Source organism: Lonchura striata, chromosome 5 (genome assembly GCF_046129695.1).
Source record: "Lonchura striata isolate bLonStr1 chromosome 5, bLonStr1.mat, whole genome shotgun sequence".
Classification (NCBI taxonomy): Eukaryota; Metazoa; Chordata; class Aves; order Passeriformes; family Estrildidae; genus Lonchura; species Lonchura striata.
The window spans coordinates 54509664-54728921 of record NC_134607.1 but is presented as its reverse complement, the minus strand read 5'-3'; the positions used below and the strand labels follow the sequence as shown (position 1 = coordinate 54728921).

The 219258-nt window shown below is 38.6% G+C and overlaps 4 protein-coding genes, 1 long non-coding RNA gene and 1 other non-coding gene across 10 annotated transcripts; 3 read left to right on the top strand and 3 right to left on the bottom strand.

The window, feature by feature from the left end:
- Positions 1–9413: 9413 nt before the first annotated feature.
- On the bottom strand, positions 9414–14283 carry LOC110469383 (uncharacterized). Its single transcript, XR_002465233.3, has 2 exons — positions 14182–14283; positions 9414–10057 (listed from the first exon to the last, which is right to left on the bottom strand). It is a non-coding gene; the product is annotated as an uncharacterized LOC110469383 (long non-coding RNA).
- A 6191-nt stretch (positions 14284–20474) lies between these two features.
- CDK17 (cyclin dependent kinase 17) lies at positions 20475–110874 on the top strand. Of its 4 annotated transcripts, none has more exons than XM_021527955.3 (18): positions 20475–20767; positions 56172–56320; positions 60896–60934; positions 69489–69653; positions 75776–75909; positions 92729–92854; positions 96769–96825; positions 98708–98822; positions 99342–99436; positions 100065–100127; positions 102929–103052; positions 104036–104156; positions 104557–104654; positions 104925–105030; positions 105817–105859; positions 106722–106812; positions 107043–107120; positions 107552–110874. In XM_021527955.3, the coding sequence occupies exons 2-18, from the start codon at positions 56203–56205 to the stop codon at positions 107587–107589; spliced, it is 1611 nt and encodes a 536-aa protein (XP_021383630.1). In that variant the 5' UTR covers positions 20475–20767; positions 56172–56202; the 3' UTR covers positions 107590–110874. The 4 variants fall into 4 exon arrangements, with proteins under 4 accessions (XP_021383630.1, XP_021383632.1, XP_021383631.1 ...); XM_021527956.3 differs by lacking the exon at positions 20475–20767 and adding an exon at positions 21365–21508; XM_021527957.3 differs by lacking the exon at positions 60896–60934.
- A 3894-nt stretch (positions 110875–114768) lies between these two features.
- ELK3 (ETS transcription factor ELK3) lies at positions 114769–150413 on the bottom strand. The gene is made up of 5 exons (XM_021527959.3): positions 149853–150413; positions 132950–133158; positions 123953–124744; positions 118966–119088; positions 114769–116402 (listed from the first exon to the last, which is right to left on the bottom strand). The coding sequence occupies exons 2-5, from the start codon at positions 133154–133156 to the stop codon at positions 116304–116306; spliced, it is 1221 nt and encodes a 406-aa protein (XP_021383634.2). The 5' UTR covers positions 133157–133158; positions 149853–150413; the 3' UTR covers positions 114769–116303.
- A 40531-nt stretch (positions 150414–190944) lies between these two features.
- TRNAD-GUC (transfer RNA aspartic acid (anticodon GUC)) lies at positions 190945–191016 on the bottom strand. The gene has a single exon. It is a non-coding gene; the product is annotated as a tRNA-Asp (tRNA).
- Positions 191017–191270: 254 nt separating this feature from the next.
- On the top strand, positions 191271–206416 carry LTA4H (leukotriene A4 hydrolase). Its single transcript, XM_021527962.2, has 19 exons — positions 191271–191437; positions 192382–192512; positions 194620–194740; positions 195194–195262; positions 195937–196041; positions 198345–198397; positions 199043–199115; positions 199430–199570; positions 199789–199812; positions 200753–200823; positions 200937–201048; positions 201807–201951; positions 202029–202132; positions 202474–202544; positions 202777–202831; positions 203741–203836; positions 204361–204443; positions 205157–205261; positions 205571–206416. The coding sequence occupies exons 1-19, from the start codon at positions 191291–191293 to the stop codon at positions 205689–205691; spliced, it is 1827 nt and encodes a 608-aa protein (XP_021383637.2). The 5' UTR covers positions 191271–191290; the 3' UTR covers positions 205692–206416.
- Positions 206417–207485: 1069 nt separating this feature from the next.
- HAL (histidine ammonia-lyase) lies at positions 207486–218460 on the top strand. 2 transcript variants are annotated; one of them, XM_021527961.2, is made up of 21 exons: positions 207486–207634; positions 207772–207873; positions 208306–208366; positions 208535–208562; positions 208857–208931; positions 209030–209102; positions 209187–209253; positions 209434–209471; positions 209556–209681; positions 209956–210095; positions 211563–211610; positions 212217–212364; positions 212448–212543; positions 212659–212717; positions 213496–213576; positions 214255–214320; positions 214407–214572; positions 216678–216812; positions 217363–217471; positions 217565–217634; positions 218060–218460. In XM_021527961.2, the coding sequence occupies exons 1-21, from the start codon at positions 207559–207561 to the stop codon at positions 218207–218209; spliced, it is 1914 nt and encodes a 637-aa protein (XP_021383636.2). In that variant the 5' UTR covers positions 207486–207558; the 3' UTR covers positions 218210–218460. The 2 variants fall into 2 exon arrangements, with proteins under 2 accessions (XP_021383636.2, XP_021383635.2); XM_021527960.2 differs by having other exon boundaries at positions 207521–207873.
- Positions 218461–219258: the final 798 nt, after the last annotated feature.

The following is a 219258-nucleotide window of genomic DNA, read 5'->3' as shown; positions in this document are numbered from 1 at the left end:
ACTTCAGATAGTCTCCATCTAACATTTAGTGTGTTGGACACTTAATTGGGTCCAAAAGTCAAAAAGGCTTATAGATAAATTATTAGAACTTCTTAACTGCAGGAGTGTAGATTCTTCAGAAACATTCAGCTCGTATAACCTGATCTTTACAGAGAAAAGCTTGATGTATACAAAACAGTAAGAGTGATGGCCACTGAAGTTTTAACCATGATAGGATAATTTCGTCAAAAGATAGAGCATACCTGTATGACTTGGAAAGTTTATAGCAATTTTTTGAATTACATTTCGTTAGGGCCCCTACACCCTAAAAATATGTGATCTGTTGATTGGAAGGCTAATGACTGGTAGGTGAACATTTAGATAATTTAGATAATTAGATAATCATTGGTAGGTGAACATTTGGATAGTAATTTGAATTATAGTAACATTAGGGAGAAAGTAGTATAGATTATGGAGCATTGGCATGGACAGGATCCCAAGAAATGGAACTTAGGTAAATCCCCTGACCCAAACAGAGAGGGTATAGCAACCTGTGCTTTAATACCACCAGGTCAGATAGAAGGAAGCTGCCTCAGAAATAGAAGCACCCACAAAGAGTTAACTTAGTAAAAACCCATATAGGAAGTGTCTGCTCTCATGTCGATGGGGCCAAGAGTATGCTTGAGCTGTAAAGGAGGAAAACCTTGCTGTTAACTCATCAAGCTGCCTGCTTACTTCTCATGTGTCTGTTGCACTTGTGTGAACAGCAGTGGTTACTAAGAGCACACAAAGGGGGGAAACACTGTATGATCACAGCAGAGTTGGGCAGGAAGAGTGTTCAGTGATATCTGGGTACAGGGGCTGAGGTAACGTCTGCTGAGCCCTACCTAGTATATCAATCAAAGTTTGTTTCCTATGGATAATTCTGAGATGCATATTCAGATCCCTTTCTAGGATGCTTGTAGCAAATACACACCTGAATTATGGCCCCTATAGACTTTGCTCTTTGATATTCATAGACAAGAGGCAGTCATGGATGCTGTATTACCAGACTTCTGCAGGGTAACTTGACAGTCCCCACAGGTTTGAAAGAGCTTCATTTATGTCATCTCTTCCTTGATGCTTTCAGGAAAAATAGTCTGAGCTGAAATGATTCTGTGCCACCACTTAGTATCTCAGGCTGATAGGCTAATGAAGACACGAGAATTTAAAATAATGCTTAACACACTTATGTACTACATATTCAGAACTGGGATCTGCATTTACTGTACTTGCAGTATGCCTGCCTGGTCTGAAGAGCTAGTGGGAATCCACTTGGGGTAGGATAGTCCCCTTTGAGTGGGAGTGAATTTTGGATTAAAAAAATAGAAGAAAATCTAGAGAAAGAAGCAATAGCAGGTGTGTAGTGATTCTTATGGAGAAATTCACTTCATGAGTTAGTCAAGCAAAACAAGGTCAAGGAAACACAACATCGTATATGACTGTACAGCATTTGCTATTCATATGCTGTAGGGGAATCATATACAATCCAAAGTAATGGCTCTAAGTTACCTGATAAAGCTCCATAAAAAGCCATCATACAGCTGGAAGAAGTGAACTAAGCTGCTGAATGCCAGAAGCACTGGCACTTTATAGATACGAAGAAGTTGTCTGATGGCAGAGGGTAAAATAAGAACTTGTGCTGAGCTTACAAGAGGCAAAACACATGCTGGAGTTAATGTATCTTCCAAATAACTAACTGTACAGGAAGCAGACCTGCAAGCTTCTTGCTATCACCTCCTGTGGCACTTGTCTATACCTATAGCTAATGAGATACATGGGAATCCTGGACCTTTATGGGCAGCTATGAGAGATTATAGTCAGCATTTCTTTCCCACTTCCTTGCTCCTGGGCTGTTTTTGGTAAAGCTGCTTGTGGCTTACTGAAAGCGAGTCTTCAGACTCAGATGCCTTACTTAAATCTGCGTTTTTGATCAAAATTTGTGAATTCCCACCCTTATCTAAGGGCTACTTACTACCTTCCCATAGAAAAGTTATCAAGGACCTAAGAGATACACTGTCCTGTTTTGACAACATTTGTATTTTTTTGCTGTACCATGAAGAAACATGTCCTGAACTAGGAAGCTACATGCCAGATTGCAAAGGTAGGGAAATGTGGAAAGATGGTGGGAATGGATTACTTAGGACACCATACAGCTTTTAAAACAAAGCAGCAGTTCAAGTCTTTTACCGAGACAGTGACACATACTTGTAAAATATTTCGGTGCTCTTCCTGTTAGTGAGCAGTATACAAAATTTATCAGACAATGGCACAGTCTCTGAACTCTGGGACATAGATTAACAATAGCTGAGGCATGTGTGTCTTTTGACAATCAATTTATGATCTTTTAATATATAATGAAAGGAGATCTGGGACAGTTCTAATGCAAGTAAATGCTAAGCTTTTACTTGAAAACAGTTCTTGGCTTCCTTTCTGATCTAGTTTGTCAGTGTTGTACAAGGAAGGGAAAAGAGTGATCAACACACAAAAGAACTGCAGTGACTGAGAACTCTGCCAGTGCCAGGTTCTTACAGAGCTGTGTTCAAGCTTGGGGTGACAGTTGTACTGTCTCCATGTTTCCATTGTATTTATATGAAAGGCTTCAGTGCCAAACTCTAAAGATGACATGAGAGATTTCAAGCTTATAGTATATTAAAGTGGGGTGCTTTTCTTTTAAAATCTAAGTGTGAATGCTCACAAAAAGGTTTTCTATGTTTCCTTTTATGATTGGGAAAATTTTCTTAGGCATATAAATTAATCTCAGTTGACTTGCAGAAAATGGGAGAAATCTGGGAGAAGTGATCTTGTTCAGCTGATTTTTTCCCCCCACTGCAAAGAAAGTGTAGGAGTGTGTAATATTTGTGTGAACAATCTGTGAGATTTGACTCACCCACTCAAGTTGTATTGTTATGCATTAAGTGGGTTAAGCAGTCTTTGGGGAGGGAGGTACAGTAGGGGTTTTATATAGCTGCTTGAGTTTGTAAGAGGTCTGAGATCTTTATTATGGACTTAAGTGGCAAAGGTAGCAGTTGGAAATATGAAAGTCTCCAAAAATGGAAATATTGCTTCGAGGAGAGAGTTTGCCTACAGTTCATGTTATTCTCTTAATTTTTATAAGATATATTTCATTCCAGCTTACAAGTAAATTCTACTCAAGTAGACATCAACTGATGATTAGATTATTTTGCAAAGGCTTCTAGGAACCTGCAGATATTTAATCTGAGAATGTACTATTTTCAGTTCACTAGACAGAGGATGGAGGAAAGTTCATGTCTCACTTAAAGATCTTGTTTCAAATCTCAGGAAGCTGTAGGGGTTCTTCTAAAGAAGCTACACCTAAGGCTAGTTTAGAGCAGCTGTAAAGATATCTTGCAAAAAAGCCCTGCAAATGCCTTGCAATCATAAAAAAGTGAAAGTATGCACAAGATTTTTAGTGATGTGCATGGAAGCTGCATCTTAGAAACATTCTAAAAACATAGAACACTTACATGTATGTATAAAAAAAGCTAGAGAGAGTCCTTAGCTAAAGACAACATCCAATTTATTGAGTGGAGATGGCCAAGGTAGTTTTTTGCCATGAAATGTGAAGTAACAGAGATGGAGCATGTAAATTATTTCTCTTTTAGCTACATTCAGCTTAAACTGATTGCTAGGTAGGCATCTAGTAGTTATATTTGATTTTGGGAAAAAAAATGGTGGCATGTTTTGTTTAAAATACATTTTCTTCATTTCATAAATATCCTCAAGCCAAACATTAAATGAGAGAAAGTATAGTCTATTCCAAGAAATAAATTAGTTCTGAATATCTTCCCAAATTCTCCTGAAGCCAAGTATGACAGTGCATTTTTATTTCTATTCTCCTGATGCACGTTTGCCGTTTATAATTCTGAGCTGCTGCAAATACTGTAGATAGAAATGATCCTGGGGAAATTACACTATTGTCTGTATATATAAGTCCTGAGTAGCCAAATGCATCCTTATCATGTCTCTTTCTCTGTTGTGCATTTGGTCTGGGAGTACTCACAGGATCAAAATAGACTCTTCTAGGAATAAACTATTGGCAACATAAGGACACCTAAAATAACCTGGTGATGCCCTCCAATATTATTAGATAAATGCATTTCTGTTCAGGACTTTTCTTACTGCATTACAGTATTAATTTTGAAACTTTTTGACACCATTGCTTCCATTTTCCATTCTTACTAGTTTTGCACTTGCTTGCAAGAATATTTCACTCCAAGATCAAAGTAGCTGCTGATTGAGGTTTTTTCAAGCAGCTGACAGAAATTGTTTTGGACAATAGCCTGACCTTGGAATAGGAGATTTAGCAGACTGGAGGTCAGCAATAGAAAATGAGACAATGTGGAAGAGTAGGTTTTTTTGTTGTTGTTAAGCATTGCTTATTCAAGGAAGTAGAAAAAAACCCCTTTCTTTTCACACAGTTATTTTGATTTTTTATCATTTTCAATATTTTAAAAAATATTCTATGTAATTATATTTTCTAGTTAATTTTTAATAATATAAAACATTCTGATCTATGTATTATTTCTAATAATGATGTATGTAATTATGTCATTGTGAACTTTTATCTTAATACTTTAGAATTTTAGAAAATTAAGAACAGGTCATTGTTTTGCGTATTACATACATGTGAAAAGAAAAATAAAATTGTAATCTTTACCCTTTTCTCACTCAGAATTTCAAATTAACAAAAGTGATCAATTGTTTTTCTCTAGATGATGACATGGTAGGAAAAACAGAAAATGCTATTTATACTTTACCATGTTTAACTGATGCAATAATAAAAAGTGGTTAGATCTTGGTCTCACAAATGTAGATGAAACCTTGGTAGCATGTTTTGAAAATTTTACTACAATGCTTTCAGGTGGACATATGGCTCTTCATCTGTTAGATATGGATTCATTAAAATAGCTGGTTTTTTACTCAGTGGATCCACTTCATATACTCTGGCATATTTATTACATTTAGAGACAAAACCGTGGTATTTACCTTTGTAGAAGCAAAGTAAATGGGTAGATTGTATTCCTTCTTCTGTATTGTTAGCAATAGACTTGCTTCATAAATTATCCTTAAAGAAGAAAATTTTGTTATGCTGTACCTATATAATTCCATTATAAGGCTGACAGAATGGTTCCTTGGAGAAGGCAGATAGAACTTCTGTGAAGTAAAGTATTATACATTCATCTGGGTTAGCACAAAAAATAACTTAGATATAATTTTGTCATCAGAAACATAATCACTAGGTTTAAAATATGAACAAAAACATTCCATGATAATTTGGAGGTGCGTCTACATTAGTTTGGTTGTGATCAAGAGCACATTTTTGTAGTATTGTATGTTACCGAATTATCTTGAGTGCATGGGCTGGACTGCCTCTGAATGAACCTAAGCTGAAGTGTGCACTCCACAAGTACATCTGACATTCTCCATCTGATACCAGACATTCAGTCTCCAGGAACAGACTAGGTAAAACCCACAAAATGTGCATGATGTGCATATCTGGTCCCTGTGACGAGTTGTTTCACAGTACAGATCTGCTCTGATTACACTATTTTTCTTGTTAACGTAGACATAGACTACTTTGGTAACTGAGAAAAAAATTTCTTTTGAAGCAGGATAGAAACTAATTATGCCATTTCTGGAGAATTGTTTTTTAAAATATCTACACTTGAAGACAGCCTAAGACATGACTGCTATCTCCACTTTGCAGACAGAGGAGAGGGAAATGCTTACAAACCTTAAGCCACAAGTTAAACTTTAAGCCACAATTTTTTACTTGTTGCAGAACTATATCTTCTGTTTGTCTTCAAGAGGTGAAGATTTTTAGTGACTCCTCAGTACTATTAACACTAAAACTGCAGTGATTACACATACCTAACCAAACATGCCAGTGCATTGTGAATGGTATCATATCAGGTTAAAATTTATAAATAAGGCCTTTGCCCTATTTTGTTCATCTCATGATTTTAGTTAAGAAAAAAGGACCTTTTAATAAAGCTTTGTTACAAAGACTGTTCTCCAGCTCTAGAATAACAACATCCTTTTCTTTATATCTTTGGTTTATTTCCTTAAAATTATAAACTTAATGGCTCATGTACTTCCCATGTTTTCTAGGCTACCTTCCATAGGCCATCTACATGGAAATGCTCAGCCAGAAACCACTGTGTCTGCGCGGCTCGGCAGGTAGGCAGCAGATCAGTCACTGACTGTGGGACTCAGTGTGATGGCTCTGTTCACACTGTTTCATTACAATAATTTTCAGGGGCTGAGACAATAGACAGCCTGCCCTTACCATGCAGCAGATATGCATGGTCCCTCCAGAAAACCCATAATAAGTTCCTTAAAACGCATGTCTGAGAGTAATCACTCCTGTTTGTTCAGCTGTCCCAGCAATACCCACCTAGCCTTTTTCAGCATTTATATTATCTGTAGTTTGTAGAAGTCTGATCATTCAGGGACAGTGAAGATTGGTGTATTTTCAGGAAAGCATAAGAAGAAAAGGAAATTATTTGATCGGAGCCATAATGCCAAATTCCCATTTCAGTGAGAGGTCAGATGACTGTTCCCAGTTCTGACCTGACACCAGATGCAGCATCTGAGCCAGCTCTAATCAGGCTTAGCCACTTGGCATAGCACTGATCAGTGTGGAAATACCAAAACAATGTAACTACAGCAGCAGGATGTACCAGCACAGTCTGTCTCCAGACTCAGTGTATCTGGGACTACGCTGTGTACTTCTGATCGGGTGCTACTTTGCATAGTGTGGGTGCACATTTAATGGCCAGAATTCACAGTACCACAGGTGTACAGAGTGAAGGATCTGGGAATGTACAGGCATGGAGATGACAAAAGGGGAGAGACTATTGTTAATGGGATGCAGAAACTGTGATTTGCCTTGGAAAGCTCAAGTGTTGTAAGATGTGGTATTTGGCATACAGGGAGCAGGAAGCATAGCAGATGAGAGTACAACTTTTGTTACAGTTGTACAGGACGGAAAAGAGCATGTGACTGGTACTCTCTTTTCAGGGCAGAAGAGGAGGGAGCCCAGACAGAATACAGATATTCACAGAAAGCACTGGACAAGAAGGCAGAGACAGAACAAAGGACATGAGAGGAAAGGGAAATGGTCTGCAGCATCCTAAGTGCCTGTGATGTTTAAGAGTAGAGTCCTCAGGAGGCCAGTTTTTCCTTAAGAGGAAAAAAAATCATGCCTTTAACACTGGTCTCTCCATAGGTCTCTCAAGTACATCTCCAGAGGTTGCTCAGGATAGTGACAGTCTGGACAGAAGATGAAAATACATGAAAAATTAAAAATAATACCTTCTTCAGAATCCTAAAAGAGATACTTTCACTTTCATATGTTTGTTGTGGTCAGGGGTTTTGGGCAAAGAAAAGGATAAAGTTAGCTGTGGCAACTTTAGTCCCTAGCCTCTATTTTGCAGATCTAAAGTTGAATAAACTTACCTTTGACAACAGCAACACTGACTAGTATGTAGCTCCAGCTCCATGCCTGATGGTGCTGGCTGTCTTCAGATATTAAAATGGGAGCTCCAGGCTCATTTTCTAGAGAAAAGAGCCTTGATTCTCAAGGTAGTTTTTTGGTGTTTTGGTGGGGAGGGGGAGCTGTGAAGGGGCTGGTTGATTGGTTTAGGGATCTTTTTTTTCTTATGTTTGGAAAAGCTTTTGCACTGTTTAAAATTAAAAATTAAGACTTCTAGCAGAGGCACGTGTGGTGGCTAACCTTACTGCTCCTACAGTTTCCATTATCTGAGCTGTTCTTTGGAGCAGTAACTGAAATAGAAGGCAGGGAGTGGGAGTGCTGGATGGGAAGGTGAAGGGCCCTGGCAGATCCCTGCAGTGCAGGTGGAGCTCCCTCGAGCCTCTGACTTATATTTTCTGAGTCAGAGAATTAAGGGTTGATGGTGGCAATTATGTATGCTGGGTACAACAGAGATCTGAGATAAAGAGGTAATGGTCCTGCTTATAATAAGAGAAAGGCAGCAGCTGAGAGCAATAGAAGAAGAAAGCAAGAAGAAAGAAAAAACATTAAGTGGGAGTAAGTCAAGGCATACATTTTAGCAATGGTGCTGGAATTTCAGGTCTTTAAACTCCTTTGACAGGTGATACTTCCTCGCTGGGACTCTGTAGCTATTAATATGGAAGTGAGACATTAAAAAGGAGAGAGAAAGTCTGGTGCTTAGACCCTGAGAAGTTTGCAGACAGGGAGCTGTGGGAAACTTCTTCAAGGAAAAGTGCTTTGTCCTGAGGCTATAAGTGGTGAAACATATTTTCAGGGTTGTTCCTAAGCAAAGGGACCTTGGGAGGTTCAAACCAGAATGATCTCCTCTCCATAAGTGAGCTGTAAAAGGTCCCAGTGTGTTTTGGAAGGCTTGAAGATGTTGCTGTTTGTGTCATAGGATGACTTTTCAGGTTCACCCTGTTGGATTCTGGATGATTTGGTAACACCTACACTACACTTCTCTTACAGCCCAGGGATGTCTCTGTACTTTATTAACTTTCTCAGTAATATATTTGTTACCCAGCTTTGGCCTGGTGACTGCATTTTGTGTTAATTTTTTAAAAATGATTTCATTTTACTTTTCTATTTTTTTTAATTTGCCATCTAATGTGAGGTGATTACTGCATTTTAATAAGTGAAATTGCTATAGCATTTTGGAAGTAAACAGTAGTTTACTTCCAAAATGATATCAGTAGTTAGGCTGAATCCAATTCCCATTAAAAGGCCAATTACCCAATGGCAGGTCACCTGTGGAGTTAAAAAATATCAACAGTAGCCTGAAGCTATTCAACACTGTAGTATTCAGTGAGTAGATAAATTTGTTAGACTTCATACTAATAGTTCCTCGGGCATCATTATTATATAAATTTGCTCCTTGTGGTTTTTTCTATGAATTCCTGTAGCACCTCTATTATAATAATTTGGTACATCTCTATCATTTACTTTGACTGTTATTTTCAAGTTGTAATACCTCAAAAGTAGACACAATTAGATTACTGAAAAATGCAAACCACAAGAGATATTTATAAAGAGAAAAAAGAAAATACAAACTAATGGCTAGTTCAACCTTCATTAAATACAAAATGCAATAATTATGGTAAGGTTTCCAAGTTCCTTAAGTGTCCTGTGTTGCCTAAGGCCTTTTTTCCAACCCTAGAGCTGTGCAGCCCCTGCATTTAATGTGCACGATAACTTTTCAGAGGAAAGAAGATTTTGGCATTTACAGGTGCATATGCATTAGGTAAAACAATCCCCAGTAAGGGGTGAGTGAAGTTCTCCAGATAATTTCTACCTCAGTAGGACCTGCAGGACTTAGAAATGCAGTGATTTCTGAATGCCCTTGTAAAAGTCACTCTCATGTCAGAAAAATTTTTATTTTATCTCAACTCAATTTACCCTGTTCAACACTTCAGGCATCTTTTCTTTAGCAGTTATTGGACATCCACACTATCATTAGTGCACACTATCAGGATGTTCTAGTGCAAAGCGCTAAAAAGCATCAAGGTAAATGATTGCATCACTCCAGAAGACATTATCGTTATCAATTTAAAAACTATTCACAGTGCCTGCCACATGAGTATGAATAGAATAAACTGATGCAAAACAAATACCTTAATTTTACTTCTCTAGTTTTTGAGAAACGGGAAATACAAAAGCATACAAAAGGAAATTAGAACATCCAGCACTCTTGGTAATAATTATCATAGGCATTTGAAAAACAGGCACACAGAAAAGGATATGTGCAGAGTCAGAGACTGCAGTGACCTCCCACACTGCCAAGTTCTTTAGAATTACTGAAATTATAAACAAAGTAAAAGCTCTTCTTTCCCAAACAGCCGCCTCGATGTCACTTGTTTCCACATTCTGGCTTCTGTCGTTGCAGCCCACACTTTCTCTGTTGCTAAGTGCTTTAGGCTTCTGCAATATGTTCCAGCAGCTCTCTGTTTCTCTCATATCTCCAAACATGCTATCATCTGAGAGCAGAATGTCTAGGTTTATCTGACATGGCAAAAAAATAAAGATTAAACTGTACAAATTACAGATTCTTAAAGAACACTAAAATTTTCCATCTGAAAAGCTTATCTCCATAATCTTGCATGTCATTTCATAATATGTTGTTAGAACATGTTTTCAATTCACAGTAGGATATGTGAGGGATGAGGGCACATTATGGCTTCTGGGAGCAGCTGTAACTAAATCTTGACTGTAAGTGACAATAGCAGCACAGAGCACCGGGTACTTGCAGACGCTTACATCAGTGCTGCCACTGAGCTATGCAAATAAAGAAGCTCATAAATAAATGGAAATCATAGGAAAAGTGGGGGGGAAAAAAGACAATACAACAGTTAAGAATGTATATAATTTTGTAATTATATTGGTAAATGTCGACTGTTACATCTTTCATCATTCTGGCTTAAACACTGGTTTCTTCTACCCTCATAGCAGGCACATAGTAGTTTCCATTCAGGAGAGAATGACATTGTCACTGTTATTCACCCAGCTATGTCTGCCTTTTTTTGTTTTGGTGAGTAGGCATCTTACTGAGTGCAGTTTTCAGCCTATGTGCATTTACCCACCCTGGGATACAAATCCACAACTCTCCCTATATCCTTAGCTACAGTAACAGCGTACCTACTATTGTGATTGCTGGCAGGTTTTGATTTATGTCTTTCATTCAAGTTAAGATGAGCAACATTAGCTCTTTAATAGTGATTAGAAAGCTGTCTTTAGTGATTAAAGGGCTAACATATATAATTGTGTGGGCACCCCATTGCCAGATATGAGAAACATTCTAGGTACATATTTAGGTTAAATTTGGCATTTCCCAAAGCCAGCTTAAGGTATAGAAAAAAGTAAGCAGTATTTTCAGAAGAAATTAATTCAGCACATAAGGACTGGATTGGTAGAATGAAATAGTTGATACTAAGACACCTCATTTTTCCATCATATTGTTTTGGGGGTTTATTCTAGATTATATTTAGCCCGGTCACTGGAGCCAAACACCTCCGCTATACATGTGTTTCAAAGCTTTCTGAGAAGAAGTGTTAGGTATGTGCTAGAGGACCTTGTGATGATGCAGCTTACATGTTATTTTGGAACTTCTTGTCCCCATTAGCACTAGGGTGCATGTGGAGCAGATTGGAAACCGAGCTTCTCTTTCCATTTCCTCCTGAAGGAATTTGGCTTTTATGCACCAAAACCACTTTGGGAACTGAAACAACACATGCTAAGTGAAGACAATGACAAAATTTTACCCCAAACCACACTGTTGCTTTGAAACTAACTGCTAATGTGGACACAGCCTTCTTTGACAGCTAATGAGGGAGCAATCTGCAGGTTCTGCTAGGGCCTAGGAGAGAAGATCAGCTGCTTTAGGCTGAATCTCTTCCCTCCATACAGACCACCTTTCAATATCACTGCAGGTGATACTGAAATCAATACAAGATATCAATACAAGAATATCAATCAATACAAAAATATCAATATTCTTGCTCTTCTATTCTCTGTATTCTTTTTCCCACCCATTCTCATCTTGGAAAAGGTACCTGGCCTGCCCCATTTCCACCCACGTGGAAGATGCAGGAAGTGACCTGTGGCTGCAAAAATTATGCAAGATGTAGAATGAGGACCAACAGCTGCCTGAGACATGAGCATGAAGATACCATAGCCAAAAAGAAGTGAGAAAAGAGTATCTCTAGAGTTAGGTGAGCATATACAGGTTGGTAGAGAGGGGTGTCAAAGCCCCATGACTTCCAAAGCTCTGCTGCTTGTTTTTTATACTTCAGCCTCCTAGAAAATAACTGGCAGTTTACAGTACCCTAACATTTCCCTGAAACAAAACAAAAAAAAATACCCTTCCCAGTGTCCCCATTTTGGATTCTGAAATAGCTCACTTGCTACTGCTGCAAATTTAGATTAACCACACAAATACAAAATTTCTGAAACCATGTTTCAGCAAGATGCTTTCCCTCTGCCTCCCCACACAGAGGGTAAGAGAAATTCTTTTTAAATCTGTCTGGTTTCTCTGGGTTCCTGGGCCTCTTTTTTTCCTCCAGACATGTTCTTTTAATAACTGTGTGCTGAGACAAGAGGTATCATGCCTCTGCCTTCATTCCTTCATTTAGTCTGTGCCTGAGACCAAAGCTGGTAACTACTCTTTTCCTTAATCAAAACCTGGGATGGGATGTTCTTTGCTTGACATCTTAAAAGCTTCTTTTAAGGTGAGGAGGGTTGGGGTTAGGACACCCTCTTCTCTACCCTAGCATTAAATGGCCTGGTTTATTTTAAAGCAGAGAACAGTACCAGTCAAGCTAGGGAATATGCAGCAAATAACAACTATAAAGCAGTGAAAGAGTCAGCTGAAAAGCACGCTTCATCCCTTACCACCCAGACAAATTAATGGCACAGCCCCCACCAACTGTGTAAGGAGCGACACATAGCCCCTGCATCACTCTACTTCCTGCTTCTTTTCCCCTGAAGTGCTGGTTAAACTAAGCAGATTTTACAATGTAGTCATGTGCTCCACTTGCTAATAATCAGCTAAGTGTAAATATCAACACATTGCTGCAGAGAAGCTCAAATGTCATCGTAAACATTCCCTTGGATCACTTCAGCTTTGTGGGGGACAGAGAGAACAAAGGTGCCAGAGGACAAACAGCCGCCCTACAGCAAGCATGGAAGAGCAGAAAGGAGAGAGGCAACACAATGAGAAGAGAGCTGGTAAAGCTAGAGTCATCTGGAGTGTAGCAAAGGAGTGCCCTACAGAGCAGCTACAGATCTACACAAGGTGATACCAGGAAAACAATTTTCAAAATTTTTCAATGTAGAAGCAGACAAACAGAAGCATTAGCAGAAACAGTTTTGAATTTAGCTGACAAGGGTCAAAAGCAAGAAGTATTCACACACTTCATCAACTAGCATCCAATTAAAACAAAACCAAAAAAAATAAACCCCCAGCTATAAGGGACAGGTGTCTGACATCTTTGCTGACATGATCCTATGAAGGGCAAGGCATAAGAGGCAGGAATTACCTGTATCTCATATGTAAGGAGATCAACCTAGGAAGCATGGAGATGTTGTATTGAAGTGCTGTGCTTGCTACAATTGCAGAAAGGAAACTCTCTCCTTCCCTTATAACAACTAGAAATGGGTCTTTAAGGGCAGTATATACAAATGCAGTGCATTCCATGAACTCTATTCTTGGTATGTTACTAAGATACAACTGTTTCTATGGAGAGCCTATTGGTGGGCAAAATAAACTGTTTTGATGAATTATAAAAAAGGTAAATTAATATTTCAAAACAAAATATTGAATGAAGCTAATGAGATTAAAAGATTAAATCACACCAATATAAAATTTCAAGTACATTTTTTTTTCTTTTTTTAATTTCTACTAGACATTTATCCTAAATTCTGTATGGTCTATAAACTGATATAAATTACTATCTGTCCTGCAAAATACTTAACTAATTCTAAAGCCATGCATGTAGTAGTGGCTACAGAAGCTCAACTGAATTCCAACCGAATTTTTGTTTGTTTTTAAAAAGTAAGTATAATCGTGCAGTAATTTACTGTGAGTATAAGTATCTGCATGGCCAGGAATATGCCATGTTGTGAAGAAAAGAGCTTTGAAATGAAGAATGGTAAAGTAAAGAAGGAAAGAACAAATAAGTATGTTAAATAAAGTTCACAATTTAATTTTAACATGCTTCTGTGTAACAGTTAGACTCCACAGATGACAGCTAATAGATATGTGGGGGACTATGGCATTCCTGCTTCTTTTTTGTTTATAGCTCTAATTATTTTATGCTGTGCTGAAACAGAACTTGAAAAATGCTGTGCTTGACTTAGAGAATAGTTTAGTTGATCAATCAGCAATTTGGCAAAGCAAGCAGCTACACAAAAAGAAATTGGTGAGGAATTCCATACTTAAATAACTTGGAATTTATGAGTGGCATCTTCTTTTTTTTTATCCTTACAACCGAAGAAATTATTAGCTCAGTTGAAGATGCACTTTGCTATTTTCAGTGTCAGAAAAATTCTATAGGTTCCATATAATTTTAATCAATTGTCTTATTCAACCTTAAATGCACATGTAGCTATGTAAAATTTATCACTGTTACCTAAGAGGAAGCATTTCTTTCAATGAGCAGATAGGAGCTGTCATCTATATTCTTCTGGTTTTATGCCACCCTTTTTTCTCTCTCACTTGGATGGAGTCTTCCAAATCTAGCACCAACATATAAATACACACATGGCTGCCTACAGCAAAATTCATAGGACAGCAAAAATTAGTTAAGAAAAGCCTGACTGATCTAGCTGTTGCAATTAAAAAAATTATTACAGACCTCAGCACTTTGTCCCTGCCATGTGCCAGAGGGTACCCTCCCTAGGAGGTGTGTCAGAAGAAACTACAGGCATCTGACTCACCTGCCTCTATGTCCTCACTGTTGGTTAAAGCTACTTGCCACACTATACAGGGAAATAGGTATGGTTCTGTCTCCTCTCCCTCGGGGTGTAACAACTTTCTGCAGAAGGGTAAGGCAACTAGCTGGGGCAATTTAAAAATAACATTTCAATTCTACCTATCTTCCCTGCATAGTTAGTATTGTTACGATTATAAAACAGTAAAAGCCTTTGGCCTAGACTCACTGACAAAGCACTACATCTACTTACTTCCTAATTTCCTGAATTTGTTTTCCATATCTTCTCTCTTGCATTTTGTTTCATCCATCCCAGCTCTCCTCCTGTTCCCCTTCTCTATCTGTAGTGCTTGTTTTGCAAATGCTATCTCCTACTGACATCTCAAAAGCTGCCATTATAAATTTCAAAGTAGTCAGGCAACCAGCTGCCAGTGCACAAAAAACTCCAAAATGTAGTTGATCTGAGCATGCACAGGGATCTCCAGAATATATAAGTCTCTGCACATGAACAATATATCATACACCCTTGACCTGTGGCATACAGAAAACAATGGGTTTTCTGTATGGGCACTCAGTTCTTGCTGAGGTAGCCTATGTTTCCCTCAGTTAATTTCATTCTATTCCCAGATTTCCTGTATCTCATTTTGTTTCATTCACTATGCACACTGGTTCTATTTTCATGTGCCTTTTCTGATACTCTAAGTTGGATCTTAGTTCTGCTCCCACTTCTTTTATTCCCATGTCTCTCTACACCTTCCTTTCCAGCATTAAAAAGAGAAATTTGAGAATGATCTGGTTTCATCTTCACTGGAACAGCTACCATCTTTGCTAGAACAAACTTAAGTTTTATGTAACAGTATTACAGGAAAGTAACCAGCTGTCATGACTGAAAAAATTTAATTTAAGTCCCGAAACACTCTGGAGAGAGCAACCATTACAATAAGGAAAAACCAAGATGTTTGACACCTAAAGTCTTGTAACTGCAGGAGTCTCTGTGTATTTTGTGCTTTAATTTCAAATCCACTAAGTAGTTTGAATTGGCAATGATACAAAGGTTCTGGGACTCACTAATCAATTCAGTGAATAATGACTTTCTGTGAATCAATTTACTTGCCATGAAGAAGCTATTCTGTCTGAGACATTGAACCTGCATAAAAGAAATAGAGAAGAATAGGAGCCTCTTCCCCTGCCATTTCAGATTTGTTTCATAGAGAATAGTATCTCAGAATGGTACCTGAAAGGGACAAGCAGCAGAGATGTGCACATACAAGTGACCAGTTCTCATTATCTGCAGATCTTCATTGTTCACTACCTTTAGTCTCCAACAAAAAATGTAAACAAACAAGCAAAAATATTTCACTAGGCTAGAGTTTTATAGTGATATATTGTCCAAGACACAAACCTCATTTTTCAGACAATTTACAGAAAATACCTCACCATTTTCTATCTGAGTATGGTAATTGACCTAGTTGAAGTAGGCTTAATATCTTTTGTTTTGAAAAGCAGGATGTCCTGTCTTTCAGAGCAGTAGTAGAGAAATAAAGGAGTGTCTAGTGTTTGTTTGCAAATCCAGGCAGAACTGTACAAAAAGGCGCTGTCTCCATGCTATTTACTTCCTTCTACAAGGACTAAGCTGACTCTTGCTGAAGTCAATGGAAAGACTTCATTTACATTAGCTGGAGGAATCTCCATCTGGAAGAAGAAAACAGTAAAGAAAAAACAAGCAATGAAACTAGATTTTCCACTTAAACAGTGCTCCAGATCAAAAAATATATACACAACTGGTAAATACTTTGTATGTACAAATACCACAAATGCCAGGTATAAATAAAAGCATCAATTCTGATATTGTAAAGATACTGAAATCATTATCTACATGACTGATAAATATTCTTCAAAATTTAGAGATGCAAGGTGTGAGGAAATGAGAAGCAGTATTTAAGTAGCATTGTGACAGGATATTGTGATGTTACATATAGGAATTAAAAGGTTTAGCAATATAAAGGAAGAAAACAGTGACAATATGTCATATGTATATATCATGTCATACATTACAAATATTTATATGCTAAAAAAATGACAATGTTGAGATAGGAAATAAGCACAGGTACTGTGCTTAGTCTTCTGGTAATTTCTGCAGCACTTAATCAGTCTCCAAACACCTGTATAGCTAAGCAAATTAAAATCTCAAATGTAGATAATGTAGATTATACCCACTATTTTCACTTAGATAACTCTTTCCTGCTTGTCAAAAATGAGGTTTACAAGAACAAATAGCAACTTTCCACAATGTGTCTATGTGGAAATATACACAGCTAAAGCAAAGTGCAACTAAAACAATGACCAGCTCCCAGTTAGAGAAATCATGGTAGAGATGGCTACAGCTCAGCAGAAGTATACCCCTATTTGCTTCTTTCAAGGGGTACCTCCTTCGTGTTACTACTTCCTGCTTACATTCATCAGAAAGGAAGGGGTTTGGTCGTCCAGTGAGGTAATAGAATTGTATTGTATTTAGCCTAGAGGTCTTGTACTAAATCCAAGTAACCTAGAAACACTTCATATGAATAGCAGCTTGATGTAAGAAAGCAATAAACTGTCTTAATTTGATTATTTTAAATGGATTGGAGTTTTGCGTAGGTGGAAGACAATCATTACAGAAAGAAGTGCTACACAGACTAACATATAAATAGCTCATGCTGTGAGGAGAACAATAGCACTGTTTCTTTTCTCAGAGCACAGATACAATTAGTTAGAGGATATTGCATTCTTCAGAAATTTTTGGCATCCAATAGAAAAAAACAATTGCATTTCAAAACAGAATATTGTATTTGGAAACCACTTCCTCTTTTAATAACCTGCCAAGGCTTTCAGTCCTTCCCCTGCAAATGAACACATCCCTTGTAGTTTAGCACAATGCTTTCCCACACTGCTGCTGATTGCGAGGTCGCTGACTCCTGATGCAGTGACACAGAATCTTGAGCTTGCCTCTTGGCAGGGAAGTAACTGCTTTCCACATACATTGTGTTAAAATGCATGTTTCTGTAGGGTTTCTGTCTACCGTTATATGAACTCCACTGATTTACCTCCCATACTTTTACTGTCACAGAATAACTACATACTTTCATTGAAGAAATGTAAAGGTAAAGCCAAAACGTTCATTTTCAAAGCAGGAAATCTCAGTTCCCTGACAGTACTGTATTCCTACTGATTGATTTAGATTCTAATGGCTGATGTAGATTTAATCAGATTGTCCAGTGGCAATAATTCATTCCATGTGACCTGGGTGTACTCCATTCTCGCTGGATTAGAGAGAAGACCTATTGTGCTCACCAGCCAATCCATCTTAAAACTAGTTTAAAATATTAATAATCATGGTTGGCTAGATGGAAATATGATTGATTGCTACATAATCCTCTAAATAATAAAACAAATCAATAGCTATAGTTATAAAACTAGACTCATGGGATAAATCAATCAAAACCAGTGCCTACATTTCAAACTTAAGCCTGTCACTGTCTTCCTTCAGCACTGTTTTTTGCCCAGATGTGAAAATCTTCATTTGAGGTCATGAAGTGGTGACAGATACAAAGGCCAAATGGATATCAAGTGTTCTTCCCTCTTAAAAATTCATTATTCTCCCCATTACAAGTGGAAAACCCTAAAATACTCTAATTACACTGCAATCAGTCTTGACCCCCCTTATTTCTTGACTTAACTGCTCATTTTTTTAGTTTCTTCTTTATTTGTAATAATTTCTTTTCCTGTAATAACAGAAGTATCAACAGCAGACGTATGAATCAAGTAAAATGAACGTATTTTACTGATGTTTTAAATATATAAAAACATGGCTTCATAAACTTCTAACCCACGTTCTCTCTGTATTCAGAACAGCATTTACTTGGATGTGCTGCAATAAATGGACATGCTGCACTCCTTACTGTGCTGTCTCAGAAACTTGTTTTACAAACCATGCACATAATAAACTTGCACACTATCATTTCTAATGTTACTACATACCCAAAATAGCCTTCAAATTGAATGAGATAAAACAAAACATACATCATCTACTTAGAATTCAAAGATCAGGAGAACTGGTAGGTCTAGCAGGAACTGGTAGGTCCTGAGCTTTAAAGGAGATCTGTAAGGGGTATCTTTGCATTACCAGAAAGTTCAAAGCTTGAGTGTCTGCTTTCTCTGTGTTATTAAAAATCCCACAAGTTTTGCAAATGTAAGGTAGCTATCCTACATCTTGAAAACATGCAAAAATACCACGGTAATCATGTTTAGTCTGTATAAACAGAACATTTGTTTCTGAGTCATATTTACTTCTTTTTATCGTAAACCGATTTCACTAGAAATTTACATCGGCATGAGCAAAGTGAATTTCTGTGCATTTAAGAAGTGGTTTCATGTTTGCACTCCTTTTTTAGGCAAGAGCAATTGACTTCTGTTTACTGGGAAACATACTTGTCTGTGTTCTGGTTTGCTTGTGCTGTTGGAAGGGTCAACAGAGCTGGAAGCAGGGGAATTTTCAGCTGGCACTGCTCCTGTGAAGGCAGCTCCCACTTGGCCTTACTGTGGAGAAGGCCTGGCTCGAATAAGCTGCACACAGTTTCTTAAGATCAGGGGCTTACTGCTGCAAATGAAAATGTTCTCTAGTCTCCACCTATACACAGCCAAGTACAGACGTGCCTGCAGAATGAAGCAGTTTTGGCCTCACTCAGCATCCACAAGGAGTGTGGGGAAGTTGAGACCCACATGCAGACCCTGGTCTGCATGAAGATGGAAAAAGGCCCCGTGACACTGAATTTGAACTGACAAAAGCAAGAGAGCAGCTAGGCAGCAAGGATAAGCAGATGGCCAAAGGGAAAAAAAGCAACCCATTTTCAAATTCTGGCCCAAGTGACCTATGCCCTGGTACTTTAAGTTCAAAACCATGTCACTAAAATCAGCTCAGATTTGGCCTTCCTGACACATCTTGTTCTTTGTGAGATGGAAATGTGAAAAACCATAGTACAGAACAGCTGGCTTTCACCAAGCTAGCTTTCACCTTCTAGGTCTCGTTCAGTTACACACAAAGCCCAAGAAATTTAGGGCTGGAAAGGGCTGAGAAGTAAGAAAACACAGACTGGATCACTTTGAGAGGAAAAAGATTCTAAGCGCAAGAAGGCAGCGTGGTTGGCGCTGTCAGAGCGATCACAAGGAGGACATGGGGGATGGTACAGGCACCGTTGAATGCAGGAGACAAAGGAAAGAAAACACCACAAGAATAAATACGGTAAACATGAATTAGAAATTGTTCTAATGAGACACCCGGCTTCCCTGAACTTCGGTTACTAATGCGCCAGCCGTAGGAAGGGGGAGCAGGGGGATGCCTGAGAGATGAGCTAAATCGCCCTGCAAACCCAAGCGGAAACGCTGCCAAGGAACCGGTAAAATGAAGAGAGCAAATGCCCCTTTTCTACCCACTCGAAACGGCTCGGGGAGACCCCTCGGACGGCCAGCAGCACGCAGGGCCCCGGGGCGGCTTCCCGGGAGCCTCTGCCGATGAGACCCACTTCCTCCCGCGGGAGGAGGCGGCCGCGCAGGGCCGCTGGAGGATCGGCGAACCGCAGCAGCGCCCCACTCGGCTCGGCGCGGCCGGGCTGCCCCGCAGCGGGGCGGGCGGCCCAGAAAAGCACTGCGGCAACCCCCGCTCCCCGCGCCGCCGCTCGGGGCATTCCCCGCGCTCCGCCCTGACCCCCCCGCTCCCCGCGCAGCCGCCGGCTCAGCCGGGGCCGCCCCGGCCGCCAGGTGTCGCCGGCGCACGGGCGTCCCCGCGGCCCCTCCTGCGCCCGGAGCCGGCGGGGCTGGCTCAGTGCGAGCGGGCGGAGGCGTCAGCCCGCAGCGGGGACGCGCAGCCCAGCCCGGCTCGCCTCGGCTTGCCCCTTCCTCGCACACCCCCGCGGCCCGGCTCGGCTGACGCTCTCGGCACCGCCAGCGGCCGGCCGGGCGGCTCCCGGGCACGGCCTGCGGCCGCTCTCCGGTGGCGGCGGCGGGGAGCCGTGGCGAGGAGAAAGCTGCTGCTGCGGCGGCGGCGGCGGGGGGAGCAGCCATGTTGGAGCGGGGAATAAAGTGACTTTCCTCGGGGAGGGAGCGAGACCGGCGGTCCGGCGAAGGCTCTCGGGCGACGAGGGGAGGGGGGTTTCGGCTCCCGGCGGCCGGATACCGCTCCTAGGCGGAGGAGAAGGGGAAGGAGAAGGGGCAAAGGAACCGCCCCCGGACCCGCGGAGCTCCGGTGCTGCTGGTGAGTTGCGGCTGCTCATTGTCTCCCGGCCCAGGGGTGCGGGTCCGGCTCGCACCCGGTGGGGTGTTGGCTCTCGGCCTGCGGTGCGCGGGACGTCGCGGGGGGTGAGCTGACAGCGCGGCCCCGGAGCAGGGGGGAAGTGATGGTGGCGGTAGGAGAGCGCCCCGCCAGAGGGCCGGGGACTGCCCGGAGAGCCCCGGGCGCGGGGAGCGCCGCTCGGCGCCCCGGGCAGGGTCGGGCCGGGCTGCGGGGGATTTCCGCTGCCCGGTGGCGGCTGGGAGCGGCTCCGCGGGGGCTGGGGCAGCTCCGAGAGGCTGAGCCCTGTGCCGGGGGAGCCGAGCGAAGCCCGGCCGGAGGGGTGAGCCGGGGATGGCAGCCCCTGAGCACCGCCGGATTTTTTGGTGATCCTGCGTTCGTCACCGGCCTTTCCCCACCGCCTCCTCCTCTTCAAGCGAGAGGCAGCGTTCTCCTGACAGCTCTTCTCCTCGCAGCCTCCGCACGTATGACACATCGCTCCTATTGCAGGTCTCCCCCCACACACACACCCAAAATATGTAGGTTTCAGTGCGTGGCATAAGAGTTCTTCTTCTCTGAGCTTTTAGTTAGAAGGTGACAGGATACGTGAACATTGTCTGACCCTGAACTTCTGTTAACTCCTCCCTCCCCTTCCTCGCTGAGATATGTAATGGCTTGAGATCAGTGAGAGCAAAATGGTTCTCTCGAAAGGACGGGGAAAATCAGGTGGGATCTTGTATATTTTATATTTCTTGCAAATTTATTACGCCAACCCGTGCCAATACGATGTTCATATGAGTGGATTAGCTGTTGCGCTAGAAGAATGCTGACCTTGATCCCCTTTGTCTCTCCTGCAACAATTTTGGTAGCTGCTCTAGTTCTAAACTCATTGCTGTCTTTGGCACTTTGCTAATGGTTGCTAACAGTGTTATAAGCAAAAGGGGCTGACTTATAATCCAAACTCAACAGATTTAAAAAGCATCAATTTCCTTTTTTTTGTATATATTTTGGTGAAAATTTTCTGTTCTTTTGTAATTTAACAGAAGATCAATAGCAACATTCTTGTAGGTATCACGGTACAGATACAAGAACAACCTTGGTTTGACGTTCTTCCATTACTTCTCCCCATCCCCCCCACACACACTTTTTTATTTTATTAATTGAACTGGAAACCATATCACCAAAGGTTAAATACTGAGAAGAAAACATTTATAAGCATTTATAAAATTAGTACCAAATTCAGATTTGTTTTTCTTATTAGAATTGGGGATAAAAGGAGATAGGTGATCTGGTACTTTATGTGCTTTAGAAGAAATTGCCATATTGCTTTGTTATAAGAATTCTGTATATTTGCACACAGCTCTTGTTATTTACAGCTGCACTTCTGTAAGTGACATGAGAGAGGCTTGTTTTGAATAATTAATGTAGAAGTAACAGATAGGAAAACATAAAATCACATGTTTGAATACATGGTGAAATTTTTCCTTTAAAATTGTGCTTGAAAGAACAAACTGAATTTAATTCTCCAACATAGATAAACCATTATAATGTTAACTTGGCATTAAAAGGGCCACTTAAATTGGAAAGATGAAAGCTTTTTTTTTTTTCTGTCATAATTTAAATACTGCTTTGACAAAAATGAGTCTGACTTGCAAAAATCTTTAGGAAGGATAACGCAATGAGCTTCATACCTTTTATTTGCATATTGTGCTTTGTAACTGTGTGTTTACCCAGGATGGAGCTCTACACAAATCATGAGGTGGGTTCTTCCTACATCCGTACTGAAGAGTTTGCAAATTAAAGCCCATGTTGTCTGAAGAAAATTATAGTTTGAATATGGGGAGTCATTTATTTTAGGCTTGGCTAAGAATGTAGTGCATTAATTGATCTTCTTAATATGTAAAATGCCACTAGCGTTTAGTGAAATACCTAATTTATCATTGCAAATATTATTTAAATTGAGAAACATATCATGACTGTATATTTCCCCTGAATGGCTCTGGCTTCAATTTCTGCCTAACACTGCAGTGTGTAAATATGGTATAGCTTATGACAGGGATGTTAAGATGCTCAGTCTGCATATGTTACTGTTATGATGTAGAGCTCTTACAGTAAAAGGATGCAGAATTTTTTGAATGGCCTAGTAACATACAAATCTTGTAATTTCTTAAATGACTACCTGCTGCTAAGAAAAAAAAATGTTATATTCACCTTAATAAGTTTCGTTCCAGCAGTATATTTGAGTAATTGCACCTAAAAAGTGTAGTTGGGAAAGGCTTTGTTGAAGTCTGGTTCATTGAACAGTCTACATTAAAATCTTTCCATGAGTTTGCTCTTGACCCTCTTTTCGAGTTAAGTGGAAGCTCTTGATATTCCAAGTACAAATCAGTTTTTATTTTTTGTCCAAGAAAGCTAATAAGCTGTATTTTAAAAAGTTGTATATACTAGTTGTGTATTTATTGAATGCATTATATGTTATAATGTGAAAATGGACAAGATCATATTTAAAAATCAAGCTCAATTATTATAAAGCTTTTCTAGCATAAACTCGCTAAATGTGGCTTACAGTTCTTAAGTGACAGATAACTTTTTAGCTGCATGCTTTCTAATGCTTACTCTTTTTTTTTATTTCTGCAGCAAGCCTTGTGGTGAGGCAGCTGGACACCACTGTAATCATAGCAGTTCAGAATTTTATGTAATATACCACAACTTTAGCATGTAAAAATGCTTTTAAAATTCCAAGTGTTTTTATGACAGTTATGGTTCACATCTAAAGAACAGGCTAAATCAGTGTATTGTTAGCAGTCACTGCCTCATTTTGTGATGCACATAATTATAGCAATGGCTTTTGTCTTCTGAGTGTAAGAACTGGAATTTGGGTTTTTTTTGGTATCTGTTCACATACTGATGTAGCAACTTGGATGATAGAGGTAAAAGCATTTTATATTTACTTACTTTAATCACTAGACAACAATTTGCTTTTTAAAAATAAGTCTAGGCCTAGGGGGCCTTTTAAAACTTTCTGAATAGTTTCTATTCTGTTATTTATTCCTTTTGGGCCTTGGTAATGTTTTTCCCCATGAAACAAGGCTTTCTCCAAGAATACCCACTAGTGGGATGGGATGTATTTTGTGAAGAGTCATGATGCACTTTTGACAGCTTTTATCTGAAAAAGAGTGAAGTTAATGCTTGTTTGGAAAAATGACTTTTTATAATTCTCTATTGACTACAGATTCATAGATACTCATTCTTTACTAACTCAGTGGATTGGCAATTCTTCTAGAGTTGTTGGTTTCCTGAACTTCTTTGAGCAGTGATGTCAACTGTCAAGAGTTTAGTAGAACTGTCTAATTAGAACATGTACAAACAGCAGTTTAAACCACTGATAGTCACGAGGAACAAACAAGACCTGTACTTGAGCTGATTTGCCAACTTGGAGCACGAGAACATTGGGAAAGGAAAAGAAAAGAGTTATTTAGTTCTGTGATCACGTTATATGGAAAACAATGACCATAACAGGTGCATAAATCAGATAATTTGTATTGGATCAGCTTTTGCTACATCAGTCCTTGGATAGTAAGGCTTTAGGCGCATTCTTGGAGACGATTATACCCTGTACCTGGCTTCGTTATAGAATACCATGGACACACTGATACTGGGAATTGTTGTAACCATGCTTTATGGGATATTTGGGCTTTTGTAGTATAGTGCTTGCTTTTAAAGGATTAGAAGTGTCATTCAATAGGAAACATCAGTTTATCAGGGGTGCTGTGCCTAAGCATGAATGTTGGAAAAAAAAGAAATGTGATAGAGCAGCATTGTCAATGCAGCAGCAGAAGAAACAGCTGTCGAGTAGCATTTTAATTTTTCATGTAGTAAGACAGAATTAGGGAAAATGATTTTAAGAAGACTGAAAAATACCAACTTTATAACGTTTTTAACTAAATATTGAAAGGCTTCTCTGAATTTCAGGACAGTTTTCTGCTTGCTTATTTCAGTAATACATTGAAAATTCAGTAAGCTGAAGGGCAGTTGTATCTTATGTTTTGATTATGACCTTTTTGGTTTTTTTTAATTTATCTTCTCTGGAACAGCTAGTTTTGCATATATTTTGATGATCAGGGCTGTGTTATTATACCAGAACAAAGAAATTACGTGTCTTTCAGTTGCACTCCTAGCTATAGTTCTTGCCTATCTTTGATTTTAGGTTGAACTTCTTACGTATTTTGCGTAAGTGAATGTTACTCTGTACCCTCTAATCATGTTTCATTTAATTATTATCTGTACCTCGTAGTTGTACTTCCTTCTCTGACTGCTGCTGTTTTTAAAGGTTTGGTAGAGTTTCACAGTGGTCTCTGATTTTTAACATCTGCATTTTGTCAGCTTCAGTAAGGATACTTGGATGCTTTCAGTTCGTGTTAAAGTTGTCAGAATCATGTTATTCTCTTCTTTGCTTACTGGATTAGAGCATTTTGCAGGCATGTAGCTGTACTGAGACAGTAATATCATAGTCAACTGTCATAACCTGTATAGTCTTTCAGAAATCTCTTCCTGTTCTTATTGTAGGATGTGGAAGTGTCTTTATTTGGATGTTGTTCAGGTATGTGCATGCCTTTATACAGCAGTCATTAAAATTAACATTTTGTAATGTTTGCAGTTACTTGGTGTTCACTGAAATAAATATCTTTGAAAAATATGGACTACTAAGAATTATCAAAGGATATTAGTCATCAGCAAAACCATTGTCCTGTAATTGAGAGAAAACCATTTAGATTAAAAAGTCTATAGGTTAGTTTATAAAAAATGTAAAGAAGTTAACACTGAGATCAATTAATATGATTGATAAGAAAGGCCAAAGTTTGTCATGAGGAAAGCCTATGCTGTCATCAGCTATTACAATTAGGTGTATTTTAGGATGCAATTGTATTCTAAGAAAGCCATTCACCAGTTAGAAAAGCTGAAGAAAATGTAAGCATTTGATGTTCTTAGAATAAGTTGATGTTCATGAAATACTGCTATATTCGTAAGTAAACTAGCTGATAGTCATATGTGGTTCTCTGAGACATTTCCTAAGAGAACCTGAAGGTGTTAAACAGCTGTCACTGAAGTTGTGAGGTCAGAGTTGTACAAATTGGTAGGGCACTTTCTGGAGTGGAAGTGCTGGTCATATCTCTCAGTATGTCTCGGAACACTGAGAAATTACAACTAAGGTTTCTTTCAGTGGTTTTAGGAGCTAGTTATATGCATAGTAATGGATATTGGTAGAGCAGGAGATTAAGCAAAGAAAACAACTGTTGCTCAGCATATATTTATAGAGGACCAATCTTGTGAAACTAACGTCTGGTTCTCTTGATAAGATTAAATACTTCATATGGTATGTTGTTGATATTGCAGACAGGCGTCACTGAAACTTTTTACTTGGCTCTTACGTGGCATTTTGACTATGGAACTAAAATGATAGATCAAGTGAAAATATGTGAAATGGTTTAAAACCCAGTGGATAATGGGAATCAAGTGGTTGCCTATAAATAGTTGCTGTTATGTAACCGTGTGTGATGAGGGCTCCTCATCGTCAAAGTACATTTGTGAAGAAGTCCTGGGAAGCCTGCTCAGTGTCAGCTGTTGGGCATTGCCACTAATATGGTGACAGTGAAAATTGCCTATTATTTCTGTAGCTCCAGAAAACTGGGAAAACAATAGATACTGAAGAATGGATCATTACCACAGGATGGATGCTTAGAAAAATGGCAGCTTCCTGTTTGTTTACTTTATGCAGTATTTTATATCAGGTTTTAAAAGATTTAATACAGTCTATTCACTTTTAAAATAAATTACTTATATTTGATAACTGAATTAAATATATGCAGCTATTGATAATTAACTTTTAGTTTGGGTATTTTTTCTGTAAAGGTTTGGAATAGTTCCTCATTTATAATACAGAGCAGATATTAAGTGTTGATCTGCATTCGGTTTGTGGGGTTTAGGGAGAGCTTTTATTTTGAAAATATAGTAATCAATAATATAATTAATGGTACACAAGAGGAGGAAAAATGGTTATGAAATAACAGAGTACATGTTATATTTCTATCACTTTTCTGTATGTCATGAAATGAAGTTGTGTTTCTCAGTGTAGCATTCATTAATATTCTCTGTAGGCCAAAAATTATGTGGCTGTATATAATTTAACTGTGGAAAATTAAAAGGCTTTTTTTGGTCTGTCATTGGTTTATTGCCAGTGCATCTTCCTCTACCCTTTCTTGTTGTGGAGATCTAGTTGTCATAAACAGCAGTTAGAGTACCAATGTGTGCAGGGGGCTTGTTGCTTGCTTAGCTGCTATTTAGTCTTAAAGCTGTCTCATAAATATCGTACTAAATGGTTCAAGCATCTGCTTGTAAAGCATGGGTCTATTTCATAATTCTCCTTATTTATGTTTGCTCTGAAACCCAAATATAAAAATAAAGACTTCAAATGTGACTATGAGAGACAAAGCTTGGGCTGCTGCTGCCTGTGAATAACTTAATTTGCTCCACAGAAGAGTTCAACCTGGCATAACTGTGGCGCTACCACTCAAAGCTGCAGTCATTTTCCTCTTTGCTGGCTGCTGCTCTCATCCCCACATTCCTGCCTTTGTACCAGGAGGTGTCTTGTGACTCTGTCCGGGAGCTGGTGCAGGTTACATTGTGTGTTTGGGTTCAACTTCACTCTCATGTTTACGGGTAAATAATAGTCACTTTCTGCAGTATTGATGGAAAAACAGCAGTTTGTAATTATTTTTTTAAATATCCTGAGCAGATGGGAGGGGAAATTTCCTGTGTACAGAGAGGAAAGGAGGTGCTCAGCTGCTAAACATATCAATCATATATGCTGCATTAAAGTCTTTTAAAAATCATGCTTAAAACAGCAGCTCAGAAACTTACTTTGGTACTTGGTAAGAAGGCACAGTGTGGAAACAATTACTGATATATCTTATAAAATATATTCTTAATTTTTAATACGGGTACATGTTTGAGGTGAGAGTTATGAAACTAAATAGGATTTTGAAAATCTTTAATGTTGGGTAAAAGACATCTAAAGAAACTAGAAATTACACTACTTTTGTGCAAGTAGTATTTAAAAATGGAACTAAATAAGCTGAAAATGAAGTACAGTAGGAATTTGAAAATATTTGGAAGATGCAACAATAAAAAAATTACTTAACTGTAGTATTCATATTTTTAAATGGGCCTAGTAGTAGAGTTGTGCAGTTTTTTAGTTTCTGAAGATTTGAACCTCGGTAGAGAGGAGATCATTGGCATCACTGAAGCCACAGTTTGGATTTAAATAACTGAAGTTTATAGTGAAATTTACAGACACAGTGGTCTTGAGAATAATGACCTGTATAATACTCAGTAAAGCAATTTCGGAGGCAATTCCAAAAATACGAGATTTTCCATAATGTTTCATTACCTTTGTAAATGTGCCTCAGTAGGTTATGGAAAAGAAGAAAAATATTTTGAAGCTTATGCTATTTACCTTCAGGATTAAACAAGATAAACAGCTTAACAGTGTTCCCATTTGCACAAGTCACAGTATTTTTAAACCTGCTGCTCGTAATTCTGGGTTGTTTATCATGGAATACAGTTAACCTAAATGTCTTTTGGAAGCTTGTTTCTGATACATTTCAGTATAATTCTGCAAATCAAAAATGTTCGATCCATAAGCCATAAAATAGCTTTAAAATTTATTTAGTCAGATGGTGGCCTTTGGTTATTAAGCATAGTCTTTTTTTTTCTTTTTCCCTTGTAGGCTGCATGGGAGAAACAACATAATGGTGTATAGTAATTAGTTTCTTCAGTAGTTATATGCCTTTCTTCTTGAATTATGCAATTTTAGTATTTTAGAAGCAATGCAAAGCAGATTATGGGTTCTGAAGATATGGATTTGATATGCTTTGGTAGTCAGCTTAATTACTAGTACTTAGTATTTTAAAATATGTTTGAGTATGGTTTTTGTATAAAATATAAAGTGTTCAGTGCTGTTAATTAAGTGTTCTGAACCTGCTTTCTTTAAAAGGGACATTTTTTTTTAATTGCTCCTGGTGGTCTTCCATAATAAGTTTTGGTTCCTGGTATTTGTGAATATTTCTGGTAATGGAAGAGGTAGACATTAGTTGAAGGATTTAAGTCATTAGTTGTTTATCACTGTTAAAAGTTAATTTGGGTGTATTTATGGATAGCTAGTGATCATTTTCACCTGTAGCTGTGTTTTAATAAAATATCTATATTCCTCTTAATCATCTGTTTCTGGCAGTGGGTAGATAAAACCTGAAATTTTTTTTCAGTAAATAAATTATTCATATCTAAAATATAAATTATGCCAGATTGAATGATTTGCATTGTGCCTTTTTAAAAAATGTGTATCTCTGTAAACAGTAGAGAGAAATAGGTTCAGAGAGTAGTCCAAAGATCTTAATACAGAGCCGCCTCTTTCCACATTTACCTTGGCGGGAGCCCGTCAGAACCATTGCTTTTGTATTACAGCATTACAGTTTGAGTTGAATGAAGCACTTATTTCCAAATAGTTTCTGTTGCATCAATGAGCTGAAGAGGTTTTTGCACCTGTCTGCATTACAAAGTTGATGCTGAAGAAAGAAGAGAGAGACTGGCTGGGGGATAGAGCCAAGCATTTTCTTACCGGTGGTGGGAAACTGTAAGGTGTCTCCAGCACTGGTGTGATCTCTTAAGTGCCTCAGGTGCCTAAAGATGATCAGTGTCAATTCCCGCCCCCTTCCACCTCCCCACTTATGCATTTAGGTATTTCACTATGTAAGCAATAAAACACGCGGATTTTTATTTATTCATCACTCCTGCTTGCAAGTGTTTAGCATTTTAAAATTCTAGTCTTGTGAGTAGTAGTGATAGTATATTTTAATACTGAAATAGGTTCCTGAATGAACTGTGTTCATGTTATATCTTCTGGCAATCTCAGAAGTTCTGATTGCAAGGAGAAATAAGTGTCCTGGCTTTTAACAAAAAGGTATCTGGTTTTTTGTAGTAGGAGAATCTTGTTCTTTGAATATGTGTGCTCTGTGATAAAGTAAGACAAGTGAAGATTTGAGCTTATCTTATACCTGCAGTTGATGTTCATTCTTGACTTTTTAATGATGCTATACTGCATTATGTTAATGGTAAATGTACATTTTTGCATTTTAGGATTGTCATATCTGTTTTCAGTAACTGGAATTGTACCTTAGTTCAGAGATTGTTGTTTGTTTTGTGTTCTTACTTGAAAGATAGGATGTGAAATTTTCTTGATTTTAATTTTGAGAATTATTTCTTTGGATTGGTTGACATAATTTGCCAAGTTCTGTGCTAGTTTAGATAACTTGTTGAAGGTATTTTAAAATGTAACTGCAACAGGTTTTGTGTAGTGACATTAGTCACTTCTCATGGAAAGTAGTGTATCACTAGCTAAAAAAGTATGTAGGGATGGGTTATGTTAATTTTTGGTTGTTTAATTTGAGGCTTCTTTAAGATACTGATCTTAAGGGTATAGGTGTTGAGAATGCTTTGAAAATCAGCCTTAGTGGAATTGTCTGCAGAGACCTGTCAATAGAAATAATACCCTGAGAGTGTCTGAAAACCTAGTGGCATAGATTTTAGTAAATATTTTTAAGAAAAAACTGCAGGAGAAGCAAAGACAGTGTAAGTATAAAATACTTCTAAGCCACCTTTTACTAAAAGAATGGCCTAGTTTTTCTTGTTTCTATGGCTAGATGTTATCTTGCTCTCAGTGTGTTTATATACCACTGTAAATGAATCTAACCTGGATTATTTAATCTACATTAATGCTTTATGTCTCTGTGTAGTTAATTGCATGGGGCCTCTTCAGTCATATCTCATACAGAATTAACATCATATGTAACCTCACTGCTTCCAGCCTGATCTGAAACACAGACTTGGAAAATAGCCCCGTTAACTGTTTTATATAGGGAACGTTTCCTCTTAGCTACATTTGATATGCAAGGCTTCCAACAGTAGGTTGTTTAAAAAAAAACCCACAAAGGTCTTTGTCACTGAAGGAGGAAAAAAGCCTGAAACGTCTGATAAAGCGCAGGAAGCAAAATTGTTGACAGAGAAAATTCCTTTTCTGTATAGTCACTTTTATGAGAAGTGCCACTCCCCAAAGGTAATATATTTAACTGCTAGTGGATCCTCATGACATAATAGATTATTTTTTTCTCTTGTATTCAAATGTTTGAAAGTGATAAAGAAAACTACGTGGGTTAATAGTCTTCCAGATTTTTTTGTGGTATTTTGCTGTGTTACTTGTGCTGTGTTCTAGTTTATAAATGTTTGCCTCTCTCTGATCATAACAGACTTTGGAAAAATAACATGTTCTGTTTTGTTCAGAAGTGAGAGACATTTATGATGGTCTTCTTGTTTAACTCCTGTCAAAACTCCTTCCACAGTGTGCACAAGCCTTGCTTTTTCTGCTAGATAGTAATATACCTGTTGGATTGACTTACCATGGCTCTTTATCGGAAGGTCTAGGAAGCTTTTTGATGAAGCAGTCTGAAATACAGAAAAGATGCACTGTTTTACAGCATAGAGATACATCTTTAATAGTGTCCTTTTGCCTTCTTGGACAAGTAGCTCTGTTGGATCTTTGAACCAAACCTTAGGGTTAGCTGTGGTTTTGTTGGGTAGCAGAGGAGACAGAAGGTGTCAGAAATGGGGGAAGGAGTGCATAACTGGGACCAAAAGAGAGCTTTTCAGGTAGGGCATGGTGTTCTGTGCACTCATCCAGAATCGGATATTACTAGAGTGTGTTTGCCCAGGTTTTCCTTACTCTTTTCTAGATTTTGCTAAATATGCTGTGCAGAAATTTATTTACTTAAATCCATGAGATTAGCCGTACAAATTTACACTATTATAATAAAGATGGAAACTTGTACCTTCTGATCAGGGAAAGCTATGTGTGAAAACAGGACAAGAATGTCCTGTAGAGTTACTTAATTCTGTGTCATTTCAAAGTGCTACTTAGTGACAGTCTATCTATTACATTGAAGGAAGTTTTATCTTGAATTTTGTTTTTTAAATGGTGTTCTGTCTAGCTGTTAATTTCAAGCAAGTAAAAGGAGGAAGTATGACGTATGTTAAATGTTGATTAAATTAATAGAAAAGAGAAAGGCAGATGGATAGAAAGACATTCTGACCTTGTAGAAAACAGAAAGTATTTGACATTGTAGTTAGCATTAGTAGGCCTTTGTATGTTTCACTTAGGGAGTCTGAAAGTAATTCCAATAAATGTGACCTATTTCTAGATTTTGGACTATTGAAAATCCAATTTACGATGTCTTCCTACTTGAAAGGTGCAACAAAAGTTTCAGGTATTTCCTTAGTGAAACTTTCATGTATATGGAGAGGAGGAGGTTTAAAATTGTGATTTTATGCCTGGGTGAAATTTTTATATAGCAAATGAGATGTAAAGAAAGGCAACTACATATTCTTCACACATGCAAGAGCATGTTCTGTCAGCAGTTTCTGCAGTTGCTTTTGTTGCACACTTCATGATTAGCTAATGCGTGTTGGGCATGTTATGAATGCATGTCTGACATATCAGAATATGATTTATAATGTGTAAATCATAAATACTTCATTCAGTATTTTTGCTGCTCATTACCCAGGAATTGTCTAGCAGCACTTGAGAGAGTAAATGAATTCTCCTAAGACCTAAATGCTGTCATCAGCAATATCTCCATGTTTATATTCTCAGCTGCATGGACCACTTTTTGAAATTACCTGCTGTGTGAATAAAGATTATTAAAGTCTTTGGCATGCTAAAGTAAAAGTTTAATGCAAGCACTAAACACATTAAAAATACTGCTCTCTTCTGAAAGAAACTGATGTCTCAAATTTAGATATCCAGTCTCAAAACAGCAAAGCTACTATTAACTGTCTAGTTGGGCTAAAGAGAAAGTTGCTTTTAAACAACTTTTGGTCATTATTCAAAATTAATTGTTTATTTTAAAGGGAGAAGGGAACTTTCTTTGTAAGAAATGGTGAACAATGCTAAAATTAACCTCATCTGTAGCATGTGATGCACTGTTTAACAAAATTATGCACCTTAATTTAGTATTGTTTGAGAGAAAATGTCTTCTAGGTGTTTTTATTTATACAATCAGATCAACATAAATTTCTGAATTAAAACCCAAGTCTGAGTCCTTTTCACAAGAGGTCATGCCTCTCTAGGAGTACAGGTTATCTGGGAGTCATATTCCTGTCCTGGAGGGTATGAGACTGACTGGGTCAGGGCATGGTGGGGACCAGGCTCCTTATAGCCTGGCTGTGCCATGGAGAGTGATGTGACCAACATGGCTTTCCTTCTGTCATCTATCTCATTTTGTTACATGAGTTGTTTGCTGCAAAGCTCCTTCCTGTATTATGTTCATTAACCTAAGGGCCAATGTGTCAAACTGATATTCATCAGACCTATACATTCCAAAAAATGGCATGTTTTCAGTTTGTCCTCCAAGATGTTCTGCAAAGTGCATGTAGTGTACTTCAAAACAAGGGGAGATCCTTAGGTCTTTTAGTTGACTGGTGATTAAATTAGGTATTCTCCTAGAGGATGCTTTGACTCTGGTCATAAATGAAGTGAAAACCTGTTCATTACAGGCCTTATGAATAAGAAACATTTATTCTACCTTTACACCTCATGCATAATCTCATCTTGTTTTAATAAATGTCATCTAGTGTAATATATAATCAAACTGTTTTGAACCATTTCTCAATTATCATAATAAATTGTGAAATAAACTATGTCAATCCTTTAAGTAATAATAATAAAAAAAAGCTGTTTCTGGGCTTATTGTGCTGTATTAAGGAAATACAGTCAATGAGAATTTTTGCTGGTGGTTTTTAAAGCATGATCTGCACAAGAAATTAAGATTCAGAAGTGAATTGAGCTGTATATAAAGTAATACTGTTTTGCTAGTAGCAGATTCTGATCCCTATTCTTGCTTTTATTTTATTGTGAAGTACGAGGGGTTCAGCATAGTATTTACAACTGGATTTGCTTTTTACACTTGGGAATGGAAAGTTTAGCTTTAGGTGTCTTGCTAGTATGTATGACAGGCAGTGTCTGTTTCAATTCTTTGCCACCCTTAACTGTGATGAAAATATAGTAATGTTTATTTCAAAGGGTTGGTACATGATATTTCAAGAGTTTATAAATCCTCAGGTTTGGCTTACAAAATTTTCTTGGTCTCTGCATATACTAACTGCAGCAGGATGCCACATATGTGTACCTTAGTTTAATATTCTTTGGATTTGAGGTTTTTATCTCAAAAGTCTTCTACCAAATGAAAGTTTACTACTGCATTTTGATATTTTATATCATCTTGGTGGGATACTCATGAGCCTTTAATAAGGTTAATTTTCTTTATATTGGAATTTCTAATCAAGTCAAAGTATTTTCTGCTTGACTTTTGTACTTGTTTATAACTCTGTCATATTTCAGTAGTAAGCAAGAGCTAATCTAGTGGAAATATGCAGGATACCTTGTTTGTGTAACTCCATTGTAATAGATTTTCACAGCATGGAGACAGTATATGTAGCAAGAATAGGCTTAAAAAGAGTTGGTCCCAACTTTACTTTGTAAATCAGATCTGAATATTTAAAATTCAAATTTAATGATAAATACATATTTCAAAAGCAAATCAATGATAATTGTGTTAACCCTGTAGAGGGGAGATTCTCTGATAGAATTTCCGAGTTTTTCATTTTAAAATCAGGCTAGAGTGATAAAGTATGGAAGGTGGATATGGGAGAAAGAGCAGCTCATATAGATCAATCAGTCTTATTCCTAGGGCATCATGGCTCTTTGAGTGTCACAAACATTCAGCATGTGGACTCTGCCATTTTTTGTCCAGTGATATCTAATTTGAGACAAGTAGCTAATTTTAATTTTTTTTAAAATCCAAATCTTAAAGCTTTTTCTAGCAGGTTATCAGATTGTTGTATGTTTAGTTACTTTACTTCGGAAGTTAACTATGTGACTTTGGTTAATTGTTCCTTGTTGAAGGGGGAAGTTGCTCTTCAGGCATAGCTTTATCAGCTGCAGTGTAAATGTATCTGCATGAGTGCTGTCCTCCACATGCATCTGAGATCTGCAAGTTGTATGTAGTTGGGTTTGCAGGTTCAGGGTCTTTTTCCCTAGTCTCTCATATTTAATGAAGTTCTTCGAGCTTGTTACTGGCACAGAGTAATTCTTTGGAAGGTAATTGATCTATACCTACAGAATTTGTTTTATGTAGGAATCATACTATCTTTGTTATAAGGACCTGACTAAAGTTCATGGAAGCATATAATGGGGAATTAGGTGTTGGGAAAAGAGGTCCTTCTATTCTTGGTTTGTTTCAGATATACTTTGGTAATGTTTGACTGTCTTTGCTTTATGCTGTCAAAATGTCATTACTTGGATCTTTCCCAATGTTTTTATTCAAGTGATAGGAAACAGAAGGGAAGGAACTAATTGGGATGAGTCTAGGAAGCATGCAGTGAATACACGCACAGCATTTTTGCTTTCTTATCCAGATTTCCAGCATGTGAGATGTGTGATGGCAGAGGCATCACTGACAATGTAGTTACAGCTCATGGGGAGTCCAAAATGTATCTTCATCCCTACTGCCACTAAAGCTAAGTGTATGTATTTCTCCTTGGTGAGGTTCTCTCAAATTCTTGCTTTATGAAGTAGAGCTTGTCTTGTTAGTTCATGAGTAATGGCTACATCCTACTATCTCTCTTGTCAGCAGAGGGTAGGAGTTTCTCCTACACCCAGGGAGAAAAGAGTAAATTATCAAGCAGTAGAAGCTAAAATAAAAATAAATGTGAGAAGAAATAGGCCAGATTAATCACTGACTCTGTAAGACAGCAATGCTTTCTTTGGGTGAGAAAATTACTCTTTTCTTGATAGTACTGTCTTCAGGAGGCCAGGCAGACACCTATGTTGCTGGGCAGAGGGTATGTGCATGTATTGATGTTGCACATTTGATTAAGGCACAATGGAAAACTACCTGCAGTTCTGAAGCACCTGATACCGTGGTTGCTTCATTTCAAGAGGCTAAGGCACTTAAAAACTCAGTGAAATCCTAAACTGTGAAAGCTTATAATTCTATTTTTACCTCATCATAATTGTACGGGCAGTATAGGTGGTGACAACTTAAACAAAAGCATGAGGGGAAATAGTTTGTGGTGGATTGTGTATATTTTTCATTGTTTTCTGTGTACTGCAGTTACTGAAGCAGTGATACCTGAGCTGGCTATGGAGTAATTGGTATGCACATTGCTTTATAGAACTTTCTATGAAGTCTTACAAGTCTTCTCCCTCCAGGACTTGAAGTATTTTATTCCCCGCAGGCTAAAAACCTTTCACTTTTCAATGTTTCGTTTAATTTCAACATTTGGAGACTGTAGTCAATGGGTTTGTTTCAACGATTAATCTGTTTCATGATCTGTGACAGCAAGTGGTCAGTGGATGTTTACTTCCCCTCCACCCCAACAATTTGTTATATGATTTACGTATGTAATATGAAATACAGTCTAAATACACACAATAAAAATAGTCCATGTCACACTGAAGTTGAGATGTTTGCTGATGCTGTGCAAAGCAAGGGCTTGTTTGAAGACTGTGTATTTTGTTGGATTGTCCTCACCTCCTATCATAAGTTTCCAAATCTAAAATGAAAGTATTTCACTGTCAGTCCTGAAATATGCAGTATCAAAGTGTTACATAGGGGGAAATACTGGACAATCCTTTTGATGCATCTTTCTCTCCACTGTTTTTATGTGAGTAGGGTATTTTTTCTTGTGAGGATAGACAGCTTAAAACATCCTTATTAGGGAAGTGTATGAGCTTAAGTGGTCACAATCTCCATTTGAATCATTGGTGAGAATTATGTTAGAAAATAGGTGGTGTGGCATTGCTGACACTTTATTTTACCAAATGAGAAAATTGCTTACAACTTGTTGCCTGTAAACCAAGCCTTTTTTTTTTTTTCCTTCTACCCCTCGACCTCCCCCTCCCCCAGTCTGGAAAGCCAAATAATTTGTTTTCAGGAAGCCACTTTTGCCTTTTTCTTCTTTATTTGTTAGCTTCGGTATTTTGTTTTTCTCTAGACAACAGTGTCCACAAGCATAATGAGTTTTAGCTCTAGTTGACCTTCATATTGGCATCTAATGGCAAGATTTAGATACAAGTTTATGTAGAAAAGATAAATAATAACAAAAATTGAGAGGGAAGAAAAAGTACTCCTCTTTGTGTTTTTTTTGGTTTTTTTGTATTTGTTTAGATTCAGAAAACTCATATTTCTGAGGTTAAGGTGAAATATTAACACATTTATGTTGATTTTCCAGTCTATATGACAATTATTGATACTTAGGAATGAGTACTTGGGCGGAACATTTTGTTGGTTGATAAATTGATTCAGTATTTCTGATTTGCTGAGTTACAATTTGTTAGATTTGGAAGTTACGTATTTTCACCAGACAAACTAAATAAAATGTGATCTTTATTTTTCAAAATATTTTGATTGTGTATATCTTTGCTAGGATCTCTGTTAATTTCTTCAGCTCTTCTTTACAATAACTTACCTGACTCAAGTTTGAGAACTTCAGAAAATACATATGATTTCTTACGTGCTTCCTACGTGTCCTGAAAAGGGTAAGATTTCCTATGTAGTTCACTTAGCATCTTTCAATGCTAAAAATACGTCTGTGAAGTTCTTCCCATTTTTTGGCAATTTTCATTTGTAATTGTGCTATTTTGGTTACTTTTATTTCTAATAAAAATTTATAGCTAATGTTTAAACAAACTAGGCTAGCATGAAAGTAGAAAATTTAAAAAACAAAGCTAAAAGGGAGAAAAAGGCTAAAAGTATTTGTCAAGATTTAAGCAGTAGAGAGAGAGAGTAGGCAATTTCTGATGCTTTCAGTAAGAACCTCTTACTGAAAGCAAAATTAGGGATTTGTTCCTTTTATTTCAAATCTTCATTGTAGCTTTGCTTATTTGGCTACATGTATTTCTTTATATCCAGGAAGGTTACCTTCAGGAGTTCAGGAGAACTTAATCCCCCACCTATCTAGTGCAATCAGAAATAAGCTTTGACACACAAGAAAGAGTAAGCTAAATAGCAGAAATGCATACTAAAGTACTCTTACATAAGGCGGGTATTTTTAAATGATGCTGGCTTAGTAGTGTGGATTTTGTAAAGGCACTCATGATACTGTAAACACATGCAGTTTAAAAACAAGACTGTCTTATTAAGCATGAGAATTTTTCTGTAGAGATCATGGAGAGACTAAATTCATTGCCAGTGTTCTTCCTCATTTTACTTGAAAGGTTGGAGGGTTGTTAAGGGGGTTTTTGTTGTAGTTTGTACTTCACAGCCAGATTCAACTTGCACACAAGTTCCAAGAGCCTTCACAATTTCCTTTTTTTGAGGCTTTTATTAAAATAAGAAGAAAAGGAGGGAAAAAGATGAACACACACAAAAAGTTCACTACCTCTAAGGCATACTCAGGATTCTGAAAATGTTTTTCTGAGTGGTGTCCATCATAATGAAATCCGAATCAGACTAGGAGCACCTGTAAAATGCATTTACTTTCTTCTGTTGTTACAATAGCAAGATGGGAACTTCAGCTGTGTCCTAGGCTGCATCCAAAGGAGTGTGGCCAGCAGGACAAGGAAGGGGATTCTGCCTCTGCTGTGCTCTGGTGAGACTTCCCCTGCAGTGCTGCATCCAGCTCTGGAGTCCCAGCACAGGAAGAGCATGGACCTGTTGGAGAGAGTCCAGAGGAGGGACACTTAAAGGCATGGAGCACCTCTCCTACGAGGAAAGGCTGAGAGAATTGGGATTGTTCATCCTGGAAAAGAGGTTCTGAGGTGACTTGATAGCAGCCTTCCAGTACCTGAAGGGAGACATCAAGAAAGATGGAGAGATATTTCCAAGGGCATGTAGTGACAGGTCAAGGGGGAATGGATTAAAACTGGGATTAGTTTTAGATGAGATATTGGGATGATTTTTTTTACTGTGAGGATGGTGAGGTACTGGAACAGGTTGCCCAGAGCAGCTGTGAATGCCCCATTCCTAGAAGCATTCAAAGTCGGGCTGGATGAGGTTTTGAGCAACCTGGTCTAGTGAAAGGTATCCCTTCCTATGGCAGAGGAGTTCAAACTAGATAATTTTTAAGGTCTCTTCCAACCCAAACAATTCTAAGATTCATAGAATCATAGAGTGGCCTGTTCTGTAATTCTAAATATGGCTTTAATATTTGTTGATGCTATTAAAAAGGATATAATAATAATAAATTATATAATGGGGGAAAATATTAACAAAAAAGGATTCTAAAAGAACATTCACATTTTATGCTTTGATTTCCAGCTAGTAGCTGAATTTGTAGCTAGGTAAGCAATCCTAAAAATTGTCAGGAAAATGGGTATGTTTTGGTAGTGTTGACTTATTGGCCACTTTATACTGTTCTTTGTTTGATTTTGATCTGTAACTATTTTGAACATGTTTCATGTTGCAGTTCCTTGAAAACTTTGATCCTAGCATTGAATCCCAATTTGTTTAAATTGACTTAAATGATCCCTACGGGGAACTGAGGATTGATACATACATTTATCCAGAGCAAATCCTTCTTTTAAGATTAGTTTATGGATACATTGCTTACATTATTTTGTTTCCAGAAGTACTGTTTTTGATGACCAACTTTTCATTAGTAGGCATGTAAGTACAGTGAAGTTACAGTTTTTTTATATTAATATTTTTCTTTTTAAATGTATCTATTTGTGATGATGAGACTGTCCAGTTTCAGGGATCAAATAGTTGATTAATGTGCCTATATTGCTACATAATTTTTCCATCTATTGTTTAGCCATACCTGTTCTTATATATTTAGGATCAAATACTGCAAATGTTTCAAGTAACTGTACCTTCAGTAATAATGCATGTATTTTCAAGTAGTCTTGTTCCTTTGCTGAAGTTAAAATATTTTATAAAAATGTGATGCATTGAGAAAATAAACAGAAAAATCATCAGTGATGGCCATACAGCTGTTCGCTGTAGTGTGTTACTTTTCATAGTCAAGAAGATTCAATCTTGCTTCTAAGAAATTCATTCCAGTATGTATGCTTAAGCAGTGTGCTGTTGTACAGCTGTTAGTGTATTCATATGTATATCATACTTTATGGAGTCAAACAAATTCCTTACAGGTTAGTATCTTATTGTATCAGAAATCTTAGTTGTAGTTGCTTCAAAACCAGTTATAAATACACACTGGGACAATGATGAAATTATGTAAAATATCAAATGTTCCTGTCAAATTGGCTGAGTCATAGTTCTCTCAACTTTTCTTTTTTTATTATATCAAATTTAAGGAACTGTTTTGCAGCATACAAGACAATTAGAAATAATAACACACTTTTTCTTTGAATAGTTTCTACAGCATAAAATTTTACTTTATAAGGTGAAGGACTGGACACAGATGGCAGAGTAATGTCTGGCTAGTGATCTACTTCATAGTTTAAAGGACTACTTTAATTTTACAGGCAAGGAAGTCTAGTTTTAAAAACAGACTAGAAGAATTAATTTTTTAGAGCAAACAGTTTAAGAGCAAAAGAATACATTATATTAAACAGAATAATTTTCAAGTGCTATGCCTTTGCTTTACAATCCAAAACCAGTAAATGTATTTGCAGTACCCGTGGAAAATTTAACCTAGACAGTGTACGTAAGAGGTTTGCATATTCCTGTGTTTCTTACTCTGTGTAAGAGTTGGCTTTTGGTTTTATGTTGGCATCCTCATAAATCACAGCTCTGTCTTTTGCTCTTTCTGAAAAGGAAAGAAATTGTTGTTGGTTTACCTGCAGGGGATGAGTTTCAATTCTGTTAAAACCTGGCTTGAATATTACCTTATTTCTGAATAAACAAAATTCCTCTTTGGGTTTTGAAGACTTTTGATAAATCTTTTTAGACTTCATTCTTTACTTCAGTTTCCAAAAGCCTGACTTTTTGTTTCATCACACTTTTGAGCTTTCCACCATTTTTGAGGATTGAATAAATGAAGACTGTACTGGAGCTTGCTTAGTATATTTGTGTCTCTTAGGAATGAGATCAATTTCTGTGGTATCAGTAGTCATCATTCCATTGACTAAATGTTCAAAGTATTTTTAGGAGATAGTAACACTGGACTGACTGAAGGCTTCCTGTGCACAGTAAAGAAAACCAGAGATCTTTGAAGTACTGGAGATCTTGTGTGCTGTTCCCTTTTAAAGATTAAAACCTGACATAGGCACTTAAGGGTTCACTAATTAGATGAGGTAAATCATTAGCATATTTTTTAATAGCATGAAGATATATTATCACTTTTTTTCTTTCTTGCATTATCTTTATAAGAACACTTGATAACTACAAACTAGCCTAGACTTTGTCCTTGAGTCTTTTGTGCAGTTTGGAGGAGTGATTTCTGAAGGAACAACCTCTTGAGGGTGGACACTTCATAGAGCTCTGACTAATTTTGTAAAGTTAAATAAAAAGCAAAAACCATGGTGCTGAGTAAAGAGGAGGATGGTATCTTGATTGAATAATTCTTGTTCCTGTGCAAGAAAGAGGCTTAGTTTCAAGATGATCTTGGTTTTTTAACTGAGAAGTGATTACTGAACTTTTTTTTTTTTCTTGAAAACAGTTGAGAAATGGGAAGTAAAGATTTGGAAAACAGAATTTCATATTTTACTATAAAGTTTTATGAACTGATAGAAACTTTTGAAAAGTACCATTTGCAAATGAAATTTAAAGCAAGGCTTTTAGTCTGAGATGTTTTAGGTTGGTGTAATTGTTCTTAGGGAAGTTAATGGGAGTTTTAATGACTTCATTGGGAGAGTAATTAAGTCAACAATAGAAATAAAAAAGAGGAAAAAATTTTACTCACTGGTGGAAAAGTTGTTTTAAAACAAAATACAAAATAAGAATGTTAACCCATAAGTGGACTGATTGCAAATCCTTGTTTCTTTGACGTGTGAAATAAGGCTGCTTAGGGAGCCATAAGGTTTTGTAGTTGCTGTTTTACTCTGGAAAGCTGTCAGTACAGCTCTTTTCTTTGCAGGCTCCTGTACCTCCACTCACAGCTGCACCTCAAGCAATAGTGCATTTGTTCATTACTTGCCCTGCAGGATCACCCATCAGTGCAAACTTGATCCAGATCAAGTGTGAGCAAATAATAACACTTCTGTTGACTTGATCAGAGCATACAACAATGCTGCTTTTCAGCTTTGTGGTGGCTGTGGTGGCATAGATTTGTTCTCTGTTCAGTGTAGATTTGAAACAGAGTTACACTTAGAGTGTTTTGAACAAATTCATACAGAAAAGCTGGAAAACTCTAGTGTTATGCATCATGTGAATATGTGGGCTTTTGATCTAGTAATTAAGCAGCCTAGCACCCAGTTTGCTGTGTTGAAATGTAGGTCAAATCTCTGTCATTTTCCATCTTTATTGATGAGAGAACTTGTTGCATACAGCTTACTCTAGTTCTTTCTCGCTGGTTTTCAATACCTTGTGAGTCTTCTCTCTACTTCACTTTCTCCTTGCTTGTTATTTCAGTTTACATCTGTCTGTCATTCATTGCCCATTGCAGTTCCTTGCTCAAATTTCATTCTCCAGTGCTATAGTTGCTTTATCATGGAAGCATCAATGTATGTTTAGCTTTAGAGCTCGTTTTATTACAGTTTTTTAAATTGTAGATTCCAGAGTAACTTTCCTAACAAGAACAAATTCATATGTACTGCTTCACAGTCTTTTTTAGCAAATATTTAAATATTGGTATGATACTAACAATGAAAATAGGGGATTCTTTCTTTCTTTTCCCTAAGACTGTATAGTGATAGGACATAATTTCTCTTAGGTAGCTTATATGTTATAATGGAATTGAAGATTGATAAGATGAAGAGACAATTGAAGTAGCTTTTATATAAATTATAATGTGGACTGCAAGGTACAGGTTGAGCTGTTAAAGTGGACGTCACAATGAAGTTAGGATTGTGTTAAGAACATTATAATCTGTGCAGTTCTTTTATGTTTACTTGGTCGCTTGGCACCTTCAAAGATTTCTGTTTGAGATTTTGTTCAGTTTCTTTAGTTGGTTTCAGTAATAGTATACCAAGATTATATATATATTTGCTTGCTATTTCTCTGGAAATTAATTTTTTTTTTTAGAGAGAGCCCTGTTTAATTTAGCAATTCTGGACTTGTTTCTTGGGAACCATCTTCACTTTCATTAATTTGAGTATGTTTTGTATTTTTTGTGTCAAGCAAAGGCGATTATGCTTCTACTGCAATTCATCAGGCAAGAGGAACTTCATGCCTGCCACATGTGCTGCCATCATCAAGTTTCTCCTACTGCTCGTTTCTTAATAAAGCTAATGAATTCAGAAGGGAAATACTTCAGAACCACATAACAATTTGTGTCTATTTTATCTTTATTAATGATAAATAGCTTCATTTTGGACCCTACTTCCAACAGTAGAGATAGCTAAGTTGTGAAGATCCAAAGCTCTCTTGATTCTGTAGGATCATAGAATGGTTTGGGTTGGAAGGGACCTTGAGAATCATCTAGCTCAAGCCCATCTGCCATGGGCAGGAACACCTTCTACTAGACCAGATTACTCAAGGCCCCATCTCACCTGGCCTTGAACCCTTACGGAGGTGGTCCAGAAGTTCTCTGGACAAACAGTTCCACTGCCTCATCACCCTTAAAGAATTTCTTTGGACTATTTAATCTAAATCTACCCTCCTTCAGCTATAAGGCCATTCTCCCTTGTCCTATCGATGCATGCCACTGTTAAAAGTCACTCTTTTGTAGGTCACTTATATGTACGGGGAGGTGATAAAAGGCGTCTCCAGAGCCTTGTCTTCTCTCAGCCTTTCCGTGTAAGAGAGGTGTTCCAGCCCTCTGGTCATTTTCAGCCCTCTGTCATCCGGCGACCCTCCACTGGACTTGTTCCCATAGGTCCACATCTTCCTTGTGGTAGAGGCCTCATAACTGGATGCAGCACTCCAGATGAGGTCTCAGCAGAGCAGAGCAGAGGGAGAGAATCCCTTGCCTTGCCTTGCTTGCTGTGCTGCTTTGGATATATCTCAGGGTGCAGTTGGCTTTCTGGGCTGCAAGTGCATATTGACAAGACTCATTGAGTGTCTCATTCACTCACACCCCCTAATCCATCCCCTCATGGCTGCTCTAAAAAAAACATAGTGTCATAGTGAAAGAAGAATCTGAGCTGTAGAGACAACAAGAATAATTTTGAAGAGCTAGGACCCACCCCCCCCAGATTATATCTAAAGCTTATTTAAATTGCCTGGTAAAAATCCCCTCAAGGAGTGTTCCTTGTAACCTGTGCTAGGGTTATACTGTGTTCAGAGATGGACCTTGGAGAAACGTTTCAAGTTTCAGCAGTGGTGTGGAATAAAAGATACAAATAACCCAATAAATTTAGAATGAGATTGTCCCAGTTGTTTGAAATTACAATAATAATAATAATGTTTTTTTAAAGAGTCCATGAGATTAATCCAGACAACTGATATCTGACTGTAGTATTTTTTAAGTGAAATTTCTAAATTCAATATATTTAAAGTAAAAAGATCTAGAAATAGAACCTCAGATTTGTGCTCAATTCCAGTAAATTTGGTGAAAGGATATGGCTTGTTCCAATTAATCATTCTGATGCAAGAAATGGTAATGCTTGGAGGATTATTGTTAGAGATAGTACCTGTGTAACATGAACCACGTTGAAAAGAAAAAGTTGAGTTTGTGTGTTGTATGAATACATAGTATACCGTTAGTTGACATATTGGTTGTACTGCAATCCAATGGTTTATTTCATATGATTAAAATCAGAAATGGCAGAGAGTGCATGTCAACAGTTCAATGGGAGGAAGCATGTGCAGTTCAGTAGACAGAACATTCAGTTTTTTATTTCTCTGTTGCATGGTTGCTAGGACCCAGCCTTCCTTAAAACCACTATTTCTTTCTAACTAGCAAGGTTTGTTTACTGTTACTAAATACAAGCATGAAATTTCCTAATTATGCATGTATATCTTGTTTCTCTGTGAAGCAAACCTATAGTTTACTTCAGTGAACAGTCGTAGGGCCTCTACAAAGGGAAGTCTCTGCCATTCTGGTTTACAATTCAGCTGATGAGAAGTTCCATTCTCAAGTCTTGTTACAAAAGCGTATCCAAAAGAGTCCAGGGAGATAAAAAATTTAAACTCTCTTCATGGCAACAGTCTGGCAGATTTTTATTCTTAAGTTTTCATCAGAATGTAAGAGTGTAATAATTGCATAAGTAGAATCTTAAAGGTTTGGTGGTTTTTAGTTAAGAAACCTTCTTTAAGAGCAACTGTAGTTAATTTTTCTTAATAAAAATACATAGCTTGCTTTATTTACTTCAAAGATAGATGTGGTTACCAGGTGTTGTGCTGAAACTGTATTCAAGATGCACAACTTAAATTTCAGTATGGTAGTACCAGATTATTTTATGCTTTACTAACAAGACGGATGGCTGGTTCTTTTGACGGTCTTCTCTTGGGTTCCCTTTTATTAAACAGTAATGTAGACTAATTTTAAAGAAAATAAAGCTATAAGTCTGAATTACAAGTACTACAAGAGAAAACTAGAAGCTTCTTGGACTGTTTAATTTTAGGCTTATGGATCCTAATTACCAAAAGGAAATAAACTACAGTGGGAAGATTTCTGGTTACTCTTCAGCATGCTTTGGTATGTTGAAAGGCAGCATACCTGAGCGGTAACGCAAATACAAGCTTCCCCTAGAATGCATGTAATATTATTTTAAAGGATATTTTGGCCAAAGGATACTGTTTTCCCAGGCTGTTGAACTGTGTAATTCAAGATCAGCTCAAGTACTGGACATAGTAACAGTAGCCTGGTGAAAGAGTAGCATATCCCAAACTTTTAAAGCAACAGGCCTTCTGTTATATCAGTCAAAACATCTTTTACTCGATGAGATGACAGATGGCATCAGTTGGATTTTGTATATTGAGGGTAAGTACTATATATTTAAGGGTTGACTACAGGGGGGAAAAACCAACAAGGGTGGTCCAAAGGAAACTAAGGAACAAAGAACTTAGTAGATTTAAAAACAAAAATAAATTACTAAGGTAACATATGTTGCTCTTAAACTTGGCTTATTAATTTTGAATGTTTGTGCTGCTGTAGTGTGTACTGATTGTCCTTATGTCTCTTCTTCCCAGCACGTAGATTCCAGAAAGAAAAAAGCATTATGGGAACAAAATTGCTGAAGGAATGTAGTAGGAGAGGGAGGAAGAAATTGGCCATCTCTCTTATTGTAGAATGGTAGTGGTCCAAATTGTCCTTGAGCCTGTTGTGACAGGACAACAGATATTGGTTTTAAATTAAAAGAAAGTAGATTCAGAGTAGATAAAAGGAATAAATTTTTTATGCTGAGAGTGGTTAAAACACTGGAGCAGTTTGCCTGGGAGGTGGTAGATGCTCCATCCCTGGAAATGCACAGTCAGGTTGGTCAGGGCTCTGAGCAGCGTGTCTAGTTGAAAATGTCTCTGTTTATTGCAGGGATGTTAGACTGGTGACCTTGAGGGTCTCTTCCAACCCAGGCCATTCGGTGATTCTCGCTCAACTGGACTAATGTGAGACTTATGTCATCTTAGTGACATTATAATAACAGGGTTCTTTTTTCCTCCCATGGAATTTTACAGCAAAACTGCTCCAGTACTTCTCCAAGTGAAAAATTTATTTTCAGTACTGATCTTTATTAAAGTATAAAATTATATGATGCTGAAGTAAGATTCTGTAGGGAATTTGAGTCTATGTAGAGGCAAAAATTTAAATTTGTCTTTTCATAAAACATTTTCTGTTGGTGAGACAAATCTTTGAGTTTGGAAGCTTTATCCAGATCATTGACAGTAATAGCAGTGTCAGCCTCTGTAACACAACACATAGAATGGAAAGTAGCTTGCTGTGCAAGGGTTTGGCTCGCTGTTTGTCCTTGCCAGGTTGAGACTGTGTAAGCATTAGGCTCTAACAGCAGAAGAAGGGTAGTGTTTATAGTGTGGAAGAAATTATTTTCAAGATGAATATAAAATTTCTCTTCTTTCTTCTTCTTCCTGAAAAACAAAAGAGGGCAAATGTGTCTGCCCAGTGCAAGTATATATTTGGAAACAGTATTCTGTACATCCTGTTTGATTCTTTGACTGTTTCTTGACAGAAATTTTGCAGTAGAATATCCATCTGTCTTTAAAATGTAGCTTGCAGGAGGATCCTACAGAATTTCTGCTTTTTTTTTTATGGTATCAGTGTTGCTTGCCTGGCATTAGTTGCAGTTACTTTACCTTTTTATAATTCTATTAAAAATAAATTTGAAGACTACATGTCCTTCAGGTTGTGTTTTCTAATTATTCCTTTCTGTTTTAATGTTATTGACTGACATTAATACTTGTTATTTTCCAAGGTTTCCTATATACTAATGCTGTCTTACTGGTCTGACATTTACTTGCAGATACACAGTTTTCTTTTTTAGTGGTTGCTGTTTGTCTCCTCTGCTGAGTCAAGATGGAAGCATTGTCACTGACTCAGTTCTATATAACCTTTTGTTGTTGTTTCTTAATCTTCCTCTGGTCTCTGTTCAAGGTCCAGAAAACTTGCTTGGATCCCTTCAGGCAGAGAATTGTTTATACTAAAAGGAGGTAATGTGAAGTTTGAGCAAGCGTTCTTTGATGTGCTACTCTGTTTGCTCAGTCTGGAAGGGGAGTGGCCTCTCAAACTGATTAACCGGAGTCGCCCAGATTACGTAGTGGTAATTTCATTGTTCTGATTAGTCTCAGAATCTGGGAACCTTTTTCTGGACTGCCTCAGTTACTGGGAGGAAGAGGAATATCTAAAATTGTGTGTAAAAGACATGCAGGGAAAAATGATCTGCTCAGGCGAAGAAAAGGAACATCAAATGATACCCAGAGATATTTAATCTTAGTATCTGTTAGTCTTCATGTAGAATTCTTGTTCTGGAACCAAGAGTGACGATTCTGACAGCTTGATGTATGGCAGTTGCCTTCTTTTGTATGTTTCAATTAAGTCATACCTTTATTTTCTTTTCCCTGGCTTCTTGAACCCTGAAAAATACCTGTTGTGAGGCTGTCACCTGTTGAGACTTAATTTGGTAGCAGGATGTGTGTGTGGCATAAAACAGAAGAGTCTGCATGTAGTTACTGTGGTGGGAATCATAGTGGCCAGAACTTGTTGCAGTGGAAGAATGCACTTCTGCTTTACTTTATTTCCTATCCATTTGTCATCCTATTCCCTTGTCATCTTCCCTTCACAGCATTTGCTGCTGTCCTTTATTTTGTTCCCAGATATTTCAGATCCCAGGTTTTGTTAGCTAAGCTAAATAGGCTTTTGGCAAAACTTCACTTTTTCAGATTAGTTTTCTGGTACACAACAGTTCTATCATAGTGCTCTCTGTAAGGACAGTCTTGCCTCCGATTTGATGTGCACAAATGATCAGTACTCTGCTTCTGTGGAGGTACTAAACTGGCTTAAGGAGACTCATGCTTTCCTTTCTGCCTAACAGGGCATACTGCCACCACCTTGTTGCCAACACAGCTATTTGCAAAGCTGCTTGACAAAACATATGTTAAAATTCTTCTTTCTTTCCCAGGTTGTCAGCTAAGTAATCAATTGCATTAAGGAATAGTGTCTTACGTGTTTAGTATCCTTGGCAGTGAATACTGAAATGATCCATGTGTGCATATTCAGTTGACCATTAAATGGCAGCATGAACACTTCAGACAGACATTTGTCTGAATGCTGTAACAGAACAAATTGGTGCCATGCTGGGACAATCTTGACTGCTATGTAAAAATTAATACAGCAGGGAAAATACTGTAATTGACTTACTGTTCAGAGATTTTCTGTTACTGATGAATCTCTGAAGTTGTACCAATGACAGGATTGGAGAAGGGAAGAAAAGACAATAATTCATAAGCTTTTAAAAAATACAGAATCAGAGAAGTTTATAAGTTTGGGTAAAAAATGTTCATGTATTCAAACAATTTTTTGAACCATAGTTCGGAGATTATTTATTTCAAGAATAAGTTCTGTTTACTGATCCTTTGAAATGTCTCAATGGAGCTTTTAAACTTAATCAGCCTGACTATAAGAAACTGGTTTAGACTGCTGTTTCTGTCAATAATTGCTTTCTTAGTTGTGGCAAAGTTTTTTCTATTTCTCTGTTATTTCAGGACAAGTAGTTATACCATGGCAGTATTATTATCATCAGGGCAGTATTATTATCATCAGAAATCTCTAGAAGAACAGAGTACAAAAGAGACTGATAAATCTTAGGCATCAAATGTCTCAAAAGTGTCTGTTTTATCATGCTGGTTTTTTTCCTTGATATCTTGTTTTGTGTCTCTGTGTAATGCCTTCAGTGCATCAGATCTTCTGTGTGGCCTGTTATCTGTTAGAAAAATATGCATATATGTAATGGATACTGTACAATGTGTTTTGTACCATGGTGCTTGGAAGGGTTTGGTTTTACATTTGCCTGATTGGCTTTACTGTCAGACTCTCTGGGTTGCTTGATGCAGCTTTTTTTTTGTGTTCACACTATACAGAATGTGTATAGAGGTTCAACAAGTAATAAAATAGCTGGCATTTGGAAGAAAAATTGTGAGCTAGAAAACTAATTTTTTATAACAGTCTTCATTTTGTGTGCAGTCTTAACAATTACAAATTTTTTTTCCTGGGATGAGTTCTCACCTGTGGTTAATTTCCATCATAAGGTTTCCTCAACACTTTCCTCAGTGCAGTTAATTTCTGTTCTAAGAGAAAAAGGCCAAACTGTTTTTTTGTCTTGCTTAGAAACTTGTAGCCTTTTTCTTTGTTCCATCCAAACAGGTGTGTCTTTAGTTTTAATCTCAATCTATATTGCTCTGATGTCTTTGTCCCTTAGCACTTGATTCAAGAACCTTGAAATTAGTTGAAAGCTTTTTCATTGCCTTAGGTCTTGGGCTGTAAATAAAACTTTTTTGTCAGCACAGTAAGAAGCAAATGTTGAAGGCTCTGGTGTGGGAGTTCAGGTGCCTAGAGGACTGGTGATTCTGGCCTGAGAGCTACTGGAGTTTGGGAGAAGGTTCTTTGGTGTGAGATTGTTTGATTTGATGCCTGGACTGTGATGGAAAAAAAACAAAGCAGCCTTGAAAACTGTGCCTTTTATTGACACAATTGCTCAGGCTCACAAAAGATTGCAGATGCTTTTCTGTCTTAGAACAAACATTGTCTTCTTGAACCTAGAAGGAATTTTCTCCTCAATGTTCTTCCAAAGACTTGCTTTTTTGCAAAACTGAGGAAGATTGTATCAGAAGTGATAGTGCAATGTTGTCAATCTATTGCTAAAATAATTTGAGTACTAGGGAGCATCAAGCTTTGCGTGCACAGCTCTTTTAAAAAAATACTTTTTCCTAACTGCTTTATTAAGGCTTTATGATTATTAATCAAAGCTTTAAAAATTACAGACATTGCCTTTGGTTTCCAGTACTCATTACATCTTTCGAGATCTGAAGTTCTGTGACTGTCTGGTAGTATTTATGTCACATCCATGTAACCTTTCAGTATTTGCCTTCCCCTTCAATAGAAAAGAGACTTTCAGTTTATGAGTCTGACAGCAAGTGTAGAAGCTTTGCCAGTCAGCTCATTTGTTTTCTTGGCTTAAATGTCAGCCAATTTAACCAGACTCATACTGTGTTTTTTCACTTGGCAGTTGAGAGGACAGAGCCTTTGATAATTAACATGGAATTATTAATCAGTACAACATATCTAATCCAGGGAGATCTATCAAATAGAACATCTCTGTTGATTTTGCTGTTTGATACTGCTTGAATCTAGGTGGGAGCAAATACATGTCTACATTTTAAAGAATGTAAACTTGCTGTGGTTACCTAAGTAAAGCTTCTTGAGTCCAGAAAAAGAAGATAAGCATAGGATATGAAAGAAGGACTGCAAAATTTGATCTTCTGGACAAATTTGGTGGTTTTCAGTGTTTTAAAGTCAGTACCAGTAGAATAGTTAAATATGCCTGTAGTAATGTTCAATAGATATATTTTTACTTAAAAGATTAATTAAAAAAAAAACAACTACAAACCCCTTGTACTAATTTGTGTCCTTCATTATTCTTTAAAGGTAAAGGAATTGGGGGGAGGGGCATGAAGATAAGAAAAAGTATTCATATTCAAAATTAAATTAGGACAGGGCAATTTCCATATATTTCCTGTCTTTGGAGTGGTTGATGATCTAGATCAGGAGCTGAATATAGATGCTCTCATTCACTTAGAGAGGAGCCTATTTGCCTATATTAACTAGTAAGACTATGCTCAGATAAGAAGTTAACCTTTGTAAATACCTTTGTACCTCCAATTTTGAGTAATTGTTTGGCTGTGATTTTGTAAGTACATAAAAAAGGCTTTACTGGGAAAGTTTAGTTCCATATTGAATATTGTTTGTAAAGGAAAACGTTGTGAGGGTCCTTTTGCCCTTTTTGCACTGGGGAAGTGAAACTAAGCTGAGGTATTTAACTTCACAGTTTTCTTTCATCAGTAATAAAGGCCTTGTTTGTTAGGTGTCGCTTATATCTGTACAATGTCAGTTCTTTGACCCAATGCAGCATAAAGCAAGTAATTTTTTAGCAGCTGTGTTCCTGACAAGAGAGTCTAGTTGACCAGTCTTGTGTTGCTTCCAAAGGCCAAGTGTGGAAAAACGCAATATAAAATTTTTTTCATTGATGTGAATAAATGTGAGTTGAGGCAAATACAAAAAATAGATGCAAGGACTAAAATTCCATGTTTGTAATCTATTCTTGTAAGTAGAATTGTGATTGTAAGGAGGCACATCTGTACTATATGTCAATTTTATGAGTGCTCAAACTGGTTGTTCATTATCTTGGATAAATTATCCATATTTCTCATTAGTGTAATTAATAGTTTGATCTATATTTGATGTACAACATACTGATATCAATGGTTATGTTTATTTTTTAAGTTCAAGTAGATTGAGAACAGTTTAATATAGTGGAAAGCTGGTTTTATTTTTAGAATAAGGGGGCAATATCCTTGACAGGTGTTTCCTATTTCTGTTTGTAATTAATACTGTTTGCAGCACTCTTGAGTTTTTCAGGCCTGCCTTTCTGACACAAGGAGTTCATATGTAGTGTTTTATTTGATGTCTTGTGCCTGGGCTATAGTTTCCTAGCCCATCTTTAACAGCTGTGATACATCCATGCTGTTGCTCATAGTGTTAGGGTTTCTGATCCTCTCATTTCCTCCCACTTCTTACAGGTGAGTTTTCCAGAACAAGAACTGCCTTTAGAGGTTTTGAAAATACTCTCTGCCCTGTAAAGCAGCCTGTAAAAACAGTCTGGCTGCAACTTCACTGTCTATCTAAGTGGAAAAGTAATTTTTAAATGCTTAATCTCTGTGTAGATGGACCTTGATGCAATATAACTTAAGGGAAACAGAAGAGTCAGCACATAGACTGATCCAAAGCTAAATGAAGTTGAAGGACAGGTTCCCTTTGACTTCAGAGGGCTTTGAATCAGCAAAATCTTAGTGAGCTTTTGGTATTTGTCACCCTTGTGAAATAAACTGACTAAAATTTAAGGTGTTAAATTGCTTTATTGGTTTTGAAATTCTTAACTGAATTTGTTTACATTTACAAGGATTAAGCACACATAGTAATTGTGTATGAAGATCTTAATGCCTTACTTTTTTAACTTCCAAGAAACTATGAGTCTGGGAAATTGAAGGAAGTGGAAGGGCTTTTGAAATGTTAGCCATTGGCAATGTAAGAGCACCGAATTTTGGTAACTGTATGAGTGCAGAATCTAGCTGAGTTACTGCTTTGGAATCAAAGTGTTTTCATGTCTGTCTGCAGTACAGCCTGGATATTGTGAACATATATATGTGCTAAATGGGAAGTGCTGGCCTTCAGGCATCATGGGAAGGATTGGTATGAATCAGAGGAAAGTGAACCAAAACACACCTGTTTGAATCTAATCCTACCTGGATCATTTTAAAAGATGGAGTTGTTTTCAGAACTGTATTATAAAGATCACTTTTAAAAGATGTTGGGTTCAAGATAGGGGTTTAAGAACCGAGTTACTGACAGTGAATGTTGGAAAATAGAAAAGGTAAATTTTAGCATTGTTTTCAAAGATTAACATACGTCACTTTTAAAGACAAAAAGAACAGTTTTCAGGGTTAGACTGCAGATTGTAAGAAGCAGCAGTACCTTTAATACAGTATTGCTTCCTTTATTTTGTATCAGTATAAGGATTGAATAAATATGTCTCTGCCAGCTTTTGTAGGATGTATCAGATAATGTCATATCAGATTGCTTGTCCTCATTCTGTCTGCAGAAGACTAGAATTTGCATTAGTTGCATTCAAGTGTATGCATCTATCTACTGCGACATCTGAAATACTTCATTTGGGTATGACTTATTCAGACTAGAGAAATTTACAGAATAGAATAGTCAAGCCTGTGGGCTCTGTTCTAAAACTAAATATAGAAATAACTGTATTCTTTTCACAGACATTAAGAATTTGGGGAAACATTGCTTTTACTAAGCAATTGCTCCTACTAAAGTAATTATTCTAATCAAGTAACTCCATTTTGGATTTAAACTAGATTTACTTTTAAAGGGAGATAAAAAGGATGCATCTGCTAATAACTGGTGAAAATGAATATCAGACAGTTTGGACACTTCTGTGCAAGTGCTGTCATATTGGAGAACCAGTGTTAGTTTTGAATTGTATAGATCATATTTCCAAAGCTCTGTTCACTGATGTCTTCAACTTCCAAGATTGAGCAGTTTCTGCAACTTTGGCCATGAGAATAAGGAAGTAGAAAAGAGGACGTTTCTAAGCACTAGATACTAGTCAATTCTTCCCTTTTTTTCCTTCTTTACAACTCTGAACTAGCAAGAATTCTGGTATCTTAAGGGAGAAAAATTTGGTTTCATATCGGTGAGCATCTTTTCCTTTAAAAAGCTGACGTATATTTCAGTAGAAGAAAACATTCTGTCACATGTGGATTCCCACTCCTCATTCCTTTTTACTGTTAACTTATTTGAAAATCAAGCCATGAATTAATTCCGAATGTTAAAATGGTACTTCACTATTCCATGAAACTGCCATAACAGGAGAAATGTTGTAATTATAGTTAACAAAATACTTTGGGACTTTTTTATTAGCTTGAGATTTAGAATGTTTCCTGGACTTTGTAATCCATATATCTGTTAATTTATATGTAATATACTTCAGCAGTAGACCTTCATTTAGATTAAAGAAATTGTGTAGGCTCACGTACTTGCAGGATCAAAAGCCAAGAACAGCCTGTTTCCCTTTAAAGGCACCTGTTTTTTCAGTTACTACCCAAGTGGAAAATTGGAAAGAAATTGTTGTGCTGTCAGGGAGCTTTAGGGCATTACATAGCTAAAAATTGCATGTATCCTTTTATGAGAATAATACATATAGGAAGATGCAGGTTTCAAAAAACATCATGGGAGAATTGAGTAAAACTACACATAAATGATGTGTCCTTCCAAATTTTTTTACAAAATTGGCCTTTTTGCAAAAACATGGGCAGTTTCTTTTGAAAATGTTTGAATGCAGAAATAAAACAGTTTCAAGTAAGATCTTTGTAACCTGGTCCTGAACAGGAAAAGCAAATGTTCCCTTTGGATTTTTATCTGAATGCAGTTTCTTAACAATAAAAATATCCTGCTTTTGACTTAGAGAGAGTAAAATTATTCATACTGAGGTGTGGCTTTATTGCACATACAGCAATGCATTAAAGTTTAGAAACTGCTGGCTTAACTGTATCTACAGCCATACTTTTTACTTCCTGTGTATCTCTACCTAGTGCCAGACTGATTCTGCTTTATAGTAGCTGTGATTGTCTAAGATGTTAGTTACCCTGTTTTGTACTCGACCTCTTTCCCCTTGAATGCAGCTGTTGCTTTGCCAGTGATTTTACTGTTTGTCTCAAACTTTGGAGCTCATATCCCAAAGGTCTTCTTTTATCCACCCCTAATGTGTTACTTGCTGTCCTAAACAATCTAATCTTTTGAAAGTTTAGCCTATATATGCATTCTGCTACCACCAACAGCCACTTACAGATTTGTTCTACCAATTTGTTCTCATTTTTATTATGAAGCAGCTTAAAAAAGCTTAAGTTCGTTGAAATGTGTATAAAGGGACGCTGTCAATATAAAAGTAATTGTATTCACAGTTTGCCATTAAATGTGGATCTTTGGCATACTACTTGTTGCATTTCTCTGTTTAAATGAGAACATTGAGGAAAATTTGATGTGTGTGAATTAAGAATTTTGAAAGGCAAAGAAGCTCACGGGGGGGGAAAATATATGAGCGTTTCAGACTTCACTATGCTGTACTTGTGTTGAACATTGCTTATGTGATTCTTGGAGTCTATGAGCAGATAACGTCAAGGGTGAACTGTCCATATGGAGTAAGGAAAGACAGAGCTGTGCCTCTTGTTATGCAAGGGCACACATATGGCACACCACAAAGTTCACTTACCAGCTCAGACTTGTGGCAGCATGTTTATTGACCTTTGTTGTTATGGTTTATTTGTTTACAACATTCCAGGGACAAAGTGACTTCTACTTTGTTCTCAGTTCCATCCTACTGCTTGACTCCTAAGAGATACCTGCATTCTAGCCATTGTTACCAGATCCTGGTTGTCCTGTTTCCCTAGGAGGGATGGTGTTGGAGAACTGTTTTTGTGTTTAAGACTTTCAGTGTTGTCCCCTTCTTCCATTTGTGAAAAGGGTAAAATATAGAGGAGTTTGGTAAGTTTTCATTATAAAAAATTGGGCTGAAAAAGAGAAAAGGTTACAGTCTCCTTCTGCTTAGTGGGATAAGTGAAGGAGGTCACAGAGCACACACTCAGCTAGTTTTCAGATGACTGTTTCCTTTGTTTTGGACATTTGTAACATTGGTGATGAAGTTAGCTGTTTTTCTAAAAAAAAACCCAAACAAACCCAAAGGTACTTTTTTTTTCCAAATAGAAATACAAATTGCAAAAGTATATGGGCATCAACCTCTCAAAACATTCTTATTCAGTCCAGTAGAGTAATCTTGCTTTAAGGATATTGTTTTAAGTATGTATAACTTGCATATTGCCCAAGTTTTCTGTAAGCCTTCCTGCATTTTTATGTCAGTCAGTTAAACTTTATTTTCTGATTAGCTAATTTTGTCTCACTTTCTGTTATTTATTTTTGTTTTCAGGCTTCCTTAAGCCAGACTCAATATTAGTAGAATGAAAAAATTTAAGAGAAGACTTTCCTTAACCTTACGAGGAAGCCAGACCATCGATGAATCACTGTCTGAGCTAGCAGAACAAATGACAATTGAAGAAAACAGCAGCAAAGATAACGGTAAGCATATCTTTTACTTTTTAGAAAATGTAAGAATTTTGTCAGGCCTTATTCAAGTGAGCATTGCTGGGGTTTATTTCAATTTTCACAGTTGCAGAGATTTTCTCTCTAACATTTTTTTTCTTATATTCCTCTACCCTAGTTCTTTCAACAGGTTGATATGTTACTACATACTGGTTTGGTTTGCTTTGGTATTGAACTGTTATACAGCTGTTTAGCAAAAGCTACCTAAATTTATCCTTTTATATCGTGTGCAGCAAGACTTATAGATGCTCTTGCAGTATATTGCAATCCATTGTATGGATTTAGTGGGTCTCACATCAGCTTCATATGGCTTCAAATTCAGTCTGTTACCAAAATCATTATTTAGTAATATGACTGATTAATTGCTTAAGCATTCCATATAAAACTGTGTACCTTACACTGGTGATGCAGTGCGGTAGTCTAAATTCTGTCATCTTTTCATGTCTCTCAGAAGTATTTCACCAATATGAAGGTGACTAGAAACATTCAGGATAACCAGCTTGTCTCTGTATTTTTACATAAGTCTTTGGCTGATCCCATAAATGTGTCAGCTGCTGTAAAGTCCACATTAGTGATGATGCCGCTTTTGGATGCAATCTGCAGTAATAATGACTGGAAGAGGTTTTGTTGCTTGTTCTGTTTCCCGGGCTGCAGCATTTAAGTCATATTTCATTTTCAATGCTGATTAGTGTTATTTTTTGCTTTGCTGATATTAAGAGTTTTTTTGTTTATCAAGAGATCTGATTTTTATTTTTGCCCCACTTCACAACAACAAAGAATTCTGAATTTTCCCATTGAAAACTGACAGGGCCAGGAAGTTTGAGCAGAGGTAGAGACAATGAAATTTGCCCTGCAGATTTTTAAAACTCTATTCAAGATATATTGCATACCAAGATTTTGGAAGCAGAATTTACTTTTGGCAAAACAAATAAATAATGTTTTTAATTTCTACCTTTAATCCCTGGTATATTCATTGCTATTGTCCTGTTTTTAATATGAGCCATGCCCAGTATTTTGAGAGACAAGTTTTATTATAGCTTTTTATATGTTGATATAACAGGTCTACTTTACAGCAACAATTGCAATATTTTTGCACTGATACCTATTAAGTCTTTTTTGAGACACTGAGTTTATCCCACATAATATGAGTTGTCCCACATGATTTCACTTGTAATTGCCTTTGTTACTGATGCATATTTTTTCAGACCTGTATATACTTCTGCAAGATTGATTTCATTATGTAAATAAGTGCAAAGAATGTTACTTTCACGCTGAGAAATGAGCATGAAAAAATCATTACCAGCATCAAAGAGTGTACTGAACTGGGTTGCTGAATTGATTAATTGAAACTGAATCCAGAAGGAATAAAAAGATTTTACCTTAAACTGGACCATGTGCTGGGTGTCAGCTCAAGGGACAGAGAATACGATAACTTGTTTAGATAAGCATAAGCTTATGACATCTTAAACCATCTAAAAAACCATTTGCAGCTTGTAATATTTATCTGAGAATAATCCCTAACAGTAATACTTGGATGTCTGCATGTTTGTCACCAAACTGTGACGAGCTTATTTTGTTAGTAGATATTTAAAGTGTTAAAATAAGTAAAAAATACAATTCAGGAAAATGTTCCTGATTGCAAATTACTTACCTAGCTTTTAGTGATCTTTTTATTGTACTTTCCATGGCAATTCATTGGCCAAAAGCAATCTTGCATATTAAAGTTGTGATAATGATATACACTGTGCTTATACATGCAGAGCATTGTTGATGCCTTAGTACAGTCTTCTTGGATGCACTCAAGGTGTTGCAGAACCTCTTGAAAGAAGACAAAAAATATAAACTGTACTTTGCTGTGCCTAATCTTTAACTCATCATTTCTTGTCATTAAAAAAAGTTTTACTGACACTTGCTACCTTTTTTCAGATTCTTCCAGAATGCAGTTATTAGTACTTGTGCTATCTTTGATCTTGCAGATGTGAACAGGATACTACATTGTGGATTTTTGTTTTTCTTTGTTTTTCCTTTCTGACCCTACTTTTCTTAGAAAGTAGGGTTGGAAAATGCTTGCTGCACTAGCTAGTCTTGCTTTTCTAAAGGACACTCTAGTTTTCCCACAGATGAAGATATTTTGGAAAGAGTGTTTTTCAGAGAGACCACAGGGATTGGGCTTTGGTTAGCAACAATTGTTGAAAAATCAGCCAAGAAATTATATTTCTCTTTTGGTGAAAGACCAGTTTAATAAAGAACATTGCCTGGAAAAATCCTTCAATGGGCATTTAAAAAAAACTGCTTACAAAGAAGTGCTTTAATGAGAAAGATTTTCCTTGGCATCTTACAAAATCACAGTGCTAAAAAGCCTGCACTAACTGTAAATATCCAACTGAGACACATGAGAGGATGTAGTCTCTTGAAGAATAATTTGTAAGTGATAGCTGAATTAAGATCTTGAAAGTGCATCCTTTACTGCGATGGTGCTGATCTCGGGAGGCAGGAGTAACCATCTCCTTAGTTCTACTTTTAAAAATAAAACTCCTTTACCCTGTGGAACAGAGAAGCAAATGTGCCCAGTTAAAAGGCTTTGAATCTGTTCCTAAGAAACTTAAAAAGCACTCTCTAATACAGTAAAGGCATGCCAATATATTAATCTACAGCGAATCAGAGTCAGAGATACAAATAATCTTCCTAAAGTGATTCTTTATAGTGCTTTATTCTCAAGCATTACATCATGAACTTGAGAAATAAGAGTTGAAGGGTATTGAAACTGTGCATTTCATGTCAGAAGGCAAGACTAGATCCTGAATGCTGAAAGTCTTTACAACAGAATTTAATTCCATTGTTACTGTCTAATTCTTTTGTTTTAACATTTTCTTTCTAGCAAATTGCTCATCTTGTCTCCTGTCATTCCATGCTGATGGCTGTGTTCACTGAGGGTTATAATTTTATACATGCTAGTTTTTTTTGAAAACTTCCTGGGAAACAGCTGTGTTACTGGGTTATAGAGATTGTAGAGACTGTGTCCATAGAAAACCACATCTGTGCTGACCTAGAATCCAGATTTATCTCCATCTGATTTATATCCTATTAAATACTTACATATATAAATATTTATACAAATATTAATATAGATATATATCGATATATTCTGTAAAAATCTTTATTATAATTTGTAGTTCATCACTGCCATTCCAGATGTAGATCACTTGTGCATAGTATTAAGGACCTTTCCTTATGTTCACCTTTTTTGCAATAACCTGTGTTGTTCAGTCCCCTGCCAAATGTTTTTTCTCCCAAAACAATTGCCTGTGATTTCAAGTTAACTGCAGCTCCCATCAGAGGCCCACCTTGTCATTAGCTCCCGCTTTGAGTGGGTTGTTTCAAGATTCAAAGAACAGTACTCCTAATGTAGAACAAATTGTCCCATTTGTAGTTCACAGCCATAAAAATAGATGCATAACTTTTTGATTTCTTTGCAGTGCATTGGTACTGCTGAATCAGCTCTCTTTTTGTATGCAGTCTCATTTAATACACAGCCTCCTTCATCGTGTGATGTCAGTGCAATCTCAGTATGCATCACTCATCCATAAGCAGCAAAATGGGATTAGCAGGGATCAACCCATATTGTTCAGTGCAGTAGCACAGAGCTGTTGCACTGAATATAGAATAACCATCGGGTTTGGGTTGTTTGGAGCACCATCAAATTATTTAGTGACCAGAAACATATATATAATTTAATCTTTCATACAGATTGTGTTCATCGTAATTGGCTTCTGGGTGAGGAAGCACTGCCAAATCAGGTCATAAACCATAAAAAAGAGGGAGCAGTGAAATACCTAATAATATATCTGAAGCCTTATGAACTGTGGACTGTATGAAGTATACTTCAGGCTAGTCTTTCATCTAAGGACAAAAGCTTTTCTTGGTCTCTGGTATTTCAACATATAAAACCAATTGGGTGGATTTGTTGTTTTATTTTTAATTTTTCATACTAACAATGCTTGCTTTTTAAATTCTATATTTTACCTTAATATATATATTTAGATTAGTATTAACAATATTAAATGGTAATTTATTGACAACTAAAAATGAAATTTTTCTTTGGCAATGACATACTAATGAAATTTGGCTAGAAGTAACATCCAAATCATGCATATTTAATGCCTAATTAAGTGTAAAATTTATGCAAATATTTCAAGCACATATGATCTGTAGTGAAAGCAAAAAATGTGGCTGTATTGTCTAATATTATGAAATGCACTATCACAAACCCCAAGCATGCTTTTAAGAATAATTGCAAGACGCATTCCAAAATACAGCCACAGCTCTTGCATTAATTTATAAGTAAATTGGAAAGCATTCTATTTTGTTGGGTTTTTTGGTACAGATAAATACATATGTACGTAATAAACGAAAAAAGGTGACGTTCTGATAGAAATGGCTACATGAATTTTTAAAATAATACTTATCTCCATTTGGTCTCTTTTAGCGCAGTGATGTGATCATAGGATCCAGTTTCATGAACACTTGCATAATTTTTTTGTAATTTTACAGGTGTGAGTAATAATGGAAGGATCAGCTACGGTAAAGTGCGTAAGTGTTTTTTAGGTTTAAGGCATTAATGACTAGTTAATACTCTGATAAGAGGGATGAATGTTTATAGAAATTAACACATTGCAATACTGTCTCAGAACATCCAAATGCCTTTGTAGTTTTAATCATTTCATGTCATCTTCAACAGAGCTGAGAAATTACCATTCCATCTGCTATGTGTAATTCCTTGAGTGTGGAAGGAAAACAGTGTGTTGCAACATATTTTCAAGACAGTGTTCTTGAATTGAAAATATGAGCACAGAAATGCTTACTGGTGATAATTTGGTAAAATTTCTCTGTTGATGTTGGAGGAAAGTATCAGTATGAAGATGTGGGTGGGTAGAGGGAGAAGAAATCCCCAGAATTGCAAGAGCTCATTCTAGAGCTACAGATTACTGTGAGTAATTGGTAGCTGTCACAGCTAAACACTGATCATTGTACTGTCCCTTACACTGTACTGGCAATGTTTTTATTATAGTCTGTATGTACCCTTCTGTGCTGTGGTCTGCATCCTTTTTTGTTAATACTGTTGAGTATGGTTTCTCCATCCCACGTATGCTGCACAACATAGTGTTCTTTCTTCCCTTCTGTTTTAATTTGCTTCTTCCCACAATACCTAGAGGCTCTGTTCATATGTGGAAGCGCTTATAAAGTGAAATGAGCATGAAAATTCAATGCCTGAAAGCATGCTGCGGAGACCCATAGTCTTGGAGGGCTGTGTGGGGGCTTTGTCCAGTCATAAGTGTTTCCTTAGAAGCAGAATGCAAGTTTGGCAGGGAACATAATGTTTAGATGCCGAAGTGGACTCTCTAAATACACCAGATTTCTGTTAGTGTAGGCTCACTGATGAATATGCAGCGATGTTTTTCAAATGGTATTCAGGTGGAGTCGTTAAGTACAGAAAAGCGGAATACACATAACTTGCCAACACTGGTTCTGAAAGTAGGGCAAAAAGGAGTCAGATGTTCTGTTCTCTGGTTAGGTTGGCAGCTTGGTCTCACAGATGTTTGCATTGGGAGTTTTTTATGTGAATGCAAGGATAGAGGCCAGGGATACTTGTATCTTGGCTGTGGTATTGACTCTCATTGAATTAAATTATTTTTCTGAAGGATTTGGTGTAGTGTGATGCCTTTTGCAGTTACAGTCTTAAACTGATGGTGTGTTATGCTTAATATGATTTAAGGTGCAAAACTTGCCATGCTTATGTTCCAGTACAGGTTCTAATGACCAAAAGTATTTTCTGAGAATTATCTTCTGAGCAGTATGAAATAAATAATCTTAAAGGCAGAGTTTTGGTTTTGAATATATTTCACTTGATTGTGATATTTATTGTTACCCAGACTGAAGGCAAAACCTCACTCTGCATGAAGTAACTTTGAAAGGCTTTTTATAGTGTCTTATAGATGTCTTGATCTCATTCTTTGCCTTGTGTATTTGTAGTTTGTTTTTGTAGTTCAAACAGACAGAAACATTTCTGTCCTTTCTGTCCTAAATTTAAAAAAAATATTCATAGGACTTTACACTGCCATTTTAATAATTGAGGTACTTCATTTTTCAGAGGGAGTTGACAATTGTGTTTCTTCAGGGTTATATTAGCATATTTTTTCAAACATTTTACCAGTATTTTTTGCCTTGTGTTGTGCAGGTGAAGAACACTTGCTCTGGAATGACTGCTGTACTCAAATGGATTAATTTGAGTAATGGGAGTAATCCCTTGAAGTTTTGCCAAGTTCTTAAAATTGTAATATTCAGTAGTTTGAGGATTACATCTTATTGTTTAATGAAGAATACTGTTTTAAATGGTATTGAGTGGTTGCTCTGTTTTCAGAGTGACTTAATCTTGTCCTGGGTATAACATAACAAAATCCAAGGAAACAACCCCATAAAATAATCTATAAATACACAGTATTTTGTAGTGTTCCTCATCCAGCTCCTGGAGAGTACATATATAAATTGCTGCTTTGGGTTATTTAAATGTATCTTCTGTGGAAGCTGTCACCTGCAATCAGCTAATTTTACTGAGTGGGTCTGACTGCCTTACAGCAGTGTAATTAAATATACAGTGCAGCATGCCAATTCTGTAATATTAGAAATTCACCTGCTTACATTCTAGCTATTCTGAAGAAAAAAAGGGCTTCTTGACAACAGCTTCTTCAGCAGCTTGTTAAAAATATTTTATATTTCGAGTCCAGAGAGAATCAGGTTTTATTATGTAAAAACTGAATAATCATTAGCAGAGCCTAACATTCAGATCAGGTAAATGAATGTGTAGTAGATGATCCTGAAATATGAGTAAGTTACGTGACAGTAGGCGAGAAGCCTACATAAATAGTTTTAAAAGGTTGTGATGATGCATTGCAAGCTTCATGAATGCAAAACTGTTCAGAGAATGAGCATTTAATTTCACAAATGTAGATTTTTGACACTTTTTCATTCCCTATCAAATTGGAAATTACTAAAAACAAAGCCTTAGAAGTTTTTTGGAGCAAGGGTGAGGTCAAGGTGATGGAAAAGAAACTGCATTGAGTCCTGTCCTATAAAATCCAGTAGTGGATTCTTGAGGCACTTAGTGAGATTTTGTTATCCTTGAACCAGTCCAAAGCCACGTTGCAGCTAAAAGTGTCAAGTGAGGGTTTGCCTCCATCCTTCTGCCAGCAGCTGTGCTCTGTATACCGCATAGTGATCTAGTTCAAAAACCTAAATCAAAATTGCATTACTTTTTTGTTCGGAGGCAAGGGGAAGAACCTTGAGCCACATTTTTGATAGAAGCAGTGAACTGTGGCAGGCACAAAGATTTATCCTTACTTAGAGTATGGAACATGCCTGGATTCAGTCCCCATTCTATACCCAAATCATGAATCATAAATGCTAAGTTTCCAATATCTCTTACTTTGATTAGAAAATCTCCATGTGTGTATTTTAACTTTATTTATATGAATTTAAAATACATATTTGTATTATCTATGTGTCCAGGATGGATAATGGTTGTGGAATCACACATATTTTGCAGACATACTGACCTCTGTCAGAGATGTTTGATTTAAGGGAAAATGTCACCTTGTATGGCTGGTGATTTAATTCTTTATTAAAGCTAGTTGTAGAAAATACCATTACAAAATTCAGGCAGTGAAATCTGATAAACAACTTGGTCTCTTTGTCACATAATAGAGATACTCATGGGACATAAAAAAAATACTTAGTTGAGTATGTGATAATATATATTCTTAAAAAGTGTTTTAAAATGCATTTACATTACTAATGAAAACACTTTCTCTCTTTAATCCACCAGCTGACTGACGTGTGACAGTATGTCAGTTGCTGAGGCTGTGCAAGAAATGTCAGGCAATTCTGCAGGCTCTCTGGAGCTCAGCTTAAGTAAATCCAGTTAAGTAAATCCAGCACAGGAAAGAAAGTGGTAGTGTGGGTCTTTGTTATCATAGATGGATGAGGAAAAGAAGCATTGTGGATTAATTGAAAAATTGCTTAACTCAGAAATAATTTCAGGTCAAGGTTTGTAGTTAATTTAAATTGCAGCTAAAGGAAGAAGAGGAGGCATCTTCATAAAATTGTTGGGTTTAGTTAATTCCTCTGACAGGTTTCTTGGTTATAGACACTGCTGTTCTACTTGGCTCTGCCAGTTGTCATAATTATGAAGTAAAAAAAACCAAACAGTTCCACCTATGTTCAAATATATATTTATATATATATGTTTATGCCACTTCACAATTGAATGATTTCAGTAGTTCATTTGTGTTGTTTTCTTGTTTTGGTATGTTTGTTAGCATTGGTGTTGGCATTATTTCAAACTTAGTAAAGCAGTGATCCCTCACTAAGTACAATGTTTTCTTAAAATATATGTGTGTATTCCAAAACGTTTCATGATCTAGCAAATCTTAAACCATTATTAAGGCAGGCTGATTGTGTTTTGAACAGTATTTTCTTTGAATTGTGCTGTTGTATTTATTTCGGGTTATGCCAATAGCAACAGAGGTTTGAACAACAGAATGAGAAGTACAAGAAAATGTTCCAAATTATATAAAGGGTTAGCTCAGCATTCACCAAACTTGAACATCGAGTAATACAACAGTGCACAGTCACCACTGCTCAGTTTTAAACTTTGCTGAAGCTGCACACTTTAGCAAGATAGCATGGATGTGTCATTTAAAATAAGAGATATGCATTTTTATAGATATAAAACTAATGTGCATATGTAAATACACTTTTTAAAAGGGTGTCTATTGTATGAATTATTCAGGGACAATGAAAAAAAAACTGTGTGGTCATCCTGTACATTAGTATATTTATAAATATTCTAAAATATTCTCACTGAGAATGTTTTTTTAATTTCTTTCACACTTAAAAAATAGATTTGCATGATGGTTTAGTAGGCTGCCTAAGAAATGAAAGTGTTGAAATGGCATTCCTTGGAAGATGAGTCTAAGATTCCATGATGTTGTAGCCAAAATAAGAAGAGAATATAATAAAAATGACAAAATGGTTATAACACCCTTACTGGAATAATTATGCCAGCAACAGCCAACACAAGTGAAGTGCCCAGGTGCAGAAGTCTTGTGCTGTTAGGACAGCTGGATTTCTGCCTGTCTGTTCTCCAGTCTCTGAGGATGATATCTGAGGACAAGTCCAAGATTAGAGCCCAAAGTATAGCATAATTTCCCCAGTGTACTGTATGTTTCTAGCTCAGAGACTTACTGAACTGGGCAAGTCTCGATGTGGTTGGTAACCCTGAGCAGATTGCTTATTCAGTCTCCCCTTGAGTCTTGCAAGTTTGGGTAGTTTTAGCATCCTGTGGCAGGGGGTTTCCACAGAAGAATTATTTTGTGTGCAGTATGCAACCTGCCACGGCTGGCTTTTTCACTCTTGTGATGATGGTGGTGGATGCAGAGGATTCCCAGGTGCCTTCTTCAGCCCTTCAGTGAGTCTGTGGGTTGTGTCATGCTTCTGATGCTGTAATATACTTGAGAGAGGAATAGCCGATTTGTGCATGATGTCAAAATGCAGTAGATCCATACACTTGACAGTGAATTTTTTAGTGTTTTTTTACTGACCTTTTTATTTCCATCATTCATTTGCCTGTAGCTATCAAACCAACAGCAGCATGTGGTTACTGAGTTGTATTTTTCAAGTATAGTGGCACTAAAGTAAGGTATATTTATGAGTTTTATATAGCGGAAACATTTTTTAAAGATGAATCAAACCTATAATCACAGAAATAAAACTATATGAAGCAGTTTACTATATTAAGCAGTTTTTATAGATACATGTAGTAAAGGCATATAACTTTTACAATTTAGATGCATTTTATTCAAGGCCAGACAGTTGACTAAACTTGCATCATAAATCTGCCATGTTGTACTTCAAATATAGTGATTCGACGTATTAATAATTCTGGAAAAAATGGATGTTAATTAAATGAAATTGTAACTTCAAAAGAAATACTTGTGAGTCTTTGGAGAGAAAGAGAGAGAGTTGAGTAGTTTTTTCAAAAGCACTTTAACTCTTGTATCTCATAAATGCATGAGAACTGTAATAAACAGTCTTGTAAATTAATTTCCAGCAAAGGTTTGCTTGATCATTTTTAATATTTGCTCCAGCTCTTGGCTGTTACTGTCACATTTGCAGGGAAGAGGTAACAGAATGCAGAATTCATGCAACCATTTCTTTAGAAGCTCCTCACATACAGCAGTGCACACTGAACTGTTTATAACAAATATACTTTACAAAGTGTAAGCCCATGTGTTATACCATCATATGCAGTTCAATCCCTCCTTTTTGTAAAGCAACATGTATCAGGATTTTAAACCCCTGCTTATAAACAGTAGTATTAATACTTGTCTTAGTCACAAATACAATGTCATGTGAGTGCTTCTGTAACCTTCACTTCATTGTCTGTTCATTGTCTACCAGTAGTTATGCCTGTCCTACTGCTTGACCTAAATTATTGTTGCGAAGTTTTATAATAGGCTCCATAATTTAGTACAGTACTTAGGACAGTAAAGGAAGGTAATAGTTACCTGTGATGGCAGGTTATTTCTGTATAATTGGATCTTATCATATCAACCATTTATCTTTCATTTTATATAAATTTATTTATTTATGTGATCTTTATTTATCCTTATATTTGAGCTGAACTTTGCATATGTTAGGATATTTTAGGAATTTTGTTTTAAACTGTAAAATACATACAAATTTACCAGTGCCATAAGGAAAACAGATTTTTTCAATAATCATCTCTGCGCATCATGCTGTCATGTTAGTAATGAACATAAAACTCAGTCCCTGCGCAGACATTCAGTGTATTCATAAATTCTGGCCTCTTTTACATACTGCACAGTTCATGAAGGTAGATTGCTTTTAGCCTGAGTAGACAAAAGCCATAACATACAAGGTACTATTCATTTGTTCACCACTACACGTAAACTCATGTGAAGTGTTTAGACTAGAAATTTAATCAAATTCAAATCAAATTAGCAAAAAAGTTGGAAAGCATAAAGCAGATGTTAACTTACCAAAAGCAGTAGTTGTGCTGAATGTGAACCTGTGTCCTGTCATGTGGAAGTAGTAGTAGATTGTACTAAAAATTGATGAGGAATTTGCTGCCTGCTGCCCTTGGATAAATCTGCTGTTAAAGGCATGCAACAAGGAAGCTGGTACCACTCTTAAGTCAAAAGGGTGATGCAAACTATTAGAACAGAAATGAGCATTTCGGACAGAGATATGCAGAGGTTTGAAGACCGTGATCATACTTTACAAATATATACACAGATGTATGGTGAATTTTTCCTTATGTTCACCCACTCTGATGCTGTGTTTATGAAGGCTGCTAATGAAAGGATGTAGGCAGGTTTGTAACAGTGCAGACATGTCCTTTCTGGTTTTGGTCTGCAGCATATTTTTTCCCCAAGGCTTTTATTTTTTTTTTTCCCTGCAGCAGCTGAGTTAATGTTTTTTAGGTTTTTTTTTGTCTCACTGTGTTATTCACATTTATATGCAAAAATTCCTTGCATAATTATTTCTTAGGGTCATTGACCTGTCTTTGGGTAATGCTGTCTGTGTACTTCTGTCTCTGCTTCAGACTTACCATAATAATGTACCTAGAAGTTTTTTGTGTATGTGGGGAGAGAGGAAGGGAACTTCAGGATCCTGTTTTCCTTAGGTTATTAGGTGTTTGTTGGTTTTCCTTTCCTTTACCATCGAAATTCTGCTTCCCATAAAATATGTTCTTCTAGCTATATTATTCTTGCTCCCTTTTTTGGAAGGGAAAGCAAGATTCTGGGATTCGTGCATGTAGGTATATAAGGTGGAGTGATGAAATAGCATCCCATACAGCTTCCTGTCCCAAGAGGTATGAGTGAAGCTCTGAGCACACCCTGGGAGCAGTGGCTCCAGTGGGTGCTGCTCCATTCAGTAACACTCACAATGTGGTTGCGGCTGCTGCCTTTTCTGTCTTCTGAATAATACCAAACATGAATCTGTAATGTGCATAAGAATCAAATAGTGGAAAAACATAATTACTTGAATCTCAACTGTTCTTTTGGCATAGCTTTTCTAGTATAGGGAAAATACTTGCATGTAGCTGCCAGATGCCTCTGATATTGTTTTCTGAAGTGAGAGTGTTTAATCTTTATTTTCTTGTATGAATGACATCATTGGTGGCTCTGCTAAGTCCACTGTCATGACATTCAATGCAAGTGGGCATCTGTTCTGCTTCTTTTGGGGGTAAAAAACCCCTCGTGTTTTCAGAGTTAGCCTGCTTCTAGGACCATGTCTATCCTTGAGGGCTAGTCCATGTATGAGGAGTCAGGTTGCTGAGGGAACATGAATATCCAAATACTGCTCACAGTTTTAAATGAGATTTAAAAATTTCTAGCGCTTCATTCTTTTAAAAAGTGCTTATCAATGATAATAAGTTTTTTTTTTAAAATATCTGTGAATCATCTGAAACACAATCCAGTAGAAAGTCAAAATAAAAAAATTGAATGCTTAATTTTTCTGATACGCTGTAAGTTAATAACCTTAATTATGGCATGATAGCTCTGGGAGGTATAGATGGATATAGTTATTTCTAAAGATCTCTAATGGCAAGGCTTTGGTGTTAGTGACACACAAGAATTTTGAGAGGGAGAATATTTTTGAAAGCTTATAGTTGAATTTGCTCATCATAATTGATTTAACAGCTGTCCTGTTTAAAAGTAAAGTTGAAACATTGTGCAGTAAGACAGAAGAAAATAATTACAGTGTTGTGGTTTTATTGACGTTCTAAGACTGTATATTCAGGGCATTTACTTGTCCAGCAGAGTGACAGGATTTAGTAAAATTAAGTTTGAGTAGCACTTAATGCCATGTTTTGAACTTGTTTGTTAATAGAGAAATGGCCATAGTATGGTGGTCTGCTGTTAGCATGAAAATAATTTTACCAGACTTGTGATTTCCTGTTTACTAACTCTTTTTCTTCTTTCTTTGTTTTTCTTCTGGCATGTTCCTGACAATCCTCCTTGCTTGTGGCAATGAATATTTTGATCCTTCTGAACTGTAGAGCCTATTGTGAAGAATGGCAGGCCTCCAACGTCTCACAGCATGCACTCATTTCTCCACCAATACACGGGATCTTTCAAGAAGCCCCCTTTACGGAGACCACACAGCGTCATAGGGGGCAGCCTCGGCTCTTTCATGGCAATGCCCAGAAATGGGAGCAGATTAGGTAATTTCCTTCATTGTTTGTTTCAGTTAATTTTTCCGTGAAAAATAATGTTGGTATTGATTCATAGCATGAGGTACGGATACTCTTACTGCCTTAATAAATCCCTGAGTATGCAGTAATTTTTTCTGGAGTTTGAGAAATTTGTTCTTAAAGCACTGAATGTCTCTCAAAGTTTTCAGGCAGAAAGCAATTAAAAGAGTGCTCAGAAAACACCTGTGAATTGTTTACAACTTTAAAAGTTACAAAAGTAACAAAATACTCTTTCTTAATATTTTGCTAGGAACCCATGTATACATCTCAGTTAAGCATTGGCAAGAAGTACAATAAATGTACTATGAAAAAACCAGAAGGTAATCATCCTATATGTGGAATTTAAAAAGAACTACTGTATTACATCTCATTATTCAAGAGAATAATATGTTTTTTCAGAGACAAATTAAGGCAACTCAACTATAATTATCTTTTTGTTGTGGTCCTGAGCTATATTTGTGCTTCCATGAAGCAAATAAGTATGTTTTCTTCTTCAAGTAATTTATCATGTTGCTGCCTCCAGTCACCACTAATGTTTTATCCTGCTTTTATGTTATTTTAAATTATGCTTAATTAATTGATACTAGAAAATGAGAGCAAGTCACAGCTTAATTAGAGTTTTTATTATTTTTTCAATCTCCTGCCCTCCTTTAGAAGTGTGATAAACTGATCTTTGAGATTAAGCTATGATTCTTCAAGATAGTAGTCAAACCACTTGTATCTTCCTTTGGTATAATACCACTCATCATGTTCAGAAAAATCCCTTTTTACTGCATTAGTTACCATTCCAACTGAAAAAAGTCATATATGCTTTTGAATTTACTCTAGCAGCTGTTGCTATCACATAAGAAAACTGGTTTTAGTCTTCACGGTTTGACTACTGTATCAGTTTCTGATTTCACTCAAGTCCTGTACACAGTATTTACTTTTTCACTTTCGCCAAACCAAGCTTTAGTTGAGTTGCCAAGAATCTAACAGGAAGAGAGAGTTTTAAAAAAATTGTGTAGCTAGAGAAATCTGTGTTTATCTGAATATGTAGTCTTTATGGGTTATTTGTCAAACTAAATAGATATAAACTAAGTACAGGAGTAGCAAACATGTTTGAGTACAGAGATGCCTGTACTCTTTCACTTGTGTTGCCTTTAACAACAATATGTAATTTTTTTTAAGTAGTATGGAATAGATGTACAGAGTGTATCATGGAGTCACAGAATGGTTTGAGTTGGATCAGAGTTCAAGATCAGAGTTCCAACCTCTCAGCCATGGGCAGGGACACTTTCCACTGGGCCTGGTCGCTCTGTATATCTCTGTTTAAGCACATCTTTTTGCTTTGGATACAATAATGCCATTTCTTGAGTTCCTATTTGATGGAAATACAAGTTACTTGTGCGTGTTATCTAGTGGTAAAAAACAGAAGTACGAGTATATGCCATCACAATTCCTCTTTCTGCTCCTTTTCACATCTTTCTTTCTTTTGTTCCTGCCATATGAGAATTGTTATTAAACCTCAGGAAGCTGAGGTATTCCCTGTTGGGATAACGACATCAGAAACAAAATAGTCAAATATGCTACACTGCATGAGGCTTTCCTTTGCTTTCTTCATCCACCCTTTTTTCTTGACAGTTTTTCCTCTTATTTCATATATAGGAAAGTGATATCAGAAAGATATCCTTGAAATACCACAAAATCATGGGAGGCAGAGGATGTTTATTTCGTTAAAGAAAACCAGATTAAATTGAGACATGACACAAATGCATCTTCATGTTGTCTGTGTTTGAATGAGGCTATCACTATAAAAATTAATTGATGAGCCCTGGAGGGTTTTGGGCTTTTGTTTGCTTTTTGAGCTTTAAACTTGAGTTTCTGCAGTTGTGATGATGTGTAAAATGCCAAAATACTTTAAAAATAATTTCTACTTGGAAATACTCTGTTAGCTTTATGTTTTGCAAAATGCTGTGTAAGGGAAAAATTTTTGAGCTGTGCCTTTTAAAAAAAATTTTAGCAATTTTTAAGTTCAGTATTCAGTTACCAGGATGATTTTAAACGATGGTGATTTCAGACCAGATTGTGAAACTACTGAATGAGGGTTTAGCTGATAGATTTTTTTACTTCACTTGTATATGTACGGCTTCTATGGTCTTGTACCTGTGGAAACATTTAGCTGCTGCAGTCCATGATGATGCCACAGCTAATAAGCCTTTTTTGGACCTGACCTGGCCTAATGTAGAACGAATCCAGCTGTCCTTGTTCCATATTTATATTAACATCACCTTTGGAGACGCTCTTGGAATGTGCTGAGCTAACTGAAGCTGGCCCTGCTGGTGAATTGCAGTAACAGCCAGGAGAGAGTTAATCCTTGCTTTTGCCAGTTGTGTTGATGCAGTTATGAAGAAGTTTGTTCCATTGTCATAATTATTTGAAAAGAATTATGTTTCCATATAGCATTCATAGTTCAGTAATGGTACTGGCAAAGGCAATTTCTCATTATGGTCTTCCTCAATTTGAATTATATTATTACTGAAATTAATTGTTCAGTGTAGCTACTCCATAGAAAAGTAAGCCTTGGAAAAGTGCACCATGGAAGAAATCCGTTACGCAAGTCGAATTATTATTTTTGCAATAATTTGAAATAAGGTGGAAAGATAGTGAAGTCTGACTCAGTACTAATTAGTGATTTTGATTATGGCTCACTTGGAGGAGTTCTCATTTGTTGCACCACAGGTTCCCTGTATTAATTTCTTCTGCAGTGTGTGCAGAAATGAGGACGGCCTTTTCCTTTATATGTTCTTCTACAGTTTCCCTGTTATATTGTAGTCATCTATACCTAGCTTTTCATTACATGGCCATTCTGAATATCTAATAAGATATGTAGAGTACATTAAAACAAATATCTATGTAAGATAATCGCTTGGTATCGCAGTGAAAGCAATTCAATACATTATTGAATGATTAAAGCCTCTGAAGACTATGCAAGCAAGCTTTCATGCAGGTAAACTTGTCTATAGAAAGGCTTAGAGAAATTAAGGAAATATTTACATGGTTTTCATCATTGCTTATTTAAACATCATTGTGCACCTGTGTAAAAATGATTAAAATGTCTGGGTTAATGCTTTAGTCTGGGGTTTATGCCATTAAAATAATGAACATAAGGCTCTACTAATGTCTTTTTAATTGAATCAAATAAAAGGATGCATTTATATCAAATGACAGCACAGTCAAGTGATTTTTAAAAAGCTTAAAATTATATCTATTTAGAAAATAATTAAAACATCTGCAAACCCTTACAGATAGGAGAAGCTGGGTGTTTAGCCCATTGGAAATGCATGTGCTTAATGATACATTTTTGCTTGCTCCAGCCAGTATCCTGCATAAACCTTCTTGGTTCTGGGTATGTAGCTTAACCAGACTTACCAGAATTAATCATATCACAATGGTATTCAAATCTTCATCTTATATAAGTCTTAAATACTGCATTTTTAAATTTGAATGGTACAGACCTTCTTTGTCTTCACACTCCTGATTTATAAAGAACAGAATCTCATTGCAGCTACATTATCTGTCCCAACTATATGGGTTTGTGGTACTAGTTCTTGAAATAGTGCTTAGTTGTGTGTTATTTCATAGGCGATCTTCTTAGTAGAAGAATTATCTTTGTCAACTAGGGTGCTCTATGTAGTTCTGAGCATTGCATTTCCAGTTGTCTTTTTTTTACTAGTAATTTCATAATACAAATAATTTTATGAATTAAATGTGAAAAAGATGACCATATCAGTCCCATAATTACTTTATTTAAAGTATCAGTCTCTCTACAAAAGAAATTATGTAATTGCACCATGGCTTAAAATGCAGTACTGCTTTAATTTTGTCAGTTTTTATTTTGTGAGATTGCTGAGATAACTGTCCCTTGCCTAGCTTCCATAAAGAAAGTTGACTTTGGGTTCCAACCAATGGGCTTGTTTTAACATGAGGATAAATAGATTGGGGCACAATTGTCAGTAGCTGCTACACATCATTTTACTAACAGACTCTAAAGAGCTGTAATTGCTGAATTGGATTACATGACCTCTTAGAAAAGTATTTTTAAAAATTATTCTTATTATAGAAACAATATGCTGACTGTGCTGTTATACCAGATACAACAGTGCTGGCCTAACAGCTTTGCTACAAGTACTGTTTTCAATAATGCTTTTATATTAATAAAATTAATTTTCCACAGTTTGTTAGAGATTTTTAAACAGATAGCTCTCAAGCCACTACAGATAATAAGATATTTCTTAGCGACTTAGCAAAAGAGTCACATTTTTTCTGCTTAGCTTCAAAACTAAGGCTGATCTTTAGGAACTGCGTTCTGATAACCTTTTCCTGTGGTTCAAATTGCCATGCTTTTAGAAGCATTGATAAGTATTTATCTTGTTTGAAATTAGAGATTGTTTATTATATAGGGAGATATAAGGAGTGCAGGTTAATTTCTTTGTTTTTTAATTTAGCCCAAATCTGACCATGGCTTGCAGGAAAAATTCTGAGTCAGTGTGGATTTTTAATAGAAGGCCAATATAAATCTGCATCATTGCTGGAAAATTTGCTTTATGTGTGAGATGCATGCTTTGTTTGTGCTTAATTACAGTATTCTGAGTTAAAATATGTGTTGCTAATAACTTACAAATTAATCTTTCTTTTTATATCCATTCTGTTTTCCATAAAAGGAAATTGATTGTACTGAGGAAGAGTTTGTTCTTTTGAAGTGTGCATGCTTCTATGTGAGCCAAGTTCAACAAATATTTTAGAAGATGTGCAGATAACGAAACATAGCCCTAATGGTGTTTTTTTCTCCAGAAAATCCAATTTTCTTGCTTGTTAATAGTGATGGAACTTGTAGTTTCTCTTTTGGTTTTGGAGGGCTTTTTTTAATTTGCTGTACTGCTTTGCAAATGTTAAATACTTCCAGGTGTGTTGGTGGTAAGGCTGAATTGATCTCTGTGTATTTAGCTAATGTTATCATTTTTTAGGGATAGAGTTCTTGGATTTTTAGTTGTTCCTCAAGTTCTTTTACACCTTCTAGAAGATAGCAGAGAAACCGGTGTCTTTTGAAGATCCTACTTTATATATATGGGTACATAATTTCTAGAGTAATTTTGGAGTTCAGGTATTTCAAAGTTGATGATAGAGCATTATTCGTAATGAATTAATTTTGTGACCAATTTCCCGCATGTCCTTTTACAAACAATTTTGCTCTTTATGCTATATGTCACTGCCTTGATTTTCTTTTGTTCACTACAGTGTTTGTCTTCAAAGTCTGCAAAATCCTTTGGTTCTTAAAAGCAATGCATATATATATGTGTACATACAATATACACAAGCTTTTATGTGCAAGAATCTTAAGGATTGTTTAAAAATTAACAATTTCATTTGACATGAAAGTCCTGCATCACATAATTCAAGCAATTAGGTAAATTCCTCCATAAGGTCACTAATTTCACTTAATATCTCTTAAAAGTCAAGTCTTCTAGTGAATGCACTTGTATATCGTGGGCCTTGATTTAGGTGGTTATAATACATCCCCTTACTTCACACATGGATGCCAGGGGATTTTCTGTTTGAAGCTTCTGTATTTGCCATTTCTGAAAATACAACTATATCCCTTGGTAGAACTTTAAAGCTTTCTGAAAATTCTTTTACGTTACCATCCTTAGGTAGTCTGATTTGAAAATGTTAATTATTCTCAGCAGTGTTGTATATCCAAGAGCAGCTAAAAGAAATGGTACTGAGGGATTTTAGGAACTAAAGCAGGGAGGGGGAGTTGGCTTTTTGGAATTACAGCTGGGATTGGAATGTCTGTCTTTTGTTTTGGAAAACTGAGTTCTGCCGCATTTCAAATACGTTTGCATAGAATTCCTATAAAGTAATCCTGTTCATTTTGTGGTTATTTCTGAGGCATAAAAAGTATGTATCAAGACTGCCATGGCTGTGATGAGTCTTTGACTCAGCTGTGTAACTCAATGCACAGTAATGATTCAGTTCTTTTCCATCTGTACAAAAGAGCTGTTTGATGCCTTACTGTTTAACTATTTTCAATTCTTTGGATTATTTTTAAGATATTGTTCATGAAAATTTGAAAATGGGGTCAGATGGGGAAAGTGACCAAGCTTCTGGAACGTCATCTGATGAAGTTCAGTCTCCCACAGGAGTGTGTCTCAGAAACCGGATACACAGACGAATCTCAATGGAGGTAATTCACTTTTCATATAAGGATCATTTAAATTGACAGGAGAGTTGGGATTGCTTTAATTGTTTGTTGTAACTGGTTGTCTTCTCAATTAACTGTAACCAACCATTCTGACATATATTTAATGGAGAGAGCATTACTTTCATATTATTTAAAGTTGTCTCCTTTTATCACACAAAACAATGGTTATCTTGCACTTTTTATGAGCTGTTAATTTTGAAAATCTAAATATGTTTTGAAACTTGAATTTTGGGAGGAATTTCTGAAGTGTAACATTTGCATAGCTTTCTGATGCATTGTGTGCAAGCCACTGAATGTATTCAGGAAGATACATGGTTTAGATTTTTTTACTTAACACTGTTTTCTAGTCTTCGCAGAACTAACGCTACAGCAGCAGCGGTCCTGACTGCTTCAGCCTTTTCCTCTCTTCCTGTTTTTTTTCATGAACGGAACTTTACAGGATGGTAAACAAAAGGAGGAAAAGTACCTTATGAATAACTGTGCACATAATTTCCTTTATTTATGGGTCTCATTATGAATACTAGCCACCCTTGTGCTTGCTTTGTTGTCATTTCCCTTGGTGAACTAAAACAGAACACTTCCCTTTTTCTAGAGTGTATAAAAGTTACAGTTATAATGATGGCTTTGTTACAGAAGCTTGTAGAATTTTGTAGTTGCTGCTTTATAGGATACATAGCAATAAGCATAGCTGTAAGATTTTGAATCTTTATTCAAGGCTCATATCAAATACTGGATTAGGAAACTGATTTGGATAAGTTACAGTAGAGTGTACATGCCAAAAATTTTTTATTTGTGAGGCATTCTGTTATGCTTGGAATTCCAAAGCTCCGAGTATATAGAGCAGATACGATTTTAAAAATGTGTAAATTAGTTGTATTAATTATTTAGATAGTTTCTTGCACATGGGAGGTTTTGTATTCAAATTCTTAAATTTCTATGTTATTTGATCTAGACCTTTGTTCTTCTGGCTTGAGAGAGAGCAATTAGGAAAGAAAGGCATTGTGAAAACCTGCTAATCAGAATGTATGATGGAGAAACTAAAAATCAAGGAAATTACTTAAAATTTTTATTTGCTTTTTGTTCATTGTCTGTTACTTCTCCATTTTGAAATGCATATTTAGAACAAGAAAGAAAAAAATAAGTTAATGATTCATAATAAAAACAACAAACTGAAATGGAAATCCATCAAGTCTTCCAGAGAGGGCAAAGAACCACTGAAGGATTCTCTTTTGTATTGGAATTCAAAAACTCCAAAAGAAATTAGTAAAGAACTCAGGAATAGTAAAGGTCAGGAAATTCCTGTGTAATTTTTTAGAAGGTTTTCTTTCTCAAATAAAAGCATTGTTTCCTTTGCCTCTTCAGTTGTAAAACAATTCTAATATTACTGTTTAAGAGGCTTTGGGAAACTTTTAAGTTTTGTTTATGCAATGCTAATTTTCTGACTTTCCTCTAAATTCCAGATGCTTGCTTCTGACTGTTGAAATTAGCATTATTTCTTCATTGACTTGCTCAGCCAACAAGAGAACAAATTTTTTTTGGCATCTATTCATGTATATTCTGTGAGAATTGTAATGTTTCCCTGAAATCACTGTAGTATTGATACAGTGACTTTTCCTGTAAGATTCCCTGCTGATGTGTGCAGACAGTCTCAGTTCTGAATTTTTAAGAATGAGAGATGTTTTTGCTGGACTTAGGTTTGCCTTTTAGAAGTACTTTGTAGCAGATTAAATTGGACGTGTACCTGTTTGTGCATTCCAGAGGGAGGAAAATGCAACAATCTCATAGCTTTGGTTAAAATACCTTTCTAATGATAATCTTTTCAGGCAACTTTCTCATTTCCTAAGTGAAAAGGCTTTAAGTGAATGCATTGTCTGCCTGTATTTTCCTCCTTCTACTTATCCCATGGGTCATTTTCTGTCAGTTTTGACAGAGGGCTAGAAATCTCAGATTTTAAGTCTCTATTAATTTCACTGAAAAAAAACTTTGCATTGGGAGACATTGCTAATGTATCCACTGCTGGTTAAAAACCACAGTACACATATATGAGTTGAGTTGCAAGATGTAAATCCACAGAAGACCCAATTTTACTAATTTTGTTCTTTGTGGAATGGGATCATTTGCTTCCTTGACCTTTGAGGGAACCAAAGCAAGGTTGCTTTCCTCTTGTAAAGAGTTGTGCCTCTATGCCTTGTGGGATTTCTGCCATGGAGCTGGCTGATTCAGTAGTAGCTATGTGATTATATAAAGAGAAAGAAGCAATCTGTGTTGAGAAGTAAGTTTCTATTATTTCAGTTTTATTTTGATGGCTGGTGGCGATTTGTTGTCTCTAGACATTGGGTAGCCTGAGGACATATTCTCGTTATAGCCATTTAGGATGAGTTATAGCTGTATGCTGTATATTACAGGTTGGAGTAAATTAATACATGTGTGACAGAATGTTTTTGCTGTATTCTGCTGAAGTCATGAGCCCCAGCTGAAATCCATTGTAGAATGTATTTGATTAAACATACACAGTTGGATAACACAATAAAGCAATATTCCTTGTTCCTCCTCACTGTGATGAATGTGCCTGTCACACTATGGCTGTGTCCTTTCTTATGTTTAGTTTGACCAATATGTGCTGCATTTACAGTGGTTTTGTACGTAATTTCTTGGTTATATGTTTGGCTCTTTTTGCTGAATTGACAGAAGTCCTAATTTGTTTTGAAGGTAACTAATCAGGTAAAGTTGAAACCTTGACACATCCTTTTTAGTTATAGGATTTTTTATATATATAACCATATTTTATGCTCAGCTTGAACTTCCTCTAGAATTCTGAAAATTAGCAACCCAACCAGATTTTATTAAATGCTTGCTAAAAAAATGCATACTGTATTCAAAGTGCTAATTAGCAAAAAAAAAAAAAAAACAAAACAAAACAATCATTCCTTACACATTTTGTCCATTAGAATATGCATTCTGATTTTTAGTGCCCATCCCCACTGCAGTTAAATAATGCATAGCTACAAATAAAATGTTGACAAAGAGCAGATAAATTGTCTGCTGCAGATTATATGAAAGATTCTGTTGGGAAGTAAAACCAGATCTTTTTGAAATTTTCATATACAGAAATACAAAATAGACAGTGGATAGAGAAACTAAAAACTTATTTGTTACAGCAGAATCTCCATAGCAATAGAAGGTTGAAGTTTTATAACCTTAAATTGTCCTGCTTTAGATAGGAAATCATCATACTGCAATGTAACCTAAGTATGAAACATTTTAAATATGAAGTGGTGATAGTGCAGTGAGAAAGAACCCTGCTCTGCAGTGAAAAATCTGCTGGGGTGAAAACTTTCTATCCACACCAGCAGCCATAGAAATACCAGCTTTCAGTCTGTTAGATCCACCCCCCATTCCCCCATCAGTTATAATTTAGGCCAGTGTGACAGGGAGATGATAATGTGGTTGCTTCTGAATTTGACAACGCTGCAATTGTGGTTCGAGATTGGTTTTTTTTTAATGATTGTTCCTTGTTATCTTGTGCTTAGAAGACAAAGAGAAAATACCAGTCTCATTGTGTTGCCTAGATAAAGTTTATTTTGTTTGTAATCCACAGGCTACAAATTGTCAGTAAAGCAGTTGCTTTTGCTTTTTCTTTCTCCTTCCTTCAACTCATTCAGGCAGGAACCATGCTGACAGTAGGTGTGCGCATTTATTCTGTGAAGAGTTTGGCTTCAAACAGCTGTTAGGTTGTATTGTAATTAAAATGTCTTCTACTTTCATGCTAATATTAATGATTATGTACTAAGTCAGTAGAATTGTTTATCAAACAAAATGGATTAATTTTTAAAGCGTCAGTGATACAGCTTAAGAATGTCTACACTTATAAAGTGCAGGTGCTTTCATCATGCAATGAGAAACATTTCTCCAGATCATGGAACTATAGCTTAAAGCATTTTCAGTTTGATTTCGCTGGAAAAGCAGTAATGCATTAAGATAAATAAAGAAGTAATGCATTATTATAAATACATGTTACAAACTCTAAGTGTTCTTTGGGGGCCTATACCCATGCAGTGGATAGTGAGTGCATCATTTAGAGCTGTGGTGGATAAGAAATAAGGAGAAGCAGTCTGTGCAAATTGAAACATCTGTTTCCCTTTCCCAGAAGTCCAAGGTCTGTTGTCTGTCTTAGCATGTGAACTGGCAGAGAGCCATAACCCACTGTTCACCAGCCTGTTTCCCAGATATTTTATCCTGAGAAACAGTTCTTATCCATCCGACTGTCACATTAGTGACAGAAGTGTGTTCCAGATCAGACTGCTCCTACCACACTGCTATAGGGGATAATTCTCCCCTAAGGGGATTAGCTGCAGGGTTAGTACTTGTAGCTGAACAGAAGGAAATACAGAGGCTACAAATTGATGCTGTAGGCAGGTGTGTGTTGTGATGGTCACTTTCCAAAAGTAAGAATGTAGATGAGAAATAAGATTGTTTTGAGCTTCACTCTTTACCAGGGTGTAACTGCTTAGGGGGTCTTGACACACAGCCTGAGTAACTCAACATGCTGTTAGTCCACCTGAGCAAGTGTACCTTCTCCTAAGAAAAATACACAAAATTAATTGATTTTTCAGTTGATAAAAGTGTTAAGAATTTGTTCATAGGCTTCAGATTAGAATGTGGTTTGAAGGTCCCCATTCTCAAGTACAAATAGGGCACTCTCAGCTCCATTCAATTGTTTAAATGGTTGAATAGCAGACTGGATGCAGTACTGACCCAGGCTTTTGGTCATGGGCAGTACAGTATTCTGTCATTAGTTTTGGAAGCAGGAAGTCAGCTTTATCCAAGGTAGCCTAAGCATACCTGGGACTGAATCAGTCCTAGGTATCTTGCCATCCAGGAGGTTTCCTTGTATACCAAGCAGGCATTACTACTTGGGGCCTTCTCTGAGCAACGTTTCTTCCTTCCCCCTTCCTTCTGCGCTTGGCAGCTACAGGACTATCTGTGCCGTATTACTGGGTTTTGTCTAACTTGCTTTTCTCTGACTCCTGAGAAAGAAGTAGCTTGACTTCTGATTGTCACTTCTGTGATTGTAAGCACATGATCACCTACCAGAGGATTTCAGTACTAGACAGAAAAAAAATTGAAGCTGAATACAATCAAGACTTCATTTGATTTTCAGTGGTCACTGTGCTATCTCCATTTAGTCATGCTTGTATCATTTTTCTCAACCTTTTTCAAGGTTACACTTTCACCCTTTTTATAAACTCCTACTTTCATGTTTCCATGACCCTTGGTGATTTCAGAAGCCCCCTTCTAAAAACCCAAGTGCATGTTCTAAATTACTAGTATGGTTTTGATTAAGCTGATAGACCTCCTTTTTATATATTTGATTGGCAGACTTATTTCTTCTACAGAACACTGACACTACAACAAGAAAAAGAATTTCAGGTAATAGATGACTTTAATATGCCTTTTACTAGACTTTTTAAGGGTAACTGCCTTTGTTACCAGCAATTAACATGTTTTTGCCCTTCTGTTTGGAACCTTTGTCATTCTGGTGCTAAAGTTCTTGAATTCCACTTGCAAATACTCCTTTAGAAAAGTTACTGTGCTAGACAATGTTTTTCTATAAGGATAAAATACATACTTTTTTGTTTTGTGTCATGATGTCTTTGATTTCCTTTAAGTTCCATTAAGGAGTAGTCTAGTGCCACATTGGATGTGTTCAGTCATCTATAGAACATCTCTTATAATCACAGAAGTGCATCAGTTGAAAAGTCAGTAATGGGGTGCAGTTTCATACCCAGTACTCCAGCCACACTTCCGTCCAGGAAGGTCAGATTTGCCATTTTCATATTCAAGAAGTTGGTTTATTTTTAATTAGCCACTTTTTTCATGGGGCTTACCTTTTGGTAACTTTAAATGTTGTTGATTATGTAAATGCTAGTGGTAGTAATTAATATTACAAAGAACTGTTTTAAAGGTCTGAGTTTGTTTTTGCAGTGGTGCATTCTGTTTCTCGTTTTCCTTCCTCTTGGCCTCATTTTTCGTACAAGCTAGTAACCTACACTACCTTTTTTCCTTTCAGGGCAGTTTCTCTTGTTACTGTGTTACAGAAACTGATGAAAACACAGAAATCCGTGTTTAAAAATCAGGAAGGTGTAGTAGTGAGTGAGGCAGAGCTTGCTTTATTAGTTGCTGTTCCTGCCCAGCACCTACAGCTAAGTCACACAGCTATAGACCCTGAACTTCAGCAGGGTTTATATTGCGGCTCATGCTGCAGAGTGATATTTTGATAGATGGTTATTTAGCAGGCAAACAAAATCAGACATGATATCTTTATGGTTGTTTTCATTTTTTTATTCTTGTATATATTCTCCAAGTTCACTTTGTGACAAGCTTTCTGATACAATAAAATAATAACAAAACAAAAACCAAAACAAAGTCAAAAAAACAACAACAAAAAAAAAACCAAAAAAAAAAAACAACAAAAAAAAAAAAAAAAAAAAAAAAAAAAAACAGAAGAAGACTTTTCAAGTGTTTCTGGTATAATATGTCACAAATTTCCTGTGTATTTATATACTTGCTGAAAGGAAAGTTAATGTCTCACATTTGATTTTCATTTCTCCTTTCTCATATTTTTCAAAACTGGTTTTCTGACACATGTATTTGTTTTGTTTGGTTTCATTGGATGTGAATAGAAACTCCTGGAAAGCAATTTATGAAAACTGTATTTGTGCTGAACAGTTTAAACATTTATATTTAAAATTAATGGGAGAAATTAAGTAAATAAAACAACAGCCTGTGGATTGTTTGAAAAATGTGTGAAAATAGCAGGTTGTTTTTCAGCTAGTTGGTAGCCTAAGCAGTATATCCATGAAATGAAAATTCTCACTAAAAGTATTTTGAAAAAGGAAGTGTTTAGAATTCATTTTTTTGCCTGCTTAAAAAAACCTATTGGCCTGTAATTCTAATTTTGTGCCTTCAAAAATACAAATTGTTGCAAATACTACTGTAAAGATGCTTAGCACTTTTCCTAAGTTTTTCATGGTGCTAAAGTAAACAAAAACAAAGATACCTGTTTGCAGTGCTGGTTTCTGTGCTTTTTATTTTTATATTATTTATATGTATTTTGCATTCTTACTTGAGGGCCATAGCTACTGTAGACACTGACAATAACTTTCTTCAGCTACTGGTGGTAAAGTCCTTGCTTTGTTGATTAATGATAGTAGATGTGCTGGGAAAATGTGACACCTAGTCCTAAACCAGAGATTTAACTCTATAATTTGTAATAATAATATTTCACTGATTACACTTGGCTCCTTTTCTTTGCCTGGCATGTCAGAATCCAATCTGACAAGCTGTGTTTGTGTTGGGCAGGAGGCAGAGAGCATGCATTGTCTGTGGTCACTGGTATTTCTTCTGAGTCTGAAATGGCCCATGGGCTCACATCTCATGATAAAATCCCTGAAAGTGCTTTCTGTACTCGATTAGCATATTTGGAAAAAAACCTTTTGATTTACTTGATTAATTAATTCCACTGTATTTAGGGTCAATTCTATCCCAAATGTAAAAAAGCCCCTTGATTCAGTACTCAAAATTGATGCTTTCTCAAATCGTGTTGCATTTTAACAGACTTGCTGAAAACCCACATGGATTTATGGTGTGAGATCTAGAGTGATCCTTTGTAGATGGATCTTAGGATTGTATTTTCATTATTGCTGCTAACAGAAGAGGTTTTTGATGACCATTTCATCAAATTTAGCAGAACAGTAATTGAGTAATTGTGATTTAATGTTTTCAGTAAAATAGTAACAATAACAACATTCAAGTGTAAAGTAAAAATGTAATATTCAGATATAAGCCACACTACTAACACAGAAAAAAATGCAGTTTATGCATCACAATGAAATTTTAGCTAAACCTGTCAGTTGTATGGGGGAATTATGATGGCTTTATATACATATAAGGAAGATCAGTATAGATAACTCATCCCAGCAGTTTATGCATCACAATGAAATTTTAGCTAAACCTGTCAGTTGTATGGGGGAATTATGATGGCTTTATATACATATAAGGAAGATCAATATAGATAACTCATCCCAGCTGTTAAAATACTCTTTTTGTTTACAGTAATTGAAGCCTATTTTAAAAGGTATTAAAACAGTGTGCTGCAATGATGCTATAGGTTTCTTTTCATGCATGTGTATGCTGGTGTTTTTATTTAAGACCTTGAAGATCTACAGAGCTGTAACCAAATTATAGTTTTTTTACAAATATGTTCTCTGGTTTGGGGTTGTTTTTTGGGGGGGTTTTTATATATTTATTTTTGCCTCTAGCAGTCTTGTTGTATTCATAATTCTGTAGAGAATCCAGTTGGCTTTAACTGTACTAACTGTCATTTGACAAAAATGTACTGAGATTTGATAAGGCAACCTTCAGAAAAAAACTCCACATGGTATCTCATACTAAAATGATACAGTAAGTACATGCTTAAAAGTTGTATATGAGAATGTTTAAATTGTTACTGACACAAGCTAATGTCTTAAAATTAATTTGTTTACATTGTGTGTCATGACGTAGGACATAATACACATTCTTAGTTAAAATATGCAAGGAAAGAATAGTGTAAAAATTTTGTTGGTTTTGGGACGTTCTTTTACAGTAAGCATATAATGAAATTAGATTGTGTTGCACTGAGCGTTATATGATGCAGTATTTTAGATGTCATTAAGCATTCTCCAGTGAACAAAAGCACAGTGACTTACTAGTGAACAGCCTGTGGCTGCAGCTGAGATGTCTCACTGGTGCTCACTACAGCTGGTGAGAAGGCTAATTCAGACCAATGCTTACACAAGAGCATTTTCATTTGATCCATAGTGGATTCTTTGGGCTGTCAGACTGATGTCTGTAGACTTAAAATAAAAATTCTTTTTTTCTTTGTGAGGCTGTAACAAAATTCCATGGATGGAATTTAGCAGAATCAACTCTTAAAAGATAAACTAAAATTTAAGGGAGAGGTGACCAGCAAGTTGTCTGTTGCCATATTGTAAGTATATACCTTAAGTAGTGGTTGGTCTGGAATTGTAACTCACCAATAAGCAGAATAGCCAAAGCAATAAGGATTGGTACTATAATGATGTAGCTTGGCAGTGTAGTTTGTATCATCCACTGACAGAGACAGCTTCCTACTCCCCTTGGCTCCTAGCCTTGTATCAGTGGGTTATTAGTTCCTCTGTTTGGAAGGGGTAGTTTCTTGCACTCAGCCCTTTCTCCTCTAAAAGCAATGGGAACATCTGGCCACAGGCAATGAAATACTGGCTGTGGAGATACTCAACTGTTAGGTTTGCTAAATGAAACATTCAGTAAGAGTGAACTGAGGCTGATGTTTATCAGGGTTTTCCCTTCAAGTTTTCTTTCTTCCTTTTGTTGCAGCAGTTGCAGTTGAGTGTGGCAACAGTCTGAAATTACCTATCAGTTCAAAGATCAGCAGCACTAGGAGTCCAGTAGGTACAATGGAGGCTTACTGTTGGAGCAAGAAAGGAGCTCTGCAAATTGGCACATTTGTTCTAGGTTAAAAATAAAAGTAGTCTGGTTTTCGTTTTTGATTTTTGTAATGTAGATAAAATTGGGCTTGGAAGACCTCAACAAAACCTTCCCTGGGGAAATTTTCTGGTTATGTGTTTTTTGAGTTTAATGATGTTCTTTTCTGTATCATCATAAATATTAGTGTTTATTCTCCAAATGTGCTATGTTAGTCAAAGACATAATGACTTGAGTTGACAAAAGACAGACAAACTTCACAAAAAATGTGAATGTTTCGCATTGCTTCTTTTTAGAACAGTTTAAATATATAGAGTTCAAACATTGTCTATTGTGAGTTAAAATCATTTTTTTCAATTTCAGTGAAATTAACTGAATTGTATAGTGCACCTTGGCCAAAAAAAAAGGGGGAATTAATGAAATCCATACCTTTTTTTGTTATGATACTTGATTTAAAGTGGAAAGTGTTATCACTGTTCTTTCCACAAATAAAAAGAGATTTATTTTTTAACAGGGTTGAAGAGTGAAAATTACCTTTTGGTCAGGAATGAGACTTCCTGAAAAGTGTCACAGTGTAGCACTATGTAGTATTAAATGAGTCAAGTCAGGCAATTATAAAAGGGAATAGCTTGTAAGTTTGTATTATGGAAATAGGAGATGAGAAAAGGATAGGTAGCTAAGGAAAAAGTTGACAGAGGTGAAAAACAGAATATGATAACAAAATTCTAGTATTAAAGTTTTGTAAATTATTTACTATGGGTGGCAAGTGAAGAAGCTGATGTTTCCAATAGTATTTTAGGCCATCCAAAAGAGGACCAGAGGTAATGAAATAAAAAAGTTAGGATTTTTGGAATTTACTTATATGTGTGAAAACCAGTAGTTTGGGGGCAAGTTTGTATTGTGTTTGTTTGTTTGTTTTTAATTTAGAAAACAGGTTTGTTTATGTACAATGTCGAATTCCTCAGCTCACAGAACCTGCAGAATTTAAGTTGGAATTCCTGCCTCCTTTTCTTGTGCCCAAGTGTAAATAGTCAGTGTTAGACAGAACTTCCACATCAAGTTACAGCAACACAGTTGGATGTTAGCCAGATGAAAGAAAAGCCTGGACAAAGTATGGTTCTTCTTAGAGTATTTGCTGTAGCTGGCGTTAGAAATAGATGACAAAGATAAGTACAAGTTAGGGTAGTTTATCTCCTCGGAAAACAAAGTGGTGTGTTTGTCACAAGTGCTTACATGTTATCTGCCATGAAGCAGAGTAGGACAAATGTGAAATTCATTTCAAACAAATTATAAAAATAAATGCATTTCTCTGCCAGTAATACCAGTAGTAAAACAAAACTGAGAATAAGCATTGCATAGGAGGGTAGAAAATGTGTTTTTAAGTTGTAGGAGGAGGAGGAAAATGCCACAAGCATTCCAGTTTCCCTACCAAATTAAATGATGGCTGAATATGTTCTCCAGAATATAATGTGGAACTCGATCAAAAAATAACTCATTGAATTACATACAATTAAATGGAGGTATTTGATCATTTAGAGTACCGCATTTATTGAATACTGATACATTTTGTTGCAAGTTGACCCTAAAGCTAAGTATAAAAGAATTAACTTGGAAATGCTATGAATTGACAAAAGCTTTTTCATAAATTAGACCTCATTTGGAAAAATAAATCTTAAGTGAAATACAAGAAAATAATATAGTTTCAATTCTCTAAAAGATTATTTGTTTTACCTGAAGTACTTTGTTGCCCGTAAAAGCTAAAGTTTTGCATTCCAGTAAACCCTTGCTTCTTAAGAGTTATAAGGAACATACCCAGATTCCTCTTAGAGTTGAGGGTCTATGTACACCAGTTACAGATCTGTTATGGTTAAAAAAGGATATATAAAAAATAACATAGGGAGTTGCTCTAATCTACTACCTTCAAAAGTTTAGATTGATGAAGGGATGCAAATTTAGTGTTAAAAAAGGACATTTAGTGTTGACAGTCTCAGAAAGTGTTGACAGTCTCAAAGAGCATAGGGAAAATTCAGTCCTGCCATTAATTTTACATGTTTCCTTATGACTTCTTTAAACAGCATTGTAGCAAGATATTTTATACCTTAGTTTAAGTTTTTTAGTTTTTTCTTTTTTTTTTCGTTTTTTCTATGGGAAGTGCTAGCAGGTCGTTATATTCAGTTGGTAATTGAAATAAGTGTGAGCAAAGTCCTCTGACCAGAAAGTCTCTCATTGCTTCACAGAATTGCACAGAGATTTAAGACAATTAGAAATTCTTTAAAATCTGTTTCTTGATGTTGCTGGCTCTCCAGCCTGGTGTCACAACAGAACAGCAGCAAGCCATGTGCTTTAGAAGAGCAGGTTTTGCTGCTGGTGAGGCAGCCACAGCAGGGTGCAGTGAGATGGCTGCAGGAGCAGCAGAGGGAGCAGAGATGGCAATTGCATAGAACAGGCAGGTCCAGGCTTCCTGCATTAGGCCAGACTCACCCTGGAGGCTGGTCAGCGCCAGCAGGGAAATAGGTTGATTCCCCTGGTCTTGACAGCGGGCCCAGCTGGCCAAAGGACTATTCTGTGCCATCTGGCATGGCACTCAGCAATGAAAGCTGGAGCAGGAGCGGAGGAAGGAGGACATTCATGGCTGTGGGATTTGTCTTGCACTTCTTGACCATGTGCATGCTGAAGCCCAGCTTTCCAGGAAGCCCTTGGACACCTGCATGCTGAGAGGAAGCTGTGAATCAGTTCCTTTTCCCACTCTGCTAGGGTAGGCAGCTTTTGCTTTCCCTGTTAAACTGCTGTTACCTACACCCACAAGTCTCCTCGCCGTCCTTCAGTCTTCTCTGCATTTTGTGGGAGCAGAGGGTGAGCGCTCCACTGGGTGACAACTTGACTGTTCACCAGGGTCAGCCCACAGTGGGAGAACAAATGTCCTGCCATCAGGTGACCAGGCTGCCCGAGTGTCAGCAGACTGCCTGGTCTTGAACAGTTAAGGCTCAAAATTAGTAGGTGTGTGGTAGGTTCTTGCTTTTCTTTTAACTTTATCTCAGTTAAATTAACTGGATTTTTCAACTGTGTCAGACTGATGTCATTTTAGTTTCCAGTTTTTCTATTTAGCCACTAGGAAATGTTCTGCTTATTCCTCTCATGCACATCTAATGAATCCCCTTTCATGTTACTGTATAGCATTTAATTATAATTGCTTGCTTTTCCCGAGAGATGGTTGCTTCGATTATTGCAAAAACTAGGAGAAATTAAGGTCGTACAGACAAATATGACATAATAATTTTTGTCTTTCAGGTATTTGCAGTTGTAGTCTAAATTATTTTCTTCAATTCTGTCTATTTTAGGGAGTTAGGTAAAGGAAAATTATAATGCAAAGAAGACTTAGTGTGTATATAATTCTATAATCTTTCAAATATTGGTGTCATAAAAGGTTTATGATTTTAAAAAGGAAGTCTTGGCTTCGTTGACATTCTAACATAGCCAAATAAGCATGAGTTTTGGAAGTATTGTAGTGTAAATCATTAGGAGGAAGAATCTATAAACTACCTACTGCAGTTACCATGAAATCATTATGGTTTTCTCACAGAAAAGAATCTTTCTTCAGCTCAAGAAAGTTAAGGAGAATATATATTGTTTTGATTTTATTTATAACATGGCAAAGATTTAGGCTTTCAGCACTTAATACTCTCTTCTTTTTCTGAGGGGAGAAAAAGAGCAATTGCTGTCACGTATTGTCTACTACATTACAAATGTAGGGAAAGAAATATTACTAACATCAGGTATTATAATTCTAAAAAAAGTGTCCTTTTCTCTTCAGATTGGGATGTGTTGATCAGGGCTTTTTAAAAGAAAGACATTGCAGGGGATGGAGATGAGGGTTGTGGTTTTATGTAAAAGTGGATTACTGTTTTTGGGGGGGTTTACCCAAATTGGAACAGATTTTGGCCTTTGCAGCAGTTTGTATTTGCACTCAGACTGTACTATCTACTGTGGAGTAGCAAATGGAAGTGTAGAGCTGAAGGTCTTGGTTTATAACTGAGGATGTCACATGAATCTCTGAAGTAAAGTCATGGGGCTTGTTGCAAAAATGGCATAGGCAGAGGTTTTGAGAATGAAGGAATAGGAATTCTGCAATAGAATTACATCTGCCTCACATTATCCTATTTTCTGTGTCTAAAACATTTTTATCTTGTTCCTATGGTAGCTGGGCTTCAAAGAAAGGGATTCTTTGTAGCCACGTAGAATTTTAGACTTGCTTTGTTTCCCTTGCACTCCATGTGAACAGGTGCGTGTTCACTGATGGCAGGCACAGTGCACACTTAATGGCATAGTTTTCAAATAGCCATTGCAACCCTAAAGGCTGCCTTTGCTTCCTTCTTCTTACATACCCATCAACTTTGTATGCTTGGGAAAGCTTCTTGGAAGCTGTGGAGGTGGGTTTGAAGCACCACTTCAGCTGCACCAGCCATGAGTGTTGTGAGGGGAAAGAGCATGCATATGGAGAGCTTTGGGGTACCATCAGGTCATTATTTCTTGAGGCCTTTAAGTTGAAGTCCATAACTTCAATATCCCTGTAAAGATTTTCTGTTTAAATCCTTATAAACACACCTGTTAAACAAGCACTATGGGACAGTGAAAGCATTACAACAGGTTTCTGTGTCACAAGAGTTAATAGGTAAGAGTAGGAAAAAACTATTTTGTCACAGGTTACAGGATAGTGGTGGTATCTGTTGTGTTCAGGAAGTTACATTGAAAAAATGAGCTAACTAATATTTTATTTTGTTCTTTTGGTATTTGTCAAATTGTTCTTGAGCCATCAGAAAAAGCAAAGCAACTATATTGGCCCAGTGCTGATGTGGGATTACATTAGAAAGGTGAGGTAGAGACAGATGCTGATCCTTTTTCTGTCATCTCTGTTGTGTTCCAAAACTGTTCCAGCAGTTTCATGGTTTTTATCGCAGTGAGATGTCAAAGCTGCTTTCTTCAAGTGAAGATGACATGCCTTCCTTTTTGCTCAACTGTTGTGAACAGCTACCAGCATTTTCTGAGGAATGCAGTAAATTACAGGATGAAATTTTTTTTTTCATAATCTGAAACTCTCTTTAGTGGGAGAGAGGCATTAGCAGAGCCTGGCAAAAGAAGGAACATACTGTAGTGGAAAATACTATTTTACTCTAGGGAAGACTTGTAGGACCTGTTACAATTTCTTCGTTCTACCACTCTCCCAAAAACCACAAAGGCAGTTTTACAATTGCCAATGTTTTTAAAAATTTAAAATATGCAAATTGAAAATGAGTTCATAAACTAGAAAGTATTCCAGAATTGAGCCATACTTTGTTTTCTTTTAATTTAGTTTCAAAATGTTGGTCAAAGCTGCCATTCTGTGAACAGCACTTTTTTTGTTTAAAGACAGTTTAAAAATTCTATACTAGATAGAAAATTGACACTGATTTTTCCAGTTGTGCAAAGAAACTCATGTTGAGCAGCAAAGCAGAAGCTAACAGGCTTTGTGCTCTGTACCTAAGGAGGTGTGAGAAGCAAAAGGAGAACAGGAGGATCAGCTGCCAGAAATTAGAGCTTTGGTGGCAGGCATCTGTCCAGAAAATTTCTGCTTGTATGGGGTAGCCATAGTGAATGGCATATGTAAATCATCCAGGGGAATATATAGTCGCACTTCAGTCCTACCTGAGATTCAACTAATTCCCAAAAAACATAGGTTTTTTAAAGTATATCTCTTTAACTGGTATTTTCTGCTTAGCTCTTGCTCCAGATATGTGTACAGGTCATATATATATACATGGTTCAAATACATTCTCGTCACTGCAAGCTTAGCAAGTTGCTCACCAAGATCTCAAGTCTTGAAAAGTCTGATGATCCAGTTCTTTGTCAGCCTAAGCCAATTTGGCTGCTGCCTTCTTGGGCTTGCCCTGCTGTGCCTCTCTTGCCCTGCATTCAGGCTGTGAGCTTGTCTGACCTTACACTGAACCTGTTTGGAGCACAAAGCTGGCAGGAAGCTATGCACTTCGCCTGAGAGTTTCTTGGTTATTTAGCATGCTGGAATAGTTCAAAGCTGCTGCAGACATGAGTAGAAGCACATGGTCAAGCCTGAGGGGAACTGAACAGGAATGTAGCTGCCAACATTTGGGTTAGCTCAGGATGCCCAGCTGGAGGTGATAGGTAGGACAGAAAAGAGTTGCTTCTGGAAGGGTTTACAGCCCTCAGGTCAGTATTGATTAAATCTCAGCTCTACCAGCAAAAATACACAGTTACCTCTTGAGCTGGAGAAAAGTGTGAAAACAGTGGTGCTTCAAGAGAAGTCCTCAGCTTCAGGGTAGAATCTCTGGGGGTGGATTGTGCACTTTGATGTTGAGTATGACTTTCTGTACTTGGGCAAACTATCTACACTGAAAAACAATTCCTGCTGTTTCAGAAATGACTTTACATTTTTTGTGAGCCTGGCTACGATGTCCTTTTATCTTGTGAGATGGTGACTGGCCATTTTGAGACAATATTTAATATTTTTGTTTCTTGGCATGTTTGAGATTAAAGCCAAACTGAAAATAAAAACAATAAGAATGTGCAGAAACAAATCTTCTTTCCCCCCTCCCATTTGGTAAAAAATGAAGTGATTTTGTTTCCCTCTTGTCTTGGAAATGATGTATGTTGCTGTTGGAAAAATTTACTGGGGAAAAACAGACTCTGATGCAGAGAAAATGGCTTTTATGTAATAGCATCTTCATTTTTGCAAGATCCTGCACAAGTTACAAATAAAATAAATGTAATAATATTTGTAATAGTTGGCTCTAATAATGAGGTGATTTTGTTTTGTGAGACTGGAAAAAATGTACTAAGCTTTTTGTAGTCAAGAGAAAGAGAAGGTGATATATTTTGAATTATGGAAACCTGTTTTTATACTAAAGTAATTCTATATGAAAAGAAATGCATCCACAATTCTCTGAATTCTCAGTTTCTGGTATTCCAGGTCTCTCTAAGTATTTGAGTAAACTCAATACATTTATCCACAATGTAGTTATTTGCATTCTAATATTTCATTCCTCTTGTCAGACTAATAAGTCTGCACCGGTTTTTTAACCTGTTATATTAGCAAATTGAAGTATTTTAAGAAGAGAATATGCTTTTAAAACTATTTCTGTGAGATTACTTTTCATTGTATAAATATTTCAGTTTTACTTGGTAATACTGCAGACGAAGATGTTAGAAGATGTTTTCGGAAATTCTGAATTCTGCTTGTCCCTTCTCTTTTTAACATGATTTGCTGCAGGATTTGAACAAGCGCTTGTCCCTGCCTGCTGACATCAGGATACCTGATGGCTACCTGGAGAAGCTGCAGATTAACAGCCCGCCCTTTGACCAGCCAATGAGCCGCCGTTCTCGTCGAGCATCCCTAGTAAGTGTAATGCACCTGCCTTTCTAACCAACCTCTCAGGCCTTCAGAATCCATTGAACACACAGGCCAGTATTCCACTGGTATATTTCAGCTTCTTTTCCACTTGGACTTTTTATTCCTGAACATCAGTATGTACTTGTCAAAGTCCAATACAGAATTTCACGCTTCGTTTCATTTTTCTTCTTCTAACTTGGTGCTGTTGTATTTCTCAGTGAAGGTCTTGACCTATTGAAATCAGTGGCTAAATTGAACTCCCAAAGTATGTACTTAAATCCTTCTGCTTTTTAGGGCAGGGATGATCGTTTGAGCAAATAGGCCACACAGTCTTAGATCAAGGCTGGGTCCCCTCGTGATTTAGTAGGAAGGCCCTAAAGCAGCATAATATGAAGGCAGGTCCTCCTTGCTGCTCTTTTTGTATATGATAACAATTTTTTCTCAGAATTGCTGTGAAGACAATAGTGAGTGTTTTGTGGGTTTTTTTTGTTTTGTTTTCTTTCTTAAACCACATTTTATTTCCTAAAAGAATGAAGGAATAAATTCACATACACCTTTCTGGATTATTGGTTACTTTAAAAAATTTAAGTCTTTTCCTTAGAGAGGACTGAATGAGTATTCCTATGCTATAATCAGATTATAAATGCTAGAAAACTTATATTTGTACATATAAATCATGCACATCCGTGGAATAATAAAATCATTTTTGTCTGATGTTTTACTCATAGTTTTAGCTATCAGTGTTCTTTAGTGTTGAGGTCTTAAAGAACTGCTAGACTGTTACTGATATCCTGGGTAAAGTCATTGGTGAGAAATTTGTCACAGAGAAATTCTGAATAGGTTTATGAAGTGCACATTGTTGTTTTCTTGATTCAATTACTTATTTACTAAAAAATAAATAGGAAAAATACATACAGTGAAATAGGTTTATTAACTGTAAAATATCTTTATTTTATTCATTATGAATGGGGTCTATAACAAAGCAGTGTTTGAGTGTTTTTACCCTGAAAGAAAAAAAATAGTGTGCTGGACTAATAAAGCTCTGCTCTGCATGCCACCTTTTGCAAAAAAAAAAAAAAAAAAAAAAAAATATTTGAGTAATATTAAAAAAGGATATTTGAGTGAATCTCTGCAAGTAATTATAATGTGTCAGGCTTAAATACTTGTGCCAGAATTTTGTAGCTCATTCACCACTTAGTTGCTGTTGTAGCATGGAACTGAGGAGCAGACTTCCCTAAACCTCTCTTCAGATGCTGGCAAAATACCTTTGAAGTAGAATCTTGCCAGTGGAGTTAAGTATTTGGGATCTGGGGGAATTTTTCCTGTAAATCTGAACTCCCTTGGTCATTTAACGGTGACCCCTGAGAGCAGTTGAAGTTCTCTCCTCTTTACCTCTGAGAAGACTGACAGAAAAACAGTGCCCTCTAATGAATGTGGTGTGTGCCTGGAATCAGCTTCTCATCACAAGGTTGTTTTGTTTTGCCTTTTAAAATGCTTTCATTTTTAAAGGGTTTTAAAGTCCAAAATGAAACCTGCCAGTACTGCTGTGGTATGCAGCCCTGCATTTGCTATGATTTCAAACTAATCTTTCAAAAAAAGAGTGCCAAGGACTCACAGTTCTTAAATTGTCATTGCCTGCTAGCAGACTTTTACTTACAATAGATGAGTATTGTGCTCTGATTCAAAGGCTTGTCTCTTTTCAAGACTTAATAGGGATCAAAGGGGAAAGGCTATCAAAATTACCAGATGAGGACTTGTTATAGTTTAGTTTGGTGGTTTTCTCTGAAATACAAGAAAAAAATTAGATTTAACAGTGATTGCATTTTGTGTGTACATGTACAGTTTTGTATGCGCAGTCATTAGAAGTAAAAGACCATAAACACTGTGCATCAGTGTTTCTGTGTAAGGCAAGATAGATGCATATTGCAGAAAAAGGTGAAACAGTTCAAAAATTATTTTGAACTACAAATGAAACTAATCTTAGTTTGAGGAATTTAAAACTTATTTTTTCTTAGGAATGACAAGGAATCAAGATGTGATCAAAAATTTAAACACATTGTAAAGCAGATCTTGAATAATATCTTTCTTCTGTATGTAGGAAATATTGTATGGTTTTTTTGTATTAAACAGATACTAAGTTTATGAATCTTAATGAAAAACACTGAGGTTACTTAGAAGTCAGGCTTTTAAATTACAGACTGTCTGGTGATAGCAAGCCCAATGGCTCTGAGTTCTTCTTTAGTTTCTCCAATAAGCTAAGCAGCCTGTCTTTTTAATTCTAATACCATCTAATACTCGCTTCAAGATATGTTTGTTTAAGTAGGTCAAAATGCACTTTGGAAATAGAATATTTCTTTTGCTAACATTGCACCTATATCAGTGGTATGTCTAAAATCTCACTGGAGCTACAAGGGTAGCAAGTATCAACTTTGCTTGTATTTGAGATAAAAGAGTTTGTCTTTGACAAGCTCCTAAATGTGTGTGATGCTGCAGTCTCCTTATACAGTTCTAAAACATTTCCGTTCTAACACTAGTTTAATAAAGCAGAATTGCTCTTAATGTTATATTAATGTAATTATACACCAATTTTTTTTCTATAGATACATGAAATATGTTTGCAGACAAAATCTTACCCTTATTTCAGAGGTATTTCCATATGTATGTTCTGAAAACTAAGTATTAATCAAACTTTTCTTCCCTTCATATTATATTGTCAAATTTTAATACAGTCAATGGTATTTATGTTACTTTGTGTTACCATGAAATAGTAGAAATTGTTCAAATCCATCGGATTTTTAGGAGCAAATCAGCATGTGACATGTGGATCTAGGTACTGAAGACAGCTTAGGGTCAGATTCTTCCTTTGAAAGAAATAGCTAGTGAAGAGCTATGTTTGGAAATTAAAGGAGGGGGTGATGCAGGGGAGAAAACCTGGCTCTTTTGTTGCAGTGTCTGTTCACTTGTCAGTAAAGCATAACCCCATGAAGTCTATAAATTTGGGAGTTTGACAGGGTACAGGCTATATGCATTCTGTAAATTGCTTCAAGAATTCACATTTACATGTTTACTTTCAGCATTCAGGAACATAGTTGCAGTACTGCAAGAACAATAGGAAGCTTTGATGTAATTCACAGTGGTATTAGGAGAAAATAATTGTAAGTGATAACCATGTTATATGAGAGTAGCAGTGGATTTGAACAGGAAAAGAGTAATGCTCTTAGAGTGTTCAGAAGTTAATGTGTTACATAGGCAGGCACACCCTTTGGGCTTGCATTGAAGAGCTAAGTTGGTGAGAAAGAAAGAGAAGATTAATAAATAGATCCAAGTAAAACACACAAAGATTTGGAGTTAAGAGATATGAAATGTGAACTTCTGAGACAAAGCTGAAGCTTGCTGAGGAATGATGCTTAGGGATTTTCTTGCTAAAGTTTCAGTCCAAAAGACATTGAGAAGTCAGAATGGAAGAGGAAACTTGGAGCTAAGATCTTGAACACAGCAAACAAGTAAGATTACTTTGAAAAAAGCAGCAGCATATGGTTATGCTGAGCTAGAGAAAGGATGGACTAGTCTGAGATTACCTCTATGCTTTAAGCTATAACAACCTCAGTAGTAGTAATCAGATCAGAAGAGTGGAGAAAACCTAAGTAGGAGGTAGGTTAAAGTGAGGTTTTGGTCTAAGTATAACTCACCTCACAGTTCCTCCAGGATATGCAGTAGACTGGCCAACAGGCAGAGCACAGGGCTTGGATGCTGGGATGCATTTATATCATAATGTGCTAATTTTTAAATACTGGAATTGTGCAGTGTTAGTCAATTATTGTCAGGTAATTTTCTGAAATTAAGTTTAGCTTGTTCATTAAATTATGTACAAATGAAGTGTTTGGTTTTAGTGATCAATTTGCCATTTCTTTGCATTGCAGTCAGAAATTGGATTTGGAAAAATGGAAACCTATATCAAGTTAGAAAAGCTTGGAGAGGTACGTATAACTTTCTTTTGGAATGATGACAATATCCTATGTAAAATTTTGTGTAAGTTTAACTGATATTTTCCATATCCCTGAAAATACCTGTTGAATTTTCTTTTCCAGTAAACCAAGCATATTCAATATGTGTAACAATGTCACAACTACACAAATGTTTATGCACAAACAATAAGGGGAAAAAAAAGGCAGGAAAACTGTCAAAGCTGGGGAAGAACAAGACTCCACTAGCAAATATGCTGTGACCTTCTTCTGTTGGCTGGCTCTTTTTCCAGATAGACAAAATCATTCTGTTGATGGCAGTGCTGTGTGTTTGATGATAACACTTAGTCTGGCGTCCTCTTGCCATGACTTAGGTGTTGGAACATTCATTATGGATTAGAGACCAGTGCTTGCAAGGTGCTGTGTGCATGTTCAGGTAAAGAAGCCTGCAAGGGAAGTATATAACACTTGGAGGGGGCAGCAGCTTTCCGCCTCCAGTCAGCCTCTGACTTGCAGAGAAACAGTTTAATTCAAGAGGGGTCAAGTGTCATTCCTGCCCAGTTTGATTGAGGTTGACCAACGGGTTCGAAAAGGGAAAAGGAGCACTGAAATGGGATGCAGTAAACATTGAAGAAGGCAGCAGGGCTGGTCAGCATCTCTGCTGTGAATATGGTCCTCCATTTAAAACATTTTAATTTCCTGTTTTCAAATCTGAGCCTGCCTGATGGATCTTGAAGCCTATTCCTGTTGTCCTTCACTTGTTACCTGGGAGAAGAGGCTGACGCCCACTTGGCTGTAACCTCCTTTCAGGCATTTGTAGAGAGCAGTAAGGTCCCCTGGAACTTCCCTTTGTTCAAGCTAAACGCCCCCAGCTCCCTCAGCTTCTCCTCATAGGATCTGTGCTCCAGACCCTTCACCAGCCCCATTACCCTTCCCTGGACATTGCAGTGCTGGGCACAGGATTTGTTTGAGGTGTTGCCTCACAAGTACTGAGCACAACCACTTCCCAGGCCCTGCTGGCCACACTGTTGTTGACACAGGCTAGGGTGCCATTGGCCTTTTTGTCCACTGGGGCACGCGCTGGCTCATGTTCAGCTGCTGTCAGCCAACAGCCCCACATCTTTTTCTTCAGATCATCTTCCCAGTTGCTTCCACAAGCCCATAGCACTGCATGGGGTTGTTGTGACCCAAGTGCAGAACGTGGTGCTCAGTCTTGTTAAACCTCCTAAAATTGTAGTCAGCCCATGGATCCAATCTGTCCAGATCCTCTGCAGTCTTACAGTTCTGTAGCGAACTAGGGTAGTTTCTGTACCTTAGTTGCTTTTTCATGATATTTGCAGAGATTAGTTTTGCCTACTGTTTTGTCAGAACTTTTTGTCTTAATTTAATATGCCTCTAGAGTTTTATATCTGTTGTTGTCTAAAAATACATTATGAAGACAAGAAGCTATCCAAAGGAATTACATATTTTCTTTGAGGTTGTGGAAGAATATGTCTACAGCCTTTGGAAGCATAACTGCAGCATAGTGTAAAGATACCTGACCTAGGTATCTGTAGTCAGATGGAGACTTGGAGGAGTGTAAATGATCCCAGCAGTGAACTTAGTGAACTTAGTGCTACCTGATCCGACTTCTTTGGTAGCTCTGTGGTATTTAGGTTTCCATGTAATTTTCAGAGCTGTTAGGCATATACATCCCTTGCAGCTTCTGTGAGTTCAGTCCTGTGCTTAAAGGAATACTTCTGTACTTTTACATATGTCAAAATAATATAATGTAAAACTATTCATATCTAAAATGAAATCTATTAGATCCTCAGACAGAAGTTAATATTTACCTATTTAACTAATGTTTTGATAAAGGAAGAACTTGAAAAAATTCCCTTCTTTTCCCATTTTATAGGGTACTTATGCCACAGTTTATAAGGGGAGAAGTAAATTGACAGAGAATCTAGTAGCTCTGAAAGAAATCCGCCTGGAGCACGAAGAGGGAGCACCATGCACAGCCATAAGAGAAGGTGGTAACTTTCTTTTCTTAGTTGTTAGAATTTCCAATACTTCTGGATTTCTTTTTGACCAAAGCACCATCAGTACTTGGAAATACATAGGCTTCATGCGACATTAGTGAAATTGCTATTAGTATTAATGAGGAAAACTATAGTCCAGACATACTCAGAGTTTTGTTTCATATTTATTTACTTTATTGTGATCTCAAATGCAGTATTATAAGTGGATGATTAAATACTGAATTAGACTGCTGTTAGTGAGTAACTTTCAGGAACTCAGAATACATTTCATGGAATTACTTCTTTCTGAAATGTATGGTTTAAGAAATACAGGCTTGTTAATCAAGTGTATGTTTGTTGTTTTTATTAAATACCTTCTTTATTAACTTGATCTATGTGAGTTTTATGTTCTTAAAAATAGCCTTTTAATTAAAAAACCTCAGATAACTTATATGGATGATCTTAACTAGAAATTACATTTATTCCTCATGTGTTCTGCACTTACTTTGTTCTTCTTGTTCTCTTTTGCAGTGTCATTATTAAAAGATCTGAAACATGCAAATATTGTTACATTACATGATATTGTGCATACAGACAAGTCTTTGACTCTTGTTTTTGAATACTTGGTAAGTGTTTAAACAATTAGTAAGCTTTACATTTGATTTATTGTTTCTAAGAAACATAAACACAACAAAATGTTGTACTCTTTTTTTTAAATACTAGGACTGTTTGAGTTTTCTCCTGCATTTAAGTCATTCAGCTAAAAATGAGAACAGTGTATTCAGTTCTTAAATGGTTGTAAATTAGTAAATGTTATTGTGATCATTTTAGAGTTTTATTAATAGCAGATAGTGGTGGTCTGCCTGATCAAACTATCTACTTGTCCAAAATCATTACCTGTATAAAATGATAATCACACTATTGTTCCAATGATATTTTTCTGTTGTGACATAGCTGACTTTCAGTGTAATTGGAGAATATACCAAATCTATAAAATACTGTGCCTCACGTAGATGGAGGAGAAGGCAATGGCAAATAATGTTGACCAAGACAATACAGCTTGCTGGGAAAAGGGTATTTCTATCCTCTGGAAAACCGTGGGTATTTGTGTCCAGGCTTTTGGGGTTTTTATAATTTAATATCTTCTGCAGAAATCTCTTTTTTGAATGAATAATTTCAGTTCCAACAGTAACTCATATATATGTGATTTGTTGCACACAATTTTACTGAACCATGATGATGGTGTTTTGATAGGACAAGGACCTGAAGCAGTACATGGATGACTGTGGCAACATCATGAGTATGCACAATGTAAAGGTGAGTCTTTTTAGTGACAGTAGCCACCTTCCAGCTTTGTTCCAAGAATTTCAGAGAACTTTATAATCAGGAGCTAGACAGTTTAGTCTCTTTAAAAATAAAATAAGAAACGTAACTTCCTTTTTAGCCTGACGTAGCTACCTTTGACATCAGATGGTGCCTTTCTTTTAAGTGTTTAAAACATTAAAAAAATGAGATTATATAATTTCATGTTGTTTTCATTCTCTTTGAAGTTACATATCTAAAATTTTAAAATTACTAAAAATAATACATTCATAACTCTTTTGACTTCTTATCCTTCCATTATTTTATACTCATTTACTAAGTCTGTAGTTTGATATATCCTCAGATTTATATATGACTCTGAGGAAAATGTGGCTTTAATCATGAATGTGGTTTTGGGTGCCACTGCCCACCACACAAGTAAGAAATCAAAAGCATGTATTTAAGAAGAAGTAATTTTCATCTTTCCATTAGTAAGAAAATGGAAATAAAATTTTCCTTAGGACCTAATTTGCTTTTTCTTCTAGTTACAGCTGTGGCCAGATCAAGTGACTCAGTTTCCAATCTGGCCTGCTTTTTTTCCCACCGAGAACTAATTTCTTCTCTTACTACCTTTTGTAAAAATAGAATTAGTCTATGTTAGCCCTAAAAACACTAAATCTCTTGTGAAATATGGTATTAAACTAGAACTTTTAAATAAACTAAGTCAGGGTCAGGTGTTATTTCTTTTGTAAAAAGCAGGCTTTTATTTGGAAAACTGGCAGAACTCTTAGTGGTCTTTAATACTTAGGGCTTTACCAGCTTCCAAACACAGTACAGTACTGTCATGAAATGAGTGAAGTGATTTGGCACACAGGCTACATATTGATGACTGTTTGGTGAGCTTTCCCTTTCATTCTGTTGTCACATTACTGTAAGTGTCTCCAGGGAAAGACATCTGCCTATAACCTGCTCTATTGCTTCCTCTGAGAGTCTGCAAAGGGAACTTCTTTCATTTGTTTCCACTTCAGAGAAAAAAACAAAAATCATAATTGTACTTTTGTTTTTAATTATCTGCAAGTTAATAAGCAGTGCTTTAAGCTTTAAAAACTAAGGGAAAGCTGTAAGTGGGAATCTGACTCTTATAAGTACAGTTAGCAAACAAGTCAGAATCTGCTTTTGGTAATCTGAGCTAAAAGCAGAGGAATTGTTTTTCCTTGTTTGCCTATTGTTTAAGCTATGCTCAGAGAGCAAATTTATATGGTCAGTACCTTTGGCACTGGGAAACTAGAACAGCCGCTTAGCTGCAGTAGCTGTAGGTGCTTACCTTCTAATAACTGTGGTGGTTTGAGTCATCATTCATATTTGAGAGACCTCCCTAACATCACTTCCTCGCACTCCTCAGCTAATTTTAGGTTTTTGTGTTTTGACAAAAAGAAGGTATGTGTGATCTCTGCAGGTATTAGTGTTTTAACCAAAATTTTGAGCTAATACATGGTGTCCTGTGCATTTCTAAAAGGATCCCTGCCAACTGTGGTGAAGCTTCACAATTTCTGTAATCTGCTTTGCATTCTTGACTAATCCTTGCAGACCCAGTGTACATTAGGGAGGGCCATTTACTTCTATTGGAAGTTGTGTTAATAAACTTGGGACTGACTACCCCTGCAACAGTATGGGCCCGAGTAGATTAAACAAGACTTGTTGTTTCCCATTCTGCTCAGAAAGGAAAGCAAAGAGAAAGAAGTTAATCCAAATTCCTGGTTTTCTAGCACAGATGAATCCCATGTCAGCACACTGAGTACAGATGGATGCAACTACATCTGCTGTGTATTTGTCCAGTTTATGAAAAATAATTTGGTAGTGTCACTTGGTGCAAAAATAAATTGGTGTATTAGAATATGGTCATATAAAAACATGATTAATTTATCACATGATTAATTTGTCACATTGCTTTCTGTAATGCTTCCTATTTTTTTGTTGTACATTTGATTACCTATGCTGACTGAGTACTGCTGTGTGGTCAATGTCAGCAATAGCTACCCAAAAGTCCCATGTTTGAGATCAGACCTTTATACATACCGAAACTGCAAAGTATTAATTCTTGATGCAGTGATACATTAAACTTGCTTGGCTGCCCACTGCTAAACATTTCTTTGCCCATACTACTTTTATATCTATATACATATGCACTGTTGATATGCATGACTGAAGTTGTTTGCTTGGCTTCCTTTTCCAAAGGATTAAAATAAACCTCTGTGTGTGTCAAGGTGAGGGGTTGAATGTAAATACCAGAGGCAGTTGGGCTGCGTTAATAATCCTCATTTACCCATTTCTTCATCTTCCCTTAGCTTGTGAATCTACATGTGTTTTTCCAGTAGTGTGCCAAGACATTCTTTGTGTAGTTCAGCACAGTTGGATGGAAACGCTGCTGAGCTGCATTTCCAGAAGGGGCTCTGTGGCCAAAGGCAACTTAAGTATATAGTCAGAGACAGTTATCTTTAAAGACATTAGTGTGGGGAAGAGCAGTGGTAAATACGTTAAAAATAAGCAGCCCTGTGTTTTTCTTCAGTTAAACAGAGCAAACTACTCTGAAAATCTTTGTTGTAAAGTATGATGTTAAGGCAGTGCATTAGCGTAAAATGATTTTAAATTTTTGAACAATAGTGATGATGTCCAGAATTTGCTCATAAGGAATTAACTCACTTTTTAGAGAAGTAATTTTGTCCCACTTACAGTACTTAACTCTCCAGTGCCAACTAGTCATGCCATGTGTAGATTACAATTTTTTGTCTAATTTATATAAATGTTTTCTTTTGTAGCTATTTTTATATCAGATTCTTCGTGGTTTGGCATACTGTCATAGGAGAAAGGTGTTACATCGAGATTTGAAGCCGCAAAATCTACTCATTAATGAGAAAGGAGAGCTGAAGCTTGCAGACTTTGGTATGGCCTGAAATTACTCTGTAATAACTATTCTTTTCTCTCAGCAAAGGAAAATAATTTTTCCTTAAAAGGAGAAATGAGTACATTGGGTCTGTAGTGAATTTGGGTGTTCTCAAATGGAAAATGAAAGTCAGCCTTTTACAGGGGATAAGTAATCGGTGTAATACCTCTATAGTTAACACTGTCACTCCAATTTGAAAGTAGTATTACAGCTTCCTGTGAAATTGATACTTAGTCAAATCCTTAAGGTGGAGCTCACCTTGCTTCTCCTAACACTCCACAGTCACTCTAAAGCAGGGTAACCATGACAGGAGAGAGGAAGGGTTTTTTTATGTGTTAAATTGTCAAGTGTTGCACTGTCACTGATACATCAAATGCCTTGGGATTTACAGTGGAGTGGGGCATCCATATTTCCCTGTTACCTTCTGTGTCTGGAAGATCCTTTGAAAGTTGTGCTCTGTGCCTCTGATTTTACCCCTTTTGTGTGAATGAAAGTTGCTCAGAAGATTGCATCTAACATGATAGACGTGAATTTTATTGAAGATATTGCTGTCAAATTGACAATGTTAGGATGGAAAAGCCCTGCTGATCCAAAATTGATTTGGTCTGCTTCCACCATTTAGTTAATGGTTTGTTGCCTTCTACCTTTTACAATGTAATTTTCCAGAAACAGGGCAGAAGGTTTTTGCAGCAAGGAGGTGTCTTATCAATCTAATGCTATTTAATGAAATTTAAAGGATTAGTCCAGGTTTTGATCTGTTTACCTTTCTTCTGTGCTTAAAAATGCTGACTGTAAGATTGCCATAAATACTAAAAGGCAATCATAATCTCTCTATTAGGGCCTTAAATAACATTAAGAGATGACAAGTATAATAATGATGGTATTTAGCAAGTATAAAAAGGTTCTAAAAATAGTTTGTCAATTTCATACAAAAAGGATTTAAGCAAGCTGTACATGACTCTTCATTTCCCTTTTTATCAAGGACTGGCAAGAGCAAAGTCTGTTCCTACAAAGACTTATTCCAATGAAGTTGTCACATTATGGTACAGACCACCTGATGTTCTCCTTGGATCTTCAGAGTATTCAACTCAAATTGACATGTGGTTTGTATAGTTTTGTCTAGTTCCAAGTTTTGTTTTGAGTCAAGAAAAAATGTGAACTTGGCTGTTAAATAAAACAAATATACAGGCTTTTGCATTTTCGTATTCGGGAAAAAATGCAAATCTGCTTCTCCTAATGACAGAGTAACATGGTATTTTACCATGAACTTTAATAAAATTCATTAACTCAACATCTGAAGAAAGAGGATATAATATAGCTGTGACACAGGTTTTGTTTAGTCTTTGACAGCACTTCTATTACTACAAATCTTTGTAAATATTTTAATAGTAGTGTGTGGCTAACAACCAGTAATTTGTTTTAATTGAAAAAAATCCTGACAGCCTTTACAGTCTGAAATTAAAACATTATTTCTGCTTTATCTTTTTCTCTGTCTTTATAAAGGGGTGTTGGATGCATATTTTTTGAAATGGCATCAGGAAGGCCTCTTTTTCCTGGTTCAACTGTTGAAGATGAACTGCACTTAATTTTCAGACTTCTTGGTAAATGGATACTTTCAGCAATGTTAATGTTAATGTACCATATTTGTATGAGAACTGTGGATCTTTATCTCAGAACAGTATTATATATTGCATTGTAATCAAGGTTATGAAAAATTATTCAGCTGACTGTACAGATGAGTTTGCACAACATAGGGCATATTGAATGGTTTTTTCCATTTCTCCTTTAAATTACAGGATTAAATGCTTTTTTATGTCAAAGTTGTTTGTTTACATTTTTTAAGCTGAATCTGTTGCTGATTCTAAATGCAGGAACTCCATGTCAAGAAACATGGCCAGGCATTTCTTCCAGCGATGAATTTAGAAACTACAACTTTCCTAAGTATAAACCACAACCTTTCATCAGCCATGCACCAAGGTACTTTGTGTTTTATTAATAGAAAATATGCATCCCTGTGGCTTTGCATATTCCTAAGTGGGAATGCATTTTTGTGTACAGTCTGCCACTGAATGGTGTAAAACTATTCATCAGTTCTGTTATTTTGGGCAGATGATAATGCACAGCAGAACCTGGTACTATGTGATTACCTTCTCTAATATCATTCTCAGTACCACAGCTACTTAATGACCTGTGGAACTATAGACTCCAATTAATAATGTCTCCATAGCAGGAGAATTCACACAGCATTTCCTAAAGAACACAAATTCTCTTCTGGTCATATACTAGACCCAGGCAGTTTGTTAAAATGGTTTCCTTGAGCAGTTTCTTGTAATTATTTTAAAACCATAAAAAGGAAGGTGAAGGGTCTGTGCAGTTATTATAAATAAATTTAATAACAAAGACACTAGTTGTCTACCTTGAAGAAGATCTAACATTGTTTCCCTCTAGTAAATGAGTAGTATTAATCTTAAAATAAATCATTTTAAATATTCAAATAAATGATCCAGGTCAACATAGTAAATGACAATCCAAACTAAGGATTTGTGTGTCTCCAGTGTTTTCCAAATAGTCGTCTTCTGAGATACTAGGAGTCATATGTATTCACATTAAGATGAATTAATGTTGTTTAGGTGAACACATTTCCATGTTTAGATATAATTTTCACGTTTGATATCATTTAATTAATTCAGTTCCCCTGTAGTTTTACTTTTGTAAATACAATTCAATAACTGTCCTAATTTTAAAAAATATCTTTATTTTTAGGCTAGACACGGAAGGAATTGAATTGATAGCGAAGTTCCTTCAAGTAAGATGTGTTTTGTGGCTTTACTTTATAAAAGCTCAAGTTTTGAGTTCTAATATGTTACATACAAAATGTATTAGAAGCCAAAGTATTTAGTTCTGTCTCAAAATGGAATGTGCAGCTGAGTCTGTAGTGGATGACAGATTGAGAAGAAGTCTGTAGTGTGACAATTAATTGATGCTTGCTTTTTTTCCCACCGAGAACTAATTTCTTCTCTTACTGCCTTTTGTAAAAATAGAATTAGTCTATGTTAGCCCTAAAAACACTAAATCTCTTGTGAAATATGGTATTAAACTAGAACTTTTAAATACAAATGCTAAATTTCTTTAATGATTAACTGAGCTTAGTACTAGAGAAGGAGTTACTAAGGTGTAATGTTACTCTGATGTTGTAACTGTATTCAAAAGCTGAAGTAGTATGTAGATTTAGTCTTTGAATCTGTATTAAAAATGAGTTGGAAGCAAGATGGAAGGACAACTCCTGCATCTTTGAGTAGATGCAGCACTGTAACTTATTTGTGTGCAGCTTTTTAAACATCTGCATCCTTGCCTAGAATTGCACAGATGCCAAGCAGGAGGTACCTAATCATTGTACCATCTGTAAATAAAGATTAGGTGTAGTTTTGACCTGTATCCATTTACAGAAGTTGTTTTTACTATTTTAACAATCTTGTTACATGTTGACAGTACTGATTTTGATAAACCATTAGATAGTCATGTGTGAAATGAAAGTAATGAAAAAAAGTTGTCCTAGTGAATTATGGGAAATGTGGAGCAGATAGAACTCTTTCTCTCTTTGATGAATCACTTGATGCAAAGAGATTTTTAATGGAAACCAACATACTTGTATGCTTTTATATTAATAGTATGAATCAAAGAAGAGAATTTCAGCAGAAGAGGCCATGAAACATGCGTACTTCAGAAATCTCGGAACAAGAATACACACTCTGCCTGAAAGTAAGATGAGTAGTAAAGTAGCAGAGTATTGTTAAGATAGCACATTAAAGCTAAGTACATTGTGTGAGGACAAACCCTCTAACGTATTAAAGAAGTCTGATATCTAGTGAGTTAATTATTTGTGAATTGGAAATTTTTTTAATCTAAACTATAAAATTAAGAATATAATTTTGGTCAATAAAACATAGTTTTATATTTGTATATTAATTAATTTCTTTGTTACATTCCAGGTGTTTCAATATTCAGTCTAAAAGAGATTCAATTGCAAAAAGACCCTGGCTTTCGAAATTCCACTTACCCAGAGACCGGTATGGAAAGCTTTATATTTTCTTATGCTTGCTAAAAGAATGCTCTGCCAGAAGCATTTGGAATTGAAAAATGCTTTGTTAAATTGGTTTGTGTGAATCTACTGAAAAAAAAAAATCCAGAATAATATACTGACATTCCTGTAGAGACACATAAGCTAAATGCACAGAAAGACAGAAAGATGTGAGTTTTACTAGGGCTGGGCAGGGACTGTGCAGGTAAGAGCATTTTGGAGTTTCAAACCAGTACTGTATGGGGGTTAGAGGTGTCAAAGTGAAAAACCAATGCAGTGAGTGCAATTAAAAGAAAGATGCTGATGCTGATTGAAGCACAAGGGGTGTCGCCTTGAAGAAGGATGAAGATCCGGGTAATAACCTAATACTGTATTGTGCAAATGCTTCGGTTTCTTACCATGGCCCGTGTTGTGTTGCAGGACATGGGAAGAACAGAAGGCAGAGCATGCTTTTCTAAAGGGGGCAGTGCAGAGTCAAGCCCAAGCCTATCCTGTTGATCAAGGACTCGGATCCAAAGGCAGTGCTTTCTGTTGGTGGACTTGGAATCGCAGTTTGTCTACACTGTCCTCTTAACAGTGGAGTCTTTTTATTTCCAACCTGCAAATTATGTTTTTATATTTGTTGTCACAGTGTGACAATTTTTTGTACAGTTGGTTTTAAGGTCTCCTCTGCCACTAGAGCCAGTAGGTTACAGCTGTTGATGTAACTGTAGCTGCAATTTTTGTGCAGGACTGAGAAACACAGTGCATTATTTATTGCGGAATCATTGCTGCTAAATAACTACTGTCTGTATAGTTAACACAACAGTTCCATGCCTGAAGAAGTTGCAATGGCTTTATAATACGTGAATGCATCTGTTTCTCTTGATAAAATGTTCTACTGCTGCGGGGTTTTTTTGTATTTCTTAAACTGCAGTGTTTCCTGGAATGTAAGCATAGCTTTGCTTGGCTATAGGTGAGCCATCTTTAATGCTCTAAGTTCTTGGCACTTAATTCCTTATTTAACATTGGAAGTATGTGTTGAAATAGTTGAAAAATTATAATGCATATTATGTTTTTGAAAAGCACATGGTGTGAAGGTTGATTCAAACAAGTGAAAAGTAACTTTGATTTGCTCTCAGATCCTATGTTAGTTATTGATAAATTAGAGCATGGAGGCTGGACGTTTTGTCAGGCTTATTCCAGCATAACATATTTGCACATTGTTGTGCATATGGGGCCTGCAGAAACAATAACTTTTTTACCTTGTTTTTAACTTAGAAATACAAATAGTAAAAGGACAATTCATATATGTTGGACCCTGGCTTACTTATCATTACAGAGGAACAGAACAACTAATTAGACAAATAGGGGAATAATGTCACACTTTTCCCACTTTGTTCCTCTCCCATTTGTGCATTATTCACTTGAAATCAACTGGAAAGATGCAAGTTTGTACTTGAGAAGAACTCGCTACGCTACAGAGCTTTTACAATGGGAACTTAGAGAGTTTTTCAGATCTTAGATGTTACCTGTTTTCCAGAGATAGTAAACATATTACTACTATGCTTATGCATCTCAGTGAGTATCATAAGTACACCCTTGGTGATGGTTACAGTATTTTTAAGCATTTGTGTTCACCTTTATGAACCTATTTGTTTAGTGCATCTTAAAGAGGCTGTAAATCTTTATTGGTATATTTTGAAATGGTCATGTAAATCTTTGGCTGGTATATCATGAAAATAGTCATAGGTAACTTAATTTTTCCTGACATTCACTGTAAAACATTCAGGGGTCCTACCATTTCTGTTCAGGAAATCTTGTAGTTTATTGTTATTTAACAGTATTAAGTGAATTTTTGTATATTTCATTTTAACTTTATTTGTGAATAGTGATTGTGGCATGTTTGGGGGTGTTTTATTAATATTTCATTGATACTAGTAAATTTGAATTGGGATTTTTTTTTTTAATTTTATTTTCTGGAAGAGAGAAATTAATGTGTAATGGTGACTATTGGACCACTACTGCTTTTCAGCATTTGTAAACCGGTTTTACGTTAAATCCTGTAGACCTAACAAACTGCTGTTATTTCTAACTGACCGACCTGTATTAATATTGTACTTTTGAAAGTATAAATATTATGTGGAATTCTTTGGTTTTGTTTTGAAATTTATAATAACAAAAGCCCTGTGTTGTTAAAAATACAGACTAAGTGAACTTGCGGTTCTTGGGGCATTGTTGGCAGCGTTTAGCGAGGTCCGTGTGTTGTGGGAGCCCCCAGGGTCACCTTTGGCTGCTCCTTTAGTTCCTTCAGTGCAGTGGCAGTGGGAGTGACATGGCTCATCCGTGGCTAAGGCTGCTCAGGACCTTCTCAGCAGCATGGTCCAGTCTCCCTGAGCCAGCCCTGCGTGTCACACGGCCTGGGAGCGTAACATGAGGCTCAGAGACAGATGGGGCTCCCCTGATCCCAGTGCGAGCGCTATGGGTGTGGCAGAGGCACATTTGGCACTGATAAAAAAACCTTGTCCTGAAATAGTTGTTATATATATTTTTATAGTTGCTATGGATCTGATCTAGATTTTATACTGATGAACTTTGTAGGAAATACGTTGTAGACGTGACAGTGTTGAAGAAAAAGGTGTCAGGAAAATATCCTTTTATACAGAAGTAGTGAAGGTAGACTAAATGTTCACTGTGGATAAATGTGGGATTTAGCATTTCTAGAACAGTAGTGCTTCATAGGTCATAAAAGAACAAGTAATAATGTGACAGAAATGAGTAAAGGACTTCAAGGTTTACCTGGTAAAATGAAGTGCATTAATAAACTTAGAAAGGGATCAGCTGCAGCTAACAAAAGGATGTTCCATTTTAAGTAGGAATTCAGCTTTTTTGTTACAGATTAAAAGATCTTCCATAAAATTAAAGTTGTCTGTTTATAAAGAAATTTTTTCTAAGGACCTACAAGTGAATCTGTGTTCTTCATTAGGAGGTAGCTAAGAACATGTTTAAGAATCTTGGCATCTGTTGTCAAGCCAGTTTGGGGCTTTTTAAAATTGTCTGTTACTGAAGTTCCTGCATCAGCAGAGACAGTTCTGTGGCAGTTGTCTGTTTGGGGCAGTAGTCAGCAAGTCTGAAGTTGCTGGGCATCTCTGACATTCTTCTTATGGAATTCTGTGCTCTGCCTCCCGTCTGGCAAAGTCAGGTACTACAGACTTGGTTTCACTGTCCCCAAAAACTGCAGAAGTGTTGGCCTTTTTGGGAGAAGACCTCAGGATGTCAAAAACCAAGCAGAGTGTCGCTAAAAATGGATGACTTTCAGTGTTTGGTGTCACCACCTTTGCTTGTCGATGAGTGATCAGTTAATGAGGAATGGCCTGCATGTCGTGGCTGATTTTAGGTAGTTATCTTTAGGAGATAACTGGTGTGTCCCACCTAGCCCAGGGTAGGGCTGGCAAGGTGTGGGTGTAGGTCTGTGTCAGAGTCAGGTGGGCTGGAAGCCAGGACAGACGCAGGTGCTGGTGATGTGGTTGCATTCACATGCAGGTGTAAGGTTGAAGGGGAAAAAGGGTGGGTGGAAGATGAGAATTGACAGGACAGGGTGGGAGATGGAAGGGGCAAACCAACAGCTCAGCAATGCTCTAGTGGAACATGCTTCTCAACATGGCTGTGTTATTTTTGTGCTGCTTTACCACAGCATTAAGTAGCCAGAGTGTATCCCTGAACTGGGCAATAAAAGTTAAAATAAACAATTATTAAAGAATCAACATACTTTGTATTTGCAAATCATTTGAAAACCTGCAAGGTAGCTTTCTTTGGGCTGCTTGCTTGTTATTTGTGCATGAGTTTTTCAGTATAATAAAGGTTCATTGTTTCTGTTCTGCAATGTTAAACTGGAATTAAGATTAAAAATGCATTCTGTTATTGAGGACAAAATATATGAAAGGTATGTTGTAAATATCCACAGGCTAAGTATCATAAACCCAGGAAATACTCAGAATTAAGGTCAGACTTTAAAGAAATCCAAACAAATCAGGGTATGGAAATACAGAGCTACAGCACATGATGACACTGTAGAGAAATCAGAATTTACCTTGTCTGTGACATGATCATTTTGTCTGATGAGCAGAGTTGAAGTAATTCATGCACCTTGTTAGCACATTTCAGAGATGTTGGCTTTAAAACAAATGTAACATCTCTATGAAATGCCTTAATTTTGGGAAGGAACTTGAATGCTTACTTTATGCAGTTCAGGGGTTTTTCTATTTTCAGAGATTGGTCTGTTAAAGATTTAATGCTGTTATTTGGCCTTTGTGTACATCCATGTATGTCAACAGTATCCAGTACCAATTTGGGAGACTGGCAAGATAACAAGTACAATTATGAAACATAAGGGAAGTACGTAGCAGTTGGAACATCGTAGGTCAGCTCTGACTGCACAGGTGGGATGATCATGGAAAGTATAAAAGCCAAGCAGGTACATGGGCTGTGGACTTTCTACCATGTACTTTTCATCTGTGGAGTTCAGCTGCACAAAAATCATAGTCCCATTCTCAGCCATAGTGGGATCCTGTTTTCAGAACTGGGATTACAGTTCATATATTCTAGATTGGTTTTTTAATCTCTTGTAAGTGACTTTCACTGGTCAGTCCCTCTCTGAGTAAAATTGATGGCAGCAGAAAACCTGAACAATTTCTCATTATTTTTGCATGTTTTCTAAAATCCCTTAACTCTAAGTTCTGTAACTTCAGAGCAAACTTAAACTGTGAATGCACACATACACACGTGCTACTGTGGTAACGAACTGCTTAATTTATTGTGCTGGCTGCATCCTTCAAGCGCACTCAAGGAGCAGGCCTGCCTGAGTGCATCACTTTCACGGTCCTCCTAATGAAATATGAGTCTTACTTGGCTCAGACACCCTGCCTTGAAATACATTTTTCCCCAGAGAGCTGTGAAGTTCCTTCATTTGTTGCAGTGGAATCTTTCTGCTGATGGAATTACCATGGCTATGGATTGCTAACCAGGGAAACTGCTCTTCCCTGTCTCTTCTCCAACATGCTCCTGTAGAGCACCTCCCTCCAGGCCTTGCATGGTAGTGTCTGCACTGTCACCTGCCCCTCCTCTTTCACACCCTGAGCTTGTTTTTCAGATTGTTTTTCCCTTTCTTTCTTGTTATTTGATTTGCAGGAAGGGGGTAGCTGGCCTGAAGCCGTGTTAGGAACAATTAAGTTTACATTTATACATATGTACTTCTTGCAGAGTGAATGTGAACTGATGGGAGTCTTTCACAAAAGAACTCCAGCACATCCTAGAATCCTCTCTCCAAGGATGCTTTCTTCAAATACCAGCCTCTGTCCAAGGCAGACCAAGATGGTGATTGCTCCAGAATCCTTGCTTGAGGATCATTCTGCTTTTTTCATTTAAATAAATTCATACTGCTTCTCACTCATGCTGTCAGGCTCTTTGCCCTCAAGGAAATAGGTTTGTACTCCATCTGTGCAGAGCACTCACACATTAATTGGTAAGAGCACTTACAGTTTGGGGCTAAAACAGATTTTAAAAGTTGTAGTTTTCTGAGAACTTTGGATGGTTATGCTTAAATCTGAGGCCTCTGTTTCTTTATCCTACAGGATATACAGTCAGTCTTAAGATCGGAAGGGAATAGAAATGCCCCTACATAAAAGACTACCTGTACTTACTGTGCCTTTTCTAAATTAATTTGCATGTCATGATGGCTTCTGAAGATGTTTCCCATCAGCACGAGATCACACAGCCTTTTAATGCAGAGGGTTGTTCTGTTAAAATTAACTCTGTGGTCTCGTTGGAAAGGACCGCCTTCCCTTTAAACAGAAACCTTATTGACAGTTCTTCACTTCTTTGATAGGTATTTCCAGATGGGTAATGAGCCTGTCTGATGAGGCCAGTTTTAGACAAAACAAATTGTTCTTTCTTTACATCATGGATGTGTGTCAGGTCTTTTGCTATAGTTTATCACCTATCACTGTTATCCCCACACTGGAAGTTTTCTTTAGAACTGAAGCGGCTTACCTGTGCCAGGGCCATAGGTGTGCACAAGCTCTTGGCAAAGCTGCCCTGCAGCTGTGGCCCTTCTGGAGGATACTTGCTTTCCTGAAGAAACAAAGGTGCAGGTAAGCCAAACATACCCTAATTGTGCACTCAGCCTGTATAGTAACTGGGAACTTCTTATATTGCTGAAGCACGAATAAAGTGCAAATCTTGTAATAAATCCCCCAAGTATCATCAAATTGCAATTACTACCAAGAATACTGAAAAGAGAATAATTCCCATTTTGTTCCCCAGGATTGTTGGCCTGGAGCTCTCCCTGCCAGAAATATTGACACTTCCACAGTATTTTTTTTAAAAACATTTATTTGATTTTCCTCTACAGTTAAAAAGGTAACTGTTAATAAAATTCAGTAGATTACCAATAGAATATTTTCTTCAAAGCACAAGGCATAACAGTCAAGTGTTTCATATAAGTTTTAGACTTGAGAGGCTGGACTCTATTTGTATAAGTACTTCCCAATAGCAAAAATTTTTGTTCCACATTATTGACTGATTTAGAAGGCAGATTTTAACAGCCTATTTATTTCAGCTGAAAAGACAACTTACAGAAGATGTGTTCTCTTGCTATTTTTATTCTCTCAAAGATGAGAAGACAGCACTTCTTCCCATTTTCTGTCTTGCATTGTTGTATTGGATTTTTTCAGATCCTTTCCAATAATTTTTTGAAATAGAAATTTGTCCCAAAATTTTTCTGCTATCTTTAAAAAAAATCCAAAATCATTTAAGGGCTGGAGGGTGGGAGGGAAGCTATGATGTGTTGAGCCTTTTGAAAAGAAAAAAATCCGCCTTATTAATAGTAAAACTTTGGAAGAAATAAAATAACGGGAATCTGGGTACTTCTAAGAATCTCTTCTCTGTCACGCGCTCCCTCCTCTCATGGTCATCTGGTTTTTTGCAGTGTAATATTCCATACTAGTATGTTTTCATCTTTTTATACTCATAGTGAGAAATACTGTCTAGATGTTGGGTTCTCCTGTTAGCTACAGTGGCACATACAAGACAAGTCTCTATGCTGCTGTTCATGCCTTACAGGTGTAAGTAGATATTCGTGGGTTTTTAAAAATGAGGCAAAGTCAGCTCCCTATGTGAAATAATTGCCTGTCTGTAACTTGTTGAAAAATATTCCATGTACCTGGGAGGAGTGCATTGGAAGATAAATGTCCAGTCTGCAAGCCCTTTTGATTTATCTCCACTAACCTTGTCAATCACATCAGTTACATGCTGCCCTTTCTTCCAATCTATTCTGATTTTACTTGGTATAAAATTTGCATTCACTCATAAATTTTGTGTAGGTTCATCTTCTCTTTTTGACTCAGTGGGGTGGCACATCTTGAGCTCTTGAAACGCTGAGTCGAGCAAATGACATCCCAAGTGCTTCATTTGTTCTCCTCGAGTTTGGCATTCAATTGCTGTCTTTATCAGCTGGTATCTACATGGCTACAGCAGGTTTTTATCACTGCAGGTGGAACTGTCAAATAGTTTTTGGTTGTGCAACACAGGAGCCTGAGGAAAATTCCTGCTGTCTTTTGTCAACTACCTCTGCCCCAAAAATGGCTTTTCAACTTGAGAACTGCATTAATAAAATGTTTATTTAGCACCTTTCAGGTTGAAGGATCCAAAAGCACTTTACACATAACTACACACATCATCACTGAAATGCATCCAAGCAGAAAATCAGCAGACAACTCACTGCATACATTTCAAAAAGAATAGACCATGGCCAGCTGCTCAGCCAGAAAGCAAAGTTGAAGTTTGAATGACCTGTCACAAAACAGGGATTGGATTTGGGGTTGGCTTTTAAGGTCTCATCTGAAAAACCGACACAGTAAAGCTGCATTCAAGCCAATTTAGCCACATCAGGAAACTGAAAATTTGCATCAACCCTGCCAGGATTAAGAGTCTGTGGTGCCAGGGAGTCTGGCTTAATCCTAACCTGACATTTAGATGACTAAACCATCCCCTCAAGGTAGAGGACATACCCAGTAAATTCAAGTTGCAAGTATATAATAGCACAGTGCTGTTTTTTTTCATCCAGAATTCAGCTGTTGATACATAAATATCCCACATGTAGAGTCTCTGCCTCTTTGCAAGCACCAGGCATCAGTTTACGGACCTGTAACTTTTCCAGCTTTGGGGGAAGGGGAAATGTGACCTCCAGAGCTTGAGTAGCTACAATAGTCTTTCCAGGGAAGTAGTAGAAGGCACTTGGCACAGCTGAACAAAGCACCTGAAAATTATCAGGAATTATCCTCATTCTTTGGGAGGACAAAGATTACCTGCACTCTTTCCAGACGTACTGTTGACAGTCCATAAGAAATATAGGCCACATAAATTCTGAGCAATGTCTCCTTTTCTACAGAAGTACTCTTAAAGGTTGGAAACCTCTCGTGAACATACATAGCCCAGTTCCTCCTTGTTGCAATTTGACAGAAGAACTTGGGCATAAATATATAAATGTGGCTTTGTTACTCTGAACTACATCTCCTCCTGGCTGTAGCAAGGATTATATTTTCCACTTCAGCAAAGGAAAATTATAAGGCTATTTTTATACAATTTGAAAGCACTTAATACAAAGGTACATTAATACACTGCATTGTATGGCCCATCTGTGGAGAAAATACTGAAATACTACCATAGGGCTGTTCAATACTAGTTTCTTTCTTCCAAATTTTATCTTAATACTAGAAAATATATAAATCATTTACATGACTTTATGCAAAAGAAGGCACAGCCGGTTATAGTTTACACAAGCGCAATGCATAATATGCAAAAAAAGGGATTAAAAAGAAGCTTCACATCCCTAATAGATACATTGTTGCAATCCATTAAGAAAAGTACTTCATCCACAACAGAAGTGTTCAACACTTGAGAGCTATGATATAAAAAAATTATAATTCATTTAATGCATAACAGATTTATATATACTTTTATATATAAACACTGTTAAAAAATGCTAACATAATAAAAGTAGATGATCCATGTAATGAAAAGTGCAAACCAAAGTAATAAAGGGTTTCACAATGTCCTTCTCATGACACAGGAAAAACTAGCCCATAGGAATGAAGTGTTAAATCCACCAATACATCCTTGGTGTGATGAGGCATCATCAGGATTTCTGAGCGTTTGGAGAAAGCAGTATTGGTGAAGAGGCTCTGTCCAGACTGGGGAGTGGCACTGGTATGTGACCATTTAGCAGAGTTGGAAACTGTAAGAGGCCAAAAGGTAGAAATTACTGTTCATCTCAAAACACCCAGCCCAAGAAGCACATGGATTTAGCATTAGCAACTGGCTCCAGATGGTTTCAAGAGGTGTGATGTTTATACAGCAAGACATCTACCAATCGCCTGCCTCAGCCATTAGGAATACAAGATAGAGGACAAAACCTGAATCATTTGTAATGCATGAGGATATAAAAATCTGTTACTGGCTATTTTTTATATAAAACTTCACATAATACATTTATCATCACCCTGAAAAAGTGAACACTACAGAGCAATCTCTGCCATCCATTCTGTTTCCAAAAATATTTTTTCAGTCTACACATTGCTAATTATAAGACATCCTTTCTGTCTTTTTTTTTTTTTTTTTCCCCCAGGAAAGAATTTGGCAAAAGTGAAAGTTTAGATGTAGTTTTAGGGCAGAAAAAGTACAACTGGAGATGCGAAGTTTGGGGAAAATTACTCTCAAGTAATTACAGTTTCTGTATTCACTCAGAAACGACAAACTAGCTACACCATTCAGCATGCGAAGCAGAACGAATAGTCATTGATTGTCACCTGCTGCTTCAGAAGTGCTGTGCAAAAAACGTATCCAATACAGAAGCTGTAGATTCCTAGTTCATGGCGGCATTGTGACTGCACCTTGCCTGCAGGGTGGGTATTGACTAATTCTTAACATGTGACCTGAGAAAAAGTAAAGCAAGTAGGTGGAATAAACTTGCTGCAGCATGAGGCTGGAATTATCCCAGTGGTAGATACTGATCTGGCCTCAAGGCCCAGCTCCATGGGCTGTGCTGGATTTCTGTTGGCTTGAGGGAGACAGAGCTGTGAACAGCTTCAAGCATCTAGTATATTTTTACCCCTTATTAGATCAGTCTTTGGACAGACAACTATGGTGTAACCACGCCCTCCACATGCATATAATAACGTGCTTGTAACAAGTTTCCTCTTCCACTCAGATGGTAGATGGTGATACCTGTTTTCCACCACTTGCGTAAAGCTGGGCCGAGCAGCATGGTGCTGCAGGGCACCATGCTCCTGATGTGGCCAAAACTGGCTGATGCCTCTGCTTTAACCATACCAAACCTCAGGAAATGCTTCCATCACTTCTGCCAAGATTCATTAAAATGCAGAACCTGATTACAAGCTCTTCCCTGAGTATGCATGGAGTGTGGGCTGGCCTGTGCAGGCAGCCTGAGGAGAGCTTTACCCTGATGCCTACCCTGGCTGACCCATCAGTTCTAGGTGGGCTTGGCCAGACTTCAGCTGTGGTTTTCATTTCTTATTTGCTGTTAAAATAAGGCTTTTTGCTCTACAACTTGTCATCATGGTCTTTGCTTTGGGTCTCTCAGCAGGGAAAGCCAAGGCCACTCCTCACTTTCAGTTCCCCCAGGGAATGGCCAACATGTGTTTGTACAAGCTCAATCCAGGTCTCAGCACAGGCACTTCTCAGGTGAAATATCTGGCTGTTTCTAACCATGTGTGCAAAACTGAGATCCAGTAGGGATTAATGAGTTTATCTGAAACACAAATAAGGAGTCATGAGCTCCGTGTACAGCTGGATATAGAAAGACTGACTATCCTAGTACTGAGCAACTACTTGAGCTGAAGCCCAGCCCTGGATCTCGGCAGTCAGCCTTCCTGAAGGTTCAGAGACTAACACAGGGTCCCTCTCCTCTGTTAGTGCTGGCCCTCCATAGCCATCGGGGTGTTCATTCCAGGGATGTCCTCGCACCTTCAGCTGTGCAAATGGCCATTGGGTTCCTTGCCAATCAGCAGATCAACATAATTTCTTTTGTGACTTAATGAATCAGCTGTTCTTCAGCAGCTACAGCTGGAGCTGCTAATACCATGCCCACTATATTCTCAGGCAAATGCTGCAGCTGAGTGCTGTGGTCATTGTGGGTTATTTAATAACTTTTGTATTTACCACACCTCTGTAAAACTTTGAGAATTTTACTCTGCCAATATTCAGGAGAGAGTTGGCACAATGCTGCCTTTCTGCTGTTATATATGACAAGGTCATGCTCAGAGGTGTGTCCTTGGTTGAGGACACATGGATAATTGCAGGAGAACTGGAAATGGAGCCTTTGGGTTCAGAGAGCCTTGTCTTTCTGAGTGAGAAGTAGCTCATTAGGACAAAAGGATAAACCTATGCCCACCTCACTGGGTGAGACCCAAACTGTCTTGGTTTTCCCAGAGTCTGTGTTCCAGCCCTCTCCTGCAGGTCACTGAGTGGTCTGCACTCTCTTCCTGCAGCTCTGAGAGCTCTGTTACCTGCTCTCTTTGGAGTCCAGCATTTATTTCTTTCCTTCACACAATATATGTGTTCTTTCTGCAGCAGACACTGGTAGACACAGTAGGTTCTGACTGTGCTGCCAAGGATTGGAAGAGGGTACACGTAAGTAGGCCTCTCTTTAAAAGTGCCTGTTAATGCCTGTATTTTCTTGATCTGTTTGAAAAGCTCCAGACTGATATGAAGAGATGTTCCCACAATGTCTCTTCCATGTGTGCATTTAGCAATTAAACCTGTGCATTGGGAAGACCTACCTGGAACAGAGTGTTTGGTCCCTGCAGCCTGGCAGGACTCAGAGGAGCAACAGGACTGAGGCTGCTCCAGAAGTGAATGCTGGACAGCAGCGGGCTGGGGGTTAGCAGTAATCCATTGGGGGTCTACAAGACAAAAACACATGATGCACACTCAGCAATGCTCCATGCAGCACTCACCCCCCCTAAAGCCTTACACAGCATCTACTGGCTCTGTTTTCCAGTGAATTCAGATATACAGCATGGTCAGCAACAGCTGCCCATCCAGCCCTGCATCCTGTCTCTGGATACCTGCACATTTCATATTCCTTCATATGCAAATTGATTTAATTTCTGTTTGCTTAATGAGATGCACAGTTATTGTTAATTTGAACCACACTCATGCGACTGTGTAACATACAGAATAATACCATGTGTGCCCCAGTGCCTGCCAACATCACCTAGTCTCCTTCAGAATCAGTTTTTACCTTTTGAAGGGCAGCAATTCCTTGACCCAACTGCAGCTTTTGAAGCATTACTACAATTGTGTGACAAAAGAGTCACTGCTGACCTTTGACATGTACTCTCCTGATGGCACCTCTTCGTAATGGAAGAGGGTTCAAGGAGCTGGCAATACAATGTGCTGAGCAGGGAGAGACAGGTGTATGGGCTTAGTGCACAGGGGCACAGCAGAGAGCACAGCTAATTGTTTGAAAAAAAAAAACAAAATGGCAAGAACTTAGAATCCAAGGCTTTTCCCAACTCAGAGGTGCCTCTTTCCAGTGCCATGATGCACAAGAGTTGCTGTGATTGCCCTCAGCATTATTAAACCACAGTTGGAGGGGAGGTAGAGTTAGAGCACATGCAAATCTTCATTCAAATGAAGAATTGTGTGAATTATTCTCTATCCAGAATAACCTTTATCATGCTGAAAAATAACGTGACACTTTTGAAAAAAGTGTTTGGCATAATGAGTTAATCTCACCAGTAATCTTAATGCCAATTATCAAAATCAGTCCTATTCCTTAATGGAATGTACACAGTTAGCAAGCAAGCACGTGCTTTGCTGTGTCAAACAACTGTCTCAGTGCTGTGCTGAACTCAGGCATCCTTTTGTCCAGAGTTTAAAATACGTAAAGAGAAGACAGAAGATAGAGGGTACCTGCATCTCCCTGTAGTAACCAGCAGGTCATGTATTCTGGTCATGAAATACAAACTTCCAGAAACCACCAGGCCAGAAATACAAACTTCCACATAGGGCAATTGCAGCCCTTAGCAGCTGCTGACACCAGGGCCCATCACACCTGCTCTCTGCCAGACCCTGCAGACAGCAGGCTCACACAGGCACTGCCACTGCTGACGTGCATTTTGAGTGTCAGATTCATCTTCCAAGCAGTGCCCGAGGCATCGGCTGCGGTGTTTGGGGCTCTGTGCGGGCACAGGGGAACACAGACCTGCTGTGACGTGCTTGCACTGCAGTTCACAACAGGGTCAAACAGTTAGCTTGGCACCAGCAGAAGAGATGGGAAAGACAAGGAGCAGCAAACATGAAAGTTATCCTGGAGATTCAGAAAGGCTGTTTAATACAAAGACCTTGGCTGCTCTTGAATGGTTTTGCTAAGGAATCTCAGATGAAGTGAGGTTCCTGGAGAAATGTGCAGGGAAAGGACCCTGTCACCTTCACTGTGCTAAAGAAGGTGGATCAGAAACACCAAACCCCATGGAAGAAACTGTGTTTGTCCCAAGGAGTAATAAACCTGTGCTATCACTGGGAAAGCAAAACATTGACTCAGTAAATCAGCAGGTCATAGGAGTACCAGTCATGGTTGGGATATATCTGCATGCCAACAGAAGGAGCAAAGAGTGGGTGGAGGCCTGGCAAAGAAAAGACATCAGTATTGATCTCATCAAGTGACAGCTCTTGTCAAAAAAAAAAAAAAAACAAAAACACCACCACTTGACAAGTATGCACTTGTCAAGAGTCCTTTGCAAACACTCTCTTCCAAGGAGCATAGTGCTTTCACAGGGAAGGAAATCAGCACCACCAGCAAGAGTCCCTTTCCTTGCTGCATTTCAAGCTGTTGCTCCATTAGCAGGCACTACCGGTGGAGATTTATGAGACAGACGACATACTGAATTAGGTCAGGATAAATACTCAGATCTACTTACAGAAGAGCCTACTAACCTTAAAACCAAAGATGTAAGTAGCTAGACCCAACAGCATTAAACTAAGGACACAGTGCTGTGGCAACTATACCAAGAACTCCTGTGCTTAGCCTCCATTCTTTATTTTTTCTTTAAGAAGCTGCAGATATCCAGAATTCAAAGGGCAGTTCTTGAGGGAGCTTTCTGAAAATAATGAGGAAGACTTGGAGATGTTTATTCCTACCTAGATGCAGCCAAAGCAAGTCTTCAGAGAGATCTGAAAAACTGAGTTGCCCTCCATTTATTTCTGGAAGCACACTAACATGCCTAAAACAGTGCTAAGCAAAAGCTCATATCCTTTGATGAGCAGAGCACTAATGTCTGCAAGTTCTGACAGAACCAAGAGCCAGCCAAATGAAGCCTCCAAATCTGTTTAATATTTAATGCAAAAAGGGCACAGAGCCTCCCAGGCTTGTTCTCAGTATTGCCATCAGCCAAGTATCAAAACCACCAGAGGAAATCTAAGTGTAAACAACACCACAGGACAGCCTATCCCTAAATTACATACAGAAATTGATGTGTCACTTAATTTTCTGCCCACATGTAGCCATGCATCTGGTATTAGATGTGGAACCCATTGGGAAGTTCCTACTTGTGAAACGTCATTGTAATGTAAGCACAGGAACAGTTTAAATATAAATAATTCATTGCACAGAGAGGATTATGTTAAGTAATGATGCTCATGGCTCCTGACTTCTGTGACAATGTGTGTAAGTATAATCTTGTCACTTCCAGCTGTTAGAAAGCACACAAGTGCTGTCACACATTCATTTCTGTTCTAATATTGATCGTGTGTATCATGTGCTCTTTCACAGCACTCCACCTGAGGGTGTTCCTCATGACCAGCAGGTACAGTGGAAAGCCATTTGAAATACCCTCGCAGGCAGCAGGACTGTCTCAGAACATACATCACTCCTGGAGCAGACATCCTGTTCTGCACCTACCCCTGGCAGCAGGTGTTTCATACTGGGATCTGATAAATCAGAGAATGTTTGAGATATGATGCATGTTCCTTGGATAATGGGATGAACAGCAGATTTCCTGTCTAAATTATGGCTTTAGTTATTCTGAATTGTGATATTACAGTTATCTGAATACAGCTGCTATGTAGTTTTCATTCAGTATTCGCTAGGATGAGTGTTTGGGATGCAGGGTGCTTCTTATCAACAACAGAAAAAGAAGGCTAAAGGAGAGGATAAAAGCTATGTTGCTGTATAGCCAAAAGTTTAAATAATTAGACCCAGGAACTACCCTATAAAGATGCCATATGCCTCTTCTGTGATAGGACAACCTGTAAAAAAGATTTGTGATAGCTTTAAGTTGGGTAACAGTCATCACACCCTTGGGTATCCCTCCTGCTAAAGCAGTGCCACAAACCTCAATATAATTCCCTTTCAGGGCAGTAAGTACACCAGTTCATAGGTGCATGGGAAAGTTAAATATTTAAAGAAATAATTACAAAACCAGGAAACAAATCTTTGTTCATCCTGTGGTTTGGGGGCGGCGGCAGATTAAAGTGGGTTTGAAATAACTCACACTGTCATTGTGTCTGGTTGGCATCTGATGTTGTCAGATTTGCTCCCTACAAAAAAAAAATACTGTGGTTATACCACAGTTAGAGGTTGTAAGTTTGTCAATGCATCTCAGTTTTGGTTTGCCACACTTCTGTTCTTCCTGCCAAATATAAATTCACTTAAAGGCTTTATGATGTCAAAAATGACAGGTGTCAACCCACAAACTGCTCTTCTTGGTGACACAACTTCATATCTTGGTGGCTTACAGGTGTGCCTGAGCTGCACAAACTCGCTCTGCAGCCAGCTGAGAGCAAGTGCTGTGCTGGATGAGAGCACTTGCCAACACTCACTTCTGCCAGGCCCTTGTGCTGTGCAGGCACTCAATGCTGCCCACATCAAACACCTCCAACACTTTCAAACAGGGAAGAGGTGATAGGATTCTGGGTACCATGGGTCTTCTAGGCAGTATGAAGTGAGGGAGGGCTTATAACACAGCTTTGTCCTTATTTATTTACTGTCCAATTTGCTACATTCAATGCTAGTATTTGCATCAGCTGCTACTTCAGGGCTGGGGATCGTGGGGGGTATTCCACATTGGGATAATTTTATTCTTTGAATTCTCTTTGGTGTAATTTTGAGGTGCTATTGTAAGACAAAACTCACCAATCATATCTATATGATTTTCCTCTTCTGCTCTGAACTCCTAGGCTTTTTTTCATAGACTAGCTTGAAAATGAGAACTTACTGTTGATATTACCACAAATACATTATTAAAAAGAACAAAATAACCTTCTAGTTATTCCATAGTTCTCTGCTGAAGGGAAGCGCTGGCAACTACTCTGTGAATTGTACAACTTCAGAAATTTAAACTGACTTTAGAGCCTGTCTTAGAAACCAGTTAATTTGAATCTGTATTCAGAAATTAACAAAAAGGTCACACTGTTTGAATGGATGTAACATCTAGTAGAGAAATCTAACCAAGCATCCCACATGCTCAAGTTGTGACCTACAAAACCCCTGTGGTTTTCTTGTCTTTTTCCTGTTTGTTTTGTAGATCTGGAGGCTGGTTTGAACTGATAAACAATTCACTAATGGCTGCCCATCTCCTTATTCTTTCAGGCAGTGTGTGAACTGTGATGGCTTTTCCCATACTCAATTAGGAACAAACCCCAGGAGAAACCTACTTTCCAACCTGTATGTTGGGGTTTTTTTTCCCATCACATGGTGACAGACCCACAGAACTAATGCTCTTGGCCACATGGAGGGAATGCCTGGAGAAAGGCAGGTCTTACCTGGGCAGTGAAGAAAGCTGGAGTCAGGGATCCCGAAGGAAGTGCAGGGCTGTTGAGGGCGATGGAACCGATGTCAGTGCTGGAGAGAATCATAGGTGGGGCAGAGATTTCCAAGCCTTTGGGTTTTTTAGCCTTTGGGGGAAGAGATGGGGATTTGGTCTTGGAGCCTGAAGAGAGGTTCAGAGGCTCAAGGGAATCTGAGTCGTGGCAACTGGAGTCGAGGAAGAAGCTCTTGTGTTCTGTAGGGAGGGGGGAGGTGGGAGACAGAGATGGTGACCTGGAGGAGGATGATGATGGAGATGAAATGCTTGCACTGTTGGGTAGCATTAAGGAAGATATTTTAGTTGATACTGAAGAATTGAGGAAAGCAGAGGCAGCTGCTGTTTCAGAAGTAGAAGGCAACGACACCATGGGCCTTGTAACTTGTTTGTCTGTTTTGTTTGTCACAAATCTGATAACAGTCCGGACTTCTTCAACTGGTGTGTTTCCTTCTGACTTCTCCAGTTTTTCTGTTTTGATGGTCTTGTATGGGTCTGGCTGGTTTTGCAGAGAGTTGATAGTGAAAGAGGAGTACAGGCCAGAGTGGATATATTCATTACGGCTTGTGCTTTTCAGTGCTGACAAGCTGTGCTTGTGCTGATCCCTGCTCTCCGAAGGCATCTTAAAGTCGCTGTCCTGCAGCAAAAGTCTCTCTCTGCTGATTTCCACAGCATGTGGATCCATTTTTAAAATCTCAGGAAAGGAGACAAACTTGTATACAAATTTTTGTCCAATCACTTTCTTGATGATGTTCTGCAAATACAAAGAAAGTGCTAGAAAGATCAGCATTTCAGAGGCAGCCAGTACTGCACACACAAGGGCAGGAGGCACTGCTCCCTCATAAAGCTGTGCAGGTCATTTTGTGGGGCTCCAAATGCTTATCACCCTTGGCTTATTCCAATACCTCTCTGCTCAGCCAGGGAGTCCACTCCTGGCTCCTCATGGTTTCCAACAAAACCAGCATCACTTGGTGACAAAGACCTCATGGTGGCCTGCTGCTTTGACTTCTGCTTCCTCTGAAGCAGCTTGGGAATATTTTCTTTCCAGTAAAAGCAGTTGTGCTGCCTTGTGGATTCGAGCCATGCCACCACTTGTGTTCCACAATAAATGCTAACTCCTTCATTCATGCCTCCTAAAACTGACACAAACACCTGAGGATTAACTACTCTCAAAATGTCTGCAAGGGACAAAACCAACTCAGCCTCCTGGCCCAAATTATTTACCCTCTGTACCTTACCACATAAGGGAAAGATTAAGCTAAACTTACAATGACTGTCTTTCTGTCAATAATCATGAACTTATGTCTGTAAAAAACACAACCCCTTGCATGGGCTGGAAAAGTACTTGTGTCCTGCAATATCCCCTGCACCATCTCCAGGCCTGCATTAGACTCAGGATGCTCACTGGTGCAGGCAGAAGGTTTTCACCAGTCTAAACTGACTATGGAAATTAATTATTGAAAAAGCCTCATACTTCTCAAAGGTTTGTAGAACCGTTTATTTTTTTCTTGAGATGTCCCCTTTATGTAAAGAACTGATTCCTTTTGAGACTTTTTATGTTTCTACTCCTAGTGCTCCTCCTGCAAACCCAGGTTGGCTGCCTGCTCTAACACAATTCCCAAGGATATGTGAGCTCTTCCACAAAGGTACATTATGGCACAGGCCTTGCTTAGGGACTGGAACATTTACCACCCTAAGCCAAGTGCTGCAGAACAAAAGAATAAATATGTCCCAAGATTTCCATGCTAATTTCCCTCTTCTTGAAACCCCTGGTGGAGAGTTTGTTAAGTCACCTCTGAAAATCCCCTTCCAAGGGGCTTCCCTTTAGTCCAGCACATCTGCTGCACCTCCAGCTGGTATTCTGCAGACATCTGCTTCGCTGTACATATGGGAATGTAAATATTTACAGATTTCCTAAAATCTAATTGGTTTTTCATTCTACCACAGCTTCTGACACCAATAGTGGAAACATTTGTTAAGCTGACTGAAAATGAAACAGAAAATTAAGGAAAAGAGACATCATCTTTCTTTATATATAGACAACACATAGTTCTGGGTGCTTCTCTTGCCTGCACTACACCTTGTTCAGTCACAAAAGCAAGGAGGATCATTTTGTGAAAGAAGAACCTGCACTTGAGTATCAGAACCTCTTGTCTTTCAGCTGAGCTACTGCACTCTGTAATTCATCTGTCTGAATGTCCTGCCATTTCATTCAGGTACCTTCTTGAATACAAAACTAATGCTACAAAGAACCCTGGGATGCAGCTTTGCATCACAGGTCAGGAGCTGTGGTACAAATAGAGAATGTTGTTTCCCAAGTTGATAAGGGATCTATAGCAAAGAGAAGAATTTAATTCAAGTTCAGACTAAAGGCACAAACTGCCCTCTTCCATGCTGAACTGTACACACATCTACCCACCTGGCAGATGCTGCAGTGTCTTTTTTTGCTCCAGAGGTTCAGGACAAACATTTAGCCCACAGAATCTCAATCTGCATGAGCTTTAATTTCCATGGCTTTGGGCTTGGCCTAGATTTTTTTTTCACTGCTATTTCAGTGCAACATTGGATGATTGCACTTTTTCTGCACTCTCAATATTGCATTCTCTTTCCAAAGAACAAAATCTCCAAAGTGCTCACATATGAAAAAAAAACCCATCCCAACTGGATTTCTGTTTTCTTCCTTCAATATGTATTTGTATTTATATTTAAAATAATGGCTCCCCTCTGCTCCTGGCAACTTTGAATTATTGTTAAATCAAGCACTAGCAACTGAGATTCTCCTTGGAAAATGTGACTCCCAGCAGAACAAGATTAAATGTATTTAAGGATTGCACTTTTACACTGATGCAGACTTGCAATGGGGGAACATTGCTATAAAAAGCAACTGGATGGACTGGTGAGTTTATACTTCCTTTGTTATTATTAAATACAGTTATGTTTTAAGAATATTGCAGTGCTGCTCCTCCAACTCTGTCAGCCTGCAGCAAAGGCCCACTTAACAATGGCTGGAGATGAAAAGATTCAAGTGCAGATCCCTCAAGCACTTTACAGGCTTCTCTTTAATGTGTAGCCTCAGGAAATCTCCACCGGCATGCAAGAGAAAATAAGGACGCAAATTAATGAAGTGCCTCAGAAAGGCACTGACTTTTTCTTGACAAATAATTGAAGGTAAAAAGCAGCATATTTTTACCATCACCTCAGTGATCTGTCACAATCATTCTGAACTATGACAGTTCAAACCACAAAAGACAGTGACAGGCACCACAACAAGCAGTTTGAAAGGGCAAAGAGTTGTGCCTTCCTGCATTTGCAGGAGGACTAGACGACTTGCTTGGTAGCAGGACAGTAATTGTATGTGAACATTTAGCCCTATTTTATTGTTGTTTGAATTTTCTATGTAAATTCCCTCATGAACAGGCTTGCAATGAGTGCTATTAGCTGCTGGCCAGGGCTGCAGGGAACCAGGGTAGGACTGCTGGGTCCATGCAGCTCTGCAGAGAAGAAATCGGCAACAGGGACAAGAGCAGGCGCTCCAGTCCAACAGCTAAAAAAAAAACATCTTATCAATAGACAGCACTCTCTGACACTCAGAGAGAGGGCAGGCAGCAAGGAATGCCCCTCTTCTGTTGGCTTCTACAACACTTTACACTTCCCCTCCTCTGCCCCCAGTGTGCAAAACAGTGACTACAGCAAACATGCGCACCCACCCTGTTGAGAAGTGCTTGGAAAGCTGCAGTGCCGGCTGCCTGCTCCAGCACATTGTCCATGCTGGTGAGCTCAGACTTATTCACACCCCAGCACTTCAGGAACTCACTCTGTGAGCCCTTCCAAAACCAGCCTCACCTGAGAGCTCTGAATCACCAGCTGCGGGGATGGATCTCCTCTGCCCCTGTCCTCCGCAGAGCAGCTGGCTGAGCTGGATGCCAAAGGCTTGGTGGACTGGTTCTCCCTGCAGCTTCAACTAGACTATACCGGGGAGGGGTTGTGTCAACTATGCATGTGCACTACTGAAATCCATCATGTTTGTGTTTTATTTTTATCAGCTCTGATTCCTGCTCCGTGTTTGAGCCATTTAGAGCAAATGTGTAACTATACTACCAGCGTGACTGAAGCATTTTAGTGGCTTGGCCCAAACCTGTTAGCTAGGCCCAAACCTGTTTGCTGGCTGCAGGAGCCGCTTGTGAGACTGAGCTGGGACTTGGGACCCACTTCCTAGTCAAACTTCAGACTGATGAGGGACCTCAGGAGCTGGAAGACAATTTCTCCCTCTTTCCAGGAAGTGACCTATAATCAGGATGCCCAAGATCTCAAAATGTATGACAGAGCAGAATGAACTTTTCTGTAGGTACTAAATATCCCTTCACAGAAAATAATAAAGACCAGAGCTGTAGCCACTGCTCCTAATTCCCACTTGGATGTGTTGCAAGTTCCCTGGCTCTAAGAGTACTGAGGGATGCAATACGTGTAGGAACACAGGTTATTAATCCCTCCAAGAACTCTATCCAGGCTGCTTCCAGCTATTGAGATCCCTACCCAGAGGGCTGCTCACACTCCAGGGTCTGAAGTACATATGCTGGCAGGAGGTACTTGTGGCAGGATCATCTTCTCTGAAAAATGGGAATGTATCTGCATCAGCATGTGCAGGCAGGCAGATTCTGCTAGCATCACAAATTATGCAGTAATGCTTTTTACACTGTGTGTGTAGAAGCCAGATTTTGTAACATTTTTGATGCAGGCACAGGTACTACTACACTGTGCAGTCTTTCTTCACTGCCCTCCATCTGGAAGATAAAGGCTATTTCTCTGGCTAGCACCTATGACCAGGTTCTCCGCTCTTTCTACTGCAGGTCACTGGACATCCCTTTCATCTCACGTCAAACATGAACTATTTTATGTGTCTCTTTGAGGCAGGTGCTCTTGGGCTTTCTCCTCTACCCATCACCTCTTACTGAGTATCAAATCCCTTACTCCCATCTTTCCATATGGATAGCACTATATAACCATTTATGCCATTTCAGCCAAGCACTTTCTTGACTTCAAATCACTCCTGGATGAAGCTCCTTCCAGTTTTACAAAGGTACTTTCTAATGCCCCTTAAAGTATTACCTTGTAATACCTCTTACCTGCACTACTACATAACGTATAGTTGGTACTCCAGCACAACTGCACTGCTATTGTTTCATTCTAGGATTTGATACCCCTGAGATGTCTTATGAGAAGACCTTCCCAAAAATAAAATAATATTTTTCATTATCCTCATTTATATCCTGTAGTTCAGAAAGCACCCAAGTTAGGGACCCTCAACCAAAACAATTCTTCCATGCTTCCACCCACACTTGGACATTAAAATACAAACTAGTAACCAGGTTACAGGGAGGGGAGTGAATACATTGGCACCTCTGAATCCTGAGAGCACCTGAGCAGCCCTGTCCCTGCACTGCAATAAGCACAAAGCAGCCCATATTATTTTAATACTATAAATCATACTGCCAAACCATCTAAACAAGTGGGCAGCCATGAACTGAAATGAATAGCACTCACTGAGTAAAGCCTCGGGCCACGTACTGTTCAGAGAAGATGCAAAAATATTAATAGCTGCTCATCACAACATTATGTGACTGTGTAATTAAAGATGCAGCATAACTCATGCAAACATTAGGGTTATCCAGGGAACTGTGATTCTTTTATTTTCTAACTTCTGAGGACTTAAATTCCACAACTTCTACATCCTGTTAATGTCAGTATCAGCATGTAATTTCCCGGATTTGCCCCCCTTCCCTCAATAAAAAACCTAATGGGAAACTCACTAGCTTCTTTCTTGTGGTGTCATCGTGAAATATTCATAGGGACTTTCAGTAGCCTTGAAACCCGTGGTGACTTCAAAAAGATATGTGCCATTACAGCTACCATAGAAGCAAAATAACTGAGTAACCTTATTAACTCTACTTTTATAGGTATTTTACTTCAAGCTGAAGTGTTCTGTGTGGGAATAGTGCTGAAGCATCTCCTGAAAGCATTACAACAGATTTCCAACTGGCAAAAGTGTGTGACATGGCAGACACAAGCTGTAGGCAGAGCGCAGGATGCCTTTCCTCAGTTCTATCTGTTATCTGTGCTGCTGCTCTGTTGAGGCAATAGGGGAAAGGCATTAAATAAAAATAAGAGTGGGTGTTGGGGGGAGTGGGGAAGAATTTGGGGAACAAATGAAACAGGAAATGGAGTCTTCAGATTATCTACAAACATTTAGCAACTATAATCATGGCAACAAATTACAATCAGGACATGCCATACTCTACGTTTCCTGGGGTGCTTTTTATGTGAATTTAACATAAATCTTGCCATCAGCCTCCACAGCATGCTTGCTTTCAAACCCAGGCTAAGGAACTTGTCCTAATTGTGTTATTTTTTCTCCAGTACTGGAATTAATTTACTTTTAAGTTCAGATGAATCAGATGATGAATTTTAACAAGCCAGTGTTCCCCCCAAGCAAAAGGCAGAGCTCATAAACCCCCATTTATCCAGCAATCAGGTTTTATTTCTCCATGGTGAATAATTTCAAAGATAGACCATGAAACATTAGTTCAGTGTCAACTGTATGTAGTAGGAGCAGAGGGCAGTCCAAGAAAAGAAGGTCCAGCCCATGTGCTACCATAATTTCTAAAACAGTCACTGACCTTTGTCTCAAACTCATATGCTGCTAGATCACTTAGGTTATAGGAAGACAAATTCCTGTCAATAATTCCATAGTGCAAGTGAAGTCTTGTCCAGAGTTCTGCCTCATCTTTCCTGCTGCCACTCCCCCATCTGCAGCTCAGTGTCTGTCACATTTGTTCAGTGTGCATCCCGTTTGCCCCAGCACTCCCAGCTGACAACACATCCATCAATGCACACAAGCAGGGATGGAATAAGTATGTCAGAAGGCTCCTTGAGGCTACCCTCAGAGTCTAGACAGCTTTTAGGTTCATCTCACAAATTGGTGAATGGTCTAAAGGAAAAGAGCATTCAAGTCTGAGAGGCTTTTTCACCTCCTCAGTCCTTCCTCTTTTGTTCTGCATTGAGGAAGGAAGAATGTCAGGGAGCCTTTCCTCCCTTTCTTGACTTTTTCCCTTCTGTGCTATGCAGTATAGACTGAACTGAAGGCAGAGGAAGCATTTAGGACTGAGCACACCCTGCCACTCTACAAGGATTCACTATCAGCTATCTCTCACACTTCAAAACCTGCAGCAAGTTGCTCTATCCTTCAGCACTCCCCCAGTAACCCACCTTTCTCCACTGTCTGGGAACCTACAGGTCACAAAACACTATACCCACAGAGTGAGAAGCTCCCACTGTTTCCTTCTAAAGAAGTTACTCTTTTAATTTAAACAGAAATAACCATAGGTTTGTGTTGGGGTTCAAACCCTGATTGCAGTACATGGGGAAGAAAGAACTTATCTTTCTTTCCATCTAGGAGCTATAGCCTCCATTGGACCACAGAACACCTGAAAAAATGGCCAAAATCCTTGTGCCACACTTAGATGAAACTGTGTGACAGAAGACCATCTCTACAAACAGCAAGCAGTTGCCTCAGCCAGAACCCTGATGAAGAAATTTACAGCCACTCTGGCAGATGCTGCTTGAGCAGAGACAAAAAAGATGACAAAGGTGTGTGCATGCTGTGGGCAGGGAACTGAAAACAGAATACAGATTTAAAAAAAAGAAAGATTAAGGGATAAAAGAAGCAAGAGAGTCTCAGGTAAGGAGCCATTATATTCCATTACTTCAAAGAGATCAGAGAGATCTCAAAGCATAAGTGCTACAAATATCTTGTTCCTTGTTTTTAAGCAATGTCTGTTCAGTCATTAACAACATATTTGGGCTCTGCCTGGCTATGCTCTTCATGCACCAGCAGGCACTCTGTCTCCATTGATCCCAGTCAAGTTTATAACCAGGGGGGTTGGAGTCATGTAATGAAGCAAGCTTCCCCATGCTGAGCAGAAGCCTTTTTAGCACTTACTGAAGGGGATTCATCACACCAACTGCTCTGAACAGCCACTCTACTGTCCTCACCAAATCCTTTCCTTCCTTCTCAGTTAGGCACCTTTGAAACATATTAAGTGGAAAAATCTGACTTCTAGTGGACAAAACACTAACATCTCTAAATCTGAAACTAAAATTTTTTTTTCAGGAGAAGGAGCCCCTTTGGGTCATGGAAAGTCTGATCATCCAATTGTTCATTGTTAATTTGCAGTCAACATGTTTTTTGATCTCTGTGTTAGATTGACTGCATAGTACTGTGCCCTGCAAGAATTAGTGCACTACGAATAATACATTACAGCAGTAGTCTAAGGTCAGTCCAGAAAGAGCGTCTACTTTCCTCTGCCTTGTGCAGGCAGCAAACATGCTCTAATGGTGCTGAACACTGGCATTACTCACTGTATAATCTCATCTCACCCCCTTTTCTGAAAATCAAGATGAAAACAAGCCACTAAGCACAGCTATGAAGTTTTCCTTTTTAATATACAAAACCTATTTATTAATTTTTAAATGATAAATTAATTTTTATTCATTATTTACTATTAATAATAATTTTAATAATATTTAATATTCAATAATATAGGGAATAGTAAAACCTAAGAACTTGGAATTTATATATCTTATTGAAAAATATCCATTTAAGGAGAACTAATCCTGAGAAGATTTAATATCAATTAGAAAAAATAATATAATATTCATCCCAAAAAAGGGTGTGGAAACAGTTTGGAAACTCCTTGAATTTACTAAAATTCAAGTCTAAAATTGAGAAATGTGAATATGCAAGATTTGAGTTCTACAATATTTGTATATTTGTGTTCTACAATCTTTTCCTTCTAATATCTTGAGTAGTTAGAGGAACTTCTGAATAGCTTCCACAGACAGGAAAAATATTAACTGGTAGCATTTCTATTTCCTTAGTCTGAATGTCAATAACAAAATTTACCTTGTCATAATAGTATCTGAGCGCCCGGCTCAGCTTGTCATAATTCATATTAGTTTTGTTTTTTCTGAGTCCCCACAGCTTAGCCACTTCTTCCGCCTTGAGTAGCTTGAATTCTCCATCATTAGATGTCCAACAAATTAGATGCTCGTGTTTCTGGTCTAGCAGCAACTGCAAAAGGAACTGCCACAGTGTGATTGCACTCTCCATACCTAGAAGGGAAAAAGAAGAGCAACAGTGTGAAAAACATTTGGGAGCAGGTGTTCCACCCAACGCTCATTTCAGTAATAAGCTCTGTGCAGGAGTCATCCTACATAATTGAGAAAAGGAAGCTACCACATCATTCACAACCAAACATCCACAAGACCTACAGGTCTTCCACTGCTTTTCCAGTATTTTTCCCACTGCTGTTCTCTGAAGGGTCACATAAGTACAGGAGGTATTTAGAAAAGCACTGCCCACAAAATTCACATTTCTACAGGGTCTGCCAGTTGGTGTCTTCCATTCATTGTAAGCAATCACTCCTCAAAGGAACACATAAGGCAGGGAGAAAAGGACTTAATATGACTATCCAAGGAAATTATATTAAAAACCTACTGTTTACTGTCAGGAGGAGGTTACTGGACTTGTTCTGATACGTCATTGTGAAAAAGAGGAAGGACAAGGGAAGACCAGAGCAATTGCCTTTGTTTACAGGACCAGAAGCTACATCCCTTTCCCCTCCCACCACCAAACAGCCTTTGCCTATTCTTTTTCTCCAGGGCCTGAAATTACTCTTGCTGCTTCTGTTTGCTAATTCAAATAGCTCAAAAGACATTCTTTATAGTTTAAAAAGCTGGAAGTTCAGTACACTTAAGCACAGTAAAGTAAGTGATGTTTAACCAGAACCTCTCTTTAACAGGGATCTTTGCTTTCATTATCATACCTACTACTGAGAATTAAGAGTATTTTTAACAGTGCCTGAGTCTCACATCTGAGGTTGTTTGAATATTTTTTTCTCTGCTAAAGGTTGTTTGAGTATAATTTTCCTCTGCTAACTGCCTGTGCTACTGAGCCCTCCCTAGAACAAACCTTTTGTTCAAGCACTGCAATAAAAGGATAAACTGAAGGTTGGCTATATTCCAACTCAGCACAGGTATATACACAACTTAAAACCTGGGAGCATGATCGCTGCTAACAACTTATCATTTTAATGAATATGCAGATAAAGTTGAGCTTTTAAACTACAGAATCATTAAATGAAATTTTCACCCACTTTCAAAAACATTTCCAGCCTTAGCATGCTAACACCGGATCAAATAATTTTTTATGGCCTCTTCTGAAACTTAACTTGGATATGTTATGTCACAGAGATTTACTGCTAGTATTGATTAATTTACTGTGGTGCTAATGGGGCTAATTATTACCTGACTTACTTCTGTGCATGAAACAATGAGTATTTTTGTCTTTATCTAGACAAGCTCACGATTTTAGCGCCCTCGTTAATTTTGTTTCCCAATACACTGTTGTTTGTGCCCTAGCAGATGACACGGACAGGATGCCAGGCTTGCTGCCTGCCGCTTCCCTGGATGTGCGCACCACAAGAGGGCACAAGCCTTCCAGCTATCCCCGGCAGGAGCGGGACAGCGGGAGCCGCTGCCTCTGCAGGTCTGCCTCCGCAGGAAGGACATCACCGTGCATAAGCTTCATGAGTATAATAAGAAAAATAAATTGCATGAGCTTCACTAGTGTAAAGCAAGTTAAAATTATACTAGAGAACGCCGTCAATATTTCTGTGGAATAACGGGGTTTGGAGCTATGTTTTAGTCCAAATCATTTCAAAGTAAGCTGGCCAAACAAGGGTTGGCAGAATCAATGATGATTTTACTATCCTTCAAAATCCTCATTTCTTTAATTAACTGAGAGTCCCATCTGAATGACAAAGACAAAGCCACCGATGCCCAGATGAGTGACACCGTAACTACGCAGCACTTCAAAGGTCATTTGAGGCTCCTAGGACTGTTAGAGATCCTGGAAACAGAACAGCCTATATGGAAGGTCTGGCACTTTCAAACGTCTGCATTTGCTTCATTACAATTTTATACAAATCCTATTTCACATAGAATAAGGCAAGAAATATACTAATAGCTATAATATACCTGACAGTTACTTGCTTTACAGCCTTTAAAAGTTCCTTTAAAGTACACCCTCTTCACAGATATTAGCCTCTTTAACAGATTATTTATCTATAACTTCAAAGATAATAAATTGTCCTTATTAATCTGGTATCATAAATATACAGATACACATCATATATCTATATACTTTCTAATACTTGTAAGTTTTGCAATTTACCTTGCTAAAAAGGTGTATTTATATACAATCATATTCCTCTTAAAGAATTCTATTTTCTGTACATTACATATTTTGCAGCCATACCCTGCATAATTTCAATTTGCATCATACAACTCTTCCTAACAAGAAATCACAAACAGAACTTTTGCTGCTCTGGAAAATTTTAAGTACCATAAAAATATCTTTCTTCAAAATTGTACTAAAATGTCAAAAAGACCTGTCAGCAGAACTTCAGTTGAGGAAAATAAAGAGAGATGAGAATTATAGAAGAACCAATAAAAATTTCACCATATCATCACCCAAAACAGTGTAATACCTCAAAGACACAATCCTCTCATCCAGATCTTAAACTACAAGTTCAGCACTCATGGCTCTGAAGAGAGGTTAGGTGGAACTGAACGCTAAGCGAAGAACATTTTGCTGCAGCCTGCTCCATCTCCATTCACCTCTGCCCATGAAAACTCACAGTGTAATCTCTAGCTAACTTTGTACTACACTTTCCATTATGAACCTGTTTTCTGATGCTTATAATTTGTAAAATGTAAACAGTTTTGGATTCCTTTTTACCTTCTGAGTGTGGTGCTCAAGACGACTCAGCCATAGGCATCATGTAAAGTGCATGAACAGCACAAGCCTGGGTGAGAGAATCCTAGAGGAATACTCACTCCACAAACAGTACCATCTAGGTGAGCAAGGAAAGGTGACTCCCATCGGATTATTACATAAAAGGTTACTGCCACCTTTTTGGAAGTGGCTCAGTTATTCCAGCTGAGATCCATGGATAATCTCTGGGGGTCACTTCAGATGCTGGACCCAGGGCAGATGGCAGTGGCGGGATTAGATTTAGACAGCTCCTCACAACCCTATATTGCCTGACCATAAACTCTCCCAAGCCTGTGGCTCTGAACAGGCTTTATAAAGGACCTGTGTACCTCAGACTTCAGCACCAATGTGCTCAGTTGGTACATGCATAAATCTTCTACTGGTATGACCCAAGTCTGCCCTACAGAAATGAGATTAAAACAGCTCAATGCTGCATTGTGCTTCATCCCTCCATCTGCCACTGAGTTCCTGTATAAAGCTTTCCATATTGCCCATACAGCAACTGTATGTATGATTCCTACATGAGGCAAATCATGCTAATTACATTTTCAGCTGATCATTAATTGTATGGTCCTACTCTTCTAACCACCAAACTTGAGGTGTTCAGGTCTGAGTCACACTGAATATTCACAGGTGTAACTACCTATAAAAGAAGCCTTGGTCTAAGTATATATGAAGTAAAATCTCAGATTTCTTGAATTTGGTAAACTGGTGTTAATCTCATTTCCATTCTGTCAAATGTGATTTGTAGGGGAATAGTTGTAGGAGGATGCTCTGCCTGGACTCCTCTCTGAGAAGGAGTTTGGAAAGCAAAGGGGCCCCTTCTGCACCCCGTGACTCAGAGGGAAGGCTTCTCTAATGAACTTTGTCTGAAGCTCCCGTTCTGCCCATGGCAAATTCCCATTCTGCCCACAACAATAGAAAAATCTAAGATTCTGCAGTGACAGGATTTTTAACTGATACAAAATATTTAATTTCCAAACAGGCCAACAGAAGTATTAACCTGCCTTTCTCTATGGGAACTGTTTTGGATTCCACAAGGCACTAACTGTCCCCTCAGGAGGACAGAATGGCCACACAGGGCTTAACTTCTGCCTCATTTGAGTGGTCAAGCAGAAGAATCACGACAGATGTATTGGATTTACTGGAAGACATTTAATTCAACCAAAAATCTGGTGCCTGTATTAAAAGTCATAATAAATTATGACTGTGAGGAGTTGGAGATCTTCAGAAAACATTATCTTTAATTTATATATTTTCTAACTATTTTGAATTTTTGCTGACTCAAAGGGAATTCAGTGTCTTGCCTAACTTTGAGTTGTTAGGATGTGGTCACTTCTTACAGTGACCACATTTCATTCAACTCTATTAATATTAAATAGTAATAATAAATATTCCTCTTCTGTGCTCACTACAAGACTTGAATGCACAGCAATAAATAATACATGGAACCACACACTGAATTACATGGATTAGCAGAAAAAATAGTTTTTAAAAACACATTATTTAGATAGTCACATGTATCAATGGTACAGAATGAGAAACACAACCTATGTTGGAAACACATATCCTGTGTCATGGAAAGCTTAATCAAAATTCATACAGGCAAAAGAGTTGATTTTTTTCAGCCATTAACTCTGACATATCTGATTTTGCCATCTTACCATTTTTAAAATATTTATACAATGCATTTGACAGTCAAAGATGCTTTCTAAGTCATGAAACAAAATTTGCTAGTTTGACCTGACCTAGATAGCCTAGTAATTTTACTTTGTGATCACTTCCACTACCGCTGATGCAAATGATCATGGGCACAGTTAGAAGAAATTATACTTGGAAATGCTTTGTTAGACAGCAAAACGGTATTTCAGGACTGAGTTTTCTGAAAATCCATTTCTCTGGCAGCTGTGACAGGGAACCACACTGACACCATCTGCATTAGCAATTTACATTCCTTGCAATGTGCTTCCTCCCATACAAACCCTAGCAACTGCATGATCAGTGTGATACAGCATGCACTCCACACACCAAATTTTAAGTTTAGGTAATCAGATTTGATGCTAGAAGGCAGCAAATCAGAGTATCTGCGCTGATAATTCTGCTCCTAGTCCCTCCAAAGTGAGGGACTAACAGAAATGCCTAAACTTGGAGCAGCAGCAGTCAATACCATAAACTCTCCCTGAAGAAGATAATTGAAATGGACAGAGACATCTATAGAGCAAAGTGTCCCATCTGAGAGATGATATTCCTGTAAAGGGTCAACCCAAATTCCTCACTTAGGTAAGGGGCCAAATATTCTCTCTCCCTTTAGCATATGAAGACTGGCTTCCACCAGCATGAAAAAAACACTATGAAAACATTATGCAAGTTATGGAAATACTTAAGATGTGATAATATATGTGCTGATGAGCTGCCTAGGCTTTTTCTTTTTTTAACAAGACAATACATATGAAATTCCATGTGATAAAATGTCAGTCAGTAAGGTGGCATTAAGATCCAAAAAATACAGTTATTAACCTGCTGGGTAAAATAAAACAAATAAGCAAGGCATCTTAAGTCAAAGTGGTAGAAAACCAGGAGGCTCATAGACAAATCTAGCTAACCAAAATCTCAGTATCGGAAAGATTAATGACATGAAATGTGAGATAAGCAGGATAGTCCTTGAAGCATTAAGTTTTGTAGGACTCTTGCATAGGAAAATCTGCATATAAAAGGCAAAAAGCTGGAAAAGAGCTCTGTAGCAATTCAGGATTTCTGCAGAGGTCCTTAGCTTTCACACAGGTATGTTACAGCTGTAACACAGCTCTGCTCTCCCAAGTAGTCCAGCTTTCCTACTTCAATTTTTTCTCCATGTTAGCTCCCCTACAGCCTTTCTAAAATAGAAAGAAACTGCTGATCCTGGACAATCAACATTGATTGAACAAATTTTGAAGGCTAAAACTAGGAATCCCTTCAGGCATTAGGATCAAAACCAGTCCCTTTTGCTTTAGAGGGTCTGCAAAGGAACAACATCTGGGAGCCTGAGCTATAAACCAGGTCAGGGGACTTGGGGCAGAGGAGGGATAAATGAGTGGGACAGATTGCTGGGGTGCCCAGAGGCTGAAAAAAACCAGCTGGTGACCAATTAAATCAGGAAGACATAAAAGGTGTTAGCCAGCATTATGCTATGTAGGTAGTCACAGAAAGATGGTGATCAGACATGTACATGAAAAGGATTAAGAGGCTGAGTCAGGGCAGGGAAATTAATTTCCCTTAGCATATGAAGAAACTGCTGATTCCTTCTGTAGCCAAAGCAGCTGCAAAAGATCCAGCTCTTTTTTGTATGCCCCATCACAGCAGGCACACACCTCCACTTACTTTTCCTTTACAAGCACGTGTGTGCTTTTGCAAGCACACAGTATTTCTCAGTAATAGATGCCTTTTTTTACCATTTCAGCTACTCTGGAAAACCCGTGTACATTTTTTGTACATCCATTTTCTGCTTTTGTATCCTAGTATGTTTCTCTGAGCAGCGTGACGTGGGGCATTGTTAGTTTCTCATTCACGTTAGCATTTGGCTTCCTTTATTTCTGCAGGTTGCAGCCAGGAAACTGGAAAATGGGCCACAGGAAACCTGGCCTCCTACATCTGTCCCAGTTTGTAATAGCAGCTCTGGTTTTATTTTTCTAAGTGTCTCAGGTTCATTTTAACCCTTGAGATGACTGCTGCAATACCATGTGCAAGAATGTGACTGTTTTGCCATTATTTTTTAACCACCATTTCTCAATACTAGAAATGGAGATTTTTTTACTTAACTGAATTAAAGCCCATTAATACATAGAAAATACATAGCTACATGGGTTTTTTAAAAAAAACTCTTGCTGGAAATTACCAAAACAATTCCATATATAAAGTCCATGCTATATAAAACATCAAAGAGTATATATAGATAAAAATATGGAACGAGATAGTGTCTATATACATCCTAAACACAGTTTTAAAGTGCATGTCCATATGAAAAGTTGAAGAGCTTATAAATCCTCTAGGACAATTTTTCTATTTCTTATTTTAGTTTCTATAAAAACATTGAAGTACACTTGTTTTTCATCTAATTACAGAAGCAATAGTGTCTATCAACAAAAGGAACTCTCCTAAAATAATTTAAAAATTAGTCAGCCATAACATTTCTCACTGAAAATTCATCTGTATAACTATGACTATATCATGAGAGGTTAAAGACAATTGCCAAATCTGCCCAAATGTTTGCTCAGAACTGTTTGAAAGAAAAAGCTGAGTCAGTCCTAACACTTTATTTCTCAACAGAGATGTTTCAAGGGTGATAAATAGGATGTGGTTGGTGAGGAGCTAATGATTCTGCCAGAAAAGAGAAAAAGCAAATATCAATTTGTTTACTCAGAAAGCTTTCATATATTCATCAAAGGAGATCTTACTGCTAATTTAATTTGGCTTGGAAAAAAAAGTTCTGAAGTAAGTGTGTAAATATACCTGGTTTCATTTGATGCAAAACTGTCTCTATTAAAGGTAATAAATCAAACTAGTGGTGCAATCCATACCCAGGACACTTTAGGGAACTGACTGCACGTATGATACAGAATGCTGGTAATTTTTCCACATCCAGCAACCAGGACATTTCCTGTCAGAGCATCCTCCAAGTCCTTCCATTGTGTTGAAACTGCAAAAACTTTCTAAATCAGGACTTCCTCCTATTATATTTTAGAGGCGTCTTTCTGGGAAATGCAGATTCAAGCAAAAAAAAAAAAAAAAAAAAAAAAAAAAAAAAAAAAAAAAAGAATTCCTGCAGCACCACCCAGTGGAAACAGAGAAAGCCACAGGGGTGCCCCAGCGCACAAGTTCCAATCTACTGCAAAACTACAGTAATGTTGCCACAAAAACACAGACTGATTTAAGGATGAGCCAAAAAAACACAGAGGGTTTTGCTGGAGGATCTACTTAACAGAGTCATACAAGGTTTGACTACTCTACTACTCCAACAGTAGTCTTTTTACTTTAAATTATAATTCAAAATTTTTTTTACAGTAAAAATTTACAAGGTCTTCTTCTCAAGCAAGAATACCCACTGTTATGGCCCAGCACGTTTAAAAAAAATAAACAGGCTCCTGTAGTTAAGAGCAACACAAAAGAGACAGCAGCAAAATCTTGCAAAAGACTAAGGGATAACATCAAGTTCCACCATAGAGAAGAAAACACTCACACACATATGTCCAGTAATGCTTCAAGTAGGTAGATCTGGTAATACAGTGTTTGCAGTTTTTAATTTTTTTACCTAAGTCAAAGAAAAGCGGAGGAAGATGTCCAAAGGAAGAAAGTTCTGCAATCTCCGAACTAATAAAACAAAGGACTGGTTGCCTGCCAAGCAGAGGTGTGATGACACCACCTCGACAACACGAGTGTTTTCACATTTTCTGTAAGGATGCAGTTCAAGAAACAGTTTTAATCCCACTGGAGTAAAAGCCCTTAGCAGGAGGAAAAATGGCTAGTTGCTTCCCTGTGAAGACTTAAAAAATAACCTGCTCAATTATTTCTAAAGCTAGCCATAAACAAAACTACATAAATCTGTAATGGCTCCAGCCCTTCACCTTGGAACAGACATAAAATGAGTGCAGACTCCTCACACTGCTTTCTGTCTGCTCATGTGGTGCACATCTGTGGCACGCTGGCAACATGCTATGCTGCAATCTGAGGGACTCCTGCTTTCAAAACCAGTCCTATATGTTTATTTTTCCCATATGACTTCCTCTTATATATTTGTCGGCATCAGTAGGTCAGTAGGACACAGATCATGATTACTTGACCGTCCTATATAAAATTTCTGATGTTTCCAGAGCTGAAGAAGGCAGAGGTTCCAACCTCCAGGAACAGCAGCTAGTCTGATAGTTTACTTAATATATCAAGAGATGACTACTCCCAAATGTAAATTCTTTATCTGTACTCCCTTCTTTAAACAAACTATTAAAATTCTCAATTTTGCAACAATAGACCGAATGCTTTCTAACTTATTCAGTGTCTCTAATATGTTAAATTGTGTACTATTACTATCTGCTGTCTCAAATGCTGCTTTAATACATTTCATATTCAGATGTTTAAACTAACTTTCCCCTTGCCACTGATTTTTCCTAGGCTAAAACTCAGATAAAAAAGCAGATCTTTTTATGCTGTGAGCAGAGGAGAAACTGGCCAAGAGGCCAGGAAACAGTCCTTGGAGTTCTGTTAAGGAAAACCAAGGTGGCTGGCAATTTTCATGAAACCCAAAGCACATCAAGATCATTGTAGCGTAGACTGGTGGTCAAACTTGCCTTACCATGCAAACTGGATTTTCAGAATTTGCTGGATTAGCAAAATGAGCCATTGAACTATTAAATAACATTCAGGCTTACCTGCATATTGTCATGTTTCAAGGGGAATCAGTTATAGCATTATACCAAAAATGGTGTAAAACAACTCAGCAGATGATAACCCACAAATATGGAATCATTTTACTTGGACAGTTTCTTCCCAAAACATTAGCTCTGTTGCAGTAGGTTTTGGAGCACAAGCCAGAGTGTAAGTTCCTTAGCCATCAAAAATGAGCAATAAGTCACAGCACTAGTCAAGGTCTGTATTTTTATTATCTCATAGCAAAAACATAAATTAAGAACTACTCTTACACATAAAAATCTCAAAGATCTGCTATTCTTCTCAGTGCTAATCAAAGTTCTGTGTGTTTATCATAGAATACATGAGATCTCAGCCAGGAGAAGATCTGGTTGTCATTCCCCTGTACTGTGTCCTGTGTGCTTAAACTAATTCCCACAGCTGCTGCAAACTATGAATGAGAGACAAATGAGACACTATTTCAATGATTACAGCAAACTTTGCTATATGCAAAGTGCTCAGATTGCACATGTTTAGAAGTGACATCAGTGCACCAATTGGTTTGTCAATGTCTCTGCTGCTCAGGATATGTAACAGCCACTGTTTTGGCTTGTATCCTGTCCTATTGAATCCTGTATCCTATTGAATTCTGTATAAAATTACACGTTTAAATAAAATGCAAAGACTCTTCTTAACTTGGATGGGACTGGATAGTCAGCATTATTGTGCCCTGCTCCCAGGGAATCAAACGGCTCTGTTCTGTAAGGGTTTTTATCACTGAAGTGTCAGTACTGAAGGAGTGCTGCAGTCATACTTTCTGTGCCAGCCCTATTCCACACTCAGTTTACTGAACTGACCACACACAGCACTTGCTCTGAGTCTGCTCTGAGTCACCAGACTTCACAGAGGTCTATATCCAGAATCTAAACCCACATTCCCATCTCAGCTATGTTAGTGTAGCATGGAAGAAATTCTCTGAAGGTAGTCAACTTTCTCCAGATTTCACTAACTGAGCTGCAAAAAGAATTTTTTCTTATTTGCTAAATATTTTTAAGATTGTTTCTTCACATTAATTACTGTTAATTGCTAAGGAGAGATAATGGTGGTACTTCAGTCTATAAATTTTTTTGTTTGTGTTGTTTGCTTGATACAGCAAAGGCCACTCAACACTACCACAACATAAACATTTAAAAATAACAACACACATTAGCATCCTTCTCAAAAAGCCTAAACTGAAACAAGCCTAGAGCCTAAACATCTGATCAATTTTCATTAAAAAAACAACAACAAAAAAGAAGAAATATATACTGAGGAAGTAACGAGATACTGTCACCACATTAGAGGCAAATATATGTGGAATAGAAATCTGTTTTACAGATGAACTATCAGTTGTGTTGCAAAATAGGGATGGGAAACTAATAGAACATTTGATTAAAAACATTTAGATCCTTTAGATGAAGGATATGATCCAAGTCTACACTTTTGTGTACAACTGCAAAAGCATGTTTTACATAAATATTTTTGTTTATTCACTAGTGTTTTCAGAAAAAGATCCATCGTATAAAATAGTATTAATGGGACTGTGGACTTAATACTTGGGTCAGAACCTAGAAAGCTCTTACCAATTTTGCATGATTGGTAATAATAAAAATTATGTATTATTCATTACATAATTTAATAACAGTGAAAAAATAAAAGACAGGGTATAAGACATGAGTTTTCCCCTCATAGCACTTCAAATGATCTTCAAGTTAGGAGCCACAAGATAAGAAAATTGTATACTTTAAAGCTCAAAAAACTAAGACAGTGTTGCTTGCACAAGAGTCAACACACATTAAAATGTAGTAAGCTGGTATTGGCGAAGATATCCAAGTTACATTCTGAATCTTCAAGTATTGGGTAGTAAATTGGTAAGCAGAGACATAGTTGTGACTGAAATGACTCTCTGAAACAGGTCTGGGGGAAGCCATGGAATGTGCAGTATCATTCACACAGTACATCCTGACACTGCAAAATGTAGAGCTGTGGAAGACTAGGAGGGCCCTTCACAGAGCAAGCAAGAGCCACTGCAGTGCCTTAGTTACATTTAACATGCAGGTAGTCTCAGTGCATTGACAGAAGTGCTGACACACTCAAAAGTAAATACATGCCTAAGTGCTTTAAAAGATCAAAACAAAAGTTTTTGGCTTCCTTCAGTGACTCTTGTCCTGAAGATCCTGAGCTGTATCTAACTGCTCAGATGTGGACAAATCACATGCTATAGTCTTCAAAAACCTTTCTTTACATAGTTGATTGATATTTATCTTAGAAGTCCATAGGTGTCATGTCTATAGCTGTCATCATACAGTTGAACAGTTTTCAACACTTGGCCCACGCATGCAGGGGTCTGTGGACCTTCCTCCTGACAGTGAGCCAGAAGCACTGCAGCACCGCTACTGTGGGCACAGCTGCTCAGGAATAATTATGGATCCATAGATACAAGAAGGACACACCCCATTGCTGGAAAAAATCACAGCAACGCTACTTGAGCAAGCAGCCGAAATTCAGACATGGTGTTGAGAACTCCATGACAGTAAAGAAAAAACTATCATTTTCAGCTGAGTTGTACCTGCCTAGGACATGGCAAAATTGGCTTCCTATATTCTTCACTGCCATATAACTTTAAAATATTACTTATATATAGAGTTGTCTGGTATAATATGAGATACTACCTAGGAATTGCACCTGTCAAACAGATCGACAGCTTCAGGGTACATTTTGGTAGAGCAAAAAAACTACCACAGTATTCATAAAAAAATAAAAATGCAGAACTGACTATACAGTTATTAACTGGCATTGAATTAGCTGCCAAGTAGTGTCTTTGTGATATTTTTGTATCCATGCTTGTTGGAAGGTGTTTTTGCTTTTAGAAAAGCAGAAATTCTCCTTCAAAGAGCTTTTGAATTAAAATCCACTCTTAACAACAAACCCATAAGAACTTGAAATGTGATATAATTGCTGGTACATAAAATCACAATGCGTTAAAGAAAGTTTTAAGGACAAAGATGAATTTCTTTTTCTGAAGTGCACAGCTGAGAGGCACTTGGTGCTTCATCTTTGTTTCCATCCATGCAGACTTGTATTTTGTGGTGCAATGAGATGGACTTCCTGTGCCTACACCTTGACATTCTCCTCAAAATCATGATTAAATCTTCAATCATTCATTATTCAACAAAATACTTCCAACATGAGAACAGACATATTTGGTCTTTCAAGAGCTCTCAACAGCCTCCAGAATACTCATTGATTCATTTAACAAGCCACAGATGAAGTAAACATCTGTCTAATGATTCAAGACTATGAGAGTCCCTATTGTGGGGAACACCGAGGAGAAATAGGGTGAATCAATCCAAGGATACACGGCACAACACGACTTCCACAGGCCCGTCAGTGACAGCCTGTGGCATGAGCCACTGGGTGTGGTCACCAAGCACAGACAGCAGCTCAAAACCAGCAGTGCTCTTTGAAACTGGTCCAGGATAACTGTCCTATAATCAGTGTCACAGCTCCAGAATGGATTCCAGCAGCAGCCTCCAGGCGTGCCCTGCACTGGAGCCACCTCCACCAGAAGAAAGCCATGGATTGATAAATCACCTCATTGCACAAAGATACGTCCCGTATCTTTATGGGAAGTACTAGCTAATTTATCAGTTCTTTATTATCCTAGATTATTTAGCATTATGGCCGAGAACCACTCAGAGAGGTAATATTAACTACATGAACTTACAAGTTTTCTGTGATGTCACCAAAACATGCTAGTTAAAATCCTTTTAAATAAATACATGCATCACAAGAAACTATGTGTTGGTGCTCCCACCCTTATCCCGCACTCCCTTATCTTTAGTAGCCAAATGTCTGTTTATTTTGATACCTATTTCTCTCTTCTGACACAACATGTTGTCATGTGCTTGCATTCCCAAGGCTAAGATTTGTATTTTCTGTACAGCTCGTGGACCTCCATGTCTGTGTTGCACACAGCTACCTTCCTACATGCAAACATATGAACCTCGGAGCAAGTAACAAGTTCCATGCACCTTGGTGAACCTGAAAATTGACTTTCATTCTGTGCTAAGTGTTTCAGAACCAGCTTTTGACCAATATTTGTGTTCACTTGACCAATAATAGCTGCCCCTAAGAATAACTCTGTCATAAATACTTCCATCCCAAGAAGGGCTCTACAAGAAGAAGACAAAGTTCACATAATTGGATTTTATGCACAGCAAAGGAGAAATACTTCAGTCTTTGGAGTGATATACTTGATCTCTTCCCATGGCTTAAGTTTAATGAAATAACATTAAGTAACAGGAGCAGAGAACCACTGTGAATCAGTAAGCACTGAGAACTGCTAATGAATAAAACAAAATACACTTTTGTTTCTACATATGAAAGTGTCCACGTGCATGGTGTTATAAACAGTTACAAGGAAGGCTGTAGCTGAGTTTCTCCCCTGAGACCGAGTTGCTTATTTCAGCTGTTGCATCTAGGTGGAGTCAGTGATATCAGAAAGGATATAAGCCTGTGGGTTTTTTCTTTTTAGAACAACTCACAGAGTGGATTAGGAAAAATCAAGATGTAAGCAATTATTGTAATACTTAGCAGACAATATATATTCCTAACACATTTTTAGACAGGTGAAGAATAAAATTATACTTACAATAAAAGCATCTTTAATACTTTGTTTATTTGAGTGGAAACTATCATGCATTACATGATATCTGGATTTTTTTTCTATTCCAGACAGAACTGCTGTATTTTTAACACATTGGTGGATTACTTCTCATTCAGCCTTTCAAATTCACAGAACACACAACATGAAGTACACTATTACTACATCTGTTTTCCTGAGGACATCAAGATGTTTTATACTTATCTCAAACGAGCACAACATACAAAAGCTATATAGACTACATATATATATATATGTATATGTGTGTATGTATGCATGAACATGTGTGCTTCATCTACTCTGATTCAGTAGACAGCCCACTGAAATTCCAGCAATATTTAACACAATAAGTGAACAATTTAACGACCATATTTCAGAGAGAGAGATAGTAAGAGCCAGGAAACACTCCTCAGTTAGTTTTGGTGTTGTACACCACACTAACTGCTCCATAACATATTCAACAGGTTTTTGAACACTATGTCCAATATTGCACTTCTTTCTCTAAAACTGAGAATTTCACTAAAGAAATAAACCTCCAAAACTGAAAAATAATCCCTCGCTTCCTGATGGCTGCATTTGATTGAGACAGAGATTAGACATTGTCTGGTTTGTACACTATTCTAAAAATTCTTCACTGCCTGGATAGAAAATCGAGAGACATCTGTGTCTGGAGATTGTGTCACTAATCCACTAATAGAAGTCCTCTGTGAAGGACTAATAGAAGTCCTTCCTGTAAAGTGATGTTAATGAAGAACTTTTCTGTGCCACTTGGACATAGGAAGTACAGGAAACACTGCAGATCCTCAGAGGTAAACACATGATATACTGCAAGCATTATTTTTTGCATGATATTTGCAAATTAGTCTAATGCTATCACATAATAATTCAAGTAAGTAGCTAAGTGTTACTTCCTAATGCATACAATTTTATTTGCATTTATTGACAATTCCTTTAGCTAAAATCCACTTGCAAACAATAATTCATTTTCTTTGTTTGCTCCAGACTTTTTTTTTTTTTCCGCAAAAAGTTGTTACTTCTATTTTAAGATTGGTGGGGCATGGCAAAAATCTTTGTAATTCTGAACATAGACTTCTTTCATGAACATTATGAAAGCAAATCATCAGAAAGTAATTACACAAACCACTAAATCAAAACTGGTATGTATAAAATCACTTGAAAACTATATATATAAAGCACCACCACAGGAAGGCTATGTGGGTGAATATATTTTTCAAATATGGCCATCACCTCAGAATCTTGGCTCAAAATTTTTTAACTTTGCAATTACATGCAATTGTCAAACATGCATAGAACATGTTTATCATAACAGAGACATCCTGCTACCCCATTTATATGCTTCACCCTATGGAAATATTTATGCATAAATTAATCTGAAATAATTGAAAAGTCCGTATGAGCAAAATACGAGATGAATCAAAACTTTCAGCTTGAAATGAAATGCAACGACTGACTTTTGGAGTCACCATGACCTAAAAGATGCTACATTATATAAAATTGTCACAGCACTACACTCCTAAGTAAATAAAGATGTAACTTGTCTCCCTTTCAACTGCAACGTTAGAAAGGCTGACAGGGCTTCACAAAACCCTCCTGTGTTAGGGAACGGAAACTCCTAATGAGATTAGTTGGTGTGTGTGCAGACATTACTTAGCCATGACTAAATGGGCTCTCTTCCTGCAGCCAGTGGAAAATTCAGGGAACTTTTTCCCCCTGCAGCATCAGAGTCCCTCTAACCTTCAGCAAAGCCAGATCCAACAACAACTCTCCACTTTCTCTCCCTTTCTCCCTCTCTCTTTTTTTTCGCCTTCCCTTACAAACATTTTTTGTGTTTTCCTTTTTTTCAGGTGGTGGTGGAAACTATCCACGTCGGCCAAGGGGGTCTGGGGGCAGGGGGTGGCTAAAAAAAGAGGGTGGGGGGAGGTCCGGAGAGTAGGCAGAAGACTACAAAGGAAACTGTAAAAAGGAGCAAATACATAAACCTGAGAGGGAGAAAACCACAGAGTTTCTTTGTGAGCTGCAGTGACTCATTTTCAAGATGTTGTCTGCTGCCAGTTTCAAACCGGAAGCGCATGGCAATTAGTCTTGCTGTTTCCAGACAAGCCAGAAACTCTCCCGACACTTTTTTTTTTTTTTTTCCCCTCTTTTTAAAGCCCCTTCTGCAGTTTCTGCAGGAGCCCTCCCTTCCCTCCCCCCGCGCCCTCCCCGGCCCCGCTCGGCCTCGCAGCGCCGCCGGGGACCCGCGGCGCCCCCGCCGCCCTGACAGGCACCGGGCGGCCCCCGCCGCACCCGGGATGCCGCGGGAGGGGCGGCCCCGGCACCGCCAGCCGGCACCGCCAGCCGGCACCGCCGGGCAGCGGGACGCGAAACGCCCCGCCGCCGCCGAGGGGCAGAGCGCGGTCCCGGGGTTCTCCGCGACCCCCGGCGCCTCCTTCCCGGCCCTGCCGCTCCTCACCCTCCGGCTCCTTCTCCCGCATCCGCGCCCCTCCACACACACACGCGCGGTCCGCCCCCTCGCCTGCACCCGCAGCTCCCGGGGGGCGGCAGGGGCCCCGGGGAAACCTCCACCGGGGCGGGGGCCCCTGCGGCTGCGGAGCCTCCTCAGGCATCCCGCCCCACGACCGCCGCCCCCGCCTCGGCACCGCCGCGCTGCCCGGGCCCGACCCCGGGGCAGGACCCCCGGGCTCCCCGGCCCGCGCGGGGCTCCGAGCCCCCGTGCCCGGAGCCTCACCTCCTCCCGCGGGCTGTCCCCGCGGCCAGCCCCGCAGCGAGCGGAGCGCGGCCCCGCAGCAGCCGCCGGCCTGCCCTCCTCCTGCCCGCAGCCCCCCGAAACTTTGCGGGAGCCGGGGCGGGCGCAGCAGCACTTGTACCTACCCAGCGGCTGAGGGACTTTTCCGCGCTCTCCTGGTAGTCTAGAGGGAGCTGAGTAAAATTCCCTGATTCTCCATGCTGACAGTCTTCTGCAGGCTCTCTGTTTCTCTAGTAATGAGATCCTGATTTTGTTTTCCCTTTTTCCTTTTTTTTTTTTCCCCTTGGGCCGGTGTGTGTGTGTGTGTGTGTGTGTGTGTGTGTGAGCGCCTGCCCGTGAGAGGGAGCGAGCAGGAAGCCGGGGCAGTCAGACAGCGGCCCGGCTCACTTCCTCTCCCGCACTATTCCCCGGGCGGTTTGCAGTCTGTGTAAACAGCCTTTTCCTCCCCGCGCCCCTCGCTCTGGCCGCCGATGTGCAGCATGGCTGTAACACAAGACACACGCATAGTACAGCCGGCAGCGGGGACTCCGCCGGCTCGCAGGGAGCTCCGCGACACCCCCGACCGCCACCCCTTCCTGTGCTACACCCCCAGGGAGGAGCTTCCCGCCGGCCGCCCCAGCTGCTTGGGCCAAAATGCGCCCGCGTTTCCCCGGGGGACACCGGGGAGATGCTTACGAACCCCTTTTCGCCATCTCGGAGCATGGTGACTGCTTTGGCCCCTGGAGAGACGGCCGCCTTCGTCCCACCGTGCTAGGGCTGAGGTCACCGTGGAGGGGAGCGTTGGGCACCTGTGGTGGGGTCACTGGGGTTGAGGGGCTGGTGGGATGCAGTAGCTCGCTGGACGCTCGCTGGCCACCTTCCCAAGCTGAACCTCTCAGGGACAGCAAAGTATGGAAGCGGTGCAACATGGTACAACAACTTAAATCGAGGGAGCACTCAGGTCATAGCATTATGGAATAATGGTTTTATTTGGTTTGGGAGGGACCTTTGACGGTCATCCTATCCAATTCCCTAGCAATGAGCAGGGACATCATCAACCTGATCAGGTTGTTCAGAGCTACTGCTCCAAACTGACCTTGAATGTTTCCAGGAATGGAGCACCTTCACGTCTCTGGACAACCTGTGCCCGTGCCTTACCATTGTTATTGTAAAAAACATCTTCCTTATATCCAGTCTGAACCTATCCTCTTTTAATTTAAAATTATTTCCCCTTTTCCTATTGCAAATCATCAAATACAAGCTGGATCTTGCAGCTCCACATAATACCTCAAGAGTCAGAACAGTGGTAGTTTGCTGATTGAAGTTTAGGTTTTGACCTTCAAGCTGTAGACTTCAGATATAAACTGTTGGTTTGGATTTATTAAAAGGGACACATTTCCAGTATTGACAGTTTACATCAGTTTTGTATATTCTTGTGTCTCGTATATCAGCATTTCTAATTTTATTTGGAAATTTTCAGAGTGATTGACATTATCTTCTGTCTGCCTAGAACATCGGTGATGTTCAAGGAATAATACTTCAAAACCAATACCGCTATTTCTTTTAATAGCAATGAGATTTATTCTCCCAGCACTGCAACTGCTATTCAGACTGGTTTTGATGAGCATTGACATAGAAGCTGTGATTATTTTTTATCTCTCTATTGGTTCGTTGCTTGCGATGTCATTGGGAACAGTAGTATGTTTTAATGGAGTTAAAGAGATTGTCACAGTTGGTCACTAAGCATCAGTCAACAGCATCTGAACAGAGGTATAGGGTCAGATTCAGTCTCCTGAGGAAGTCCATCAGGTTTCTTCCTTTTTGTCTTCTAACATGCCATAGAGGAGCAAGAATAACTTGGTACCAGCACACCAAATAATGGAACTTTGTTATTTTTCTTAAATCATTCCTTTTTAGAAGTCATTCTGAATTCCAGAATAGAGATATGGGGTCTGATAAATTCTCATTTTGTGTTTTCTAAGTAAAGAAGAATTAAAATCTTTAATTTCAGATAGTATATTTCCTCAATTAAATGTACAGTGGATAAAGTCCTTGCTGTTAGCACTGGTTTAAGTTATGAGGATTATAAGGGAACTTCAGCTGAAGACCCAGTTTTGCAAACAGAGCAGTCAGAGAAGTTTTTATGGTATCAAAATGAAGCATTGGACTGACAGCTGGGAACACCAGTTTTCATCTTCTACATTTGTCTTTTATTGTCTTTCTGACCAAGAGCAGATACACCACAGTTGCCTTGATCAGCTATTAGTGTGGAGATCTGAGAGAACAAACTCCCAAAAATGGTACAAGTTATTTTCTTCTACAAATAACACTATGTCTCTAAAATATATTTAAAACTTCTTTTTCCCTCCAGTTTCCTATGCTGTACCTGTTTGCAACACCTTTTTTTTTTTTTTTTTTTTTTTTTTGCAACACCAATCTTTTTTTTTGTCTAGTCAGGTAGAAACCTAAATAAGGCTGCCATGCTGGAGGTCAGATGACTACTAGATGAGAGCTTTTAATAATTACCCTACAAAAGCTGGAGTAAAAAGTGCATAACTTGTTTAACAGAATGAAGACACCAGGATGTGTTGGAAACACTGGCAATTCAGAAAGCTGTACAGGAAGTGGAAGAAAATGGGAGGTTTTGGTCAGGGCTACTGATTGTAGCACTATGGATGTCATGGGAACAGTATTTTTGGAAACTACATCTATGTCTTGATAAAAACACTGTGCTTTACAGAATGATTGCTGAAACTCTCTTCTGCAATATCTGCCTGATTTGATTAATTTACACTTTGAGTTAACCATAAGAATTATCTGATGCAAAAATACAAGATGATGTATGAGGAAAACAGTGTGTTTGTGTTGTGTAGGAGCTTTCTTCTGTTTTTCAAAAAACCTGTCAGTTAACATAGTCATTAAAATGCTGGTTATATTTTTAGCAGAGTCACTAGTTAGCTTCTGTGTCTCATTTCACATCCATTCATCAGCACATGATATCTGTTATATCAGCACATGATAGCTGTTAACTGTGAAGCCTTAGTTCTGTCCTCAAGCTATGAAGACCTGAGGGTTTAGCTTTGGAAATTGTTGTTTCTTGCTCAGATTTGGTCCAGACAACAGCTGTTGTGCTTGTAAAGGACTTAGTTTAACTGAGACAGCTCCCCTTGGACCAGTAAGGCAGGTTACTGCTGCTGAAAGTCCTAATCTGATGGGTTCAGGCAATCCTTGAACAAACATATGCACCCAGGATGTCTCTGTTTACCTAGAGACAGTGTGATTTGTAAAAGAGCCTGTATTTATAAACCACTCCTGCTGAAAAAATTGCCCCAAAGCATTCCTAAGAATAGTGACTATAATTCTGCTTCATTTTATTAGATTACATCAATTAAGAAACCAAGCTTCGTCTGTCTTTTCAGATTGTTTCTCCTGCATTTTTAAACTGTTCATAAATCTCATGTGCTGCTGTAGTTAAACAATCTAAGAGAAGGAAACAAAAAAGTAAAGGTAAATTTTCTGTCCTCTAGATCTCTGTTTAAAGCTCTTCAGGCTGAGACTTATAAATGGGTTGGTCTATGTTTTAGTCTAATTTCACTCTGAGCCTTGAGTGCCTCCATAATTAAATTATTAAATGAAATTATATAATTGTAATGTCACTTTGTGGTATACAATTTTCCTTAAGTGTACATAGATGCTTATAATTGCATGTAATTATCAAGAACAAAGTTGAAAGCAGTTGGAAATAATTGTTGTTTCATTTAATATTTTAAGTGCTAATATATTTAATGAATATATTCTTCTCTAATATTTTTTATTTCTTTCTAGATTACAGGCTGTGCAGTGAAGAGGCTTCAGATTTGTGTCTGCCTTTAGGACAAGTACAATAGTTCTGTGGGAGAAGCACTCCTAACCATTCTTCTTTCTTATTTTCTAGCAATTCTAACTTGAATAACCACCTGACAGGTTACAGGAAGATTTCCAGGGAATTTTGGAAACTGAGTAAATAAAAACTAATTACCTGAGCTGAAATGACAGTTTAATCATGTAAGATTCTTGGCTGCCATTCACAACATATTATTTAAATGTCCTGCAAATGTTGCATCCATACGGATGAATGTTGCTCTAGGAGGTTTGGCTTTTCTCTTTCACACTCTCCTGTAGCTGAACCAGCACAGGCTTTAGAGCCAATAACTTCATTATTGCAAAAAGCCCTGGGGGATCCACACTGCTCACAAAGTGGTCAAGTCCTCAGTTTTATCTCATCTCACTGGCAGCTTCAATGGCAAGAAAAGTGCTGTGTGCAATACCGCAGCTCCAGCATATAACACTGACTCTAAATCCATGGAAACTCAAGGGACGAAGTTGCACAGTGTTTCCCACAAGCATTTCTTCCTGGGCTTTTTGCTGAGCTATCTAGAGTAAATTTGTGAACTTTAGAAGGGGTGATGGCAGACATCAACAGAACTGTGTTTGTTCTTGAGAAACCTCTTGTTCAAAGTTGGTTCAGATTAGTGGGAAAAATTGCATGTTGCCACAAAATCTTCGAAACTTAATGTCACATTTTCTGAAACAAAGAAATCCTGCAAGTTTTAACCTAAAATATTTCCTGTCAGAGGCAGGAGAAGGGCTAGTGCTTCTTCACACTGTAAAACAAGTATACTGTACAGATGGTAGGGCTTTGGCAGGGAAGCAGGAGCCTCTTCTGTCTTCCCAGGGACTTCTTTTTCCCTTAGGGAGCATGTTCTAGTCCCTCGTGACTGTCTTTGAATGAGATTTGTTGTTGGGCTGGAGTTAGAAATCTGCCTTCAGTCTTAAAAGAATGATGTTTTAGAGACCCCAAGGTTTTCCTCTTCTCCCCTATCCACCCCCGGAAGGCTGTGGTGCTTGATCAGGAAGGAGTGTTTGAGGCAAATGACTGCTTTTACACTCCTCTTCCTCTGCCACATTTTGCTTTCCTGAATGTTTTGCTTTCCCTGTGTGCTGTGGAAGAAAGCACATGACCCAACATGTTTCAAGTAAAAACATCATTGAGTGTACAATTTCATTAGCTTTGCCTTCTTAGTGAAAGGTTTGTAAGGAATTACATCCTGTGTGCAGTGTAATTGGCTATGATTTGTTCATCAATAAAGGAATGTGGTGTCACTCTGTATTGAAGGAACCTAGACCATCTAATGAGCAACCCCTGAAAACAGGGAAAGAGGATACCATGAATCTCTGACCAACCATGAAGTCTAATATAACAGCAGAGACTAACTGTTTCAGTTTTCTCTTAAATCTTCCAATCTGCTGTACAGCAATTTCTTTTCCAGGCTAATTAATTAAAGGTCTGAGCTAGAACTCTAGTTGCATTTTTTTTGTCTCATCCCCTCCCCCCACCATTTCCCATCTATCTATATTATCCTAACCTAATCTCTAAATATAAGTGATCCAAGGTACTTGTCTTTGTCCTGACGAATATCACCATAGCATCTGAACATAATTAAACTGCTTTTACTGTTCTCAAATGCTTTTGGTCCAATGGAGAACAACTCACTGACATTTCTGTTCAGCCCACACTAATTCTAAAATGTTTAAATGATGAATGAAATTGAACATATTTTACTTTCAACATGTTACCTTATAAATTTATGTTTTCAGTATGACGCACACTTTGGGACACAGGTCTACTTAAAAATTTTCAGATAGGTGAAAATGACAAGATTTTTTTTTCTCTTCTAATTACTGTGTATTTTATTATAATGTTCCAATTAATGTATTTTTGTATTTTATAGTTACAAAGTTAATTATGCATTTTCTTGGTGATGTGCATTTTCTAATATAATAACTGATAAAGCCCTTCCTGTTCTCATACTCCATAGCCATAATTACAAACCTCATATAAAAGACCCTTTGGAAAAGCAAAGTCTTCAAAATGTTCAATTTTTAGAAGTCAAAACTAGCCCTTTAACCAGTCATTGGTGCAAACCATAAAGTACAGAGATTATGTGTTTCTTATGGGAAATTACGGATATTAGCATAATTGTAGCTCCATTCTGCTTGCTAGAAAATCCTTTTTCCTAAGTCATGTTACACAAAAAAATTAAAAATTAATGTATCTTAAAACCTTTATTTTGCATGTTCGTGTGCACTCCTTTTTCTTGAATGGTAATGGAGAAAGATTTTGGAAAATATTTCAGGGCATGTAATTTAGGACCCTGGTATGAATGCTCCCAAGGTGCCTGCTTCTCCCTGCTGACCAGGCTGGGATCCTGGGAAGCATCTCTAGATAACTCAGCCACCCTAACTACCTGCTACGGGTTAGAAGACATAGGTATATATTTGATTCATATTCTGCCTTCTGTACAGCTGAAATGTGGATTCCAGTTTTTATCTGTTAATGAGGAGATTTTATTTGCTATACATTTTAACTACAATTATGAAAGGCTTTCAGTGTAGACAAACTCATATCTAAGTAATTTTAAAGTGACAGGTTTTTGTCCCTTCTAAAAACTCAAGTAATGTAGGCTGCAATGCAAACTTGATCTTGTTCCTCAAAAAAATTCCCCATTTCTACATCTTTCATATACTTACTCTGTAATAGAACATGAGACTACTGCCCTACCTGTACCTGAAAAAGCCACACACTGAAAAGCTGATACCTAATATCCCAGCTGATACCCTATCATCACATGCTTGTGGTAGCTGCAGTTCTAACAGAATTGAGGATGTGCAGCCAAATCTACAGTTGTATGAATATTGTTTTGGCTCTTGTGTGCTTTTGACTAGGCACTGTCAAAAGATGCCCCATTTATATGGAAAGTTCTTTTGATTCAAACCATCGGCTTCTTCATAGCCAGACCTAGCAAAAGGCCATAAACACAAGCCAAAGTCCATACTTACTAAACAAATTCTTAGGAGCTAACCATGTGCTTTGTGTTTTACTTAACACACAATGTATTCAAGCAAAAACATGTTGAGGAATGCATATAATGCAGGTGGCTCAGGGTGCAGCTGGAGCTGTGGGCTGAGCTCTAGGTGGCTGGAGCCCCAGGCAGGGGCTGTGAGGTGCATTACAAAGGGCCCAGGCACCTGTGGCGTGGGCTGGGGAGGGGGGGGACCAGAGATGCGGCAGGAGCTGAGCACACTCTGACTTCCCAGTGCTTAGGCTGTGAGGGGATGAAAGCAAAGGGGCTCCTTTTTTGGGGTCACTCCTCAGAGACACCAGCTTGAGTTGGTGTTTTCTTAATTAGTTATTGCACCAAGATTAAATTATTTTAAGTATCGTCTCAGACTGCTAAAGGAAACGTTGGGTTGAGCTGGTGTGTGTGTGAAGAGCATGGCTGGGAAGGGGCTCAGGAGGTACGAGCATGACTGCCAGGGTGGCTCCTGGATGGTCAGACAGGGATGTTCCCTTTACATACAAGCCTATGGGAACAGATAACATGGATATATCCCACCATTGGCACCATCCCACCATGGCTGTTCCAGGTGATAGGACAGGTCTTTGGCTAAACCCTCTCATACATATTTCAGCTGCCTGCAACACTAGATTGAAGCATGTTCTGAAGCTTTGCTGAAGCAAGATCTTCCATCCTTCAGTAAAAGGTGTTGAAGTTATGTTAGTTTCTTTTGACTGTGGTGGATTCCAGTCAGGGGTCCATTGAGGAAGTAGTCTTCAGGGGAACATTGGTTAAATACCAAGTTTCTTCAAAGTTTTGCATAGATTGTAGTATAAACTTGTTAGTCTGACACTTGCTCATCCTGTTAAAAGGAGGATGCTATCCCAAATAGATTATTGCATATATACTCTTATAAAAATTTCACAATTCATCTTAGAAATTGCTTTGAGATATTATTGCAATTAATATTGTAAGAGAAATTGTAAAAATACTTACACATACAAATGTATAGCAAACTATGGTGTAATGTAACTGTCCTTAAACATTTAAAAATAAGAAGGAAATGTTATAAAGTGTTGGTAAAGTTTTTGGATGCTGTTTATGTTTGAACTTTTCTCTGTTTTCCTGTAGAAACTTCCGTATCCTCTTCCTGTGTCCCTACAAAGTTTTGTACAAAGCAGAACAAGAAATGCTACAGGGATTGTGCTCCACCTTTCTCCTTCCTGCTGGGATATCCTTTCTGTAGAGAAATGTAAAGTATGTAATATTAAAATTAAAATGTTATATTATTCTTTATCTCAGTAATTTTCTGTAATCTACAACATATTAAGCTGAATGGCAGAAGTGCACTATTTTTACGTTTTTATGACATATGAGTTTGCCAGCCAAAGGTAGCTAAAATCTATTACAAAGTTTCTTGTTTTCCAGAGTCTTATCAAGGGTTCATGTCTAAGCCAAACAAGACAAGGGTGGGTTGGGTTTTTCTCTTCATTGTTTCAACTGAATTAACAGGAAGGGGGGAGTGCTTTACCTGTCTGACACTGGAGCAATATTCATTAGCTCCCACTTCTCACTTGTCTGTCTGTCCAGACTCTGTCTGCATCCTTGTGGGAATTGCAGGGGAATTTCCTAACTCCCTGTAATAAATAAAGAAATTAGTAAAGGCCTTTATCCAAGTTCCACTTTTAATTCACTCTAAAAGGTAATACTTACAATAAAATAGAGGAACAGGACTTTAAAAGTGTAGGCAATGCTAATGGATGATGCTCCTGAGCAGTCAGCATAGGTTTTAACCATTGTACTGTTCCTCTGTACATTGGAAGCCTGTTTTATAACCCTACACACATATAAATGCAGATGTATATATTTATATTTCTCATTTGGATCATTCAGCAGTCCTTTCCTAGCCATAGCAACAAGGCATGAAGCTGGGTATGAGGGAAGAGAATGATTCCACCATTTGGTAGACAGGGAAGATCAGAAAACAACATTCCACCTTGTCTTGTCACTACAGTTCCAGGCAAAGATTCCCTGTCCAGCTTCCCCACAGGCCCCCTTCAGCTACTAGAAGGTTGCTATGAGGTCTTTGCTCAATCTTCTCTTCTCCAGACTGCACAGCCTCAACTTTCTCAGCCTCTCTTTGTAGGGAAGGTGTTCTGGTCCCCTTATCATCTTTGTTCCTTCCTCTGGACTTTCCCAACAATTCATGTCCTTCCTATGTTAGGGGCCAGAGCTGTGTGCAGCACTCGAGGTGAGGTCTCACCAGCACGGAGCAGAGGGGCAGAATCACCTGATGCTGCCCATCCTCCTTTTGATGCAGTCCAGGATTCCGTTGGCTTTCCGGGCTGCAAGCTCACAATGCCCAGTCATGCTGAGTTTTTTGGCAGCCATCACCCCAAGTCCTTCTCAGCAGGGCTGCTCTCAATCATTTCTCCACCCAAACTACAAGTTTTTCTGAGACTGCCCCATCACAACTACAGGTTGGACAGAGATTAACATTAAACTCCATGAAAAATCTGTGAAAATCAGCTCTTAGGAAGAAGACCCTGTTAATGCTACAATCAGGAGGAAGTGTTACTGAACTCAAGTCACAGACACCAATGAGTCCACATGATGATAATGTACAAATGCCTTTATCGTGTGATTAGAGTCAGCTAGAATTTGCACTTACTAGGCAACAGAGAACCCCAGTCAAAAAAGGTAAAGCCATATGAAGCCAGACTTCACTTTCTCTTCCTTTCTGGAACAACTTAGTTTTTTGCACAGCTCCACAGAGATATAAATTCCTCTCTTCTTGTCTAACCCACACAAGAGGCTACTAGACAAGACCAGACTGTCCTCAGGACTAGTGTTACGCCAGTTAAATACAGACAGTCTTTAACCACCTTCTTCTTTGGTCTTTCTGGTTGTCTCAATAATCTTGGTTTTCCTATCAGAGCCTCAGGAAACCACATATCAGAAGGTTCAGATAACTTTGTTCTGCTCTCTAGATTAACCCCAAAACCAGTGCAAACTGTTCAATATCTTCCCCTAGAGGTTGCAGGCATCTTTTTTCCTTGAGAGCCTCAGTGTAAAATCATACATGTGATTCTAACAAGAAAAAGTTTTATTAAAAAAAAGGTGAAAACTCAAAGAAATGTGTCTTTTTTCTAATTTATTAGTTACATTTCTGATCAGCTTTATTAGATGATACAGATTAAGACCTGGGCTCCATAGAAATAGAAGAGGGCTGCTCTACTGAAGGGCTCACTAAAGGTAAAGAACAGTGTCTTGAATGTTTAGTAGCTACTTCAGAGTCTGCATTTTCAGGTGTGTTTGTTTAAACATCACCATAAGCAATTCTGAACAATTATTTCCCCATAAAAACTGTTTCATCATTTGATTCAATTAAAAAAAAAATTGTGTGTTTCTATGAGGAGCTTATTGAGGTAAAGACACAAAGAACAGATGAGTGCTCTGTGTAGTTTTGAAAACTGTGAAGTCAGAATCATGATCTGTGTCTCCTGTGTGAGGTATCCAACTTGAGAATTTACCATGATGCTGATAGAGTTTCTTTCCCTTTCCCTGTGCTTTCCCAGTTAGAATGGTCAGCAAGACCTCCATGCACTCATGTGCCACATCATTAAATCATGGCTCTAAGTCATATTTAGAGCGGGACTGCATCTGCCCCTTCAAGAAGTCTTCACTTCTCTCTCACAGTAAAAACCTTCCTTTGAGGCCTGATACTTTCCCTACTTGAGCAGAACAGCCGCCAAGGGAGTTTATGTTTGTGAAAAAACAAAAATGAGTCACAGGCAGAAGATTAATTTAATAATCCAGAAACAGATGCCCTCAAGGATGTGTGGTATAGAAGAGGAAACAGCAACTTCTATGATGTCTGTCTTTCAGCAAGAATCACCTCTGTCTTTCCTCATTGCAGCTTTGCCAGCTACTTTTAAGGTAGGACTGGTACCTTAGAGATGTCTATGCACAAAGCAAATCTGGAATTGTAGCATTTTGGCCCTTCTTAATGAGTTTTTCCTCTCACAAGACTGCTTAATTTCCATGGAACTGTATGGAAATAGAGTTGGTGTCTTTTTTCCAAGACGCTTGTTGTTTTCATTGCCTCTCTTCAAAGTTCTGCATAACATTTGAGAGGGTTGAAACAGGAAACTGAGATGTTCTGGGTCTCTTGGCAAGGGTTCCAGGAAGTGATGAACAGTTATTGATAATGATCCTTTGCTTCAGGAAGGGAGAACTTACTTAGCTGTTTTAAGATCTTTGCTGAATTGTGAGAGTATTTTTTATCTTTCAGGGAATATTACCTTGCAGTGATTTGTATTGTCAGCTTTCTCAGGTCTGGAGAAAAAGGTAGGTCATCTGTCTGGAAAATATGTTTTAGAAGGTAGAGCCCCAGATGAAGCTAAGGCTTCTGGTGTTATCTGGTATTTTTTTTTTGTGAAATTGCTTAGAAAGCGGTAGGCAAACTCTGCAGGTAAAATGTCAATCACACAGTCACTCTGTAACAGGTATTTCCTATTTGAGTGACTTCAAGCAAGACTTACACTGAGTCATCTGTCTGGAGATGACAAGGAGTCACCTGTCTTGAGATGAGGATGGGATTCTTCCAGAGTATTGAAGATAAAAAATAACAGAGATGGAAAGAGACAAAAGACATTTCATCTAGTATCACCAGCTTCCTCAAATGCAGAATGAAAAATGTCTACTCCAGAGAGCTGCAAACAAACAGCACATGAGGAGTGGGGTGGGGAGAGGAGAGGAGAGGAGAGGAGAGGAGAGGAGAGGAGAGGAGAGGAGAGGAGAGGAGAGGAGAGGAGAGGAGAGGAGAGGAGAGGAGAGGAGAGGAGAGGAGAGGAGAGGAGAGGAGAGGAGAGGAGAGGAGAGGAGAGGAGAGGAGAGGAGAGGAGAGGAGAGGAGAGGAGAGGAGAGGAGAGGAGAGGAGAGGAGAGGAGAGGAGAGGAGAGGAGAGGAGAGGAGAGGAGAGGAGAGGAGAGGAGAGGAGAGGAGAGGAGAGGAGAGGAGAGGAGAGGAGAGGAGAGGAGAGGAGAGGAGAGGAGAGGAGAGGAGAGGAGAGGAGAGGAGAGGAGAGGAGAGGAGAGGAGAGGAGAGGAGAGGAGAGGAGATTTAAACTGTGTTCAGTTATATTTAACAGTTTACACCATGTATACAAATATCCTAATTTAGGAGTTATACCCTCAAATATTTGGGTACTCTATGTGTTCACTAACATTAATGCTAATAATGTTCTGTGGTGATTGTGCTATTATATGAGATTACAGTGCATTACTGGGTCCAACATTATAGGTTGCAGAAAATTATTGGTCTGTGAGATATGAACTGAAGAAATTTTAGAAGTGTCTGCTGTGGGCTGTCATCATTGCTCAGGAAGTTTCAAAAAGACCTTGCACTGATGTCCTAATTTAAAAAGTTTGGGGTTTTTTTGTCAATGGTACTAATGAAATTTCTGCAAGTAAAATGATAGCTGTTGTCACATTTTTTTCCATTTTTTTGGCAGTTGACATCTTGCATATTATAAACCAAATTAATTTGAAGAATTAGAATCTGTACCCGTGTGCACAACATCTCACATATCTTAAAATTATGAAGAAAAATCAACCAAACCTCTGTTTTCTGTCAGACACATACTTGGGATTTTTGAGTGAGCCTTTAGTTTGAACATCAAAATTCCCTGAGAATGAGGATTCATTTCCTAGAGGGAATAAGATTGTAGCTGTTTGTGCTAAGTGTTCAACAGATAAGGATGAAGCCTCTAACCCCACAATTTTTCATATGTGGCTTTTACCATTCTTCCTCAAAATAGTGAGAAAAAAACAGTCTGTGTTATTATATTAAATTGATTCACTCACAGAACTGAGTGGGATGAATTTTCTCTTTAGGAGTTCAATTGTACATCTTTCTAAACCTTTCAGCCTGGAAACAACCCACACACCGCAAGGGAGTGGATGCGGTGTTACTGTCTGGAAACTTCAAAGTAGCCTTGGTCTCTGATTTATAGAAAATAAACAAACATCCTTTTAAGTAGCATGCTGATCAGCTGCAGAAATTATTTACTACAGCCTGTTTAGGGTAAGAATTTAGGAAATTCCTGATGGAGATAACAGATCATCTTTGAAGTGTCATTTTTCCAATTTTTTTTCAGCTATGATGCAGAGACTATCTTTTCCTGGGTAAGATTATTTTATGTACTCTCCTCAAGTCCTGTCAGCATTTATTTGGCTTGTCCAAATCCTCACTCACTTTGTTATTTTCATTGATTTTGTTTTTTAGGCCTATAATGCTGTATTTTCACCTTACTTTTTACTTTTCCAAGTAAGTTTTTTCCATATTTTGAGGATTTGCAGAAAAAAAAAAGTACTTACAGGTCTTTTATTTTATATTCACATTTTATTTTATATTCACATTTTATTTTATTTTATATTCACATTTAGGTTTTTTTGCAAGTATTCTGAGGGAACCACTTTGCTTGATTGTTTTTTCATTTAAAAAGATCTCCTATTCTGTTCCTATGGATTTTAAATATTTTCATGTTCTGTTATCTGCAAAATAAAATTAGTCTTCAACTCAATATTTTTTCAAAATAAAAAAGACTATGGCTTTAGGAGGCAGACAGGAAGTTATGCCCTTTTGACCCAGAGAACTAAGAGGAAGGTTGTGAGGAAGATGATAAAGAGAAAGCAAAGGAGAATACAATTTGTATGCACTGGTCATGGATGTCAAAAGTTTTAAATTATCCCAGTAGGAGATATGTGAGGAGAAATCCCAGGCAGAACATGGAAACACGTTGTAGTGCACCATTCTGTATTGACTTTTTCTCCTTGTTCGCTGGAATTGTAACTTGGATACAGCTATTTCCAGACATCTCACAGAAGACTGGGGTTTTGTCATCCTTTCTACTGGTTATGTGTGAAATCAGTGTTTATGAGGCCAAATTACTCCTGAACAATATTGCCAATCTAGGAAGTGCACAGTACTGTGGAAGTGATGCAAATACTTGGGATCATGATTTCTTTTCTGTACCTTTGGGGTTTTTTCTTTCTTATTTCATAGTTTTATTTTCTCCCCCCCCCCGCCCCCTCGCTCCCCCCCCCCCATATTCTTCTCTGTCTTGCAGGTTTTTATCTTTTGTTTTTAATCAGTTTTTCCTAAACTATTTATATTTATGCTTTTTTACATCCCCCAGACCTCCTCATAATTTTTCAGGGCCTACGGGAAAGGAAAATAGGGCAAAGCTTATCTTTTTCCATTGTGCAGATGAAAATCGAGAGGTTTTACACAGAAAGATTCAGAGACATAGGGGAAAGAGTGCTGTTGCTATGGGAGTGTTCTTTGCTTCCTCTCTTCTGCAAGAGCTTATCCTTAGTGAGTCCAGGGGACTCAAGACAGGAAAGGGCTCTGAAATTCTTGCCGGAAATAGAAAACAGGTAACTTGATCCTCCTTTTATCCCACAGAAACCTGAGGACAAATGGGGGTGCCCAGTAAGCGTGACGGCAAGGCAAGAAATTTGAAACAGTCCTTTGGATAAGGAGGTTAAAAGAGAAGAATGGGCAGACACGCCAGGACTGCAAATTTGACATCTCCTTGGCATGTCAAAGGACAGGGAAAGGCAAAGAATTGTGCTGACCCCCTGTTGCAACAGTCAAAATGTACAGCTGGATGGTGAGATAAATTACTCCCACAACCAAGCACATGAGTCTCACTGTCACTGTGCCCCAGTGCTCCTCCTGGCCTGGGGCAGCTGAATGCAGAGTGCTCCTGGGACTCTGGGACTCCTGGGATCAGGCAGAAGGGTCTCGCTGGTAAAGCAAAGTGGCAAATGTAGATGGACATTTCTGGTAAACTTGGCAAAATTTTCAAAGTCTATGTCGTGACATTTTATGATTTGCCATAGATACATGTCAAACACCTTGTACTAGCTTATCATTAGGTGTTGCAAAGTGCAAAACTTGTCTTCAATTAAAATTTATTCCACACATACTGGACATTTGAATGTGACCTTTACATTTATTAAAACAGATAAGCTGAATTGCATGTTTCCACTTAAATCTGCATTCCTTTTTGTGATATTTTGGGTTTTTTCTTTAGAAATGTCACAATATTTTGCCTACCACATTTCCAGTATACCTGCATTTAATGCTCTTTCATTTTCTTTGTCTAGCACAAGATGCTGTTATTCCACAAAGTCCCAGGGAGAGTAGAGAGGGAAAAAAAGAGAGAGGAAAATGTTAATTTAGGAAGTAAATCTGCTCAGTGCTTTATCCCAGCATCCTGTCCTCCTACTGCTTTTCATATGACCTTTTTCACGGCACAGAATTCATTACTATTGTAAAAACCATGGTTATGTTTCTTTTTAAAATTCAATAAATCCTTGCCCTGTTTTAAAGTAGATGGGATTCACAAATGATAAATTATGCTCTCCTTGAAATCCTTTTAATTCAAGAGCAACTCCAGAAGTTTGCTAATAAGACACATTAAACCAAAACACCACAGTAATAATTCTGTGCAGAAGGAAAGGAGAAGACATCATTATCACTCTTTTATTTACCTTTTCACTGCAGGGCAGCACACAAACCCTAATCATCTCACAACTAAGTTGTGTCAGGTGCTTTACAAAATAAATAGCAGTTCAGGAAATGTGAAATTTGTGAATATATTTATAGGCAGTTTTGTGGCCCCCTGGTAACACCTTTCATGGTTACCTGTACAAACACTAGTTCAGGAATCCAGAAATGTTTGCTGTAGGATACAAACACCTGTGGTTTTTCTTTGGGCTGAAGCCCAGTATAGTTTCATGTCCATGGAAGAGTAATAGCCTTAGTGTAAACAGAGTGGAATAAAACCCAAGACACTTTGCACATCTTTAAATTAAAGATGCTTTATATATAGATATGTTTACTGAAAGGCCTTCCAATGAGGCATAATTACATTAATATCTTTATAATATGCCTGGGTCAATGCTAATGTTAGGAAGTACTTATTCTGTGGGTCAGCATTGCTGCTGTTTGCAGCCCTGACCTGTCAGTGTGTAATGAATCAATCTGCAGAAGAACTAGACTAACCTGTATCTGTCTCAGCTTTCTTAATTGCAGACCACAAAGACTGATAGAACCTAAAATGTTTGCTCAGTCTAGACTGAGCAGGGAAATGAAGGAGCACACTGAATGTGCCCTTTGGGAGCACCTTCAGCTCCTATTAAGGAGGCAAAGTCTACATATAGCATCAGAAATTCAGACTGCATACAGAAGCAACAGGTGATAATAAATGGCTCCTTAAAAATAATTTAAATTAATACAAAATGATCAGGTTTGTGTGTGTTAAAGTTTGGGAGTGCATTTAGCATCTCGGGAAAGTGCTGGCTAGACTGTCCACCACAAATACGAGCAGCAGGTGAGGCATTGCCACCTCCCTTGTCCCATCCTAGAGGTGACAGTTCATTTCCTTGCTGAAATGACCAGAGCTGCAAAGGGTGGAATCAGAGACACAGCAAGTGATCCTGTCCCCAGTGTCCCTTCCTGCACTTCCAGCTGCTGCAAGGAGAGGTGTGCAGGGAAAGCCATCTCAGCTGACTGGCCAACAGAGGTGATCTGTAATCACATCACCACCTGAGGCCTGTTCGTGCAGGCAGGCAGAAATGTGATCCCCCTCCTCCAGAGAGCAGGGCAAGAAGAGCCCTCTGGACTGTGATGGACAGGGCTGGGGCTTCTCTCTGCTGGGAAGCTGGGCACTCCATTTTACTGCAGCTACACTAAAAATGGCAGCCAAGGGAAGTGCTGGGATATTCTCAATCCAGGCAGTGGAAAGTGTGCGGCCTTGTTGGGAATGGGCTGTGCCTGGAGCTGAGGTTGCTCATGGTTTTGCCTGGCATCCAACTTGGGCACATATTTTGGGCATGGAGACACACTTCTGGCCACCTGTCCTTTTTCCTGTGATTTCAACATGGAGGACCTTGAAAGCCTGTCTAAGAGTCCTCAGAGCAGTTGTTTTTAGGGCAGCACCAGCAGCTGTGGGAAAGCACCTTAATGGGAGAATTCCACTCAAAGCAGGAAGCCTGGAAGAAGGAACCTTGCAGCCCCGATGCTCCCATCTGTGCCAGCCACCAGCACTAGCCACTATGGGGGCCCCTCACGCTGCAGTGAAGCTGGAAGCCAAAGGCAGGAATTCTTGACTTGTCCTGAATCCAAAAATCTGAGATTTAAAATGAAAAAAAAAAATTAAAAAGCAGTTATCTCTTCTCAATTGAGTTAATAATTGATGCATTTTCCAGGCTTGTCTCATCTATCAGAGAACAGGAAGCAATGTCCCTGAAAAACTTCAATTTTCACATGTTACCTTGGCCCATGGGGGTTACAGAAACAGCCTTCCACCTGGGATAACCCAGGACTACTCATCTTGTGAAAACACGAGCAGCCAACTCCCCTGTGTCCCTCTCCAGTGCCTGGGGTCGACAGGCATCACTCTGGAGAAGGCTTTAAAGGGTTACCAGGCTGTGAGAGGGAAGGGTGGGAGCGGAAGGAGCAGGAAGGCCCGGGGAACCGCAGTTCTCTTACAACCATCAGATCAAGTCACAGGGTGGAGGAGGATTTTCCAGATCCTCTGACCTTAAGGTTGGGGAGTGAAAGGAAGAGGAAGCACATTTGCACAGATCCTCTGTCAGAGTTTCCTCAGGGAGGGGCTCGGCCCTTCTGGCCCTTTGCTACACGCAGGGCCATGCACACACATATACACAGCTAAATAAACATGAGAGTGAAGTTCAAAGTAGGCCCACGAGAGAAAACATAATCCGTGGGAACCTGTAATTAACCCTTGTGTTCACCAGCCCCTCATCTTAAACTTTAAGTGTGCAACCAGACATAAAAGGAGATTTTTGCTGGGTAGCGGGAGTACCTTGCAGTCCTGCAGCACTTCCTAGGATCTTACAATTGCCTTATGAGCCATTAAGCCTGACTATGCCTTTGGGCAGAAACTTTAGCAGACTCAGAAAAGTAGGGAAAAGGAAGCATAAAACATAAATTAATTGCTGGGATCACTTGGAAGTCCTATGATACAGTTGGACAGGTGGCAGAGACCCCATAGCTCCCTACCACCTACTTTGTGCCTAATTCAATGCCTGTTGAAAACACCAGGACATTTTTATTGACTTTACTATGTCTGGCCTAAACTCTTCTGCCACAAAGACATGACTATTTGTATTTTATTAGGCACCTGTCCTGAAGATATCTGAATCCTCAGTATGGGTTTCTGAGACAGTAAGACATACTAGAAATAGGCCTGAGAAAATCTTTTTTCCTCAAAAAGCGATCATCAAAAAGAGCAATTCAAAGGTTTGTTAATAATACAATCAAATCTCTGCTATATTTTTCTCTTTTTTCTCCTCTTGGTCATGCTTTAGTTTTTCACTCTTCATTTTGTTTTCAAGATACAGGAAGTTTTAGCATGGACCATTTTAGATTAGACACAGGATTCAGTGGGTGAGACCTTCCCTTCAGTAGATTTCGAAAAATGTTATCACTGTGAAGAGGTATTCAGAGCTGCAAAATTGACCAGTAGTTTTTGTTTCCAAATCCTGAATAATTTCCCTCCTGAAGAACATTAAAAATAATAACCAAGCATGCAAACAATTCTTCTTCTTACAGTGGCAGAAGAGCTGCCCAAAGTATGAAATTCAGTAAGAGTTCTTTTCAACAAGTATTTTTTTTTTCTGTTGCACACATCATAATTGTGTGTGAGTGTCTGCAGCAGTGTGGCCTACTGGTGAGCCAGCTGAAGGTAGCTGAAATGTTTTCTGGAGTCACTAAGATAACTTGCCAAGTTAGCATTCTGTTCACAATAACAGGGAAGAAACAGACCCTTTAAACATTGATTTACAAATCCTTCAATCTGTCATTTTTATATCCAAGAACCACTGGTTCTGACAAGTGAGCCAACACATCTGAACATTAGTACATTCTGTATCTGTGATGTTTATTTTCTTCCAATCATCAGCTTTGATTTAGACTATGTATTTTTTTTCCTCTTTCTTCTGAGTACTTTAATCCTGTGAAATAGATAATGATATTTATTGACTGTTACCTTCTGGAAGTCTAAATTTTATTCCTACAAGCTAACAAAGATGGCAATAGACCAGTTGTGATTACATATCACCTCTTCCCATTAGAAAAAAATGCACAATTTGCACAGACAAAGGGACCTAGACAGAAGGAGAGCATTGAATGCTGTCTCCTTCAGAGACAACTAAAATCTCTTGCCTTTCTGGTTTACAACTGAAAGGGCTTTGCCATTAGGAGGTCTGCTGGTACTGAAGCCCAGGTGCCAGCACACCCTCCTCACTGCTGGATTTCTATGAGCCATGGTGTAGATACAGCATTTGAAACACTCGTGAGTGGTCTCTTCCAGGTCATCCCTATCCAGCCCCATTTTGCAGAAAGTCTCCAGGGGGTTCAGTACAGGCTGCCTTCAGGAGGCTCCAGAGTGAGGAAAAAAATGGCAGAAATTATGGCTATCTTAGACTGAACTCAATGCATGAATGGTGACATTCACACAATCTTTCTGGAATATGCAGCACAAAAATTCAGCACCATCTCTCAATTTGTGATAATGCCTTGATGCCATCTCGATAAATGTTATACATATGACCTAAGTTTCTATTACTGAATGTTGACCTATTCAGACTCCTGGATGCATTGCAACCCTGTAATATCATGCCAGCTGGACTTCTGGACACAGTGTCAGAACATCTTTAGCACCACCAATTCATATAGTAGCTGCAATTTTTGTAGGTGTAGCTGTACTTGCACACTCTCAGTCCTTCCTGACCAAGTATTTCCTTTCTTTCTGTAACATCACCTGGCTTTAACATTTGCATCCTCTTGGAGCATCAATGTTATTTCCAATAGGAGGAAAGAGCCAGGACTAGATTAAACCATACCCCTTACTACACCAGAGACAGGAACAACTACAGGGTTTGCAGGAGGAAACCAAAGGCAAATCTAATTTCTTTAACTCAGCATTCCTTTAGTGGCATTTTGGGCATATAACAGGGAATTTCAAGCAGTAATCCAAAGCTTAGTCCTACGGTTGAGGGGAGGAGGAGAACAGACAATCTTTTTTCTGGAGGCTGGTATTCCTCCTGCCTTCTCCTGGGGAGAATTTCCTGAATCTAGTGTCACAGGCTCTCCCATGAGCAGCCTCTGCAATGATGCTGGTGACAGCTTCCTCTCCCATTGCTATTCCCATCTGGACGGAGGCACAGCTGGATGGGGTTCCCACAGGAGGACTTTGTGATGTGAACGATCTACTGAAAAAAGCGAAAACTTAAATTTTTAAATGCAAAGCTAAAAAGAGCTCAGTGCTTTCTCCACAAGATGAGGAAGAAAAGCTTCCAACTTGTCAGTTGCGTGTTTTTGTTCTGCCTTGTGTGAATAGAGTAGTCATACTGATCTTGCTCAAAGGCTCCCAAGAGAGGCCAAAACTAAGTTACAACCAATTATTACATTTCAGGAAGGACAGGTGGTCTTTCAAGGAAAAGAATAAACAGTGCTGCTGTTCACATATTGAGCTGCCACTGGAGCAACATGGCAATGTCTTTTCATAAAACAGCCTTTCCTTACTTACTAAGTGGACCAGTGCTCTCACAGGAAATCAGACCCCTTGTGCATTGGGCTCTGTGAAGCTTGAACAGCTACCCCATCTTGTCACCTGCCAAAAGCACTCCACTGAATATGGTCACAGTTCCTCTGCATGGGGTCCTTTACTTTCTACCAGTTCATGAGGCTTTTAATGCTATGCAGGCAGAGATTTGAGGCAAAATCCCATATCATGTTTTAGAAATGATTTGCTACTCCAGGGTCAGATGTCTGCTGCTACCTGAGCATTTTGAGTTACAAAAAGTGGTAGACATGGCTTAGAGGGCGTGTATTCTTAAATAATTAGCAAAAATACTATTATGGTATTGAAATTTTTTTTGCAATGCTTTCTCCTTTCCACTTGATTCCCATATGACCTATCTCAGAAGGGTACAGAGCAAACTTCTAATAGTGAGGTAAAAATCGAATAGTATGGTCAAATTTTCTAGTAGTTTAAGCTCTGTCATAGTGGTGTATCATTAATTATAGCTATCAATCTGGATGTCTGAGACATTAAGCCTTTAGGCGTAATTTCTGAAAGGAAGAGGGAAGTATCTGGGGAAATCCATTTCTGTGAATCCTCATTACTCCTAAATATTCTATTCTTCTTATAAAAAAGAAGACCCAGATTGACTACAATTTTAATTTTCAAATTTCCATTCCTAGTAGAACACCTGGCTAGCAGCTTACTTCTTAGGAATGGCTTGAAGCATTTAAACTGTTCCTGATGAAGGAGCAGTGCCTGGCATCCATGTCAGTGGGTAGAACTGGCTGGGGGTGCCAGCAAGGGCGCAGAGGAGGGACACAGGCCAGCCCCACTCAGAGCTGCTCGGCGTGCTGCTGAGTGCACTCACACCAAGGTAGGAGAGGGCAGCAACAGCCCCAAACTGAGTGTGCTGGCAGACTGTCTTCCTGCCCAGTTGCTGGAAAGGTGGATGTGATGAAGCAAACTGTCCTACCCATTAAACTCACTGGTACAGCAATTCCAGAGTGAAGGTCAGCCTGACCCACAAAGGTGGAACATGTGGATGTCATGGATTTGTTTGCCTTGCCACAGGAGTGGAGGATAATATTAAAATTTGAAGTGTACTGGTGTCTGCAAACATTACGGTTCTTAGCTTGTGACTTCCATTAAAAATATCTTTCATCTTCCTATTGTTGGTTTGTTGATTTGGGCTTTTTTAACAGATGGGAACACTTGTATTCTGCATTGGAAAGGACAGGGAATTATCCTGTAGCAAGAGCCAATAGTGAATGAATTGATCAATTTTTCTTTTGGAGAGAAGGGAACAGAGGGTAGGGAGACATGGGAAGAAGTGCTATATGTTCAATTAATCAAATGAACTAGCAGGTCAAATCTGGGAAGTGTTTTATATTATATATTACCATTCAATTAAATGGCAGTATGGTGTGTTTCAGGTTACATCAAATTCAATTTAATTTCCAGTAAGCAGTCATCATGAAAATGAAGGCAAAAGCTGATTCTGTTGATATCTCTTGCTCTAACCTACTGGACAGCTCCTCAGTGGGCAAATGACAGTTTTCCTTCGGATAGCTATAGATAATATAAATTTATATTATAATATAAACTTTATATTATATATAAACTTAAACACTGTAAGGTAATGACTTGCTCATGTAAATGGTTTCACTGCATGTCTTTGAGACATGTTTAGGATGTCATCTGAGTGCATGCACAGTGTGTACAGCTTACTACGTGATGCTGAATTTTTGTTGCTCTTTGTTTTCGTTCTTCTTTTCTTCCAGTATTGCCAAAATCCATGACGATGACTGATATTTTTTCCAAATACAGAAATTAGTCACTTTTTAAAGTGGTTGAAAACTAAAGATGGGGTGGGAGTGTATGTGGGTGTGGAGGTGGGAGAAATTAGTACTGCAGGATTAAACAGGTTCATTTTGCCACTTTGTATCAGTCTTCAGTCACTAACACACCCTTCATCTAAAGACTGAATCTTACAATCGCATTCCCCTAAAGCATAAACAATTAATATGGTTGTGTGAATGAGGAGGCTTGAACTAACACAGGAATGCATTGCAAAGTAGGGTTGTACCTAAGTATATTCTAAAATGCTCACAGCCTTAATGAAATTCTTGATTGTTGGCCAGTTACTACAGCAATGAAGGATTATTATTTCATATTTCTCTCATTGTAAAAACTCTAGTGGGTTCACTTGCCTTAAATTACACGCAGTACTTCTTCAGTTCTTGTAGTATCTGTAGTTTCCATAGTGAACTATCCCTGCCAGTCTGGAAAGGCGCATAACCTGGAGAAGGGAAGAATCACAGCAGTCAGGGCCAAACTGAGAAGAGCTAGGACAAAGAGTATCAAGATACACTGAGACCACGTTAGCTCCTACTTACTGACATTAATTTGTAATTTTCATGAGGGCTATGATCAAATAAATTTACAAAAACATAATCCAGATTGCTGGGGCAGAGGAACACTGAACACAAGGCTGTTCAAACATCCTGTGTATTATTGGCCCAGAGCCATTGCCAGCTGCAACATTTTTCTGTTGGAGAGATGAAATTGCTGCTCCTGAATGCACACAAATATTTAAACAACCAACACAATATAAAGCAATGGATATAAAGATGTAAAAGTAAATCAGCCTTTTGGCAATATATCTTGACAGGACAGCAACAACCTAGTAAATCCCATCTAAATTTTGGCAGAGTCTTAGTCCTAACCCCGGCCTCTAAAACTACATCTGTGTATAGATTTAATAGTAATCCCAACATCTTGGGTCTTGGTTTTCCTTTCACCAAGTTATTACAAACACAGCACATTTGACATTACTGTTCCACTTCATCTGAGACCTGCAAAATAAATATTCTCTTTCATTTAGGTGAGTAATACCTAGAAATAATTTGCATTTACAGCACCTTCTCTTGAAAACTGAAAGCACTTCATAAGTAGGAGGATCAGAGCCCTTTAATACTTCTGAGAGGCAGTGTATTATTTTTCCTATTCAAAACTACAGAAGCTACTGCAGAGAAAGTGTCACATTTGGTGTTATGGCTGAAATAGAAAGGCAGAGCCTTGAGGAGATGTTGAACCCCTTGGGCACTTTTGCCACAAAACCACCCAGCAGTGAATGAGAAAACTGCATGCACCATAAAAAGCATAGTCACTCTGAATGAAGTCAGTAGCAGTACCTCTGAAATACTAAGGCATTTTAGAGTCAAAGGATTTTTATGAAACCTGTTCATTTGAAGTACTTTTCATGAGGCATTTTGAGTCAGATTCAGCCTGCTAAATAGAGGGGGAAAGTGCTAACTCACATTAAGGGAAAGGTCAAAACTGCACAGAGTTTAGCAAATGTGGGAAATAACCTGGCTGTCTACAGCTCAACCCAAGGAATGTTGATAACTGGAGACCACAGTCCTTCCACCCCGTGTGCCTCAGCAAACTCCTGCTGACTTGATGCTCCTCACAGCGGCAAGGATCTTCTCTCACAAAGGCACTTTATGGCCCCAAAGTGTTCACAAGGCTCCCTCTTCTGCACCATGAGGGTGGAGGGAACTGGGCTGATATGAAGCCGGATTTGTGCTGTCTCTGTGTCTTGTGACAGGAACCACAGCAATATGTTGCCTAGTAATGAACTTTCCAGGGACTCAAAAGGCTTTATAAATTTTTAATGCTCCAAATTCGTTTTCTGATAGCCTTAATACAGGTTTATGATTTCTGTCTGCGAAATAATAGCTGGTGCATGTTCCCAGTTATTAAGCTCCTACATTTTTTTTGTTTAATTTTCAGTAGTATCTCTATTTTGTGTAAAGATGTTTTTTGAGCAAGAGACTTGGCAAGTTTTGTCAATCTCAGCTCACTGTTCTGTGCTGGCCACAATGCAGGGTGATTCAGGTCTTGTGGAAATAATTTTAGAGTAGGTTTAACTTCTGAGCTCAGTGTGGAGTGGCTCCTCCTTTACACCATGGTAAGTGCAGGATAAGGATCAGGCTATTCATATTTACAGTTTGTATTCCCTAGGAACTGTGCACCAGAGTCTACCTCTGTGATATGGGTAGTGAATATATCCATTCTGCTCTGCTCACAGGCTTTAATTTCCTTTAATATAATTTTTAAGGTAATTCAGTGAAAAATATTTTTTCTTTTCTTTTAGATCTCTCTTAAAACCCTATTACTACTTTTAGTTACTGTTGTTTAATTTTGAAGGACAGAAGGCAGACTGGTTGAGCTGCTTAAGTTTCTTACTAATCATTCTGAGTTAGCATGGCTTGCATCAGCTGCGAGCCTAATGCAGAAGAGGGCAGCAGAGGCAGGCACCAGGCATCTACCTACATGTCTCTCTGTGGCATGCTTGTACCTATTCTTCCCAGGTTTTTTGTCACTTTACCCTGCTCCCATTGCATCAGGGACTCACTGGCACCATAAGGTCTGCAAAATCAAGTCTTTCCCTCTGCCTGTGCCATGTCAATACTCCAGACCTGCACCATGACCAGCATGGGTCAAGTGAGCAAAGTTAGATACAGTGACAGAGAACAGAGTACACAGAAGCAGCAGAGTACTGGGGAAAAAAAGGGCCTGTCTTCAACTGCCTGGCTGCAGCAAGCTGTGAAGAGAAGAACATTGGGAGAACATTGGTGCCGTATGTCTGCAGCACAGCAGGTTTGCTCCTGCCTCCTACACAAATCACATGTAGCGACAGTTTTTCCTCTGTCACCAACAGCCTCTGGTCATCATGGATGAAAATTCCTTCTATTCCCCAAGGAGGAGCAGTTTGGATACTCTGCCAAGGGCAGTAAAATGTTATTGGAGATGGCTGGTCTTCTATCTGAAGGGCATACATAGGGGTGACCTCTCTGCAGCTTTCCCTTTCCTTTACACTTCTTTCTTTACATCTCTTCCTTTCTCCTCATAAGAAAACTTTACAGAGAAAAATATATGCATTAGGCAACTGCTCACTTCCATCAGTGCTTCTGAAAAAGCTCGTGATTTCTTGTTATTTATCTGGTTTGTGTAAATTAGAATGTGGCACTTGTGTTTGAATAGAGAGAACAAAATAAATAATGCTATGATGTGTTAGGCAGTTTTTCCTCTTGAAGACATAATGAGGCTGTTTACTGCTGGGTCACTGCTTCTTCCTGCAAGCTCTGTTGTAAAACCTCTTGCTGCCACCATCAGGACATAAAAATACAAAATACTTATTTTTTAAAAATACATTTACAGCATCAAACAAGTCAGTAGAACCAATATAAATCTTTGAATGTACACAACAACATGTATTGGATTGTTGTCTCTCTGGGGAGACATCCATCAGGAATATTGTATGTCCAGTCTTAGGGGTATGTCTGTAATTTGTGCAATAGTCATCTGGTAAATAAAAATGTAATAAAAACAACTTGCATTGCACATATTTATGGATATGAATTAAAGGGATATTTAATTATAACATTGTAAAAATATTAAGAATATATTTGCCTGTACTTCAGTACATAATTTATGACTCATTGAATACTGTCTTCTTTCCATGTTGATATCAACAGCATTCATGAATACACAGAGAGCTTTTGCCTATAACCTGGAAACCTAAATTCTTAAAATATTCTTTCTTCCACTTTGCAAATTCAGCCAACATTTTCTGTGAAATATTCAACTATCTGACACCAAATATAGCCAGGAAATACCACGTCTACATGGTATCACATGTCTATCATCAGGAAGTGTTATTGGAGCCCGGACCAGGCAGGGTGTCAGGAGATGGAAAGGCATATTAGCAGAAACTGTGGTATTCTCTGTATAGGCTTGTATAGTAGCTTTGTGTAGTCCAAACAAAGAACCACCAATACAACAATAAATAGTAAAGGCATTTCCGAGTACATTGCAATGCAACACACCAGACAGCTTTTGCAGCCAAGCATGTGGACCAGCATGTGCTCTACTGCCCCGTCTGCATTAAATTTTTGTTTACTCCTATTCACTAATAAATTATATCCCAATCCACGTGAATATGGTTTGGATGTTTTCAATTAACATTATTATCAGCAGTAAATCAAACTGTCTTCCCTAAAGAAGATAAGTTACCCTCCTTCAATGTCAGCAGCTCTCTACCTATCATGCAGTTGCTCCAGTCCACTGCTGTGCTCTTACTGCTGTGGCTAAGAACTCCAGGACCCCCATGGGTGTGCAAGCAAGGAAAAATACATAAAGAATGTATAGGTACACTAAAGGTAAGTAGATATTTTCTGTCAGCAATTATGTTCACACTTGCATCCTCATTGCCCGATGACATAATGGATGTTCTAAGGAAAGCCCTCATGACTTTACTGCTTTAATGCTTTAACCCAGCATCAAAAAATTTGTAGAAAGAACCTTTGCTTTCCTGAATGAAGAGGGCCTAGTGGATAGCAAGTTGTTTTGGGACAAATTTGTTCTTTTATGGCTGTCTCAAAAAGAACTTTCTGGAATTCTCAGTAATTCCTTTAAAAGGAGAGGTGCATTAAAGCAGAAAGCAGTGGGAGTGGGAGAGCCAGGAGAGCAAAAAGCCACTGTCTTCCAGTCTTAGGAATGGGGCAGGAAGGTTTCTGGGTGAGGAGGGACTCTTATAGCTGGATTCTAACTTTGGAAGAACATTATATCAAAGGAGCACAAAGCACAACAGCAACTTCCCAGCTTGCTTAGGACAGCTGATTCAAATGTGGAATCAAGGCATGATACCAGCTAGGTATGTGTTACTGCACACCAGTAAGGACCACCAGGCTGCTGGGAGAGTGGTGTTGCTCAGCTGCAGTCATGCTGAAATTTACTCGTGTTCTGGATGAACATTTACAGACTTTCAGTAAAAATACTTCCAATTATCTGAGTTTTCATGGAGGTCTGTGGAGGAAGACATGGTCGTTCCAAACCAGCCTCTAAACCATTTACCATCCATCCAGTTTTATACAGTGCTAAGAGCTCAGATTACATCCAGATGGGGAAATGGTGTGGCTGTGCCATTCCTTCAGCCAGTTCTCCCCACTGTGGAAACATGCTCTGCTCATGCTCTGCTGCTGGAACAGGTGACTGGCCTTGCTGTATTGCTATTTACACTTGCACCAGACATGATCTGTTCAGTAACTAAATGCAGGAGTAGTTTTTTGTGAGATGGAACTATGAAGGTCTGGTACTGTCTCATGTTTGAATTATCTGGAATCTAAGGAGACATTAACTCCAGCAAATGATTTTCCTCTACTTAAGAAGAAATGGTTCATAATGTTTCTCCTCCATGATGCCTAAAGAGGGCAAAATGTCACAGCCTTGCCCTTAATGGAGGCACTAGCAGGATTTTTCTTCCCTCCCTATTTTCATTTAATTATGCTAAGCACCATTTTTTCAACTCACAGTAGCTGGGCTGAGCATAGTTTGTTGTTATACACTGAGAGTGGTTTCATCTTGTAGATGCTCACCTCAAAAAAAACCAACCAAACAAACAAATAAATCTGTCTGCCTGCACCAGCATAGCATCTGCTAGCCTTCCAGCAAAGAGAGAGAAGAAGTCAAAATTAGAAGAAAGCTGTATTCCTGATGTAGCTGAGTAACAAGACCTGAAATCAGGTGTTTGTGAACCTCTAAGGATGCTCTTTGGCAGGAAAGATACCCAAGTAATCAGAGTACTGGGGGTCCTACTCTCAGCTCTGGGGAGCATGTTGCGGGCATAGACTATGGAAAGCTGCTGTTCTCTGCACTAAGAGCAATACAGGACAATCTGAAACAATATTCTAGTGGGAACAACCACTCCTGTTTTGTGCTTTCCAGAACCAGAGGCAAAAATGCCTAATTCTTTTATTAATGCACTGTGTATGTGCACAGTTCCCTTTGCTCTCTTTGCACATTTCAGGTATGTTTGCAGTTTGTATTACAATTGCCTGAAAATGGATTTGATAAGGGCAGATTCCAGACCTAAATATTTAAATAGTCAGACTGGATTGATATGTATCTTTGTGCAAAGATGAGATTCTCTTTTTTTTTTTTTTCATGCAAAGGTACAGAAGGGCAGCGGGGGAAAGCAAAGGGGAATGCAGGAAAGGCATGAAAAATGAGGAAAAAGGCACCTGGAAAAGGCAAAGGGAAATGGAAAGTGCTCCACACACAAGCCTTCTTTGGCTCATGAATTTAAGATGTGTGTAATGTTTCTTATGAGGAGTCATGTGAGCAATTTAAACTAGCCCCTAGGCAAGTTTAATCTGAACAAGCTGCTCTGAGACAAGCTACAAATTGCAGGATTTAACAAAAAGGGTTAGCAGAACAGAGGATAACAGAGGAGGGGAAAAGCTAGTATAATATCAGAACTAGAAATTAAGTCTCTATGAGCAGATCTTAAAAATACATTACATTGAGATAGCCAAGGCTAAAATTGCATCAATATTATACATAGTTGGAGGCTTAAATTGCATAAAGTATCCTGACATTGACTTCCTATCCATGAAGAGTGACACAATTCTTTTATATCATTTTCATCCCTGCTGTATCCTTGTCTTACATTGTGTCATTACCATTAGGTGTCACGACTCCACAGCAGCAGATTTCTGAGGAGGTAAACCAGAAACTCTCATCTAAAATGACAGATGAAGTTTTTCTTTCTTAAGTGTTCCTCTACTCCTACAAAAGGATTTTCCTGGCTAACGAGCACAGTTACTGCAGCAGACCACAAGAGCAGCTTGGTTTCAGGCTCCTAATATTGAGGTCCAACTTCTGTGTAGGTTCAGCCTCAACACTGCAAAGCAAGGCTCCCACCTGGCCTTCACAATGCCTCACCTACCTTGCTCGGGATTCATTTGGCTGGGTCTGAGCCTTGGCCACTGCACCTGCACGTGGTGCACCTGGGCTTCACATCACCCCTGCTTGTGATGTGAACACAACAGGCCAAGAGTCTGTCTGTGGGTTCACAGCAGCCAAAGTGGCAATGGGGCTAAGGTGGCTAACTGTGTTCCATGAGGAAAACAGAGCTGGAAATGTGTTCTTTTCTCTCTGCCTCACGTATCATAATGCCCTACACCTTCCCCATGAGAAGAGATTGTACAAAAGGGGATTGCACACTGCTATAACACTACTCCTGAGACATACAAGTGTCATCTGCTTGGCAAAACAGATTTTGGAAATACCAAAATTATTTGTTAACTGGTCACAATTACAGGCATGGCCAGAAAACCTCACTGAAGTTTTCATGGAGTTAAACAACTCTTTAAGCAGAAGTTTTCATAATAAACTGTTAACAGTGGCTGAAATGTCTAGTTCTACCAGTTCAGATATGTGCAAGCTTGGCTTCCAAGCAAATCCTCAAGTAGAGACAGTAAGTTTTTGGCTCCTACAGCTGCTGCCTGACCACACTCCTTGAAGAATGGGAAGGCTCCAGACCCCTGAGCATAGTGGCCACAGCAGGGCATGAATTGCCTGACTGCAAGCAGCAACATCTTGCCAATTAATTCAACACCTTCAAAAAACTAAGTATTTTTTTTTAATTGAAGCTTCAATTTTTTTCCTGTAACTAATACTTCTTTAGCAACATAAACAAGTCCCTGAATGAGAGAACATGAGTCACAATGTGAAATTAATACTATTTGTAATTTTTGCTGATAGGTGAGTGCTCTGTCACGCTGACTGCCGCTGCCAAGTTAATTTTGGCTGGAGACTGCACAGACCCATTTCTTGGATGTGACAACCTCTTCTGTACTATTGAGAGAGTAACATCAACTGAGCCAGGTGTGAGAGCCCCATAGTAATAATCTTCTCTTCCTACCTTTCACCCTTTTCCCATCAGGGGAGAAAGCTAGAGGGATTTCTTTCCTTTCCATGATCTCTTGGTCCTTTATTAAGTGGTATCCAAAGAGGTTACAGGGACTCTGTGATGCTAGGCCCTGCAACCATATGCCTTCCCCAAAAAAGCTTTGTAGTCAAAATCACAAGTGGGATGAAGGGGAAACTACTATCATTTAGCAAAACTTTTGAAATGAGTCACACAAAGAGCCTGTGGCAGAGCCCAGATGAGCATGATACGATATTCTCTGAAATCCCAGTCAGTGCCTGCAACAAGATCCACACTGAGCAGACCCGTATCCTTCCATTCAGACACTACACTCCCGAGTGGGATATATGACTTGCCAGGGACAAAAACAATGTATCTAATTATGAATACAATTGATTAAGAAAGTCCAGAAGCAGGCTGAACCAAGGGCTCACCTCACTTGGTACTTCATCTTGTTTAAGGAGAACAGCATAAGATGTATGGAGCGATTTTTACCCCTGCTATAATCTCCCAGGTCATGGAAACCTGCACTTTATAGATTTCAGGAGTTGGAAGCTGCAACCTCTCAGAAGTGTTTTAAAACACTGTTAGATCTAGACTTCACACTCTTTAACTCTTTTGAATCTTTTTATAGTCCTAGTGTCCACAACATCCTGTGACAATGAGTTTCATAGTTTAAATGGTTGTATTTAACTGAACTGCATCGGGAAACTGTTTTTTTTCTTACCTGCTTGCCAAAAAATTCATTGTATGCCTCCTAGTTCTCCGTTTATGAGGAACAATAAATAACTATCCCCAGTTCATCTTCCCCAGACCACTTGTGATTTTATAGACATCTATTTTAAACATTTTTAAAAATACATTCCCTGAGATTTTATCAGTGTCTTCACAGAAATATAAAAACTGTTTCATATTACTTGGGTTGAACCTTGCTGTGGCTATTGTCCAGCTACATATTTTAGCAACAAAAGTAAATATGTTCAGCTCAGCCTCTTGCATCATTTTGTGTATTTGTCTGGCAATACTGTTTCCTCCCTTTTAGGGTTTGATGGAAAGTATTTATTTAACAGCGAGACTGGATGAATACGTCCTTCATTGGACTGTCTCAGACACTCAGGGATACTCCAGAGATCAATTGGAGGAAAATCGGAGGGACGGGGGAACCCCACTGGATACTGGCAGCGGAAGAAGCGCAAGCACTACACTTCCCATGAGCTGGACTGAAAAATACTACCTGTCAGTGGGCACAAGTCCCCAAAGGGTGACTTACCTTCCAGTACCTCTTTGTTTGCATGGGGAGTCATCCCATGGTTTGAGTTTTGCTGTCAGCTGGGAATATGAATGTGATGCAGTTATGCATTAAATGCAAGCAGAGGTCAAAACCAGGTGTAGCTGTTTACTTCTAATAAATTTTGGGAGAGAGGCTGGGCAGTGTGAAAGGTCATACACAGGATTTCCTTTCCTTTCCTTTCCTTTCCTTTCCTTTCCTTTCCTTTCCTTTCCTTTCCTTTCCTTTCCTTTCCTTTCCTTTCCTTTCCTTTCCTTTCCTTTCCTTTCCTTTCCTTTCCTTTCCTTTCCTTTCCTTTCCTTTCCTTTCCTTTCCTTTCCCTTTCCCTTCCCTTTCCCTTTCCCTTTATTCTACTTTACTTTACTTTACTTTACTTTACTTTGCATGTTACTGCCCTAGTGGGAAGAGAGACTGCCCAGCACATCTGTCCTTGCTTGTTTGTTCATTTCTTTGAGGTGCTTGGCACACTTTTAGCCAGGAGATACTGGTAAGTTAATGAGGGCAATCACACAGGAAACAAAAGTAAAAAAAAAAAAAAAAAAAAAAAAAAAAAAAAAAAAAAAAAAACCCAAACAAACAAAAACCAAAACCCAAAAACAAACAAACAAACAAATAAAAACAACAACAACAAAAAAGATAAATCTATTGATTCCTAGTAGAAATGGTACTTATGGTACTTTTCATATTCTGTGGGTAGGATTATGTTAAGAAGGCTTTATGCTGTGCTTTGTGAAAAGCAGGGATATTGGAAAGATTTAAACTGCTATACCTGTGCCAGACCACATGTGGTCTGTCTGCACTGCTTCTGAGCACCATGTTGGTGAGGATGGCCAAGACTCCGTGGGTCCATGGGCTCCTTGGAAAGTGGCTGGGTTATTCCATCAACCTTGTAAGTGCTCCTTACAGCCCAGCCCTGGCTAATGAGGGCAAGAGCGTGAAAGGTGTCAGTCTGGGGAGCTAGGGTGTTGTATTCCTCACAAAATCACACATCCTTCATCCCTTATGATGAGTGTTGGCTCTCCTGGCTCACAGAGGGCATGGCTGAAGGAAGGTGTTACCACTGATCCTGGCAAATGCCAATTCCCAGAACTACAAAGGAGATGCAGCCCCCTTGGCCACCACTGAGTGCCTGAAAACAGATCACAGACAGCTAAATGTGCTCCCTGGGATTTCAGCCAGAAACCTGCAGAGGTCAGGCTCTTGCAAAATAAATATATTTGAACATGTCTTCTGCTGAAGTCTTTCAGAATTATTATTTCCCCTTAATGAGATTATTTGAGCCAAAATTACTTCAGCTTCTGCCAAAAAGATACCTCTGCTATTTCTTCAGTCCAGGCTGCACAGTGTTTGCCAAAGCACCGTGGTGTGTGTTCAGGACAAGAGGATCCCACACCTCTGAGGAGTCCCAACAGTTATAGGACGTATTTCTTGACATGCCGGAGGGACTGCCTGTATCTCAGTGCAATACATGTTCAGGCAGACTTTTCAGCTGTGGCCTCTTGGGCTCTCTTGAACCTTCTCTGCTGAAGATGGCCTTGGACAACTCAGCAGACTTTCCTTGAGGTCATGTGATGAGTAAAGTGAAAAATCCACCCCTGGTTATCTGAACTTAATCAGACTTAGGGAGTAAGGATGCAGCTCCAAGGTTTTCCCTTGCGCTGGCAATATCCCCCACCTATTTCAGCAGAAAGGGGAAGTGGAAAGGTCTGCATTTCATGGCCCTGAATCAAACCTGCACAGGACCTTTCCTCATGGTGTGAGGCCTTTCCCAAGAAGGTCCTGCTTTCCATGTCTGGAGCTCTCTGTGCACAGAGAGGGCTGCAGGCATTGTGCTGTAGCAATATAATGTGGCTGAGGTTATGCACAGTGGGCCAAAAAGAGTAGATCAATACCTCCACTGAGAGCACCACATGTGAAAACCTGGTTCTATGGGACAGTTTTTAGGGGAGAGACTTCCACCTGAATAGCACATTTAATCAGTTTATGTATTATGTTCCATGTTATGCAATAAATTGTGGGAGAAGTAGGAAGACACTTTTGCCTTGTGAAATAACCATGGCAAAAAATAACTATGCAAGAAGTATGGAAATTACTTCCTCTGTTGTGAGCAGCTGGCTGTGCCTGTGGTAAGGGTCTCCAGTTGTTCTCAGACTTGGGGCATCCACATACAGACAAAGTGGGAAGTACATCTATTTAGGGATGCTTCACTTTATGGTCAGAACACTGGGAGCTTTGTGGGTATTTCTGCAAAGGAGCTGAGATGTCTGGAGCAAAGAAAAAGCAGAGACAAGTAATGAAGAGCATTGCAGGGAGCAGCTCAGGCAGAGTAAACAGTGGTATTTATTGACCAGCAACTGAAATGAGGATAAGGAAAGGCTTACCCGGGTTTGAGAAATGGAAGACAACAAACTGTGAGAAAGCAGCTCCTGTTTACACTCTTACAGTGCTTCATTGAGGAGTCATAAAGATTCCCATTATCATTCAGTGATTTTGGAGAAAGCATTTGTCTTTGATTCTTCTGATAATTCTTTTGCTTCTTTTCTCTCTCTTTTTTTTTTTTTGCTTTCTTCTCCTCCATAATGTTTTTTAATTAAACATCTTTCATTGCTTATTTCATTGCTTATTTCATTGCTTATTGTGAAAAAGCAGAGTTTGCTAAGTACTGCAATAGAATAACTCAATTTTTTCAGCTTTAACTCTACAAATTGAGGCCAATGCTGCTGCCAGGCAAAACCTGCCAGAAAAGTTACAGAGCTCAAAAATATTAAATTCTTATGCATCTGACTCAGAGCTTTTGAAATTTGGAGAGACTGATAACATCACATTAGGCTGTATGGTCATGCTCTAATGAGTAGTCTTCAGCTCACACTCCAAGGGGCAGGAGTATAAGAGCAAATGGTTTGCAAAAATTTCCATTGGTTGGTGTTACAGCAACAGCAGAATGCTGCAGATGGTATGACAGTAATAAACCAGGCAGAAGAAATAAGCAATGTCTCTGCAACCTGAAAAGTTACAGAGATACTATTGCCCTAACTGAAAAGAGGAAAGCATATGACTGAACTTTTCTTACAAAATTGTAATAGAAGATTTTGCTCGTTTTGTTTATTTCTACTCTGCTCCCATTCTTGAATAAAGAAGTCTCTAATCAAGATGTATAATACTTATGCTTTTTGATTAAGTCTTTAAGTAATGAAGAAATTTTTCTGCACAATTATTTTGTTTCTGCTTGTATTTTTCCTCTGGTTTGCATTCCTGCTCTGAATATGGATATGTGGGACAAATATCCAAATAATTACTTGCACAGTTTCCCTGAAGAATCAGAGAAAGGTTCCAAGAAGTCAATCTAAATGCAAAAAAATATCAAGGGTAATTAAGAGAAGTCCAAGATACTGATCTACAGAAGTAGGCCTGGCAATGAACTCAAGAGTAGCCCAATTGCTGCATGTTACAGTGACCAGATGGCATGGCCTGGTGCAGAAGCAGGAGGTGATGGATGCCTTTCTGTGCATCTACTGGTGAATATCAGCACCAGATCTAGGTGCAATTCCATAGCACTCTTGTTAGATGAGAAGCCACTGCCTGAGCACTCTCACACCTTTCCAGGAGCTGCACACACCACCTGAGATTGTAACTCCTGGGACTGGAATTCTATGACAGCGAGCAGTTCCATGAGCAATGGGTGTCCCTTTCAACTCATCACTCACACATCCCCCCACCCTCAGATGCACTTTCTCCTCATTTGGGCTGGACCATAGATTTCACATGGAAGAGTCTCAGCCATCAGAATTTATAAAAATAAACAATTTTATAGAGTAGTACAGCAGCAGATCAGCTTGAGCTGGATACCTTTAGAGGCACCCTCTTGCCTCCCCATGCTCATCACATGCCTTTCTTGGTCCAATTGTAGTTTTTGGTCTGGGGTCTTGTAACACTTTACTGGATTCTTTCCCTGTGTCCATGTAGGCAGGCCATTCACTGCTCTTACATTGTCAAGTTGTGGCCTCTGCTGAGAGCTGTAGCCTCCTTATCTTGTGGTTTACGCTTGTGGGGCATCTGCTCACATGAGAAACAGAAAAGTCCTACACTTTGGATACACATTGCTTAAAAACAATGAAAATATCAGTGTGTTACCCATATTCTTCTCATACTAAAGACAAAATACATCACAGTACCAGCTACTAGCAAAATAACTAATAAAATTATCAACAATTTGTATCTTTCAATGCTCCTATCTCTAAAACAATATCCCAAATTTATCCAGAGGCCAGTTTGTATTCATCTCCAGAGTAAAGGTCTCTCAAAGCTGAATCCTCAGTAAAGAAGCATGAAATCTCCTCTTGAAAAGCTTTAGATATTAAACAACAGAAAAAAACATCCTTTTTGTGATCATTGAGTCTATTGTGCATGAAGATGAGCATCTGCAGACTACACAAGGGAGCATACTTTGTGTAAAACCCATATAACATCTCTTCTTTCAGTGTTAGATCTTGTATGTTTAAAAGTTAGTATGAGCTTGTTTGTTTGGTACCCCGTGGAACAGAAAGGACCTAATCACCCAGAAACAGAAGGTTTTAAAATTGATGACTGAGAAGATTGTGAAGCTAGTAACAGCTATAGAAAAACATAGATGATTTCTTCATATATCACAATTCTGTCCATACAAAAACTTTTGCATGCACTAGGATTTTCAGATAGAGAAGGATATTGTAACCCACTGCTGCTACATGCAAGTAACATGACCAGAAAGAGGAAGTCTTGTCATCCATAGTATCTTAAAATATTTAACAAAGGAAAAATATGAGATAAAGCAAAGTCCTGAATAGGCAAAATAGTGTAATAGTCATTTGCCATCAAATTAGCAGAAGAGTTAACTGTGCATCATCTAGATTTTTGAGTTTGAGGCAGGAATTATCCTTACTTGAGCCAGTCATGATGACATCCTGAGGCTGCCAGATCTCCATGCACAGTTAAATAACATCCTCTGAAGAAGAAAATACACTGCACACCCTAAAGTGGTAAAAAGGAATTGTACCATAATTGTGTAGAAATATAAACATAGTCAGTTCAATTAACAATTTTAAAGTTAGTTACTTAATAGTGTATTCCAAAGTTGTAGGTTAATGTTATCAAATGAGTATTGCAATTTTTGGATGCTTTCCTTTTGAAATAATATGAGTAAATCTGACCATCAGTTCTCTCTAGTAGCTTAAACATATCTTAAAAAACATAGCCTAAAAGCAGAGGCTAATTTTTCTGGTGGCATAATCTTTGTGCATGTCTAGCAACATGGAAATTATATTTAACAGACCATCTGACAGGTAGAGATAGAATTATATGAAGTGTTTGTTAACTTCTACAAAGACAGCACTGAGGAACTGTGTTGCTCAGGAAAAAAAATAAATAGAATGGACATTCTCAAGCAGTTAAAAAAAATAAATAAATGGAGAATAAACTACTAGTAAGATATTGCTTAAAAATTTTTCCATTTATATGTCCCAGGAAACTGGATTAATTAATGGTCATTCATGTACATTCATGTACAAAATGGAACAGCACCTTGTACATCATTATGCTCAAGTGTTAAGTGCTCAAGATGTTAAGAGCTACTGGAGAAAAAGTGGACATCTAATTTACCTTTCTTATAAGTGAATATGGAAAAATGCCAGGGTAGTCTGGAGGAGCTATAAAACCACAATGCATTAGGGTTGAATGCCTGGTGGTGGCCTGGGTATATTTTAATTGAAAGGTAGGTCAGCATCCCACCTAGTTTATATTATTGTTGTTCCTGTGACCCAAGTGGAGCTGCAGGAACATGCAGCACCTGAATGCCCAGACCTGTGTGAAGATGTTGGAAATTCTCAATGAGAGGACTCAACTGCCAGCTCCTTGGTTGCATTCTGTGCTCACAGGCCCACATGCTGCTGTGTGCCAGGGAGCTACAGGGGTGGGCTGCTCCTTGGGGGCACTGGGGCCAGGCTGCCACCAGCAAGGGCACAGACCACAGCACCTGCATATGGTGAAGGAGGCAGGGACGGCAGCAGAGACTGGGGACAGCCATGGCCCAGCTGTTGTCCTCACACGGCTCTTTTCCTAGGAGCTGATCCAAGGACGGTGCCATCACAGAGCTGGCCAGGGCCGCTGGCAGCTAGACTCCTCAGTGGACAGAGAAGACTGCAGAACAAATTGGGGTTCTTGGGGCCAAAAGTTTGTGGATACTAATGATGACAAGCTGAAACTTCTCCAATGAAGATTAAATTCTTTTACATTGCTTATTTTATTTATATGATCCCGAGGTTCACCCTGTGCAGGGATCAGAAGCAAACAGCAGCTACCATTACAAAGTGTTTCAGCACCTTCTGACAGGCCAAAATACCCCTCTTCTCCTAGCAGCCAAAAGGTTTATCACCGGGAGTCCCTGTAGAAGAACCAAGGTGGAGTAAAGGGCTTGTATCCTCCTAAGTGGCCAGTTCGACATGTTTACATTGGATGTCCTGACCTGCAAGAAAGCTTGTGAACAATTCATCATTGTCTATTCCGGCTATTACCCCTTGATGAGTATTTATACAGACATTTTCTAATATGTTCTTCCTCATCTCCCTACTTACTGATTAGTTATTTCCAACTGATATGCAATTAACAAAAGCTATTAAGTTTGAGAAGGGGTCCTAGCTTCTTTTCCTTGTCCTTAGAGTAATCACCAATATAAAACTTCCAAGATACTCAGTTCTCGTAAGCTTGTGTTTCATCATTGCTAATGACATAAAGTGGTCTTTTAACATTTGCAAGCAATATTTTACTTTTCAAAAATCACCTTGAAAAAGGTTAATTGAAACATTCAGCATGGCTAAGGGTACATAAAATGGACTTAGTTAAATACACCTATGAATACAACCCTCAGAGGACAAAATACTTGAAATTACACAGTCCCCAGGGTCTGAGCACACTTAAAACAGATGCTTTAGCAAGATGCCATTAACATGCTTATACTGACGTTCCAGCCCACACCTCCCCACAGTGTTGCTTTGCTACCAGCCTATGAGTTCAGCAAGATTGAAACTGGTCATTTGCTCTCCACGTTGTCCTTGTCTTGCTGGTTTGGCCACAGACCAGCCATAATACTGGCTGTCCATGAGCTTTTGATAAACTGAGGGTAATAAATCATGATGGCAAGCTAAGTGGAAGGAATAGAAGCATCAAAAGAGAAAAAGGTTAAAGCTGTGTGTGGATAATTAAAGAGGCATTTGAGAAAGAATTCTACTATTAATACTGAATTGTTTGCTTCCCCAGATTTCATTAGTGCTTATTCAAATTGCACTTCTGCAAACTGTGGAAGTCTTCCAGCCAAGGGAACCCTCACCTTGTGCCTCCTGTGGACACTGCCCATGAGGAAGCCATCCTGAACTGCACTAGCAATTTCAGGAAGGTCTGAAATTTGTGGGGAGCTGTGTCTGGGCTTGCTGGCATTCCAGCTGTCCTGGCTCCATACTGCCAGCTGGGGAACAACAGCACTGTGGGGTGGAAAGGGTTTGATAGCACAGGAGAAGGGAAAGAGGTTGAGCTGACCTGGATGACTTAGGTGAGAACAAAGTATCCTGCAGGTGGAGAGAGGCTGACCTTGTAAAACCCTGCTCAGTGCCCTGAGCTCCTTGTTCCTCTTCCTTTCACCTTTGTCCATGCACCAATGAGAATGCCTTTCTGGGACCTTGGAAGCTGTATATTTACAGCAAAACTTTGCCTCTTGGGTAGTGGCTTGAGCACCGTGAAACCTAAATCTGAAAACAAGAACCACAACTAAGCAGGTATGAAATTGCTTACAAGACTCTTTTTTATGACTAAAAACACTGTCAGCAGAGTTCTGTTTTGAATTAATTGCTTTTCTTATCCCTTATTGTTTTATGACAGCTGAAATTGCCTGACTGGATGCCAACACTCATGAACAACTATGGTCTGACCTCTGTTTTGAAATAAACTGTCTACTAAGCAAAATAAGTTCCCTTGATTTTCTGATGACATATATATGTGGATTTTGAGAAAGAGAAGTGAGTATGGCAGGAAACTCAGAAATCACGAAAGGGGAAATGTTATGGTTATTTTTTTCTCCCTTCTATAATACAGACCTACTAAAACTCCTTCCTAGTCCTGCCTTAGTTTGTTTGAGCATGTGGCAGCAGTCCAGGAGTTTATACAAAGCTCCAGGGTATCACTGTGGATGGTGCTCACATCCCCTCTTCTTCATGTACTTCTCACACTGCCATCTCAGATTCACATCCAGATGGGACAGCTGGGGTGGTGGGATGCTCTTGAGAGGCCCATGGGCTTTGCCATCAGCTGATGAGCACACAGAAACCATCTCTTGGCCTTGCACAGTACATCAAGCCTAGCATTCCTCCTGTGGTCTCAGCTCCCCACAGCTCTCAGCTCCCCACAGCTCTTGGTGTGCTGTTCCCATGGCTGTCCGCACTTGGACTGAAGGTGTGCTGCTTCAGAAACCAATTTCTGAGGCTGACAGGGGTTAGATTCTGGATTTGGCATTACATGTCCATGGTTTCCAGCAATGCTGTGTTAAGAGGAATTGCCCTTTGTTGCCAAACTTTTCTGTCAAGTTGCTTCTTAGCTCTTATTACACAGAGAAAATTTCTCTTGTGCATATCCTCACTTGAGTGCTTGCTGCTGGCTGGGTGGCTGATGCAAGGTTGCTCATGGTACAGATCTACTTTCAGTTCAGGGCATAAAATTAGCTTTACTGGAACTGCCAGAGTACACAAAGCCAGGGCCAGAGCAGGGCTCACCAGCCTCCTGCTCTGAACACCAGGCACATGCATCCTCACAGCTGGGTGTCTTGGCCTTTTGCCTTGGGTCTTAGTTCCTTACTTCTTTTATGTTCAATTGGCCATGGAGCTATTTCTTGACTTGGAAAAATAGAAATTTGGGTGATCATATTTACTGCTCAGCATCTGCTGACCTTCCACAGACAGGAGGAGATCTCTCCTAGTACCTTTGTGCTGAACTGTTTAATAAATAAATAAATAGGTAAATAAGTTTCTGGCAAAAGGATTAAAAAAGACGGGGTGCCTTATAAAGCATTTGCAGTCATACTAACTAAAGGTAAGCAGGGATGCTGGAGTCTCACAGCTGTTCTGCAAACTACTCTTAGCTGGTGCACATAGCTAAGTACGCTCTGGGCAGTATCCAGTGAAGCCTCAGGGCTTTCTGATCACTGAAGCTCTCGTTTTGAGGACAAAAATGCCAGGCTGTGTTACTGCAAGCCAGGATACGGCCTCTGGCCTTCCACCTTCCCTCTTCTGTGCCTGTTTGACCTGTCCCCGTTCCCATTGTTTCTGACTCAAGTGAGGCAGGGTTAGGTTATTTCCATCCCAGTTTAAGAAAACGGGTGAATGTTTCCGAGGTTTAACCCTTTTGTTCAGCTGTTTGAGCCATTAAAATATTAAAATGCTTTCCTTTGCGCCTGCTCTCAGTTTTGCAGCTGATCTTGTGAGACTCCACCACTACCTCAGCCCTGGAGCAGGCAGGCAGCCAGACCCGAGTAGCTTCTCTTTCTGCTTTAGAGTCGGAGTCGTTTTACTACGACTGTCTGGGAAAAGCTTTGATTTCCCAAAAAACTGATTTTGCCCTTACGGTAGAAGCAGCTAGGGAAAAATATATGTACCTCCCCGTCGGGGAATCGAACCCCGGTCTCCCGCGTGACAGGCGGGGATACTTACCACTATACTAACGAGGAACTGTACATGCGTGTATCTTCCAGTAGGGCTCATATTCTGTTTAGTCTCTCGCATCCTCGTGAGGGCCGATTCCAGCCACCCCTGCTTCTCGGTTTACCACCCCCTTCTCTCGCAATGCACCATGGGTTCTGTAGTTCTCACGGCGTTCCCCCGCCCTCTCCGCGCGGAGGGCGGCACTACACCTCCCAGGGGCCTCCCCTCCCCTCTCCGCGGCGGGCTCCGTGCCGCGCAGGGTGGCACGGCCGGGCAGGGCGGGTAGACGGCGCGCGAGCGATGGCGGACCCCAGCTCGTTCGCGTCTCCCGCGTGCTGCCTCACGCGGCACCTCCACCTGCGCTGCCGCGCGGACTTCGCGGCGCGCGTGCTGCGGGGCACGGCCGCCCTCACCGCGCGCGCGGAGCGCGAGGCGCTGCGCCGCCTGGTAACGGGGGCGGGGGGGCGGTGAGGGCGGGGGCGCGAGGGGACCCCGCGGACCGCGAGGGGCGAGCCCGGAGCCCGCGCCCTGCCGCCTTCCCGCGCCCGTCCTTCCCTCCCTCCTTCCTTCCTTTCTTCCTTCCCTCCCTCCCTCCTTCCTTCCTTCCTTCCTTCCCGGACCCGCCGCCCCTGCCCGCTGCTCGGCTGGAGCCTGACACCGCCTCGCAGCCCTCCGTTCCCGCTCAGCCCGCCAGAGCCGGCGCGGTGCGCAAGGGAAGGGCAAGACTGTGTCTTCCCCTGCTGCCGAAAAGATGGGAATAAATCACTGGAAATCTAGATTTAGGGCTTTTTCGCCTGTGTGTTGCTTTCTCTGTTATCTCTAAAAATAAGCATGTGAATACCTCTTAAATTTAGCATTATATTCGAAGTTCGGGGGTTCTGGGCTTTTCTCATGCTAACTCCATAAAATTCTTTTGTGGTTGGCACTTATTTTTTTAAGGGGAAAAGCCCAATCCTATTAGTAATAAAGAGTAACGCCTCGTTCCTGCTAAAAATGAGTATACTGTACTATTTAATTCACCTTCCATTGCATGAAGGTCGGGATTTGCTGTGGTGTGCTCCAACAGAAGCCTTAGCAGGGGTTTTTATACCGTTCTCCTCACTTCATAGCAGTACTGTCGAGTAACACCTCGACAACCTTTGTTTTTCTTAATTCACTTCTATGGTTAGAAGTTGGTTTTCTTCCTCTATCCCCTCCAGCTTTTCAAGTTCAGCGCTGCTCTCTTAAAATACTGGTTCCCGGTGGTCAACAGAGTCAGTTTTCCTGGTTTTATTTAGAAAATACTTTTTCCTTCAGAGGGACTTTCGTTTAAGATTTCAGAGTGCTGCATTTATTATTTTACAATATTTAACTGGCATGTTAACTGGCATGCAATATGTTTTTTATCACAGGTCCTGGATACAAAAGACGTACAGGTATTTAAAGTGACTGTAAATGGACAGGATGCACGATTTGCTTTTGGAGAGAAGCACAGTTTCAAGGGAACCCCTCTAGAAATCACATTTCCAAATGAACTAAGAAGGTACACACTTTTCCCTACACCTTTAGGTGGTTTTCAAAATGCACTGTATAAGCTGCTTGTCTGCCTGTAGGGTTGTTGAGTAAAGCTTGCAAAGGGACTTGTAAATTAGAATCAGGGTATTGCAATTGTTTCATATGATCTTGTAGATTAATGTCATATTTGGCTTTCATTAGTCAAAACTTTGAGAGTGTTTGTATCTGTATCTGTCCCCAGACCTTGTATCGGGTACAAAATTACTAAACTGAGTAGCATAATGATGTGAAATATATCACAATTTTTCCAGTGCTTCTCATCAGTAATATTGTTTCTGCTTTAACTACCTGGTTTAGAATTGTTACAGTGTAGAGCATGTGAAGCTACAGCCCCTGTTGGATCTCTTTTATACAAGGGCTGGTTCTGCATTTCTGTAGAACTTCAGGTTACCACTATGATTAGATAAGAGCATGTTTTCAAATAATCAAAGTTTTATTTTGTTGACTTTGGTAATTCATGTTGACAGCATGATGGAGAGTGAACTAACCATGGTCTACCTCTTAATGTGCATGAATTAAAAAGCTGTTGCCAAATTACAGTATGTTTTTTGGCATTTTGCTTTGTATTTTGTAACTCAGTGGTATCTCAATCCTCCATGGTGCCAAAGCTGAAAGCTGTGATTGTATAAGGAAGTTCCCTTGTTTGAATAAAATCGAATATTAAGTTACTTCTAATTGTTTGGTTTTTAGAACTCATTGCTACCTCTAAAAACTCTTCCAGTTTAGTCTGGTTTTTAAGCTTTTTTTCTTTTTAATGCTGTACTCTGAATTAGTGCAGTTAAGAAACACAAATAATGAGGAAGAGAAAGGAATGTCATAAAACAGTTGTCCTTTCTGGAGAAACACTTCTGGTCTCTTAAGAAATTGAACAAATTAAGTACTTGAGCAAACATGCCACATCAGAAATATAGGCCCATTTCTTTTATTTTACTTTCAGCTGCCCCTTTTTTTTTTTTTTTTTTTTTTTTAAGTTCTAAATTTCCTGGTAAGAAAAAAAAGAGGAGGTATGACTTGTGACCATAAGAATTCATAATCTAGTGTGAGACGTAGTCCCCTATATAACTATCAATGACACAGCGATAGGAAAGGGTGGGAGTTACAACTGGAAGTCTGATCATTGAGAAAGCAATGTGCCTTATGGTAATACCAGTTATTTTCTTTTTTTTTGTCTAATATGTACTTTGGAATACTGGTTATAAACCAGATGTGTACACCTGGTCAGCTTATCTAGTGTCCCAGTTCCTCTGATTAGCTGAAGCTTGTTCTGATTTATGGCTCGATTGTTTATTCCAAGAGTTGCATGTATAATCTGGAACTTTCTGAGAACAGAAGCAAGTACTTCCATGTACTTTGGGTGTCAGTGATGGTTAAGATACGTTTTTAATAAAAAAGAGTATGAATGTGGCAGGTTGGTGTGTGTTCCCTCATTAGCAAACTGATTCCCCTCTTACATGTAACTGTCAGTTTTTGCATGACACCAGTTCTGAAACCCTGAATAAAATCTGAACATTATTTATTTTTCTTGTTAACTCCTACTGTTAATAGGAGTTAGTTCTACAATTACTGATAATTTTCAGGGTGTTTTTGTCTTCTTAAGGATAATACTTACAGAACATTAACATCAGACAGAAAGTCTAAATTTTTAATGTACAGAATACTTATTCTATGTTATTCGGCCGTGTATCTTATGTAGGGTTTTGCACTCATGTAGGGGTTTTTTTTTGTTTGTGTATTGCAGAGGGTTTTTTACACTTACATGTACAAGGTAACTTAGCTGTTACAAAACTATATACATGTAGCTGGCCCAAATAGCCTGTGCTTTCCTTGAAGAGAGAAAAGTTTCTGGTTAGTAAAAACAATAATAAAAGTACCTTGGGATGTAAAAATGAAATTAGCTAACCATTTTTTAATACCCTAATTGAAAGGGAATTGTTGCTTTTAATATGATACTTGTTCTGATTTTTAATGCTTTTGAGACAGTTTTGCAGACCTGTTTTTCAGACATCTTTGCAGAGGAATTTCAATGTGATCAGGATTTGTGTCAAAACAGTCTGACTGTGTTCTTTATTGTACAGGGGACAAGAAGCAATTGTTGAAATCTCTTTTGAAAGCTCTCCACAGTCTTCAGCTCTCCAATGGTTTACTCCAGAGCAAACTTCTGGAAAGAAACACCCATTTCTCTTCAGCCAGTGCCAGGTTGAGTTCATTTTTTCCAAACTTGTTGACATACCACTGTAATTTCCCTTGGTTTCTAAAGAACTGGAGAGAAAGGCTAGAAAGGGGAAGCGCAGTAGCCTGTAACTTCTAGCTGTGTGTCAAAGGTCCTAAATGAAAACACTTAATGTTAGGATGTTGTTGAGATTTTATTATATGTTTACAGTTTGATAATTCTGGATACTCCAGTATCCTTGTTGAAGAACATACGGTCCTTTACAACCAATACTTTTGTCCATTGATCTGCCTTACCTACTATTATTTCTTTTACAAAGGCCTGTAGGCTCTAAGTGATAGAAGTACAGGATTACAGATAACAAATTCTCTGGAGGAGCTGTCTAGACTTGCTCTATAGTGTATTAATTGATTTATTTCTAGTCCTCTGCATTAGAAAGACAGTTTTGTTTTATCTTCTTTTCCTTTCTCCCTCTCTAGGCTATCCACTGCAGAGCCATTTTTCCATGCCAAGACACACCTGCTGTGAAACTAACCTACTATGCAGAGGTAGATGAACCTAAGTCATGTGTCTTAACTGAAGACAAATGCTACAATGGTTGAATTTATATTGGTCAGGGTTTTTTGGTAGCTGCCAGCATGTGGCCTAATATAAAACCACAGTATTGACTTTCAGCTCAATATGAGAGGAAAGAGGTGATCTTCCCTGTGGCAGTTCTCTAACTTTACCATTTCCTTTTTGTATATGTCAACTCTTTTTCCATTATTATGTATCTATTTGCAAAAGGAAGTAAAAATGCAGTAGTAAGAAAGATGCTGGAAAGATGAAGGAAAAGCTGACAGTAAGACAGCAAAGAGTGCTGTAAAGTAAAAAATACTTGAAAAGGATTTAAGTAATATACTTTGGTATAGAGTTAGGGGATATTTACAGTCCTGGTGTAAATAGTTTTAAGGAAGCAAAAAGCAAGAGAGATGTGCACTGTGACATTACAATTCAGTTGTCTGAAGAAAGTGAGCCTTTTAACTTCTGTTGGAGGTACTCCACTGATTAATTCAATATTTCCTGTCTTCAAGACAACATTTTCTGTATGCTTTATGTTCTGCTTGACAGAGATGACCTAATAACAGAACAAATCTGGGCTAGTCTTTGTTATCAGCTGCTTGTAGTATGGAGTATAATGCTGAGTGCCAGCTGCATTGCTTATGGCTGTGTGCCCTCTCAGATATCCGTCCCAAAGGAGCTGGTGGCTCTGATGAGCGCGAATCGCGATGGAGAGGCACCCGACCCAGAGGACAGCACCCACAAGGTTTACCGCTTCAGCCAGAACGTAAGTGTTCCGGGCTAGGAAATGGCTGCATGGCTTACTCCTCACCTGTGCAGCTCACAATCACCTCAGGTGTGGTTTTGGTATCATGGATAAATCATGTGACTCACATAGCTCTTTGCCACGCTAGAAATGTGAGGCATTATGGAACTCCAGCTCTGAGAAGACAACTAGTGAACGCTGGTGCTGCTGGTGCTTTCTGGTTGTTTTTGGCATTCCCAGAAAAGCCAAATTCAAGTTTTGAAAATGTTTCAATACTCAAAACTAGTCCTGTCACAACCCTTTTTGTCTGCACTGATTTTTGGAAAATAGTGCAGATGCAAATAATATGGAAGGAAGTTTTGGAAAACAGAACCTGCGAATTTTAAACTCACCAAGAGCTTTCATCTAAGCAGTGGAACTCAATGTCAGAACCAATTTTTAGCTTGAAGTTAGGCAACTTCTGACAACAGATTTTTAGGTTGTTTTTTTTAATGGGAAAACTTTGGTATCTATGGAAAGTATCTCCAGCCAATTTAAGATTACTGTTCTCTGGAAGTTTTATTAAGTGGTGCAGCTATTCTAATGATTCCACTGCTCATAAAGCAGCAGTCCTGATTTACTCTTCTGGCATTTTTGTTCTCACAGTTTTTTGGATTACAGTTCTGGTGTTTATGAGCTCTTTTGGTGAGCCCAGTTCATTTTGCTGAACAAACAGATAAAATTAACATAAATCTGGGCTGCTGACACTGAATAACTGCAAGGAGGAGTGGTATGATGTGACTGGAGGAGAGGAGGTCATTAGAGTACTCTGAACAGCAGCAGCTGTCGGGTTTGATTTGGCTGCTGCGTGAAACCTGAGAGAGGGGAAAAAACAGTTCCCTTATCTCGAGCACATCAGTAAGCAGTGCTCTGCCCTCTCTGTGGAGCCAAAACATTTGCTACTCTCAGTCTAGAAGACTTCTATGTTGTCTCTGTAATCCAGAGATGAATGTTATCTAGGAATACACTGTTGAAAAGCATGATGGACCTGTACCAGCAATAACATTTTGTGTAATTGAAATTATGCTACACTTTCTGATACAGAAAACCATTACTTTTTAAAAAAAGACATGCTTTTCTTTAAAGAAAACACATTAAGCAGAAAATACACAAATGAAAAAAGACATGGAAAAGGACATGCATGTCGCCTGATGTCAACACTGATTTGTTAGGTGTCTTTCCTCAGATGAAAAAGGCAAATGCATCAAGCTCTTGGACATATAAGCGTGCTGAGGCTTACCTAAAACTCCTTTTTCTGCATAGCCAGGATGGAAAAAAGGGTAGTGGAGAGCAACCTCTGTAAGAATGAGTTTACAACCCAACAGTTATTGACATTTGAATTTCAAAATGTCAAATTAGCAAATTGGACATCAAAATGTGGAGGTGTTTTTTCTTAACTCATCTATAACATAAGGGACTTTGTTCTTTTCAATAATATGTTCTGTGGGTTAATAGGTAAAATTAAAACACAGATGATGATATGTGTATTTTAGTAAACAATATTTAAATGGTTTGTGGATAACAGTGGAATAAAATTTTCTGAAATTGTGTCTCCAACTAATTACGATTTTAAGTCTTACTTATTTAACATTGTTTAAATTCAGACAAAGTGGAACTTTTACAGGAATGGCTGTATTATCACCTTTTCTTTCTAGAGCACTTGGAGAAAGCAGTTCTCTATAAAGATACTTCAGTTAGGAGTTTTTTTTCATTGAAATAACAAATATTTAGAGTTTTTTTAATTCCAAACATGGAAATCAAATATACACATTTTGATTTTTACTGAATCTTTTTTCTTTAATGTATTTATATCTATAAATATTCTTGTTTGCTTCATTAAGGCTCTTCCTGTATCTTTCTGCATGATAAAACTGCCCTTTATTTGAGCAGTATCTCTTAACTTCTCCTTCCATAAAATTTAGTGGAACTGAAATGAATATGGAAAACTGACTTTCTTTTGAAGAGAAACCAAACCAGCAGGAATTTTGCATGCAGATTTTTTCAAACTTAGAGTTTGAAAAATACTTAGTGGGTTCTGTAAGTTTTTCAGATACTTAGAGTTTTGCGGGTTTTGCCTGAAACATCTGAAGCAAGTACATCCTGTAGATAAAGGAGTATCATTTGGGAAGAAAGAACAATGTTTTTGAAAAACACAGCGCCTGCCTTTAAGGCAGGAAACTCTGGAGGAAAACTTTATTTATATACTTTTGTTCTTCTCTGAGTCAGTAGTCTGATAACTGACATTACAAGTAATATTTCTTTATTTTTCCTATGTTCTCCACTAGGTTCCCATACCTTGCTACTTGTTTGCTTTAGTAGTTGGAGCTTTAGAAAGTCGGTGAGTGAATCTGTACAATGTATAATAAATATTAATAACCACAATAAATCTTTTGAGCTTTTTAAAAATTGGTTCTTGGTCTTATTTCTAAATTTAAAGTGCCTTAGAAGTTCAGTTAACCTGTTAATTTGTATAAAACTGCACATATCTTGATTTGCTCTTGAATATTTTTTTTTACTTGTGCTGTAAATTAGAGAAACAGCATAAAGAGTTTGGACCTAAAAAAGCCCTTAGTGGTTAAAATTTAGCACAGGGAAGAGATCTTCTTTTCTAGTTAACAAATAAGCCTTTTCTGTAAAAGGCAGAAAAGTATTGCTTCAGCTTTATTTCTCATTGGCACAAGGTTGTGTTAATAAAGGCCACAGTAATGCTTTTATATTAGGGCTTGATAGCATTTAAAAATCTGTAAGTGGTTTTCCTGTTCTTTTGTGCTGAATAATGCATGCATGTTTATTTTGTTTTCTAAGGCTTTGCTTTAGCAATGGAGAGGAAAAGCAGACAAAGATTCCCTAATGAGTTCCCTCTGCAATGTGGGTTACTCAAGAGCTGTGGGTTACAGTTACACATACGCTGTCTGTATTAGTTTCCCATAGAATTACTTCTGGTTCATACTGTCTTATTGGTATTTATTTTTACTTTCAACAGAAAGATTGGCCCGAGGACACTGGTCTGGGCTGAAAAGGAACTAGTGGATAAATCAGCCTATGAATTTTCTGAGGCGAGTAATTAACAACAACAAAAACAGTGTTGTAAGATAACTATTTCACATAGTATTGGAAAAAAAACAGACTACAGTTCTCTGTTTTGGTCATCTTTAGTTCTCCTTTATCTACCTCCCATCCCACCAATGCTACTAATCTATTGCAGTACAAACTTAGTACTGAAAGTACATATTGATACAGTCCCATACTTGTTTTACATGTGAGACTTGCCAAGCTGAAAGGGAATGAAATATGGGGTCAATAGGTTATTATTTGTTCAGTGTTTATAGTCAGAAATCATTTTAGAAATTAATGTGAATTCTTGTTTCAGGCTGAAGCTATGCTGAAAACAGCAGAAGATTTGGCAGGACCTTATGTCTGGGGACAGTATGATTTGTTAGTCTTACCACCTTCTTTTCCTTATGGTGGTATGGAGAATCCTTGTCTTACTTTTGTAACTCCAACGCTACTGGTAAGTATAGCAGTGATAAAAGTTAGCTTTTCCTTAGGGCTTGCATGTCAATCAGGTGATGAATAGCAATGCACAAATTGGATTAGTCTTCCTAGAAAGACCTGTAAATGTTCCTTCCTCCTTTGGAGTTAGGTATCATAGAAGAAACTGCATGAAGTGATCTGTTTTGAGGCTGACTTGAACCTAACAACTAACTTGGCTTTCCCTTTTCTTTTTAGGCAGGTGATCGATCTCTATCAAATGTAAGTCAAAAATAGATTCCTCTCTTCAAGTAGAACAAAACTTGAAGATGTATCTGAATTCCTTTATAATAAATACCTGAATACTTGGTCTTTTTTCACTGGGGAAATTAAAAGTTAAGGTAGTAACCCAAGAACTCTTACAAAAGCAAGTGTTAATTTAAAGTAAACTCTGTAAAGTATCTATTTTGTATAATGGACAGATGGAAATAACATGGATGCCTATATACACAGGGAGCTGACTGAGGTTAGCTGCTTCATAACTCTTTTCCTGTCCTGTTAAACAACATCTGTGTATAGATGTGATTAGAAATCACAACTGAATTGGCCTCATCAAAATCATTAGGAGATAACTTCTTCCTCTATGTGTCAGTGCACTAGATCTCATATAATATACAGATTTCTTCAAAGTGGAAATAATGAATACAATTAGAATAAATACTTTTTTTTCTGCAAAATTGAATACTCTGAATGCAATTGTATTGCATATGTCTTTCTACTAGAGTGATGTACTGCTAAACTTAAAAAAAAGGTTGTCTTAAATGAAGAATACTTAAATATTTGACATGGGTACTTTTTAATATATCATGCATCATTAGCTTTCCCATTGCAGAAGTTGCTTAGGTGAGAAAGCAGTACTAGTCCATGACTTGGTATTCTGTATTCTGAAATGTGATTTCATAAGCAAGTTACCTACACCAAGCCATTGCTCAGTATGGCTCTCTATGGCTTTAGGCTAGACGTTGAAAAATTCTGTTAGCTATGCTAGCATTGGTCCTCTGCTTAAAATTCATATGGATAGATCTGCAGAACTGTGAATGCTAACTGACTCTGTGAACATAAGATAGCAAATGAGATTCCATCAGCATTTTGTTCTTTTTGTCGGGATCTGATACTTTTTTCCCAGAGGAGTCTAAGTGGTGGATCTGGTTTTGTGTTTTAGGTTATTGCACATGAAATCTCTCATAGCTGGACAGGAAACTTGGTAACCAACAAAACATGGGAGCATTTTTGGTGGGTATAGTGTTCAGTGCAATGCAAATCATATTTTAAATTTAATCTGTAAAGAGACTAACTAAATTAATTTTATCATCCTACCAGTGCTGACTTCATCAATGTCTTTCCAGGCTGAATGAGGGTCATACTGTGTACCTGGAACGCAGGATCGGTGGTCAGTTGTTTGGTGAGCAGTTCAGGCACTTTCAGGCCCTAGGAGGTTGGCGAGAACTGCAGAATACGGTAAATAGTTTTAAAGTCATCATACAAGTGGGGTTTCCCACAAGTAAAATTTGTCTTGTCAGTTGTCCTAATGCTTTCTTATTAGAGGATGAACAACTTTGGTTCCGAGGTGTTTGATTACTACCCAAGGTTATAGCTTCATGTACTCAGATTATATAAAGCTCTTTGAATTGTATTAAGCTTTTCTGTAAGGATGAACATCTTTACAGCCTCTTCTCGTTGTTCTGGGTATCACTAAATTGCAGTATTACCTGTTAGCATAATGCTAAGCAGCTGAAAGTTTATCAAAATTATCTGCAGCCATGACCATCAGAATTTCCAGTGCCTCATGCAAGCAACTTTATTTTTTGGATTTCTAGTCTGTGATAGCTTATTAGTTCCTTGAGCAGCCTGAAGTCTGTTCTGCCCATATCCAGAGCTGAAGTTTTGGTGGTACATCTCCTTTTAAATTCAAAGGCTTAATGACATAGTTCAAATAGTTTGTTAATAAGGGGATAAATATAGCCAGACTAATAGGTGCTCATGGTTAGACAGGCATGATAGTAATTTACTGCTTTGAGACATCTGGAGCACACAGTGGTTGATTCTAAATTTTAGTAATTTAAGGTTGGTGCAGATTCAGAACTTCAGGGAAAAGGACAATGCTTTGAAATTAATCTGTCTCAGTTTTGGATAGTTTATACCTTTATAAATAGAAATAGATCTGCAGGAGTGCCAGTTTTCCTAGATTGATATGTGTTCTTTTGTCTTTGGCACAGATAAATACTCTTGGAGATAAAAATCCAGTAACTAACCTTGTCATTAATCTGGATGAAGTAGATCCTGATGTTGCCTATTCATCCGTGCCATATGAGAAAGGTTTTGCTTTGCTTTTTTACCTTGAACAGCTCCTTGGAGGACCAGGTAAGCATTAGTCAGATTTTATATGTTTTTGTTTTCCACCTTAATTTGAAACACTAAAACATTTTCTTTTTTGTTAGATGTCTTCATTGGCTTCTTGAAAGCTTATGTTCAGAAGTTTGCTTATAAAAGCATTGTAACAGAGGACTGGAAGAAGTTCTTGTACTCCTACTTCAAGGATAAGGTTGGGTAATATTTAAAACTGATTGCATGAAATCCTTTGATTATGTGAAATTCTGACTTAGGTCAGAACTTATTTAAAGACTGGTTCTTTATATTTCTTTATTTCAAGAACTTAATGCGATGTAATCTGGGATTTTATGAAGATGACTTTGCATCATGATATCTTTTAATTTTTTTTTTCTTTTCATAGAGGGGATTGCTTTGCTTTGAAGTAATCTCTTCGGGGTAATTGGAAGAATGTTATCAAAACAAATAAAAATATTGAAACTAGATTTTATTTTCTCAAAAAAAAAATCCTAAAATCAGATTTAAAATTTAATAAGGTTTTATGTTTCTTTGTAGGTAGATATTCTTGATAAAGTTGACTGGAACTCATGGTTTCATGCTCCAGGAATGCCACCAGTGAAGCCTACGTAAGCTGCACTCTTCTGTAGTTCAACTTTTCCTTCTCCAGATTGCATGTGATTTTCCTAACAGTCATACTGCAGTTTGTAAACAGGGTGAAAGTCTTATAAATGTTTAATTGGAAAATGCCTTAGTACTATGTAGGTGTATATAGGAGTAAAAATAGTCACTCTTAATGTTTTCAGTATTTTATTCTGTGGTTATTTCATTATGTGATCCTTTGTTTTTAATATTTGACAGGTATGATATGACACTATCAAATGCTTGCATTGCCTTGAGCCAAAGATGGATCCAAGTGAGTGGTTAAAGAATGCTGAAGTGTCCCTACCTTGAAAAGCTAATATTTTTTGTTATGAAAAGAGAGCTATTCTCTTCTGAAATCTCTCATTTGTTGCGAGTGGGTGTATTTATAGTCACATTTATGCCATAGATTTTGCATTTGCTAGAATAGACCTTCATTGTAGAGTCAAGGGATAGACCTTCATTGTAGAGTCAAGGGATAGACCTTCATTGTAGAGTCAAGGGATAGACTTTCATTGTAAAGTCAAGGGATTAGCTGTGAGGTCTGTCTGTGAAGTGCAGTCCATATTTTAACAAGGTACAGAGCCAACTTCTTGTTATACGTATGTAGTAACCAAACAGAAAATACTATTTTTGAAACCCTGATATTATGGCTTGATTTAAAAACAAATGCCAGGGTACCTCTGCATTATTGATTATTGTATTAGCAGTAGTTCCTCTATGATATACTGGAGTTGGTATGTATTTCCCATCAAAAACAGGTACATAAAATATATTAATTAATACCACATAATTTTCTCCTAGGTTGAAGCATAGAAGTCATAAACTAATAGAGAATTCAGCATACCCTCCTTTTGTTACCTCTGTAGCTTTTCACGATACTTGCATCCTATCATTTATCTTCCTTTTTCTGAATGTTAATTTTTATTAAAAAGTATTTGATTTTTTGCTTAACTAGCAGAAAGACAGTGGTGATAAAAAGATCAGTGAAGAGAAGATAAGTGAAGAGTACAAACATCAGCAGCTTAAGTCCCTCCCTTCCCCTTATTGTAACATCCTGCACAGATACAAATCAGTATCTTCTTTAAGTGAAATGGCTCAACAGTGTTTATATCAAAACAAAAAATTACACCTGATTGTATTTTGAAATACCTATTAAAAATAAGTAACTGCTCTCTTTTAGGCAAAAGAAAGTGATTTGAGCTCATTCAGCTCAGCAGACCTGAAGGAAATGTCATCTCATCAGTTAATTGAGTTCCTGGCACTGTTGCTTCTGGAGGTAAAAGCACACCTGGGATTACTTGATTCTGATATCATAAAAGCAGGCATAGAAGCTCTACTGTGCATTGAAATAAAGTTACTCTTTTTCTTTTATGTTTTGCTAAATTAATCTTCTCTCACCACGCGTAGTTATTGAAAACTTCAGCCTTGCCTCCCTTATTATTATTATCTGCTCTTCAGATAATAAACAACAAAGTAGTTTGGTTTGGAAGCTAAAAACAAAACCATGAAGTGTTTGAATTAGTCTGTACCAGATGTTATAACAAATGAGCTATCAATAAAATTGAATAAGAATACTTTGTCCTGAATGTTTCAATAGTACAGAATGTGGGAATTAGGTAGTATTTATTCCTTGCCCCTTTCCATACACTGAAAAGATAAAAGGAATAAATAAAATATTTGTCATGGTAGGACTTCAGTTTCTTTGTAGCATCAATCTTCTTGAATTGGTCTGTTTATTATTGAAATATCTGGCTTTAAGTCTTCCTCTGGCTTATTCTGACCATGCAATTTCTTTTTCAGGCACCTCTTCCATTGTCACATGTCCAACGCATGCAAGAAGTGTACAACTTCAATGCTATAAACAACTCTGAAATAAGATTCAGGTTTGTTCTAGTATGAGCACTTTTGAAATATTAAATGTTTTCATAAAACAAGTTGTCCTACTTCACCTGAGACATCCTGTTTTACAGAACTGGGGCAGGGTTTGGGTTTGGGGTTTTTGTTGTGGCTTTGTAAATGCATGTGCAGGCATCATTGCTTACTAGAGTGGTATCCTGTTATTCATGAATTGGGCAAATACAGTTAGTGGACAGTAGATAAGCTGTTCTTTATTTTAATCTGGCATGCTAGAAAAAGAACCTGATGACCTGATAACAAAGTATTTTAAACATATTGTATGGTTTCTACTTCTTGTAACAAGATCAATTTCTTTTTAAAACAAAATAAGCACATGCACCCATGGTGACATTTCATTTGGTTGGTTGGTTGTTTAATCCATTGGTCAAATGGGACAAGTGCTGTATAATTCAGTTCTGAGTGATGCAACTGGACACTATTGTAATATAAAAAAATACATAGCTGCAGAAAATAATCTGCCATTTTGGAGGAACTTGAATGCAATCTTTTCCTGTTGTACAAAAGAGTTGATGTATGTAATGTGCTAGTCAAACACTAAATATTTTATGTTCAGCTAGAATCTCATTCCCATGATACACAGCAGTGCTCAAAGCATTTATGGGAACAGAATCGTTAGATAACTGACCACCACACTAACACAAATGAAATTATAAGTGCAAATTTTTTCTTCCACCCCCAGATGGCTGCGCCTCTGTATCAGGTCCAAGTGGGAAGAAGCTATTCCTCTGGCTTTAAAAATGGCAACAGATCAGGGCAGGATGAAGTTTACTCGACCACTGTTCAGGTAAAGTAATCTCCAAATTTCAGGAGCTCATGCTGTTGGCATTTCTAGTATAATGGAATGTATAATACTTGAAATGCATTTATTGTACATGTTCAAGTGGCCTAATACGGAATTCTCTGTGTACTGTGAACAAGCTTATTTTCAGAGGCTCTTTCCACTTGCTGACATTTTTTTGCATAGAAGAAACCTTAGTCCCAAGGATGCACATTAAGGCAAGGCTTTTGAGGGAAAAGTGAATTCTTAGAAAAATTTCTGTTGTATTATTTTCCTGGATTTTTGTAGTGGTGCCTCCTACTCTTTCTTTTACAGGGACCTTTACAATTTTGACAAGAGTCGAGATCTGGCTGTCAAGACATTTCTGGAGCATAGAGCCTCTATGCACCCCGTCACTTCGATGCTTGTGGGCAAAGACTTGAAGCAGGACCAGTGACAAATGTACTTATTTCTTTGAGATTTTTGTGTTGCTGAAAGAAGAGACTGATTGCCCAAACTGTTGATATACATGCTTATGATTATGCCATAAAATGCTCTCTGCTGCTTTGGTACTTAAGTAACTAAAAAATTAATTTTCCAAATCAAGTTCAGTACTGTTGCAGTAGATAGCACTGCCAGCAGACTCCAGCTACTCTCAGACTCTGACTGCAGGCTTCCCTTGTAGACTCTGATGCCAGCAGACTCCAAAAACAGCCCCTCACAGCAGGGCCAGCAAAAAAAAAAACTCTACCCTTTCTTTCTCCTCTTCTGTCTCCCCCTTGACCAGCTAACCTACTCTTTTATAACACCCATCCTCATTGGATACAGCTGTGTCCCACTAAGGGCAAGGCAGTTCCTCCTCTTTGATAATTAGCACAGCTGTAATTCATCAGGGGCAAGGTTGCTTGCAATCCATTCTCCTGCACTTTCTATTTCACATTTCCAGCTAAAGCAGCAAAAATGCTACATCTCTGGAATTGAGAGAATGTTTTCATTACAAGCAATTTTTAGAATACACAAAAACTGTTCTGAGATGTAATCATTTGTCAGTGATAGAATTGAAGAACTTGGAAAATTAATTGGTGGATGGTATGGCTCTTTGTGCATAGCATTCTTTTCCATAGCACAGTGGTTGAAACTTCAAGTACCTAAAGAATAAAAAATAAATCTTTTCATTCCCTACCTGGCTATCTTGTCTCTATATTGATATGTACAAAAAGTTTTGATTTAATATTCATCTTTGTTGTGAGAGAAATTTTTATTATGAATCCAAGAGAACAATGAAGACCAAATGTGTTTTCAACCCACTATTTATTTTCAAAACTTATTATTGTAGGGGGTCTAAAGCCCAAGTCTTTCCTTATCCAATTTGATTATTTTAATATTTTGCTTTTTCAACTAGTTCTGGGCACTACCCCTCGTGCTCATATAACAAGTGGAGATAAGTATTAAACCCTAGGTAGTCCCTTTGTTTAGGAACACTAGTGTGGCAAGCATGGACTATGAGTGTTGTTACCATTTTGCCTTTAAAACTAGAGGTATTTTCATATTCTGTGTGTACATGATTATTGTTAAACTTTTTTTTGTTGCCATCTCAACAGCTATCTCTATATCTTTTCCTCTTTGCATCTTCTGCCTGCAAAGGAAGCATGACACAGCACCAGGCTTGATAGTGTGCAGCTGTGGCCTAGTATTTGTGGATACCTCTGCTTGTAACACCTTCCATAGCATAAAGGAAAAGGTTGTAGAAATTAATTAATCTTTTTCTTACCTACAATTAAAAAAATGTTTTCAACTTGAACATGGGATTGATTAAAGCAGACTCGATGCCTTTACTACCTGCTTTTATCCTGTTCTGGATAGAGCTGTAAAAGTATAATACAATCTTCTTTCAGTCCTAGCAGCCATGAGCAACCCATATTCCCAAGGTACCTCTCTTGCAGCTCTGTCCCTCAGTTTTTGTTAGTGTGATTTACTGCTGGGTGATAGCTGTTAACTCTTGTTAAACCCTTACATTTTTAGAACAGTTACACTGCATCTTAGTCTGATTTATCCATTCCTGGTACAAAAGCTTCAGCTTCTGGTTTTTCATTTCTATATTCCTGATGTGATCTTTGGAATAAAATTCCTGTGGCAATAGCTGGGAATGTGTGCCATTTCTGGGAAAAGGGTGTGTTCCCTGGGTTCAGTTTGATTGGATGAAGTAGCCAAACACGTTGATCTCGTTTATTTACAAAGGTGAGGATTTTGAGGGTGGGTTTTTGCCTCTATCCGATTGCAACACTGGGCTCTAGATTAAGCACAGCTCTTCAGGCCATCATCACATGGTAAATGTGAGGCTGCTGCACGCTGCAGCCCTTCTTGGTCAAGGCACAATTTTTGGAGAGAAATCATGCCAAGGTACACGGTGCACATCCGAGGAGAATGGCTGGCAGTGCCATGCCTAAACTCCACAAACACCATTGAGTGGCTGGGAAAGGAATCTGTGAGACGGTACATGAAAAACAAACCTGACAATGGGGGATTTGCCTCAGCAGAAGAAGTAAAGTTTTACATTCGACGGTGCAAGGGACTTGGCTTGCTGGATCTTGATGATACCGTGGGGGATGCTCTAGAAGACAATGAATTTGTTGAAGTTGGTAAGCAAAGCCTTAAGTATTGCATTGTAGAGTGACTGTATTGTCATCTGAGCCAGAAAACTGTGGCTTTATCTAGATTAATCTAAAATTGCACCTGAGAGATTGTCTACAGTTTTTATGGCAAAATGCCCAATAATTTAAGAATATTTAATTTTTAGGAACAGAACTACATAAAAGCTAGAAGGTACAATATTCTATATACATCTTCTGTATCTGCTGTCATATATAGTGTAAGCTGTTCTGTCTTAGTTTTGGAATATCTTAAATAAATACATAGTTTCTTGTTATTTTCCCAGAATCATTCAAGTATGTTCAGGGCTGATAACTGGAAATTAGAATTCTTATTGCTCTGAATTGTAATAAACAACAAATTAACTTTTGCGAATAATTCTATTTAATCCTGTACATGTTTATTCTGCATATTTCTTCTAGTTATAGAAGGAGATATAATGTCTCCAGATTTCATACCATCTCAGCCAGAAGGAGTTCATTTGTATCCTTTTTGAGTGCTTTGTGAAGTTTCACAATTGCAGATTTATAATTTTCTAGATTGCCTGCGTTTTTTAGAGTTCCTTCATTCTTAAAACACATTGCCAGCTGTAATTGAGTAGTCACTGCCTGTGAAATCCTGTCTGCCCTTTTTTCTTTACAAAACTTTCAGATACAGTAAATACCGCGAACCAGAACAGGTAAGAATCCTGTGATTTTGCAACTCAATAACAAATCCTGCTACTCACCAGAAAATGCTGAGAGTTCAGCCAGTGCAGCATTCACAAAAGCAAGGGCTATTAGGTTGGCTGGGTCTAGGAAACTGAACTACAATGTGCTTATTATGTTTTTGTTACCCGGGTTCCTGTCTTATGAATAAGCATGAAAAAACTTCCTGTCATTGCTAGTTGTGACTATATTTTTTATTTGTAGTGATTATTAAGCAACTTCATATGTATCCATATCTCAAACTAAAAGATGGTTCTTTGGTGTAGTATATTTCTTTAGATGGCAACAGCTTAACAACGGAGGACTTGGTCAATTTAGGAAAGGGACTCTACAAGATAAAGGTAAAAATTCTGAACAAATGAAGATAAAAATTAGATGTTTATTTTTCTACAGCTAAATAATGACAAATAAGCTAATATTTTAAGTACTTATGTTTTAGCTTACACCTGAAGCTGAAATTAAAGTCAAAAAATCACGAGAAGTGATTGAAAGGATTGTAAAGGAGCAGACAGGTAAATATTTTTGCTTTTAAATATGAATTGTTTAGAAGACTTCATCAGGTTCCCTCCTTAACCGGCAGTGTACATTTCTTGCAGTTGTTTATGGAATCACCACGGGTTTTGGAAAGTTTGCCAGGACTGTCATCCCAAACAGTAATTTGAGGTATGTTGTGTGTGCAGCCTTCTCCGTCCTTTCTTTTCAGGAAAGGAAGAAGAGGGAGCAGTTTGACCCTGTAGTTGGGGTTAAATGAGAGAACTGCTTCAGAAATTCCTTCTGTTTTGTGCAAAATAAAACCTGATGAGACTTTTTTTGAGGTTTAATATATTTTCTTTTTCTCTGTAGGGAACTTCAAGTGAACTTGGTTCGTTCACATTCTGCAGGTAATAAGAGATTGCTTGGTGTTTCCCTTTTCTGCACTTGTTGGTAGTGGGTGAGTAACCGAGAGGGTTCTGTTACTGTTTCAGGTGTGGGGAAACCTTTGACCCCAGAGAGAACTCGCATGCTTTTGGCACTGAGAATCAATGTCCTAGCCAAAGGATACAGTGGAATATCCCTAGAAACCCTCGAGCAAGTTATTGAAGTGTTTAATGGTAAAAATATGCTTAAAGAAAATCTTCATTTCCCTTTTTTTCCCTTTTAACTGTTTTGTTAAAGGGTGTAGTTCGATGGGTCAAAATGCAGATGTTGGTCTTTCAACAGTTGTGAGAGACCAGGACTAGGGTTGCAACAAGAGTAGTCCTGTTGGTGCAGTTGTCCATGATTGCAGGCTGCTACTGTGGCCAAACTTATGAGCTACCTTTTCTGTTTTCCAAGGAATTTATCAAGGGAAGGCACTAAAAGGAGTGATTTTTGTTTTCTTTCTAGCATCCTGCCTTCCTTATATCCCAGAGAAAGGGACAGTTGGAGCCAGTGGAGACTTGGCCCCTCTCTCTCATCTTGCTCTGGGATTAATTGGAGAGGGAAAGATGTGGTCGCCGAAGAGTGGCTGGGCTGATGCTAAATATGTAAGATCTGTGCAGCTGATAGTTTATTTCTTTTAGCTTGCTGACTCGTTTTTCAAATTGCATGTAGCTGTGAGAGAAAGAGAGTTTTTGCTCAGAGTAGTAACATGTACAAGTCTTTGGATTTTCTCTACCAGTTTGAATTTGGACTAGGTTGCCTTTAGCTAATCATCCTCTAATTTGAGGAAGGTGGATCTCTGGAGAATGCAAGAACTGACCCACATGTCACTGGGGCAGACATAAATAAGCAGCATGTTGTTGAGCCCTAAAGAAATATCATGCCATAGTACTGCTATACCAGATACTACAGTGACATAATTTATGAACAGGAGAAATGGAGAGGATATGATACCAACTATGAAAGAACTATTATTGTATCTTCAGCTCCATGAGCATAAATATTTTTCTAAAAAGTCCAAGATCACCTCTCAAATGCTGAGTGTACCTGGAGATTTACTGGAGGCAAGATCTTTGCAGAAAAATTTCTACTGATTTTATAGTGGCTTTAAGTAAATACACAGGTTTGGATATTTCATTTTTGATGAATTAACTAGGGTTACAAGGAGCCTTTATATCATTCTTCTTCACAAGATGGAAATGTTACAATGAAATTAGTTTTTAATCTATTGTTATTCTGCCACCAACACATAACCAGATTGTGTTAAGTATCTCCAAGTCCGGCCCCTCCAAAATCTTTCATGGTAGTTTGTTCTTCTACACCTATAGCTCCTATCCATGAGTACTTGAACACCAGACTCATTGATGGATTGATGCATGTACATCACTATAGTCTGGAGAAAGATTGAGGACTACACAGGGAGAGGAGTAAGAAGGAAGCAGACCAGGGTGTCCTGGGCCTTCAAGACCAGAAGTTACAGCTGTACACTTCTGAGATGCATTGCCTCTTCCATTGGACAGGGTGAGAGGATTAAATGAGAAATAGGTTATGCTGTTTCTTCACTTCCTGCAAGAGCAATTGCCCTATAGAATAGACATGTACAGAATAAAATGGATGGGACTCCTCCTGTCATTAGAGATTTTCTATAGAAAGGATTAGGGATCATTTAAAAAGAAATAATTTATGCCAACTCAAAATTCTATGAGGCACGGTGTAGGTAGAACTGCCTTTCCAAGAGGCTTCCAGCCTTCTTTCCTGTTGCCCTCTCCCATCATCTAGAACATGGTAGATGTTAAGGGCTGTGACAGTGACATATATCTTGCTTCAGTACTCCTGCTACCTTTTTGTATTGGCACTAGAAGTGAGGTGCTAGTTTGGAAGCCCTTTATTTAGCCCAGCAGAAAAAAATATGTGATATGTTTGTGATATAAATCTCTTTTTCTTCCATCACTTAAGAAATTTGTTAATATTTCTGTTCATGGAAACATTCAAGTTTTAGTGACTTAATTTTGTGATTTTAGTGACCAAAAAGTATTTTTCATTAACTGCCTTGGCATTTAACTCCTTCACAGGTCCTGGAAGCCCATGGACTAAAACCAATTACCTTGAAACCAAAAGAGGTAATAAAGTATAATGATGCCAGCTGATGAAAAAGAGCATAATAAATCACTATTTGCTTTATATGTACAATAAAAGCATTACATTAGTTAATAATAATTTTAAGTCAAACTTTAGAAAGATAATGGTAGTGTTGTCAGGAGTGGGATTCACCATTCCTAGTGTCACCCTACTTGACTTGAAGTGACAGACCCAAGCTTGATGTTCAGATTGGCTCTGTGGTCAGTGGGGACAGACAGGCCTCTTCAGAAAGCACTTTATACCATCCTGAAACAGATGTCTAAGAGGCACCTTCAAGGTACCTATCTGCTCTTTGACCTTAACAGGAGGTCAGATGACTGACTTGAAGCAGGTATTTGACTTAATTGGAACTACTGGTGCTCCAAGGGTGTCTGCAGTGACTTCATGGGGTCATGAGTATTAACACTTTATGTAGCAAAGGTGCTCAGTCAAGCTGTGCATTTTGTGATTTCAGGATGGTCCAAAAACCTAGGCAAAGATCTTTAACTCCCTCATATGAGAAGGAGAATTGTCACAGATATGGGGAATTGTCACAGAGTGTGGAATAGCTGCAATGAATTTGCTTAACATCTGCTCTCCCTTTGAAGGGTCTGGCCCTCATCAATGGGACACAAATGATCACCTCGCTGGGATGTGAGGCAGTTGAAAGAGCCGAAGCTATAGCAAGGCAAGCTGACATCATCGCTGCCCTTACACTGGAAGTCCTGAAGGGTACAACGAGGGCCTTTGACACTGGTGGGTACTGGCCCTCCCTGTCTGTTTGCTTAACAGCTCCTGACAAGAGAGGCACAGCCTGACAGTCTAACTTGTCTTACTAGATATCCATGCAGTGCGCCCACATCGAGGGCAGGCTGAAGTGGCCTTTCGGTTCAGGTCCCTTCTTGATTCTGACCATCATCCATCAGAAATAGCAGGTGAACAATCTTAGCCTTCACTGTCTCAGGTTACCAGGACAGGCTGGGTTCTTCAACAGGACACAGTGCTTTTGTGTAAGCAATATTTGGTTTTTGCCCTCCTTGTGTCTTCTAGAGAGCCATAGATTCTGTGACCGAGTTCAGGACGCATACACAATGCGCTGCTGCCCTCAGGTAAAGACTGACTTTTAGATCCTTCCGTAACAATAGATAAAAGATGGGGAAATTTCCACCTCAGAAATACAGCCAGTTATGTGCTGTCTGACACTGTTAGAGGAAGTGGCTTTATTTTGCTTCTTCTTCACTTCACAGTAGTGTTAATGGAGACATGCAATTTGTTGATCACGTGCATGTACACATCAGGCAGCATCTAACGAAGCTGTGTCCAGATCTGGAAAAGGCCAGAGGTCAGAAGCAGAGGGAAAGTGCTGGTTTCCATGCTTGCAGATTTGTAGGGATTTTCTTCTGCATTAGTGTTAATAACATGAATTGGGTGTTTCCAAAAGCCAACAGAATGTAATATCTCAGGCATATTGGAAGAGCTCAATCCTATGCATTTTAACAGGAGCAAAGCTATTAAATCAGTAGAATTAATGAAAGATTAACTAATAAGAGGTTTTGTTTTCTGTGAGTCTTTGTAAGGCTACTTCTTCCCTCATAACATTTCTGCCACTGGATAAATAACTTCCATTTAGGTAAACCAACCCAAATATGTAAAGATTGTCATATACAGATTACTCTTTTGGCAAAACTGCCATAATAGTAAATACCATATTTGAAGTGTCTAGAATTGGCAGTGATGCTCCTGCTGTTAAAAGCAAATCCAAGACAGTCTTCCATGTGTGAAAGTCAGGTGGGATAGTGGGAAAGAGGGTCCTTACAGTGCAGTCAGCATCCTGAAGGTGAACTAAGTGCAAATACTATGCTCAGACACCAATGTTGTTTGTTCTAGGTCCATGGGATTGTAAATGATACAATTGCTTTTGTGAAGGACATAATAACAACGGAACTCAATAGCGCCACGGACAACCCTGTATCTTTTTGATTATTTTATTACTATATAAAATTCTGCTTGGCCTTTTTTATTCTTTTCTTTTGTATAGTTACACTGGAGGCAAAAAAAGTCATAACTGGCTTTGGTCAATAACTGCCATTGTTTACAACAGCAGCCTCTCTTCCTTTCCCTATGACCGCATTGAAGAATTTCTGTGTGCTCTGTCATGCAGGGCTGTATTTCTGTCAGCACCATAATGATGCTGTACATAGCATCATATCAATTGCTCATAAGCATTATTGCATCTAATCTTCTGAACGTCTTTTTACCATTAATTAGAATATAATCCAATTCTTCTAATTGGAATTAGTCTTTGTAATTTGGACTAAAATTGTAACTGTCATGGAAAGAATCTATCAAGGAATTGAAAATCTATGCTAGGATCTGAACGGCTGGGGTTTTTTCACCCTCAATCAAAGACCTCCCTTTATGTAGCTTATTTTAAAAAAATACATGTCAAAATTGTACCTACAAATTTGAAGAACTGAGATTGTGTCTTCATTTCCTGAAAAGTAGAAGTGTGGGTGCAATAGAATGTGCTTGCAAATAAAAGCCTATTGGCACAAACACTCCTTCAGTTAAGATATTTTGATTATTGGCAGATATCACTCATGTAAACTGTATTTCACTCATGTGGGCTTTAACTTCTCCTTAAAGATGGTGTTTGCTGAAAGAGAAGAAACCATTTCTGGAGGAAATTTTCATGGTGAATATCCTGCAAAGGTAATTCAGCATTTGACAAAAGGGGAAAAAAACCTTTTTGTGATTTGTTTTTTTTTCATCTGGTTTCATGAGATCTTCTTCTGTAGGCTCTGGACTACTTAGCAATTGGTGTGCATGAACTTGCTGCAATTAGTGAAAGAAGAATTGAGAGGCTCTGCAACCCCTCGCTCAGTGAACTGCCTGCATTTTTAGTCACTGAAGGAGGTCTGAACTCAGGATTCATGATTGCACACTGCACAGCAGCTGCCCTGGGTGAGTGCTTGAGCAATACCATAGAGAGAGCAAGCTAGAAAGACTGTTTTTTTTTCAAGATAGATGCAGTCTGATAGTAGGCATAAAGGCTGCTGTTTTCTGTCTCTTCTCCATGTGTTCTGTGCTGTCTTGTCAAGTATGAGTGTTGGGTGTAGCTGCAATTATTTCAGTTCAGGCTTCCTTATTCTGCACCAACCCTTGGGCATGTTCAGTGCTCTGAGCATGCAAACTCTGAGTGGATTTTGGTATGAAGACTTGTCTCAAAGGTGGCCTGATACCCTCAGTACTGGGTTGTCTCTATTTGATGGCCTGGTCTGCACATCAGAATCAGACCCCACAGTCCTCACAAGACCAGAGTTCGCAGGGCTGGTTATTGGGGGAGCACACTGAAATTAAATATCACTTCAGGTTTTCCTCTAGTACTCATGGCTAAGGCAACAAGCCTGCTGACTTCTGGCATACTACGGTTCATAGGTTCAGGGAAGCATGAGCCAATATGAAGATAAACATGCTATGAGAAGAGCGTAGATTTTAAAAGTTACAAAAACACAGGAACAGAGGATATCAGTTAAATGTGTAGATAAGCATTCTGCAGAGAAACAAATAAATCAGTGGGCTAAAGGAACCCTGTCTAGAGGCTGGGAAGTGGGTCTGGAAGAGAGCTGAATGCTCATCCCCTTGTTTAAAGGCTGGCAGTTTTACCTTTGGCTGGGGAGAGTTTAGGATGGCTCCAGGCTCCAGCTGGTTGCATGGCTTCAGGTTTCACTGCACACTTCTGCAATCTGGAGTAACAAATTCTGGGGTGTTTGTGATTTCTGCTGTGGGAAATTAAAATTACAGCCATGCCTCTACTGACACTAGAAGTCCATGGGTCAAAATCATCTCAACCTGATCAAAACAGCCAGGATTTTATCTGAATTTTTATCTAAAGTTTGAGTTCCTTTTCTTTTTCTTAACTTCTTTGTTAATCACCAATATTTTTCAAATCATTCTACCAGTTTCTGGGTAGTTTGTACCATCTAATGTTTTTCACTCCCAGGGTTAATAGATAAAACTGAAAAAAAATTTTCGGGTATTTTGCAACACCACTGGAGGTGTCTGCCTGTCCCCACTCCAGCAGCTCTGTGCCTGCCAGACCGAGCTGCTTGCAGGGATCACATGCAGCCTCTCTGGGACCTGCCATCATCTGCCTGAATGTGCCAGCTGGGCTCTGGTCCTAGACTGTCACTCCAGCCTATTTGCAATTGGTGTCACCACCTCTCTGTTGCTCCTGTTGCTTTTCTGAAGCCGCTAATTTGGTGAGAGCATTACACAGCATCCTGCTGGGTTTCAGAAAGAAAAGGCCAACTACAGCCAGAGTGCTGTGAATGCAGACTTCATTTTTTCTCTTTTAAAGAGCAGTTCTCAACCTCAGATTGTCATTGAATGGTTCCTAAGGCCTCTCCTGCAACCATTTGCCTGTTGCTTTTGGATGTAGAATGAGCATTTACTGCAGACCTTGCATCGGCCTTTCAAAGCTGGAGTATGTCACCCTTAGGGATGTGGGCAGCCTTGTAGTGAGGTGAGGGAGGGAGAGGGTTTGTATTGCATTCTTCCATCTTTCTAGAGGAAGTTCTGAAAGTGCCTCAGCTGCAATAAGCAGACCAGATGCTGATCTCTAGCTGTATTCTTGAAAGCAGGGGAGGAGTGATCTTTGTGACTAAAACCAGAGGGAGCCAATGCTCTTTACAGAGAATTGCCCCAGAGCAACAGGCAGAACCATGTTTGTGTTTCAGTTATGCTGTCTGCTCTTCTTCAGTTTCCTCCAGTCCTTTGAGCCATAGCAACTCAAACTGGCGATAAGGGAGTGAAGAGTGAGCTGTCATTCTGTATTTGGTTAACATTTGCATCTAAAGACTGCTGTTGGTTAGTGTTTTCAGAGGCAATGGTAGTTTTCAAGGTGGTCATTACAAATTACTCAGTCCAGGTAAAATGCTGATGTATCCTTGAAAAAGGAGCAGTAGTTGGTCCGAAGGTGATGGACAGGCTCTTATCTACATGTAGACCATTGCTTGTGCTGTCTCATGCCTATTCTGTCCTTCATTCATTGTGTTGGGTTATTGCAGTGTCTGAGAACAAAGCCTTGTGCCACCCCTCTTCTGTGGATTCTCTCTCAACCAGTGCTGCTACAGAGGATCACGTGTCTATGGGAGGATGGGCTGCAAGAAAAGCTTTGAGAGTTATTGAACATGTGGAACAAGGTAAAATTAAGATTCTGATTTCCAGACAGACCTTGAATCATGAAAAGGAGGGGCTAATACAAATAATGATCAGGTGTAAGGTAGGCAGATAGAATGCAAACTTCTCCAGACAGAAGACTCTCTTCCAAAGCACTGTTATTTTCCTGGTGTTTTCATGTGGGCTCTGGCAAGCTTCAGAGGAAGAACTTTCATTTTTAGCTCAGGCTCCTCTTTTCTTTATGATGGACATTAATTTGAGTATTCAAGTTACACTGGAAGAGATTCGTAGGGATTTAAGACTCTGGTGACCAGGAGTTCCTGGTACACTTGAAAGGTCTGTACAACAGCACCCAAAATCTGCTTGCTGAAATGCTGGATACTGCCCCCAGCATCACCGATGAAATGATCCTGCCACTGGGCTGGGTCTCTGGAGGGTATGGATCCACTGGTTTTGCACATTGCCTGAACCATATCATATTAGTGAAAACAAAGGTCAGGGATAGCTTTAGACAGGAAACCTCGCCTTGAGCTGTACCTCCCAAACATCCCTTTGGCTGCTCTGCTTTCCTAGTTCTGGCTATTGAGCTGCTCGCTGCCTGCCAGGGCATTGAATTCCTCCGCCCTCTGAGAACAACAACCCCATTGGAGAAGGTCTATGACCTTGTGCGCTCCGTGGTGAGGTAAGATCAGATAAACACTTTCCCCAGAGGTTGCCTGCCTGGAGAGCAGCTGCTGCCAGTGAGGGTTAATGTTTGCCCAATGTCTTGTTACAGGCCCTGGATAAAGGATCGCTTCATGGCCCCAGACATTGAAGCAGCTCACAGGCTGCTTGTGGAGCAGAAGGTGAGTGCTGGCTTCTGGCTTGTGCATAGATAGGATTGTCTAGAACCCTTTCTCTTTGTCCATGCCAGCTGCTGGTTTTGCTGCCCAATCCTCTTCACGGTCAAGTAGTTTTGTAGCAAGTGGCAGCGACTGTCTCCCAACTATTGCACACAGAGCATTAGCCTGGTAACAAGACAAGACAAAGTATCGAAGTATTTTTGCCTTGAATCCTTTCACCTTGCCCCATTGGAGCTGTATCCTTTCCCATCCATTGTCAACTCCTTCCACATGCTCTCCCCTGCTCTATCTGCCTCTGGTTCTGTTCCTCCCATACAGTATATCCCATCCAATAGCTTTTCCTCAGGGTTTCCTGAAGTCATGCATTGATGTCTTAGCTGACCTTTTCTTTGCCTCTGACTCTGCTGTTTCACATCCTTGTTCCGCAGGTGTGGGAAGTGGCTAAACCTTACATTGAAAAGTACAGGAGAGAACACATCCCTGAATCAAGACCCATTTCACCTACAGCCTTCTCCCTGGGATTGCTGAGAATGAGTGCAGATGATAGTCATGACCACAAGCATCAGAATGAACTTTAAGAGTTGTGATCCCCTGGAAGAGAGCAGATCCTTTCCAGAACCTTACCTGAGCACGGCCCTTCTACTCAAACTCAATGTGGTTTCTCCAGGCGACCTAGAGGACCTGACTGTCTAGCTCAGAAGCACGAATAGATAGTAAAGAGAAGTCTCACTGCTTTCCTCATGTGTAAAAGACAATTTTGTTATGATAGTATGGTTTTGACTGAATTTCATGAACTTCTGAATACAAATCATTCAGACTCCTGATGAAACCAGTATTTGTTTTGTCAACATTTTGTTTGTTTCTCTCCATCTTTGCCAATGATACCAAACAACCTAAGTTTGATATTCTTACCTTTTTTTCTCCCCCTTTGGGTAACTGCTGTGGTCCTCTTAATTTTGCCACAAGCAAGATTATCTGTACACTGTTCTTCTCTCTTTTGCAGATCATATGTGAGGTATAGGCTCTTGTATAACAGGAGCAATTTTAGAGCAGGTGCTTCACAAATCAGGAAAGCTGTGTGCATAGGAATGTGCTATGGAGATCATTGCTCCAGAACAAATATATTATATTCTGGTGATGGAGTACATTTAATGCAGCTTTCCAAGATCTATGGGCTCACACCTGCAATCAATAATCTGAGGCTTCACATATGGTTGTAGCAATCTATTTTCCTGTCATGTTTGTGATGACGAAAATGTAAAGCAAAAGCTTCATTTGGAAGTAAGCAGAACAGGTGACACAGAGCCCAGAAAAGGGAAAAAAGGAGGCATAGGACTAGTGAATGTGAACCAATGCTGAGGTGATAGCACCATGACCTACGCTCCCACAGCTCTCCAGGTCTCTGCCTGTCTGCCAGGGGCCCTGTCCCCATAGATGGGATCATGACTGAGTGTGCTCTGTGTCTGACAACACTGACCTCCAGCACAAGCTTTATTTTGCAAGGGAAGAGTCAGGGCATGGATTTCACCTCATGGTGCAGTGATGACAGGGCAGTACTGATCTGGCAGAGGGCCATTCAGCACAAGCTGAAAGCCCCCCCAGGCTATTGGCTATGCTGCAAGGGACA

What these genes read in the sequence shown, in the direction of transcription:
- CDK17 (XM_021527955.3), top strand. Translation starts at nt 56,203, where the DNA reads ATGAAAAAATTTAAGAGAAGACTTTCCTTAACCTTACGAGGAAGCCAG. An exon ending in TGAGTATGCACAATGTAAAG is followed by an intron (nt 100,128 to 102,928) that starts GTGAGTCTTTTT and finishes TTTCTTTTGTAG; the next exon opens with CTATTTTTATATCAGATTCT. An exon ending in CTTAATTTTCAGACTTCTTG is followed by an intron (nt 104,655 to 104,924) that starts GTAAATGGATAC and finishes TTCTAAATGCAG; the next exon opens with GAACTCCATGTCAAGAAACA.
- ELK3 (XM_021527959.3), bottom strand. Translation starts at nt 133,156, where the DNA reads ATGGAGAGTGCAATCACACTGTGGCAGTTCCTTTTGCAGTTGCTGCTA. An exon ending in TCAGATACTATTATGACAAG is followed by an intron (nt 124,745 to 132,949) that starts GTAAATTTTGTT and finishes TTGTATTTGCAG; the next exon opens with AACATCATCAAGAAAGTGAT. An exon ending in GACCAAACACTCTGTTCCAG is followed by an intron (nt 116,403 to 118,965) that starts GTAGGTCTTCCC and finishes GGCCTCTTACAG; the next exon opens with TTTCCAACTCTGCTAAATGG.
- LTA4H (XM_021527962.2), top strand. Translation starts at nt 191,291, where the DNA reads ATGGCGGACCCCAGCTCGTTCGCGTCTCCCGCGTGCTGCCTCACGCGG. An exon ending in ACAGCTCCTTGGAGGACCAG is followed by an intron (nt 201,952 to 202,028) that starts GTAAGCATTAGT and finishes CTTTTTTGTTAG; the next exon opens with ATGTCTTCATTGGCTTCTTG. An exon ending in TTTACTCGACCACTGTTCAG is followed by an intron (nt 205,262 to 205,570) that starts GTAAAGTAATCT and finishes TTTCTTTTACAG; the next exon opens with GGACCTTTACAATTTTGACA.
- HAL (XM_021527960.2), top strand. Translation starts at nt 207,627, where the DNA reads ATGCCAAGGTACACGGTGCACATCCGAGGAGAATGGCTGGCAGTGCCA. An exon ending in CAGCCAGAAGGAGTTCATTT is followed by an intron (nt 208,367 to 208,534) that starts GTATCCTTTTTG and finishes CAAAACTTTCAG; the next exon opens with ATACAGTAAATACCGCGAAC. An exon ending in TATTGAACATGTGGAACAAG is followed by an intron (nt 216,813 to 217,362) that starts GTAAAATTAAGA and finishes CTGCTTTCCTAG; the next exon opens with TTCTGGCTATTGAGCTGCTC.